Raw genomic sequence first — 278,290 nt, forward strand, 5'->3', positions numbered from 1 at the left:
AGGAAACAGAGAGGGAAAAGGAGGAGCCTGTGCCAAGTTTCCTCAGAGAATGTGGGTGTCCAGGCTCCCTGCAGGGGTGTGAGGCCTCCCAGCCCTGGAAGCTGCCCTGAAGGGCTTTGCGTCATTGAGAAGCCCCACCTGGCAGGACACTTGCTTCAATCTGGAGCTTACGTGCTGTCTCATGCTGAATGAGAACCCGGGCCACACACCAGGCTGACCAAGCATGGCTAGTTCCTCGTTTTGAGGCTGCTTCTGCTCAGCTGAAGGCCAAGGGCACGTACAAGTTCTCTGCATGCCCAGCCTGGGGCTTGGCAGGAACTGCAGCAGACGCTCTGTCTGTGAACCGCAGGCCAGCAGATGGCCAGGCAGCAGTCAGGCGGCGTTCGCCCCTTAACACCTGGAGACTGGTACAAAGGCGCTCACCAGCCTCTCCCCGGCAAATGGGACTCTTCTTTTCGGGTCTCCTTTGCCATGGCTGACACCTGGGTGCCACTGCCCTTGGGACCCCAAACTCTCCATATCCCTCTCAAGTTGTGGGCAAAAAAGAGACAGAGCCACTCAGAAGGCTGTCCACTGTGGGGTCCCGAGGAAAGATCTCCCCGCCTGGATCATGGTCGTTCCCCCAGGGTATTCAGAGAGAGTGACTCGGTTTCCATTGAGTCACACACACTGTTTTCTTATGACATCATTAATCTACAGGGAAACGTTTGGGAAACGATACTTACAGAGCCTATTGGGGAATGGGTAACTGGAGTCAGTATATATTTACTCTAGGAGGTGAATTGTCCTACTTCTAGAGTTATGTTAGGCCCTCTAATTTTTGCTGTTTTCTTTGGATATCTGAAAAGATGTCAGTTTATGTTAAGGGATAGAATAGAATTTTGGACCTGAAAGGGCTTGTAGTGGCCATAGTGTCTAATGCTCATCTTTTAACATAAAGACACAGGTCTAGAGAAGCAAATCAAGCTTAAAGTCACACACAGGTAAGTGGTAGAGACAAGTCTCCCACTCAGGTCTTCTGATTTCCAGCCAGTGATGTTTCCACTATAATAAGTATCACACTGCTTTCCAGGTGTTATGTCACCCCAGCCACCTAGACACGTGGCCATGTTGGTGCCTGGCCAGTGCGCACATCATTGTGCCCAAAGATACGCATCCTCTCTGGCCTTTTGCTACTGTTTCTTTCTTCAGTTGTACTGTTGACGACAAGCTTGTGAGTGAAGGATTTAGGAAATATCTCTCATCCCAAGACCCTGCCCATACACAGAATGTAAGGATGTGCTTAAAGTATGAGCAATTAACCAATTGTCCACACACGTTAAGAGGCTCTTCATAGAAAACATGTGCTATAGTAAGAAAGGCGTAGGCACACACACGGCACTGTCCACAGCCTGTCTCACACACACACTCCCAGCCCACCTACGCGTCGCTGACAGGCTAACGTTACTCAGCAAGATCCAAAGCCTTGCCATCCCTCATGTTAGTTTATAGCATAAATTCTTATGTTTTGTGTTGTCTGTGGAGACCGAAATGTGTTCTTTTGGTGTGAAAAGTTACAGGAAACCGTGAGAAATATTCCATACTTACCTGTAAGAAAACCTGAGTTCTATATAGGTTTGCTGTCTTTTTTCTGCAAATCTGGGCAAGCCGTTCATAGCTGTTGCTACAGTTAACACTTGCTGAAGTTGACATAAACTTACATGGAAGTGGATGACATTTTCTGACCAACCCTCCAAGTCTGCATTTCCCAAATGGGGTTTCCAAAAGAGGATGCTGGGCTTGCATCTCTCAGACAGACCGTTCTGAGCCTTGCTGACAACTGTGTCTATGGGGTGGAGGGAGCGCCGTTTCCACACTGTATGACGTGTGCACCATGTCCTAATCTGTCCCGCCCACATGGGCACAAGCCCCCTTTCGTGCCATGGTCCAGGTAGATTATGTGATCTTCAGCTCTTCCTTTTTGGTGGTGGTTTCCCTACCATGAGCCGATGGGCAGACCTAGCAGAATTCCAGGCATTTTAAGATGAACCTCTGTGTACACACTTTTGAGGGGTGCCCCCCGTAAGCACCAGATTCCTCCCATAGGGTTTTAGGAGGAGGCACCACATGGCCTGTTGCAGAGACACACAACCTGGCACCCAGAAGGGAGGCTTCCCATGTGCCTATGGAGAGGCCAATCCAGGTTACCAGACTTTTAGACTCTAACCACGTGCTGTGTGAGTCATTAGAATGAAAGGAAACTTGGTAAACCATTGGATTGCCACGTTGCCTGGTTCTATACAGTGTTCTACACTCCACTGGCAGGAAGAGAAGTGATAAGCATCATGCATCAACATTTAGATCCTGGGGAATTCAAGACTTTTACTTTTAGAATTGTGACTTTGAACCTGGGGAATTCTAGACTTTTATAATTGCCTTTGAAAGTAAAGCGCTTTCTTTTGCCCATAGTGAAACAGATCCACAGGATGCTAGCAGAGTGGGGATCTGTTCTAATGCCCTCCGGTGATGGAGGGGACACTGAGACCTCCCAGAGGTTGACTGGCACATCCTGGGTCACACAGACTATTAGAGCCCAGGCCAGACCAGGAGCCAGTCAGCCTGCCTTCTCGTGTAAACCCGCACAGCACAGCCTGCCTTCCACCCACATCCTCACATGACTCAATGTAAGGAGGCACATTGAATTTTACATGTCAATGTCCAGGTTGAATATTTGGAGGTACTTAGAAAAAAAAGCATTCTAAAGTTTCAGTGAACATCCTGACATGAACATAAAGACTTGGGGGCTGGGGAATTCTGGGTCTGTGGCACCCTGTAGTGCTATGATGACAGCCTTTGGGGTTTCTGAATAGATATTTGAACACATGGTCTGGCCCTGAGTATTTTACCTCTGGATGGAATATATAGTCTTAGGACATGGAAAAGTGGGACTGAGGGAAGTTTTGATGATTCCTGGGGGGTGCTACAAAAAGACATCGCAGATCTGGAATGTGTGAAGCTATGATACACATCCGCTTGAGCTGATTTTGGAAGTGATTCTCACAGGCACTGAGGTCAGGGGTATAATGAGGGTGATAACAACATGGTGTAAATTTGAGGTAGGCTTTTTTGACCATAAGAAAGTAAAACCTCAGCTTATTAAAAGGGGAGCACTGGACAGACAGCATGCATATCCCTCCCCAGTGCCTTCCCCTGGGCTGCACTTGGTGGGGCAGACGGGGCGGCTCTGGCGCCTCATCCGCATCCCAGCCCTACAGCCCTGGGTCCCTGACTGCCCCCTGGAGGGACCCAACCTGAGTGCCTGTGGGCTCACCAGCCTGTAGGGTGGGTGGGAGGGTGGGGCTTCATGCCCTGTGCAGCCAGCCCGGCCAGTGAGCCGGGAGAGGGGAAGCCGTTGGTGCATGACTCCTCTCCCCCACCCCACCCCCCTCTCCCTTGACGCTCTTGTGGTGCAGTGATGCCGTTTGACCTTCCTTGAAATGTCCCACATGACTGAGCAACCAGCTGTGTTTTCTTTAGAGTCTACAACAGCTGGGAGCACATCCCCCACATGCTTACCCTGCCCCCTTCCCTCTCAGTGCCACAGGATTGCAGCCACATCTTCATAAAGCATCAGCCCCTGAGATGTGCTCTAGGTTTATTTCCAAGGGAGCACAGATGATGTAGGGGTTCACTGTAAACTGCGCAAAGTTTGAAGTGTGCCCAGGAAGCCTGAACATGCCACAGCCAGTTTCTCTAACTCAGTTTGCCTGTGGCCCAGGGAGTGAAAACCCTGTTTTTCTTATTGTGTCTCTGTGTCTCTGTATTTGTTTGCTTTGGTGGCCGCTTCTTGCTGCCCTGGGATAATCTTCTCCAAAATTCAAAACACCCAGCCAAGATTCCCACCGACAAGCACAGATCGGTTCTGTGTTTGAGTAACTCCTCTGGGCTCTACAGAGAAACAGAACCAGTAAATATAGACACATATATATATACACATATGTATTTCTATGTGTGATATAGAAATATGTATTTAGATCTAAATATAGTTAATATGTTTACATATTATATATAACATATTTATACATATTTAAGTATATATTAATCTCTATATGTAGATATAGATTGGATGACACTGGGGAGGGCCATGTACCTCACTGAGTTCACTGATTCAAGTGCTCATCTCATCTGGAAACACCCTCAAAGGCATGCCCAGAAGTAATGTTTCATGTGGGCATCCAAGACCAGTCAAGTTGGTCCATAAAATTAACCATCACAAGCTCCCAGGGGTCTCATTCATTCATTCACTGGTCCAATATTTAGTGGGTACCTGTTGTACCCCAGACACTGAGTGTGATGCTGGGGGCTCAGGGGGGAGCCACACCAGACAGCACCTCCACACTGCAGGGCTGGTGGCCTAGAGGGACAGGCAGACATTGATCAGGTGATCTGAAAGGCTCTGGACCAGATAGAAGATTTCTGTCCTCAGCTGCTCTCTAAATGAAACAGTTCTCTTCAGTCTCTCAGACTCATAAGTCATAAGGAAGAGAGTGACCAGTTCCTGGCAGCCCCAGGGCCCCAGTTAAGAGGAATTCCCCTGCTCCACTGGGGGTTTCCTTGACTGGGCATTGGTCAGCAGCACCGTCTAGGCAGGAGTCCATTCCTGTCGTTCTGGGGGCTCCTTCCTCCTCCAGCTGGCCTCCCCGCTCCCCTCCTTGTGCCCTGGCTTGTTGTTTGTCTGGGGAAGTGGATTGCATCTCAGTGACGAGTACATCTTCCCCTGTGACCCTGAGAGCCGACCACTGGCCCGTGCTGAGCCCGGCATCTCCTGGACGCAGTCCCAGCTGCATGTCCACCCTTTTGGCCATCAGCCTGGTGCCGCCCCCTGGGGCTTGTCATGGAGCCCGGCAGCCGCAGTCGTGGAGGGCCTCCTGCATCCTTTCCTTCAGCTTCACTCATGTTGAGCTTTCCAGGCCTCTGAGCACCAGCCGGGTGTTGAGGCTGGAAATCCAGTGGTGGAGCCGCCTGTTTGATTAGGGAGGAGGAGGAGTGGAGAGGCCTGGCGGAGCACCGTGCCCGCAAGGCGCACACACCACAAGCCCATAAGCATGGCAGCATGTGCATAGCCAAAGGGAAGAACTGATGAAAGGTTGTGGGGCTTAGGAAATTAGAAGCTTTGATACAGGGTGAAAAAGTTTGAGGTTGTAAAAACTAGAAAAGATTGAATGAGGACTCCAGGGCCTGAACCTAATATCAAGGAGAATTCACCAGAGGACAGCTGCCTGAGTCTTTCCACTCCTTAAATACAGAAAAAGGAATTTAGATGAAACAAAGCAGAAAACAGAATCACACCTGAATTGTGTAGGGAGATTTCCTTTGAGATTTTGGTCGACGTTGCGCACACCCCCAGTTTAGAGAGTGGAGTAGCCACACAAGGCTGGTAACAGAGCCCAGTGTTTCCCCACCACACCTTCCCTTGTCTTCCTGGCAGAGGCCTCACCGTTTATCTCCACTTTGCTTTGAGCCTTCCACACCATGTCTGACTTTACTGTGAGGACCTTAGGCCTTTGGCTCTGTCCTGCACCTTCCGCCAGGCATTTGTGCCTTTCTCATCCTGTGTTCCTCCCAGGTTTCAGTGAGCTTAATTTTTAGCATTTACCTTACCAGGACTATATGCGTGCTGAGCCATGTGGATGCCGTATTAGGTACCAATTTTTGCATAGCCACTGACCCCAACACTTAGCAGCTTGACAATGAACATTACCCAACATGTGTGGCAGGAGACCAGGGTGGCACACAGGGACTTTGGCTGAGCTTCTCGCAGGCTGCCATGAGGGCTGCTGGCCCGGGCTGTGGTCATCTCAGCGGTCAACCCAGGGGTGTTTGCTCCCAAGCTCACTCACGTGGCTGCTGGCAGGCCTCAGGCCCCCGTGGGCTGTTGGCTGGAGATATCAGCTCCTTGCTACCTGGGCCCTCCCACGGGGTGGCTCACAAGACGCAGCTGTCTTCCCTCTGAGATACAGAAGGGGTGGCAGGACGGAAGTCAGTCCTGTTGTCACCTGGCCTCAGAAGTGAACTCCATCACTTTCGTCTATTCTAATCACTGACACTGAGTCAGGCGGCCCAGCCATATTTAAGGGGTGGGGGGTTGTTTTATCTACTGCTACATAGCAATATATAACCACACATTTAGTAGCTTAAAATGATATATAAAAAAGCCTTTTTCTCTGTCACTTTCTGTATTCCACTCTTACAGGTATTGGACTCAGTGGACTGATCCTCAAATTTTCTAATCTTTTCTTTCCTATTACCCATCTCTTAATTTTGTTTGTTCTACTTTTATAGGATATATCCTTAATTTTATGTTCTTATTCTCCTATTTTTCATCTCTGCACTCACATTTTTAATTTTGAATTATTCTTTTTTGTTTTCACTTTTGCATAGCACATTTTCTTGTTTCTTGCTTAGCTCTCTAAAGCTATTAGTAATAGCTTCTCTTTTGGAAGTATGTTCCCCCTCGCCCCTGCTTCCTTTGACCTCCATCTTTCTTTTTAGAGACTGTTTTCCAGCTCTCCAGTGAATTTTCTCATTTGCTGAGAGTTTAGAGTAGGAGGTTGGAGGTTATAATGCTGATTGAGTGCGTGCATGTGGATGGAACATGCTAGCTGAGTTTTCCAGAAGGGCCATCTGCCTGAGTTGCTGAGGTCGGGAACTCCCTGGCTTGTCCAGCTCTCCTGTCTTGGCTGGAGCAGAGCCCAAAGAAGACTCTAACAATCTCTTGCCTGGGGATAAAGGCCTGACTCTGAGTTCTGAGAGCCAAATAGGGAAAGTGGGGGGTGGGGGAGGTCTCGGCATATATATGGACCCACTTAATCCCTTTCAACTATACCTTTAGTGCCCCCAGATACTAACATGCAGAGAGAAGTGATTTCTCCAAATACATATGACAAGGGAGCTACTACTACCATTTCTGCAGTGTCATTAACATCTGATTAGTTTATCTGGGAAGGTGCCTTGCTATCTATTCCTTATCTTTGGTGGTAAGTGGGGTTTAGCCCAGACCTGAATGAGTGACTTTGACTTCCTCTATGCCTTGGCCCATCTGTCTCACTGTCTTACCTTGGGGAGTCTGGTCTCCAGATAAGATGCATTATCTCCACCGTCTGTGTGCTGATTCATAGGGTAGACAACATAGCACAGATGGCTCGGGGCCTTGAACTACATCAGTCTTTCTCCAATCTGCCACTTGTCTCCTGGAGTAGAAGAGGGAAGAATTACAACACTGATATCTAAAAATGCAGGAGAGACCTACCAGGTAATCAGCTTTGCAGTTGTCAGCTACACCGAGCAGCACCATCCTGGCACTGAGCACAGCCTGGGGACTGTAGTGTGTGTCCCAGGGGAACCTGCCTTCTCAGAGTCTTGGTGTAAATACATGCACTGAATTGGTGCAGCTGGAGCACATGCTGGACAATCAGTGAATTAAACGCACTTAGCTCAACAATGATTGAGAAAGAGGAAGTTACAATAGAAAACACAGGAGGAGAAAGAAAATCCATGTTGCTTTCAAGAATGTGGACAATTTTATAGTCTGTTTCTGAAAAACAGATGATGAGTATGTCAGAATAAGAGGGATTGAATGCTTGAGAATTTTTTTCTCCAGTAATACATCTTTCATTCCTTCTTTTCATGAATATTTCCTGAAGGACTACCACGCGCCAGGACAATGCGCTGTCATTCTCATCAATCAACTCCACTGAGATCCTGTCTGTCAGTGCCCTATGCTGAGGACATCTTCACAAGTCATATTTTTGCTTCCCCTGCTCCCGTGTTTTTTAAAGCTATCATGGCAAGTCCGAATGAACCCTTGTAATGTTGCCTTAATTTTCTCCACCGGTAAGGTGCATGCAGACTTAATGGAATCCCCAAGCTGTGAGACCTTCCAGCTCAAGGGACAAATAATTAGTAGATATTAAAACTACCTGGTATCATACAGCTATTGACAGTGATATCATTTCAGCTCTGGGAAGGTAACTCGAATATTATCAGACTTAAATGAATCATAAATTTAAAAAAATCACCTCTAAATACTAGAGCCTAACAATTAATTCCCTTCTCATTTGCTAGACTTCACAAGTCTTCTTTTTTATCAATAGCTGATATTTTTAAACAAGGTTTTTTGAGATATAATTCACATACCACAAAATGTATCCTTTTAAAATATACAATTTAATGGGTTTTTTTTTTGTATATTTACAGATTTGTGCAACTACCACCATAATCTGGTTGTAGAATATTTTCATTACCCACAAAAGAACCTCTTTTTCCATTTACAGTCACTCCCCTTTCCTCCACCCCCAGCCCTGGGCAAATGAGTCTGTCTCTATAGATTTGTTTAGGCTGGACATTTCACAAGAATGGAATCATGTGATAAGTGGTCTTTTGTAACTAGCTTCTTCTACTTTGCATGATGTTTTTGAGTTTCATCCATATTGCAGCATGTATCAGTACCTCATTCCTTTTTCCTGCTGAATACTATTCCATTGTATGAATATACCACTTTATTTATCCATTTGTAAGTTGATTAACATTTGGATTGTTTACACTTTTTGGCTATTATGAATATGAATAATGCTACTGTAAAGCTTTGTGTACAAATGTTTGTGTGGACGTATTCTTTTCCTTTCTTTTAAGTAGATGCCTATGAAGGGAATTGCTAAGTCATATGGTAACTGTATATTTAACTTTTAATTGCCAAACTGTTTTTCAAAGTTATTGCACCACCTTACATTCCCATCATCAATATCTGATGGTTCTAATTTCTCCACATCCTTGTCCATGCTTGAGATTGTCCACCTTTGTAATTTCAGCCAACCCAGTGGGTGTGAAGTGACATCTCATAGTGGTTTTATTTGCAGTTCCCTAGTGACTGAACATTTTTTGTGTGTGCTTATAAACTATTTGTATTTCATCTTTAGAGAGCTGTCCATACAAATCCTTTGCCCATTTTCAGTTAGGTTGTCTTTTTCTTGTTGAGTTGTAAGAGTTATTTACATATTCTGTATACTAAGCTCTCGATGGACATATGACTTAACAAATATTTTCTCCAATTCTGTTGGTTGTCTTTACACATTCTTGATGACGTTGTTTGAAGTACAAACATCTTTAATTTCAATGAAGTCCAATTTATCAATTTTTCCTTGTATCATCTGTGTTTTTGGTGTTACATCTAAGAAATCATTGCTTAAACCAAGGTCATGAAGATTTACTGCCATATTTTTTCCCCTGAATTTTATAGTTTTCTTTCTTTCATTTAAGTGTACAAGCCATTTTGAGTTAATTTTTGTGTATAGCATGAGGTGGGGGTCCAGATTTATTCCTTTATATGTGGATATCCAATTCCTAGCACCATTTGTTGAAAAGACTGTTCTTTCTACATTAAATTAGTTTGATACCTTTGTAGAAAATCAATGACCACAAATGTAAGGGCGTATTTCTGAGCTCTCTATTCTATAGTTCTTGATGTCTGTCTTTATGTCAGTTCCACACTGGTTGATCATTGTGGCTTTGAAGTAAATTTTGAAATGAGGGAATATAAATTCTCTAATTTAGTTCTTGAAAAGATGATGCCTATTTTTAAGTAAAGTGTTGTTTGTTATGCAGCTTGTATATTTGAAGATTCTTTTGGATTTTGAAAGGTTTGCAGAGGTCAGTTGCTATTCTTCTGTGAAGGCTAAAAGCTTTCCATGTACAGCTGTCCAAAAATAAGAAAACTGTATGTATGTTTTCTTACACATTTGTAATGAGCACGCAAGCCAGTCTTTGGCTCATTGTGGAGACTTCCTTCAAGAGCCTTATTTCGGAAGTTGGATTTATTTGACATTTACCCAGCATTTCTTACATGTCATGGCCTGTGCTAGAATCTGGGGAGAGAAAGATAGATGAGGCACAGTCTCTGCATTTATAATAGTCACAGTCTAGCAAAAGACCAGTCTGAATTTCTGGGGATTGTCAACTTAAACTCTTTCACTTTACAGATACAAAAGGAAAAACAGAGATCCATGTATAAAATACAGTGTCCACACAAGTAAGTATTGTGAACACAGTGCCTTGCACATACTAGGCCCACAAAAATATTTGCCACAATTTGCTTACTAGATGTGAAGGCTAGTGGCTGGATATCAAACCATGGAAGCAGACTCAGAAGTCTGAGAATATGCTCAGTCTCTTTCTGGGGCTTTACTTGCCCATGTGAAGACCCCATTGTGTTCACCGCCCAGCCTTAGGCTATTGACTGCTCTTGGCAGTCGGCTTGGCCCTGGAACCCACACTGCCCTTTCTTTTTTTGGCCCAGGCTGTCTTGGAACAGGTTGAATAACTGCCCTGGAGTTCTGCCAGAGTCACAAGATGAGGAAGGACAAGAAGCATACACAGCAGAGAGCAGGGTTGGGGAATGACAGGAAGTTCAACATCATGTGGTTTTGTGGCTCAGGCTGCTCAAGTGTCAGCATTAGTTCAAGCCGTGTAGACTTTGGGAACGCCTGGGCCTTCCCCTTGGGGTCTTGTGTTCATTCCTGTCTGGTGGACTTGTCTGGCCATTTCCTCAAACTCCAAAACACTGAGTTCTCCAGGCAGAGCCTTCATCCCTTCTGGGTGGGTGAGCTGTTCAAGGGTCCCATTGTCCAGAGGGAGTTCAGCTGAAACCCAGACAAGTCACAGGTGAATGTCTGGCGGAAATGGACACCAAGCTGAGTTCAAGAAAAGACCACCAGATTTTGGGTGCTCCTCTCTGCCACTTATGCAGGAAGTGAATTTGAATACAGAGCCAGGGTAGGCACACATCAGGACTGAAGAGATAACGGGGTCAGGGATAAAAGCGGGAACTGGGGACAGATTGCCTCAGTTAGAACTGGGGCTTGGTGACTACCAGCCGGAGATGTCAGGCTATTTACAGGATATTTCTGTTCCCAGATTATCTTGTCCAAACTTCCAAACCCTTTTTCTTTTATCCACAGCACCATTACCTTTCAGCATGCTACATAATTTATATTACATTGATTGTTTTACTGTCTGACTTTCTCATTCGCCCACCCCTAACAGGCAGAAATATTTATTTTTGTGGTGGTGTTTCTTAATGTGTCCCAAGAATCTAGAAGACTTGGGACACATAGTAGGTGTTCCATAAATATTTATTGAATATGGTTAAAAATACTAATGACCTTACTGCATTATTATGAAGATTAAATGAGTTAGTGCTATATCTTCTGGGCAGTTGCCTACCACACAGTATGTGCTACATAAGTACAGCGACTATGTGTCCCATGTCCCAATTGGTCCAGGACAGTCTGGGATATTTCCTGGAGTGACTACTAATAGTGCATCCTTTCAGTAAAAAAAAAGTTTATAAATTAAATGTTTTTTCGTTCATTTAAGAAACTTAAAAAAAATTACCTGCTGTTTGCCAGGTGCCATGTTAGATGTTAATGCTAAGAGTGAGGGCCATAGATCCTTCCCTTCTAGTACTTACAGTCTGTGGACTCTCTCCCTGGAGAACTTTAAGAACATGATTAAGTAAACAAGCTTATGACTTGAACACACTGGTTAATCATAGTAATTGGATTTACATCATGTAGTTCTTTGTTGTTTTACGAAGTTTTTCATTTTTTAGTTTATACAGCAACCCAACAAGGTAGAAATGATTACTGTCACTCATTTACTGATGAAAAACTGGGGTTCTGAGAGGACAAACAACTTGGTGAAGGTTGCATAGCTAGAGAGTGCTGGTCCCAAGGCTCTGATTCCTACAGGTTTTCCTGCTGAGTCACACTACATGTGTGTGCGACGTGAGAGCATCCACCTGATGACTTGATGGCCCCTTTATGACTCGGGTTCAACAATTCTGCATTGCTTTATGATAAGCAGCTTTATTCTTATAAATCCTTAGGAAATGTATAGATTATACTCATTTAAAGGTGTGATACACATTTTGAACTAAGGGCATGGCAGAAGAATCTAATTCTTCTGATTTCTAGTCTTGCCTGGTCGAAGTCCATCCACTCTCAGATCAGGGCTGACAAGTCTTATCTCGTGGTAATAGCAGTTTTTCTCATGTCCCTCTGCCTCCATCTAGTGACTCAAGTCCAGAATTACTAATTATTATATGTACAGAGACATTTTTTGCAGTAGGGAGTCATTGCAAGAACACAGAAGCTATAAAAAAAAAGCCAAGGCTTATCTGCTCCTGCCTTTGTTCCTCCCTCCCTCCCTTTCTTCTTTCCTTCCAATACTGTACTAAATACCAAGGACACAAAGATAAAAGCCTGACTCAGCATTTCCCCACTTTGCTTTGGTAAACTGTATCAGAAGTAATAAAGAGGATTTAAAATTTCAGAGAAGAGTAGAAGTAATTACCCTTTCTGCTTCCAGTCTTTTTTAGAGAGGAGTAAACGTGGTGTGGCACTTGATACTTTCATTAAGGGAATATGATCACTTTTTAATTCAGCACCTGACCAGACCACTTCTGTCCTTTCTTACTTCTCTCTCTTTCTCTTTCTTCCTACCCTTCTATTCTATCTCTAATGCTTTTTTATTTTGTGTTTTATCTCCTCTGCCAAGCAGTGTTTTAGACAAGGAAGCCAGAGACACCCCCAGGCTCTGCTCAGCTCCACCCCTTCACCCCCAAGCCCTGTCCTCCCAGCTGGAACATTTAGTTTCCAGCAATTTCTGGATAGTAAACACTCAGAAACAGGGTGGGGCAGGAGGCAGACTTCTCAGTGAGACTGGAATCAAACAAATACTAAGGAATTTGCTACCAACCTCTTAGTATAACAAGGCAGACTGCAGTCAGATGTGGTCCCTTCTTGTTGGAAGCCAAGAAAGGGAAAGGGTTCTAGCATGTTCTCTGTGCAGAAGGATCCAAGTGGCTGGACTCTCCCATCTGTTAAAAAAAGCAATCAAGTAAATTTGGAGATCTGATTGGTTTTATTAAGTGATTCACGAATTGGGCAGCATCCTAGTAGCAAGTAGAGAGACACTCCAAGGAGTTATAGAAAATACAAGGTTTCATAGATAGGAGGGTGGGGCAAAATGAATTATTAGCAAAAGAGATTAGGGACTGTTTCAAGTCCGGTTACCCTCCTTTAGGATCTTTAGGCAGATGACCTACCTCACTAGGAAGTTCCAAACTGATTGGTTTAAAATTCCACTCCTGGGAGAGGCTGACACTGCAGTCAGTCAGCCCAGTTTCCTGACTTGGCCTAGGAGAACTGCCCCCCTGTTGGGCGCGTGTGTTTTCCTTTTTAACAATCCCATTGTTTCTTAAGGACACTCATGATTTTGGATACAGGGGAGGCTAGTTGCTATAGTGGAGGTGCCAGGCTTTGAGCTGAGGAAGCAGGAGACTGACTGCTGTATGAGACTGCTCATGGGAACCACGACAGCCTCCAACCTGATGTGTCTGCTGCCAGTGAAACCCTTTGCTCGGGATGATGACTGCAGCTTGGTGCAGTTTCAAGCCAGGCATGTTGGCTACCCAGAGCTTGCACATCTAGAGGGTTCTCTTCAAGGGCAGTTTGGCCATTTGATTTGGGCCCTTGGGTAGCAACCAACACTTTTCATATTTTATTGAAGTGGAGAAATTTTATGCCCTTTGAAATTGAGATCAGTTTTTAAAAACTGAAGGCTTAAGCACGGTGTGGATTCAAAATATACGTTTTAGAAAATCCTTGGTTTAGTATTAAGTTATTAGAACTGGAGATAACTTAGAGCATATGTATATCAAATATCCTAAGATTATTCTTTTCAAACTCTGAATTTTATTCTTGACTAGTCTCTGCAACTGACTAACCAGGTTACTCTTTTTTGTCCTCTCTAAAAAGGGAGGTTTGCACAATGGGGCCCCATGTTCTTTTCAGCTCTAACTTGTGGTTCCAGAATTTGGCTATAAAAGAATATTAACGTTAAGTCGTCCCCTAGTGGTAAAAATTAGAATTGCAGGTTATACCCATGCAGAACTTCTGGTTGTAGGAAGAAACTTACCTTCTACGATAATACTGCGATTACCCTTTTAAATGGAATAATGCAGGTACAAATTGGCACACCAGCCATCCATAAATGGTGGGAATGATTTCCATGCACACTTCTTCTCACTGTACTCCACAGAAATTTTCACATAAGCATAAAAAGAAATCTTGACAGGTATGTATTATAATGCTGTATATTATACTGCAATATTGTAATAGCAAAGCATAGAAATAGCCCAGATGTCTATCAGTAGCATGTTTAAATATTACTATGATAGTAAAATAGTAGCAAAGTTTTCTCATTATTTAATATACTCTGGGATGTTTCCTCAACTTGCCTTTCTACATTTGATGCTGGGGTTTTGTTTGTGGAGTTGAAGAATGAACTTAGCAAACACCCAAGGTAGGAGAGTCAGGGAGATTTTTATTGAGAGATACAGTGAGAGGACAGACAGAGCTCCTGGCTCATGCCAGGAGGGGACAAGAGAGCCTGGAGTGGTGTGTTGTCTAGGGGACTTACAGGCAGTTGAGGATTTGGGGGAATTGAGGGCTTAGGGTGTGGACTTGTACCACCTGCCCTGCCCTCAAGGTGGGCTGGGTTGTTGTCTGTTTGCTAGCGCTATTTACGGTGAAGTCAGGGGTTATGCTGAGATACCCTTGCCCAACACTCAAACATTCCAGGCCAAGTTGCCCCTGGCCTTTTGACCTTTAACTGATTTCACTGAGGATGTATCTTTACTCTAGAGAATTAGTGTGACCTTGACTTTGCATAATGCTGAACACAGTTTTGATAGGGACTTTACATTGTTACATTGCTTTGAGTGTAAATATCTTGCCTTGTGTTTTCCGGAGGCCCTCATCCTACTCTCTAAGCCCATGGACCCTGTCTCACATTTATGTTCTTACCTTCTGTTTCACATACTATCTTTGACTTTGCAAGATCACTTTATTTTTTGCTGATTGCTCCCTCTTTGTAATATATTCTTGTTTTAGGTGTACTGTAGCTCTTCTTTTTACTTGCAGGGTATTAATTACATATTTCTTGACATTCTCCTCTAATCTCTGTATTGCATATGTTTTATCTGGGTTTGTTTTCTCTGTATGTATGTTTTGATCTCTCTGTTATTGGGGACTTTCTTCAAATATCTGGTGTCTTTAGGTAACCATTTAAATTTATGAATGAAGAGCTAAAACATTTTGGTACTTTAAATGCAAACTCTGCATAGGAAGGTTTTTTGGTTTTTGTTTTGTTCAACTGGTAGACTTTACTATAGGATGTTCAGAAATTCAATCTTAATTTTAGAGAATTCCCTAAATAATATTTATAATTCTTTTTCGGTGGCCATCAACTTCCTTTAGAGAAGAATCCAACAATCTCAATCTCTTGTTTGGATCAGAGATGGGTATTATTTAACTGATTGCCCCTCTCTAGGAGCAGGGCAAGAAAAATGGGCTAAGAGTGTGTAAATTTTTGCTTAATTTCCCTGTTTCCATCCTTCAATGTGCCTGCCCCTGAGGTCAGAGACACTTGGGTTCAGTTTATCCAGAGATTAACCCTTGCATCTTGTGTGTGGTAAATGGGGGTTAGATGCTTAGTTGCATCTGGTAGGGCAGAGGTCCTAGCATCTACTGGTCCATACACAGGCTGCCAACCAGCCCACCTCCTCCCAGCATTGCACCTCACCCCTTCTTGTGCATTACCTGGTGTCTCCAGGAGCCAGGCCTGTGGGATTATGCAGTTGAGTTGATTCACCTCACACTGGCACTCTCTTTTCCTAGGCATTTAGGGGCCCATGTCGTTGCCCTGCTGGAGCTGGCATTGGTGTTGTCATCCTGGGCTCTTTCTCTTTCAGATGTTTCCTGCAAGCTTGGGAGTAAGAGGGAAAAGAATTGGACAACAGGTGGTCAGTCTCTGCCATGGCACTCACTACATTTTTGTTAAGTAGATTAGGAATCAAAGCTTCATACATAAACAAGGGATTTTGTTTCTTCTCTTGTTTTATTGTAATTCTGGGGAGGGGAAATCCTGGGGCAAAATGCCTTTGAAACCGAAATCAGTCAAAGGAAGAAATAAAGTTTAAAACCTACTTATTACTTACAAGCAGTCGTCCTGCATATCTCTCTCTCTTGCTGCAGCAGAAGCTAGCGAAAATACTCCCTGCAACCTCTCTGCTCCAGATAAGCCGGTGCTCGCCCATGCAATTACCCATTGATATGGAGATGACTACTTCTTTCCACCCTTGGAAACACCTGTTGATATGGAGATGCACTAAAGCCAGGTGAGAGATTCTGGAAATACTACAATTTTACCCATATTTATAAATGAATTTGAGAACTGCTGTTGGAGGTAGTAGCCTTTCAGTCTATGATCCTCACTGTAGACGTAACTTATGGTTCCCTTGAAAATACTGTCACTCTGAATCTTACCCTGAGTCAGTAAGATGAACAAACTTTAATTCAGGGGACTGCACAGTAAAACTTACAGATGTTTCTGTCAATAGCAATAATAGAGCCTTCTGGTATTGAAAAATTAATTCTCAGGAATCAGTAGAACTCTGTTTTCTGGAGTGAATCATTCCCTGAAGGTTTGGAATAAGATATGAATTGTAAAATATTAAAAAAAATCAAACCATGCTAATCTTTAAGAGGACTTATTTAAATATAGCAAGCTATCCATCTTACTCCTGTTAACACATGATGTTATAAGGTTCCTAATCATGCTGAATTAATTGATGTCTTTTAAATCTTCTTAAACCTATGATTTTACCTCTTCCACCCTTTTCCTTGCAATTTATTTACTGAAGAAAACCTTTGTCTTATAGAATTGCCCCATTTGGATCTTGCTGATTCCATCTGACATATTGTTCTGTGGTCTGTATTTCCCATAAATTGTAACAAATTTTGGTTTCTTAAAAATATCTAAAAATACAGTATATATTACATTATAGAAAAAGGCAGATGTGCAAATTGAAGAACAATAACAAAATAAAATCCATATATCCACCCAAAAGGTCAATAAATAGAATATAACCATCCCTCAGGAATTTTCTGTGTCCCTCCCTAGTCTCCTAGAGGTGAATTTTGCTCATCTGAATTTTGCTTTAATTTCCTTCTTTTACTTTATTGTTTCTTAAATCAATGTTTTGCTTTTTACTTTAGTTTATGAACTTCACATTTATGGGGTCAGAGTATATGTATTCACCTGTGGCTTAGTTCTCTTACTCAACTTTGTGTCTTGCAATTCAGACATGCTGATGCATGAACTGTACATCATTAATTTAACTGTTGTATTTATGTTTCATTGAATGAATACACTAACTTTAATTGTCTATTTTGAACAGCTTTTTGTCAAATAAAGAATTCCAGCTATACACAGCTATAGAATCATGTACTGAATCTCCATGTACCCATTATCTAGGTTAAAGAATTACCAACTCATGGCTAATCTTGTTTCATCCGTGTCCTCACCTAATCCATCTTGTCAGTATTATTTTGAAGCAAATCCCATATATAATTTCATTGTATCTCTAAATACATAAAATATTGTGATGTATTTCTGAACTTCTTAAAAAACATAACCATAATACCATTATCATACAAGATGGACAGTACTTCTTAATATTATCAAATCTTCAGTGTTCAAATTTCCCATGGTATCAAGTTGTTTTTGTTTGTATTTCTTACAGTTTTTAAAAAAAAATCAGGATCCACATAAGGTCCACGCATTGTGATTAATAGATGTCTTTTAAATCTTCTTAAACCAATCGTTTCACCTCTTCCCTCCTTTACCTTGCAATTTATTGAAGAAAACCTTTGTCTTGTAGAATTGCCCCATTTGGATCTTGCTGATTCCATCCCTAGGATGTACTTTGACATAGTGTTTCTGGGTTCTGTATTTCCCACAAATTAGTACTTGAATATAGAGGTTTAACCAGATTCAGACCTGATTTATTTATTTTATTTTTTGACAAGACTACTGTATAGAGCATGTTCTGTTCTTTTATGAGAGAAAGAAAATCTGGCTGTCTTTCTTTCGGAGGTTTTAAGGACTACTGATGAGCGGCACCAGGACCTATGAATGCATTAGGCATTACCATTTATCCTTTTAGATGTTGATGGGCATTTGGGAATATTTCCAAGGTTTGGTTATTATGAACAATATTCTTATACTGCCTTCTGATTCAATAACTTTCATGAGAATTTCTCCAGAAATGGAATGGCTGAGTTGTAGGGCGCATGCAGGTTTAACTTTAGTCAGTGCCCAACTGTTTTCCGAACAGTCGTTCTCATTTCCACTTTGCCCAGCGGTGGGTGAGAGCTCTGGCAGCTTCACTGCCTTGGCAACTCCAGTTTGGTGCATCTGGTGGCTGTGCATTCACTTGTGGCTCTTGTTCTCACAGTAATAGAATGGCTGAAAGTTTAGTGGAAAGGTTTTATGTGACCAAGGACATTTCTCACCAACAGATGGCGTTTCTTGTCAAATCTGAGCTCCCAGGAAGAAATAACTAAATCCAGATGTTTGTCCTCTTGTTAGTTCCTAAAGCAGAACTTAATACTGGTGCTCCCACCCCTCCCATGAAGTTGGAGTTTCTGGTACTTTTTCATTTTACACATGCTTCCTGGAATTTCTAATTGGAATTCCATGTCAGCTATTCCTGAAAGAACTTTCAAATGCCAGGACTGTGGTACCAGTAACACATTCTCTTCTATTTAAATTTAAGTGAGTAAACCCACAGAAGGGTATCTTTCACTTGGTAGCATTGAGGAGATATTACAGCAGGAATGGAGATATCCTGAAAACAGTCATTTTCCTGGAAGGGGAATCATTAGTACTTGAATATAGAGGTTTAACCAGACTCAGACCTGATTTATTTATTTGATTTTTTGACAAGACTACTGTATAGAGCGTGTTCTGTTCTTTTATGAAAGAAAATCTGGCTACATGTGGAATGATTACATAGTATGATTGAGGTAGCAAACCTAAATGAGGTTTCTGCATCCATGCAGTTGCTCCAATGGCAAAATTACAAGTCTTGTGATGTAGAATGGTCAGTGCGCTCTGCCTTCGGTGAAATGTATTAAAAGGCTGGGTGATATTGTGACAAGCACAAAATTTAAGAGACATTTTAAACTTTGGTTTTCCTTCCATTAGAAGTCTGGTGGTAGCTCATTAGTTGTGGGGGAAAAGGTTGTGGGGACAGAGCACAAGCTAGCCCTTCAAACTTTTCAGGTACTCATTCCTCAGTAAATGTCTTCATTTATTGTTTGCTTGATTCTGAGAAGATTTGCAACTTGTTCTTATTAAGGGACATTTATGGGATTTATTAAAGTGCTACACTTTGGCAGGCGATGTTCTTTTAAAGCGATATAAAATCCTCAAGGAAAGGAGCAAAGCTCCTAAGTGCTAGAGATCACAGCTGGTGTTCCACTTGGGGCTGTTCTCACACAGGCTGATGGGAGAATACCTTTCCCTACAATGCCTGCTGTCTTGGGAGGAAATCTAAGGCAGAGGGTGGAGCCTTCTTTCTAGGTCAACAACTGCCAAGGTCGTCCCCCTGCCCAGCTTCACAGCCCAGGGCTTTAAGTAACAGTGGTGTTTGCAACTGCAGAGGGGCATTTGTGGTTTTAAAATGGTCTCAGGGATAGTGGGCATTCTTGACACTGGGTCAAAGGGGGTAAAATGTCTTATAAGGATGTGAGCAGTCCCACCCAGCAAATAATGCTCTTACCCTAAATGCCAAGAACTCCTGTTGAGAGAAACTTATTAGAGGGAATAAGTGCTTTGATCTTTGGGTTTTATAAAAAAATCCAAAGGTTTTTAGGCAGTACGTAATTTTTTTTAGCTTCTAGCTTATAATGAGAGAGGAGCATAGTGTTCATAGCCCAACTCAGTTCTCTAGTAGTGATGGAACCTTGGCCTCCCTACCTCAAGTTCCCTGTCTGTTAGGTGAGCAAATCTTCATATTTACCTCATGTGGTGGTTATGATTAAATTAATCAATGCATTTAAAGCATGTGGAAAATTTCGTAGCACAAAATAAGCACTAAAAAAATGTTACCTGTAGTTATTTTTTCCCTCATTCTTTTTGGGAAAACTTGCCATTGCCTGGCAGTTGTTGCAGAAACATTTCTGACTTGGAAATCTCCAAAAGAGTTCAGTGGTATTTTCCTTGGAGTGAGACAAATTCCTGCAGTGCCAAGTCACTGCAGAAAGACAAAGGGCTCCTCTAAGACAATAGGAGGATATCATAAGCACATATAACTGACCTGATTTGGTCTAGGAATTGACAAATTCTAGTCCTTAGATAAAACTTGATTTGTGAATAAAGTTACGTTGGAACATCCATTTGTTTTCGTATTGGTGATGACTGCGTTTAGGTAGTTGTAACAGAAATGGTATGGCCTGCAAAGCTTGAAATATTTACTGTCTAGTCCTTTACCAAAAAAGCTCACTGACCTCTGACCTAGCACATAATTTACCTTTGATGTAGTTACTTATCACTGCCACCCAGTGTCCCTTTCTTAACATAGCTCAAAAAGATAAAAGCAAAGGGCTTGTATATTGATAATAACACTGGTGATAACAGCTAACATGTATTTGTGTACTGTGGCCAGATGCTCTAATCATATTTTTAAAAATTTTATATTGTACAATCAAATGCACAAATCTTTGTTTACAGCTCGATGCATTTTGGCATGTGTATACACTCAGGTAGCCATCACTCAGATTTAGATCTCAAACATTCTAATTTTTTTCCTCCTTCATCTTTTTCACCCATCTCCCCATCCTCTTCCTGTCTGTCAACCACCAGTCTGTTCTTTGTGCCTGTGAGTCTATTTCTGTTTTGTTTGTTCATTTGCTTTGCTTTTCAGATTCCACATGTAAGTGAAATCATACAGTATCTGTCTATCTCTGTCTGACTTATTTCAGTTAGCAAATACCCTCTAGGTCCATCCACATGGAAAGATTTTCTTCTTTGTTAGGGCTTAGTAATATTCTATACATAAATGTACTACATCTTCTTTATTCATTCATCAGTACCTGTTGATAGGTACTTGGATTGCTTCCATATCTTGGCTATTGTAAATAATGCTGTGATAAACATAAGGGTGAGTATATCTTTTCAAAGTAATGATTTTGGGTTTTTTGGGGGTAAATTCTTAGATGTGGAATTGTTGGGAATTGGTATTTCTATTTTTAGTTTTTTTTTTAGAAACCTCCATACTTCTTTCCATATTGGCTGCACCAATTTGTAATCCCATGAGCAGCGTACAAGGGTTCCCTTTTCTCCACATCCTCAACAACATTTGTTTTTTCTTGTTTTTTGATATTAGCCATTCTGACTGGTATGAGACAATATTACATAGTGGTTCTGATTTACATTTCCCTGATGATTAGTGATGTTGAGCATCTTTTCATGTGTCTGTTTGGCCATCTGTACATCTTATTTGGAAAAATTTCTATTCAGGTTTTCTGCCCATTTCTTAATTGGATTATTTGTTTTTTGTTGTTGTTGTTGAGTTGTATGAGTTCTTTATATATTTTGGACATTAGCCCCTTATGGGAAATATAATTTGCAAAAAAGTAAATATACTTATTAACCCTTTTAAACAAGTGCTTACAACAGTGCCTGGAATCCTAGTACCTTGATCAGGTTTATTCAGTTAGCAAGTGGCAAAATCAGCCTATAAACCCAGGTAATAGCTGGATGCTCAAGAGAGGCTTTCAAATGTGATGAATTTATGGTAAGAAAATCTAGGAAGTCGTATTTGGGCCAAAGAGGATTCATTTATCTTAGAATTTGCTTTCAGGTATAAAATCATTATACTCAAATCAGTTTATAAATGCAGTGCAATCCCAATAAAAACAACAAGTAGGAGTATCAAAAGTGAAATTTAAACTAATTTTGAAGTTAATTTATAATATAATTTTGTACAAATGGACAAGAACTATTTGGAAAAAGAACAATTGTCCTGCAAGATACCAAAGCATATTACAAAGTGATACTAATCAAAGCAGTTGGTTCTTGGTGTAAGAATAGGCAAATTGCTCTATAGCTTATAATAGAGAATATTCAAAGATATGTATGGTAAAATGATACATGAAAAAGATAGAATTTTAAATCAGTGGGGAAAAGACAAATGACCCAATATGTAAGTTGTATTGAGCCACTTGAAAAAGCCATTTGAAAAATCTATAAGGTTAGATCCCTATCTCATACTATATATTAAATTTCCAATTGATTAGATCAGAACTTCATGACAGGTGTCCCTCTGCATACTGGTGGAGTATAAGTGGATTATAAGTGGCTGGAGTTGCAGATCCTAACAGTTTGGGCAACTGGTATTGTCAGAATCCCTAGGCTGGTTGCTGTCTTCTACAATCATTCATGAGCACAATTGCTCATGTGCTTAGTTTTCTATACAAAGACCATAATTTTCTATGTGTTTCTACAACTCTAAAAAGGTTAGGGTTATTTTAAGAAACAAAAACAAATGAATTATAAATATTAAAACTTCTATCAATGTCACCAGTAAGAAAACAACCTCCCCTGCATTCCTCAGGCCTTTCTGCAACAATCTATTTTTCAGCCTAAATATTTTCATCCTCAGGTAGATAGGACACTGGAAGATAAAAAATTGTGCCCCTATCCCTCCCCAACAAGGTTAGAAAGCATCAGATTAAAAGTATCCAAATGAAAATGTTTGAGCATTCCACTTCTGGCCAAGATGTAGTAACAGGGACTGGATTTACCTTCTTGCCTGAAACAACTGAAAGCCCACAAAATAAATGAAATAATAGCTCTCAAGACATTGGACATCAGGTATAAAGGACAGTTATCCCTGAGAGATGGGGAACAAATGAGATGGGCCTTACGATTGTCCCAGCTGGTTCAAGGTCATGGTGCATGGAGGGGGAACCCAAGCAGACTGTGGTGGTTTCCTTGGGTTGATAGAATTGAGAATTACAGACTCCACCACAGCTGGAGCTCACTGGACAATATACCAAAGAGGAGAGGGCAGCAGAGAGACAACTCCTGAGATGGGCAGAAGCTCCCACCAAGTGTCAGCGTGTGCACATGAGGAAACTACTCATCTCCCAGAAAGGACTAGAGAGCAGTGCCCAGAGCTCACAGGGCCTGAGATGGTGCCTGTTTCCACCGGCTGGAGTGCAAAACCTCATGCTCCTCAGTACAGTGGCTAATGGACAAAGGAGCTCACCTTCTTGCATTAGACTAAGCATTTTTCTGGTCTTAACCATCAGAGCTTAAGCAAGATCTGAAAGGATCAAACAGTTTCCAAGTAACTTTACCATATCTCAGAACAAAGCTCAAAAATATTTTTAGGAGTACAAAAATATCCAGGACCCAACAAAGAAAAATTTATAATTTCTGATAAACACAAACAAAACACAAACAAACCAAATAAGAAACCAAACCAAGCATGCAAAGAAACAGGCAAATGAATAAAACAAATGTTATTATTTAAAGTAAATTAAATACAAATTAAAAAAAAAAACAAAGAAACAGGCAGATAAAAAGAAACCAAACCAGGCACCCAAAGAAACAGAGAAATAAATCCCATAATGAGAAAAAAATCAGTTAATTAAAAACTGACCCAGAAATGACACAGATAATAAAACTAATAGTCAATACATACAATTAAAATGAAATGTATTATTATAACTGCATTTATAAGTTCAAAAAGCTGAAGAAATATCAAACGTGGTAACTATGGACATAAAAGGTATTTTAAAAAGTTAAACTGCTGGAGATGAAAATTGCAAAGTCTGAGATGAATAATACAGTGATTAGGATTAACGGTAGATTATATATTGCAGAAGAAAAGATTTGTGAACCTGAAGATGTAGGAATAGAAACCATCCAAGTGAAAACCCTGAGAAACATGGTCAAATAAAATAACAGCACACCAGTGAGCTTTGACATAACCTCAAATGGCCAAATATATGTGCAAGTGGCATCCCAAAGGAGGGAGGGGACAGAAAAAAAACAAATAAATAACAATTTCCAATTTTCCAAATATGAAAACTTTAAACCCACAGATCCAGTAAGCTCAATGAATCCCAGGTACAAGAAACATGAAGAAAACGACACCAAGGCTTATCCTCATCAAATTTCTTCCAACCAGCAATTAAGAGAAAATCTTAAATCCAAGGAAGTACATGAATACATATACATTCAAAATTTGCAGGAAATTCTGGCTCATCACGAGCCCCAGGTTAAGAACTCCCAAATTCAGATCAAGAAGTTGAAGGCCGAGGACAAGCTCATGGTTAGGGAGAAGTAACAAATCACACTGTGAACCAAGGGTTAAAGTTTGGTTACTACCATCTGTAAAATTTCCTTTATGCTGAGAATCCAGGGACCGTATGTTTCCCTGTCATTCTGGGGTTGGTGTAGGCAATGTGCAGATGGAACTCCATTGCTGGCAGTTGCTTCCACCTTTTTCCTCTTTGGAAAGAGGATTGGACCAGTTTATAGGCTACTGGGCAAGTATGCCTTCTGAGGGTGTCAGATACTCAGCGTGATACAGCCATTTGGATTCTTGATATGATTGATCAGACATATAATGAGTGCAAAATACAAAAGATTTTTATTCTTCTCTGAGTTCAGTCATTTTAGGACCAAACCCAGCTAATAGAATCAACTTTCCACTTGATAAATTCTCTATTGTATATAGTAAAATTTATAAATAAATTTGAAATTTATAAATAAGTTTTACCAACAGCAATGGCTTAATTTGCTCTTGAGGAAATACAGGTTTGGGACACTAGAGGTCTCCATCTTACTGTACAACAGATGGCATCTCAGAGGAAAACCTTACAAGTCCAATTTCCATGGCAGCAATGAGTGGGTGTCCTGTGCCTGGGGGTCGGGGCGAGGGAGTTAAGGGGAGGGAGTCTGTGTGACCATGGGGGCAGTTCAAAAGTGTAGTTTCTAGTTTCTCTTGAATGGTTTCATCTGTTCATGTTTTGAAATACTGACTGAAATTTGAGTAGGCTTTGCAGGACTTAGATTTTCCACTTGTTTTTCAGATTGTATCTTTGATTGGACACCCAAAGCTTCTTAAAGCCTGAAGCATGGAAAAAACCCATAGCTGTGTGGCCATTACTGCAAGACCTTGCAGAGAAGTTCTCTTCCCCTTTGGATTTTAAGCTTTTTCCAAATAACAACATCCCTGTTTTAAATTAATTACATGCTGCCATTTGCATTTTAAAGTACCATGTGTTAATTCAGAGAATCTTTGGGTTTATTAAAAAGAAGGGAAAAGATGAAGCTCTAAAATATGTGAGGCAGAATCACTCTTTGAGTATGAAAAATTTTTAGATTGGTAAAATTTCTTAATATTGATCTTTTGCCAGAGTTTCTCTGATGAACTCTAAGAACTGACAGGAATGCTTAGAACCTTGTCTGGTGTAAATCCCCACATATTCCTTCCTATCATAATTCAGTCTGGGCCATCTCTGGCTTTCCCAAGGAGGCAGCAGGCAAAGCCCAAATGGGAAACATCTTTATTGCTGTCCCTTCCTTTTCTTCTCTCTCCAGCATTGGTGGTTTTGCTGCAGGAAGGGGAAGGACAGCTGGTCTGCTGCTCCTTAGGGACTCTCCCCAACCCCTGCCCCCACCATTGGTACTCAATTCAGGAGCTGGCAGTAACCCTTCCATCCAAACTCTGATGGCTACTTATAGAGTCAGAGAGGTCAGAGGGGAACTTGGTGACTGATCCTATTAAAACTATAATCCAATGCTAGAAAACCTCCAAATGCCTTTGACAAAGAGGTTATATATACATTCTGTGCTTAATTAGTCCCAGCTCCAGGATCTTGCTGTCTGCCAAGGAGAGAATCTGCTGTCCATCCATCCATCCATCCCCATCCATCATCCATCTATCCGTTCATCCATCCACCAACTATCCATCTGTCATCTACCATTCATCCATCAGGTATTGCTGTCTATCTGTCATTAGCTCTCCTTCTACCTATATAGATGTGTGTATATATACATTAGACATAAGTTAGATGTGTTCAAAGTAGTAAATGTACATAATTTTAAAACTCTTTAGCTGTTTCTTCTAATATCTCAGGTAGATTTGTATACTGATTTCTTGATTTTTACATTTTGAGATTATTTCTGAAATGTAAAACATTACTATGAATAGTCTCATACCATTCTGTTTCCTGGTGGCTTCATTTTGTCTGTGGAAGGTTTTCTGGATCAACTTCTCTCTCTTTTCAAGTTACCAGTATTCTGAAATTTCTTTATTATGTGCTTTGATGGTGATCTTTTTTTCATTCATTTTAACAGGCATCAAAATAGGCTGTTCAAACTGAAAATAGTATTTTAGTTCTTAGTAGTTTTCTTGTACTATTTCTTTCATGAGTTCCTCAACCTTTGATCTGTTTCTCTTTTTGTAACTTCTATTATTTGGACATTGAACCTCAGGACTGAAACTTTGTTTATTATTTCTCTAACATTTTCTAGCTGTCCTTTCTGGGAGGTTATTTTAGTTTTATTTTCCAACCTATTTGGTCCTTTTAAAAATTTATCTTATCAATTTAAACAAATTTCCCAAGTAATTTTTCCTTCTTTGAATTTTTATAGTGCCCAGGTCTTTTTCATGGATATAATATGGACACATATTGTGTTTTTTAAGATGATGATAATTGCTGTTACCATTATTTAGTTCTCTCCTGTTCCCATATTTTCTCTGTTGTCTTTGTTTTCAGTTTTCCCAGTTATTTTGGTTTCTGTCTTTTAAGCCAGAGCCTTTCTTTAAGTGCTTGGTGATTGTTAGCTATCTGTTTATATTTTGGGAGACACTAGAATTATGGTTGGGAATTTTGAGTGCTTAGAATAGGAATATACATTAGTGGGACTCACTTAAGGCAAAGAGAAGGGAACCCAGGCATTTCCATTTGGGGGTGGGGCCCCTGGGTTGCTGGGCCTGTTGGCTGTTTCTCTTGGGCTGACCAGCTTCCTCAGAGAGGAATCCTATACTCTCCAGCCACGGGAGAAATAATATTCTGGAAATAAACTGAGGGAAGGGGACTAGGGTGGTGGGAGGGCTCCCCATTCAATATGTGGACTTTAACTTAATCGCCTACTTTTTGACATAATGACTTATCTCCACCCTCCACTGAGGGTCTCAGAGTCCAGATCTTCTCAAAGTCACTCCTTCTAAAGTGTAAAGCTCTAGTCTTCTGCTGGCTGTTGGTGTGTATCTTGGCTGAATGGAGAAGGTATTGCCGGAAGGTCTAACTGCTGCCTTTAAAGAGTTTCGTCCTGTCCCCCAGTCTTCAGCTCCACCTTACACCACTGCCTTCTAGGGTTTCACAATTGAAATCCTCCTTTCTGAGACTCTATGAAATAAATAGGCCTCAGGCTAAGGATTTTTCTGTCCACTGTGTCAAATCTCCTTCAACTGCTTCCCAGCTTCCAAAAGTTTGTTAACATCTCTCATCTCTGTTTTTGTTCACTTTAGTCCCTTTAAATAAAATATCTTTCTTTAAAAAGTTAAGTGAGTTGGGGAAGGAAGTAGATGAAATACTGTGTTTAATGCACTGTGTTTCTTTATTTCCTTGGACAACATGACAGCTGGACAAGTCTTCCTCTTTCTTTGTAATTGAGATATAATTCATGTGTCTTTCCTATATTAATTGCAGTTGGTCTTATTTTTACTTGTACCAGTGTTCCGTTTTGTCTAACCTCAAGCTAAATGAAACAACGGTAATCCCTCCGTCACATAACCGTGGCTGTCAAGCATTTGCAGAATTGTAGCTGCTCACTCCTTCTCTGTAATGTCTTTTCTTCTCTAAGACAAACATCTCCAGTCCTTTGGCCTGTTCTGGTGTGGCATAATTTGATCTCCATTTATTGTTTTTGATAAACCACCTTTCAGTGAGCCAGTTGTCTGAAGTCCTTCTTAAAATGTAACACACAAATTCTTGTCCTGGCCTGATAATTTCAGAATATGGCATTGTTATTCCTAGATATTCTGCCTTGAACCCACTGCCAGGTGTGCTCTGGGAGAGTATAGGCCTTGGCATCCTAGTTTGGGGCTGAATAAGTCATCCCAATAGAAAAAACATAGGATACTGTAGTATAGTATTTCCTAATGTGGGAGAGTATCAGTCATCCAAGGGTCTTGCTACACATTTGAAAATTTTGTATGTATACATACACATTTGTATGCATATTATTTTGGTTTCACACATATACACACACACACATGTATAAATTATGGATCATACAGATGCTCACCTTATAACCAAGTACCATCATCAGATTTCAAAGCTGTGCTACCCAACATGGTAGCTACTAGACAAATGTGACTGTTTAAATTTCAAATAATTAACAAAATATTTTTTAACTCAGTTTCTCAGTCCCAGTCACATTTCAAGCAATAGCTATATGTTGCCATTGGCTGCTATTTTGTACAGCACAGACATAGCATGTTTCCATCCTTGCAGAAAGTTCTACCAGACAGTGTTGAAATCTAGAGCTTATGGTACATTTTGTCCATAACTGTGCTGGCACCAATGGAATTACTTGGTCAGGTGCTGTAAAAACAGAGGTGCATTTAAGTACGTATGACAAATGAAGGTCAACTGCATAAAGGCACATAACTGATTCTTCTTTGATAGTTCCAATTAAGAAAAGCAGTGGGTGAATTGAGTCATCTTACCAAACATGGTCACCTAACCATGCTAAACTCAAAAGCATTTATACTCTGGTAGTCAGGTCACATATTTGGAGTGGTGATTTAGCTTCAGCCCTCCAATGTCATCATCACGTAAAATGCATATTTTTAATTTCAGTGTTGTTATTTTTGTAGTTTTATTTGTACTACAAACCATGCCTTTACTTTGGTTTTATAGCTGTAGAATAGTAGTAAGGTACAGTTTGTGTTTTCTCGGTTGTTTATGTTTGTGATCCCCTCCTTTAGTGATCACATAGAATTATTTTTCCTATAAGAGTGTTCTCTAAATTATTTGTTGGGTTTTATTAGTATAACAATCCTGATATATTACTGGGTGCCTATTATACGTTAAGGTCATCTTCTAAGTGTTTTGCACCTATCATCTCATTTACTTCTCAGAATAACCCATGAAGGTGGTGCTGTTATTGTTCTCATTCTAGAAATGAGGGGACTGAGGCACAGAGTGTTTAAGTGACTTGCCTAAGGCTGCACATTGCATAGTAGTGAAGCTGGGATGTGAATCGGGCAGTCTGATCCCAGATGGGCGCCTGGGTGGGAGTTGCTCCACCCTGTTAGGCTGCTCATGGAGGGAGTTGGTAGCTATATAACCACCAGCTTGGGTGCCTACCCCATCCCCAGATACCTCCGGGCTCTGGTTGTTTGGGGTGCTTTTAACCATTGCCACTTTACAGGACAGAATGAGGGGGGAAGCATCCCTGACCAGTGTCTCTGCCATGGTCAGCAAAGACCTCAGAGCTCCAGGGTGGCCTTGGGGTGGGTTGGTTTGAGGCTGTTTGCAGGATGTGGGAGGGGCTCTCAGGCCGGTAGGAGGAAATGAGTCAAAGTTCTGGGACAGGAATACACATAAGATATATAGGGAACAATGAGTCAACCAGTCTGGTGCTAATAACTGTGTGGTATATTTTGTAAGAGACACACTTGGGATGCTTTAGGCCCTGGGCTTCTAAGGGCACACAGAGAAACCAGGCAGCGAGGAGCCTGCCTCAGAGCTGACTTCCATGGAGGCTGGCCGGGGCCTCTGAGGGGCTGGATGCGCCCAGGCCCTGCAGCTCCCTGGCCTGCCTTCCATCTGAGGTTGCTCCCGCCTCTCAGGATGGCTCCCTAGGGAGTTAGAGTGGGTTGGCTGACCTGCAGGAGTGGCACAGAGCTGACCTGAAGGGTGCATGCCAAACTCCCCAGTAACTTCAGGATGTTGGAGCAGCTCTCTGTGCCCCCCAGGATGGGTTAGTTCTTGGCCACTACTCTAGAGGTTCCCCATTATGGTAACAGACTGCATCCTCCACCCCTGCCTGCTTCTGTGATGGCTCTCTGCCTCTGCCTCTGCTGCTCGGCACTTTTGCTGCATTGCGGCCCCGGCTTTGATGCCCTTTCTGTTGGTTGGTTAGTTTTTTCCTCTTCCTAAGATTCTCCAGGAGAGTGAATCTGATACCAAAGTTCAGCTGACCACTGTTGGACAAAGCACTTCCCACCAGGCCTTCTCACCAGTCAGCTTCCTACACTGACAGGTGATCCACAGGCCAACTCATTCGCTCATTCAACAAATAATTACTGAGCACCTGCTAGGCGGTGGGGTCAGCGAGGAAGTGCAGGTGGGCATGTGCATCTGGAATCTCATGCCTGCTGTGGCACCGAGACCACTACCATGTTGGCTCCCATACATGTTTGTGTGTAAACAAACAGGACTCCTAGGGGAAAGCAAAACAAAGCAAAAAAATCTTTATGATTTTTGTCTACTGTCCACTCACACCTGCTCTGTGGGGCTCATTCTTCTAGCCTTTGCAATCTCACAGCTCCCTTAACTTTCCTGGCTGTTCTCAGGTGACTGAAAAGGTCGTCCTCCCTTGTAGTCGTCCCTCTAGCCTCGATCTGGCAGCTTAATTGCACAACACTCTGCACAGCCCACAGCCTGTTTAAAGTAAACCTTCTTCCCTTCTCTAGTTCAAATGGGCTGCACACTGACTGCCTGGGTGAGAAGGAGAGAAGCAGGCAGCTTCTGTAGACTTTCTCACAGCCCCGCGCTGCAGCCTTCTCCTTTTCTAACCATGGTTTCTGCCCCCTACCCTTGCTCCTAAGCTGGGAGAGGAGAGGCATAGAGTTAAGGGGGTGGTGGCAGAAGTCTTCCCTGATTTGGACTGTTGTGAGTGGGTTCTGGCATTTTTGGGTCTAGTAGGTGGTGAGTACCTGATGCTTTCTCTCCTGCCATCTGGGTGAGCCCAACCCGGACAGATGCTCTGAACTGAGCTCTCTGCACATCTTAGATGTGTGCAGAGGCATCCTGCCCCTGGCTGGGGGTGTGTGGTTTCTTCCGCCACACTTTAAAGGCTCCAAGAAGATCCAGGCAGCCACTCTTCATGGCCACACCTTGTGCCCGGGCAGTGCCCCCACCAGCACATTTGTCTGCATGTGCAGTAACGGGTCCACTGGCACCACCAAGCTCTAAGTTCACATCTCCCTAAGGGAACACTGATCTCCCTTTTTCTGATACCTTGGACTTGGCCCCAAGGAAAAGTTCTCTTGTGCATTGCTGAGACTGACTCTGGGCAGAAGTACAAGGTGGGTGGGAAGTGGGGGTGGAGAGAGGAGCAGGTCTCCATGGAACTGTCCGCCTGTGCTGATTTCCCTAGAAATGGAACGAGGCAAGGCCCATGTGAACCTGAGGTGGGTGAGTTGACTTACACCTCTTTCTAGTGAATACCAAGGGTGTGGCCCTGATAGATAAATAGAGGCACCAATGCTCTAGTCTGGAATGAAGCAGAGATCTGCGGTCACATCTCCACTTGGCAACCTTCTATGTGCCTGAGTCTCAGCCTTCTCACCTATTAAATAGGTGTTTTAATGAGCAATCTCAGAGGGCTCACACAAGAGTAGAATGAGATGTATAAGTACATTGTCCACCCTAAAATGCAAAGGAAACATTAATGTTAGTGATCCAACAAATTCACATGGGCAACAGTAACTAAAAGCCAATTATGAATGAAACATTATTTTGTGTACTGTGTGAAGGGGATAAAAATTTGGATGTTATTATTTCTAAGAGCCAACTCTTAGAAATACCTCCTGCTGGAGTTCGCTGTGGGGGGGGTCTCTGGGTAGCACAAGAATGCAGGGTGTCTGGGCAGGGGCTGTGGGGGAGCAGGCGGGAGGGGACTACGATGAAGGAGGGGCCCAGGCAGCCCTCTGGTCTGCAGGGTATGGAATCAGTGAGTGGCTTGTAAAGTATTGCCTGTGGAAAGTATTGCTCATCAGCCTTTGCAGTTTCTCAGGATTTTGATTCAGATTAGAACCAGAAAATGTTCAAGCCACAGGGAACCTTAGGTATGATCTTTGCTGACCCCCTTATTTTGAGGCCCCAAAAGATTGGGTGACTTGTTCAAGGTTCCCCAGTGAACAAGAAGCAGAGCGGGCTCAGAACAGGTGACCCGGACATTTCCAGTCCTCAGGCTACAGCGGCTCCCTGTAGGCCCACGTCCCCTCCGGTGGGTGCGTTTGGTAAACATCTGGGAGCATTTTCATCTAGAGCAAGGGAGAACTGTTCCCTTTCCATATAACGAGAGATCTGCACTCTTAATATAATTTTCAGAGCAGAGACCAAACCTCCGAGTCGGGGCTTCTGAAGATCACACTTATTCTACTTGTTAGGTGAGGTTCTCAGTGTTCATTTCAGCAGAACGTCTATTTTGACAAATACCACAGTAGCCTCAATAGAGTCCTGACAATGTCACGGCACGCCTGTCAGACTGTCAGCTGGCCTTCATTATTGCCTAAGGTAACGTGGATCCCTAGCCTTTTGGCCCACTACAATATTTTCTTTTTCTCAACAGGCTGTTCACGTTTGAAACTATTCAGTGTCACGTGTATTTGTAGATCGCTCTTTATGTAGGTCACTGTGGTGCCAAAAATGGAAAGAAAAAAAAGGGCAAGCAAACAGAGCTGCCCCACCATGAGTTTAGCTTTACGCTTGAGTTGAATTGCGATTTTGAGATTCCTCGCTTGAGGTTTCTTCATTTCAATCATCTCGTCCGCTTTTGAGCCCCTGGAAGCTCTCATGGCTTTCTCCCCATATTCTCTTTCCAGCTGAGATCAGACAGAGTGCTGGAGGCTTCCACCTCACAACGCCTTCCTGGCTGAGGAGGGGCTGCAGTATCTAAGCAAATGTGTTTCAACATCCTCCTTCTGGAATGAGATGATGAATAACTACCCCCAAAGAGCTGCCTCATTCCCTCCAGTTTGAGGGTCTGCTGCTTTGTCTTGGCAAGTTACCTCCTCGTTAAGTTTAGTCCCCTCTGTTTAATCATGTTCAGACTTGTCTGATGTAGAAGTGCAATATTCTGGACCTCACTTTAAATACAGTGTCAGAAGAATTTCCAGTTGCATGCTGAGTTAGTAACGAAGACTCATGGGAAACACACCTATCACAAGATTCTACCACATACCTAGACACACTTCACACTCGTAAGACATCACAGGTGATGGGAATAGAGACTTGATTGGATAGACAAACTAGTCAAAGTCACAAGATAGAGAAGAAGTGGGTACTGGTGTTTCTGGTGGCAAAAATCTAAGAGTGAAAACAATACATAGACCCCCTCCCCATACTTCCAATTGATAGTTTTGCAGCATGGATGTTTTTTGTTGTGCTACAAACATTTTTATAAGAAGACATGGGATGGAATAATATGAAACAAATTTCAAAACAGCGTAAGACAATAACATTGACCTCCTCCTGTATTGTTCAGTGTGCCAGAGGGTTCTTAGTCCTGTGTTGCCATTTGAGATGGCCTGTGTGTGGGGATAGGCTGGAGGCAGGGCTACTCTGAGGCATGGCAGAGTGGTTTTGGAGGGCAATGGTAGAGTAGGTTTGAAACAGGGCTGGTAGTTAAAGGACTGCTGATTCTATTCTTGTTTTTAAAAACAGCTGTGCAGTGTACTTTTATATGTTTTGCTGGATGCTGAATTTAAATGGTAAAAGAAAGGGAATTTCTTTGTTGCCAAGTCGGTATCATTTCTCTATTCCATTTGCCCACATTTAGGATTGATGTTCAAGATATCTGAATACCCCAGTAGTGCAGGCACTGACCAATCTGAATGATGCCAGTTTGCAAATGGCCCATGTGGACTTAATGGTACTTAGGAACTGCAAATCAACCCCACACAGGATAATGAGCTCCCCTCTGTCACTGATAAGCTTGGGTATAAAAAACCCCAATGACATGAAAAATGGGGCAGTCTCATTAGGTTCAGCTGCTGCCCGGAGCCATGTGTGGGCACATGACCAGGTAGAAGCGAACAGCAGCAAAGCTAGCCATGAAAGAACATTTCAACAGTACTACTGATCAGTCCTGTCCCTGAGTTTTGCTCTTTTACAGCTCACGGATGGTTGTCTTGAGTTTCTTGTTTCAGTGAGAGAAAGCAGGCTTTCTTCCTGCCCTGTTCTCATGCAGTACGTATGGAGCCCAGCACCAAGTCCCCTGCCCCCACTCCTAATTTCTTAGGGTAGCAGATGGTTCTCCTGGAGCTGGGGGATGCCTGAGAACAGATTTCCCTTTGTGGTGTCTGCTAAACCCATTTACTGATGCACAGATGGGGGCACTCATGTAGTGTGGCCACATCTGCCACTCATTCCCTAGCCATTTGATGTCTAGAAGGTATTTTAAATCATTTCTGTACAGTCTTTCCTACAAGGCCCACCACCAATACAGTCCTCTGACAATTGTTTTAGATATATGGGATTTCTTTTTCTTAATTCCAACATCCCCACCATATGGGACATTTGTTACAATTGATGAACCTACGTTATCACCCAAAGTCTATGGTTTATATCAGGGATCTCTCTTGGTATTGTACCTTCTGTGGGTTTAGACATATGTATGATGACATTTATCTACTGTTATATTACCACACCGAAAATTTTCATTCTCTTAAAAATTCTCCATGCTCTACCTATTCATCCCTCTCTACCCCTGAACCTCTGGCAAGCACTGATCTTTATGTTATCTCTGTAGTTGTGCCTTTTCTAGAATGTTATATCGTTGGATCATAGAGTATATACATAGCCTTTTCAGACTGAATCCTTGACATTTTTCTGATCTTCCTTCTGCTTAGTAACATGCATTTAAGGTTCCTTATGTTTTTTTGTGGTTTGATAACTCACCTTTTTCAGTGCTGAATAATATTCCTTTGGGTGAACCAGAGTTTATTTATCCAGCACCTCCTAAAGGACATCTTGGTTGTTTCCAAGTTTTGGCTATTATGAGTAGAACTTCTATAAACATCCCTGTGCAGGTTTTGTGTGGATATAAGTTCTCAACTCCTCTGGGTAAATTACTAAGGAGGTAATTGTTACATTATATGGTAAGAGCATGTTTAGTTTTGTAAGAAACCACCCAGCTGTCTTCCAAAGTGGCTGTGCATTTTGCATTCCCACCAGCAACAAATGAGAGTTCCTGTTGCTCCATATACTTGCTAGCATTTGGCACTGTCAGTGTGCCAGATTCTGGCCACTCTAGTACATATGTAGTTATATTTCATTTTGTTTTCATTTGCATTTCTCTGATGACATACAATGTGGAGAGTCTTTTTATATGCTTATTTGTCATCTGTATGTCTTGTTTGGTGAGGATTCTACTGAAGTCTTCAGCCTAGTTTATTGAAGAGACTGCCTTCTCTTTTGCATCACCTTTGCTCCTCTATCAAAGATCAGTTGAATCATTTATATGGGTCTATTTCCAGGCTCTCTATTATGTTCCACTGATTTGTTTGTCTATTCTTTTGCCAATAATACACTATTTGTTACTGTAGCTTTACAGTAAGTCTTGAAGTTGGGTAGTAAAAGTCTTCCAACTTTAACTTTTCAAATATTGCTCATTCTTTCTTTTCTTGACACTAATTACGTAAGTTCATTTCTAGCTCCTACATCTTTTACTGTCTCTTCTGTATTTCCTATGTTTTTGTCTTTTCATACGCTAGTATAGTTTCTCCTGACTTATCTTCCAGTTCACAACTTCGCTTTTTATTTATACCTAATATTCTATTAAAAATCACCCACTGGGGTCTTACTTTGATTACTTTTTCCCTATGATTTTCATACTTTTATAGTTAATAGTTCTCTCCTGAAATTACCGATTTTATCTTTTACATCTTAAAAAATATGAAGCCCAGTTATTATAATTGTGGTAAAAAATACATAACTTAAAGTTTACCATCTTAACCATTTTAAGTGCACAGTTCAGTGGCATTAAGTACATTCACATTGTTGTGCAACTATCACCACCATCCACCTCCAGGATTCTTTGATCTTGTAAAATTGAAGCCCTGTACACATTACACAAGAACTTGCTACTCCCCTTCTGCTCAGTCCATGGCAACCAGCATACTACATACTATCTCTATGCATTTGATTATCATAGGTAGCTCATGTAAGTGGAATCATACAGAATTTGTCTTTTTGTGACTGGTTTATTTCACTCAGCATATCTTCTAGGTTCATCCATGTTGTAGCATGTATCAGAATTTCCTTTTTCAGAGGCTGAATAATATTCCATTATATATACATATACACAGCACATTTTGTTTATCCACTCACCTATCACTGGACATTTAGGTTGCTTTCACCTTTGGCTATTGTGAGTAATGCTGCTATGAACATGGGTATACAAATATCTCAAGAACTTGCTTTCAATTTTTTTTTTTGAATATACACTCAGAAGTGGAATTGCTGGATCATGTAGTAATTCTATTTTGAATTTCTTGAAGAACCACCACACTCTTTTCCATAGCACTTCACTATGTTACATTCTCATCAACAGTGCACAAGGGTTTCAGTTTCTTTACATCCTTTCTAACACTTGTTTTTTTAAATAATAGCTATCTTAATGAATGTGGGATTATATGTCATTGTAACTTTGATTTGGATTTCCCTATTGATTAGTTGTGTTGATCATCTCTTCATGTACTTGTCAGCCATTTGTATATACTCTTTGGAGAAATGCCTATTCAAGTCCTTGGCCTATTTTAAAATCAGGTTGTTTTTTATTGTTACTGTTGAGTTGTAGGAGTTCTTCATGTACTCTGGATATTAATCCCTTATGGGATATATGATTTACAGGTCTTTTCTTCCATTATGTAGGCTGTCTTTTCCCTCTATTGATTGTGTCTTTTGATGCAATTTTTATTCTTGCTAATAGTCCAGTTTATCTGTTTTTACTTTTGTTGCCTTTTTTTTGGGTGTCATATCCAAGAAATCATTGTCAGATTCAATGTGATAAAGATTTTTCCCTGTTTTCTTCCAAGAATTTTATAGTTTTAGGTCTTTGATCCATTTTGAGATAATTTTTATACATGGTGTAAGATAAGGGTCCAAGTTCATTCTTTTGCATGTGGATATCCAGGTTTCCTAATGCCATTAGTTTAGAGACTGAATGGTCTTGGCATCTTTGTTGAAAGACATTTTGCCATAGCTGTGAGAGTTTATTTCTGGGTTCTCGATTCTGTTACATTGGTTTATATGTCTGCCTTCAGACTAGTACCACATTGTTTTGATTACTATAGCTTTTTAATAAGTTTGCAGTTAGGAAATGTGAGATGTTTGTTTTTGTTTTTGGCTATTCAGGGTCCCTCAATATTCTGTATCAGTTTTATAGGGTTTTTCTATTGCTGCAACAACTGCTGTTGGGATTCCAACAGGGGCCACATTAAGTATGTTGATCATTTTGGTCATGTTGACATCTTAGCAACATTAAACTTTCCAATCTATAAACATGGGAAGTTGTTACATTTATTTATATCTTTAATTTCTTGCAGCAATGTTTTGTAGTTTTCAAGGTACTAGCCTTTCATCTCATTGGTTAAGTTTATACCAAAGTATTTTATTCTTTTTGATGCTATTGTAAATGGAATTGTTTTCTTAATTTTCTTTTCAGATATTGTTAGTATATATATATATAAATGTAACTAATTTTTGTCTGTTGATTTGTTTCCTGTAACTTTGCTGAATTTATTAGCTCATACAGTGTGTGTCTCTGTGTGTGTCCCTTCGGAATTTTTTACATATAAGATCATGTCATCTGTGAACAGAGACGATTTTACTTCTTCATTTCTAATATGGATAATTTTTCTTGTTTGATTGCTCTGGCCAGGAACAGAAGTGGTGAAAGCAGCATCCTTTGCTTGTGTTCCTGATCTTAGAGAAAGAGGTTTCAGTCTTTCCTACTGAGTGTGATATTAGCTGTGGGCTTTACATACATGGCCTTTACACCTTGACATAATGTCCCTCCATTCTCAGTCTTTGAGTATTTTTATCATTAAAGGGTGTTGAATTTCATCAAATTGAGATGATCACATTTCCCCCTTTATTCTGACAATGTGTATTATATTAACTGATTTTTAGTGGTTGAACCATCTTTGCATAAATAAATCCCACCTGGTTGGGAATATTTGAGGTTTTAGAAACCTATTTCTTGAAGTCAGTTTTAGTGACTTAACATTTTTTTCTAGGAGATCTAGATTTCCAAATGTATTGATTTGTAATTATATATTTTTATAATTTTAAATATCTATAGTTTCCTTTTTGTTTCTGTAATTATGATTATCAATGTCATCTCAGTTATTTTAACATCAAAGAGTTATTTACTTAAAATAATCAAATTTTGGATTTATTGATGAAGTCTACTGTATAACTTATAAAATTAATTTTTGCCTTTCATCATTATAATTTTCTCTTTTCTAATTTTTAAGGTTTCTTTTATTTTTTGACTTCTTCTTGGTTAGTTCATTTAAAAATACTTTAGATGTGGAAAATTTCACATACACAGAAGCAGAGAAGATGCTACAAAAAAAATCCCGGGGCATCAATCACCTAGGTTCAACAAAATAAAAGATGGTGCTGGAGAGAGAGTTTGTTAAATGAAAGTTCCCAAGGGCAGTGATGGACTCTTCTGTGGGCTGGGACAGTGGGCTGTGGCTAGGTAAAGGAATGTGGATGGTGTCACATGGAGGCAGAGGGGAAATAGCCCCGCACGGAAAAATATGTACAGCTCAGTTTCAAAAGAGGGAGAATAGGGAAAAGCATGTCATGGGGATAAAAGTTGGAGCTTTGTTAATTAGAAAGATTTGGGTCCAAATTCTGCCTTGCTCATTACTAGCTGTGCGGCTTTGAGCTATGAAATTGGACAGTGCAGTGGGAATATAATTCCCAGCTCATGCTGTTACTGTATATATCTACTCTCCTCCTCGCACAGAAGATGCTTAAGAAGGGTTGGTTCTTTATCCAACTTCTCTTTTCTAGGCCAGAGCTCTGATACAGAGAGTCTAGAATCTCTGCCTTATTTTAAATTATTGATGAAGCAGTAATTTGGGGTTATGAAGGCCCCACAGAAGGACCTTAGGAATGGGGTTCTCCCTCTGTCACTCTTTAGCTGTGACTTCAGGGATGCCACTTGTCTTCCAGAAGCTTCTATTTCCTCAAATGCACTGAGGGTTTGGACAGCTAAGTATCATCCACATCTGAAATTTAATGAAGCATTACCTTTATTGGAGACCATGTGCATCTGCCTCATGTCTTTCTGGGAAGACAATAAAAGATCCAAGAAGAAAGTGAAGCCCAGTGATCAAAATTAGAAGATTCTGTCTCTGGAAATTAGAATCTGTATAAAATTAACAAAACACCTTCATCCCATTAAAGAAATCAGACCATCACACACTGCTAAAAATAGGCCATATAAATACATATGAATGTTTTAAATATGTATTTTTTTTTAGTACTAAATGGCTGTCTGGAAAAAGTAGAGCTTACTTTAAAAGAAATAGTGGGCTTGTGACCCAGAGACCATGAGACTGAATTTGAGACTAGAGGTCTTATCAGTTTCCTGCTTCAGAAGGAACCTCAGTTCTTCCCAAAAGGCCAAGAATACCACATTGACCAAAAATAAAACTGTCTCAAATTCATTCCAAAAATTGGTGTAACAAATACAACAAAATGCTGAGAACTAGTTGGAGGCCTGCCTCCCTTTGGCTCGTTCACTAGCCCAGGCGGAGTTCCACCCGCGCGGCCACCCCGTCTTTACTCTGTTGGGAGGGGAGGTCCCAGCTCGTTGGCTCCCCCTGGCGGTGGAATTGGGGCCTCCTGCATGACAGAGAGATTTCTGGGCTGCAGTCTTCCCATCAAGGAGCCCTTTGTGAACAGTCTGCCAGTAACAAGGGGCCTCAGTCCAGGCATGGGGACTGGGGGCGGGTGGTGGCCTTAATTCTGGCTCAGCTACTTTGCCACTCTGTCTTCTTGGCCAGTGCCTTTCTTCTCTCGGCACCTCCCACCTGTGAAAGCTGACTCAGCCTTTCCGGCCCTGATGCCTCAGGGGCCCGCTGGTATGCAGGGCTTGGGAGATGCAGGTGCACCTTTATTAATTAAATAGAAACTCACACAAAATAAGCAACCCTAAGAAACATGTATAAACTAGTTTAATACACAGAGGTTATTTACCTCATTGTGTTTGCATTTTGGATTCTTTTTAAAATTAAAATGTTCCCAGCTTTACACAGGTGTAATTGATAGCAGGTGTATATATGTAAGGTGCACAGGTTGATGTTTTGATATATGTATACCCTGGGAAATTTTCACCAAAATCAAATTAATTCACATATCCATTTTCTCACATACTTACCTTCTGTGTGTGTGTGGTGAGAATACTTAAGATCTACTCTTAGCACATTTCAAGGACAGAATACAGTACTGTTAACTATGGTCACATTGCTGGGCATCAGATCCCCAGAACTGATCCAGCTTGCACAACTGCAACTTTGTACCCCTTGGCCAGTATCTCCCCATTTCCTCCTCCTCTCAGCCCCTAGCAACCACCGTCCTACTCTGTGGATTCTACACATACAAGAGATCATGCAATACTCAGTCTCTCTCTGGCTTATTTCACTTAACACAGTGCTCTCCAGATTCATCCATGTTATTGCCCGTGGCAGAGCTTCCTTTTTTAAGGCTGAATAATGTCCCACTATATATATAACACTGTACATTCTTCATCCATGAATCCATTTATGGACACTTAATTGTTTCCATGTCTTGGATATTGTAAATAGTGCTGCAGTGAACATGGGGTGCAGATATCTTTTCAAGTTAGTGTTTTCATTTTCTTTAGATAAATGCTTTGAATTGCTGGTATTTCTCCTTTTAACTTTTCGAGAAATCTCCATACTGCTTTCCACAGTGGCTGCACCTATTTGCAATCTTACTAGCAATGTAGGAGGGCTCCCTATTCTCCACATCCTCTCCAGCACTTGTTATTTCTTGCCTTTTTGATAATAGTTCTCCCAATGGTGAGGTGAAATCTCACTGTGGTTTTGATCTGTTTCCCCAGTGAACAGTGATGCTGAGCGCCTTCTCATGTGCTGTTGGCTTTCTGCATGTCTTCTTTGAGAAATGTCTCTTTATGTCCTTGCCCATTTTTTAATGGGGTTTTTATTGCTATTGAGTTGTGTGAATTCCTTATATAGTTTAGAGAGTAACCCCTTATCAGGGCTCTTTGTGGTGGTGGACTGGGCATCTCGGTCTGCCATGGGCAAGTCCCCCAGGGCACTGCCCTGTCCTCCCCAGCTGAGGGGATCACTCTTGCTGCTGAGCTGAGCCAGTCTGCAGGAGTGACATGGGCCAAACACTTGCTGTGCTTTTCTGTGTGGCCATCCTTGGTTTTTGCCCCCCCCCCCCCCCGAGGGTTGTAGATGTCCAGTTGTTCTCTGGAGCTCCCCTAGAACTATTTTCCTCCCTCAGTTGTTGGTATGTGGGTTGAGACCTCTTAGTCCTCCAACTTGCTGATATTCTTCTGTTCAGATGATATGGTCTATGTGTAGAAAACTGAGTGGATCCTTACTCCAGAAAACTTACATCCAAGGTGGCAGTGTTTTCAAAAAAACTTTGTTTTAAAATTAGTTTATTTTCATTAATGCTTCTGGCTCTGAGGCTTTGAGGGTTTCATCAGGCTTTGTTGCCTATGAAACAGCACTCAAGCTCTTTAACAAAATGCTTGTAGCCCTGGAAATGGCTCTGACTTGGCCTCCTTTAATGTCGTGGTGCTCCATACTTCAGGCCATCCACTGGTTTGTTTACTGTCCCCTGCAGGACGTGCCCAGGTACGCAGGTATCTCCCAGCAGGCTCATGAGCAGCTTGAAACATCACAGCACCTCTCACTTAGAAAGCACCCACCGACCGAGTTCCCACACTGGGCTGGAACATCTCATATTCTCCTAACAGCCCCAGATGCTTTGGACAATGAGCTCCACTCTGGGGGTGAGAAAAATCTCTTCCAGGAAAGTAAGCAAGGTCCTCAAAGTTGCACAGTTATCCTGGCTGAGCTGGGATTTAGACCCAGGTCTGTCGGGTTCCCAAATGTGCCACCGTTCCACAGTACCACCTGGCCTCATACACAGCTCTTCTCCTGTGAGATCACACAGGAACCAGGTTTCTTCTCAGTAAGCATGTCGACAGGGGGAAGGACAACAGCCTCTCAGAAAGCAGTTCTGGCACCCAGAGGAGAGCCGAACTAGTTGTAATCGCAAAGTGTTCACATTGCTGACTGTGACTTTTGCTCTAAATACTAAGACTCTCCCTGTGACCAAACTCTACTCAGGCTGCCCTGGATTCTTTTTCAACTAGGCATGATCTTTGGGTTTCTGTGTTTGTCTGTGCTTTGAACAATTTAACAAGAATCCTGATAAGTCAGTTTAATCAGAATCCCCCACTCTCGATATCTGACTGGGTTCCTCACCTCCACCATCTCCCAGGTGACATCTGATCGCTGTAGCTGCCTTCAGCAAGAATCCTATTAGGTCACTATTGGCAGAATCCTCCATGCCCCCGGTGTTTCTGCTTAGGAATTTTCTGTCCTCTGATCCCCTTACTGTTTCTTGTCTCCAAATGCCTAGTTGGGCACGCTGTATTGAGTTGTGTCTGATCTCTGAACCCCACTGAGTGGTCCTCGTGCCTGTCATGATAATCCCCCTTGACTAAAGTCTTCCTTACTGTGCACTAACAAGTGTCACTGAATATTTTTTCTTTAACAATAACAACACAAGTTTGTAAACCGCCACGTGGGTGCTCTACCCGCAGGAAGCAACGGCTGCCAACTCACAAATAAAAAGCTGGAGACAGTCTTTCTCCCTGTTTGCATGGAAAAACCATGAGCTTTGCAGGCAGAAAAGGATGTAGAGGGCAATTGAGGGAAAAAAGCAGGAGAGAGAGAAATGAGGTAACAGGAAAAAAATGCAAGGTAGAATTAAGAACCACAGTGGGGAATTCACATGGACAAAAACTTGAGTGCTGGTCAGAAATTACATCACAGGACATGAGGGTCTGGCAGGAATGTGGCCCGTTGCATGTGTGGTGGCTAGGGCAGCAGGAACAGGCAGACCTCTCTGCAGCCTTCTCCCAAGGCACTGCTGGTCTCGTTTAATGGTGTGTGTTAATGTCCTGTGGCTGCTTAATAAATTACCACAAGCTGGATGACTTAAAAGCAACAGAAATTTATTCTCTCAATTCTGGAGGCCAGAGGTTCGAAATCAAGGTGTTGGCAGGACCAGACCATGCTGCCTCCAAAGCCTCTAGTGGGGACTATCTCTGCCTCTGGTGCCTCCCAGCATTCTCTCCCCCTCCAGACTGCGTCCCTCCAGTCTGTGTCCCTCTAAATGTGGCCTTCCCTTCTCCCGTATGACCCTTGTAAGGACACTCGACACTGGATTTAGGGCCCATCCATATAATCAGGGTGTCTCATCTCAAGATCTTTAGCTTAATGACATCTGCAAAGACTCTTTTTCCCAATCGGGTCACACAATTTCCAGGGACCTATCTTTTGAGGGGCCACTCATCAAACCCTGAACAGTGCATTCATTTACTCAATTGCCCCAAAACTGTATCTGAGCACTGAGATGCAAAAGAACTGAGGGAGGGGGACAAAGTGGACGGAGGTCCTGCCTTTGGGTTTGCAGCCTGGAAAAGGAGGCAGAGAACACAATTCCATAGCTTGACAGGAGATGGCGAGCGCCACGAGAGAAAGACAAGCTGAACACCCTGGGAGCTCAGGGGGGCACCAGGTTGTGGGGGAGAGGACCTGTGGGGATCGGGTGCTTCCCAGCAGATTGTCAGTTGCACTAGATCTTGAGAGACGTGGAGAGACTGAATGGGGGAATGGAGCATTCTGGGCAGAAAAGGTATCGGGGCCAGAGACAGTAAACAACAGGTGTTTACAGGCAGTGCTGAGAAATTAGAAGAGCCTGGCACACAGGGGTAGTGGGAGGTGAGGCAGAGGGGTTGCTGGCGCAGGACTGGGGCCCTGAGTGGGTTTTGGCCAGTGGTATTGAATGTGAGTGATGAAAGCTGTGTTTTGTGAAGATAGTATTTTATGTTGTATAAATACTAAATGAATATTTTAAGCTAAAGACATTTGAGATTCAACAGATACAGAAAGAGGCCTTCTTGGAGCTTTCCTTATCTGATGAAAGCAGGAATTTCAGAGACATGAGGGGCACCATGCATTCCTTCTTTGGGGTGAGTCTGAGTTTGTTCCCAGGAGTGAGACCAAGAGTAACCCTCCCTAGCGTAAGGCCCCTTTGCCTGGGGGGGGTTCATGGCCTTGAAGGAGACAGAAAGACCCTCAGACCTGTGTGGGCAAATACTATCACGGACTTTAGCTCCTGTTTATTCTCCTGAAACTCCATTTATCTTTCCTGAGGAAGCCTGTGGGCTCAGCCCATAGCGGCCTGTTCTCTCCTCTCTTTTCCACTACTGAGTTAGGTATTTAAACCCCAAATTCTAACCACACCTTTGAGTTATTCATCACTGAGCACTCCCACATGTAGGCACATTGCACGTGTAAGTAAAAGCCTGCTTCTCTTGCCAATCTGTCTTTGGTCAGCTTAACTGGCAGGTCCCCAGCAACTTAACATGACAGGGTAGAAGGAACGTTATTCCTATCCTACAGTTTGTATGTTGTATACATGAATTAAACTGGAGAGATACTTAAGCTGGGGAGACTGATCTTGGCATGGCTAGCAGGAGAGAAAGTAAAGATGAGTACATATTTTGGAGATACTGAGGAGGTAGAATCTAAGGATTTGGTAAAAAACAAAATGAAACAAGGGGAGGGGATGATCAACACTGGCTCTGAGGTTCTGAGCCTGGATGACTGGACCTCTGATGGTGCCATGTACAGAACTGGGAAACACAAGACAGAGAAAGAGTACAGGGAACAGGAGTTAATGGGGCCAGTCAGGAGCTGGGCAGCAAGGTCAGAACTGTGGTGTGGACTTAGACGATCTGCACTGAGTGATCCTCAAGGCAGGAGATGGAAGGAGAGAATCAAGAGAACATGAAGGCAAGGAGGGGAGAGGGGCCTGGGAAGTGGTTTGGGCAGAAGCAGGAAAGGGGGCAGCTGGGGGTCGTCAGAGGTGGAGGGCACAGAAGAAGAAAGAGCCTTGGTGGTGTTGATGGCTGAGATCAAAGGGAGGGGCTTTCCTTGTCTAAAAAGCTGCAGGAAGGTAGACAAGGGTCTAGAACATTCCACAGGGGCTGGCAAGAAGGTAGTCCTTGGAGGAAGCACTGTCAGGACAGAGGGTGGAGGACCGAGCTGAATTCAGGTGTTGGAGAGGTACAGGCAATACGCAGAGACCACTCTGCAAGATCCTGCGCTGAAGGGACAAGGACTCTAACACAGATAAGTGCTTCTCACCCATCCTGGGGTTTTTAATTATTTCCCAAATTTAAAACATCAACTCAGTGCTAACTACATTTTGGTGATAACCATGGCAGAGTCAAGTTCTTGAGGGGACAAGGAGGGAATCAAACTCTTAAGAGGCATCTTTCTTTCTTCCTTTTATTCCATTTCTACATATCCACCTCTTTGTCATTAAGTCATAACACTTAATCAAAATAAAACAGACACACAGATACCTAAAAAGGTACAGCTGGAATTCTAATTAAATAAGACTGGCTGCTACAAGTAGCATGCGTGAGTCATTTGATGAATGAATCACCTAAAGAGAGCCTTGTGAGTCTTCATCACCAAAGGTCTGATAAGGGGCTGGCTTTCTTTACACTTCATTTTTTCTCTTGTTATAATGAGAAGATGGTCATGAGTGACGACTACTGATAATTGATATCAACTGAGACTAGATGGCTGGAAAGGTGTTGGACGAGGGAAATGAATCTATCTTTGTTGGACACTAATATCTGTGTTGACAAGATAACCAGAGATGTTCCACTACACCTTCTGTATCAGTAACATGGGCTCTTCCCACTTGCCATCTTCCTCTTTCCTGTGAATTTCATGGCTTGTCAGAATGAATGGATTTGTACTGCAAGTTACAAGTTATGTTTATTGTGAAGAATCCCCATAAAAACCTATTCAGGGCTCCCCCCGACCATTTGCACTTCCAGAGATGTGAACAGAAATAAAATGCACTAGTGGTTACTTGACTGTGGCTGAATGAAATTCACTACCAACCAGGCAGGTGCTGTTTCAGTCTTGAGAAGTTTGTGCTCTGCTCCTTGAGTCGTCTAGTATGTCATCAATCAGCAGTTGGTGCCCGAGGGAAGGACCAGCATTTAGGGAGCTTCTAAGTTCTCAAATATTTCACAGTGCGGAGACTCATCTTTCAAGTAATAACTCTGGTTACTATTGACCAAACTCCTAGCGGCTGTGGGAGATGACGAGAGAGACCCACAGGGGCTGTTGTTAGTGAAGTAGACTTGGTTTCTGCTACAAGGTCAGTGAGGAGCTAACTGGCCTCAGCCTTTACCGTTGAGTGTTTCTTTTCTTTTCCACGTTGGAAAGGAACCCAAGGAGTGTTGCTTGAACCAGTTCACTGAAGGCAAATTCCTTTGTGTGTGTGGGGAGGCGAATCAGGATATGAGCCTCTCCATCCCTGGGTTAATGAAGGAAAAGTTTCTGAACATATTCTGGTCCATACTGTTGATCAGTGCTCTGTCAGCCAGTGACAGCCGGGGTTTCTCATTTAAGAATTCTTTGTCAAAATTGCTGCAGTCATATGGTGATTTCTTGACCAGAGGTTAAGGGGGAAAAAAGGGAAGAAAAATCAGTCACAGAATTAATAATGTTCACTTGTAGGCTATCATCTGTATCAGATGTTGGCTTTTGCAGATAAACCGCACTGAAGGGATACTTACAGAGGATCATGTGTGGCTCTTACTGACCATGTCTAGCAATCCAAGCCATCACTTTATCAAAAGTATAATCACAATCCATGTAAGGAATCCCATTGTATAATTCAAACAGGATCTTCTGTTTGTATTGGACAGTTTATACATGGGGCAGGGCTGGCAGGCTTTGAAAAACTGGGGGGCACAAATTTGACCTCTGTCCTTTCAGTCTACAGGGGACAGTGGTGGTGGGGGGAGGGTAGGAGCAGAGGGAAGGAATCCTGGAGATTACATATTCCTCTTCTTTTATCAACATCCTTCGCTACTGTTGGTTTGCCCACTCACATTAATTTTATTAAATGTCTTAGACTGTCTTCATAGACAGCACAGATTGGGACAAGCTCCCTTCAAGCTACGTGGTCTACTGGTGCCCATGGAAAACAGAGAACATAAAAACAAACATGGCCAAGCATGGCATAAATTCAGCCAAGATTATCAAAAGTCTCATATATGTATGTGTATATATATGAGTGTAACTAAGATTTGGCCCTTCCCATCCTCAAGGGGACCCCTGGGCTGGTGAGGCCAATGGCCTGTGGCCTCTGCCTACAAAGAGCTGTTTAGATAATAGATCAGGGAAATTCCTTCCTACTGGCAGAATTGGGAACTGTCCTGAAGGGAAATTGTAGATCAAAGGTCTGATCTTCATATGGGAAACATCAACTCAATTTAAATTTACCATGGAAGTTGAGACATAAATTACATTGTTTAGGTGAGCTAAAACAAGGTAAAAATTCATTTTATCACAAATTATTAACCCATGTATTAGATATGGCATCATTACTAACATCAGTGCTAGAAGCCTGCCTGTAGGACTCTTGGAACATGCCCCGAATTGGGACACTTTTAAGAATAGCTCTTCTAACCCTGGGGGCACACCTGCTTCTGGCCATCCGCTATCATGACCAATAACTATAGCTGTTTTCTAGAGTGACTGCTCTGCTGTGAGATCTACAAACCTGTGCCATCTCCATGCAAAGGGATGGTGGCATGGTTCACATCTACCCGGGTGATTACTGCCTGTTCCCCGCAATCACCAGGAAGGGGTAAACCTGGCAAATTGACAAATCCACCACTTTGCTTTACTCTTTAAAAAAATTATTTTTAAAATTGAAGTAAAATACCCAAGTGACTGTTTTAGCCACCTTTAGGTGTACACGTCAGTGGCATTAAGGGTATGTGTTGGGCCACCAGCACCACCTTCACTTCCAGAACTTTCTTCATCTTAATTCTGCCTTTGCCTTCACTTTATGGTGGCCTGTCCTGCGTGTGACCCAGGTGGCTCTACCTTTTCTCACAGAGGTTAGTGATTTCTGTGGGTGAATATACACATGAGGATTAACACACCTGTCTTTTTCTAGGTGCCAATTTACTTCCCCCTTAAACCAAAGAACTAACATCTGCCACTAGGTAGACTAGTTCCGTGAACAGATTGCAAATGCCAGGTAAATTTAATAAGCATCAAGGAAAAAATGGCTCCCAAGTTCTTGCCATAGGATGCAGGGCTTGGGACACGTCTGGGGCCTGAGACTGTGCCCATGAAGCATGTGCATCCCATCTGAATCGCCCCCCAAGTCCTGCAGCCAAGGGCCTGGGTACCCTTCATGTAGGTGCACTTTGACCACAGAGGTTATGTTTTGCAAGCAAGAGTGATGTCACCTCTTGCCTGCCACCGTGCATGGGCAGGCAGTTGGGATGGAGTTACTGGGACAGGCAGGCAGCCGGGGAGCACAGCCGGGTCCTCACCACTTTGGGCCGGAAGGGCGGCTCAATCTCCTTCCTTTCCAGCTCTTCCCAGTTGATCTCCTGAAACAAAGGGTGCTGGCGGATGTCTCCCTTCACGCCCAGCCTCTTCTCCGGTTCTCTCACGAAGAGCTGGAAGGGAGCAGGGAGGGGGCAGTTATTCTGCAGGCAGGCTCGGCTGGAGGCTGCATGTCTCAAGCTAGGAGCCACGTGAATCTGCCTCCACACAGACAAAGGCAGGCCGGCTTCTTGCCACTTGCCTTTCTAACCTTATTTTAATTCCTTATAAACTGTCGACTCAAGTCATACTGGGGGCAACACTCTTCCTTGACAAGTCTTCTGAGTATTTCAGGGTCTGGTTTGAGAGCAGCCTCACCCTCTGTTATTAATGGGACCTCTGGCAAGTTACAGGACTCCCGTAAGACCAGTGAGGTGTCTTCTTCCCTGGGCTGTTCCGTGGGTTCAAGGAAGTGATGACACACACGCACTCATGTACTGGTCCCTGGTCTGTAAAACCCAGCAACATAAAGTGATGCATTTATTTGTTGTTATTTGGTTGACTGCCCCGTAATCGAGTTTGATTTCTTACAAAGCTGCCTTCTTAGGATTACAGTCTGTCTCTAAGGCAAAGCTCACTTCAGGTTAACATAAGCTAGTCCCAGATTGAAGCTCTGGAGAACGCATCTGAGTGTCGAGAACCACTTTGGACTCCTGCTAACCTGTTGGACAAGAAATACTTAATGCAACTCACCTGCAGTCATCTCTGATCTGTTACATATATATTTTCCTCTTTGCACTGTCCTCTCTCCTGTGATCAAAATGAACACTGGGCAGGATGGGCAAGTAACTTGGAAACTCTACACGTAAACAGTGCGTGTCAAGGGCACTGAGGAACAGGAGAGTCCAAACACAAAACCTAGAGAAGTCCTGGGCTCCCTGAGTGCCTGCAGAAATTACCCCTTTTACATCAGCTAGGTGTTTGTTTAGAAAGCAACTGCCAGTTGGAGGTATTGTGAGGAGGTTGTAACAGAACCAGGGTGAATGCAGTGACTTTCCTGAAGTTCTGGCAGGAACTGACCTCAGTCATGCCTAAATGGAGGGTCTCTTGCTTTTACCTCTTATAAGGTAGCCAGTCTGTGTGTTTTAAAGTGCTTCTTTACTTATATCCCCTTACCATTGGAAAATTTTCAAAGGCTTAACTCAACAACAACAAACAAACCCAAAAAACAAACCCCAAACAAAAACCAACATGCTGTAGCAAAGTGGAGGTCTTGTCCTTTTTCAAAGTAGGAGAATCTTTTTAAAAGTCCAAGTGAAACACTCATGCAGTCAAGTTGCTGGCATGTCCTAACTTCCTCTCCTGCTTCGCATATTGTGGGGACCTGGATTTCCAATGCACCCCATTAGAAAGCCAATGCACAGAGGAAATAACATGAGACTGTCATCCAAGAGACTCACTAGCCATGTGGTCTTGGGTAAGTGTCCTGAGGCTCAGTTTCCCTGCCTGTAAAATGCAGAGTGAGGCAAGGTGATCTCTGAGCCTGAAGCGGGCATTCCAGGCTCTCTGCAGCCTAATGTGGGCACACTGCCTCCGAATCCCACTGGAACCCTCTCTTCTGTCCAGATGTGTCCACTCATTGGATGTGCCACCTGCCATTCCTCCCTCTGTCCTTTGCTGTGACATTTCCATCTTGCAAGGAGAGACCTCTCCCATATTCACCCCATTTCTTTCTCCTCATCTTTAATCCTGACCCACCTTTCAGGGTTCAACTTAGACCCCTCTTCTTCATGAAGGTCTCTTTGATTACTTCAACTCATGGTGAGGTCTCCCTTCTGCTCAAGCCATGTTCACTGTCATGTGTCTGATTACATCATTGCAACCAGTGTTCGTTGGGAGTCAGACATTGTGCTAGATGCCTCAGCTATATCATCTTGGTGTTAAAATAGATGCTAGAAGCAGATACTGTTATCCCAATCGTCAGTAAAAGAAACTGAGGCTCTGAGTAAGTAAGTAACCTGCTCAAGATCACAAGTCCAGCCAGTGGGAGAGCCTGAATTATGAGCCGCCCCTTCCTGCTTCTGTTGGGGAGTCTCTCTTTGTGCTCCATAAAACATCTCGCCAGTAGGGAAGTTGGCACACTGTGTATACATTTTTAAAACTATCTTTCCTAATAGAGTATAAACTCTGGAGACAGACACTATTTATGTTTTTATTTCTTACAGAATCTAGCACAGCACCATGCACAAAAGATGCTCATAAACATTTGTTGAACAAGTGAACAGGCTGTCTTTCCACTTTCTTTTTTTGCGGAAGTATACCTTTAGTCTTCATCTTCTATTGGCCTCTTGCTTTTAGCAAATAGCACAGCATACAGAAAATGCTCCAAGTTCACAGTAAGACATGTTCTTCTGTAGACTCAAACACCAGTATGAGTCAACAGATGGAAAAGCAGATCGACTTTTTAGAAGCAGAGGAAATAAGTAGTTGCCCCCATCTCTTCCCTTGCAATGATCATAATAAATCACTGACCTCCACTTCTTAAGGACATTTTGATGATACAGGGTGAAAGGGGTTAAATGCCTTAAGAACAGGCCAAAAACTGGCTCATGTTTTAAATGCTTCAGTGAATTAAGCTAGACGTAACTGCCCTAGGCCAAGTATGCACCACACTAGGGTTTTCCATCAGATTCTTCCAGTAACGTGGCATTTGTACCAAGAAGATTGTGACAAAGGCTGATCTGAGGCTAGTATATGTACCTGTGGAATTTAAGAAATATTTTAAAAGCTAAAACATATAATGAACAGATAATGTGACCTCTAGTGTTGCTACTCAGAATTTTTTCTGGTTTTGCACAGAAATGTAAATTATTACCTTCTCTGTCCCCCAGCAGATCACCCCCAACACTCCCCCATCCTGAAGGAGACTGGTGACTTTATGGGAGGTCACTGGCTCTGCAGCAAGGAAGCTGCACCAAGGGAATAAATATTCATGAAGAAAGACTTGCTTTTGTCCATAAAAGCTATCAGAAGGGTGGTTTACTTTGCGGGGAATAGCACACCTTTTACATAAATGGCCAGGATGCGGCTGGAGTTGTTTAAATACATTTGACTTCTGGCCAAGAAAGCAGCGCTGGGCTGGCAAGGCTGGTCCCCAGTGCTTAGCACCTGTCACTGGAATCTTCTCTCCCTCTTCATTCCTTCTAAGAGACATCTTTTTACAAAAGAGAGAGGTAGTTCTGTTTGAGATCATTAGTTTTCCATCATTTTCCAAACAAATGGACAGGATGTCCTGGATGAATAAATGACAAAGAATGGGGTGGTTCTTTGGCAATAGCGTTTTTGGACAGCAGCACCCCACTCTGCTTCTTGACAGAGTGCAGCCTTTCCTCATGTGCAGTTGAGTTGTTCAGTGCACTACATACATCCATGCCCTAGGAGGGCTACAGGGCTTACAGTCCGGTGCAGAAACCACTGCTCTAACACATGCCACAAAATGCTGCTTTGTTCAGCTTTTCCACAGGACCCATTACTTTTGGGCTTCACAACATAATGCATAATTCCCGAGAGGAAGTTTCTCAGAAATGATATTCGATTTGATTTTTTCATAAAATGGAGCTCAAGAATGTAGTGGCTGTTGGATCAAAGTTACAGAGCAAACGAGGAGCATAGATGAAAGTAGAAGCCAGTCTTACAGTCAGTAAACTTCATAATGGAACCTAATTTTTATCAGTCTACCTGCTAGAACGTGGGGGAAAATGATCGTCCTCCTGGAGCAAGGACATGGAGTTTGTACTCGCTCACAGATGGGGGGAAGAGTGAGCCAAACTCCTCCACATGGATTTAAAACTTCTTTCGCCCACTAGTCCTCACCTACCCCCTCTAAATCTTGGTTTCTGTTCTGTGCAACCAAATTTATTTTCTCCTCTACAGCAGATCTTTTCCTTGCTACTGAAACTCTGCAGATGATTTTTTAAAAAATTTCCTGGCATGAAGGCTTTGATTTTACTTTGTTTTTAAACTTTTTATTTTGAAATAATTATAGTATCTTAGTCTGCTTGGGCTGCTGTAACAAAATGTCATAGGCGGGGGGGCTTAAAACAGCAGATACTTATTTCTCACAGTTCTCGAGGTTGGAAGTCCAAGATCAAGGTGCCAGTGTGGTAGGTTTCTGGTGAGAGTTCTCCCTGCGGCTTGCAGCCAGCCAGCTCCTACTGGGCACTCACAGGCCTTTCCCTGTGCCTGAACCTGGAGGGAGGGCTCTCTTTTTATATGGACACTGGTCCCATCATAAGGCCCACAATCATGACCTCATCTATCTCTCAGTACCTCCCAAGAGCCTCACCTCCTGTAATTACCACACTGGGGGGTTAGGGCTTCAATATATGAATTTTGGCAGACACGTTCAGTCCATACATATGGATTCACAGGATTTTAAAAGATAGTTCAGAGATGTCCCGTGCATCCTTCACCTAGTTTCCACTAATGCTTACACATTACATTATAGTCAAGATCAGGGCCAGGAAACTGGCATTTGCTTGGTGTGTCTAGTTCTGTTATCTTGTGAGATTTGGTAATCACCGTTGACAAACAGGATGCAGGCTGTCTATCACCAAAGACCTCCCTGGACATGGAGCCCACCTCAGTCCCTCCCTGGACTCCTAACTGCCAGCACCCACCAGTCTGGTTTCCATCTCTACAATTTTGTCCTTTCTAGAATATTCCGTAAGTGGGCTCACACTATATGTGGCCTTACAAAATTTGGGTTTTCACTCAGCACATGCCTGGGATGTTTTCTATTCAGGCTGTTTGGTATGGCAGTAGTAGTTTTTATTGTTGAGCAGATTACACCTGGCCCCAATTCCTCGTGCCCTGTGAGGTTTCTCCCAGATCCTGAGGTGGGGTGGGTTTGGGAAGCACAGCTGTTAGGCTTTATGCAGCTTCACCAGGTGAAGCTGGATTCCAAATGTAACTCCAGGGCTCAGACTTTTCCCTTATTTCCTTCCTCTGGTGGGGTTGCTGGCCCAAACCTTGGCCCAAATCTGGCACAGCCCCCATGCTATGGATTGTATTATCCCCTGCAAATCCATGTGTTGAAGCCATACTCGCCCAGGTGGGTGTACTTGGGTAAGTAAGCAGGGTTAAGTGAGGTCATATGGGTGGGGCCTGATCAGAAAGCATCAGTGTTCTTCTGAGGGGAGACAGTGGGGAGCTCTCCACCAGGCAGAGCGCAGCAGGAAGGAGGCTGTCGGCAAGCTAGGAAGAGAGCTTTCGCCAGACACCCATCCCTGCCGGGTCTTGGGCCGCCAGAACTGTAAGTAACTAAATTTCTGTTGCTTAAGCCTCCCCATCTGTGGTACTTTGTTACCCCAGCCAGAGCCAATGAATCCGTCTCAGGTTAAGTCCTTCAGAGAGCCAAGCAGGAGGTGAGTAGCCACTGTAATGTCTGAACTCGCCTTTTAGGTAAAGCAAACTCTTTATATTCCAGTCCTGTTAAGTTGTTTTACTGTTGTCATCTTTTTGTTTTAATTGGTTAATTTTAAAATCAGTTTTTACTTGGTATGTGTTTTGTTGTCATTAAGGAGTGAATTAATTGGTCATTTGGGGAATTTTCTAAGTTTATTTCCCTGGCTCAGATCTTTACCATCCGCCTTGGGAGATGCTGTGCTAAGGCTCTGTCAGCGTTCGCCTGCAACAGTGTCTGGATTCCTTGGGGGAGGAGGGCTTCTGGAATTGACCTCACATTCAAATATCCCAGACCAGTTGTCAGTTGTTTTAGAAAAGTAGAATCCTATGCCCTTTAAATTTAAATCAAAGAAGTTCTGCATGAGAAAAACGTATACTAGAGGAAAAAGATGGGTCTGGTCATCTTTTTCTGTTTAGACTTAAAATCCACTGATAGCTTCTAATGTTGACTTTTCCTTTTCCCCACTTTAATATAGGAAAAGCAAGGCTAGAAAATGATCTTCCTAAATGTTTTGATTTTTAGGCAGCTGAGGTATGAGATGCCAGAGATCCAGAGACCTGTATTGTTGGTCGGTCAGCTTCTGTTGGATGCGTTAGCCTCTCGGTCACACTGGCAGGTCTCTTTGACCCAGTTACCAGTACTCAGTAAACGTAGGTGGGGATTATTATTATTTATAATTTCATTTGGTATTTCCATGGTTTATTTTCATTTTTTACAACTCGTTGCAGTCATACACTGCAGATGGTATTTTGCATTGTCAAAAAAGGTAACGAAGGGCTCTTACGAAGTCCAAATCCTTAATGATGGCTCTCAGCATTGCCTGTATCCTGTGTTGGTTTGCCCCGGGAGCTCCTGGCTCCTGGCTAATGAGTCTCAGAGCCCCGTTTACATCTATAGCACTGTATACCTGGACGGGGGTCTGACTGTTGCTCTGATGGTGAATTCTGGAGATTGCTGCTAAGATAGTAACAGCTTGCATACTCAAGAGTTTTAGGGTGAAAAACGCAGCTGTATGTCCAGTGGACACAGGTAGGGGTGTGGCAGGAGGGCTGGTCTGCCAAGGGACTCTGCTCAGCAGCAGTGAGCAGAGAATGTCGACATGATGGAGCATTGCTGGACTGGAGTTTGGTACCGTAGCTGGGCTAGGGGATGGGTAATAGCCTGTATCCCAAGGGCTTCAGCACAGAATGTCCCCAGTGACAGGTATTTCCAAAATGCCTACCAGAATGCCTCACAGAAGTCTTGGCTTTGACAACCCACCAGATTCAAAGAGCAGAAAGCCCCATAAAGGAACAGTTCTTTCTCCTTATTGTCCTTCCGTCCCTCTCCCTGCTTTTCACCTGGTATGGCATGAAACAGAAATCCAAGTGTTGGAATGGGAGAGGGCAAGGACACGGTCGACCACAATGTGGCCACACTCCCTTCTGCAAAGGTATGTGGCTGCCGGCCATGAAACTGACCAGAGCAGAGGGAGTAGCAGTCTTTGCTTTAGAAGAGTTAAGATTGATGTGGTGACTTTATCTTGGACTGAAGAGTTTTAATTTCTCAGTAGAGATGGTGTTTTATGACTTAAGACTGACAGGAGGTTTGTCTTTTACCTATGAGTGAACAGAAAAGTCATGCATCCTGTCCAAGTTTCATCCAGGGGCAGGGAAAGATGAACTGGACTAAACATATTTAAAAGGGTCCATGGAAACAAAACAGTTAGTGTTAAGCCACCCGTTGTGCTTGTTCAGTGGACCAAGTTCATCCCAAAGGGGGGGCATTTGAGTCATAGTCTGGTTCCTGGGTGTTTGTTCTCTAAATCATGCATGAGGGTTTATCTTATATTCATTTGATGTCTAACGTTCATCATATTGGCTCTTCAGTGAAAATAGAGATGGTGAGCATCATGTTTAAGTCCAGTCCCATACAGTTACTGTTTACTCTGCCATGTGTACATCAGAACCTACAAGTGAGGGGGATACTGACCAGAAAACCTGATCTTATGAAGTCTCCATCAATTTTTCTTACCTTCACTAAAAGGTCCTTAGCCTCCTTTTCAAGCCATCGTGGGTAAAAGGGGTTGTCCATGCGTATGGAGTGGAAGAGCTCTTCCTCATCTTGCCCGTGGAATGGCGACTGACCTATTAGCATTTCATAGAGGAGGACGCCGAAGGACCACCAGTCAACAGAGTGGTTGTATTTCTGACCCAGCAAGATCTGTGTGACCACAAGGCAGAGACGTGATTATTGACCAGGACACACGAGCCTTGCCCAGACCTCTCAGGGCCACTCGGCACTAACGGGTGGGGACGACGGTCTGCGGTGTTAACAAAGATCACACTGAAAACTGTACCTTTCAAGAGACTAATGATTAGATACAAATGAGTGGGCAATGCCAGAACTGAACAAATATTTTTGAGTTTCAACTTCTAGTTTGTCCCAGGTCATAAGCAAAACAATTGAACTTTGCTGCTAGCCTTTGTTTTCTATCTGTGATGGGAGGATTGGGTAGCAGATTTGGGCCTGAGAAAGCTGGTGGGATCTAAGCTTGCCCGTGCTTCTGAGGTGAATATCCAAACCAAACCTCCCACGTTTTACTTCCTTCTACTGTCCTGAGCCTTTGCAATAAGTTTCTCTAGGTAATTAAGCATCCAAAGAGGTTCTGACCACATCCCCTGCTTAAAGCCTAACTGATCATGGCTGTGCAACTGAGTCACGTTTGTGGTAACCACTATGAATGGTCAAATTTTGTGACTACACTGAGAGCATATATTATGGTAAATATATCTGTCTGCAAAGGCTATATATACTAGGACTAGGATAACAAACTGTTCAGATCCAGACATCACATCTCTAAGTGTTGTGTACAACTTGATAGCAGTATTTTGGGTCAAACTGGTCTGGTCTATTAGGGAAGTGGGTTTAATGTCTGGAATCCCGCTTAACTTTTTAAAAGATTTCTACCCTTTCACTAGTCTACTCTTTGGGCAAAAAGGCTTTTTATTCTGGCCTTTCAGCAACTTCCTTGTTTAATGCTGGAAGTCAGCATGCATGTCACTCTGCTCAGTGTTATCGTCCCAACAAATCATGATGCCTCCCCTAAGACAGGGTCCATCAAAAACAAATGAATGGAGACACAAAATGAGATCTATATATTGAGTAGAATATTAGCCTTAAAAAGGTAGGACATCCTAATGCATGATATAACATGGATGAGCCTTGAGGACACTGTGCTCAGTGAAATGAGCCAGACACAAAAAGACCAATACTGTTTGAGTCACTTAGCTGGTGTCCCTAGAATAGTCAAATTCACAGACACAGAAAGTGCAGTCATGGTTGTCAGGGGCTGGGGATTGTTCAAAGGGTATGGAGTCTCACTTATGCGAAAGGAAAGCGTCCCAGAGGTGGGGTGCCTGCTGATGTGAATATAATTAACACTACTAAACTGTACTCTTAAAAATGGTGAAGATGGCATATTTTATGGTATGTATATATATATATATTGGACCATAACTAAGACCAGTGCATAGTAGAAGCAAAACTTAAGTGGAGAAGAAGAGAAAATCCTTATCTTTCATGACTGCTGCTCCCAGAATGGGCCAGGGGCAAGCTGCTACCTGCCCCACATCAAATGCAGAATACATAATAGTATTGAAGCACTACATTTAATTTTAAAAAGCACTAAATTTAAATAGTATTGAAGCCATCTCTTGGGATGGCCACCCTGCAACTTAAGGCTGAGCACAGTGCACTTGTGTGAGTGCACGCGCACACACACACATCATTTTAGTATTCGTGTTCCTCATTTGAAATGGAATTTTCCCTTCTTAAAGGGCCTTCGGAATGAACAGTAGAATTGTAGTGTTGTGGCCTTAGAAGGGACACATAATACTATGATTCTAGGTGTTCTAGTATTTCCCAGCTTTGTGTCTTGACGCTGGTCAGCGTTTCGATGCAGTAGAACTGTGCACAGCCACGGTCTCTGACCATAGGCCTGTCCTTGGGAAGAGAGAAGCTAAGAATATGGCTGAGGACACTGAAGTGTCTCTAGTAGAAGTTTTGTAAACAATAATGCTGACAGCATGCAGAACGTGGCAGGGTCTGCTTGCGGCTCAGTCCCTCACTGTGTAGTTTTGGGGAGACTCCTTAAGCCCCATCTGTGCCTCAACTGTGAAAAGTGGTGCTAAGATCTGGCCAGCTTTTTACTGGGCTGCTGTGAGGATCCAGCAAATGGCAGGGAAAGACAAGTGCTTTGTCATATGGACATGACCATAAGCTCCCTGATCAATACCTATCTTGATGAACTGGTGCCCGTTTGTGACAAAGATCAAGTTGCAAACAGAATTTTGCAATCTGCTGCCAACTTCCAGTATAAAAATGCCCCCTATTAGCTTTAAACTCAATGTTTAGATACTAAAGTTCACTTAAAAGTTTAGAATAAAGAGATTATTCTTTAAGGCGGTGTTTAAAAGTAGACCAGGGAGAATTATAAGAAAAATAAGATGTGCACACACACGTGTAATTTTGGTTCAGGTAACTAACTATTGAGTGGGGCTGGGCCCACACACTATTGCCAGATGGGCCACCAGGGGGAGCCCAAAGCACCCAGGAATTGCTGTGAGCCTCACATCTCTGGAAACTCCGTTCGTCAGGACAGATGAATCTGAAGGACAGGAGACAGCTGTGGTGGAAATTAAGTCTTCTATGGCCAGGTGCTTAATAGTTAATAAAGAATTTCTCTCGTAGGAGGAAGAAGCAGAAATGCACATTCACACTCATTTGTGCAATGTGAGAACACAGTGTTGTGCTGGTGTGCATTCGGCATTTTCCATACACTCTGGGCTTTATTTTAAGAGCCCCGAGGTAGGCACTGTTGTCCCTACTTAACAAAGGGTGGTGACTGCACTTAGGGAGGCTTGGTGTCTTATTTGTCGTCTCTTAATTACTGGAAAGCTATGTTCTGAATGCTGGTCTTTGGAGATTTTACTACATGATGTTCCTTTCATTTTATGTTGTCTTCTGGATTTAAACCTAACACGGTCATTCTCACATTAGTCTATATTTATAAAGTGCGGTGCAGAAACCCTGGCTGGGTGACCCCTTTCCTTGCAGCCCAGCTGCCTTGTATGCCTCTTTGCTTTTGTCCTGTTCTCTCCCCTGTCTTTACTCAAGTAATTCAGAGAAGAAGGATGTTACCACTCTGTCAGAGACCCTCTTTCTGTCTTAGTGGAGAGGTCTGTAGTCCATCTGCCTCGCGGATCTAGTCCATTAAGGTCTAACGTTGATGTGCATTTTGGAAGTGTTCTAATTTACTATGGAAAATGGAAGGGCAGGGACATATTAAGACCCTACATGCAGAATTTTGGCTTGTACCTAGATGATAATGGGGACTTCTTGAAGAGTTCAAGCAGTGGAGAGACAAATTGCCACTAGACAGGGAGATCTGGTGGCCTGGAGGAGCAGGGGACTTCAGAACACAGCACATACCCCAGAGGTTAGCCAGTGGGTGCAATGAGAGAGAACAAAATACTAGAACTTGTATTTATGCTAAATTAAAAAAAAATCCAAGAATGACACTGGTACCCTCATTTAGCTATCTAGCCAGGTGTCCCGAGGGAAGAACGGGAAGCCTCAGCTCAGAGGCATGGTGACGGCGCTCTCAGTGAGGTGTGTTACTGGTGTTACTATGGTTACCCTAAGGTGCATCCTATATGTGGCATGCCTGACTAAGTTGATTGGTGGGTTCTGTTTATACTCAGTCTCACAAAATGGCAAGTTCTTAAAGAATGCAGTGAGGCTTGAAGATAATGCAAACAATGCCAACGTACAGAGAGCATAAGAAAAGAGTAACAAGTCTCTTACTCTTGGGGCAAGCACTGTATCAGCTATATTATAATGGGGCTAAAGATGATGATCTCATTAATTATGGTAAGTTGGCTAAAAATATCAGATGTATCAAAAACGTAGTTTTGAATTAGGGACCTATAACCACTTGTGTCAGTGATGAACCTTGCCTTACGTACATATTGGGAAGTCTACACCTGCGCCTCTGGAGCTCTTTCCAGCTACAGCAGCCAATAAAACCAAGAACTGAAAGAAACTCGTCAAACCTTTGAATCCCAGAATCATAAAGTGTTAAACCAAGATTTTAAAAAGTTATTTAGTCTCATTATTTTAATGAAGCATACATGTTCATCCTGTTAATAAATAAAATTTAGTTATCACATCTTCAGTTCAACATGATTATATTCCTTTATATGCATGTTTTATAACACAGATTATATTAGTTGGTGATAATGTATGGGATCCATACATAATAATATTCTGGGGATGCTTTTTTAACTGATTAGGGAGCACAATCAGAAAGTTTGCAAATATGTAGAGGGACACCCTGGCAGTTGGATGGTGATGGAAGGGGAGCCAAGTAAGTGGTATTGCCAGGGTCCAGACAGGAGATGCTGAGGGCCTGGAGCAGGATGGCAAAGGCGAGGATGGCTAGGAATTGGAGAAGCATTGGGAACAAGTCAAAGGGGCTCATTTTAGGAATTGAGAAGGAATCAAAGGAGATTCTTAACTCAGTCACAAGACTGGGGAGAAGGGAGAATGGACATGAGTGGTCCCTGAGGTCTAAATTTAGGTCTTGTGTTTGGATTTGGGAGGGGTAAGAAAGGAGAGGAAACTGGGATTGCTACTTTTCTGGTTGGATGGATTTGTAATTCACCAACAAAGGGATAAAGCGGAGGCAGGGAGGGTGCAGAGCAAGTCCAACAGAGAAAGTGAATTTGGGTCCTGTTGTGTTTGGATGACCGGTGACAGCTCGTTGGAGGAATCCAGCAGGAAAATCGACATATGGGTTTGGAGCAAGAAGTAGTAGTTTGGGTTGGTCATAGGGACTTTGGAGGTAAAATCTTAGTCATAAAGACCTTTGCTTATTGGAGAACATACAGCAAGACAAGAAGACCAAGAATGGAACTGTGTGAAGACAGGATGCTTGAAGATGAAAGGAGGAGACTCAAGTTGCGGAGAGAGAGGTTAGTTGCTGAAGTTAAATTCTGGAAGATGCAGAAGGAAACGGAATCAGGATGGAAGGATTGCCAGGAAAAGAAGTGGCATAAGGCATTTGCAGACAGGAAACTTAAAAGCTGCCATTTCTTGTTGACCAGAGGTCAATCTTGCATTTAAACAGGTTAAATAAAAATTAAACCACATAAGCACAGGATAAAGCCATGTACTTCTTAGACTAAGGGTGCCACAGTTTCTTTAGCAATGATCAGGATATGCTGCTAATTTTTTCTTACCCAGGAAACCAGAGGTCCATCACTGTTGATCCACCATCAATCACCATGCACACATTTATTAATACGGTCATTCTTCCAAAAGCTATTTATTAGCAACTTACTGTGCCAAGTCCTGCAAACTTGGTCCTTGGATATGAAAGTGAATAAAGATCACGCTAATGTAGACCTGTGTGCACCTTGTACCACTGCCGATTTCCTGCTTTTGGTATTGTACCACAGTTATGTAAGATGTAACCACTGGGGTAAAATGGGAGGAGGGAATATATGGGTGACCTTTCTGTACTAGTTTTGCAACTTCCTGTGAATCTATAATTATTTCAAAATAGTTTTAAGAAAATGAATAAGAAACAGCCCCGGACTTTAGAGCAGTTGTCCAGTAGTGCAGGGAGTTCCAGAGATAAGGAAGCAATGGTAGGTTTGGGGCGACAGGAAGGACCAAGTGGTAACGTGGTATGGGAGGGTCTGCTCGCCTGGTGAGCACATACAGGAGACTCCAAGCAAGGGCAGAGCTGGTAGGTGGACTGACGGATGCCTTCTGAACAAATGTCTTTCTAGGGTCTCAGAATGGGAGAGTGAGGCCTTTTAAAAAACCTTTCATAGGTTCTCCCATTTTATGCTTGCAGTAGCATGCGACACAGTGTCCCCCTTGTTGTACAGAAGAGGGCACGGAGGTCAGTAGACACTAGTTGTCTCTCCATGCTCACACAGTGGCCACCTGGAAACCACAATTAAGCTTTTTGCCGGTCTCCAAAATGAAACCGTGGAGTTACTCAGGTGGATACGTATGAGTCTGTTCACCATTCACCTGGCCTTCTCAGTCATTTGCTCTGTTGGTCTGAGCAGAATGAAAACATTTGCAGGCTGGGGGGGTAGGAGAGGGACCATGACAGGAGGGACAGCTGAGTCATCCAACACTGGAGAGATGGCCTAGCCAGCATGGGTGCCACCCCACAGAGAATGACAGCAGCCCCTAGAGCAGCACATCTGGGAAAGACTCCGAAACAAATACAGCTCCTGAGCCAAAACGCTTCCCCTCCCTGCTGGCGGTGCGCCTCCTACCTCCGGGGCAATGTAATCAGGTGTCCCGCAGAAAGTGTTTGTCTTGGTGTCTCCGAGCATGTTCTCCTTGCACATTCCAAAGTCTGCTATTTTGATATGTCCATCTTTGTCTAACAGGATATTATCTAGCTTCAGGTCCCTGAAAAACAAAAGCAAAGCAAAATCTCACTGAACACATCCATCTGCTTCTGTTAGAGCCAAGTGGCCATGGGCGGTGGCCGCTTGTCTCAGCGGCCCCAGAAGAGCACAGTGGATGCTGTGTCAGCCCTGCATCCCCTCCACCCTGTCCTCAGGCCACAGTCCTGCTCCTGGGCTCCCGGCCACTCCTCCTGGCTTGTCCTCCATGACCAGCAGCTCATGCTAGGATGTCATCCATAGCCCTTCTGGCCCAGGTGGGCCTTCTCAGGGCCCGACTGGTGTTCTGTATCTTCCACACCCAGTCCAGCATGTGGTGTGATCTCGGTGCACAATCGTGTTGCTGATATGAATGGCTGAGCAGGCAGTGAAATGGGTGAGGTATTTTCTCTGCTGTGGCATCCTTTAATTTTAAAAGGGGCCTTCAAGAAGCAATGCCTGGATAAACAAATGGCTGGTGATGAGATGTCATCATGGACCCAGAGCTGGTGAGGTGTTGGGTGGAGGGTGCATACACTATACAACTTGTGTACAAGGTGGAGGTACAGATAAAACCAGCTCAAGGGAATGGCTTGTTGCAGCCGATTTTGCTTTCTGGTCTACCTAGGAGCATAGCACAGTGTAGTAACACAGGCAAGACACAAGTCTTTACCCAGAACCTTTCCTGGGCTTAATAGTCAGAGAAGAAAGTCCTAAAAAATATACTTGCTTTATACTTACCAGGTGTTTGTTTCTTTGTGGATAAATTACAATGCACCTAATTCCAAGACCAATTGAGGAAGGCTGCTCCTAGTTAAGGACAATTCTAGAACCAGAGTCCATCTGATGCCAGAGACACTGTCAATAAATCCCTCTTTCTGTAGAGAACCAGTATCTCTGTGGCACTCGTTGCATTTAATGCAACTGATGATAAGACTTATAGAACACAAATGAGCCAAACTGTGCCTCCCTGAAATTTACCTCTGGGTCCACGAACTCTTCCCGTGATTACACAAAACCCCGGATATTTGCACAGTGATACCAGGTTTCTTCTTGTCATTCCCAAGGTCAGGAGCTTTGTTCCTCATAGGGTGTGGTTTTCAGACCCTTCGACTATATGGCCCCTACCCTTCAAATATATTGAAGTTGTCAATGTTCTTCTTAAAAATACAGCCCTGAGAATGGCACCAGTGTGTCCCAGACGGATGGCCTTGCTGGCCTCTGTTGTGAGCCTCCTGCCTCTTTCCGCTGCGGCCTGAGCCACTGCACTCGTAGGCTGAGCAGCCTTCTCCCAGTAACAGTTAACATGGAGCTCACGGTAAACAAAGGCCTCCAGCTTTTTTTTCCTACATAAATTGCCACACCAGTTTCTTCCCACTCAAAAAAAAATTGATTTTTAAGAGATTATCCAGGTGCTACATTTGACATCAATTCCTTTAAACTTTTATTATCTTAGACAACAGCCTTTTATGAATTCTAGGTTGTTATAGAATACCCAGCTTTCTTTTCCTTTATGTTCTCTGCCCATGAATATCTGAACTTTCTGAAATCTACTTTAGGACGTGTGGTTGGTGACATGGCTACCACGGCCTTGCGTGGGAAGGGGACTTGGGAGACTAGGACCGGCTATTGCTTTCACCCTTCTCTGTACCTCCTTGTAGAGCATCTGCTCAGAATTCCTTTCTCAAAGATTCTTCTCCCAAAGGGCCTGGCAAGTAGCCCTGTTTCCTCCACCTCAGTTGCCTGGGCCAGAGGTGGATGTCTGATGTGCCTGGATCATTCAGTTTTTCTCAAAATGGTGTTGGGGTTGCCATGCAGCAGTGCTAATCTGCCTGAACGGAGAAACTCTTAGGAGTGCTGGTAGCATGTCCTCTAGCATGCCCTTGGAGAAACCGGAAGGTGGTTTGTGCAAGGAGAGAAAGGAAGTGGCGAGGCTGAGAGCTGAGATGGAGGCCATAAAAGTGCAAAGAAACTGAGATGAGAAAAGCTCCTGCGGTTCTCATGGGTCTGCATCCATGGCTCCAGTGTCTAGAGGCCAAAACTGTGCTTGAACAAAAGCTTGGGGGGTCATACATTACTGTCGTCAATAATCGCGTGAGCCTGAAGTTCCCATCACTGTTCGTTTTGTCTTATTAAACTGAGCATCAAGGGGGTTGAAACTACATGTTGCTTGTTGTCTGCTGGATTGTGACTGGTCTGCAAGAACACGGGCTGGGTGTTCAGTAAGTGTTTGCCGAATGGATTCATCAACAACTAGTGACTATCTCACCAGTGATTAGCAGTTGCAGTTGAGTTCTGAGTAACTGTTCCCTATCGTTGTTTTCTCCACCTTCTGTGAGAGCAAACTAGAGAGTGAGAATGCAAGTGGCTCTGGTCTGGTGGAGTGACACTGTTAGCAGAGGTCCCCCGAGTTGACACCCCCCATCTGGGCCAGTGTAACCTCTCCCTCACGATGCATCACAGCTTCTGTCTTATGGGTGGCTGGGCATCTGTAGTGGAGGTGCGTGTATGTCACCTTCCCACCAACCTTGGCTCTTTTTCTCTCCCATCCAGTTAGTCTTCCTCTGTCCTCAAAAGCCATCACACTTCCATGATCGGCACCAAAGACCTGCAATATGTCTCAGCCTTTTCCTTACATGGGTCTTCTGTCTTCTTGTTCCTTTATTTTGATGAAATACACTGTCATTGTGACTTTGGATTTACAGTCCGGGAATTCCAATTGTATGTTCATTTCCTAATCCACACTCTATGCAATATTGACATCATGTAGGGTTTCTGCTCCCCGGAACACACTTGCACCCTTTAGAGCCACCTATATGAAATGTGGCTGAAGGATGGTTTTGGGCTCAATCACTAGGGAGCCAGATATCCAGCTGCCATGCTATTCATAGGTCATAGGTAATGAAATAGTGTCTAATATTTGCACTGGATTTGCTTTTATGTGCATTTCATCATTTGATTCCCACAACAGTCCTTTGACCTGGAATTGTTTTTATTTCTGTTTTTCTGATTGAAAACATAGGCTCTTGAGGGCTATGTGATTATCCCAGCCCACAAAGTCCGTGGGCTAGAATACAAAGCCATACTTTCTCCTCTTTTACATCCCCTCAACCAAGCTCACCCATCTATCTCACTGAATTGATCTTGCTAAGACATCCATTGTCTTCTCTGACTGCAAGGATGCATTTTAACCAATTCTAAAAATAAACATTCTCTGAGCCTCGGGCTAGGTAAACAAGTTTCATGTCCAATTTTCAATTCACTCTCTAAAGTGGGCCACATGTGTTAGGGATTGGGAGAGAAAAGGTCACTAATGCTTGAGCGATTTGATTTGGACTGGGAAAAGCCCAGAAGCCAGCCATGCAGAGCCAGACCTCCAAAAGGGTGAGGAGTGAGGCAAGGGAGACCATCTGAAGGGCCACAGAGCCCAAGGGCCTAGTGTCCACAGGTGCACCAGCTATTTTTACATGGCTCTGGAAGCACCTGTCTGCCCATGGGGAATGTCGTGGCATCAGGTAACAGAGAATTCAGCGGAAGCCTTCTGCTTCTGTTCAGTTGTGTAGTCAACATAAGCAAAGCCTTCCCATTTGGAAGAGGCTGAATGGGAGTCAGAACTGGCTTCACCATCCCAGCTTTATCACTAAGCAGTTTAGCCAAGACATGCCCCGCCCCCGAGCCTCCGATGACCCATCTGTAAAATGGGTATGACCACGCCCACCTTGCTTACCCCCCAGGACCCAGGTGAGCATTGAATGAGATCACCATGTGAGGGAATTTGTAAGTGGCATCAAATATGTGGGAGGGCCCCAGTGTTGTCACCAATAAATTATTCTAAGGGCCCTTTCATTCAGAACTTTCTGTTGTAAGATTCTAGATTCTAGATTCTTCTCTTTCTATGTCTACTTATTTTCCAGCTCCATGTTTTTACTTTTACCTGAAACCTGGGTTGATGTGTCTTTTAAGATGCCACTGCACCAGCAGTTCCACCAGCAGATGATGAATGATGACGCAGGCATCTGCTTCCCTCCATCACTCGGCCTTGGTTTTTGGGATGCCCCATAGCCTTTCTGGTAGAGCTGGCCACGTTTGCTTCCTGCTCCCCCACCTGACTCCTCACTTTGACTTCTGTGCCTTTTCTGGAGGTACTTCTTCCATGTGCAAAGCCTCAGCCTTTTTAAAAAGCCCACTTCCTCACAGGAAGAACTGGCTGGCACACCCTCCCCAGTTCCCATGACACCTTCATTGACCTTCCCTTCAGCACTTACTTTTAATTAGAATCCTACTTGGACTTCAGAATGTACTGCCTGTGTCTTCTTGGGCACTTATATTTTACTACTAAACAAGCCAAACCCAAAACCCAGAAAGTGGCTCCATTAGGCGTCCTGGGGCTGGGACACCTGTCTGCCCTGCTCGTGGACACTCGGTCTACATTACTGGCTATCGTGGGTTGAAGGTGGCCCTCCAAAAGATCATATCCTATATGACTGCCCTTGCACTGTTCACCATGTAGGAACTTATTCACTATGTAAGAACTTGTTTGTTATGCTTCAGAAGATTGGAGACTGTTGAGAATTAGGCTTGGGGTTGATTAATGATTGTGCATTGAGTCCCCTAAACAGAATTTTATTGTTGTTAACAATTTGATCAATAAATATGAGAGATGCCCTCTCAAAAAAAAAAAAAAAAGTAAATAAAAGAAAAGATCATATCCTACTGAAACCTTATGAAAGGGACACTCCTTGGAGAAAGAGTCTTTGCAGATATAATTAAGGATCTTTGAAATGAGGTCATTTTGGATTATCTGGGTGGTCCTTAAAGCCAATGTCAAGTGTCCTTACAAGGGAGAGCCGAGAGGAGACACAGGGAGAAGAGAAGCCATGTGAAGACAGAGGCAAGGAAGGATTCTCCCCCAGAGCCTTAGGAGGGCGGCGGCCCTGCCATGACCTTGATTTTGAACCTCTCGACTCCAGAACTGGGGGGGATTAAATTTCTGTTGGTTTAAGTCATCAAGTTTGTGGTAATTTCTCATGACAAACCTTTTAAAACTGACATACCTCTTTTGTGAACAAATCCAGAAATCATAATCATAAGTTGTCAGAAGAAGGAAATTAATAGAAGAACCTCCTTGTTAATTCAGTTGCCAAATGAAAATTTAGGAAAGTTACACATAGGCAGCTGAACAATTTCTTATGGCAGGCTAATCTCACTGTTGGTGTACCTGCTTGATGACCTCTCCTTAGCTTCAGTTTTGTGCTGTCTTTCAAAGATCTTCTAGGACCTCACTGTATCTCCTAGGACCTGTACACTACTGAATAAATCTACTATTCTTTCTTATTTGTGCATAAGGAGCATTAGAAAACATGGGTTCCCATATACGAACACAGTATGAGCTCTAAAATGGGTATACTTTGTGATAGTGAAGACACTAGGGGCCCTTCTGGTCTTTTTGTTCTGAATGTCGATAATTTACAAGATGTAATATTGATAGAAAGGAGTTGTGATCTGGAGAAATAGGCTGCACTGGGCACAGGGGATGGTCTCACGAGGTCCCTTTCAGTGCTAAGATCTCTTTTTCTCTCCTGTCATTCTAATTTTTTCCCCCACCCTCCCTCCCATCCACCCACACAATCTGCTGAATATCTTGGTATGAACATATTTTAGGCATACTGCAGGCATTACAAACATAAAGAGAAAAAAGAAACATGAATTTTGATCAGGGTTTGCAGTGTTCTGGTGGATATTTTTCAATTTTCTGAAGATTATAAAGAATGGTATAAAACAAGTTTTTAATCTATTACTTTGCAGACTGACCAAAAAAAAAAAAACTCACCCAACAAACAAACTATATCTGAAGGTTACCAAAGAGAGTGTTTAAGAGGAATGACTTCCAAAACCTCTCCTAAGTCTCTAGTTCTGTAATTCAATAGGCCAACCCTTACTTGGCTGTACCCGCTGCAAATGGAGGGGTCTCCCCAAGGGAACCTCAGCCTACATGCAAAAAGCACCCAAGCTCTGTACTAACCATCTCTGATGGACGCTTCTGGACTGGACTTGCTGTCCTCCACACTGTGGGGAACATCATTTAACCTCTACTGATGGCTCTGGGTCACTGTCATGAACACTCGCCACAGAAGGGCACAGGAACCACTGTTCAGAGCCCACGAGTCATGTCGTATCTTCTCTTTACACGCTGCACTCGCCGCGCTGGCCTCCTGGAGCTCAGCCAGCCTGCTGTCTCGTTCTGGGTTTTCTTATTTTTACATTCCTCCCAGTGAGTCAGAAACCAGACAAGTTTTTGAAGATTTGTATGATAAAAATAATGTGTTTTGAGAAAACTATAAAGACTGATGCACAATAGCTTTCATCCAAGGAGGATGTGAAATGACGGTGTATAATAGAGACATTTTGGACAGACACCCGAAGAAGGGCATGTGTGTGTCCCGTGCACTGGAACAAGGGCACGTTCCCACGGTCTGTCCGTGTTCAAGGAGGTGCTCCCTTCTTCCCACTCAAAAGGAGAGCATTTCTAGGTGCCCAAAGCAAAAACAGGCAAACGTGAAGGAGACAGGAGAGAAACCAACGCCAAGATGCCAAAGAGAAAGCAGAGAAATGAAGGAAATGAGAATAGTGGACGTGGGAGGAGAATGACCGTCAGGGTGGGAATAAATACGCGAGACTGGGTCCTATTGCTTTTGAGACCAGCATTGCTCCTGTGATTGGTATTAGATCATTACCAGTGTTTTCACCATGACAGGAAGCCTGGGTGTGGAATTCCTGCTCCCAAGGCACACTGGCCATTTCAGGTCATGGAAGTTCAATGATTAAAGTAACCGACCTGGAGATCTGGCCGTCTCAGTATTTGTTTCCAGAGAGTGGAATTTACCTGTAGACAATTCCTTTGGAATGTAGGAACTGCAGACCAAGAATGATTTCAGCAGCATAAAACCTGAAGGACAGAAATAAGGTTCATTATGAACGTGATAGTGGAACAAAATCCAGTCCCCACTTACAGAGTGGGTGCCCCATCACTTACATGTGCACACACATACTTTTGTTTAATCCTAACTGCAGATGCCATCCGTTCCACACAACCAGCTTCGGCCCTGAGAGAATGACACAGAACTGCTACCTGAAGTCAGTCCTGCCCGCGCCTAAGTCCTTCTTACTTGTAAACCATAATGTGCAAACTGCCATTTTTTTGCTAACAGAATATACACAAGCATTAAACATAATAGTATAGGGAAACAGGAAAATAACTTTTATTTTTATTTTAAACTCTGTTTGGAGCCCTTCAAACACAGTATTAGTCCAAAAAGACCTGACTTGTTCAAGTGTAAGAAATGCAGCCTGCGTGGTGCAGGGAAGGCTGCTGGAACTTGGGAGGTGGGGCATGGCTCTCCAGCTCCAAGAGGACTGACTCAAAGGAGACGAGTTTACACCACCACTGGTGGGAATGCAGCGAGAGGTAAGGGAGAACTCCCTGCAGACACCTCCTTCCTGGGGGCAGTGAGGACCATGGAGAGCAGGTGTCTGGGGCTTGCACACCTGACAGAGCTGGGGAGGCTGGTGGACAAGAGAACCCTGCCTAGCACAAAAAATGCCCGATGACTTCCTGCTGCAGAAATCCTGTAAGATTTATCTCTGAGCACTTTGTGAATAGTTCCCAGAAGCAACGAGATCACTGACATGGTACCCACTGGGTTTGACAGAACAGCCAGGGTTTCTGCAGGAGCCGGTGGGGCAAATCCATCTGTCAACCCAGCACAACCTAAGCCACTCAAACCGTTCACTGGGGGTGAGTGGAGTTTGTAGAGAATCAAAGAAAGCTAGTGTGTACCCACACCTTTAAGTGGGCCTGGTAGCACAGCGGTCTTTCTTTTTAGACGTCAGAGTGGTTTTATCACTCAGGAAATGGGGCCTGTGAGAGGCGGAGCGGCAGGAGGGGCTCCGTGGGATTCAGCCTCAGTCCCACCTGTGAATGCAGCCTGCTCCATTTCACTTGCATCTGGGTTTGCTTGATGCCAATGAAGGTGAAAATTATTCTCAGAAGTATGTGCCTCTTCTGGTTTCCTAATCCCCAGCACTCTGGAGCCTAGAGCTCTGTGCCTTTACATGGAGCTTCCCACTAAGGCCCACAGAACTCCATCCCATGACCACCTTCAGGATCTGTGTTCCGTTTGACTGCAGCTTTTCAAAGGGCAAATATTTGCTTCTGTGTTCACACTACTTAGAAGCCTGATGAGTTTGGGGTGGTTCCTTAAGAAACTAAGTAGCTGACTTTAAAACACAGAGAAACTGAAACAAAATCAACTCCAATTTAAGCTTTACAAACTGGGGAAAGGGTTTTGCCTTGTTATTTCCCCAGGAGCTCCTGTGCCCTGGGATGTAGGCATGCTGTGTGGAGAGACAAGAAAATGCTGTGTGGGAACAGTATTCAGGGCACCGTGGATGCTCAGTACCTGAGAACAGTGGAAAACCCCAACCCCTGATGGGCTCTTACGTTGCTCTGGAGAGATCAAACTTGTGGCAGGCCTGGATGTGGTACATTAAGTCTCCTCCATTGAGATACTCCATCACAAAAAAGAGGTTTTCCTGGGCAAAAAGAAAACAATCCCAACTTTTAGCTTCTTTTTAGAAAGGAAAACAAGGATTACTTTTTAAATGGGTTTAGATTGTTTCAGGGGAACTAATTCTGTCTTGAAATCACTTATAAAAAGACTGTCAAAATAACTTACCTGATTGGTGGCATTTCTGAACCCCAAGAAACCTGGGGAACCTGTGGGGTGTGTGTGTGGATAGTGTTTGATAGGATGCTTGTGGGCTCTGACTTGCTCACCTGACTGTGGGGGTGGTGCTGGGCACTTAGAGGGTGCTGATTGTACACCCACTGCAATTGACAGTAAAGAGAGCAAAAACCGGGGGTTCTGGCTCCAGGGGCAGGCTTGAAAGCATTCATTCCACACTCCTAAGTCATCCTGAACACATTCTTCAGGTGGGCACTGGCAAGTGTGAGAGTGGGGTGCTCATCCTGCCTCACCCATCACTCACAATTAGACACAGTCCCACCATCAGGAGCTTGCACTCAGTATAGTGTTACTGCTTTCCCAGCCTGACCTCCCTTGTTGCAAGACACAGCTTCCAGGCCCATGTGTGGCTCCTAACAGGGTCTCTGTGCAAGTTAGGAGGACAGCTGTCAGAAGCAAGGCTGAGTGGCTGCATGTCGTGGGCAGAGTACCAGAGATGCCTCGATTCTGGTGAGCCTGAGGGGCTCCTACTACGTGCACCAGTGCTTCCTTGCCAAGCATACCATGACACTTTGCATACCCTGATCTTGAGCATCCTCATGAACCATAGATTTTAGTAGTCTGTGAAGTGTGGAGACAGCTGGCATGTTTATGCATGAATCTGCACCTGAAAACCTCACCTAAGTAATCTTTTAACTGAATTAACCTTTAAGTTTTGATGTGAGACTAACCTAGGCCCTGGGGCATATGAGGTGATGGCAGACTGGTTTGTTCTGGTCCAGTGGTGACATGTGTTGTCTGCCATTTGTTCTGAGGCCAGGTCTCCAGGGAGCTGGGGAAACCAAATATTGTGGCCATTTTCACAAGTGCCAGCCTGCTTTTTTCAAAGGGGACCTCAGGTCTAATTTGCTGGTCCCATGTATTTTTAACTGGGATCCACTCTTTTGCTTGGGGACGGGCCCAGATTCCCTGCTGACACAATCCTCACTTAGCATTGATCCTTTAGACATAGTCTGAGATCAGTCCTTCGCTTTGTCTGCACACACCTGCTTTCCCATTGGCGCCTCTTCTCTAGCTCTTATTCTCACAAGTACTGCCTAAACAGCTTCTCACCTTTACCTTTATGCCCAGAACTGTGATGGTCTGTACACACAGTGGGGGCAAAATTCAGGAGAGTGAAGGGTATAAAAGGTGAAGAAAGTAAGACCATTTGTAACAGTGCTTAGACAACAAAATTCCCTTTAAGTGTTGGGATGCTTATAAATTCCTATAAAGGTTGAAGCTTCAGAATTTACAAATTGTCAGGTTACACTAGGAGAAAGTGAGGGAAAGAAATGCCAACCCTACCTTCTAGACATCCCCAGCCCAGCAGTCCCATCACTTCACGTCTGAGTCAGACTGAGCCTATGCTGACAGTCAGGGGACAATCGGTGCAAGAGCCCAAGGAATTGGGGGGTACAGTCAGTGTTTACTACCACGGCATCCCAGGGGGACCAGGCCACCACAGTGATGATTAACTCAGGCTCACAGGGCAATGAATGCCACACTTGCTCTTAACTAAAAGGTTGTATGGCTCCCTCCTAAATCATTCAAAACAATCTGCTTTGGTTCTCATCTTTATGTTAAGCCAGGGGCACTGAAAAAAGCCCCTTGGTGTCCTTGGTTATTTATGATGTCACGTTGCTTCAGTTTAAGCCTTTGGTTTGGGTGAACACCAGCTGCAGTGCGGGTTTCCTGAAGGGGTTTGGAACTTCCATGCCTGTTAGTCCAGCTTGGGTGGGTGGAATGGGGAGCTGTGCTATCTCTCCAGGGGTGTCCTTTCTGGGGCTCTCTGCCCTCTCCTAGGAGGTTCTGATAGCTGTTTGGAAGTGTCAGGAATCCGTTTCTCCAGGGACCTGTGGGGTCCACTCTGGGCACAGTGAGATGGCTCTAAGATGGTATCAGCATAAAACACATGCATAGAGACCACGCAGTCCCGGACTGTGGTTTTGACGATGCACAAACATGTCGACGGATGGACAAAGCCCTAGAGTCAGACCTTCACAAATGGCTGGGGAAGCAATGCTCAGAGCTGGGGGCACCCTGCCACTGACCGGGAACCCTGCAGGATCACTCTCAGAAAGAAACGTCTACTCACTGGAAGAACTCTGGATTGTGTCAAGGAGACCCAAACCCAGGGTAATTGTTCAGTCAACAGCTTTGCCCTTCCTGAGACCCAAGTTCAGATGTCTTCTATTTGTGACCTGGGAGAAGTGACTTAATCTCTCCCGAGACTCACATTCTTCATTTGCAAAATGGAGGGAATAATCTTCCACTGCATAGGGTTGTCATGAGCATTAAGTAAGATGATATAAGTAGCAAGCTAGCTCAGGGTTGGCACTCAGCATGCACTTGATAACTGGTAGCTTTTGTTATTATAGGAAACAACTTAAAAGTCAATAAAAAAAAACCCAAACACCCAACAGATATGATAAACTAAAAAAAACGGAGAGATATTCCATGAGCATAAATAAGGAGACAGAATTGTCAAGATGTCAGTTCTTCCCAACTTGACCTATGGATTAGTGCAATCTCAATCAAGATTCCAGTGAGTTACTTGATGAATATCGACAAACTAATTCCAAAGCTTACATGGAGAGGCAAAAGATGCAGAATAGCCAACAAAATTTTGAAGGAGAAGAACAAACAAATTTGGAGACTGATACAACTGACTTCAAGACTTACTAAAAGCTACAGCAATGGAGATGGGCTGGTGTTGGTCAAAGAACAGACATATCGATCAGTGGGACAAACAGAGCTCAAAAAGAGACCCACACAAACAGTCAGTTTTTCTTTGACAGAGGGACAAAGGTGATGCAATGGAGCAAAAACAATCTCTTCAAGAAATGGTGCTGGCACCCACCATATATTATAGTATTTAGGGAATTAGTTTGTTACCATGTTAACAAACAAGCGGTCCCCTTCCTCCCAGCAGATGTTTCTCAAAGAAAGGAACTGCACGGTGCTGTGGCTCTTGAAACAAAGAGGAAAATGGCAGTTAGATGTCCCCCAGGGCTGTCCTTTTTCTGTTCAGATCCACAAGCTCAGAGAAAGTGCGAAGCAGGCCAGCAGTGGGGGGCCCCAGCACAGCAGCCTTCTTCCTTATGCAGGTAATAAATTAACTGACACAAACGGTTTTGGGGGGAGTGAGGGTTGATGTGGGGATGTGTTGGGGGGGGTGTCAACCATGCCTGGCACAGCACTTGCACCGGGGCAGTTCTCATCTGTGCTGTCTCTGACCAGCTGTGCTGTGTGATCAGGTGAACCACACTGGCCCCAACCTCTGAGAATCTACAAGTATCAGTGAGCCCCTTGACTAAATTCCTCTTTAGCTGCCTAAAGACCCCCCTGCTTTTCACCACATATTTCATTTTTTTCCCTTGAGGGGGGAAGGATGAAATTAACAAACTGACTATTGAGCATGAGACCCATGCAGTTCTTCCTGATGAATGGTGACAAAACACTTATCGTAAGAGGGTCTGCAAAATTCTTAAAGAAAATCTTGATCCACAAACAATGCGTATTTGAAGTAAAATGAAATAGAGAGGAGGCCTCCCTTTGAACCTTCCTCAAAGGAGGTATGACTGTTGCTGTCATTATGGCACACCCTGACACCCCAGAGAAGGTCACACAACAGAGGTCAAGGGGCTTCCCCCCAAGAGCACATGGCTGTGGGTGGGGGCACAAATCTCTGTGTGCCAAGGGCCCTGACTGCTTTAGCATTTAAATCAATCCCACCACAGGCCCAGGGCTGAAGGGTTTACCAGGTGAGAACAGAAAGTGGCAGAGCATTGTTTTGGCTAGACAATGAGTGGCAGGAGCTTAACTGTTTGAACGGCCTTTGGATTTTGTTTGTGAGTCATGCATCTGAACCCTGAGAAGGCTGCAGGAGGCCTGCTCAGAGAAGCACTATCTGCTAGGGAAGGAGAGAAACAAAGGACTAGAGCTTCAGAACCTCCTGGGCTCTTGCCCTAGTCCAGTAGCATTTTCACTTTTGTCTGCTCAGGTGGCAAAAACACCACTGTGTCAAGTAGCTCCTTGGAAAAGTGACTTTTATAATAAGAAGGCTGCAGGACTTGGCTGGTTCTTTGCAAGACAAAACATATGAACGTTCTTGCAACCTCTGCTGGCGTCAACTCAGACAGACCTCTGTAAGTGCATGCTCCTAGAAGGCTGCATGTTCATACCATTCACGGAGCGCCTCCATCCTCCACTGACTTTACTAATGAAACAGTAAACTGCAGAGGCGGTTCCATCCTGTCAGTGAAATTTTCATTGAGGTTTAACATCAGGGCCAGTGGAAGCAGTGACTCACTGAATAATGCTGAAGAACCTCTGGCTAACAAGAACACACCTAATACAATTTATTTATCGACTTACAGTTTACAGAAATGCCTAATGGCATGCATGCTGTTCTGTATGCCAGACCATAAAACAAGAGAGTCATGTTTTATATTGCTTCACTGCGATTTTCTGACAACTGGAGGCTATAATCAATGCTGATATTCTGTAGATAGATGGGTATTCAGAGCCCAGTGGCTCCTTCTTTTGGGCACTTTTAAAAATGGTATTTATTATATTCTTACAAAATCATTTAAATACAGATATTGAGTGCCTTCAAAAATCCAAAAGAGCCTAAGTGATTTTGTAAATAATCCTGTTTGTGTACAATACCAAATTTTCCAGTTCAGTTTTGCACAAATATCTTTCATTACTTGGTTGATGAAAATGCCTAGTTCTCTTATGTTCTTAGAAAAACAAGTGACCACCTTAGAGGCACTCTAAAATCTAAATTCTTTTGTATTCATTTCCTTCATGAAATACCTGTGTAAAATTTAGCTATTTTATAAAATATATAAAATATATTTTATATATAAAAGGTGACTTCTACCGGTAAAGAGAGGGGAGGTGTAAACGTTGTAAGAATAAAAACTAATAAGTAGTTTGCTAATCCAAATGCTAGAGAACAGATAACAGATATCATGCACTAATTTCAGCAGTATTTAAGGCCACACCCTTTAAATCTTCTGGTCTAAATGTAAACAAGATGCTGCCTTTGAACCTCTAGTTGTGACCCCCGTCCTTGCAGTGTACCCCCTTGGCAAACTGAGTCTTACCTCGTGTCCGAGTGGAGGTACCCCTTCAGAGTGTGGGCTCCCTCAGCAGAGGTTTCTAACTTAACTTCAGTGTACAGCCCTTCCCAATGCAAGGTTTAGTTGAGAATTACTAAATGTGTATGGTATGTAGATCCTCAGTATGTGCCAGGGGTGCTTGTTATTCTCATTCAGGTTTAGGCTAAAAAGGGCAAATTCCCAAGAGTACAAGGAATAGCTGGCCCTCTAGTCAAGATATCAATTTCAAGGAGGTCCGGAAAAGTCCAATCCACTGACCAAGTCCAGTGGCTATTGCTATTTGTAGTGCTGGCATGGAAACTTAGATTGAGTGTCTGACGTAAAGTCGGATGCTGTCTTGTTTAGCTCACCTATGCTGAAGCTGGCTGACTTAAACATCATAATGAAAGCACAACCAGGGTAGTAATCATCTGATTAAAAGCGATTTTTAAGTATTTAATCAAAATAATGCAAATGGAATATTCTTTGAAAAAACCAAAGTAACAAAAAGATCTAAAAAGGGGAATATTAAAATAATTTACATTCATAATATGAAAGAAAGATGATTAAATACAAGATTAAAGTGATTGGTTTAATAAAATCAGTTTTGTGACCTCAGGGCTGTGCTTGCATACACAAACGTCATTTGGAGAAATTAAAAGCCCCAGGGCTGTCAAAATAAATTAGTATTTGAAATATAACAATCTTAGCACATTTTGTGAATGAATATTCTAGAATCTATAAAGGGGGAATTGCAAAGGTAGACTCGTAAGTTATTTTAATATCTAGCTTCTAGTGCCTTCTTAGAATCATTACATTCCTTTTTAATGAGGAAATAAATATGGCAAATAATTTAGAAATGATGACTATTCAATATAGCTGGTCAAATACTGAACAAGAGAGCAGCTGCCAAGTGTGCATAGGTTATTGGATAAATGAGAACTTTATAACATTAAAGAAATTAGCTAATGATTTGACCAAACCAGTAACAATTAATTTTGAAAACACATGGAGAACTTTGCAAATACTATTCAAATAGTGATACAGACTCCATCTCCAGAAAAAATAAACTGGGAAAAGGAGGAAAAGAATAATTATAGTCATTTTTTCTAGTTTTTTTTTCTTTGAAAGTTAGTAAAGGAATATAATATTTTGTACATAAGAATTGCAATGTCTGAAGAAATTAGACTCAAAATATTTGTTATGAAATATCTAAGTATTTCAGTACCTCTTTCAGAGTATCCTATGTTAAGCGTATGTAATAATGCTGTAACATCCAAGACTATAATAACAATACAGAACTAGGATAGTTGAATTCAACTCTCCTTTGGGATATGAAGTCTTTCAGAGCCAGTAGAAAGAGGTGGGCACAAAGGAAAGCTGGTCCATATCTAAAATTAAATAAAATACTCCACATAAAGTACTTAGCTCTGTGCCTGGCATATAGGAAGAACTCATTATCTGTTAACCTTGATTATATATATATGGTTATTTTATCACACAGGGAAGGACAGCACTAAATTGTCAGAACAAGGGCAGCTCCAGGATTTGCAAGGTCTGGATTAAGATACAAATGGGTGTTCCACACCATATGTCTAATCAAGTTCACCAACTATGAAATATATTCTATATTCCTATATGCCCCCCCATACACACACATGCGTGCACACACACACATAAATAAAATGCCTTCAGAAACATATCTTCATAACAACCAAGAAGGCTAATGTTAATTTAGAAATGTAGAATTCTCCAGATTTTGTACCAGTTTAAGTGGCCACATGGGGAAAGCTCCCTGCGTGCGCCCGCCTTCCCACAACAGAACTGAGGAAGGTGTCTGACAAGCTTGGAGCTATTGGGCATGGAGTTCTGGAGTCCCCAGCTTGTCTTAGGAATGGGATGGGGCCTGACCGGGGCATGACTCCGCTCTGGGGGGAGAAGAGTGGCTGGAAGGCCACAGAGAGGCGTCTGAGGCAAGGAGCTGGGCAGAAGCCCTCTCTCTTGGATCTTAAGGTTTAGGGCACGCAATGGGTAATTCTCCAGTTAAATGAGCTGGGAGTTGAATTTCGTGTTTAGATATCTTAAATAATTTCTGGAGGACAGTATAATCTAGAGAGGAGCACTGGACTGTGAGCAGCTGAGTTATCTTTGGAGCACAGTTCCCTTAGCTGAAAAATATGGGGATCTGAACCAATAATTTCTACTACCCCTTCCTGTACTTAAAAAAAATTGGTGTTAAAAAATTCACTGAGGTATAATTGACATATAATATTATATTAGCTTCAGGTGTACAACACAGTGATTTGATATTTGTATACACTGCAAAAATGGTCTCCATATTAAGTCTAGTTACCATCTATCACCAAAGTTAATACAATATTATTGAGTATATTCCCTATTCTGTATGTTATATCCCTGTGTCTTATTTATTTAATAACCAGAAGACTATATACCTCTTAATCCCCTTCATCCATTTTACCTCCCCATATCCCCTTCTGGCAACTACCAATTTATTCTCTGTATCGATGACTCTGGATTTTATTTTGTTTTGTTTTTATATACCATATTATAAGGGAAATAGAGCAGTAGCTGTCTTTATCTGATTTATTTCACTCAGCATAATACCCTCAAGATCCATCCACATTGTAGCAAATGGCAAGATTTCATTCTTTTTTATGGCAGGGTTGTATTTCACCGTAAATATACACATCATCTTTGTCCATTCACCCATTGATGGACACTAAAGTTGCTTCAATGTCTTGGCTGTTATAAATAATGCTGTAGTGAACCCAGGGATGCATATATCTTTTCAAATTAGTGTTTTCATTTTCTTCGGATAAATCAATTTTGCTATCAGTAAACACTGACAGTTCTACTTCTTTTCTGATTTGTATGCCTTATTTTCATTTTCTTGCCTAACTAGAACAGGACTTCCAATACTATTTTGAGTAAAAGTGCAAATAATAGGCATCCTTGGCTTCACCTGATCCTAGAGGAAAAGGTTAAGTTGTTGAGTATGTATGACATTAGCTGTGGGCTTGTTATATGTGGCCTTTGTTATGTTGGAGTGCATTCCATTTAACCCACTTAGAGAATTTTTATCTTAAATGGATGTGGGATTTTGTCAAATAACTTTTCTGAATCTATTGAAATGGTTATATGATTTTTATCTGTCATTCTATTAACATGGTGTATCACATTGACTTTACAGATACGAATCATCCTTGCATCCCTGGAACAAATCCTATTTGATTGTGGTGTATGATCCTTTTACTGTTTTATTGAATTGGATTTGCTGTTATTCAGGAGTTTTGCACTTATGCTTGTGTGCTTGTGATTTCCTTGACTGGTTTTGGTATCAGGGTAATGATGGCCTCATAAAAATTAGTTTGGAAGCTTTCCATCCTCTTCAGTTTTTGGGGGAAGATTTTGAAAAGGTCAAGTATTAAATCTTTGAATGTTTGGTAAAATTCACCAGTGAAGCTGTCTGGTCCTGCATTTTTGTTTGCTGGGAGGTTTTTCAGTACTGATTCATTCTCCTTACTAATAATCAGTCTATTCAGATTTTCTACTTTGTAAACTTCTAAGAATTTATCCATTTCTCCCAGGTTGTCCATCTTATCAGTATATGATTGTCCATAGAAGTCTCTTATGATCCTTTGTATTTCTGTGGTAGCAACTGTAACTTCTTTCACTTCTTATTTTATCTAGTTGAAACTCTTTTTTCCTTGGGAGTATAGCTAAAGGCTTATCAATTTTATCTTTTCAATGAACCAGCTTTTATGTTCATTGTTCTTTTCTATTTTCTTTTAGTCTCTGTTTCAATTATTTCTGCTCTCATATTACTTCCTTCCTTCTACTAACTCTGGGATTTGTTTGTTCTTTTTCTAATGCCCTTATGTGTGAAGTTAAATTGTTATGTGAGATTTCCCAAAGCTGTAACTATGACTCAGTTGTTCAGTAACATGTTGCTTAATCTCTACATGTTTTTAGTTTTTCCATTATTCTTCTTGTAATAGATTTCTAGTTTGATACTGTTGCTGTCAGAAAGATGCTAGATATGATGAGATCGTCTTAAATTTACTGAGTCTTGTTTCTGGCCTAACATGATCTGTCCTGGAGAATGCTCCACATGTACTTGAAAAGAATGTGTATTCTGCTGTTTGGGACAGAATGTTCTATATCTATTTGTTAAGATCATCTGGTTGAATGTATTGTTTAAAGCCAGTGTCTCCTTATTGATTTTCTGTCTGGATGATCTATCCGTTGATGTAAGTAGGGTGTTAAAGTCCCATACTATTATTGTATTACTGCCTGTTTCTCCCTTTATGTCTGTTATAATTTGCTTTATGTATTTAGGTGTCCCTATGTTGGATACAGAGATATTTACAAGTGTATATCTATCCTTTTGTTGGATTAATCCTTTTATTATTATGTGATGTCCTTTTTTGTCTCTTATTATAGTCTTTGTTTTAAAATCTATTTGTCTGATAAAATATTGCTACCTCAAATTTCTTTTTGTTTCCTTTGCATGGAATACCTTTTTCTATCCTTTCATTTTCAGTCTATGTGTTTTTAGATCTGAAGTCTTGTAGGCAACATATAAATTTTTAAAATAAATTTTTCATTCCCCATATATCTTGGCTATTGCATTTAGTCCATTTACATTTAAAGTAATTATTGATAGGTATATACTTGTCATTTATTGATTGTTTTCTGGGTTTTGTAGTTCTTGTCTTCCCTTGCAATTTGATAACTTAGTGTTATGTTGGTATTCTTTTCTCTTTACTATCAATTAATTATACATATTTGATTTGTGATTACCATTAAGTGCACAGAGAGCACCTTACATATATAGCAGTCTGTTTTAAGTTGTGGTCAACTTAAGTTCAGGTGCATTCTTAAAGTACTGCATTTTTACCCCCCCTTTTCCAACATTTTATGTTTTCGATGCCATATTTTACATACTATTGTTTTTATATCCCTGGACTGATTATTATAGGTCAAGATAGTTTTACCACATTTGTCTTTTAACCTTCTTGCTAGCTGTGTAGCTGTTTGATCCACTACCTTTACTATATGTTTATCTTTAGCAATGAGGTTTTTTCTTATATAATTTTCTTATTTTGATTTATGGCCTTTTCCTTTCTGTTTAAAGAAGTCCCTTTAACCTTTCTTGTAGGTTGACTGGGTGTTGATGAACTCCTTTAGTTTTGTCTGTCTGGAAAACTATTTCTCCTTTGATTCTGAATTATAACTTCATCAGGTAGTGTTCTTGGGCTGGCAGATTTTTCCCTCAGCAGTTGGAATATGCCATGCCCCTCCCTTCTGGTTTGCAAAATTTCTGCTGAAAAATCATGCTTATAGCCTTATAGGGTATCCCTTGTATGTAACAGTTTGTTTTTCTCTTGTTGTTTTTAAGATTCTCTTTAACTTTTGACATTTTAACTACAAAGTGTCTTAATGTGGTTCTCTTTGCACTCATCTTATTTGGAACTCTATGGGCTTCCTGGACCCTGGATGTGTTTTCCTTCTCTAGGTAATGGAATTTTTCAGCTATTGTTTCTTCAAGTTAAGTTTTCTGCCTCTTTATCTCTTTGCCTTCCTTTTGGGACTCGCGTAATGTGAACGTTACTTCCCCTTGATATTCTCCCGAAGTTTTGTTAGGTTATCTTCAATTTTCCAAAATTATTTTTTCTCTTTGCTGCTGTCTGGGTGAGTTCACTGTTTCATCTTCCAGTTCATTGATCTGCTTTGCAGCTTCATCCAGTCTGTCTGCTGTTGAACCTCTGTTATGTATTTTTCATTTCAGTTGTCATGTTCTTCAGGTCTGTGACTTCTGTTTGGTACTTTCTTATATTTACTATCTCTTTGTGGGCATCAATTCTTTAGTGATATGGAGACAGTAATCTACTTGGTAAAGTCTTTTTCTTTCATCTGGAACATATTTCTGTGTTTCCTCATTTTGCTTGACACTCTGTGCATGAGGTGAAACAGTGACCTTCTGTAGGTGATGAGCTGCCTTGTTCAACCTCACCCAGCTCTCAGTTGTATCTTGAAGCTTTGTGACTGGCGAAACTGCATGACTTATTCTTGATGGGTCCCTATTGTTGACGGTGTACCCAGACATGTCAGTCATCCAAGGGTTAAAGAATCTCATTTTACCAGCATGTTTCAGGCTGACTGAAGACCAGACCCTCAGGAAGCAGTTTTAAGTATGCAAATATAGACAGTTCTGTGCATCCACACCCATAATCCCTGCTTGCCTCCAGACCAGGAGACATGGAGGTGTTCTCTGAGTGACAGTTGCAAAAGTCAGGGCTCCAGGCTAAGTAAATAGACCTTTTCACAGGAAGACAGTTGTGTTTCAGTCTGCTGTCTCTGGAGTGCCTGGGGGTGGGGGCCTGACCAAAGCAGTCTTTCCAGTTCTTACAGTCCTGGGTTGCTCTGGAATGCCATCCCTTTCGGCCACCAGGGAGTAAGCAATTAAGGGGTGTCCTGCTGGCTTAAGGGAGAACAGTGTAGGTTGCAGGCACACCTGCTGGCTTCAGAAAGGCAGTGGGAAAATGTCTTGACTGGTACGAGTATCAGGAATGCACTGGGAGAGTACCTTGCCTGTGCATATTGCTGGCTTTAGGCTGGGTGGGACAATGCTGCCACAGTCATACTCCCTCACCCCTGCCAGGGAGCAGGGAGGTACTGCCACACCCATGCTCTTGAGCCTCAGCAAGTGCCTCAACCACTTGTCCCTGCAGGTCACAGTAAGGTGGGGGGAGGGCGCTATGTCCCAGCTTCCCCCTTTGCTAGCAGGCTATGTGGAGAGTGCAACAATGGTGCCCCCAGTACCTCCATCCCCAGGGAGTGTCTCAACTGTTCCCTGTCCCTCCAGCAGATGCTCCCAGATTAGTAAATGAATCTACCTCACACACAGTCTAGGCACTTTTCAAACTGCTATTTTTTTGACAGGTCTTGGGGCAAGTAAGACTGCCTCTGAGCCTTCCAAGAGGGTAATCTCAGTTTCCTATAGCACTTGGGGACCCTGGACATCAGCCCCATTGGTTTTCTAAGCAAGATGTTCTGGGGGCTCATCTCTACAGTGCAAGTCCACTGGTGAGGTGCCTGACATGGGGCACTAACTCTGGGAGAAGCCACTGTCTGGTGAGATCTCTCCCTGTTGTTTTGCTGCCCTGGGGGTGGGTTTTTTGCAAGACTGTGTCTCTGTCTCTCCTATCTGTCTCAGTGTGGTCCTTTTGCCTTTTGTTGCAGAGAGCAGTTCCAGTTTTCTTATCTTTTCCAGGGGGAAATGATCCATATGTAGCTGTAGACTTGGTGTGTCTACGGAGGAGGAGGTGCGTTCAGGAAATTCCCAGGTTGCCATCATGGGCTCCCTCCTAAGTGCATTGTTAATTGAAAGCCTCTTAAACAATTCTTTATCTCTTGAGTCATTATAAGAAAAATGAGATCACAAATTAGTAGCTATAAGCAACCAAGGTGTCTCCCAGTTGGCGAATGAATAAACAAACTGGTACATCAGACAATGGAATATTCTTTGGCAATAAGAAGAAGTGAGCTATTAAGACATCAAGGAACCTTAAATGCATGTTACTAAGTGGAAGAAGCCAATTTGAAAAGGTACATACTGTATGATTCCAACTATGAGACATTCTAGAAAAGGCACAGCTATGGAGACTACCAGATCAGTGGTTGCCAGGGACCTGGGAGGGAGGAGGCAAGGAGAAGTGGAGCACAGGGGATGTTTAGGGCACTGACACGATTCTGTAGGACACGAAACAGTGGACACTTGTTGCACATTTGCCAAAACTTACAGAATGTACAGTACGAAGAGTGAACTCGAAACTGCGGACTTGAGTCAATATCGATACATTATTATTAACTAATCAGTTATAACAAGTGTACCCAAAGCAAGATGTTAGAAACAGGAGAACCCGGGGAGTGGAAGGGGGTATATGGTAACTCTCTGTATATTTCACTCAATTTCTCTGTAAACCTGAATCTGTTAAAAAAAAGTCTATTAATTGAAAATACTAATAGATACAGGCTAGCCAATATAGTCAAAGTAAACTAACATACAAGAATGGAGGAAAAACATTCTTTAGATTCGTCCTCATTTGGAATTCATACAAATATCAATACCAATAAAATGAATATAGAGACTAAAAAGGTTCTACTAAATTTTTATAATGTTTGCCCTAAAAAGCTAGAATTTCATACCAGAAGCTAGCATTGCAGGTTCTATTTTAAATCTTACTTGAAAATATGATTTTTAGAAACCTTATTTTACTATTTTCAGTGACAGCATCCATTCACTTAATCAAAATATTTATAACTGCTTTTCTAGAAAAAATTTTTTTTTCTATATAGTTTCCTGAAGAATTACTGCTAACTTCTTTTAACCTATTAAACACTTATAATTCAAGATCTCATTCACATTCTAGATAAATACAAATCATGAGAAAATGGGTACAGAAATGTTCCTTGTCTTGAAGGCTCTTTCTGTTGCCATTCCATCCCAGGGAAGTCCCCCTGCATGCACTCTGCAGACGCTGCCCTTAGATGATACCCTGCAGTTTGTGCCTCTGCCTCTTACTGAGTCTTTACTGGCACCCCCAATGCTGACATCTGAAGCCTTTTTATGTTTTCGCGGTGTCCTGTCCCTGTTTCCAGCCTGAGGCATCTTCCTGCAGTCCTAGTGAGCGCTGTCCTCACCAGAGTTTGCTGGACTCTATCCTAACCTTCCTCTTCCAGAATCTTCCTCCATGAACTCTTTCCTTTGTCTGGTTGCTGCCTCTGTCTTAGATTTTCCACTAAACCCCTTAAGCCCTGTGAGCCACAAAAGCCTCCACCTTCTGAAACACACTCTTTGGAAGACTTCTGTGTAACCACCGAGTCGGCCACCTGCCGCTCACTCCTTCAGATCCTGGGCGGTGGATGCTGCTTTCCGTTCCTCCTAAACACTAGGTCACAGGCAGCCTCCTAGGACATCACTGAACACACATCCCCATCCATCCGCCTACTCCGGCTGGTCCTCCCTCCCTGAGGGTCTTTCTCTATCACTGTGGCGTGCTCCTTGGAGCCCTTCAGTGGTTATTCCAGCTCTCACACACTCCCTCAGTCTCCCCTGTACCTGCTGGCAGACCTCCACATTTATCATCTCCTCAGGGTGCAGGTCATAATCCCCTCACACACTGCTTGGAGTCAGACGGCCCTAAATGGAGTGACTTGTGCTAAGACCCCCATCAGCAAACCAAGGCTTACTATCTAACCAAATCACACTTACAGCCTCTCCCAGGAATCAACCTTTAAACAGTCTAATCTGGAATTACATGATCAGCTCTAGTGAAGTAATCTGCCATAGAACCCCACCCTTCCCCCAGGGGAAGGGGACATTGCCCCCTCCAGCCTATTACCGCTTCCATGTTGGACAGATTCTGGAGTTCCTCTCAGTTTTCTAGATGGTATGCTGGCCGGGGCAATTTCATTTAAAATTTTCTCTGAATTTTAGTGGATTAACAAGGGGCTGCATCTCCAAGTGCCTCATTTTAAAAAGAAATTACTGCTGGGAACAATACATATTAAGCCATATATCATGTATTCTCTCTAGGACTGTTAGCTGAGGAGAGGACACGGAAACGATGGAAGTTTCCAGGTGGAGAATCCAGGACACTGTGTGAGCATGCGATGACAGGAATCCTGGGGTGTCAGGGGAATGAGGGGCGCAGAGACGTGGGAGAGAGTGTGCTAAGGGTGGGCGTTCTCTCCAGGACAAAGCTTCTGGCAGATGAGTTAGGCAGGCAGTACAGTTAACAATAGAACAATTTCTTATTCTTGCATCTCCCTGTCCCCAAACATTGATGCTAAGGAAGGTATTTAATAGAGAAGAAGATATGAAAGCAGTCACAGAAAAGGCCAAGTGATATGGGAACAAAGCCACCATTCCGGGTCTTGTAAGCAGAGAAGCCTTCAGGGTGAAAGATAATGGTAATGAAGTAGGATGTAGTGAATCTGAACGCCATAGGGAGAGTGTGAGAAAGCTTTCAAAGGAGAGGGGCTTTCCTACAGTACCCTGGAAGGAGATGCAAAATGCTCCTGTGTGAAGGGAGGCTGGCGCCTGAGGAAACAACTGGAGGAGTGTGTGTAGGGCACACACAAGCGCTGAGGTAACAGTACTGATGTCACATAAAGGTGAGCAAATGTCTGGGCTCAAACTGCAGGTGTGCAGAAGGGCATGACCTTTCACCTACCAGGCACACTATGAGTCCAAGAATTCCTGAATCATTGTTCATTAATTGCTGAGGACCCAGTGTCTTGCAGGATGCGGGGTGGGTACAGGAAGCAAACTTGGTAGGGCAACACAAACTGACCATAAATTTACTGTAACTCTAACATCTGCCAACGCGGTTCCACAGAAAAGGCACTGGGGAGCACAACAAAGTGGTGTGCGAGTTCTGAGAGAACAATTTTCAAGCACTCTTTGTATCAGGAAACTCTAAAGTGCCAGAGCACTTTAGAGAGACTTGCCACTCACTCTCAATGGGAACGATGCAGAAAGTTACCTCTTGTCTTAGCTCATGGGTAAGTGGTTTTGAGGATGTGGGTTATGTGGTTTGTCTTTTCCTTGCTAAAAAGGTAATAATGTCCAATACTTCTAACTCCGTTGGAGGGTTTATGGATTAAAGTGTTTTTGAGAGCTTCAGATAAGGCAGTGTCTGAATAATATGCTTGAAATTAAAAACTTTCTCAATCTTAGATGGATTTTGCCTTCAAACCATGGAAATACTAGAATGACCTACTTAAAAAAACCTGAACTGCCATGTTGAAAAGGCTTTCTATTTCAAATATCTTGTAGTTTAGTACTTTCTCCACAAGGGATTTAAATTTCTCTGCAAGTGCTACTTAAAAAAAAGTATTATCTTCTTGTAGGCAATAAGAGGAGAATGAGGGATCCAGTGAATGTGAGGAGACCGCTCAAAGTCACACGGACTTCGGGCATAAACTCATACCCTGAAACCAGCAACAGAGGGCTGGCCATGGGGAAGCTGGCCCGGAAGTCAAGCTTTGTGTACTCTATAAATGGAAAGCGAAACTCGGTTTTCTTTTTCATAGAAGAGAAACCTCAACGTAACACCGACAAGGAAGGTGTAACTGGCTCAGGCTGGGAGTGTGGAAGTCCTGGTCAGCGGTGTGAACCTATGAAGGAGCACTAACATCCCCTTTGCTGACGGCGCGCTGGGGAGGCTGCCTGCAGGACCTGCAAAACCGCAGCTCCTTCTCTCATGCGGCCCGAGGGACCAGGAGATATTCCAGAAAACCTAAAACTCTTCTAGCCTGAAGCTGGACATGTCTCAAAACTTCTCAGATTACTTGAATACAGACAGACATTTCAGAATTCAGAGGCGACACAAATGAACGAGGGCCATACTTTTGATTTCTAAGGAAAAATTACTTCCTTAAAACAAAACTATTCTCACAATGTGAGATGCATCTTTCCTTTCCAGACGAATTTTGGAACTAGACCCTCTTATTTTTCCATGGTGTGATCAGAGAAACTTTGCATTCTTGGTTCTTATACTCTAACATAATGGAAATTATTTTTCTCAGTGTTTTTTCTTCCCTGTAAGTGAAGGTTTAGTTACTACAGAGATGACAAGAGGCCAATATCTGGACTCAAGGTAAGACTGACTACTGTTCCCAGTTACCGGCTGAATGGTCTTAGGCAATGTTTGCCCTTCTCAACCTCAGTGTTTTCATGGGTAAAATGGGAATAATATTTACTTCACTGGCATTAACAGAATTAAGTGAGATAATAAACTTCCTAGGAAACTATCCAGAACAAAATAGGCCCACAATAAAGGTAGTTTTTATCATATTTTATTTATTTTAGAGTAGAGATGGGTGGCTGCCTACCTTTCTGAGTAAAAAAATTTATTCTGAATGGCAGTGTGTCCAGATGAAAGATTCAATTTTCCAGCTTTCCTTGCAGCTATGGAAAAGTCAAAGAGATGTAAGCAGGAATCTCTGTGGGCCTTATTGAAAAGTGATTTAATAAAGGAGAGAGAGAGCAGGTGTGGAGTTCCTAACTAGAGCATGGCTGCAAGGGCTGGGCTCCAGCAGCCACAATGGACTGTGGAGTGTGCCTGAGGATGGAAGCCCAGTGCTACAGATGACAGACCATGGAGAAGATAATGCCTGGATCCTGATAACACCATCGAACTGTCCTATCTGCAGAGCTCAACCTTCTAGATGAAAAGATAAACACTTCCCTTTCATTTAGGCCATTATTCTTTTCTGTTCCTGTTGCTAGCAGCCAAGTGCAATTCCTGATTGACACATGTTATTTTACATTTAGAAAATTACAAGATAGGTTCTAATACAGTTTTAAAATTGTTGTTTATCAAGAAAAGTAAAATGGTATCTTAAAAAAAGTGGGATATTATTTTTCAAAGGTAGGTAGGACAGGGAAATAGGTTTAGATTCACGCTTCTTTTGGGGAAACATACAGAACTCATAAACAGTAGGTCCCCAAGAAGAAATTGTTGGATTAATTTAGCAGCAACATTTGAAAGTAGTTTGTGAAATGGATTCTCAAGGTTTTCTGATTCATGTATGACACCTGGTTTATGCCTATAACTCTTTACCTTCTTACTTTCTATTCTTGTGCAGGGAAGGAAGGGAGCTGGAACTACACTTCTTCAAAATCCACGTCCACAGACATTTTCACTCTCCACAATTTCCTAAATGGCTTTTTCCTGTGTCCCTTGTATACAAACTTTACAAGCTTTTAATGAGTAAACCCACATGCCCTGATGAATAGCAAGTGAACAAAGGCAGTCCAGGATGGTGGCCTAGGAAGACCCTCAACTCACCTCTTCCCATGGACCCATCAAGTCTATACCTACATACAGAGCAATTCCTCCTGAAGAAGAACTGAGGGCCAATCAACAGCTTCTGCACAACCAATGAAAGAGAGACCATGAAGAGAAGGGTAGGAGAGGCGGTAATGATGGGAGCCCCACTCCTGGTGCAGTGAACTGCAAACTCCCCCAGCTTGGGGCACTAGACTGTAAGTGCAGGAAACCATTTACAACCCACAGAGCATCTGCCAAATGTGCAGGGACCCACTGAGACTTTCTCCAGGGCTGGAGGCATTGGTGTGTGCCATTTTTTTTTACATGGTCCCTTCACCTTGACAGCAGGGGAGGGAGCAGGGTCTAGGTGTTCTAGCAGCCTGCTAGGGCCACCCCAGTGAGCCTGGACCCCTAGTCCACACCAGCTTCCCACTGTCCCACCACGGCAGCCCCAATGCAGTGCACCCCAGGACCGCCACAGATGGTGCCCATTCTCCCTACACCACAAATTAATAAAGGGAAACCTCTTTATTATGGAGTGGGGAGACCAACAGGGGGAGCTCTCAGACCTGACCTTCCCTGGTCAATTGCAGGTCCAACTGGAAGAGATGGACTTTTGCAAGACTATACTGGTGAAGATTCTACTTTACTACCCCAGCAGGAGGAAGGAAGGTTTTCCTCCTTCCCTGGCAACCGCTGTACTTCAAACTCCTAGTTTACTCCAATGTACTTTTTGTTTATAACAGCCTTTCCAACTCTTCTACCCTTACCTATAGCTTTGCCAAAGCTTGCTTGTCCTGAATTGCAATTCTCTGATATTCCTGAATAAACCTAATTTTTGCGGGTAAAATAACAATTTTATTTTAAAGGTTAACAGATGATTGTTCAAAATCTGTACATCACTCAGTCTGATGTACTACATTAACAAAATGAAGGATAAAAATCATTATCTCAGTAGATGCAGAAAAAACAAACCCCAGCATCCATATAGGATAAAAACTCAACAAGTGGGTATAGAGGGAATGGACCTCAATAGACTAGACGTCATATATAATAAACCCACAGCTAACATCATGCTCAATGGTGAGATGCTGAAAACTTTTCCTCTAAGACCAGGAAGAAGACAAGGATGCCCACTCTTGTCACTTTTATTCAAGATGGTATTGGAAGTCCTAGCCACAGCATTTAGTAAAGGAAAAGAAAAGCCATCCAGACTGGAAAGAAAGAAGACAGGAGTCTATAAGTAGAAAACCCTAAAGACTCCACCAAAAAACTATCAGAATTAATTACTTCAATAAAGTCATAGGACATAAAGTTAACATACAGAAATTGGTTGCATTTTGATACACTAATGATGAACTACCAGAAAGAGAAACTAAGAAAACAGTCCCACTTACAATTGCATCAAAAATAATAAAATACCTAGAAATAAATCTAACCAAGGAGGTCAAAGACCTGTACACTAAAAACCATAAGACATGTTGAAAAGAACTTTACACAAATAAATAAAGATATATTATGCTCATGGATTGAAAAAATAGTTAAAATACCCACCTACTCTAAGAAATCCACACATTCAATGCAATCCCCTTCAAAATACCAATGGCATGTACATAGAAATTGAACAAACAAACCTAAAATTTGTATAGAATCACAAAGACCCCAAATAGCCAAAGCAATCTTGAAAAAGAAGATAGAGGTATCACTATTTGATTTCAAACTATACTGTAAAGCTATGGTAATCAAAACAGAATCATAAATCAACAGAATAGAACAGAGAGCCAAGAAATAAACCCATGCATATATGGTCAATTTATGACACAGGAGGCAAGAACATACAATGGAGAAAGGACAGTTTCTTCAATAAGTGGTTTTGGGAAAACAGGACCACTATTTTATACCGTATAGACAAATGAATTCAAAATTGATTAGATTTGAATTTAAAATCTGAAATCGTAAAACTCCCAAAAGAAAACATTGGCAGTAAGCTCTCTGACATTAGTCTTAGCAATATTTTTTTGGACCAGTTTCCTCAGGCAAGGGCAACAAAAGCTAAAACAAATAGGATTACATCAAACTAAAAAGCTTTTGCACAGTGAAGGCAACCATTAACAAAATGAAAAGGTACTGAATAGGAGAAGATATTTGCAAGTCATACATCCAATAAGGGGTTAATATCCAGGGTTATATACATGGGTTTTATTTATAGATAAAGGGATATGTATATATATCCATAGAACTTATGCAACTTAATATAAAAAAAACCTGGTTAAATAATGGCAGAGGACTTGAACAGACATTTTTTTCCAAAGAAGACATATAGATAGATAACAGGCACATGAAAAGATGCTCAACATCACTAATCAGGGAGATGCAAATCAAAATCACAGTGAGATACCACCTCATACCTGTCAGATTGGTATTGTCAAAAAGACAAAAATTAACAAGTGTTGGTGAGGATGTGGAAAAAAGGGAACCCTCCTACACTATTGGTGGGGAGGTAAATTGGTATAGCCATTATGGGAAACAGTGTGGAGGCTGCTCAAAATATTAAAAATAGAAATAGACCATTCATAAATTCCACTTCTGAGATTCATCCAAAGAAGTTAAAAACCTCAATTAATAGAGATATATGTTCCCCTATGTTTACTGAAGCATTACTTATAATAGCCAAGATATGGAAGCAACCTAAAACTCTACTGATAGATGAATGGATAGAGAAATGTGTGTGTATATATTCAATGGAATATTACTTAGCCATAAAAAGAATGATATCTTGCTATCTGCGACAACATGGATGTATCTAGAAGGTTTGATGCTAAGCAAGATAAGTCAGAGAAAGACAACCAACCATATAGCATCAAATTATATGTGCAGTCTAAAAAATGAACAAAACAGAAACAGACACATACAGGAAACAAAAACTATTGATCACTAGAGGAGAGAGGGATTGATGGCGTGGGCAAAATATGTGAAGGGGATAAAAAGGTACAAACTTCCAGATATAGAATAAATAAGCCAAAGGGGGTATAATGTGCCTCACAGGGAATACAGTCAGTAATAGTGTAGTAACTTTGTATGGTGACAGATGGTAACTAGACAAAAGGGGATCATTTCTTAACGTATAAAAACATTGAATCTCTATGATGTACACCTGCAACTGATACTCTATGTAAATTATACCTCAATAAAAAAATTAATTGCAAGTGAATAGCTTTCCTCAGATCTCCAGAATAATCTGGCATTCAACTGGTGGGCTGTTTGGAGGCAGAAAGCAAAGGAATGACTTTGTACAAAAAAAATAACAATTCCCTAAAAAAGTAAATAGTTCATTTATCTTATCTAATGTTTTCACTAGAGCAGCTCCCAGGAGCAGGGAAGCAGCAGGTGCTGCCGGAGCCTGACGCCCCTATAGGCAAGCACCGAAAGACGGTCTCCCTGCTTTCTACAGGGTGGGATTTCTAAGAGCTTTCCCTGTAAGATATGGAAACAATCATACATACAAAAAAAAAAACAAACAGTAGGGGGACAGGTGACAAGTGAAGCTTGATTATGTCATGTTTCCAGGAGCCTGGTCTGAAGTCTCCTTAGCAGTTTGATACAAACCTCACGATACTTCAAGAGAAAAAGGGAGATCCTGCACCCCAGGTGCACAGCTGACCGAGTGTAGACTGGCGGGGTGCAGCATGGTGCCTCGCCTCGCCTATTACTAACCAAACTGTACCATTCCAGCCCAGAGCAACAATTAGATCAGCACCATCTGATTCAACAGACACTTAGCGCCATCCCAAGCAAAAGATATTCGGATCTACCAAAGGAAACTTCTGGGAGAGACTCTAACTCATGACAGAAATTCCAAACCCCTTCTGGCTACAGGAAATAAGCCTACTCCTTCGTAAAGAGCTTATTAAGCCTTCATTCCTTCAGGCTTTCTCTCCTGGAGCCCCGCACCCCTCTGCTGCCCAACATGCGTTCTGCCTATTCAAATCCTGGTTTCTAGTTCCTCTCAGCTCTGCTACTTGGAGTCTCCATTCTGCAATGAAACATTCCTCCCCACTGTCAGAAGGATCACTCTTGCCTATGAAATTCTCAAGGTCAGGAGCTGCACATTTCCATGTCTACCACAGTCCTCTGACTAGTACGTTCAATGCTTTTGTTAATCATTGGGTTTTCTTTATATTTATTTGTTCCTTCACTAAACATTTGTTGGGCATCTACCAAGGGTTGAGAAAGCCTTAGTGGCTGTGCACATTCTCTGGCTGATGCCCAGGGTTCCCCCACAAATACTTTCTGTGCCTGGAGGCAGCTTCCAGGTCCTCTGTTACTCACACAATGGTAGTACAATACCATTAAGGCTTGAAACAGAACAAGAAGAAAAAACTCTTCATGCTTTTTGGACCTTCACCACATCCCACATGGATCTGCTTATTTTTCTAGACTATGTATAATGGGGAGAGAGTGAAGGACAGAAGAAAAATGAAAGGGGAAATCATAATGCTTGTGCCTGAACACCGATCTATCTACAAGGATGCTCATTTCAGTGTTCTTTATATCAGAACCAACAGTTAGAAATGTTCTTATTAAACTGTGTTGTAGAAGAATAGCCACAGATGTGAGGACATGTATATGATAGACTGTTAAGAACACAAGTCAGAACAGTATGTATTTATAATGGTTGCTATTTCTGTTTTAAAGAACCCACTCAGGGGGTGGGGTAGAAATCTAGAAGGATAAACTTCAAAGTATTAATGGTGAACATACCCAAGTGGTGAGATCATAATTGATTTTGTCCCTTGAGCATAAAGCATTTTCGAAATTTTAAAATAATCCTGGATAACTTTTGAGTCAGAAAAAAAAAGTGAGTAAAACTGTTTTAAGGAATAGGGAGATCAGCAGGTGAACCCTGCCCAGACAGGAGAGCCTTATGACAAAATGCACCCTTGTCCCCACTGCTTACGCCTTGCTCTCTGGGAAAGCCCCTGTAAAGGCCGCTCTTCTGCAGCCTCACAAAGGGAAATGACAGCACAATGCCTTTTGATCTCTTTCGAACCTTGTCTCTTAAACACGTGTGGTAGATAAACAAACAGATGTCATGGTTTCCCCCTCTCACAAAGCACCGCTTTGTCAATTAAGTCATGGAATCCTGGTTGTTATGGACGTTAAGTCAAATTATAAAGCCAGGTAAACATACCAGTCCAGGAGTAAAACCCTTTCCCAACCTGCTACATTAACACATTCTAAATAATATTTCAGTGGTGTTTAGAGGAGAAGAAACTCATTTAGGTGGATGGAAGGTGGGCTGAAAGGCAAAGAAAAATATGGAGCCAATACCCCTCGTCTACCAGTGAGAGCACCACCAGGATCACCACGCCTGGACAGGCCAACTTACTGGGTGAGTCACGCACTAAGGCTTGTCTGGGAAGGAGCCTTACCTTGGTCTGGAATGTACAGAACATGTGCGTCAAGAAAGGATGCTCCCAGGCCAAGGAGAGAACCCTCTTCTCCACCATGGTGCACTCAACATCGTCATCCATTAAAACGACATCTTTCTTTAAGGCCTTTATTGCGAAAAATTGATTGGTTTTCTTGAACTCTGCTAGGAAGACCTAAAAGAGGGGGGAAAAAGTAACTTTATCTTACCATTTGGATTTGCACTCATTAAAGGGCGGACAAAGTGCTTGGGGAAACCTGTGCTTGGTGAGAAATGAGGTTTCCTTCTCCACTGCCCCTGCATCCCCTTCACAGAAACAAAACAGAGCACTTCACTGGTTTAGAATATCACTGAATACTTTCAGACTCTTTACACCCTTCAAGGGGCTTCATGAATCTGCTGTGTGGTTGGATGGGTTATTCTCAGTCCCTGAAAAATTCTGTTTAAAAAAGTATGCTCTGTCTGCCTTGGGACCCAAGTGAGTTTATAATAAAAATTCACATAGACCAAGTGCATATTGAAGGCAGCAGGAGGACGTAGTAGAGAGGACACATCACTGCAAATGAGCACAAAACTTAGTTTTAAGTGTTACCTAGTTTTTCAAGGTGAAAGATACACGAGGAACAGAGCTTTCCTCACGTGCCTGCAGACCGCACACTTTTCACCTGCCGGCACAGACGCTGACACCGTTTTTAGTATCTACTGCATTAGACATTCCACTGTGACCTTCACTCTGCTGATTTTATTACCTAATTTAATTCTTAGCTCAGAACTCTCTGCAAGACAGGTAATCGTAATAAAAAACACTGAGTTCAAAGAGTAACTTCAACTGCTGAAATGCATGGAGCTATTCAGGGGAAAATCAAACTCCCAACTGTACTTTTCCTACTTCATTCCATGACCCTTATAGGAAAGGACACCAGATGGAGTAAAATGAGAGTTTCTACAACTTTCACTTTTGCAAATGATGCAGCAACAGATGACTGACAAGTGCGAGGACATGGCCTTTGGAGATAGAAGACTCCAGCTTGGGTCCCATTTCCCAGACATGTAATAGCTGTGGGAAGGTGGGCAAACCGATTAACCTCTCCGGGCTTCAGTGTCCAAACAGGTAGAAGAGGTAAGTGCTACCACTTCTCTAACTTACAGGACCATGGTGAAAAATCAAACAGATACCACATGGGAAAGTGACTTGTAAACTATAAAATGCTCTACAGTTATTAAGAACGCTTGTCATTTGTTTCTCTTATTGATTTGGGGGGAATATTGAATTCAATGACGCCAAGCCAGTACTGAAGATGCATGGTCCATGTTTAAAATGATAGGGTGCAGACACACAGCTCTGCGGTGGTTGGCTAGATAGAGGGCACAGAGCTTAGATGAGGATTCAGGCAAATGAACGATGTGGATCTCCCCAGAAAACACACAGTTTGTTCTCCTGGGCCTAAAAGGATATGGAGAACAAGAATACAGAGGCTGCCATTTTGGGGAGAACCACACAACCTATACACAGACAAAAAAAGGAAAGCAATCTGTGGAGTATTCTCAGGGTGGTAACAAAGGGAAATCTGGCTGTCTCATTTTGCTTTGCTGCTTCCTCCTCCTCTCCTTGGCCCCCCACCCCCACCCCGTCCAGGCTCTCTGTGCAGAGAGCCGGGGTCCTGATGTGAGGAGGGCACTGCTTTGGGCCCAGAGCAGAGGATACCTGAAGCGCTCTGTTGCCAGGGGGATATTTCCTGAGGCATGTAGGTTTAACTTAACATCTTTCTGATTAACCTTGTTCAAATGTAGAAACCCACATGGGAACAAAGAAAGATAAACATTTCATTAACAATTAAAAGTACTCTTTTGGTAATTGTTTCTTTGAATAAAACATTCCAAAACCAGCCATAAACTCCCAAGCTGAAAAGGCAATTTCCATTTCTGTAATGTGCTTTCAATTTTTGGTAACACGTTATAATTGCACATTAATTGATGCTAAATTATAATGAAAACTGGCTGTAAAATTGCCTATTACATGCAGATTAACACCAAATGGGCCTGCTGTGGTTCATATTATTGTGGAAATGAACTAAAAAAATTAATGGGTATCAGTTAGTGTTCAGGGCAGAGTAGCTTTTGCCAAAGGCGGTGGGGCCTTCGTATTCAAATCCAAATCCCAGATGCGGCGTGGTGTCATCAGCTGTGGCAACGCTCAGTTGCGTTTTAGTTTATTATCAAATAAGCTGGGTACATTTTCCAGGCAAACACTGGTGAGCAGGTGTGCTAAGCATCAAGCTGGCTGGGAATGCACAAATTCATGGAACAGCAGCCTCGGCTAAAACTTTCCTAGGAGTTGTGGCCAAGAATATAAAACAACTGAGATATCCTTAATATCTAAAATAACCTAAATACCTTAAGATCTAAAATAACCTTAATATTAGATATCCTTCATCCTAAAACAGCTATCTGTAATATCTAAAATAGTAATATCCTTATATCTAAAATAACTTCAATGCCTATATTTCTGGTCATCCCTCTTTATATTCACTAGCTTGAAATTTTTCTGCCATCACTGATAGTTGGTTATGATTTCTTAAATTATGTCATCTTCCTCCTCCCCTGTCTTCTGTGAATGACAGATAGCTCAGGACTTGTGTGGCAGGAAGAATTTAGAGGAGGGACTTTCTCCAAGAAACTTTCCCCACAACTCTCAGGCTACAGCCATGTTATGGGCCAAACTAGGACCCCTCCAAAAAATTCACTTGCTGAGAAACTCTGATCTCGAATACCTCAGCATGTGGCCTTCGGAGACAGGGTCTTTACAGAGGCAAAGAAGTTATTAAAATGAGGGCCTTAGGGTGGCCCCAATCCGGCCTGACTGCGGTCCTTACACGCAGAAGAGATCAGGACACAGACACACACACAGAGGGATGACCTGCGAGGACACGGAGGAGACGGTGTCTACATGCCGTGGAGACAGGCCCCAGAAGAACCACCACCTGGTCACTTATCTGCACCCCGATCATGGACTTCCAGCCTCCAGAATGGTGAGAAAATAAATGTCTGTTATTTGAGCCACTCAGTCTCTGGCACTTTGTTACAGCAGCCTTAGCAAACTGATTAATACACAGCTCAGGACGTTTGGTAGAGAAAAAGATCACATTTAAAGTAAAACAATCCAGACTTGAGAAAGAAGAAAAACAAAACAGTGTGAAATACATGGGAAAACCTGTGTGGGATGGAACTGGCTGTGGCATCTCCCCATTTCTCTGGTGTCCAAAGATCTCAAACGTGTAAGCCTGTGGGATATAAGCCTTCAAAGCAAAATGGCCTGGGAACGATCCCCAGGGAGCCGAGGGGGTATTCCGTAGAGTCGCCTGGGTTCCTGTGTGTGCAAACATCACTCTACCCTCCCACAGGATGTGCAGGGACAGTGCTGGTCCCACGGGTTTAGCTACACAACCAGGAGCCTTGCTCTTTAACTTTGGGCAGTTTGTCTGTAGACCTCTATAGTATGGTATGGTACCTTGCCAAAACTTCCCTTCCCCAACATTTTGTGCAAGATAAAATCCTCGATTTTTAATTTCATATGTAGAGATGGTTTTTCTACATTCAGTTCAGGTTCTGGATGATGGCACACTTTCTCCGTCTCATCCGAGGGACACTCCCAGGAGATTCCCTGAGGCTCTGCAAATGGTAAACCAGAGGTTAGAAGTAAAGCAGGAACAATGGAGGGGCATTCTAGCTACTTACAGAGCTCACTTTCTCTTCCACTTCCCATTCTGGGGCTCCACCCGCAAAAATGCGGCAAGGGGTTCCCTGCAGTGCAAAGGCAGGCCCCTCCCTGCCGGTGAGCCTGGCATTTGGGGCGCAGGCTCTGTCTCTTTCTCTGCCCAATAGACTGGGAGAAATTTCATGTTAAGAGATGTATTCTGATCAGCGAAAGACCATACATGCAAAACAGATGAGCACTTTTAGTAATGTTATGAACAGAGTGATCTGAAACAAATATGAGCAAAAAGGCTTCTCAACTGCTCATGTGGCTCAGGGACACAGTGACATCAGTCCCTAGGACTCCCCATGTGAGGGAAGAGCAGATGGACAGCAGACAGTTAAAGGTCCGAACAGCATTATCCACAACGGGCCTCAGCCACACTGCTGCTCCGGTCACACCTCTGAGGCACAGTCTCCTTCATTCCCTGGGGACCCCCTTCCTCAACCTTTTCTTCTGAAAAGCTGAAGTCGATATATTCCTCAATACTTCGCCAGAGCTCTGAGTGAGCATCTGTGCTTTATCTGGATTTATTTTGTGCATCCTTAAGCAAAATGTCTTCTAAGATATCAGAAAAGCCTAAGACAGGTAATTTTTGGGTCTGGGAGTGCTCGTAAGTTTTTCCCATGTAAAGTAATGGTGACCACGTCTCTGCTTTATGCCCTTTCTGCTTATAAAATGTTTCCTGGGCGTGCTCTACTGCAGAGAGTGGAGGAAACTTGTATTTTATAATGTTTGCTGAAACTCCTATTCAGGTTCCAAATCATGGGGGCCTCTCTCTCATGAGCTACCTTCAAACAGTAGGCTGGATAAACTTCCAGAGGGTCACAAGGTTAAGGACTTTCGGCCCGAATTCTTCCCCTTTCTACTCTTCAACTTCCCAGAAAAGTCTCAAAGGTGCAGAGCAAGATAGCCTTTGGTGGCCTTCTCACCACTGCATTTTATGGTAGATTTGTTTCTATAAAACCATTTAACAGTGACAGGAAGTAACACTCTAAAATTCTAAGGAAAAATTTGCCGTTGCTCCCTCGAGGCCTATCGCCGCCCCCTGACAAAGGCTTCCGACTCATGGGGTGTCTTCTGGTTTCAGGTCTAAGAAGTAGAAGCCTCTCAGTTGGTGGGAAGTCTGTGATCTCTAAACAGAAGAGGATCACCTACCAGTCCAGGGCAATGGGGAATTTAACCCCAGACGACTCAGGTTATGGTCAATGCAGATGAATTACTGACCCCGACTCTACCGTGGCTGGGATAGTACCTCTTTTCCCCGGTGCTGGTATATATGGCAGCTGTGCTTCACCCTTCATGGAGCATGGGAGACCAATTTCCACTGGGCCTTCCCTGAAGATGTGTTCCGTATCTCTTAAGCAGCGAGCCTAGATTACAAACAGAGTCAGATTAGCCACCGATCCACCTGCCGCTGATGGGACAGCTCAGCTTGCTGTCCATGGGGATAAAAGCCATTTAGATTCCTAGACATGTGAAATGACCAAAGGGGTCCTTTCCCTCAGCACTCCCGAGGATCCATCTCCTACGAAAGTCCACCTAGCATAGTTTATGTACCAAGGGAGCATATGTGCTTCCTGCATGCTTTCCCAGGGTCCCTGGGTTCCCCCGTGTTATCTGCGTCATGGCCACAAATAAGAACATAAGGTCAATGGACAGAAAAACAGCTTGCAAGGCAATGCTGCGTCCCACAGAGGGCTTGTTCTTGGACCTTGGAATTCAGCATGCTAGCAAATGGCAAGGCAGATTGCCCTGATCTGTGCTCTGAGTGCATTCTAGAGATGAATCTAGCAAATAACTGCTTTCCCCAGGTATTCTATATGTAGCCTTAGTATGTATGTGTAAAGCTGGCAATGAATTTTCAATAATTTTAATGAATTTGTTTCTGCACATTCCGCAAGAACTTAAGATCTTATAAAGATCCATATAATACAAATGCATTAAATAAGTAAACGTCTCAAAGGGGGTACATGGACATTCAGATGAATGTCAGGGCAAGGTAAGTGGCCAGAAATAGATTTCATGGTGTTGCCTGAAGTTGCTGCAGCTCAGAGCAAAGGACGGGAGGAGTCCTCGCTGAGCTGAATGTTCGGAACTTACTCTAAGAGCCTTTCCTACCTGCTGAGTGCTCTCGATCATTGCCAGTGCTTCAGCCATTAGCTTCTGGTTTATGCCACAAAGGTTGGCCACCTTTGTCTGGCATTTGTGATGGATGTTCATGCCACATGCTGAAAGGAAGAATGCAACATGGTGAGCAAACGCAGCAGAGCTGGCTGCTGTGACTCAACAGGACCTGTTTTAGGTATGTGGATGTCCAGGAGCAGTCAGCCAATCCCCGGCACTGGGACACACTGAACACAAATTAGGGCAGTGTTTCCATGATGCCCCATGCACCCACCTCCCCTTCCCTGAGACATGCACACACAGACCGGATGATCCTTGGCATGATGCTGGGCTGCGCCAGAGCCTTGCTGAGAGGGGAGGGAGTCTTCTGTCTGCATATGTTTGGACTGAGCCATTGCAGGGAAAAAAAACCAATGGTGGCAATGTGCAATGCTGGAATTAGAGGTCGTTCACCCTGCTCTGGACTCGAGCAGCCTGTTTCCTATGTGGGCTGCAGGGAGCTTCTCTAGTCCCTAGGCCAAGAGCCGGGGTACAGCCTCAGCCTGCAGAAGGGAAGCTGAGATGGTGGGGCTGTTCTGTAGGTGGTCGACATGGGGAGACGATGTTCTCACCGTATGGGTGAGTTGGGTTAGTTGAACTAAACGACCCCTGCAGGCTTCTAGCTGTGACACCTATGTCTCTGGGGGACCACTCTGACTCCTAAGTCCTGAAAACAGTGTGATAAAGGTCCACCCTCTACTTAACTGTGACCATGTGAGCCTTCCTGGATTAGGCAGTGTGTGTACCTGTGGAAGGATAGCTAATGCATCATGGCACTACTTCTAGAAAACTCAATTTCTGCTTATGAAACATCACCATTACAATGAAAAAAATAATCTAACAGATTTCCAAACTCCAGCTGACAGAACTCTAATCTCAAGTCCTACTTAATTCTATAAAGGAATATCAAGAGGTTTGTTATATGGCATTAGGCAGCACAAGTATAAAGTAGTGCACTTTTCATCCAATCTGCTTATTAGCCCATTTGTGTGTATGAATAACTTAACACAGTCAGTGGTGCTGAGAAGATGCTTGACTAATGCAACCTCTCTTTCACCTTCATTATTTATCACACTGAAATGTGTATTAAAATATCTAGGTGAGATTTTAGCAGCCTTCACCTTTTGTTTTTAACTAGCCCACTCTTACTTAGATAGTTTGTCATAATAAAAAACAGCCTTTCTATGCAAATAAATATAAACTATTACTTGTATAGTATATGTGCATAGATATAATCATTAAAATCCATTCGAAGCGAACTCCTATGTATAGTCTTTGCTGCAGTAAAGATGCTGTTTTAAGCGCTTCCTGTTCTTCTGAATTTTGCTTTGCTAGCATGGCTCCTGCTGGGCTCATTTATGCAGGTTTTATGTGGGATGGCGTTGGACGCACCTTCTTCTCAGTACTGCAAGGCCAAGGGAGGCAGCTAGTGTGGACTTAGCACAAGGGATGGGGGAGTCTTACTTTTCTTCTTAAACTGGCAGCCAGATCTGAGCTTGTCTCTGATGCACAGGCATGAAGAAAGGCCCCATCCCCATTGGGATAGCATCCAACTGGGATAGCATTCGAAGAAGTTGTTACTAACCTAGAAGGTGATAACTCAATCTCTGTGAGTGCAAACAGTCCCTCTGGCCTACTGTTTTCAAAGGAATTAAAAAGGAGAAAGGACGGTCAGGAGGACAGGAGGCCCTGCTTGGAAGGTGACTTCTAAGAGCCCGAGATAAAGGGCACAGGAGGGGAAGAGGTCTGGGGAGGAGAGGACAAGGGCATGGGGCACTGAGGGCTGGGCATGTGCGCAGATAGGAGGTGGGGAAGGAAAGGGAGAGGAGAGGAGAGAGGAGGTTAGAGACAGTAGTGGAGGTGGCAGGCAGGACAGAGGGGATGGAATGGAGAAGCAGGAGCCAGGAAACAATGCCCAGGAATCCTGGTGGAGGTTCTAGGCTGGGTGAGCAGCTGGCCAGGAGCCCTGAGTATGGGGCAGGCCTCATAGAGCAGGGCCACAGGAATAACTGTGTGCTGGAGTGCTGGGGAATTGCTCCCTGCCTCCAGTGAGAAAGACACTCTGCACAACCCCAGGCGGGCTGCTGGCCCTGAGCAGGTGTGGAGCAGAGGAAGGCCTAGCAGGGACCTATGGTGGGTTCGCTCCATGCGGGGTTTGCTTCCAGCGGTGAGGTGAACCCCCAGCCCTCCTGCCTCAATAAGATGCCACTCCAGGCTCCACCAGCACGTGAGTTACCTGGACAGAGGAAGGGGAGGCTGCCCCACACTGTCATCTTGCCTTAAGTCACCACCTTTGCCACTTAGAAGACCAGACGTGCATTAGCAGGTGGCATAAAGCAAAATAGGGCAACAGGGGAAGAAGAGGCTCTACATTGAATAGTTCAAAAGGGCCTCCTTATTGACTATGCTGTGCAGCCCTGTGCCCTCACCCCCACTCTAGAGGCAGAGGTGCTCTGTCATCCTTGCGGGAATTTTCCCTCTCTCCTCCTGAGTCTAGAGGTTACAGCCTTAGCGGTGCGGACTTTCACAGCAAGAAAAAGCCCCTTTAGCCTGTGATCCAGGCGCGTCAGGATTGGTTGGTGAGTGAGGGGCTGTGGGCCCTATGCCAGCCTGTGAAGACGGGCCAGGGAAGGGAAATTTCTGGGCAGCGCCCCAGAGCTCTTTTGCACCCCCCGGGATACTGGGGTGGGACGTGGGCACAGAACAGCGGTGTCTTCCCTCCGGAGCTGTCACGCGACGAGGCGGGCTGGCTGGAGGGGCCGCCCTCGGCCCCGCCTCCCCGGGCTGCGGCCCCGCCCACCCGCACCGACTCACCCTCACACTTGAGGCCTTGCCTGGCCAGCCCCCACAGCAGGGTCCCGCAGTGCTCGCAGAAGGTCGGGCTTTTGTAATTGTAGACTTTGAATCTGTGCGGCATGTCAATTTTGAACCTCTCTTTGTGGAACTGAAATAAGGGAGAACGTGTGACCCTGCTGGTACCCCTGGGTCCCCGCGTCCACTGTCCCAGCAGATCCTTCAGCAGAACTACCAGGACGATAAAGTCATTGGACTGATGTATGCTTAGAGTGTAACATTTACTTGTCAGCCTTACGGCCACGTCTGCCAACAACAGGCAGCCCTTAGCTCTCCTAGGCAGGGGCGAGTGTGTCATGCACACATGTGAAGCACCCTGGGTATCGCTTAAGTCCGAGGCGTCCCACAGAGAAGCCCCCGTTTTAGAAAGAGGAGGTTGTTTACTTAAATGCAAGCTAAGTAAAAGCTGAGCTTCCCTTCCTTTTTTAATATAAACATTTCCGTTTCTCTTTCAACCCAGAACTGCTGCTTTAACCTTGGCAGATGTCATATACTGGTTCTCTAGAGGAAATACTGCTCTGGGTTAACTCTGTGAGAGCCGGAGCAAGAAGCATCTTCATACCTAACACACATGGGTAAACTGAGGCAATAGGAGGTACATAACCATTCCTGCTGGGTCAGTGGACAGACATGTCACATGTTTATCTTTTACACATGTGATATCGCAAACACCCCATCTGAAGTAGCCTTTATTAGTATCCTCATATGATAAATGAGGTTGATGAAGCACAGAGAGGGCAAGACACTTGTCTAGGTCACACAGCCATCAAGTGAGCTGGGGTATCTATCTGCCTAGAATCAGAATCAGCCCATTCTCTCTTGAAATAAACATGATGATTTAGGAGCTGGGGAGATGAAGATGAGAGAGGGACAGTGGTGGCAGATATAGTGCAGTGTTCTGTGGCTTTTTTTGTTATTGTTGCAATTTTCCAGAGTTTAAATTCTCTCCTTTAATCAAGTATATCACTTGGACTAAAAAAACAAAAAAAGCAAAAAAAACAGGCAGTTCTATTCCTGGTGAGGATACCACTATTCTTGTGCAGTATAGTTTTATCTATTTAAGACTTATAATCTCTGTAGAAGTTTTTAATTCAACACTTCCCTTGGGAATGTGCACAGCAAAGAAGCCGTATTTATTAACGGTAATATACCTAATGTTTTCACTGTGGATACTGGTCAACACTGGTCTTTAGGATTGTTTAAAAGTTGCTCCGCACATATTCTAGCCATATTCAAGCAAGAAAAAAATACTTTTTGGGTTTCATTTCATATAAACGTTTCCATGTACTGTGAACAATTAGTATCAAGGTTCAGGCTAGAGGCTTCCACTTCAAATCTTGAACCCAAGCCCAGATAGTTCAATTTATGTCTAGGGAAGACTGTCAATCTGTACTTGCCAATACGACAATCACTTAGCCACATGGGCCAAGTAAATACTTGCAAGGTGGTGAAAAGATGTGTTGTAAGGGTAAAACACACACTGGATTTTGAAGATTTTTGTGTGAAACAAATAATGTAAAGTATCTCATTAATTTTTTATGTTGATCACATATTGAAATAATATTTGGACAGATTGAGTTTAATAAAATGTATTAAGGTTAATTTCACCTGTTGCTTTCTCCTAATTTGATGTGGCTACCTGAAAATTTATGACACTTGTGGCTCTTATACTATTTCTATTGGACATTAGCCACTGAATTTAACAGTCATGCTCATGATCTGTGATTTTTTCAGGAAAACAGAAGGCATGAAGTAAAGAGAACAGGAGGGCAGGGTGGGAAGCAGCAATTTGATTTAAACAAACAAAAAAATTGGTCTGGCAGTGACAAAATAAGAAAAGACAAATATTGTATTATCTCACTTGTATGTGGAATCTAAAAAAACCACAGAACAAAAGACCCGCTAAGCTTTCAGAAAAAGAGATCAGATTTGTGGTTACAGAGTCTGGGGGTGGGTGGCGGTGGTGGGGAATTGGAGAAAGGTGAGCAACAGGTACAAACATTCCCTGAGCTTCAGTTTAAGCAGGCCACTTGTTTACTGCTCATCATCACACCTTGTTGGCTATTTTCATAGCATTTAATGTAAATGGAAACAATACATAGTCATTTGTTAACTGTTTCCCCAACTTTATGGTAAATTCCCTAAAAGCAGGGCAAGGTCTGTTTTGTGCTCTGCCCTGCATTATACATGGTGCTGCATCTTCCATGCATTAGTACGCTAATTACTTGTTGAATGAAGAAGGAAGGGAGAGAGCAGGAAGTCTACCTGACTTTCTCATTCTGCTCCCCTTCCCCACAGGGTAAAACTCTCACTTGTCCCCAGACTGTACACCTCACAGTTCATCAGAAAGAACTATCTGCTTCTCAACCTAAGACATATGCTTCTCTTATCACCTCCAACCTGGTAAATGCTAAGGTCTGTGTTGTGTATCATTTGCTTCTGCTCTTTAACTGTCACTTCTAGCTGTAGATGCCACAAGAGTTGTTTTCACATAACTGATCAAAAATATGCTTTCTGGCATTTTGTATTAAGTTTCTGGAAAAGGTAGAGTTATTAAAATTCATCTTGTGCTTTTCTTGTTCATCCTCTCATTTCCGATCTCAGTAACAATTGTTATTGAAGAGGAAAGGGTTTTAAAGAAGATTGATGTTCATTGAGGAACTTAAGGATTCAAGTTCAGGCAATATTAAAAGGAATCAGAAGGCTTGTAAAATTCCATGTTGGGGCAAAATCATCATATTTTGGAACAAAGAGAGGAATCTGAACACATACCATGGTTTCTCGGCTATTGATAGCTGATCCTGTGCACTTCGCTATAACTTTATCAATACACTTCTTGTGAATTGCCGCATTACATTCTGAAAAGAAATGATTGAAGTTCAGGATTTCACTAAATAAAAAGAAGGGCCATGATACAACAGAAACCTTTCTTACTTACGTCGACACTGGTAGCCCTGCTTGTTCAGACCCCTGCAATAAAGCATATGTTTGATTTATGTGGATGTTCAAGTCTTTGGAAGTACCACAAACATTTAAAGGGTGAATAACATCTTAGAGCTTCCCACTGTCACAGAGCATTTTCTGATCAGTAGCCCGTGTTTATCATTTGCCAAGAGTGTTAATGTGTTGTTTTTAATTTAAACTGCTTTGTTAAAAGTCTGATAATTAAACAAATGAGCTGTTGATTTCCCTCATTTGCATATTTCCCAAGCAAATGTAGAGATTAAAATGCCTGACTGAAAATGCATATGGGCCCCCACTAGCAAATTTCCATGTCCTACACATAAAAATTCATTGTCACTAAGCTCAATACAGATGAGCAAAGATATCTGTACAACACTCTTTCCTTTACCTGAGTTTTTGAGAATATTTGCAACTATTTAAGTGCTTAAGCTTAAGACTCATTCCTGAGTAACACTCACTATTATAAAGGAAGGGGGTTCAAGTCATTAGACAGAAACAGCTAGTGGAAATCCTCCCACAGCCTCGTTTACTAACCCTGGATACCTGTCTAAGCTGGCATTATATGCTGACAGATTCTGCAGTAGTGCAAAGGGCACCCCATTAAGAGGTGAGGGGGTTGAGACCAGAGACAGGAGTTGTTTCAGGTCTCCACTCTACCACTGCCTTTGCTGTGTGGTTACTGAGGCTTGAACCAATCTCTGTTGGAGGGCTGTTAAGACACTCCAGAGCCTCATAAATGCCTAAACCCATCAGCTCTGATGGGAAAGTGCTGCCTTCTGCAGACATCAGTACCAGCACAGCTGGCTGGCGAGGGGGGTGGGAGTCTGGCCTGTGAAACATGCCTCCCTCCCCTGTGCCTCCTGTTACCCCAGGGCCTCCCGTTTCATTGGACACTGAAGTCCTTGGAAGCTTTTCCTCAGACGGCTGGCTTCCTTGCTCTCCAGGAGGCACATTATGAAAATATTTCACAGAATCACACCCTTTAAGCCTTTTCAATCCAGGTGAGGCCACTGAAAACTCTCCTATAGTAATTATTCCAGCTGCACCCCCCTAAGGTGGAGCATGCCAGGCCTGGCAGATTAAGAGGATGCGACAAAATCATAACCTGAAGCTTGGAGTGAAATGCCAAGTTACTGTACCAGACAAACTCATGGCAGACAGAGCAAAACGTGGGCTGTGGGAAAAAGGTGGCGGTGAACTCATGGCACTTGACATGGTGGACCTTGGCCTGTTTGATGGCTCCTCGGCGGTGATGCAAAGCAAAGAAGCTCTCGGTCTCAAATTCACTCATGTCCTTTGTGTCTGCAGGAAGAAGAGAGGGGATACAGTGACGTTCTGCGCTGTGTTTGTCCTAGCTGGGTGGGGACCTGGGGAAGGGGCAGAGCTGGACAAGGAAGTAGACAAGCATTCAGACCAGGAAAATCCCACGCCCCTTTTAAGGTCAGTACAGTAGGAAGCTTCTTCCTTTAATTCTGTAGTGCAGAACTGTTGTAAGTGTGTTAGTGCAGGATTGCCATGGTGAGCCTGGATTACTGGCTCGATTCTGCCCTCCTCTCTATGCCGAGCTATCCTCTTTCAGTTTTTAAAACCAGAAGCCAGGACTTTCAAGGTATGTATCAACTTATCTCATTCACTGTCAATGGCGGGTCAGCCAGAAAAGGCAGGAAGTGGCAAATACTTTTCTGCCTGAATTCTAGAGAACAATGTGGTTACTGACAGCAACTTGGAAACAGTGTTTTTCTGGTCCCAGGATGCTTTATGTCTGGGTGTTTATGGACAGGGCACAGGAGACTGGAGGGAGCTGGTGAGACATGTGCGGGAGAGCAAAGGAAGCCTGGGAAGCTGCTCACATTCTGGTTCCTGGTGCCCACAGCAGTCGGATGCATCAGCTGTAGACTACATTGGTCAGTGTGGAAAGGGCCAGGAATTGACAGGCCACTGGAACGTTTTCAATGGATGTTACCTAGTTACCTACATCAAGCCATCCCATTCAAAGTCTCCCATTTGCTCTGGGCTCTGGGAAGTGGAGAAGCTACTTGAGGTGGTTGCTGTCACACTGCCCAGGGCCCAGGTGTCATCTTCCCAAAAGGCTGGTAGAGTTCTTAGAACAGCTAAAGCCTGGGCACAAAGGAAACACACAGCAGCAAGGTGGTCATGGCCATGGCCACGCCGCATGATGGAAACTCCAGCGTGCCAGGCGAACAACACGATAAATGAGAAACAGCAAAAATCACCCTCATCACTAAAACAGGATAATGAAATTAATGATTGTAACTTCCAGAACTGTAATTCTCAATAGTCTGAAGATTCTTATATTACTTACTCTGTTTCTCTTACTTTTACATTACAAAAAATGGAGGTTTAGCAAGAATAAGGCACTCATATTTCACAAATAATATAAAGAGTTAATATTTAAATTACTTCAGTTCTGGTTAAGCAGTGGCAGAGGCCCAACACCACACTGGAGGCAACTATTCCCACCAAGGTGCCTCACTTCCTGCGCCCCTGACGGTGGCCAGGCTAGAGACACACCACACAGGCAAATGAGGGGCTGTGCAGATGGAGGCCTCCCCCAGGCATCCTCCCAGGGCCCATTGAGGACTTGCGCCTTCTCTGCAGTGATGCATGGTTCACAGTTGCTCTGAACTCCCGTTAAAGACTATTCCTAATAATTCTGAAGAGTTCCACAGGTGGGGCAGAATATTTTGCCAGTATTTTAAGGTTAGGTCATTTAGGTCTCTTTATTTAGAAATGGGCTGGAAATAAATTAGGCTTGGTGAAGGAGGAGTTCAATTCAGGGTCTCTGAGGCAGTCACCTTCCATAGTTCTGGTCTAAGTGTGGAGATCTATTTACAACTTGTGACTGCTATAGTATGCCATTTGTCAGTAAGACTGGACTCATTTCTGTTCTGGCCCAGATGAAATGCAATAAATGAAGTATCCAATTACTTTTAAATTCAGGAGATGGAAGTGAATTATTCTGGGAACCCTAACTAAAATACTGTATGTATATATACATAAAAAAATATATATATATAATGTTACAGATATAAAAATATGTATGTTCTGTGAATGAGAATACTGACAATTTGTTAAGACAGCAAAAAGCACTACAAATTTATCCCTTTGCTTCTTCCTGTGTTTTCCTTTCTCCTCTTACCAAGTCAATCATTACAAGAGAACAAATATATAAAAACTCAGAATTTCTTGAATTCTTCTGGTATTTACTGTGTTTATTTCTGAAGAAATTCACAATTAATAGCTCCCCTATCTATTGGCTTGAATAAATTCATGGGTTTTTATATGTTCGGTTATTTCTTTTAGAGTAACAGCTCCTAATCTATTCATTCAGTTTCGTCTATCATTTTTTTGTAGCCAATCAAGCCACAGATATTTCCTTGGCAGCTACGAGTAAATTGCTATGCCGAATGTTCTAAAGAAATATGAGATGTTATCTCTAACCTCTGAGTGGCTAACAGTCAAGTTGGGGTGACATGGCACTCATGGCACAGAGCAGCATAGGATGGCATGGGACAGACTTGGAGGTATTTGCTCCCATTTTTTTAGGAGGTGCAAGAGAGGCCACAAGAAACAGCTGAAAATTTAAGAGGAAAACTTAAATAGTATCACATTGGGCAAGCCAAGAAAGAATGGATTTTCAGCAATGACTGACACAGATGCCAAGGGAACTGAAGACTAAGAAACAGGAATTTGTTTTGAGGGTTCATACACTTGGAGAAAGCCATTTAGTAGACTGGTCCAAATACAAGCCAGATTCTTAGGGTTTAAGAATGGAGGGAGTAGTGAAGAAACATGGGCTAATACATATAAAACACTTCTTCAAGAAATGTATCAGTGAAGGAGAGGAAAGAAATACTCGTGGAGATAAAAAGGTTAAAAAAAATATTTTTCAGGATTGGAGAAGATGGCTTAACTTAATATGTCTTGGCAATGAGCTGGAAACCAGAGGAAAGCTGGAGAAGCTAGAGAAAGCAAGAGCACAGAGCCGCAGGGGACGGAGAAAGGGAGGACTTCCTCTGAGGCAGAGGAGCAGGGACGCGCATGCAGGGGGACACAGCTGTTCTCCACATGCACAGACAAACAGAAGACGGAGTCTCTCCCAGTTATACTGGGGGCAAGGCCAGCCCCCAACAGTGGGAGAAGAGTAAGACACCTTCAGAAACTGAGGGCCATGGCAATGTTTGGAATAGCCATTGTGTGGGGATAGAAAGAAAATAAAATGAATTTCCAAATCCCAGGATGAATCCAACTCAACAGTTCAACAAACACTCATTAAGTACCTCCTCCTATGTAACTAGCATACAACCTGGTGCAGGAATTAAAGAGGCAAATAAGATGTGGTTCAACTACTGCTTTCCTACAAGGAATTTAGCATCCAGAAAGAAAGACAATGTAGTAAATGTCGGCACAGACATATTCATAGGATGCTAAGGGACCACGGTGGCGAGGAAGCTATTCCAGGTAGAGTAGACAGAGGTAGGAGGAGGTGAAAAAGAGAGAAAAGTTGGATAAGGAAGGTACTGGCAGAGATTATTTTGAGCTAGATCCTGAAGACTAAATAACTCCTACTAATGGGTGGAAGAGGTATGGTAGGGAAAAGCAGGAAAAAAAAAAGGTATTTCCTCTAGATGGAAGAATGAATAAGGGTATAGAGGTAAGGTGTCTCAGGAGGTGTGTATTGCCAGAGTATAGAGTATATAGTGGAAAATGTCAGTGGTCACATCCAGAAGATGTGTATGTATCAGATCACTTTGAACATTTTCCTGTAAATAACTTGCAAACACTGAAAGGACGTATGTAGGTAAGGGCAAAGGAAAACCAGAGGCGTGGCATGTTCAGAATGGAGTTTTACATAGTTTGTTCTGGCAGGCACAGTGTAGGAGAATGACTGGGATTTGACAAGAGGTAATGGTGACAACAGAGCATAAAACTGAAAAATGCTAAGTAGACAAAATGGGCAGAAACTGTTGATGGATTAATGTAGGAGGTGCACCAAAAGGAGGCTATAAAAATTACCACCAAGTTTCTGGGTAGATAGAGTAACAATTAACTAAGATGGTGACCAGAAAAGGAATAGGGTACTGTTGAGAATGATATGAGTGATTTTGGACATACTGAATTTAAAGTAATTGTAGGAAAGCTAGTTGGGGTCAGAAGTCAGACATATGAGTGTCAAACAGGAGCGCTGCCTGGCAGCATCGTTTGCAATGGTCTCAGCTGGATGCCTTTTTCGAGCAAAACCTTGGAGGAGTCGGCGGGAGAATGCAAGGTCTGGAATCAGAACATCCTGACAGAAGAAGGTGAGGGCAGAGTTCTGGCAAAAGCTTATCCTGGACCCCAGGCTAAGTAGGGAGTTAATGCAGATGTGGGCTAACAAATGGGTGGAAGATAAACAGATTGGGGTAAGGTCTAATACCTACTGGGTGAGCGGGAGGGCAGAAGTGACAGGGGAGGAGGGTGAGTTCTGAGAGAGAAAGGTCTGACTCTGAGCCTTTGATGGTGCAGAATCCAGGTGATGACCCATGGGGTCACTGTAGGTGACTGCCTGATAGAGACAAGGGTAGGGAGGTATGCGAGTGTGAGGAGGGGGTATCTGAAGGTGATGGTGAACACAGACGCTGCCAAGAGTGATGGCAGGAGAGCACAGAAGAAGAGAAAAAGTGATTCCAGCACAGAAGTCTAGGACCGCAGGCTTGAAGAGAAAGAATAGAGTGATTTGTGAGTGGAGAACAAGGAGCGACTTCTCTGCAGAGCAGAAAATCATCGAGGCTTCCATTACAGAGGGGTGTAGAAGAAAGGTATCATCTTAAATGTCATGCAAACTTGAAATCTTTATCCCCTCCATTTGCCTCCCCTTCCCCTGTCTCCCATCTCTACCAATCTTATTTTAATTTTTCTAGTCCAGCTATTTTAAGAGATGTCATCAACATTTCTCCCTCCATTCAACTTTCACTTGTTAAGAATTACAAAGCACCTCAACTGTGTGCTTATGATGGGTACACCCTTTCATCTACACTACCGTGAAATCTTGCTTTTATTTTCTTTTGGATGCTTTTATCCCTATTAACAAAACCCCTAGATCAGATTCTCATCACCTCTCCATTGGAAAAATGAAGTTTTATAGGCTCTCTCTATATTCAGTCTATTTCCTTTCCCAAATCTGTCCCACATTCTGTCACAAGCAATTCCCCCAAACACTACTGTCATCACATCATGTCCTCCTCAAGGATGTGACTGTAACTCCTTGTTGGTGACTTCCCCAAGTCTACACCCTCCTCTTGCCTGGCTCCCAAGCCCCCCAATATCTATCTTGGATTCTTCATTCTGATTTTAGCAGGATCCTCTGATCTGCCTAGGCTGGTTTTCTCAGTCATGCATCCATTCAGTTTCGCTCAAGCTTACATTTTGTCCTTCTAGAAGGCTATCCCTCTTTGCAAATCTTGACTCTGTTTATCCTTTAATGTCCACTCTGTGAATTTTCTGGAATGGAGGCAATTGTACTGATCTCTCAGTTAATTAGTATTTATACGATTTAGGATTTTTCTCATTGTTTACTCTGTACCACCTCTCCAGTCTGGGCTTAAGTTCCCTGAGGATAAGGATTCATGTTTTAGTTTTCTCAGAACACTATTCCTTACATATTAAACATTCTTAAAATTGAATGATAGCCTCTACTTCTTATCAATAAAGAGTTTTCTAGTTAGGTGATCCCATAACACTGCTTATTAAAAATTAGGATTTTTTTGGATATATAAAAATTTAGAGATGGGGTCTTAATTTGGGTCTAGATATTAAAAAATTTAAATATTATCAAGGTTTATTCTAAAAAAGAAACAACTTCTTGAACTTGCATAATTACTGTTTGTGAAATTAGTACTATTGGTTTTGCCCCACTTGACTATTCTCTTTCAATATGAAAGAAAATTCAAGTCACATAGTAATAGGAAGACTATCCCTGGACTGGTTTCCAAAACAGCAATCTTGAAACCATTTACCAAAAGCACTTTCAGTCCCATGGAGGACTTTCTTCATCTACACTGGCCCGTGTTTTAACAGGAGAAGAAAACCTCTTCTTACTCAAGGAATGAAGCACCACTGGTTTTATTATCAGACCAGAATTCTCAGTGTTTGGGCATTCCCAGCTATTCTCCTTCCTATAATCATCCTAGATTATCTGGCCAACTCAAAAATAGTACAATGACATGGTTCTATGTATCTAGAGCCTCCATGAGATAAAAGAAGAAAAGTTCAGATTGTTACTGCTCCCTCTTTAGAAATTTTTTCTTAAAAAAAAACCCCTTTATTATGGAAAATTTCAAATATAAATTAAAGTTGAGCAAATACTATAATCCATTTCCCAGTACCAACCATCCAGCCTTAACAATTACCAATCCATGGCCGCTGTCCTCCAATGTACCCCCGTTCATCCCTGACCCTGTGCCAATGGGTTATTTTGAAGCAAATTCCTGGTGTTATATTATTTTATATGCAAACATTTTAGTATGTATCTTAAAGATAAGGACCCTTTTAAAAAAACATGACCACAATGCCATCATACACCTAAGAAATTAATAACAATGCCTTAATATCATCAAGTATCTGGTGAGTATTCAAGCTTCCCTGATCATGTCATGGTATGTTTGAATCTGGACCCAAAGGAATTGTGTATGTTAAGTAAAAACATAGGAAGCACCATAAATCTCTAAACCAAAACTTGTTTCTTGGTAGTAAAACTAATTTAGGAAAAATGAAATCTGTTCATTATTGGTAAGTTCACATAATTCATTCTGAGGTTTAGGATTTTACGAGTAGTGTCATTTGATTCGTGTAAACACAATTTTGATGACAGGACATACAAGAAGCAGAAACTACTGACAGGCTGTTACAGGCACCAAGCACACTGGTAGTCAGTGAGGCTTCTGTGATGGAAGCCTGCGTGTGACGTGGAACTGAAACTCCTTGGCAATGCATTTTTCCTCCCTTGTTCCTAGGATTGGACGTGACTAAGTTGAAGCATTAATATTTTGCCTCTAGCATCATGGAAAATACTTACTGATTTCTTATTTTTTATTTTACTAATAATATGATAGCTTGTTATACCATATCACTTATACACAGACTGTGTGGATGCACATAGCAGCACAGAAACAGAGTCTTTTGTGTTTATGCACAAAACTAAAGTACAGACTATAAGAGCGCAAGGGCACATGGATTTACACCATTTAGGAATGAGTGCTATAAATGTTGTATATGTCTATGTTTTTCTGGTTCACATAGTGTATTTTCAACCAATATTCGAGCACCACTGTGAATTTCAAGACACTTCCTTGTGCTTCCCTTTTCTCCTAATTCTGTCTGTGCTACTGCAGAAATAAAATCAATTGCATGTCAGCAGGGACATGCCCTCCTCGCCCCCAAACAAGAAGAAGAAATGTCACTTGCCGCTCATTTCCAGAAAGTATCTTGCATTCATTAGCATTCGGCCTTGAGGTTTCAGCTCTAACTAGTTGAGAGAAGGAAAGAAATGTCAGTCAGCATGTGGAAAGGCCTGGAGATGACAATACCTGGCAAATTCGGGGATGAAGAAAGTTTCCAATGTTTAATTCAAACACTGTTCCCGTCCATTTAACCCATATGCATTACTAAAATTGTGCAACATCAATGAGTACAGCCTTTCTTTTATTATAACACCTCAGCAATTCATTAATTTTACTTGGATATCAAAACTGCCATAAAGAGGAAACAAAATTCTGGCACAGTCTAATTTTCCTGCCCCGTGCTGCTCCTGACCTGAAGAACTGCAAAAGGGCAGATTCAGACCGTAATCACGACAGAAGAGTCACAGATGCTGGGACAGGCTAGTCTGGGGAACAAGTAGGAAGGAAAGATAAATCCTGCTTTGGGGGTGGCTTCACCCACGCCTCTCGGGTATGAAGTGGGAGGGCACCTTCTTTCATAAGGTTCTCTTGGAAAGTGCTGGATAATCTACTAAGGGGAATTTTAATTAGACTGGCCTGAGAAGGGATTAAAAAGTTACTTTTCAATATCATTACAAAGAAGGGATCAGAACAAGGTGACATTTTAAGGGATGATGCAGGATATCACGTGATGTGACTTAAGGGAAAAAATGGCAAATCCTTACAAGTTAAGCTACTATTGCTAATATATTAACCAAAACACTGTATCATTACTATACTAAAAAGAAAAAGAAGGCGAATTGGATAGAGGTCCTTACTGACCATCGCATCGGTGGGTTACCCAGAGTAACTGAGAAACAGTAACAAGTGTCTGGCTGAACCCAGGATTACACAGTTTACTGGCTGTATGACCTTGTGCAAGTCACTAAACCTTCAAAGATCTCTGAAAAACTGGCACCACAGCATACTTACATGCCAGCTTCACTACTATGAGAATTTTATGATGAAATAAGCATTTTTTGCCTAGTTAGCTATAAATTCTTATGCATGCTTAAACAGATTAATGAAAACAGAAGAGGTTTTGACATCAGCTATGTGCACACCTTGTTCTCTGGCTTGTGGAATAAGTAATAAAGATAGGGGCAAAATGGAACTAGAAGAGAAGAGATTGGTGGCTCTTTCCTAATTGAAGGGGAATAATTGGTAGCAGGTGGCCAAAAATACTCAGGACTAAGTGGTGAGGGAGGAAATTAGGCAGTTAGCTGCCAGACACACAGTAGCCATAGGAAGCCATCTCCATCATGTTTGAAGAGTGAGAGGAGATAAGCATGCACACAGTTAACCCCCAGGAAGGCAGGCTGTGGGTCTCAGTGTGGTGTGCAGACACTCGATGGTGTCTGCAGAGGTGACATGGCAAAGTTCAGAAAGTAGTATTTTAAAAAGAGAAGTTAACTTTTAGAAAGCAAATTTCAATAAAAGCAAGGGAAAATAAAAGTCCACAACAACCTGTTGGCCCTTGAGTCCTCTAAATAAAACAAAGAAATAACCTAGAAAAAACAAAGCTGAAAATGTAAAAAGGTTGCTAGTTAAATGATGAGCTGAAAGCCACCAAATGCTGTGTCTACATAATCTTAGAGGGCAAATAGGGTGAAAGGTGGTGGGAATAAAATCAGAAAGAGCTTAGGCAAGAAATCAAATGCAACTTTAAGAGACTGAATAGAAAAGCATCCTGTTCATCAGCTAAGCCTCACACAAGAATTTAAAAAAATCAGTTGTCCTGCATTGAGAAGGAAGTTGAATAGCATTGCAACTTCAAAAAATTAGGGGTTTGGCGGCCTTTTATTCAAATGAGGCAGAAAGCAGGAAACAAATGGGAATGGGGGAAAAGCTGGGGCAGACATCACATGGGTGACCTCGTCTTTCTCCTCGCCCCACCAAATGCCTGGTCTTCGGGGCCACCCTGGCCTGCCTGGTCTGTGCAGCCCCTGCGGCACACACTGTTATGCATCTGTGATGTTATCCAGTTGGTCAGCCTCTTCCTACCCACCTAAACAGCCACCCAAGTGGAGCTGCTTGCACCATCCTTCCCAAGCTGAACACACAAGCGCTCCACAGATGCTGTGGAACTAAATTATTCAAATGCATGTCAGCATGGGAGACTTTCAAAAAAATCCTGGTGTATGCTGATCTTTAAAGATTACATTACTGACACAAGCAAAGATGTATACAAATATATACTTTCTAAAAAGTACTGTTATTTTCTGAAGTCAAAAATACAAAATGACACAAAAATGCACTTTCTATGTTTTTATCATTTGCACTTTGAACCTGTGACTTGAAGCTCCTTTGGGTGGAGTTCTTAAAATCTGAGTTACAGGAAATAAGCAAAAAGGTAAGATTCGCTCCATTTGCTTAAATGATATAAACATCTGAAAGCATTCTTGTGGAGTCAGATGATTTAAAAGCAGTTTTTTTTTTAATTTTTTATTTCATGGGTCTGAGAAATTTTCCTTAGATTTTTTTTTTCTGCTTTCATATTTTACTCTTCCCTTTAACATTTCTACACATTTGCTATCAGAACAGTCATAACCTAGATTTTCAAAAACTTGGTGTGGTCCCATGGGTTGTGTGTGGTGTGTGGTGTGATTTTAATACAAAGTAAGCTAAGTGAATATGTACTGGCTAAAAAAATGTATAGGGATTGGCAAAGTATGGAGAGAGAAGCCCTCAAGCAATTCATCTTTGAACGACTTCTCACTTATCTATCATCTTACCTATCTTATAGCTTATCATATAGATATCTTGGTAAGATACAAGATTATATGACTTATCTATAAGATACTGATATGTAAACAACAGGTTCCCAACTTAGGGGAAATTAGTCATATTTCTGAGCTTGCTTTTATAGTTATAAACCCATAACAGGTCTTCACAGCCTAAGAGACCCCTTCTCTTCCCATGGGACTCAACGAGACTTGAATGTGTCAGTAGGCTGCATGGTTCACAATGGGTAATCATTGTCATCATCGAGTCACCAATGAGTAAGTGGTAGGGAGTCTTTGGTCTAGGCTAGTGTATCATAATTTTAAGATGACATTCAAGTTTTGTGCTAGTCTTCATCTAACAGGGTATTTATCACTTAATGGTACAGACACTAAATAAAGCTCACAGCTCAGATATTCACCCATATTTCTGTCTTCCCATTGTTCTTCCTACATCTCTCAGCCAGGGAGTAGAGCTCCACTGTAGTTTCGGAAATCAGGTCCACATTCTTGCCCTTCACAATGATCTGCATTACCCTTCCCTTGTTGATGTGGGCGTCGAAAGTGCTGTCCCAGGGCGGGTACATGGTTGGCTTTTTCTGGATATACATCTGCCCATTTTCTAGGAACAGAAAGACAGATTCTCATTACGCTTTAGCCAGCTCTGGCAAATAATGCAAGTCAATTCAACAGTGGCACACATTCCCTCTGCTTCCTGGGACCTGTAATTCTATGGGAAGACAAAAATAACACATAAGATCGTTAGAGGCAACAAAGGACAGTATGAGACAGTTCCAAGGTCTACATGCAAGGTAATGTATTAAAACTTAACTCAGCTGGATAATTTAGACAACAGAAGTCTGATGATGTCTAGTTTGCTTACTTTGTAAATAAATTCACTGAGCAAATAAAAAGAACTCAGGGGCTGAGCCTGGTGTATTTGGTAGGGGAGAATGACCCAGATCCCATTCTTTAGATGTTTTATTCTTTTATGCCTTTTGGGATCCTCCTTTGTTCATCTATAGAGAGGGGACATGTGATTAATTTCACTGGCATTTAGTAAAAAAAAAAAGTCAATACAAAACTATTGTGTAGTCATCTGAAAGACCAATTTAAAGCTTAAAATGAATGCTCCTTTAAAAAGGTATTTTAAAATATCCCGTTTGACATAAATACACGAACAGGAAAAACATTTAAAACATAATGAGCCATTATTTCTTTCTCTCATTCTTGAATGAAGATACATTTTTTCCATGTACCAGGCACCCCAAGCAAAAGGCAGAGGGGCAGTGGTCCTAATCCATGGAGAGAGGCAGGCTGTGAGAAAAGTAAAATGTTACCATGAGCATTACCATCTGGGAATGAGGTCAGGAGGCGGGTGGGAGTCCTGGCAATGGTCAGTAGCAACAACCAGGGTCAGGATGCTGTTTCATGGGGACCTTTGCCCCCAGAACCACCAGGTGACTGGGACTTTGTTAGTGGGATTAAGTAGGTGGTCACAGCTTTCATTCACATTGGATTTCCTGCAGTATTTATTCTTAATCATTTCAGAAGCAGAAAAGAGCAGCTGGATTTTTGTGTTTCTTGTGATAACAAGCACAGTAAGTGGCAGATTCAGCAATTCTCCGATGTCAATGAAGCAAAAAGGAAAAATCCATTTAAAGCAAGGAAACAGAGCTGTTGTGACTCCTGATGGCCCTTTCTCTCCGGCACAATGCTAAAACGGAACAGGCACTGAGCATCTGCTAAAATATTAAAATATTGGGAGGTATATGAGGATTTGAATTAGCCAAAACCCCAATTTTTGGAAAGCCTGGCTATCAGAGGTATAAACTCTGACAAAATATTAAGAGTAGGATAGGAAAGGGTAGAGTTTTATGGGTTGTTTAGAAGAAATTTAACTGCAGATTGGACTTTTTAAGAATACCAATGGTCATGGTAGCATTTTACTTCCCCACACTTGCAGCATCTCCTTCCATCACCCTTTCAACCGTAACTGTTCCCCAAGCCTCAGCAAAGGACAGGGATTCCCATGGCAAGTTTTTACATTTTCATTCACTAGGTTTGTAATCACCTAAAAAGAGGGCCAGGACCCAGGATCCTGTCTATGTACAATGGGCCTTACCATTTCACAGGCTCCTGGACCCATGGCACTGTGTCCCGTCTGTCCCTGTCCTGTGGACTCATCGGGGAAAATGCAGCCTTATGCCCATTAGATGGAAGCATATTTAAATTATGTATAAGTAACACTCGAATTATAATGTTCAGGGTGATTTCAGAACAAAACCAAAACAAAAATCAAAAACAAAAATCTCCAAACTCTACAGGCTAACCTTTTGGAAAAAAGAAGTCTTCTGTCAAGGTCTCTTGATCCACAGGGCTGATTAGACCAAGTTCAAAGGCAAAGCCCAAAGAAGCAGCAGAAATTTTTTAAAAAGGCTCTCAGGAGGCAAATGTCAGTGAGATCTGTGCTTGTAAGGAGAATGGGATCCAGGAGACCCATTAAAGCAAAAGTAGCTTTGAAAAACTGAGACATGTTGCACTTCAAAGATTTCTGTGACATTTGAAAGGTTTTAGATTAGGAACAAGTGCCATTCTCACTTTTAACTAAATAGGAGAGAGATCTGGGCAGAAGGAAAATGAAGACGACTCAGAGTCTCTGCGGCTTTGATGCCCCTGAGCTGGAGGGAAGGGTGAAGTCAGTGGTGAAGAAGGAGAAGGAGCCTTTGAAGGGAGGCAGAAGGCAATCGTAGCATTTGGACCCCAGGATCCTAGGCTGGCAACATCCGGCTGGAGGTTCTCACTGCTGCACCAGACCGCCCTCCATCTGTGTCACTCCCTAGGAGGCCCTTTTAGGACTACCCTGTACATAGTAGCGCACATCTCTGTTCTTCATCCTTATCTCTCCCCCTTCGCCCTGCTTTGGTTTTCTTTATGGCATGGTCATTATTTACTGTATCATACTTTTGCTTCATGCCTGTCTTCCTCTGCTGGAACAGAAGCTCTAAAGGAAGGGTTCTTGACAACACAAAGAAATAAAAGGCATCCAGATTGGTAAGGAAGAAGTCCAACTGTCACTGTTTGCAGATGACATGATATTGTACATAAAAACCCTAAAGAATCCACTCCAAAACTACTAGAACTAATATCTGAATTCAGCAAAGTTGCAGGATACAAAATTAAAGACAGAAATCTGTTGCATTCCTATACACTAACGATGAACTAGCAGAAAGAGAAATCAGGAAAACAATTCCATTCACAATTGCATCAAAAAGAATAAAATACCTAGGAATAAACCTAATCAAGGAAGCGAAAGACCTGTACCCTGAAAACTATATGACATTCTTAAGAGAAATTAAAGAGGACACTAGCAAATGGAAAGTCATCCCACGCTCTTGGGTAGGAAGAATTAATATTGTCAAAATGGCCATCCTGCCTAAAGCAATCTACAGATTTGATGCAATCCCTACCAAAATACCAACAGCATTCTTCAACGAACTGGAACAAATAGTTTTAAAATTCATATGGAAGCACAAAAGACCCCGAATAACCAAAGCAATCCTGAGAAGGAAGACTAAAGCAGGGGGATCTCACTTACCAATTTCAAGCTCTACTACAAAGCCACAGTAACCAAGACAATTTGGTACTGGCACAAGAACAGACCCATAGACCAGCGGAACAGAATAGAGAGTCCAGACATTAACCCAAACATATATGGTCAATTAATATATGATAAAGGAGCCATGGATATGCAATGGGGAAATGACAGCCTTTTCAACAGCTGGTGTTGGCAAAACTGGACAGCTACATGAAGGAGAATGAAAGTGGATCACTGTCTAACCCCATACACAAAAGTAAATTCAAAATGGATCAAAAACCTGAATATAAGTCATGAAACCATAAAACTCTTAGAAAAAAACATAGACAAAAATCTCTTGGGACATAAACATGAGCAACTTCTTCATGAACATATCTTCGGGCAAGGGAAACAAAAGCAAAAATGAACAAGTGGGACCATATCAAACTAAAAATCTTCTGTACAGCAAAGGACACCATCAGTAGAAAAAGATCTCCTACAGTATGAGAGAATATATTAATAAATGACATATCCAATAAAGGGTTGCCATCCAAATTATATAAAGAGCTCACACACCTCAACAAACAAAAAGCAAATAATCAATTAAAAAATGGGCAGAGGAGCTGAACAGACATTTCTCCAAAGGAGAAATTCAGATGACCAACAGGCACATGAAAAGATGCTCCACACAGCTAATCATCAGAGAAACTCAAATTAAAACCACAATGACATATCACTTGCACCAGTTAGGATGGCCAACATCCAAAAGACAAACAACACATGTTGGCAAGGATGTGGAGAAAGGGGAACCCTCCTACACTGCTGATGGGAATGTAAATTAGTTCAACCATTATGGAAAGCAAAAAACTCAAAATAGAAATACCATTTGACCCAGGAATTCCACTCCTAGGAATTTACCCTAAGAATGCAGGATCCCTGTTTCAAAAAGACATATGTACCCCTGTGTTTATCACAGCACTATTTACAATAGCCAAGAAATGGAAGCAACCTTGTGTCCATCAGTAGATGAATGGATAAAGAAGATGTGGTACATATACACAATGGAATATTATTCAGCCATAAGAAGAAAACAAATCCTACCATCTGCAACAACATGGATGGAGCTAGAGGGTATTATGCTCAGTGAAATAAGCCAGGTGAAGAAAGACAAGTATCAAATGATTTCACTCATCTGTGGAGTATAAGAACAAAGAAAAACTGAAGGATCAAAACAACAGCAGATTCACAGAACCCAAGAATAGACTAACAATTACCAAAGGGAAAGGAACTGGGGAGGATGGGTGGGAATGGAGGGATAAGGGGGAAATAGGGGCATTCCGATTAGCACACAATGTGGCGGGGGGTGGCGCGGAGAAGGCAGTGTAGCAGATAAGCCTAGTAGTGACTCTATAGCATCTTACTACACTGATGGACAGTGACTGTAATGGGGTATGTGGTGGGGACTTGATAATGGGGGGGTCTAGTAACCATTATGTTGCTCATATAATTGTACATTAATGATACCAAAATAAAAAAAATAAAAATAGAAATAAATCACAGAAAAATAAATAAATAAATAAAAATAAAGGAAGGGTTCTTGTTCAATCCCAACGCACAGCAGGCACTCCATAAATTCTTTCTATGTAAGTGAACTGGATGCCTCCTATGGTGCAAACCTGCATCAGGGGTAATCATACGTTTCAACAGAGTGAGTCAACAAGAAATGTGTGTAGGAAAATAGGGCAAAGTAGTGAGGCTGGCAAAACTTTGGGATGTTAACTTCCTTCTACTTTCCCTATAGAAAGTCCGTAAGAATGTTGAACTACAGAAGCGGTGATCCAGGAGAATGGAAGCCAGCTGAAGTGACTGTGGAGAGATTCCCGGCAGAAGGATTATTTTAATTGAATGACCTAAAGCCAGTAATGGAGACTCGGAAGACTGTCACACTCCCCTTCACCGGGAGCTACCTATAAATATTTAAATTGGACAAAATATGATCATTCTTTCACTATTCCAGAGCCTTCGTAAACACAAAAGTACGTTTTCTGAAGTTTGGATTCTAATGGCTAATTTTTATTCTTTGTAACATTCATCCAAGCTCAGCCGAAGAAGCAGTAAACCATCCTTAGAGTTAATTCAAAGACTGTGCAGACTTAACCTATCTGTAACCACTGAAAACAGCCAGGCTTAGCAATGGGCTCCCTGTTCTACTTCAACTCACTAGATTTTCCCCCTTACACCGTGTCCTCCACCCATTTCTCCTTTCCTCTGTTTCCCTTATGTATATGGGAAAATGGTACAGGGAACTGGAAACAAGGCAGGACACCCACTCTGGTTCAGAGCTCTCACTAAGCTCCTATGCCTCTGAGGCAGTACCAGGCTTCCCTGGAGGCCAGCTTCCTGAACTGTAAAACTGGGTTGGACCAGACAACCTTGCAGACCCTGGAAGGCCTGCTAGAGACTTCTAGGCGGGCCCTCCTCCTCCCTGCCAGAACCCACCCAAGCTTACCCGACTCCACATATTCTTTGACCAGCACAGCGCAGTAAGGGTTAACAGCCTCTCCCTGACACGGCTGGCAGGACCCGCAGTCAAAGTTGGACAAACCAATTCGAAGAAATGGTGACATGGCTGCTTCCTGCAAAGCAACAAGAGACATATGCAGTTTGGGGGCCTGAAGATATTATTTCTGATGTCCCATCCTCACTTGACCAGTGCTTTATCACCGACAGCCCAGAGCCTCAGATGGTTCAACTATCTATTCGAACAAATGCCTTCACTTCCTCTCTGCAAAGTACATCACTGGGCTCCTTCCAAACCACAGACTGACTTGCCAAGGGACGACCTTTCTGGAAGTCTCTGATATTCAACCTCATCAGTTAGAATGCTAATTTCACTCTTAATTCAACGGAGTTACAATAAATAGTTGCAGAGAGAGCCCCAAATTTTCCAACATTTTATTTCTTCCATTGTTTAAGGAGACACTCAGGAAACAATACAGTGTAATAAAACAATGAGTTTTTAAAGAGTGTGTCTATTTCAGTTACATGATTAAATATGACACCACAGAATTCTTACATGGGCTATTTATGTGTGTGATGGACTTGGCTCTGGCATTTAGCAGCTGATCCCTATTTACTTTAGGCGCTTCAAAAGTCTTCTTCACAGTCCTATAGATGTGTGTGTGTATGTGTGTAGATACACACATACATGTATACATACATATAAAATAAGCCTTTGAACATTATGAGCCACTCAAAAAACCCTAAATCATTGATCACCATAAAACAATGCTTTATCACCTCAGGATAAACAACGTACTTCATAAAAGCCAAATAACTCTGCTTTCCTAGAGAGAGAGGTGAAAAATCATCCTAGTATAGGGTACAAATGCCAGGATTCTAGTCCGATTCCTCATCTGACCTTGCCTGCCTTATCTTCGTTTGGCCACTTACCTCAACTTTTCTTTAAAAAAAATTACTTTTCCACAAGGGCCCATTCATCTGAACCTATCATCTGCTATTCAGTAGAAAAGTTACTTCCTTGCTTCTTTCCTTTTTGGACCATTTTCTCATGAATTTTCTTAAGTAAGCCAAAGACAAGAGCAAAGCATTAGCTTGTCTTCTCTCTCTCTGTATAAAGCAAGCCACTCAGAGTAACAGGAAGCCAGATGTGAGAACCAGTGACTGGAAATCTTGCGCCCGTAATCCCAAGTCTGGAGAAGCCATAAAAGACTGCCAGGCCCCTGGAATGCCAGTGTTGGGTATTTTATGAACCTATGGAGACAAATTAGGGACTCTTGACAACTGCTATTCATTTCATGGATTTTTCAGAAAGTCCTAATTTTCTGCTGAGTTTAGCAGGGTTAATTAAAGGGGATGGTTGTGAAATCATCATGATTTGTGTGGTGGTGTCTCTACAACACATTCTGTATAAGTCACCCTGTTGAATTAGGATTTCCAGATTTGACTTTTAGCGCCCCCTTCCTTCTCTAAGCTTAGAATTCCTGGGAAGGATCCGGGCTAATAACTGAGAGCTCTCTGAAGAAAACTTATTTGAGACCCCCTTTTCCTGGCCACCTGGGTCTTTCAGACAAATTTCTCCACCAATCAGGAAAATCACCAAGCACTAGCCTCACTTATGAGAGTATTTACCCTGTGTGGGCTTCTTGAAGACTTACTCAGTACAAGTAAAGGTAGGTAATTAATTCTAATTTGAGTTTGGAGGGACCACTGACTCCTGAAGCCTGCGTTACACCCACTCTGACCTTAGTGACAGACATGTCACTCTGAACCCAGGCTGGGTTCAGAACTGCACGAGAGCTGCTCACCATGTACCTGGGGAAAGCTGTCTGGGGAAAAGTCAGGAGCCTCCAGAGGACAGGTGTGGGGAGGAGACCCCTCTCCTCCCACAGGGCTGCTGAGAAATCCACTGACCTCCTATTCATCAGCAGTCCATATGGCTTGCCATTTCACTAGACTGGCCTGCCCTTCCTTCACCCATGAGCATTCTGACAGTTTAGTCTATGCACGCATCTGATTGATAGCTAGGCTGCTGCCTTTCTTTCTGAAGGTCTAGACACAGTGAAATGATCTGACATTTTGACATCTGGAAAACAGAAGTGACATTTGTGTGCTTAACCTCACACATCGTTTGCTCAAGGTGCATTTTTAGGGCAAAAGGTAACATTTTATTCCTGAGCTACTCAGATTTTCCCCCCTTCTGTAACAGTAATGTGATCATTATGAAAAAGGAATAGGCGAAATTGATAGTCTCCTCATAGTCGTACCAGTAAAACAAATTGCTGCTACTAATGTATTTTCTTGGGTCCTTTTGAATTCACAGGCTTTATATTTTTGTTTTACATGATATGCTCATAGTGTGTGTATGGGATAATATTTGTCTTTTTAATTTAACATTTTATCATAAAAGTTGCCTATGTTAGTATGTCATCTTTGTAAGCATCCTTTCAATTCTTGCATAATCGTCTACTGAGGAACAGCTAGTGATCTGCTTTCCTAACATTGTATAGTTACAAATTAAGATTGCTGCCAATATTTCCATGAGAGAAATGAGGCTGTGATGAGCTTCAATTTACAATTTTTTAAGGTTCAGAATATTTACAATTTTTTAAGGTTCAGAATATTGCTTCACACTAGATCAGCAGGAGACAGTATTACTAGATCAAATGATGCTACTATTTGAAGGCCTTAGATGTTTAAAGAAAATAACAGAATTTTATTTTGTTAGGCAAAGACCTAACAGTGAAAATATGATAAATGCAGACAGCAATCCTTATAAAATAAGCACACACAAATTTTTAAAAAAGAAACAAATAAACTACCTATGACCCAACTGAATAAGTGAATGACACAAGCTGTAAGATACAAAACTCACAGTTGCAAAACAGTTATGCAGAAAAATGTTCAGCCTTATGAGCAATTTAAGAAATGCAAGCTGAAACAAGATACTATGTAATTGCGTTTATAGGACATTTTTTAAAAGACAAAGCTGTATGGAGAAAAAAAGTCAGTGGTTAATAGTGGTAGGGGTAGTGGACAGGGTCTGATTATAAAGGGATAGCATGAGCAAGTTTTAGGGGAAGACTGAACTCTTGCAGAGCCTGCTGTGGAGTGGCAGGGCTCACAGAGACCGAGACTTAACTTGCCAGAATTGTATACAAAAAACGAAAGTCAGTTTTACCATGTGATAATTTAAAAACCAATATCAAGAAATATCCTATTGGCATTCCAAGGCATGGATTTTGTTAAATTAAAATCTAAAGTAATCAAGAGTAGCCTCAACTTACTAAAGGAAACTGGTCAGAACCTTGAAAAAAACATAGCTTTTAATCTATAGTATTTACATTCTTTTGAAATTTTGCATTTTGGTGCAAGTAGTTAGCAAATAACATTAGAATTTGATAATGCATTTTCTTTGAGGACCTATTAATATTCAACTCTTAAACTACAATAACAGTTAAAATATTTAAAATATAAAACATGATATTTTATTTACCTTTGCAATTAGCAAATATTTTTGAAATGCTCTTACCTAACACTGGCGAGGACACTGTGAGCCACAGACTTTTATACAATGCTATTGTGAATGTAAATTTCCACAATCCCGAGTGTGTGGGGGTGTGTGTAAATCTCAAGAGCCAGGAAGACACTTAATAAGCACAGAAGGATGAAATTAACCTGGAAGATTTTTGTGGGCTGGCCTTCTGTGCTCACAGGGGATGGATGGTGAGGGCTGAGGGGGATTTCCCTGGGTGCTAAAATAGAAAGTGGAATTACTCCTGTACAAAAATAAACTCACTGGATCAGCAGCCATCAGGACTGCCCTCCCTGACTGTGGTGTGTAAATGTCATCAATCTCTTCTTCACTTGCCATTCACAGAGGTCTCACCCTTACAACACACAAGGTTTGCCTAAGACTGGCCAGGCTGCTCTTCGCAGCGCAGGGGCGGCATCTCTCTAGAGACTCTGGCTGGCTTCGGCAACAAAATCCACACTCGGTTCTCTCTAGGACAGCTTCTGGGACCCTCCGCCTGCCAGAGCCAAGGGAACTCACTGTCCTGCCTCTTGCACCTGCCCCTTTATTTGACCAGCTCAGTGACAGGTGCCATGACTCTCAGGTTTCCCTCAGGTGCCCCAACCGACTTGCTTCTCTCCTTCCCTACCTCTTCTCCCTCCTTCCCTGCTGCCTCACGCAATTCCATGTCATCTCGTTAGAGGCTTCTCAGCAGCTTACCCTGTCTCTAGCCGGGCCGCACCACCTCTCACAGCCAAACCTCTGCAGCTGCAGCCCAAAGGCTCTTCTTAGGATCGCGCGGAACTATTGCCCTTTCTGCTGTTTCACAGCCTGAAGCTTTTAAGTGGCACGGCTCCCTCCCCCTGAACCCCTTCCTCTTTCACTCCATCCTCCATCTGCTCCCTGCTACTCCTCATCTTTCAAGTTCCTGCTCAGTCTCTATCTCCTCTTTGAAGCCCTTTCCCCCACCCCTCCTCCTTCCAACGCATCCTGGTGGGATTTACTCTGCCCTCCTGGCCCCCACAGCCCCCTGGGTACACTGAGACACACCTGTCACACGTATTGCCTTACCTCTGCCATTTCAAAAGTCTCAGTGGGGTAGATGCTGTCACCCTTATTCTTTGCCTTTGTCTCCAGCTCTCAGCCCCCAAATTCGGGGGACATGAAAGAGCTCCACCAGGATTTCTCCAGCTTATTCGTCGTGGTAACACATATACTTCAAAGAGCAGTGTGACTCAAACTGGTTTCACCTGCAATATATCTAGCAAAAGTCCTCCAGAGTGAGTACACGTGGGCATCTTACTTACAAGACCCTAGCTGTGTTAAAGGGTTTCCCTACTGTCACATTCCTTTGGACATTTCAGTCAGCTTTGTGGGGCTGGGGAGGAGACCAAATGCTGGTGCTCACACGGCCATACTTCCCTTTACCATTCTATTAGATTTATTGGTTCTCGTTGGTCTTCCCAAGAGAGAGAGCAGGGACTGAGAGCAGGGCCGTGTCTTAATCATCTAGGTACCTCCAGGGCTGATCCCTGTCTGATGTGCAGCAGATGCTCAAATGTATTTTTGCAAAGGAACTTAATGTTTTTTCAAAAGCAACATTTTACATAATCTCTTAATCTTCACGCCATTTCTTTTACCTGCAGAGGTGTACCATCGTCCAATTAGATGGCAGACAGTTACAGAGGAAGTAATACAAAGGAAATGTCCCAGGCATTGTTACAGCTGGAGAATCGATGCCATTACAAGCTCAACTGCAGCAGTTACTTAACCTTTCTAGGCCTGTTTTCTCATTTGGAAAATGGTGATAATATTATTATTACCTTCTCAAAGGGCTATGTGGATAAAATGGGCAGATACATGGAAGTGCTCAGAATGGGCCTGGCACATAATAAACTCTCAAAAATGTTAGTTGTTATTATTGCAACTCTTACATACTATCCAATACTGACTTTATTAGCTTGTACTAAAAAAGAACAAAAAGAGAGTAGAGATCGCCTTTTAAGAGCATCTCTGGGCTGTGCTCTTCTTCCTTCTGTGCTCTGCCACTGAGCTCCCATAAAACCCCATGTGTCAGGGGAGCCAAGAAGGCGGAATGAGTAGAGCAGCAGAAATATTCTCCTAAAACTACATATATTTTTGAAAATACAACAAATACAACTCTTCCTAAAAGAGAGACCAGAAGACACAGGACAACATCCAGACCACATCCACACCTGCGAGAACCCAGCGCCTCGCGAAGGGGGTAAGATACAAGCCGTGGCCCAGTGGGACCCGGGTGCCCCTCACCCCAGCTCCCTGCGGGAGGAGAGGAGTCGGAAAGGGAGGGAGAGGGAGCCCAGGACTGCTAAACACCCAGCCCCAGCCATCCGCACCGGAGCGCAGACACAGTGCGTGCGTGAGGTGCTGGTAACTAGGGAAACAGGACAGTAAGACCTGTGAGCGGGTTCCCGCAGCTGCCACCCCTGGGACAGAGAAAAGCAAGTGCTTTTTGAAAGTCTTAAAGGGACAGGGACCCCACAGCTGGACGTAATTGTCCCGGGACACTTGGCCCAGCAGCTGGGAATCCTGGGGAACTCTGGGTACCCTAACCCCCTGGGCAGCAGGGCAGCTCGGAGGCCCCTCATGGAGATAAACAGCCTCCTGGCCGTTTCCCCTCTGATGCGGCTCCGCCATATCAGAGCAGCAGCCCGAGGCAGGCCACACCCACAGTAACCGCGGAGCTAAACTCCATAGCAGCCGGGCAAGAATCAGAAGCCCCGTCTGCGTGCAGCTGCCCAGCACAAGCCGTTAGAGGTTGCTGTTCTCCCAGGAGAGGAAGGCCACAAACCAAAAAGAAGGGACTTTCTCCCAGACATCACTTGCACCAGCTCTGCAAACTATCCCCATTGCCATGAAAAGGCAGAAGAATTTGATACAGACCAAAATCACAACTCCTGAGGAGATAGACCTAACCAGTCTTCCTGAAAAAGAATTCAAAATAAAAATCATAAACATGCTGACGGAGCTGCAGAGAAATATACAAGAGCTAAGGGATGACGTCCGGAGGGAGATTACAGAAGTGTAACAATGTCTGGAAGGATTTATAAGCAGAATGGATAAGATGCAAGAGGCCTCTGATGCAATAGAAACCAGAGAACAGGAACGTATAGAAGCTGATGCAGAGAGAGATAAAAGGATCTCCAGGAATGAAACAATATTAAGAGAACTGTGTGACCAATCCAAAAGGAACAATATCCACATTATAGGGGTACCAGAAGAAGAAGAAGAGAGAAAAAGGGATAGAAAGTGTCTTTGAAGCAATAATTGCTGAGAACTTCCCCAAACTAGGGGAGGAAATAGTTGCTCAGACTACGGAAGCACACAGAACTCCCAACAGAAGGGACCTAAAGAGGACAACACCAAGACACATAATAATTAAAATGGCAAAGATCAAGGACAAGGACAGAGTATTAAAGGCAGCCAGAGAGAGAAAAAAAGGTCACCTACAAAGGAAAACCCATCAGGCTATCATCAGACTTCTCAACAGAAACCTTACAGGCCAGAAAAGAATGGCATGATATATTTAATGCAATGAAAGAGAAGGGCCTTGAACCAAGGGTACTGTATCCAGCACGATTAACACTTAAATATGAAGGAGGGATTAAACAATTCTCAGACAAGCAAAAGTTGAGGGAATTTGCCTCCCACAAACCACCTCTACAGGGTATCTTAGAGGCACTGCTCTAGATGGGAGCACTCCTAAAAAGAGCACAGAACAAAACACCCAACATATGAAGAATGGAGGAGGAGGAATAAGAAGGGAGAGAAATAATCATCACACTGTGTTTATAACAGCTCAATAAGCAAGTTAAGTTAGTAAGGTAGTAAACAAGCTAACCTTGAACCTTTGGTAACTACGAATCTAAAGCCTGCAATGGCAGTAAATACATATCTTTCAATAATCACCCTAAATGTAAATGGACTGAATGCACCAATCAAAAGATGTAGAGTCACTGAATGGATAAAAAAGCAAGACCCATCTATATGCTGCTTACAAGAGACTCACCTCAAACCCAAAGACATGCACAGATTAAAAGTCAAGGGATAAAAAAAGATATTTCATGCAAACAACAGGGAGAAAAAATGCAGGTGTTGCAATACTAGTATCAGATGAAATAGACTTCAAAACAAAGAAAGTAACAAGAGATAAAGAAGGACATTACATAATGATAAAGGGCTCAGTCCAACAAGAGGATATAACCATTATAAACATATATGCACCCAATACAGGAGCATCAATATATGTGAAACAAATACTCACAGAATTAAAGGAGGAAACAGAATGCAATGCATTCATTTCAGGAGACTTTAGCACACCACTCACTCCAAAGGACACATCCACCTGACAGAAAATAAGTAAGGACACAGAGGCACTGAACAACACACTAGAACAGATGGACCTAATAGACATCTATAGAACTCTACATCCAAAAGCAACAGGATACACATTCTTCTCAAGTGCACATGGAACATTCTCCAGAACAGACCACATACTAGGCCACAAAAAGAGCCTCAGTAAATTAAAAAAGATTGAAATTCTACCAACCAACTTTTCAGACCACAAAGGTATAAAACTAGAAATAAATTGTACAAAGAAAGTAAAAAGGCTCACAAACACATGGAGGCTTAACAACATGCTCCTATATAATCAATGGACCAACAACCAAATTAAAATGGAGATCCAGCAATATATGGAAACAAATGACAACAACACAAAGCCCCAACTTCTGTGGGATGCAGCGAAAGCAGTCTTAAGAAGAAAGTATACAGCAATCCAGGCATATTTAAAGAAGGAAGAACAAACCCAAATGAATAGTCTAATGTCACAATTATCGAAATTGGAAAAAGAAGAACAAATGAGGCCTAAGGTCAGCAGATGGAGGGACATAATAAAGATCAGAGAAGAAATAAATAAAGTTGAGAAGAATAAAACAATACAAAAAAATCAATGAAACCAAGAGCTGGTTCTTTGAGAAAATAAACAAACTAGATAAGCCTCTAGCCAGACTTACCAAGAGAAAAAGAGAGTCAACACACATCAACAGAATCAGAAACGAGAAAGGAAAAATCACGATGGACCCCATAGAAATACAAAGAATTATTAGAGAATACTATGAAAACCTATATGCTAACAAGCTGGAAAACCTAGGAGAAATGGACAACTTCTTAGAAAAATACAACCTTCCAAGACTGACCCAGAAAGAAACAGAAAATCTAAACAGACCAATTACCAGCAACGAAATTGAAGCAGTAATCAAAAAAACTACCCAAGAACAAAACCCCCAGGCCAGATAGATTTACCTCGGAATTTTATCAGACATACAGAGAAGATATAATACCCATTCTCCTTAAAGTTTTCCAAAAAATAGAAGAGGAGGGAATACTCCCAAACTCATTCTATGAAGCCAACATCACCCTAATAAGAAAACCAGGCAAAGACCCCACCAAAAAAGAAAACTACAGACCAATATCCCTGATGAACGTAGATGCAAAAATACTGAACAAAATATTAGCAAACTGAATTCAAAAATACATCAAAAGGATCATACACCATGACCAAGTGGGATTCATCCCAGGGATGCAAGGATGGTACAACATTTGAAAATCCATCAACATCATCCACCACATCAACAAAAAGAAGGACAAAAACCACATGATCATCTCCACAGATGCTGAAAAAGCATTTGACAAAATTCAACATCCATTCATGATAAAAACTCTCGACAAAATGGGCAAGTACCTCAACATAATAAAGGCCATATATGATAAACCCACAGCTAACATCATACTGAACAGCGAGAGGCTGAAAGCTTTTCCTCTGGGATCGGGAACAAGACAGGGATGCCCACTCTCCCCATTGTTATTCAACATAGTACTGGAGGACCTAGCCACGGCAATTAGACAAAACAAAGAAATACAAGGAATCCAGACTGGTAAAGAAGAAGTTAAACTGTCACTATTTGCAGATGACATGATATTGTACATAAAAAACCCTAAACACTCCACTCCAAAACTACTAGAACTAATATCGGAATTCAGCAAAGTTGCAGGATACAAAATTAACACACAGAAATCTGTGGCTTTCCTATACACTAACAATGAACTAATAGAAAGAGAAATCAGGAAAACAATTCCATTCACAATTACATCAAAAAGAATAAAATACCTAGGAATAAACCTAACCAAGGAAGTGAAAGACCTATACCCTGAAAACTCTAAGACACTCTTAAGAGAAATTAAAGAGGACACTAACAAATGGAAACTCATTCCATGCTCTTGGTTAGGAAGAATTAATATCGTCAAAATTGCCATCCTGCCCAAAGCAATATACAGATTTGATACACCCCCTATCAAATTACCAACAGCATTCTTCAATGAACTGGAACAAACAGTTCAAAAATTCAGATGGAACCACCAAAGACCCTGAATAGCCAAAGCAATCCTGAGTAGGAAGAATAAAGTGGGAGGATCTCGCTCCCCAACTTCAAGCTCTACTACAAAGCCACAGTAATCAAGACATTTTGGTACTGGCACAAGAACAGAGTGACAGACCAGTGGAACAGAATAGAGACTCCAAACATTAACCCAAACATATATGGCCTATTAATATACGATAAAGGAGCCATGGACATAAAATGGGGAAATGACAGTCTCTTCAACAGATGGTGCTGGCAAAACTGGACAGCCACATGTAAGAGAATGAAACAGGATCACTGTCTAACCCCTACACAAAAGTAAATTCAAAATGGATCAAAGACCTGAATGTAAGTCATGAAACCATAAAACTCTTAGAAAAAAACATAGGCAAAAATCTCATGGACATAAACATGAGTGACTTCTTCATGAACATATCTCCCCGGGAAAGGGAAACCAAAACAAAAATGAACAAGTGGGACTGTATCAAGCTAAAAAGCTTCTGTACAGCATAAGACACCATAAATAGAACAAAAAGGTATCCTACAGTATGGGAGAATATATTCATAAATGACAGATCTGATAAAGGGTTGCCATCCAAAATATATAAAGAGCTCACACACCTCAAACAAAAAGCAAATAATCCAATTAAAAAATGGGCAGAGGAGATAAATAGACAGTTCTCTAAAGAAATTCAGATGGCCAACAGACACATGAAAAGATGCTCCACATCGCTTGTCATCAGAGAAATGCAAATTAAAACCACAATGAGATATCACCTCACACCAGTAAGGATCGCCATCATTGAAAAGACAAACAACAACAAATGTTGGCGAGGTTGTGGAGAAAGGGGAACCCTCCTACAATGCTGGTGGGAATGTAAACTAGTTCAACCATTGTGGAAAGCAGTATGGAGGTTCCTCAAAATGCTCAAAATAGAAATACCACTTGACCCAGGAATTCCACTTCTAGGAATTTACCCTAAGAATGCAGCAGCCCAGTTTGAAAAAGACAGATGCACCCCTATGTTTATCGCTACACTATTTACAATAGCCAAGAAATGGAAGCAACCTAAGTGTCCATCAGTAGATGAATGGATAAAGAAGATGTGGTACATATACACAATGGAATATTATTCAGCCATAAGAAGAAAACAAATCCTACCATTTGCAACAACATGGATGGAGCTAGAGGGTATTATGCTCAGTGAAATAAGCCAGGCGGAGAAAGACAAGTACCAAATGATTTCACTCATAAGTGGAGTGTAAGAAAAAAGGAAAACTGAAGGAAGAAAATAGCAGCAGAATCATAGAACCCAAAAATGAACTAATAGTTACCAAGGGAAAGGGACTGGGGAGGATGGGTGGGAAGGGAAGGACAAGGGCATTACCATTAGCATGTATAGTGAGGGTGGGGCACGGGGAGGGCTGTGCAACACAGAGAAGACAAGTAGTGATTTTACAGCATCTTACTACGCTGATGGACAGTGACTGTAATGGGGTATGTTGGGGGGGACTGGGTGAAGGGGGGAGTCTAGTAAACATAATGTTCTTCATGTAATTGTAGATTAATGATACCAAAAAAAAAACAAACCCCATGTGTCTGTCCTACAGCGCTGATCACTCTGTAAGAGTCACCACAATGCCAGCACTTACCCTGATGAGCTGCCAGTATGTCCATCCAATCATCTGTGCTTTTGCTGTCCTCAGTGTGATGTATCACTGTATCCTAGATTACAATGATGTAATATGTATTTTTAATTTCTAGAGAATCTTTGCTCTTACTGTTATGGAAAAACCTGAAAAACCTGGATTAGATTGCTGACAAAAGAACCAAGCAGCATTCGGAGGTCTTGGAGTGTTGAGGTTTTATTCTTACACTGGTGGGCTGAGGGGAGTAATCTCCCCAGGTCTGAGCCCTGAGCACAAGCAAGGGGAACATTCATATTATTTTGATATGTGGCATTTCAGCATGTGCAGGGCAAAAGAGGAGCCCGAAGGAGGGGAGAGGGAGCTGGGGTGCTCTGCTGACTTTGTTAACTGGAGGAAAAAAGCAGTTTGCTGACCTTGACGGCTGTGTTGAATATTTCCCTTATCACTCCCCCCTCTGATGCCCCTTTAAACACTTCGTTTCAGGGGGCATCATCTCTTTGGTTTATAATAGAGTTATAATGGCTTGTATTTATACTTTTAATTACTTTGAGCTAGGATTTTTTTTCCTTATGGCTTTTTCATTAAAGTCCTGAGTACTTTGTAAAGAACACAAATGATTATGTTTTTATGCATCTGTCTGTATGGGCCTTATGTGTACAAGTTGAAATGAGTCCTTCAGATTCTTGACAAGCCTGTGCTTAACAAAAAATACCCAGTTTTCCTTAGTCCTAATTTGAGTGTGAGAGGGCAGGTGCTAAGGGTGGAGGGCCACCGAGGGCAGCTCCCTTGGGTGATGACCATGCACTTTATAACTTTTGCACAGTTAACTTGATAGAGGTACTTTGGAAATGCAGGCTGAGACTTGAGTTCAGCGAGGAGAGACAGGTAAGCACAGCAAAACAACTTATGATTACCCAATAGACAATAATAGAAAGGGCAACTTTTTGAGAAACAGTTCATTCAGAGGGGGCAGCAGCAGAGAGTTTAATGGCCAGGATGAGAGACTCTATTCCAGAGAGGGCCAGGATCCACGGCGTGCAGGTGTTTGTTAGTCAGAGAGCAACTGTTGGATACGGCGGAGGAGAGGATTCTGAAGTCTGGCTGGGCCTTCCACGGATGTGTTTCTTATCCGTATTATGGGCTTTTTTTACTCTGGAATAATGGAGCCATGGAGTGATGCCTGCAACTTTGAGGGCAGTAGGAGTAGTTAGAACAAGCCCCCAGACTGGAAGGAATGTACTGGGGTCCCTAAGGAGATGGGGGCTCTTTCTAGGGTATATTGCTGCAGCTTATTTAGGGTGGCTCTTAAGGCTTGGAGCTGTTCTCTTGCTCCCTTATCTCCTATCTGGTGTAAGTTCCCCGGGGGTGCTTCCTAGACACGGGGGAGGGCATTCATATACTAATTTAAAAGGGGAAATGCCTTGAGTTTCAGGTGTGCAGCAAGCATGCAGGAGAGCCAGGGGCAGTAGGTCCAGCTACGGGAGGCCAGTTTCTTGGCAAAACTTAGCTAGGGTCCCTTTGGGGGTGCAATTCAGTCAATCCATTTTCCCTGAACTTTGTGGCCTGTATGCAGTGTGGTTTCCAGGTAATGTTGAGAGATTTAGTTAAAATCTGTACTGAATCTGCTACAAAGGCAGGTCCACTGTCATTGTGAATTGTAGATGGTAGGCCAATCTGGGACACAATTTTTCTCAGGAGGACTTTGGCTACTTTCCAGCTTTGTTTTGTCCTGGTTGGAAAGGCTTTGGCCCACGCAGAGTATGTGCACACTATTACTAGAAGGTACTGAGTCCTCTGCTTGGCTGGACATCTGTGAAGTCTATCTCAAGGTTTTCAAAGGGGGCAACTCCTGTTCTTTGGACACCTGGTGGGGGTTGCGGTGTAGATCGAGCATTATTTCTGGCGCAAGTTACACAGTGCTCACTTACTGCTTGGCATAATGCTGGCAACTGGCTGATGTAGTATTGCTTTTTGAGGAAGGCTTCTAGTGCAGTTTTTCCTGAGTGGGTGAGCTGATGGTATTTGCTGACTAGACACCTTCCAGTTGCGGATGGGACAAAGATGCATTTGTCAGGCAGCATCTACCATCCTTTTCTAGTTAGGGTGGCTCCTTCAGCCATGGCCCAGTCCTTCTCTTTTTCAGTGTACTTGGGTGGCAGGGCCTCCATTAGGTGTGTTAAGGCCATAGTGAGGGAAGGAGCTTTACCTGTTTTTTTATTGGCCGCTGTTTTAGCTGCTTTATATGCTATCTGCTTCCCCTGTGTTATAGGGTTGTCTTTTTTTTGGTGTTCTTTGCAATGCAGAATTGCTACTTTTTTGCGGGGGAGGGTAAGCCAGACAGCCTTGAGTAGTTTTAGTATTGTACCAGCTGAGAGTTGGAGAGGAAGCGGCGTCCTTGTGTGTTCATGAGGGACACAACATCATGGGGGACACTGACATTTAGTTTTTTTTGTCCCAGGGTAAGTTTATCGGCTTTTTCTAATGAAGAGAACTGTGGCTGCCAGTGTCCTGAGGCAGGGTGGCCGTGCTGCCGCAGTCAAGTTCAGGTTTTTTTCTTTGACAGGTATGCAACCAGCCGCTGCCAGGGCCTAACAATCTATGTGAGAACTCCGAGGACTACTTTTTTTTCATGTACGAAGAGATTGAAGGGCTTTTTAAAATATCTGTCAGGCCTAGGGCTGATGCCTGTTCTGAAGCAGCCTTTATTTCCAGAAAGATGGCTCTTGCCTCTTCTGTTCACACAGGGGGCTCTAGGTCTGCCCCACAAGGAGGCTATAGAGGCGTTTTGCCAATGCTGAGAATCCAGGAATCCAGAATCTGCAGAACCCAGCAGCCCCCAGGTAGTCTTGTACGCTTTTCTTCATCTGGGCCTGAGGTAAGGAGATAATGACCTTTTTTTCTCCAGCCCTAGTGCCCTTTCTCCCTGGGTGAGGAGGAAGCCCAAGTACCAGTCTTGCTGCTGGCAGATTTGTGCCTATTTCCATGAGGCTTGGTACCCTGAGTCTGACAGGAGTTGCCTTTGTGCCTTTTGCACAGTTTTCCTGGTTGTCACTGGCAAGGAGGAGGTCATCTATGTACTGCAGGAGGGCGCAGCACATGGCTTCCCTCGGAAAGCTGACAAGGTCTGCAGCCAATGCCTCTCCGAAGAGAGCGGGTGAGTTCTGGAACCCTTGTGGAAGCTGCATCCATGTTAACTGCATCTGCCGCCCCGTATCTGGTGCAATCCATTTGAAGGCATACAAGAGTTGGCTTTGGGGGGCCAGTCAGAGGCAGAAAAAGGCATCCTTTAAGTCTAAGCAAGTGAACCATTTGGCAGACCCTGAGATCTGGCTGAGGAGGATGTACGATTTGGGACGACCCGGTGTAAAGAAACAGTCACTTTGTTAATGGCTCGTAGGTCTTGAACAGGCCGGTACCCTCCTCCTGGCTTTTTGACTGGTAGAGCAGGGTGTTCCAGGGCGACTGACACTTGACTAGAATGCCTGCCTCTTTGAGTCTGATCAGATGTTCCTGGACGCCTGCTCTCACCTCTTGTGAGAGGGGGTACTACCTCTGTCTTTGTGGCTGGGCCTCTGGAGTTAATTTTCCAATGACAGGGGCTTGGTTATGAGCAAGTCTAGGTGGGTTTTCTTCAGCCCATACTGAGGGGGAAGTCAGCTCTGAATTTAGGTGGGCTACTTGAGAGGATCTGGGCACCAAATAGCCTCTACTCCTTTTCCCTGGGTGTGGTTATTGCCAGTATGAGGGACCCTGGCCCTTCTTGGCCTGGGTTTAGTTTGAGGCTGGTGCGTTGAGTTGGTTCAAAAGTTATTTGGGCTCTGAGCTTTGAGTGTATATCTCAGCCGAGGAGGGGAATGGGGCACGCGAGCAGGTAGAGAAATTCATGTCAAGACCTTGTGGCCTCCAAGTTCACATTGAAGGGCTTGGCAAAAGTGTTGCTGGACTGCTTTTGTCCCGGTGGGTCTGAGAAGAGTTGCAGTTTTTTACTGAAGAGGCTACAGGAAGGGCGACCACAGAGTGTTCTGCCCCTGTGTCAACAATAAAAGTCATGTTTTGGCCCCCACTTTCATTTTGACCGTGGGCTCATGGGAGCTGAGTGTGAGAGAGCCTGGTCCCTTGTCATTCTGAGTCTGTTCCTGCCAAGCCAGTGAGCCTTTCCCCGTGAAGCTCCTCCGGTAATGACTGGGCTTTGGGGCTTTGCCTCGGTTGGGGCATTCGTTCTTCCAATGACCCCTCTCTTCACAATAAGCACACTGGTCCCTGGCTATGGGGGTCCTAGGCATCCCCCCTCTTGGTGGCCAGCTTTTCTCTGCCTTTTGATCATCTCTCTTTTTTAGGGCAGCTGTCAGAAGGCTGGCCTTTTTCTTTATTTTTCTTTTAGTCTCTCTGTCAGCCTGAACTTCTCTGTTTAGATATACTTTGTTGGCAATTTTAACCAGTTGAGTGATATTTATCCCGGCAAAGCCTTCAAGTTTGGGGAGCTTTTATCTGATGTCTGGGGTGGCTTGGGCTACGAATGAGGTGTTGGCCATTTGTTGGCTCCCTGGTGACTCAGGATTGAAGGGGGTGTAGATGCAATAAGCTCCACACAGTCTTTTATAATAATCCTCAGAAGACTCTCCTGGTTGTTGAGTGACTGAAGATACTTTGCTAATGTTCATAGGCTTTTTGGACCTGGTTTTGATCCCCTGGAGGAGGGTGTCCTGATATTGGCAGATCTGGTGCTGTCCCTTAGGGGTGGTGAAGTCCCACTTGGGGTGCTCCTCAGGGATGGCAATTTCAGCCCATGCACCCCGATCAAGGGCCCTGGCTGCCTCCTCTCTTTTGTTGTGAACAGAGTGCGGAGAAGCTGTTGGCAGTCTTTCCAGGTCAGCCAATGGGTTTGGAAGAGGGATTTCATGAGATCAACCAAGGCTTGTGGCTTTTCCAAGGGGGGGTTTGTGTTTTTAATTGAGGAGGTTAGTCGTGGAGAAGGGTTGGTAGTAAAGCATGGACCGACCAGGCTGCTTGCTCCCATCTTTATTACACCTTTCAGGCTCCCACATCTCTTGCACCGGCATCTGAAGGGTGCCTGCTGGCCAAGGGCACAGTCTGGCTGCTGGTCTGGGGGAGAGTGGGTCCACTGGTTCTGGAGTTGGTGGGAGGCTGATGGCGGCAGGGTGTCTGGGACTGGTGGGCTGGGTGCTGACAGCTTTGGGGGCACATAAGGTGGGGGCAATATTGGCTCTTCCTCTGGGTCACCAGCAAGAATTTGTAGAGGCTCAGGTTCCTGTTGATTCTTTGTGGGCTACTTTGTTGAGGTGACTAAGACCCTACCCTGTCCCTGCCTGTTGCAAGCAAATCACACCCAAGGGGAAAGGGTCTAGGCAACTCCTAACCAGGAGTTAATGTATGGGAACTGATTAGGATGACCTGGATCTCCAGTGATGACCTGCCAGACTTGTCGGATTGTTGGGACATCTAGGGTTCCTTCTGGAGGCCACCCTACACTAAAGGTGACCTATATGGATTCACACAGGGTTTTCAACCTGCCAGGGGCTAATTTTACTTCAGAGTTTCCTGAAAAATCCTTCCTGAAATTTTTTGATCATGGTCTCAGGACTGTGGGTTTGCTGAGCCCTGACCCCATGACGTGTCCATGTAAAGGTACCGTGACAACAGACAAGGGAAGGGTGCCTCCTTCAGAGAGGAGACCAGTCAGATGCCCATCTGCTCTCCTTGCAGAGAATTTGGTCAGCCTTGACTAAGGTGCACCTGTGTAAAGTCCTGGGCCAGGTCAGCTGAAGCTGAGTCACCGTTATGTTGTGGCGGCTGACCATGAATGCGGATGAGGGCCCACTCAGATTCCATAGTGCAGGCCGAGGAACCACAGATTCATTGCAGACTGAATGGCAGCCGCCCTGCACACACTCAGACCAGAGTTTAAATATTCCCCCCCTGGGAATGTCTACCTGAGACTTCTAAGAAGTCTCTGGGAGGTAATCAGGCTCCCCTGGGGTGGGAACTGACTGGGTCAGGGGCCGTGGGACCTTACTGGATTCAATGTCAGAACCAGGTCCTCACCTGCCAGGCCTCTTTGAGTCCGGCGGGAACAGCAGAGAGGGGCTGGCTCAGGGCAACCGAGCAGGAGACTGCCGAAAGATCAGGGAGGGCGTGCCTTCTCCATTGTGATCTCCCGTTCCATCCCCACCATTGCCCTAAACTTATAGCAACAATGGGCCAGCGTGGTTGGGTTTCCTGGTCAGGGGAACCAAATGTTATGGAAAAACCTGGACTAGATATCTGATGGAAGAACCAAGCAGAACTTGGAGGTCTTGGAGTGTTAAGGTTTTATTTTTACACCGGTGGGCTCAGAGAGGAGTAATTTCCCAAGGTCTGAGCCCTGAGCACAAGCAAGGGGAGCAATTTATATTATTTTGATATGTGACATTTTGGCATGCGCAGGGCAAAAAAGGAGCCCGGAGGAGAGAAGAGGGAGCTGGGAGTGCTCTGCTGACTTTGCCAACTGGAGGATAAAAGTGGTTTGCTGACCTTGACAGCTGTGTTGAATATTTTCCTTATCTTTACACATCAGTGCTTCACCTTTTAATGTGATATCATTTGTCATTAGTAGGTAACTATGATGCAGGTAGAAGGTCAAGTATAATTGCACAGCAGTGTGCTTAAGGTCATCACTATTAAGTACTGAACTGAGGAATCTGGTCTCTTTTGACTCCTTGGGTACTGACTCCCCTATTTATCTAGACTGACTCATCTATCACAGTTCAAACTTGCCAAACACTTTCATGATAAGGATTGCCACCAAATAATAAAAGCTGATGGGGAAATATTCCACAGAAACAGGAAGCAACAGATATTCCATGTACTCACCTCAGCAAAAATATCAAGACTTCTCTTCCTCTGCAGCAAATGAGATAAGAATGAGCATACTGCTTCCTTTAAGAAATCTGGACAGCATCTGAATTGTGATAATTTAGTTGGAGATGTCTCAGTGCCAGAGGGAGAGTTTCATAGAAATAACCAAACCTCTGACATATAGAAGAGAGAACACAAATGAATCAATAGTAAACTTGGAAATGAGAAAAAAAGAATTCAGCTGTGTCCAAGTGCACCATCTCAGCCAAAACTTGGTAAATTAAGCACCAGGCAAATTTTGATAAATTAAGCTATACCTATACCTTTTATATTTCTTTATGAGATAGGAAGGTATCTTAGGTAAAAATGACTGCTGTATAAAATGTCCTACTACTGTAGAAGATAACCTATAATAAAAAAATAAGTTGCCATACAGGGTGCAGTGAGGAGAGATGGTAACTAGTGAATGAGCATGTCATCAGGAAGTATTTTATCCTGTTGTTAAGACTTTTGCAAAGTGGTATAATAAAAGTCAGATTAAGCATTTAGCTTATCACCCACAAATATGGTCTCAAAAGTGAATTAAAATAATATGTACTAAAAATACTATTTTTAAGTAACACCTACAATATATGTTGCAATGACAAAAGAAAACAAGCCTAACATTCCACCAGCTGTTTGAACTGGTAAGAAAGGGGATTTGTTGACAGAACTAGTACTGGCCTCCTACTTGAAACATTAACAAACATAATGGCCATTGCCACTCCCTGTTATGGGCTGAATTGTGTGCCCCCCCAAATTCATATCTTGAGGTCCTAAGCCCCCATGTGACTATACTTGGAGATGGGACTTTTAAGTAGCCAATTAAGGTTACATGAGGTTGCAAGGGTGGAGCCCTAATCTAACAGGACAATGTTCTTATAAGAGGATGGGACACCAACGATTTCTTTCTTTTTCCCTTGTGAGGATACAGTGGGAAGGCAGTGCCAACACGTGAGAGCCAGGGCCCAGGGCCCAGAGCACCTTGGTCAAAGGGCCCCCAGACTGAGAAGGTGAAGCGCAAGTCCCTGGACACATGGTCCATTTTCCTCTGGTCTTTGCATGCAGCACATAAAGAGGCATGGAGACACAGGAATGAGAGGATATGTGGATGTAAACAAGACTGCCATAGTACAAAAACCAGCTTTTACCCACTGTGTAGTCTTAAGCAAGTGAACTAATCTCTCTGTGACTATATTTCCATATCTGCAACATGAGGATTAAATGAATGAATTCATAGGAAATGCTTACAACAGTATTTGGTGGGAAAGATAGCTATTTTTTATCACATAGGACTTTTCTAAAGTATCCTTAGAAATTCCCCCTGATGAAAATTAGTTACCAATGCTGCTCAATGGATTTCTGTAATGGCTTAGAATACATCTAAACTACTGGCCACATAAATGAAGTGACACAGACATGTATGCTTTGACATTGCTCAGTAAGCATTGCTCAACCTACCTCCTACAGATAAAGCACTTTGCTGGATACCAAACTGTAACATGTGCTGCTGGCATGAGAACCACACCTGGAGAACTGTATATCAGCAAGAGGATTCAGGGAAATAAATATGGTCATAAAGATACTCACTGGACTGGAGAGAAGAGTGGATGAACTCACAGAGAACTTTGAAAAAGAGACAGAAAATATAAAAAAGAATCTGTCAGAGATGAAGAATACAACAGCTGAAATGAAAAATACACTACATGGAATCAACAGCAGATTACAGGATGCAGAATGGACCAGTGATCTGGGAGAGAGTAGTGGAAAACAACCATGCTGAACAGCAAAAAGAAAAAAGAATAAAAAGAAAAGAAGACAGGTTAAGGGATATATACAACAACTTCAAGCACAATACCATTCACATTATAGGGATTCCAGAAGGTAAAGAGAAAGAAATAGGCAGAAAATTACTTGAAGAAATAATAGCTGAAAATTCCATAACCTGGGGCAGTAAACCAATATCCAAATCCAGGAATCCCAGAAAGCCCCAAATAAGATGAATGCAAAGAGGTCCACACCAAGGTTAATAAATAAAATGGTAAATAAATAAAGATAAAGAGAGACTCCTAAAAACAATCAAGGAAAGAAAACAGTTATGTACAAGGGAAAGTCAGTAAGTGATACCACAGATTTTTCATCAGAAACTTTGCAGAACAAAAGGTAATGGCACATGACATATTCAAAACGCTGAAAGGAAAAAAATCCCCTGTAACTAAGAACACTTTACCTGGCAAGGTTATCATTCAGAATTGAGGGATGGAGAGAGTTTACAGACAAACAAAGGTTGAAGGCATTCATCATCACTAAACTGGCCTTACAATAAATGTTACAGGGAATTAACTTTCAGTTAAAAAAAAAAAAAGTAAGAAAATTATGACAGGGAAAAAATTCACTGGTAAAAGCAAATATACAGTAAAGTTAGTAGATAAGTCACTTATAAAGCTAGGATGAAGTTTAAAAGACAGAACTAGTAATATCAATTCTAACAGAAAATTAGTCAAGGGATACACAAATTAAAAATATGTAAAATATGACTTCAAATACATAAAACATGGAGGGGGGATAATAAAAAGGTGGTGGTTTTAGAATGTTTTAGAACATAAATGACCATCAACCTAATATGGACTGCTATATACATACAATGTAATATACGAACCTCATGGTAACCACAAACTAAAAACCTGTAACAGATACACAAAAAATAAAGATAAATGAATCAAAGCATAACACTAAAGAGAGTCATCGAGTTAGAAAGGTAGTGAGCAAAAGAAGAAACAGAATAACTACAAAAATAACCTGAAACCAACTATCAAAATGGTAATAAGACATGCTTATCAATAATTACTTTAAATGTTGTTTGTGTTTATACAGAGGATCAAAGCCTAATTTGGCTACCCCGAAAACGAATTAAGATACGATATGAAGAAGAACTTCCAACATCAACATTCTCTGGAAGAGTCATTCCAGAAGATGATCATCAAAAAACTTCAACAAAGATCCTGGCGCTGCTGCAATTGTAGCTGCATTCATCCCACCGGTTCCTGGACTTGCCACTGGAATGAAGAAGGAGATATCTAAGCTGGCCTGTGCATACAGTAAAACAACAAATTTGACTGGATCTATACTGTCAGAACTCAACCAAGAATTAGGAGAAGTGCAAGTTGCAGCACTCCAAAATCGTGCGACTATAGACTATCTACTGTTAAAAGAACATATGGGATGTGAACAGTTCCCAGGAATGGGTTGTTTTAATTTGTCTGATTTTTCTCAAACTATTCAAATTCAGTTAGACAATATCCATCATATCATTGATAAGTTTTCACAAATGCCTAGGGTACCTAACTGGTTTTCTTGGTTTCACTTTATATGGCTGGTAATTGTAGGTCTGCTTTTGTTATATAGCTGTATTCCTATTCTGTTAATGTGTGTACGCAATTTAATTAGTAGTTTGTTAAAACCTATACATGCTTATGTTACTCTACAAGAAGATCGTCAAAGAAATAATCAATCTTCCCATGTTTTCTTCTGTCTGCTACTTCTATAGCTTTTCTTCTTCCTTCCTAATTACAACCCTTTAGTAGATTTCGTGCCTCATAACAAAATTACCGAGTATCATAATTCTTCCAAGTGGTAAAGATACCTCAAGACAAATGCTGGGCATAAAGCCACAGGGCATAAATCTGCAAAGAAGTAAAAAGCTAACCTTTTCAAAGAATATTGCTTCTCTCTCACTTATCAACTTTATATTTCCCTGTATGGCCCCGGAAGATGACTGGTTAGCCAGAGACGGGTAAGATTCCTCAAGGGAGGAACAACCTAAGACAGGCACAGTCACAGGGGGGCCATCAGGTGAGAAACTGGGGATCAACAGAGGTGAGGCTTACAACCTCACCCCCCGTTTTGAGAGATATCTTCTGCATCCGTGGATGTTTTGTTGCCCTGGTCTAGCTTGGATTAATACTTAGTCTATAGGCACAGACCTGATCATCTACATTTGCCCTCTTACAGCACTAAACTATGTTTTCTACCTTTATCTTGCATCTACCTACCACTTCAGCATTTTATTAAAAAATAGTAATAATAATAATAATAAGGGAGAAATCTGGGATTCACATATAAATCAAGTATAAAAATCAAACGAATAATCATATCTGACTTGATTGTTTATAGTTCATGATGCGTGATCAAAACCGAAAGTTTCTGTGATATGACTGCCCTTGCACTGTTCACCATGTAAGAACTTATTCACTATGTAAGAACTTGTTCACCATGTAAGAACTTGTTCGTTATGCTTCAGAAGATTGGAGACTGTTGAGAATTAGGCTTGGGGTTGATTAATGACTGTGCATTGAGTCCCCTATACAGAATTTTATTGTTGTTAACAACCATTTGATCAATAAATATGAGAGAAGCCCTCTCAAAAAAAAATAATAATAATAATAAATAATTACTTTAAATGTAAATGGCTAAATGATTCAATTAGAAGATATAGGATAACTGGATGGACAAAAACAACAACATAACAACACATATTTATATGCGGCTTACAAGAAATTCACTTCAGGCCTAAACACATACACAGACTGAGAGTGAAGGGATGGATAAAGATATTCCATGCAAAGAGAAGTGGAAAAAAAAAGCTGGGGTGACAATACTTCTCTCAGGCAATATAGACTTCAAAACAAAGACTGCAACATGTACAAAGAGGATTATTATATAATGATAAAGGAATCAGTTCATCAAGAGGATGTAATAATTATAAATAAGCACCCAACATAGGAGCACCTAAATATATAAAGCAAATGTTAAGAGATATAAAGGGAGAGATTTACTGTTACGCTAGGGAATTCAACACCCCATTTACATCAATGGAAAATCCATAAGAACACACTGGCTTATGACATATAAAACCAGGTGAGATTAATAGATACATACAGAATATTTCATCCAAAAACTGAAGAACACACATTAAGTGCATATGCAACATTGTCCAGGATAGGTCACATGTTAGGTCACAAAATAAGTCTCAATAATTTAAGAAGACTGAAATCATATCAAGGATCATTTCCAATCACAACAGAATGGAATTAGAATCAATTAGAAAAGAAGGGGAAAAACAAAACATGTGGAGGCTAATCAACATGCTACTAAACAACCAATGGAGTAACAAAGAAATCAAAGAGGAAATTGAAAAAATACCTGGAGACAAATGAAAATGAAAACAACTTTCCAAAATGTATGGGATGCAGCAAAAGCACTTCTAAGAGAGACATTCATAGCAATACAGGTTTACCTTAGGAAACAAGAAAAATCTCAAATATACAATCTAACCTTACACTTAAAAGAACTAGAAAAAGAACAAAGCCCAAAGTTAGTATAAGGAAGTAAATAATAATGTTAGAGTAGAAATAAATGAAATAAGACAAAAAATTTAAAAGCAATGAAATTAAGCACTAGATTTTTAAGTTAAGGTATCACTGATATACAATCACACCTATTGTCAAGTCCCCACCACATAACCCATTACAGTCACTATTCATCAGCATAGTAAGATCTACTTGAAAGCATAGTAAGATCAGCATAGTAAGAGTCACTACTTGTCTTTTCTGTGCTATACTGCCTTCCCCATGCCCCCCCATAATACCCCTTAAACCACTTATCGCTCCCTTCCCACCCACCCACCCCAACCCCTTTCCCTTTGGTAACTGTTAGTCCATTCTTAGGTTCTGTGAGTCTGCTGCTGTTTTGTTTCTTCAGTTTTCACTTTGTTATACTCCACAGATGAGTGAAACCATTTGATACTTGTTTTTCTCCACCTGGTTTATTTCAATGAGCATAATGGTAGGATTTGTTGTGTTCTTATGGATGAATAATATTCCATTGTGTATATGTACCACATCTTTATCCATTCATCTATTGATGGACATTTAGAATGCTTCCATTTCTTGGCTACTGTTAATAGTGCTGTGATAAACATAGGGGTGCATATGTCTTTTTGAAACTGGGCTCCTGCATTCTTAGGGTAAATTCCCAGGAGCGGAATTCCTGGGTCAAATGGTATTTCTATTTTAAGTTTTTTTAGGAACCTCCATACTGCTTTCCACAATGGTTGAACTAATTTACATTCCCACCAGCAGTGTAGGAGGGTTCCCCTTTCTCCACATCCTCACCAGCATTTGTTGTTGTTTGTCTTTTGGATGTTGGCCATCCTAACTGGTGTGAGGTGATATCTCACTGTGGTTTTAGTTTGCATTTCTTTGATGATTAGTGATGTGGAGCATCTTTTCATGTGCCTGTTGGCAATCTGAATTTCTTCTTTGAAGAAGTGTCTGCTCAGATCCTCTGCCCATTTTTTAATAGGGTTATTTGCTATTTCGGTGTGGAAGCATGTGAGCTCTTTATATATTTTGGATGTTAACCCCTTATCAGATATGTCATTTATGAATATATTCTACCATATTGTAGGATGCCTTTTTGTTCTACTGATGGTGTCCTTTGCTATACAGAAGCTTTTAGTTTGATGTAGTCCCACATGTTCATTTTTGCTTTTGTTTCCCTTGCCCAGGGAGGTAGGTTCATGAAAAAGTTACTCATGTTTATATTCAAGAGATTTTTGCCAATGTTTTCTTCTAAGAGTTTTACGGTTTCATGACTTACATTCAGGTCTTTGATCCACTTTGAGTTTACTTTTGTGTATGGAGTTAGAGAGTAATCCAGTTTCATTCTCCTACATGTAGCTGTACAGTTTTGCCAACACCAGTTGTTGAAGAGACTGTCATTTCCCCATTGTATATCCATGGCTCCTTTATCATATATTAATTGGCCATATATGTGTGGGCTCTCTATTCTGTTCCACTGGTCTACGGTTCTGTTCTTGTGCCAATACCAAATTGTCTTGATTACTGTGGCTTTGTAGTAGAGCTTGAAGTTGGGAAGCAAGATCCCCCCTGCTTTGTTCTTCCTTCTCAGGATTGCTTTGGCTATTCAGGGTCTTTTGTGGTTCCATATGAATTTTAGAACTATCTGTTCCCGTTGGTTGAAGAATGTTGTCGGTATTTTGATAGGGATTGCATTGAATCTGTAGATTGCTTTGGGCTGGATGGCCATTTGGACAATATTAATTCTTCCTACCCAAGAGCATGGGATGAATTTCCATTTGTTAGTGTCCTCTTTAATTTCTCTTAAGAGTGTCTTGTAGTTTTCAGGGTATAGGTCTTTCACTTCCTTGGTTAGGTTTTTTCATAGGTATTTTATTCTTTTGCTGCAATGTGAATGGAGTTATTTTCCTTATTTCTCTTTCTGCTATTTCATCATTAGTATATAGGAATGCAACAGATTTCTGTGTACTGATTTTGAATCCTGCAACTTTGCGGAATTCAGATATTAGATCTAGTAGTTTTGGAATGCATTTTTTAGGGTCTTTTATGTACAATATCATGTCATCTGCAAACAGTGACAGTTTAATTACTTCCTTACCAATCTAATCTGGTTGCCTTTCATTTCTTTGTGTTGTCTGATTGCTGTGGCTAGGACCCCGCCATGTTGAATAAAAGTGGGGAGAGTGGGCATCCTTGTCTTGCTCCAGATCTTAAAGGAAAAGCTTTCAGTTTTTCACTGTTAAGTATGATGTTGGCTGTGGGTTTGTCATATATGGCCTTTATTATGTTGAGGTACTTGCCCTCTATACCCATTTTGTTGAGAGCTTTTAACATGAAAGGGCGCTTAATTTTCTTAAATGCTTTTTCAGCATCTATGGAGATGCTCATGTGGTTTTTGTCCTTTTTGTTGATGTGGTGGATGATGTTGATGGACTTTTGAATGTTGTATCATCCTTGCATCCCTGATATGAATCCCACTTGATCATGGTGTATGATTCTCTTGATGTATTTTTGAATTCAGTTTGCTAATATTTTGTTGAGGATTTTTGTATCTATGTTCATCAGGGTTATTGGTCTGTAATTTTCTTTTTTTTTGTGGGGTCTTTGTCTGGTTTTGGTGTTCGAGTGATGCTGTCTTCATAGAATGAGTTTGGAAGTATTCCCTCCTCTTCTACTTTTTGAAAAAGTTTAAGGAGGATGGATATTAGGTCTTCTCCAAATGCCTGATAAAATTTAGCAGTGAAGCAAGTGGTCCTGGGGGTTTTGTTCTTGGGTAATTTTTTTATTACTGATTCAATTTCATTGCTAGTAATTGGTCTGTTCAGATTTTCTGTTTCTTTCTCGGTCAGTCTTGGAAGGTTGTATTTTTCCAGAACTTTGTCCAATTTTTCTAGGTTGTCCAATTTGTTAGCTTATCATTTTTCATAGTATTCTCTAATAATTCTTTGTATTTCTGTGGTGTCCATGGTGACTTTTTCTTTTTCATTTCTGATTCTGTTTATGTGTGTAGACTCTTTTTCTTGATAAGTCTTGCTAGGGGTTTATTTATTTTGTTTATTTTATTAAAGAACCAGCTTTTGATTTCATTAATTCTTTCTATTGTTTTATTCTTCTCAATTTTATTTCTTTTCTGATCTTTATTATGTCCCTCCTACTGAATTTGGGCCTCATTTCATTAATTGTGAATTTAGACTGCTCATTTGGAATTGTTCTTCCTTCTTTAAATAGGCCTTAATTGCTTAATTGCTATATACTTTCCTCTTAGAACTGCCTTCACTGCGTCCCATGGAAGTTGGCGTGTTGAGCTGTTATTTTCATTTGTCTCCATATATAGCTTGATCTCTGTTTTAATTTGGTCATTGATCTCTTGATTATTTAGAAGCATGTTGTTAAGCTTCCATGTGTTTGTGAGTCTTTTTGCTTTCTTTGTACAATTTATTTCTGGTTTCATAACTTGGTGATCTGGGAAGTTGGTTGGTAGAATTTCAATCTTTTTAAATTTACTGAGGCTCTTTTTGTGGCCTGGTATGTGATCTATTCTGGAAAATGTTCCATATGCACTTGAGAAGAATGTGTATATTGTTGCTTTTGGGTCAAGTATTCTATAGATGTCTGTTAGGTCCCTCTGTTCTAATGTGTTGTTCAGTGCCTCTGTCTCCTTACTTATTTTCTGTGTGGTTGATCTGTTCTTTGGAGTGAGTGGTGTGTTGAAGTCTCCTAAAATGAATGCATTGCATTCTATTTCCCCCTTTAATTCTGTTAGTATTTGTTGGAAATATTTGAGTGCTCCTATCTTGGGTGCATAGATACTAATAATGGTTATATCCTCTTGTTGGACTGACCCATTTATCATTATGTAATGTCCTTCTTTGTCTCTTGTTACTTTCTTTGTTTTGAAGTCTATTATATTTGATACAAATATGGCAACACCTGCTTTTCTCTTGTTATTGTTTGCATGAAATATCTTTTTCCATCCCTTCACTTTTAGTCTATATATGTCTTTGGCTTTGAAGTGAGTCTCTGGTAGGCAGCATATAGACAGGTCTTGCTTTTTTATCCATTCTGTAACTCTGTGTCTTTTGATTGGTGCATTCAGTCCATTTACTTTCAAGGTGATTATTGCTAGATATGTTCTTACTGCTATTGCAAGCTTTGGATTTATGGTTACCAAAGGTTCAAGAATAGCTTCTTTCCTATCTAACAGTCTAACTTAACTCACTTATTATACTATTTTAAACAAGATCTAAAGATTCTTTTTTTTCTCCCTTTTCTTTCTCCTCCACTCTTTATATATATGTTAGGTATCATATTCTCTACTCTTTGTATATCCCTTGAGTGACTTTGTGATTAGCTGATTTAATTTTCTATTTGGTTAGTAATTAATTGGTCTACTTCCTTTACTGTGGTTTTACTTTCTCTGGTAACAGCTATTTAGCCTTAGGAGTACTTCCATCTAGAGCAGTCCCTTTAAAATACACTGTTGAGATAGTTTGTGGGAGGTAAATTCCCTCAACCTAATGATAATCTTTCCAGATAGAACATTCTTTGTTTGAAGCCCTTCTGCATTGAATATGTCATGCCACTCCGTTCTGGCCCGTAAGGTTGCTGTTGAACAGTCTGCTGATGGCCTGATGGGCTTTCCTTTGTAGGTGATCTTTTTTCTCTCTCTGGCTGCTTTTAATACTCTGTCCTTGTCCTTGATCTTTGCCATTTTAAGTCTTGGTGTTGTCTCACTTGAGTCCCTTGCATTGGGAGATCTGTGCACTACTATAAAAAATAATACACCAGCAAATTGGACAATCTAGAAAAAAATGGATAAATTCCTAGAAGCATACAATCTTCCAAGACTGAATCAGGAAGAAATAGAAAATCTGAACACACTGATAACTAGTAGCAAAATTGAACTGATAATCAAAAAACCTGTAATAAAGAAAATTCTAGGACCAGACAGCTTCACAGGTGAATTCTACCAAGTATTTAAAGAAAAGTCCTAGCCATGGCATTCAGACAAGAAAAATAAATTAAGGCATCCAAGTTGATAAGGAAGAGGTAAACTGTTACTATATGTGCATGACATAATACTAAATTAGAAAACCCTAAAGACCCCACCAAAAAACTGTTAGAGTAAATGAATTCAGTAAAGTTTCAGGACACAAAATCACTACACAAAAATATTTTAAATTTCTTTATACTAATAATGAAGTAGTAGAAAGAGAAATGAAGTAAACAATCCCATTTACAATTGTATCAAAAGTAACAAAATACCTAGGAATAAATCTAAACAAGGAGATGAAAGACCTATACTCTGAAAACTGTAAGACACTTATGAAAAGAAACTGAAGATGACTCAAATAAGTGGAAAGATATACCATGCTCATGGATTAGAGAATACTGTCTGTTAAAATGTCCATATTAACCAAAGCAATATACATATTCAATGCAATCCCTAGCCAAACACCTTTGGCATTTTTCACAGAATTTGACCAAATAATCCTAGAATTTATATGGAACCACAAAAGACTCCAAATAGCCAAAGCAATCTTGAAAAAGAACATAGCTGGAGGTATCAAAAATCCCAGATTTAAAACTATACTACAAAGCTATAGCAATTAAAACAGTATGGCACTGGCACAAAAATAAGACACACAGATCAAAGGAACAGAAAAGAGTGCTCAGAAATAAACCCACAGTTACTTGGTCAATTAGACTATGACAAAGGAGGCAAGAGTACAACAATGGGGAAAAGACAGTCTCTTCAATAAATGGGAAAACTGGAGCAGCCACATGCAAAAGAATGAAATTGGACCACTGTCTGCACAAAGTAATGGATTTTTCCAAAATGGATTAATGATCTAAATGTAAGACGTGAAACCATAAAATTTATAGGAGAAATCATAGGCAATAAACTCTTGGACATCAGCCTTAGCAATATTTTCCTCGCTTGGCCTCCCCATGGGAGAGAAACAAAGGCAAAAATAAACAAGTGAGATGCCATCAAACTAGAAAGGTTCTGCACAGCAAAAGACACCATCAACAAAACAAAAACGTAACCTACTAAGTGGGAGAATATATTTGCAAGTGACATATCTGATCAGAGGTTAATATCCAAAATATATAAACAACTCATACCACTCAACACTAAAACAAAAAAACCCTCCAAATAATGATTTAAAAATGGTTAGAGGACCTGAACAGACATTTTTCCAAGTAAGTCATACAGATGGCCAACAGATACACTGAAGACTCTCAACATCACTACTCATCAGGGAAATGTAAATCAAAACCACAATGAGGTATCATCTCACACCAGTAAGAATGGCTAAGGTCAAAAAGACAAGAAATAAAAGTATAGGTGAGGAAGTGGAGAAAAGGGAATCCTCATGCACTGTTGGTAAGAATGTAAATTGGTGAAGCCAGTGGAAAATAGTATGGAGGTTCCTTAAAAATTTTTAAATAGAAGCATCATACAATCCAGTAATTCCACTTGTGGGTATTTACCGAAGGAAAACGAAAACAGTTATTCAAAAAGATATGTGCATCTCTATATTTACTGCAGCATTATTTACAATAGCCAAGATATGGAAGCAGCCAGAGTGCCTATCAATAGATGAATGGATACAGAAGACATGGTATATATACACAACAGAATACTACTCGCTAAAAAAGAATGAAACCTCAGCATTTGTGACAACATGGATGGATGTAGAGGGTATTTGAAAATAAGTCATAGAAAAACAAATACTGTAATATTTCACTTATATGTGGGATCTAAAAAAACATACATACCTCCTCCCCACAATTCCTCTCCCCCTAGAAACAGACTCATAAATAGAACTAGTAGTCGCCAGAGGAGAAGGTGTGGGAGAGTCAGTGAAATAGGTGAAGGGGATTAAGAGGAATAAACCTCCAGTTACAGAATAAATGAATCATAGGGATGAAAATATAGTCAGTAACACCACAATAACTGGTTTCAGGTGGTTACTACACTCACTGTGGGGAGCATTTCCTATGTATATAAATGTTAGATCACTATGTGGTACAGCTGATACTAATATAATGTCAACTACACTCCAATACATTTTTTTAAAGTGATATGGTCCCTGTTCTAAATAGGCGTTGGTTGAGACCTCAGAATGGGGTAGACCATCCTGTCTGGAGGGGATCAGAGAAGGAGGTTTTGGGAGCCTGGACTCCCCTTTCTTGCCCTTTTATCCTCTGAGTAAAGTGGTTTGGGCAGCTAATGTGGACTTCACGTTGGAGACAGAGAAAACAAGACATGGCAAAGTGGGCAGTCACTGTTGGGCACACCAATAGCAAAACACCCCCACCCTCCCAGAGCTGCTGCACACCACACACCACTTCCTCCCGAGGGTGTGTGACACTTTTCAAAGAAAACACAGTATTTGGTAGTATCACCATAGCAGGTGGAAATAGCAGTGTTCAGTCGACTGACGAAGTCACAGTCTAGTCCGGAGTCACAAATACGGAGTCCTCCATGTGCCAGCAACTACAGGCAGCACTGGTCTGAGCCACCTGCAGAGCGCTGTAGGTGAGGGGATGGGTGGCCAGCAGTGGGGATCAGTGGAAGGGAAAGAGGCAGAGGGGGGTCGACCTAGGGAGGATGCCTACACACAGGTCCACTGCACAGAGATGTCCCCAACTTACAATGAGGGTGTAAAAGCGTGATTATAACTGGTGCTTAGAATCCATGGCAACTCTGAAATTAGGTACTATTTAGGTCGCTGCACTAGCCCATTAACTAACCTATTAATCTGTTAGTTCAGAATGAAGTCAAAATTAATTGGTAAAATGATTGCTCTTTGTCATTATTCTAGCTTATGTCCTCTACCTGTTTTTCTTCCTGCATTTTAGATTTATTGTGGGCTTAGTAGCCCATTTTGGGTCTAGTTTCTCATTTTAAAAAACATGCATTACGCTGGTCCTCTGGGAGAACCAGCATTTCTGTGTGAGAAGAGGCTGTCATCTCGGCCCCAACTGCACCTGGCAAGATGGGAGACCCCAGCTTGATGGCTCTCACAGTGTGGTCCTGGAGGTGCCTGGGCACTAGCCTCAGCAGAGGGAGATCTTTTTAGAAATGCAGGTGCTCCAGCCCCACCCGGCCCTACCAATCAGCGACCCTGGGGCCGGCTCAGCAATCTGAGATTCCCAGCCCTCATTGACTCCCCACACACTCAAGTTCCAGAAGTACCCCCCAGAGTAAGCCTGTAAGGCCAGACTGAGTCTTTTTCATCTTCCTTTGCTCTGTGTCTAGCACAGTGCCTGGCACTTGGGTGGCTCTAAACCACTGTTGGTGTTGTACGTTCTGTTCTGTGTGTTTGGACAAATGTGTGACGTCATGGATCCACCACTATTGTATCATATACAGAATGATTGCACTGCCTTAAACACTGCCTGTGCTCCACCTACTCTTCCTTCCCTCACTCCTGGCCCCGACGGATATTAAAACAAAGCTGGAATAATGAAATAGTGTGGTGCTGGCAGCAGCAGAGCTGAAGGACCACTTAATAAATGGTACAGTGTCCATCAGGGGAATCCTGCCTCCAGGGGACAGTTAGCAGAGTGTGAAGATATTTTTGGTTGTCACAAATTGGGGCAAAGGGGGTGACTGGCATCCAGCAGGCTGGACCAGAGATACAATGTACAGGACAGCCCCCCATAACTAGTATGTCAGTAGTGCTGAGGTCTAAACCTCATTCTAGATGAATATGTTAAATGGGTATACTAAGAGAATTTTCCTTATGTGTTCCTCCCACACTGAGCGAATTCTAGCCCCATGAGAAGGGGATACAGCGATGGGAATGGGCTATATGCCTTCTCATTTGGGGGCCACAAGCAGTGCAATAATGGACATATAATATGCTCACAATAAGTGCCTTTTGGGCAAACACATGGATAAATCAATTAAGAATGAATAAATCGGTGAATGAATCAGTTGATCTGTTCACTTCTCAGTTATCTTTTCTGTTTGTAAGCTGAAAGGGCTCTTTGTCATTATGTGGTTTGTCCTCTCATAGAATAGGTGAGGAAGCTGAGTCTCAGAATTTCAGGCAAGTTACCAACGTGACCTATGTAACGGTGGAGGAAGCGTCACCAGGGCCCAGGTCTCCTGGATCTTTACTCACTCATGTTTCCTTGGCACCTCTATTCGACTGTGCTAGTGCTAGATACTGCTCAGCGCGGGCTGTGACTGGAACAAATGATGGGGTTTGCTCCTGCACAGAACATTAGGACTGCTTACGCTGTTGAAACCACCAGATGCCAGCTCCTTGGTGTGTTCAGACTGAATGCCAGGGACATGCACTCATTCTGATTTTTGCCCAAAGCAGCAGTTTCAGCTGAGGTAGCCAGGCATTGAGTTAGTGAGCACACCCAGCTAACTGCCAACGATTCCCATTCTCAGGGGAGCTTTTCTGTATTCACTGTACACAAATAAAGTGCGAAGACATTAAAAACTGCTTCTTTGAAGGAAAAATGGTGAAAAGAAAAAGAAGTATACTGGTTAGGGGACATATCCCTTGTTGAGCTGCTAAGAATCTTATTTTTTGATCACAGCCATTGTCTGAAATGTATTTCAACCTTTTCTCATAAAACAACAGTCTCTTCAGAGGACACCACAGCATTTATAACTGCAATTTCTTTGTTCTCTATAGCAGAAGGTGGGTGGAGTGAGTAAGTATCTTCATTTTAACAAGGAATACCATTACAGATTAGTGGCAAATAGCAGCTAATATGCAGACAGTACTTGACAGTTCACAAATAGCTTTTCAAAGATGATAACAAAGAGGTTGCTAGTCCTAAAAGACATTGGAAATTGTTTTTACTTTCCTTTTTTAAATTGCGCCTTCATTACCGAGTTTGAGAAGTGTTGTTCTATGGTACCTATATGTATCACAATACTTTCTAAATTGCAATCCATTCTAATTTTCTATTTATCTTTTCATATTTCTTGCTTAAATGTAAGCTCGATGATTTCAGGAGCAATGTCTAGTTTTCATTTTCTTAATATACTTCATTTTTTAGAGCAGTTTTACATTCACAGCAAATTTCAGCAGATGGTACAGAGACTTCCCACATGCTCCCTGCCCCCTCCCTGCAGACTCCCCCCATCATCAGTATCTCCAACAAGAGAGGGACATTTGTTACAATCCATGAACCTTCACTGACACATCATCTTCTCCCAAAGCCCACAGTTGACATTAGGGTCACTCTTGGTGTTGTACATTCTGTGGGTTTGGACAATGTGTGACGTCATGGATCCACCACTATTGTATCACACAGAATGACTGCACTGCCTTAAACACTGCCTGCGCTCCACCTACTCTTCCTTCCCTCACTCCTGGCCCTGACGGATATTAAAACAAAGCTGGAATAATGAAATAGTGTGGTGCTGGCAGCAGCAGAGCTGAAGGACCACTTAATAAATGGTACAGTGTCCACTTAATTAAAAACTACATTCAAGCTACTATCAAAATAAAATTCAGAGAGCCTGATGATGATGTCGAAATAAAACCTCTAAACCACTAAAAGTCCTAGATGTATATAGGTGAATGATTATATATATCCTTTTGTTTACATGATACCACTGAGAGGCTCCATAAAGAAGCAGATTTCTATACCATTTTGCCTAAAAACTTGCATGTGTTAAAACACTAACAAAGTGTAAGATAAATGACAAACTTGGAAACCTAACTGTAAAATATGTGGGAAAATATTTGAAAGTATTTTGTGAAAAGCTCTTAAACATCAATGAAAAGGACAAACCGGGTAACTAAGTATTATTTGCCTAATAAAAAAATAGGCAGAGGCCAAGAGCAGGCATTTTAAAAAAGAAATATAAAAGGCCAATAAAACATGAAAAAAGCTCAATTTTACTAGAAATAAAAGAAACATAAATTAGCCAGTTCCATTCCCTTTTCTCTAATTCCAAAGTCCAAAAAGCTCTGAAAATAGAAAAAAATTATTCTATTGTACAAACAGATTTTGTAGCAAAATCTGATGTGGGTTATTCATGTTCTATTTACTCTACAGAACATAGCTGTTACTCTCCCCACCTCCCAACACAGTTTATTGGGAATATTTTGTAATACAGAATATGTGTATAACTTTATTACCCTTGTAAAATATGAATTATGAAATAGATCTGGCTAAAATGGTTGGGATAAGGGATCTATATGGGAGGAAATATATATTAAATGATTCCAAAATAATAAGCAAGAATATGGAAGGACACACATACAAGAATCCCCATTGTGGCATTGCTTAATAAAATGGAAAACAGCTTCAAATGTCCAGAAGTAAGACACTGTTCAAATACCTAATGGCAGACTTCAGTGGAATATTTTGCAAACAGTAGGTTGTTATTCACTAAAATAAAGATATTTTCAGGGTATCATTAAGTTAAAAGAGATGTACTAACCATAGTGTACACAGGACATAAACTTATGTGCCTATATTTACATTCATAAAAGTTATGTACTTACATAAATCATACTGGGAAAACGTTTAGACCAAAATGCCATCTTCAGGTGGACTGGATTTTAGGTGATTTTAAATGGTTATTTTTGAGGAGTTGACAACTGATTATTACAAATTAATCTAAATAACAAAAGGGAAATGCTGATTTTCATATGTTGATTCATTTTCCCCTCCTAAAAATTCTGTGAAACAGGATGGCTGGCTCCCTGTAGAGGCAAGGGTGAAGCAGATGTCTGCAGAAGTTAAGACTTACTTCAAGCCTACATAATGTGTAGGCGATGGGGCCTCAGTCCACTAATCCCAAATCTCCCTTTCCACTGTGAGGCCTCGTGCGCCTGGGCCCTGGGGGTCACCTGGCACGCATTTGGATTCCCTGCTCTGACAACATTTGGTAATTCAACAAGTCACTCTTCCACTTAATGCCAATCTGTTGGGCATTTGTTACGGGGAAAGTGTTGTGGGGCAGGGCTTACACATCTGAGTTCTTGATTTCAAGGATCCTTCAATCTCTGTAACTGGAGATTCCTAATTTAGGTAACACCAGCGATCCACAACTTCATTAATAAGTGGTTTGTTCAGATCAGGGACTGTATTTTTCTTCACAGAAATCTTACCCATGATGCTGAATCCACAGAAGCATGTTTTTTTGAAGTACTAAATGGGACTACCCACTTTTGATGGGTTTACAACAAATTTACTAGGAAATGCCTCCCAACCTTCCATTTGGGATTTTAGAACATGGCCTAGGGGAGTTGTGGTGGTCAAATCAGAGATTCCTCTTCCTTCCTGCTGAGTAGCAGATCAAGTCCTCCTCCAGCTCCAGGACACTTGAGGGGCTCCCAATGCCACAGGCAGTGAGAGGGCAGGCCAGGGTCGGGGCTGGGCGGCAGGGGAAGTGGAGGAGACAAGCCCTGCAGGTAAAGCCAAGCACTGAGAGCAGAGGTGAGGTGGGAAATGAGATGGACAGCTAGGGAGGCTCCAGGAGGGGGAGTGAATGGAGACAGGGCAGTGCAGAGCGATGCCAGGGAAGCGATGCCAGAGGATGTGACAATGGTATCCAAATGGGGCATCTGGTTTCAATGTCCAGTTCCCGTCCCACAGCTGATGGCATAAAACAAACCCAACCATATTATGGCTGCAGATATTTTCCTGCGGTTTAAAATTTTGAAATTCAAATTCATTTTCCTGGGTAGGAACTGGGGAGAGAAAGCAGAGGCAGACACGTAGTGTACCTAGCACCTCTGTCACGCTCCTGGCTGCAAGAAGAAAGCGGCTGAACTCTGGGGCGCAGCCTGTCTTCCTTGAAACAAAACAAACACCCCCGCGCCTAGTTCTCATCTCCCAACCTAGGGGCTGGCAGCGGAGCGTGCACTGGTCCTGCTGCTGCTGGAATGTTTTAGGGACTGAGGGAGGCAGGTGCCGAGGCATATGGGGTGCAGGGCATGTACTGGCAGGTGGAGAAAAGAAGGGATCGAGGACTCTTCTCAGTGTTTACCTGTGCACATTTGTGAACATCTGTAGGGAGGGGCGGTTCTTTTTCTGGTTTTTGTTTTTGACACTAACATTTCTTCATCTTCTGAAAAGAACTGAAAGCAGTAAGTTATTTTGTTAATTTGTACCTCAGTTTGCCTCTTAGGGAAATAAATGAAAATGAGAATCACAAAATCTGCAATTTATTCAAAGCGCTTTCACATTTCTTCTATTTTAATGTTGCTGCCTTGTGACATATCCAAGTTGATGTTCTAATCCCTATTTTACAGATAGGGAAATAGGCTCAGAGAGGTGAGGGCATTTGTCCAAGGTTGCACAGCTAACCATGGTGGTGTGGGCACTGTACCTCTGATGCTACAGATGCTGAGCTGAGGACTCTGAGCTGAGGGCTCTCTGAGCTGAGGGCTCTCTGTTATGAACGTTCTCTTCCTTTCTCAAGGTCTGCTCTGAAAGCACACAGTTCTTTGATCTCCTGAAAGCTAAGTTCTGTTCTTTAAGTAATTATTTTTAATTATGTCTTGCTGAGTGAGTTATGTTGGTATCTTTATCAAGAAACCTTTGTGTTCCCACCGAGCTCTCTGTGGCTGGTCTTTACAACAAAGAGAGATGATGATGAAAAGGTATTATTCATTTACAATTTCTCTAGGACTCTCAATAGACACATTTACACCAGCTGCTCCCAGAAACAAAGCTACACTTCTTACCTTTGCAAACTCAGGTCAGAGAGGGTAGGATCAATACTGCCTTTTTCTGGTTCCTCTTCCATAGTGCCACCCCTCCCCACCCTTACTCCTCTGGGGCCTCAGTTCAGTGCTTCCTTCTTGGGGGTGGAATGGGAATAAAACACAAGTGATAGAAACCGAACACCTGCCTTCAAGCAAATAGGAAGGAAGAGAGGGAGGAGGTGGAATTTGCCTTACACCATCCCTCTCCAGGAAAAATGTGCATATCACCTCCTCAAGCAGTGACATGGGACCCTGGCTTCTGCCAGCTTTCCCCATATATGCCTTCAATTTCTGGCCGAAACACCCTTCATCTTGTCAAGCTGCTTATGTTGTGGAGCAAGAGTGGCTTCTGTAAGGTGAAAACCCACATGCTTTGCTCTGATGTCCAACCATTGTGGCTGCCATGACTGGGGCGAGGACTTTGGGGAAATGGATATGTAAGTCTTGCCTAACCCATCTACACTAATTCCAGTTATTTCCTTGCTGGGCCTTTGGTAAGCTAAAGAAGCCAGGCTTGTTTATGAATGGAGGTGGAAGGCATTCTAACAGGAATGACCTCTTAGCAGAGAGAGGAGAAATATCTTTAGAAGTTGTTCTACTGGGAAATGTTAAACCAAATTCTGGGTTTAAAATCTACATTTTGCATGACTATATTTGAAGGACTTGGGGAATGACTCTTTAAACTCTTTAAAATGAGTTCCTTCTGCTTTCAGCGAACCCAGGCAACACTAAAACAGTTGAAAGTTTCCTTGCTTATCTGTGGTGTCATGTCAATGTCACTGAGGTGACACAGTTCTGATAGAGCAGTTCTCTCACGATGAGTGAGTAGTCACACCAAACCTCCCAGTTAAGATTCTAGGCTGTCAGCTTTTAATTTAACTATTTCCAGACAACCTGTAAAGGAAGTGCTTTTCATTTATTTTTTAATAATTTAAAGTAACCTGCTAAACAACCAATGGGTCAATGAAGAAAGCAAAGAGGAAATTAAAAAAAACCTGAAGATAAATGAAAAGGAAACACAACAGTCAAAATATTTGGGATGCAGCCAAAGCAGTTCTAAAAGGGGAGCTTATAAAATCAAATGAATAATCATATCTGACTTGACTGTTTATAGTTCATAATGTGTGATCAAAACCGAAAGTTTCTGTGATGACTGCCCTTGCACTGTTCACCATGTAAGAACTTATTCACTATGTAAGAACTTGTTCACCATGTAAGAACTTGTTCGTTATGCTTCAGAAGATTGGAGACTGTTGAGAATTAGGCTTGGGGTTGATTAATGACTGTGCTTTGACTCCCCTATACAGAATTTTATTGTTGTTAACAACCATTTGATCAATAAAAATGAGAGATGCCCTCTCAGAAAATAAATAAATAAATAAATAAAAGGGGAGCTTATAGTGATACAGGCTTACCTCCAGAAGCAAGAAAAATCTAAAACAATCTAACCTTACACCTAAAGGAACTAGAAAAAGAACAAAGCTCAAAGTTAGTAGAAGGAAGGATATAATAAAGATTAGAGGGGAAACAATAGAGACTTTAAAAAATAGAAAAGATCAATGAAACTAAGAGCTGGTTCTTTGAAAAGATAAACAAAATTGATATACCTTTAGCAATACTTGTTAGGAATAAAAGGGGAAGTGATTTAAATAAAATAAAAAATGAAAGGGAAGTCACAACTGACAGCATAGAAGTACAAAGCATTATAAAACACTACTACAAAAAAATATGCACCAACAAATTGGACAACCTAGAAAAAATGTATAAATTCTGGGAAACATACAATATTCCAGACTTTCAAGAATCATGAAGAAATAGAAAATCTGAACAGATCAATATGGGTAACAAAATTGAATTGGTAATCAAAAAATTCCCAACAAACAAAAGTCAAGGACTAGATGGCTTCACAGGTGAATTTTACCAAACATTTAAAGAGTTAATATCTATCCTTCTCAAACTTCCAAAAATGGAGGAAGAAGGAATTTTTCCGAAGTGACTCTGTAAGACCAGCACTGCTGATACCAAAACCAGACACACTACAAAAAAAGATAATTACAGCCTAATATCCCAGATGAACATAGATGCAAAATCCTGACAAAAAGCAAACTGATTTGACAATACATTAAAAGGATCATTCTCTGTGATAAAATGGAATTTATTTCAGGGATACAAATATGGTTCAATATCCAAAAGTCAATCAACATAATATATTAACAAAAGGAAGGACAAAAACTATGATCATCTCAATAGAGGCAGAAAAAGCATTTGAAAAAATTTAACATCCATTAATGATGAAAACTCTCAACAAAATGGGTTTCAAAGGCACATACCTTAACATAATAAAGGTGATATATGGCAAACCTATAGATAACATCATAATCAACCATGAAAAGCAGAAGGCTTTTCCTCTAAGATCAGGAACAAGACAAGGATGTTCACTCTTGCCATGTTTATTCAACACAGTATTGCCACAGTCATAGCAATCAGACAAAAAAAATAAGAAAGAAAGAAAAAAATAGAGCAAAGACATCCAAATTAGTAAGGAAGAAGTAAAACACTATTTGCAGATGACATGATACTAAATATAGAAAACCCTAAAGACTCCACCAAAAAACTATGAGAATAAATGAATTCAGTGAAGTTGTAGGACACAAAATCAATACACAGAAATTGGTTGCATTTCTATATACTAATAATGAAGTAGCAGAAAGAGAAATTAAGAAAACAATCCCATTTACAATTGTATCAAAAGAATAAAACATCTAGGAATAAATGTAACCAAGGAGATGAAAGACCTATACTCTGAAAACTGTAAGACACTGATGAAAGAAATTGAAAGATGACACAAATAAATGGAAAGGTATAACATGTTCATGGACTGGAAGAATTAATATTATTAATATATCCATACTACCCAAAGTAATCTACAGTTTCAATACAATCTCTACGAAAATACCATTAGCATTTTTCACAGAATTTGAATAATCTTTGAATAAAATAAAATTTATACGGAAACTTTTAAGACCCCGAACAGCCAAAGCAATCTTGAGAAAGAAGAACAAATCTGGAGGTATCACAATCCCAAGTTTAAAACTATACTACAAAGCTATGGTAATCAGAATAGTACAGCACTGGCACAAAAACAGACACACAGATCAATGGAACAGAATAGAGCTCAGAAAGAAACCAACACTTATGTGGTTAATTAATCTATGACAAAGGAGGCACATTATACAATAGGGAAAAGATAGTCTGTTCAATAAGTGATGTTGGGAAAACTGGACATCTATACACAAAAGAACGAAATTGGACTACTTGCTTACATAGTACACAAAAATAAACTCAAAATGGATTAAAGACCTAAATGTAAGACCTGAAATATAAAATGCCTAGAAGAAAACATAGGCAGTAAATTCTTGGACATTGGCCTTAGCAATATTTTTTGTATCTGCTTCCTCAGGCAAGGGAAACAAAAGCAAAAATGAACAAGGGACTATATCAAATTTAAAATATTTTGCATAGTGAAGGAAAACATCAAAACAAAAAGGCATCCTTTTTAATGGGAGAAGATATTTGTAAATGATATATCTGATAGGGGATTAATACCCAAAATATATGAAGAACTCATACAACTCAACACCAAAAAAATCCCCAAACAACCCAGTTATAACATGGTGTTAGTCTGGGGAGAGGAAATCCCAGGGCAAAATATTTTTAAAAACCGAAATCAGTCAAAGGGAGAAATAAAATTTTAAACCCATTTATTGCTTACAAAACTTCAGCCCATCCCATTTCTCTCTACCGCTCCAGCAGCAGCAAAACTGGCCCTCCCCCTCACCTTTCAGGTACAGAGAAGCCCTCCAGTTGCTCAGGTAATTACCCATTGATGTGGAGATGAACTTCTCTCCACCCCTGAGGAAAGATGCAAATACACTAAAGCCATACTTCTTTCCCCCTCTGAACGCCTGTTGATATGCAGATGTACCAAAGCCAGGTGAGAGATTCTGGAAATTTTACAATTTTATCCACATATGGGCAGAGCTGAATAGACATTTTTTAAAGAAGACATACAGATGGCCAACAGACACATGAAAAAGATGCTCAACATCACTATTCAGAGAAATGCAAAGCAAAACCACAAAGAGGTATCACCTCAAACCAGTCAGAATAACTAGAACGAAAAAGATAAGAAATAACAAGTGCCGGTGAGGATGTAGAGAAAAGTAAACCTTCATGCACTGTCGGTAGGAATGTAAATTGGTGCAGCCAAGATGGAAAACAGTATGGAGGTTCTTCAAAGAAAAAAAAAAACAACAACCATATGATCCAGTAATGTCACTTCTGCAAATTTACTCACAGAAAATAAAAACACTAATTTGAAAAGATATATGCACCCGTGTTCACTGCAGCATTACTTACAATAGTCAAAATATGGAAGCAACCTAAGTGCCCATTAATAAGATAAATAAGATGTGTATATGTACACACATACACACCCACAATGGAATATCACTTAGCCATAAAAAATGATGCAATCTTGCCATTTGTGATATAGATGAACCTAGAGGCTATTATGCTAAGTGAAATAAGTCAGATAGAGAAGAACAAATACCATTTGATTTTACTTATCTGTGGAGCCTAAACAACCAAAATGAACAGAAGGAAACTTGTAAGTATAGATAACTGGGGTTGCCAGAGAGAATGGTGTGGGGGGAATGGGCAAAATAGGTGAAGGGGAGTAAGAGGTGCAGACTTTGTTATAAAATTAGTCATAGGAATGAAAAGTACAGTGTAGAGAATATAGTCAGTAATACTTCAGTAACTTTGTATGGGGACAGAAGGTGACTACGCTTACTGGGCTAAGCATTTCTTAACATATATGTTGAATCACTATGTTGTACACCTGAAGCTCATATAGCATTGGATATTAGCTGTACTTCAATTAAAGATGTTTTTAAAGTGCCATGGCTTAGTATCAAGTTATGAGTTCTAATACTAGGGATGAACTATTAGTGCATTTAATAATCTGAGCCCTAATATCCATTCTGTTGAACATAATATTTTCTTTTACTGTAATTTCAGGACTCATTAGTGAATGACAGTAATATGTTAGAACTCAAAGGATGTTGGCCTTTCTAAATATGTATTTACCCTTTGGATAATCCTTCAGTTCAGCACTCTGAATCACAAATTGTATTAAAGTTCTTTCTAGAGAATACTGTGAATCCTCAAATGTGTATTTATCTAGGACAGTCCTTTTTAAAACTATATATAGTTCTATTGATTAGAGATTCTTTCTTGTACTGAAATTTACCTCCCCAGATATCATTTCCCCAGGTTGCTCCCTAGGCATCAGCCAGCTATTTTTCATGATTTAACAGAACTGTGATGAGACTTTCTGTTAAGTATCTTATTGAAATTGAAATGCTCTCTCTCTAGTCTAGCATTTCCCATCAGTAACTCTACAAAAATGGAAATTAGGTGAGTTTAGCATGAAGCTTAGCAAGTCTATGCTGAGTCCTGATGATGATCACTTTTTTTTTTGGTATCATTAATCTACAATTACATGTGATGATCACTTTTTATCTTTTTTTTAAAAAAACTAAACTAAATTTCCTGCTATATAACAAGTCTATTTCTCTTTTAAGTGAAGATTGGAAAATTGCTAGCTAGAACTCTCTTTTCAATTACCCTTCTTATATTGATGCTGTGTATTAAAATCACCTCCAAGCCTTCTCTTAATCTATGTGAAGTAATATCTACTCTTTACTCTTTTCTCCAAAAACTATTCATGTTCCTATTTCAAATGATTTTCCCCCCATTGTTTGGATAGTATCTGATTTCTATGTGAGCTTATTAAAATGCTAAATTGAACCCAAAGGCATTTCTGCACCGTGAAGTTTAAGATCCAGGAACGCAACCGTTATCTTGTGACAATCAACATTGCCCTGATTCTCTGTCAGAGGCAGGAGCCTGGGACCACGGTTCTGAGACCAGGGCTTGTATTCTCAGTAAGAATGATGAGGCCAATACAAAGGTCAATCAGGAAATGCGTAACCTGGGGAAAATCACTTCCTCTCATGGGTCACATCTTCTCTGCCTACAAAATGAGGGACCAGAGATTAATTTCTCCAGTTGATTTTAGTCCCTACACCCTACAGTGTGTGGTGGCTTCCAGGCTTAGACGCTGCGTATACCATTCTGCTGAGGCTAATGCATTTACAGACAGAAACCTGCTCTCTAGAAGTATCCTTGCATTCTAATATTGTGTAAGTAACATATAAACGATCTGTTCAGTAACATTCACATAGTAAGCACTCATTAAGCCTGGATTATTTCATAATTATTTCAAGCATGGAGGTGTTTCACCCTTGAAGTACTTGCATTTTAGTGGAAGCAGTAAAACACGAATGCAACAGCACTGACAGAAACCAAATTATAGCAGATTCTAACACCATTTACAGCACCAAATTATAACTTTAGAGTTAACAGTTGTCACTCTAACACAAGAGCAGAATTTGAGCATAAAAATTCAGTGGCTGGACTGTCAGCAACCCATTTTGTGATGTTTGCTTGTAGCACATTGGGACACATACTAGGGAGTCAGAAGATGAACTTATCATTGAATTTGATACTACAAGGTCACCTGCCTGCTTTGTGCTTTTGACTTCTTATCTAAAAGGAGCTTCCTTAGCTATTCCTAGGAATACACTGGAAAAACATATAATCCATAAGATGTAAAGTATTTTAAAGTTAAGTTCACATTCTTTTCATTGTTTCTGCCAAATAAAACTAATTTTTATCAAGGTTTCTTTTTCTGCTGGGTTCAGAAGGTCTCAAAGCTAGAGGGAAACCCCACTGCCAACATGCCATTCTGGACACGGAGCTCCTTCTTTGGGGCACTAGGAAAAGTCATGCCTAGGAAGTCAGCTCCTCTCCTGGGGAGAGCACAGCTCTTTAAATGCCTGGAGGCAGCGAGCTCCTGCCACTGTCCTTTGAAGTGGTTCCTGGCCCAGCAGTTGCTGTCTTTCTGTGTGCTCCGTAATGGGTGCACACATCCTGCTGGGTTTACTTTTAAAAAGAAGAGAAAAAGTCACAGAGGTGGAGCCCAAGCATCTGAAAACACTGCCAGCATGTCACATGCTTCCTAACCCTCTGCTGAGCCCGCTCTGGCTTCCTTCTACCTCCAAATGGGGAGGAGAATGGCAGGGGGCAGGGTGGTGCCTGGTAACCAGGTGAGAGGAAAAAGTAAGAACCAGATCTGTCATGACTAAATGCGTCAAGGTCGCTGTCAGAATAAGAGTTCAGACATCATTTTGAAGCCAACAGCAACTGTGTCACCCTTATCTATTGGAGAGAGGCTAACCACTATGTTGTGGTTACATAAGAGAAGCAAACACACACCTCCAGACACTGAAAACACTGACATGGATGGTAAAATAAACTCACTCCCCACACAGCAGATCTTCTGCCAGGGCCCCTCTGTGCCTAGGGGGACCTTTTCCCCAGGGAAGCCTACGCCAGTGCGGGAATGAGTTCCAGTCTGGGGGAAATTGGGGAGCTGATCATGCCCCCCCAACCACATCCCAGCTGGCATTCATTTGTGAAGGGCATCCTTCCTGGTTGGGATGACACTGGTCTTGTTTGACTTATTCTTGTGTAGGCAGCTGTCAGGACTGGAAACCAGAGTGCCCATTCTCCCCATTATGGGAAAAGAAGTCATCTCTAGTCCCACGATACTAAGAGGGTCACACATTTTTATTATTATTATTATTATTATTATTATTATTATTATTATTTTATTAAGGTATTATTGATATACACTCTTATGAAGGTCTCACATGAAAAAACAATGTGGTTACTACATTCACCCATATTATCAAGTTCCCCCCATAGAGGGTCACACATTTTTTCAGATGGTTTGTACGTAGCTTCAAAGCCAGTTGCCATTTCCCCTCTGGTCACTAAAACTGATTCTGTCATTTACTTTACTATAGTGAATCAAAAACCTTACTAATTCAGCCCACCCCCTCACCCTAATTAATTTGGAATATGTGTTAAATTTCACAAGAAAGTGATAGACTGAAATTTATCTCTGGGAAACATAGTTTGGTGAAAATTTGCTAAGCGAGGTCCAGATCATCATACCTACTTTTTGGATGAAGAAACTGGGCACAGAGGTTAAACATCTCACATGAGGATTTACAGAAAGGAAAGGAACTGAAATTTGGCATCTAAGGCCATTTCCACTACATCAGAAAGCCAGTTTCTATTTTTAAAGGGGGTAACCCGGGGGACTAGCACTGCTCTATGTTCCTCCAAAGCAAGACTGCCTAATTATGAAGTTATTCTCTCCTTCTGGAAGGCCCTATGCGGCCCTTAAGGATGAGATCCTGGGAAGAAAAGGAAGGATATGATATTTTTTTGTATAATGTGTTTTGCATTTATTTTTAGGCAGATGCCCAACTCTATAAGACCTACAAATTATTTTGTTTTCTGGGTTCAGTTAATAGGGATACCTTGTTTTATTGTACTTCACAGATACTGCTTTTTTTTTTTACAAGTTGAAGGTTTGTGGCAACCCTGCCTCAAGCAAGTCTCCTGGCACCATTTTTTGCAACAGCATCTGCTCACTTCATGTCTTTGTGTCACATTTTGGTGATTCTTGCAATATTTCCATCTTTTTCACTATTACGGTGATCTGTGATCAGTGATAGCAATACAATTACAATACAACAGCTGTTGCTATTTTAATTGTCTGGGGGCCACGAACTGCGGCTGTGTTAAGATGGTGAACTATTAAGTTCATCCTGCTCGTGTTCTGACTGCCCCACCGCCCGGCCGTTAACCGTCTCTCCCTCTCCTCGGGCCTCCCCAGTCCCTGAGACACAACATTGAAATTAGACCAATGAATGGCCTCTAAGTGTTCAAGTGAAAGGAATAATCACACATCTTTCACTTTAAATCAAAAGTTTAGAAAGGATTAAGCTCAGTGAGGAAGGCACGTTGAAAGCCAAGGCAGGTGAAAGCTGGGTGCTTCTTGCACCAGCCAAGTGGCAAATGAGTTAACTTCTCAAAGGAAGTTAAAAGTGCTACTCCAGTGAGCACACAAATGATAAGAAAGTGCCACAGCCTTATTGTTGACATGGAGAAAACTGTAGTGGTCTGGAGTCAAGTTCCAACCAGCCACAACGTTCCCTTAAGCCAAAGCCTAATCCAGAGCAAGGCTCTCACTCTCTTCAATTCTGCAAAGGCTTGAGATAGGGGAGGAAGCCGCAGAAAAAAGTCTGAGGCGTCAGTTCCTAGGTTTAAGGAAAGAAGCCAATTCTGTGACATAAAAGTGCAGGTGAAGCCGCAAGTGCTTAGGTAGAAGCTGCAGCGAGTTACCCAGAAGATCCAGCTAAGGTCATTACTGAAGGGGGCTGCACTAAACAGCAGATTTTCACTCTAGGTGAAACAGCCTTCTATTGGAAGAAGATGCCACCTAGGCCTTTCATTGTCAGAGAGAAGTCAATGCCTGGCTTCAAAGCTTCAAAGGGCAGACTGGCTTTCGTACTAGGAGCTAACGCAGCAGTTGACTTTAAGTGAAGCCAGTGCTTATTTACCAGTCTAAAAATCCTAGAGTCCTTAAGAATTACACTAAATCTATTCTGTCTGTGCTCTATAAATGGAGCAACAAAGCCTGGATGATGGCACATCTGTTTATGACATGGTTATGAATATTTTAAGACCACTGTTGAGACCTACTACTCAGAAAAAAGAGACTCTTTTCAAAATATGACTGCTCATAGACAATGCACCTGGTCACCCAAGAGCTCTGATGGAGATGGACAATGACATGAATAGTGTTTTCATGTCTGCTAACACAACGCCCATTCTGAAGCCCATGGATCAAGGAGTAATTGTGACTTTCAAGTCTTATTATTGAAGAAATAACATTTTGTAAGCTGTAGCTGCCACAGATGGTGATTCCTCTGATGGATCTTGGACAAAGTACATTGAAAATCTTCTGGAAAGGATTTGCCAATCTAGATGCCACGAAGAACATTTGTGATTCATTAGAAGAGTCAAAATATCATCATTCACAGGAGTTGACTCTAACCCTCACAGACTTTGAGGGGCTCAAAACTCAAGTGGAGGAAGTCACTGCAGATGTGGTAAAATAGGAAGAGAACCAGAAATACAAGTGGAGCCTGGAGATGAGACTGAACTACTCTATCTCATAATACAACTTTAACAGATGAGGAATTGCAAAGAAAGTGGTTCCTTGAGGAAGAATCTATTCCTGTGCAGATGGATGAAATGACAACAAAGGATTCAGAATATCCCATTAGCTTATTTGATAGATAGACCAGTGGCAGAGTTTGAGGTGATTGACTCCAATTCTGGGAGAAGTTCTGTGGGTAAAATGCCATCACTGCAGGCTACAGAGAAATAGTTTGTGAACAGAAGAGTCAATCAGTGCAGCCAACTTCACTGTTGTCTGATTTTAAGAAATTGCCACAGCAACCACTGCCCTGATTCGTCAACAGCCATCAACACTGAGGCAAGGCATCCACCAGCAAAAACTTTATGACTTGCCGAAAGGTCAGATAATAGTGGGCATTTTTTAGTAATAAAGCACCTTTAAATCAAGGTATGAACATTGTTTTTTTTAAAGACATAATGCTATTGCATACTCAATAGATTCCAGTATAGTGCAGACATAACTTTAATATGCATCACACCAGGAAACCAAAAATTCACTTGACTCCCTTCACTGTTGTATTTGCTCTATTGTGATGGTCTGCAATTAAACCTACAATACCTCCAAGGTCTGCCTGGAGCATCAATAAAGCATTCCTTTTTCTGTTTTTTTCCAATCAATTATGGGGTTGGCCTCCCTGAGATACCTAGGATATGTTTCTAAAACATTCAGAAGACTATTTTTAACAAAGATTAATACAATTACTTTCAGTCATATTACTCAGATGCATAATAAAACATTTGCAAACTTTTGCCAGTCTAACATTTCTTAAGATGCAACAAAATAAACAGCTTCAACATTATTTTCTACACATTAAACTTACATTTGTTGCTTTCTTAGTCTGGATAGGCAAGATTCATTTAATCAAATGTAGGATTTCAAAAAACGTGACTTTTCTCCATAACATCTACTGTGAATTGGGGATGGAGTTATTAATTCATATTAATGAAAAAAGAAATTCTCAAGGCAAGGAATTTATGTCTAAAGTTACCATTTTGGGAAGCTCTAGAGAAAGAGGTTTGAAGAAAACAATGTCTTTAGAATCGAAGTAGAATATGAAGTCAATTTTTTCACAGAAATTTTACCAATGGGAAAAATCAGTCTGAAAGAAGTTAAGCTGTTTGTCACAAAGTCACAGGTTTAAGTTTAATTCCTACCGTTTAACATCCATTTCGAAAGTTCTGGGGTGGTTTTGTCCACCAAAAGCAACATCACTCGAAGTCCTTCATCCGATTTGCATCTTTAACGACGCAGCCACTCAACTTAAGTACCAATTTGCCCATTCTAATAATGCAGTCAGCACGGAATATGTCAGTAACCAGAAATGATACTAAAATAAACAGAGTGGTGAACTCCAACTGACTTAGGCCAAAGGACTATTACAGACTAAGACACCTGAAAACTGGGTCTTCCTGGTTTGATTCTTGCAGCCTGTCCTCAGTACATGAATTTATCAGGTAACTCTTCAACAATCTTTCTTGCCCAAGCTAGTAGAGATCCAATCCCACCATGTATTATTTCAACTTTCCTAAGTTATGGGGATCTGCTATTATTTTCCTTATGTTATTGATTTATTGGGGGGTGGTAAGGTGTGTATGGGAATAGGAAGAAGTGTGAAATAATCATTTTTATAATGCCAGGACCCTGGGAGAGGATCTCTAATTTACTAAATAAGAAGAGTCTCCAATTCAATTAAACATGATACTAATTACTGTGCACTCACTAACGTGTGACATAAGGAACTAGGGAAATGAGAAAGACGTATTTCTTGTTCTTCAAGAAATTGATAATTTAGAAAGGGCAGGAAACTAAATTAGTATCCATCATGGGCGAAAGCACCATGCTGGGCACAGTTCCTTTTTCATGGTCTCATTAAATCCTCACAGCAATCTCTGAAGAATGACCACTGATCCCATTTTACAGGGGAGGCAACTGAAGTCTAAAAAGGAACAAAATTCTAATGTGTACTACAACATGGATGAACCTTGAGGACATTTACTACATGAAATAAGACAGACACAAAAGGACAAGTGCATGGAACAAATAGTTCAAAAATTCATATGGAAACACCAAAGACCCCAAATAGCCAAGGCAATCCTGAGAAAGAAGAATAAAGTGGAGGGGGGGAACTCACTCCCCAACTTCAAGCTCTACTACAAAGCCACAGTAATCAAAACAATTTGTTACTGGCACAAGAACAGAGCCACAGGCCAGTGGAACAGAATAGAGACTCCAAACATTAACCCAAACATATATGGCCAATTAATATACGATAAAGGAGACATGGACATACAATGGGGAAATGACAGTCTCTTCAACAGATGGTGCTGGCAAAACTGGACAGCTACATGTAAGAGAATGAAACTGGATCACTGTCTAACCCCATACACAAAAGTAAATTAGAAATGGATCAAAGACCTGAATGTAAGTCATGAAACCATAAAACTCTTAGAAAAAAAACATAGGCAAAAATCTCTTGGACATAAACATTAGCAACTTCTTCATGAACATATCTCCCTGGACAAAGAAAACAAAAGCAAAAATGAACAAGTGGGACTACAGCAAGCTGAAAAGCTTCTGTACAGCAAAGGACACCATCAATAGAACAAAAAGGTACCCTATAGTATGGGAGAATATATTTGCAAATGACAGATCAGACAAAGGGTTGACATCCAAAATATATAAAGAGCTCATGCACCGCAACAAACAAAAAGCAAATAATCCAACTAAAAAATGGGCAGAGGAGCTGAACAGACAGTTCTCAAAGAAGAAATTCAGATGGCCAACAGACACATGAAAAGATGCTCCACATCGCTAGTCATCAGAGAAATGCAAATTAAAGCCACAATGAGATATCACCTCACACCAGTAAGAATGGCCACCATCCAAAAGACAAACAACAACAAATGTCGGCAAGGTTGTGGAGAAAGGGGAACCCTCCTACACTGCTGGTGGGAATGTAAATTAGTTCAACCATTGTGGAAAGCAATATGGAGGTTCCTCAAAATGCTCAAAATAGACTTACCATTTGACCCAGGAATTTCACTTCTAGGAATTTACCCTAAGGATGCAGCACTCCAGTTTGAAAAAGACAGATGCACCCCTATGTTTATCGCAGCACTATTTACAATAGCCAAGAAATGGAAGCAACCTAAGTGTCCATCAGTAGGTGAATGGATAAAGAAGACGTGGTACATATACACAATGGAATATTACTCAGCCATAAGAAGAAAACAAATCCTACCATTTGCAACAACATGGATGAAGGTAGAGGGTATTATGCTCAGTGAAATAAGCCAAGCGGAGAAAGACAAATACCAAATGATATCACTCATATGTGGAGTATAAGAACAAAGAAAAACTGAAGGAACAAAACAGCAGCAGAATCACAGAACCCAAGAAGGGACTAACAGTTACCAAAGGGAAAGGGACTGGGGAGAATGGGAGGGTAGGGAGGGGTAAAGGCGGGGAAGAAGAAACAGGGTATTATGATTGGCATGTATAATGTGGGGGGTGGGGGAAAGGGGAGGGCCATGCAACACAGAGAAGAAAAGTAGTGATTCTACAGCATCTTACTACACTGATGGACAGTGACTGTAATGGGGTTTGTTGGGGGGACTTGGTGAAGGGGAGAGCCTAGTAAATATAATGTTCTTCATGTAATTGTAGATTAGTGATAACAAAATAATAAATAAACAAATAAAAAGGGCAAGTGCGATTCCATTTATATGAGGTACACAGAACAGTTGAATTCACAGAGACAGAAAGTAAAAATGCAGGTTACCAGAGTCTGGGAGGAGGCGGAGGAGTTTTGTGTTGTGGGGACAGTGTTTCTGTTCGGGAAGATAAAAAAGTTCTGGAGGTGGTAGCGGTATGGCTGCACTATGATGTGAATGTGCTTAATGCCACTGAATTATACACTTAAAAATGGTAAAGATGGTAAGTTTTATGTTAGGTAAATTTTATCACAACTAAAAAGAATAAAGTAAATTGTCCAAGGACTCATAGCTAGTAAACGGAGTAGTGGGGAATTGAGCTCAGAGACGTCTCACATCAAATGCCAGGAATTACTCTGACGACATCATACAGGCCCTGATGTTTATTAATTTTGTTACTTGCTCTCTGTTTTTGTGTATTAATTAACAGTAAGCCCCTTAAAACAAAAAGGCTGTAAAAACTGGGTGGCAGTGGAGCAGGGGAGGCAAGTAAGAACAGCCATCCCCACTCTCCATCCAAGTGTGGGGTAGATGGGGCTGCCTGTTCAGATAAAGCAAGACGAGGCTCTTAAGAGGAAATGGGGTTTGGTGCAGGAATCTAAGTAAACCATATGGAAACCAGAGCTACAGTAGTCCTGAGAAGACATTATACTTAATTCTTAGCACATTCAGCTCAGTCACATCTTAAAAATCATGCTGACACATCCATGAATCCATCTCTATGTTTATTCATTCATTCACCAGTCTTGTTGCATGCCAGCTATATATAAAGCTCAGAAAAAGCCATGAATAAGCAACAATATGTATGGGTCCTGCCTTCCAAGGACCTAAATTCTAGTTGAGGTGATCAAATACCTCTGGAAAATTAAAGAAGCAATACATGGGATTAGGCTGAGTGATGGACAACAGGTTATATATAAAATAAATGTATGGGGTCCTCAAGGCAGGAGGAATCCAGATGGCTTGGTATGGTTCCTGACTGTATCAGGGAGAAAGCAGAACTTGGTTAGGCATCCTCTAGTAGTATTCATAGTCCTTCAGGTAGGATTTAGGTAGGTGAGAGGAAACAGACAGTATTCTGGAAAAGCAGAATGCCCAGTACGAGCCAATGTCAAAAACTGGACTAAAGCAGGGAGTCAGAGCAAGAAATTCAAACGCAGTTAAGTTCTTATTTTATGGTAACTGGAGTAACAGCAAGGAACCTGAAAATCTCTAGGTCAGACACAATCTTGTTAAAGCTTGTTATTTTGTGTGTGTGGTAAAAAGCACATAGCATAAGATTTACCATATCAACTATTTGTAACTGTACAGTTCTGTAGTGTTCAGTATATTCACACTGTCGTGCAACAGACCTCTAGAACCTTTCATCATGCAAAACTGAAACTCAGTGGCCATTAAACAACTGCCCATTTTTGTTCCTCCCAGCCGCTGGTAATCACCATTCTATTTTCTGTTTCTATGAATCTGACTACTTTTGGTATCTCCTCAGTGGAATTAACACTATCTATCTGTCTTTTTTGTGACTGGCTCATTTCACTCAGCATTATGTCCTGAAGGTTCACCCATGTTAGAGCATATGTCAGATTTCCTTTCTTTCTAAGGCTGAACGATATTCCACAGTATGTCTAGAGCACACTTTGTTTATCCATTCATCCATCAAAGGGTATCTGGGTTGTTTCCACCTCCTGGCAATTGTGAAAAAGGTGCAAATACCTCTTTGAGATGCTGCTTTCAGTTTTTTCAGAAGAGGGACTGCTGCATTATAACCTAACCTATTTTTAATTTTTTTGAGGAACTGCCATATTGTGTTTCACAGTGGCTATACCATTTTACATTTTCATCAGCAGTGCACAAGGTTCCAACTTTTCTGCCTGCAAAGTAATCCATAGCATATATTCTGGGGAAGAAATATCCAGGTCCCTCTCCATCCTCTTAAATGCTCCATTCAACCAGCTGTCTGTTGAATTCAGCTGTGTGACCTTGGGCAAACTGCTTTGCTCTCTGGGTCCAATGCCCTCTTCTGTAAAATCAGTAATATCTCATTATTCTTTGGATTAAAACACACTATTTGCAAGATCATGGTCTCTTTTGGGATACATGACTCACACCCGAAGCCCTGATCATGCAGATTCCACACAGATTTCTGAAGGAATTGCAATTCTGAAGAGATAAAACTCCACAGCAGTAGCAACGGCTATACGAGGATTCCCAACTCACTCATCTCCACTGCAGGAATCCTGCCAACTCCTGCTAGGGTTGGTCCCAGAAAGTGAAAATGTGAGTTGAATTGGAACATGACTGCAACATTGGACATTTATTCTAGTTAGACTCTTACTAGAATTTTCTTTCATGGGGAAGAAAAATTATTTCCATCAAAAATAACTGTGTCCAATTCTCTAAGGACTCATCTAATCGCCTCATGAGAAGTAAGGATCTGCTCACATCACCTACTGCTGACATTCAGGCAGAGTGGTTGTTTGCCTATCTTTGCAGGAAAACTTCGTGTTTTTCTAAGTGATGCATATACAAGCCATTTTTAGGAACTTCTATTTCAGACAACATAAATTCAGATGAATAAAGCAATCCGCTAAAACAGGCTGCTAAACAGAAAAATATTTACCCAACTGCAATTCTGTGCTATCATTTGGACAAGAGAAAAAGACACCACTGTTGTGTATGCATACTGTAAATAAGTATCAGAGTAGAATTTGAGGAGTGCCAAAGTAAATCTGAATTCCCTTAAGGGTAATGCAATACATCAATTTTATAACATTACAGCAATGTTTTATAAGTGGATACCACATGGTGAACTCAAAAAATTAGGTTATGGTTTAAGAATGACCTCTTGTTCTATAGAACATTATAGTAAGAATTAATATCTTTTTGCTATTCTTTTTTCTTATTTCATGGCTCATGCTTTAAAACCAACAAATAACATGAAATATCCAGAACAGGCAAATCCATAGAGACAGAAGGTGAAACAGTGGTTACCAGGGGCTGGGGAAGGGGGTAATGAGGGGTTACTGCTTAATGAGTCCCGAGTTTCTGTTTGGGAAGATGGAAAAAGTTAAGTTCTGGAAATTGATTATGGTGATGGTTGCACAACACAGTCCATCTAATTAATGCCGCTGAAGTGTATGCCTAAAAATGGCTAAAAAGGTAAACTTTATGCTGTGTGCACATTTGCCACAATAAAAAGCAACAATATAAGCATTGATATATCACTGAATTTGCCAACAATCTTTAGTGTTGCTTTCCTGGTCAGCTTCCTTTCCCATTTCCCAAACAGGTTCATTCGCCTTAAGAATCCAAAAGCGTAACTCCGACTTCTCCACCCTGAGCTGATGAGCTCATCTATTTTAACAAGAAAATGGAAGCCACATGACATAAATCTGCTCAACCTCCTTCCCTGGAGATAGCTCATCTCTCTCTCCACCTGTTCTCCCCCTTGTCTCTTGTACGATCCTGCCCCTGGCCACATCCTTGGGACCATTCTTCCTTTACCCCTCATTCTTGTGATTCTAGCCTCCTCCCGCCCCCATTTACAAACATGCTCACATGTCCGTCTCCTGGCAGCTTCTGACATTGCTTCTCCTGCAGATGTGGCTGTGCCTCCTGTCCTTCGCCAACAAGATTCCCAAACCATCCTCATTTTCTTCTCTACCCTCCGCCATTTGGCCTTCGTACCACGCTCCACTGGTCATGCTCTCTCAAAGGGTGCCGATGAGGCCAATTTCAGGTCCACTGGCTCATTCCTGGTCTTGCCCCTCGACAGCACACATAACGCTGCCAACTCCTTCCCTCTGCTGTCCCTGCCATCTCTTTTTGTCACTCTTTAGTTGACTCTGCTGGTTCAGCTTTCTTTACCTAAACATTATGGACTATTCTAGGTTTTGACTTAACTCTGGACACTCTTATCCATGTTGATGGCTTCAATGATCCTCTACTTTGTGGTACCTTCAAAAAGAACATTTTTCTTGAACCATCCCTGCATGTCCTTCATTCCTGTATTTTGATTACATACCAGGCCTCTCCAGTGGTGTTCTATCAGCTGAAGCACAACAAAAGATGGAATCTACCTTTTTCTCAGTGCCTAAGCCTCTCCTCTCTCTCCTGTCTTGATCAATGATATTACCATCTACTGGGTCTTCCAAGCTAGAAATATTGGAATCAAGTCTGAGTACTCCTTTATTTTCATTCCTTACATCCAACTACGTGACAAGCCCTATGAATCTTACCTGATTGCTTTTGCATTTGATCCCTACTCTTCAGTCTTCTAGCTTGAGAACTTGACATATTTTCTCTAGATTACAACAGTTTGGTAATTAGTACCAAGCCCCTCGTCTTTGAGTGCCATTCATTTTTCTTCCACATCAGCCATGACAGCTGTCTTTCTAAAACTCTTTAATGTTAAAAAGCATGAAACAGCTTCTCTCTGCCTAAAGTATAAAGTCCAGACTCAAAAGCTACATGATCTCTTCCTTACAGACACACTTCAAAACATTAAGGGATTTCAACTGTAGCTAAGATGTAGCTTAAACAAGGTATTTTTAAAATGTTTTGGTTTCTGACCGTGTTCTTCTGAACAGTTTTGGTTTTGTTTAAATGAACCTTAAGGAAGACAGACCTCATATAACCTTAAAGATGAAAACAGACACATAATGCTACTTAAAAAAAAAAAAAAGCTTAGTAAACACATGGAGGGGATGTAAGCAGAAACCCACAGCTGACTTAATTTGCAAAACCACAGCTTTAGGTCAACTCAAGATGACTTAGATAAAATACAACCAGAAAACTGAGATAAAAAATATGGAATAAATAAGTTAAGCTGATGATTTAGCAAGCAAACATCATGGGTATAGTCTGGGAAATCGCCTTCAACTAGGAAGCTGATAGACTGACCACGGCAGCCCCTGGAGCATCATGTTCTTAGGGGAATCCCTGTTTGCTGGAATAGTGTCATCTACTGGCCCACGTCCCTTTCAGTTGTGAGGATATGGTCACCTTGATACAAGAGGAGAAATAAGAATCTTAGGTTGAAACTCAGAAAATTGAGTTTTTGAGGTTGGCCTGGGAGATCATTGGCATTTAATAAGGTTATTAATAGCCAGAATTCAATAGTGGAAGTCAAGAGGCCTCCAGTATGGTCTTGGCTCTACCCCCACCTGCTGTGACACCTGCATATCCTGTGTGGCTCCTCTGAGCCCCAGTGTCCTTGGCCTTTAAAATGAGGGGTCTGGGAAGAATAAATCATATTTGGGTTAAGTTCTAGGAGACGGATTTGATCCTTAGGATGTGAGAAAAATGAGGCAATGGAAGAGTACTCAAAACCTGAGTAGGGCCACTCCTTTTCCAGCAGATATGTAGAGAGGACCCAGCGCGCCCTTCAGCACAGTGAGGTCCCTCAGCTGTCACACAGGCGGGCGTTAGGAGCAGGAAAGGAAGGGGAAGGCAGGCCTGGCTGCTGAGTGGGAATGACCAGGCAGTGCTGCGCTGTCCTTGCATGCATCGCTTGCCTGCCGAAGCTGCAGCAGTAGGCAATAAAAAGTGAAGGACTAAAAAAACAAACTGGTACAGATCCTCATTATTAATAGGAACTGTAACAGCAGGGTCCATATAAAATATGTCTACTAAGTCCCAGGCATACTAGCAGGGGCATGCAGGGTGGAAAGGAGCCATGCCCAGGCCAGGGGAGGAACGGGGACAGGTCTGTATGCTATCTGGGACCTGGGAAGGACAGGACATGCCTTTTCTCTATCACCTGCTGAGTTGTCTGCACCCTTTTGTTTTTAACCATGATTTTGTGGCAGCAAGTACATATCTGACATTCTTCTCTCCACTGTTCTCCATAAAAAGAAAGCATTTAGTAAATCTTCACTCCCTTTACTGTTATTTAACAGCGCTGTCATGAGCTAAGCCATCTTATTTATGTACCACTTGCTTTTTTATTGTTTTTCTCCTCCAAAAGAAAGCAGGCTCCATGGGGCTGGGATCTGGGTTTTCTTTTCTGCCCTGTAGACTCAACACTCAGATCAACCATTGACCAATGATCACTTAAGCGCTTGATCGACTAATATTTGCTGACTGAATAAAGTGAAGCCCAGCCTTCCCCTTCCCCATAAAATGTTCCATTTTCACCATGTCTCTGAGTAAGCCACTCTAACGTGTAAAGGAAATCTTAGCAGTACTTGCATTTTAAAGAGGATCTGTGTTCCTTAAACTTCTGGCTGGCAGAATTCCAGGTCCTGGAATAAAGTGAAGTGGGAACTTTCTGGCAGAGCAATGGAAGGTGTTTCATAACAGGGGGGGTGAAGTAGCATTCCAAATGCGGTCACCCTTTGATTTGCTGGGAAGTCAACTCCAAGGAAAAAAATCCTCTGTACTGTTCACAGCTTCAAATATGGCTGAATCCCCAAATCCTCTAAGTGCTGGCTGTGGGAGGGCTGAACATCAGGGGCCCATGAGCCAGCCATGCGAGGATAAAGTTAAAACCAGAGCCACACAAAGTGTAGATACTTTGTTTCTACCCTGGATACAAGGAATCATGGATATTCTGTACCTTGGCAGTTATAATTTTCCTGTTCATTCACTTTCAGGGCTAATATTTACATTCAGTGAATTCCTTAACCTCTGAGAATTGCCCATTTGCTCAAATATGAACCATCTATTACATTTCTGATTTTATTTGGTAAACCGGGGGAGATAAAGTATAGATTTCTTGAGATTTTAAAAATTATTCTTTGGAAACTTGACCAGAAAGATGTTTTCTACAGTAAGGATATCTCTTTGAGCTTTTCGGAATTATGTACTTTAGGAACTTGTCAAATAACAATAATAGACAAAAGAATCAGAAGCTTAATGTGAACTTTATTAGTCTTTCATAGATATGAGAACGTACTGACTAAAAATGCAAATCACAAAGTTACATAGACTGAAAACAGTATAACTCACAATATATTATTCTTCCAATTTCCAGAAAAACCCCATAATGTTGGAGTTCCCACTTCAAAGTTACTACTAAAGAATGTTAATCTGGCTGCATTTCTCACTCATTTTTAATTAAACTTAACAGCTCCCTGCAAGTTACACCGTCAGAGTGTGTGTGTGTGTGTGTGTGTGTGTGTCCATATATGATAAAATTTGCCATTTTTAAATGTGCCCAAACAGTAACTGAAGTATAAAGAGAGAAGAATGTCTCAAAACTCACTTAGAATTAATACCAATGTCAGATAGTATTTTTAAAACACAAGTCAGTAAATACAGTATAATGCGAAATTCAGGCTCCACCAAGTGAGTGCTAGGAACAGAGACTACAGCAGCAAGCTGCCCTTGTTCAAGATCCAGCTCTGCCTTTCCGTAGCCCCGTGGCTTTGAACAAGCCACCGAACCTGTTTCCTTACCTGTAGAATGAGGACACGGAGTTAAAAGACTCGAAGGAGTTAATGATGTAAACTGGTAGTTGCAGTACCGGGACTACAGAAAAAGCTCAATAGAAGTTAGTTATAATTATTGGTACTAACTTTACATTTTCAATAGTAGAAGAATCAAGATCACTGGGCAGGGGAAATGTTTTCCACGATGATTGCTTCCTTTATGGTCGCTTTGTCAAAAGAAAGCTCTGGGCTCATCCAAGGTGGTCTTCCTCATGGGGGCCCAGCTGGCCTCACCTCTCGTGGCCACACTGTTCCCCTGTCACCAGAGCCCAGCATGTCAGTCAGTTTCACTTTCACGTTATTCAGTCCATGTGGCTCAGGAGTAAAGATACCACCTGAGGAGAGAAGCCGCAGCTCAGACCTGCCCACTGGTTCCCAGAAGCCTTACTGCTCCTGCCCTAGGGCACAGTCTCCTGATGACAGCCACACTGTGGCCTCAGAGTGGAGATACCCCGTGGCTTGGATTTGGGGGGTGCTGCCTTTAACTTCAGGGTGGGCACACAGCCCGGGCTGCCCCTCCCGTAGCTCCGTTGTGGGGCCAAGAGGCAAGGCCGGCCAGTCTCCTCAGGGCTTCTTTCTTAATGGTGCACACAGCCCGCTCTCACATCGCTTGGATTTTGTCTTCCTCCCTGAGCTGTCTTTTCTTTCGTTCCTCTGGTGCCGTCCCTTCTGTGGTCTTGCAGTTTTGCACACTCCCCTTGATGGGTGACAGAGCTCACTGCTGGCAGCTCTCGCTGTCTTCCTGTCCAGGGTTCTCTGATCTTTGCTGCAGCCCCACTGCCCGGCATTTGTGCAGACCTCACTGACGGTCCATAAACACTCACTGAGCCTTGAACGCATGGACTCTGCTGAAGCAAGGGCTGCACGGGAGAGAAGAGAATGGGTCCCTCCCTCCAGGGGTTCTGGGGGTGGGATGTTCATCACTGCCGAGATGACAGAATGCTACCACACACCAGGGAGGGTGTCGGCATGCTGGCCAGCAGAGGTGGTGATTTCTAGGGGTCAGCTGCCTGAGGACTAGGATTGGGAGAACACCATCCCACACAAGTGGTCCCACACAGAGCTGTGCAACTGAGAGGCGGCTGAAGACATGCCAGATGTCAGGTCCTTTGCAATGGCAGGCAGGGGACAGGTTGGGGAGGGCCTGGCAAGCATGCAGAGGGTCTGGACTGTATTTGGTAGCTGATATGAAGCCACAGAATTTTAAAGCTGAGTGTGTTGGTCTGATTGTTGCTGTAGTCCAGAGAGGAAGGACACTAGAGGCTCCATCTGAGGAAAGGAACGTGAGGTCACGTTCACGAAGTGTCATCGTACAACAGCCCAACTCTATGTGGTTGTGCTTCCAAGATCTGTGGCAGGCCTCTCCTTCCACTGCCCGAGCTATGGCACACAGCTGGCCCCACCCAGGGGTGCAGGCTACGGCCCCTCCCTGTGATCTCCGCCGGCCCTGACTTGTTTGGACCACCGAATGCAGAAGAGACTCTCTATGAATCCTTAGTCTGGCCCTTAAGAGATTTGAGCTTCTACCTTTGTGTGTTGGGAACACTCACTCTTAGGATCTAATTGCCATGAAAAGAAGCCCAAGGTGGCTGCACAGAGAGAAAGAGAGGGAGTGGGTTGTCCTGGTCCTCTAGCCACACCCGCCAAGCGCCATGTATCTGAGGGACCCCGTCTCAGATCTGCCCAGGTGATGTCACAAGCAGCAGAGCCAGCCCTAATTCCTGGTCCACAGACTCACGAGCAAATAAAATGGTGTGGTTTTAGGCCATTAAGTTTTGGGGAAGTTTGCTATACAGCAGTTGATACCGAAGCAATGCTCTTGGTCCAATAAATGTGTGTCCAATATACTGCAGCCTTGACGATTTCAGGGCATGGGCATTGCTCCACTGTCGAGACGTGTTGAGTTGTATTCATCCTTACTTATTACCAAATCTTGTTTCAAGCCTATTCACACTTAACTGATGAGTGCTCAAGCTTTTTAACAAGTGGTTCTTGGAAAATGTAATCCTGATTCTCTTACAAAAGGCTAAGAAAATGTGGCATGTGGATTAAAATTCCCTGGAATTCATTCTGAAATTTCCTACTGGTAGTTTTTAGACAAATATCCAAACAGATATATGTTTCACTTTTTGGACCTAGAGAATGTTTGATGATTCTTTTTAATTTGCATTCTTAGCTGCATTGCTAAGTGTCTTGAGCTAGGATAGTACTTGAATAGTGTAATCTCTCTCAAGGTCTAGAAATTTAAACCCAGAGATAAAGACTGTTTTTCCAGGAGAAAATATCTACAATATTTTTCCAGGAGAAAATTGGTTTTATATATTTAAGTAAACATATTCTATTCTGAAATTCTTCTAGTCTGTTCCTTGAAGAGAAGGAGCTTCCTCTTCTCTTCATTTCTTTTTTTTTTTTTTGGTATCATTAATATACAATTACATGAGCAACATTGTAGTTACTAGATTCCCCCCATTATCAAGTCCCCCCCACATACCCCATTACAGTCACTGTCCATCAGCATAGTAAAATGCTATAGTCACTACTTGTCTTCTCTGTGCTACACTGCCTTCCTCGTGCTCTCTGTGCTATACTGCCTTCCCCGTGTCCTCCCCTACATTATGTGTGCTAATTGTAATGCCCCCTATTCTTCTCTTCATTTCTATTGAAATAATAAAATTCAAACATGATGCTACGTGTTGACACTTTTCCTTACCAGCTCCCCATGTGGGAAATTGTTAATGGATGAGTTTTTCTTCATTCATTTCCAAAATCATGTGCTGATTTATGCTCTGCATTACTGGCAAGTTTTTGTTAAGTAAGTTGCATTTATTTTATTTTAATAAGAAAAGGCCTTTTCCTACTGCTTAGATGCCTTACTCTCCCCTAAAGAACTTTTAGTCACAGTCTCAAGCATACCATAATTATTAACAAATCTCAATGTTCAGGAATTAGGGAAGAATTCCAGTGGTAAAATCCCTTTTTTACTGGCATGGAGGAAGGAAGGTTAGAGAACCTTACGCTGTGCCTTCAGTAAATACTTAAGCTACCTCTGCCTTGGAATTTGGAATTATCCAAGTTATTTCTGAGTTATTTCATCAACATGAAAAAGATTTCAATAACATTAAAATTATCTAGGATTGGCTCAGTTGTAGGTAGGTGGTATAGCATCTCAAGTTTCTTCGGTGGAAGAGTTTATTTATGACTACTATTAGTATCACCCCTCTGTACAACCTGAATATGTCCTAAAAAACCCATGCTAATTAATTTTTCTCTTTGAATGACTAATACAGAAGAATTAAGAGAGTTTCCATTCTTAGAGGAGAGAAGATTCCACCTGGCTGCTGTTCCTCATCTCATCTTCTAGGAACAAAGGCAACTGAGGATAAGCTGTTCTTTTTGGAACACAAGCATTGTGAGAAAACTTGGTTGTTAAGGTTCCCTGTATTGCTGACATCACCAACATAAGAGAAGGAAAACTGTTTTGCTGTCTTTAGTGTATGAAATTGTTTGCAAAATCAAATCCTTAACTGAATGGCTTCAGTGTTTGGGCAACTGCACTTGGCTTGCTTGGAAAAGGATATACGTTCCCCTAATGGTTGTGTCCTCTCATCTCGACAGGCTGCTAACCAAAGCTGATGAGCAGCTACCTACAGCCTGGCAGTCTTGAAATGTATCCAGTATGCACCATCCCAGGTGCCTGGGTGAAATCCTGGTCTGATTGGAACGTGTGGATACCAAGTGAAACCTCCCACCCCCGCCCCTGCCAAAATAGCTATAAAACAGTAAGAAGGGGAGGAACCCCCGAGACCTCACTTTACGGCCTTACAGCAAAACTGGAAGGAGAACCTTAGTCTCCCAGCCCACACTTCTGTGACCTTCCCATCCACCTTCACTGTTGGAAGGCCTGGCCATTGAAGGCAGGAGAGAGGCAGGCGAATGACACCGTGAGGTCCTACAGCCTCTCTCCGGTCTATTCTGAAAGGGACAATCCCGTTCGGAGTCTTAATACTCTTGTGTGCTGACTGCCATCTGCGACACTTACTGCAAGGAAACTGGGGAGGAGGGACACTGGCACCCAGAACTTGGGAGTGGAGGGAAGCAGCAGATGACAACGTATAGGGACTGGCTTGCCAGAAGTCCACACACCAAAGTCTAACTATGATCTTGGCCCTATAAACCACTTTGCAGTCAGACCCCTAAAACTCACCCGACAAACAGACATAAATGCCCATGGGGCCCATAATGTGAAGAAGTAGGCCCTGAACAATAAGGATACATGCTTAGAATCCTTCCTGTGGCAAACTGGGGGAAAATAGAATATATTCCTTGACCATGAGAGGCTTGACAAGCCTCGTCCTGTCAAGATGCAGTCTGAGCACCGTGCCAAGGGTTAAAGAAAGAGGACAGAGGAGCCCTGGCGCGTGCCCTTAGGCGAGCCGACTCAGGAGGTGATACTGCATTAAAATCTCAGTCCTGAGGTCCGCTGACACTGTGCCCCGTGACACCAGAGAGCCTAAGAGGGAGGGTAGTAACGTGACAAACCACACAGAAAAGGTGAACACAGGACACTTGTTTTGGTAACTGCCAAAATGGACTCCGGTTGAGAACAGGTCTTCATGAACAAAGGAAGGGATGCACTAGGAGTTTAGGGGCCACCCGATTTTATTTCCCCAAGGAGAGCAGGGGCCTGTGGGTGGAGAAGCCATTTAGGGCTGCCCCTGAGGATGCTGAGTCTTACACAGATAGCAGTTGTTTCCTATTCTGCAGGCAGAAGGGGGCATGACTCTTTGGCTGCCTGTGTGTGACCCTATGCTGACACACTCCCCAGGAGAGTACATCCCAGTGCAGCCCGCGGGACTCAGGAGTGTTCTGCACCTGGCTCTGCAGAACCGTCAAATACAGTGGAGTGGAGGTCAGCAGGAACTGGTTAGGGGGAGTGTGACAGGTAGCAGAGCACTGACAGATGGCTGCCGTCAGACATGCGGACTGAGGAGGACACAGAGCAGCAGAGGGGGGGACAGTGGTGGAGTTTGGCTATGAAGAGGACAGGGGAGAGAAGGAACAACTGGAGGATGGCAGAGAAGGATGGCCTTTTTCTTCATAAAGGAAGGGACTTAGCATGTCTGATGTGGTAAGAACAGGGCCAGTAATGAGGCAGGTTAGGAAAACAGAGGCGAGAGAGCAGAGAATCAAGAGAACAAGATTCCTAGGAATGAGGAAGAAATGGATCTCAGCATGTTCAGGGAGGATAAACATGGAATAGGGGGGAAGGCTTTATTTTTCACGTAGACGAAAAGGATGGGAAGAGGGGGTCCAGGTGAAGTTAGGGTTGCAGCTCTGGGGTCGTAGGGTTAGGTTGTTTCAGGAAAAATTCCATGTTCTCAACAAAGCAGGAAGCAAGGCCATGTCCTGAGTGTGAGGGGACAGTGGCAGCAGGAGAAGGAGGAAGCAGCTGCCACAGGACGTGGATGAGAGTTGACCAGGGGAAGTCAGAAAGCCCAGCTGAGGCTGGAAATCATGGAATTACAGCACTGTGAATATGCATAGTTGCACAATTCTGTCCCATTGAACTCACCAACTTCTGTACACACACTGGGAAGAGCAGACAGGAGACCCAGGGACCCCAGCTTGAGAAAGGGAAGCACAGCCTCTCACATGGCACCCCTGCTGTCCGCCTTCTCAGGAATGAAGGGCACGCCTTGGGGGAGCAAAGGAAAGAGCCACTACTTTCATCGCTGTCAACTCCAGGTTGAATGATCCCATCCCTGGTCTGTATAATCAATACCATTTATTTCCAATGAATTTAGTTCTCTAAGTAGCTGATGAGGTAGATCTCGAAGTTTATCTTCTCCGTAACAAATGTGGAATATGATTCTAACACTTTCCTGAGAGAATGTCTTCCCCAAACAGCCAACTGATTGTGGGAATACAACCCATGGAGGCCTAAGGAGCACAGTAAATTAGAAGCTGAGGGATCAGGGTTCACTGCAAGTAACTTATTGTGTGACTCTTGATGAAGTTTCTTTAGCCTCAGCATTTCCTCTGTAAACTGTGAATGATCCACCCAATGCACAGGGCTTTAGGAGTCCGTGAACCCAGGTATCCAGGCACCTGGCACAATGCACACTCAACAAATATCACTTCCTTTCCATTTGTCCCTCCTCCCTCCAGCCCTAAGCTTATGATTCTCTAAGAGCATGGTATAGAAAACTCAATGTCATAAGTCTATAATTTTCAAACTTTTAGGTAACAGATTTAATATGTCCTTGACTCATGATATAAAATTTTATGAAATAATTATTTTTGCTGGATGAAATGCATTCTAGTATTTTCCGTTCTATTTCATTTTAAAAGATATGCTTGTCACAACTCCATAAATTAGTTTTATAACTCAATAACAGATATTATCTTGCAGTTAGAAAAACACTGTGTAAAAGGTCTGTTTTTGTAACACTGAAATAAATACCTAAATGGGCCCCAGAATCAAAGACATTGAAGACTGTTCTCCTACTAGTGCTCAGCCACAGCTGAGATGAGCTTCTCCCCAAACTGCAAGAAAGACATTTCAGCTTACTGAAGGCTCTGGCTTCTTGCTCCCCTGAGCTCTTGATGAGTCATCTCACCTGGCTGGCCATGAAACCAGCACTTGGCTCATTTTGGAAACTTGCCTGTGTCTTGCCAACACCCTACTTTCCAGGCACTTATTTCAGCATTCACTAGGTGTGAACAACTCAGAAGGCTGGAGATAGGACTGAGGGTAAGAGAGCCAGAGGCAATCAAGGGTCTGCTCTTTGTACTTGAACTAAAGCCAGAGAGTTGACACCAAAAACATGACTGGAGGGGACGCCTCCGGGCTCACCCTACTATCCTCTACTTCCCTGCTACACTCAGACAGGACCATGTTCCTTTCTTTCACTAGAATATTGTGCTTGCATGCTGCCAGGCCATTCTACAAAAGCTCTTCCCACCTCCTGGAAAGTCCTTACCTGGATCATGACACCCCTATCCTTAAAGTATCAGCTGAGCCGTCACTTCCTCTGGGCCATCTCAGACCCCCCAAGTCTAGGTGTTCCCACAGCTCCATGTATGTCCCTAGGACAGCCCTGAGGCATTCATTCTGCACAATTTACCAGGCCTCCCATGTGCCAGGCCCTCCTGTAGTAGCTGGGAACATAGCCATGGATGAAAGGCTAGCCCTTGGGGAGTTTACATTCTAGAGGGGGAAACAAGTATTTAATATAGTCACACACCATAATATCAAGCTGACATATAACAATAAAACTACTGATAAAATTTCTCACACTTCCTTATAATTTCCCCTACTTGGCTGCATCTACCCGGTGGGTTATACATACAGTGTGTGGCTCTGGGGCTCACAACAAAGCCTTTAGAATTAAAACATAGCTCTCAGCCTTTTGGTTCTCTCCACTGTCCTGGGAATTTGTCTTGTTTTGGTCACATACAGGTGATAACTCCACCTTTAATCTTCTGCAGTGAGCCTGTTTCACACACTTAAGAGTTACTGACCCTAAAGCATTACTTACTTTATTCTCAATAACTATTCATTTCTAAATCATGAGGTCCTTCACGCAGGCAGGGGCAACCCTACCTAGAGGGACATTTGTTTGTCTCTCAGGAGTTCTCCTGCCCATGCTTCCCTAGTCCTAGACTTCCAATGATTCTGCACTTTTTTAAAAAAGGCTCACGAGGTGAGGGAGGAAAAACAATGACTTTGGGAGGAGCATGGGCCCATAGACCTCAGGCATCAAATGATTTGGTAAAAAATTGACTGGTTACCATCTTACAGTCATTAGGATGGCCACTACCACAAAACCAGAGAATAACAAGTGTTGGTGAGGGCGCGGAGGAGTGATTGAAACCCTTGTGAACTGAAGGTGTGAATGTAAAATAGTGTAGCCACTGTGGAAAAGAGCATGGTGGTTCCTCAAAAAATTAAACACACAATTACCATTCAATCTAGCAATTTCACTTCTGGATATATAGCCAACAGAATTTAAAGCAGAAACTTCAAGAGATATTTATACATCCATGTTCATAGCAGCATTATTCATAAGCCAAAATGTGAAAGCAACTCAAGTGTCCACAGAGAGATGAATGGATAAACAAAACAGGATACATACCTACAATGGACTATTGTTCCATCTTGAAAAGGAAGAAAATCCTGACACATGCTACAATACAGAGGAGCCTGAAGGACAATGTGCTAAGTGAAATAAGCAAATCACAGAAAGACAAATACTGTGTGATTTCACTGGTTTGAGGTGCCCAGAGCAGTCAAACTCCTAAGAGACAGAGCTGGGGAAGGAGAAAAAAGGAGTTAGTGTGTTTAGTGGGTACAGAGTTTCAGTTCTGCAAGATGAAAAGGGTTCTGTGGATGGATGGTGGTGATGGTTGCAGAACAATGTGAATGTAGTTACTGCCACTGAACTGTGCATTTAAAAGTGATTAAGGTGGTGAACTTTATGTTTAGTGTATTTTTTAGAAAATTTAATTGGGAGGTCATCCAGTTCTGGCTGGGGTTTATGACAACAGTGTGGTGGTCAAACCTGACTTCTCCACTTATAGCCATCAGAGTTGGGCAAATGACTTAGCCTCTCTGAGCCTCAGTTTGCTCATCTGTAAAATGAGGATCGTGATGATGAGGACGACGATGATAATATCTAATTTATAAAATTTTTGCAAAGATTAACTGAGAGAGTCATATTTATCAAATACAAAATTCTAACATCTGGCATAAATTATAATGCATCAATAAAACTATGTTTTATTGTTTTTATTGGCTCTGATTACTGCCATTAGCATCATTAGCTTAATTCAAAAGTTAACATCAACCTGTAAAAGTATATGCTCCCAAAGTGGGCATCTTTAAATATCTGCTAATTTAAGCTCAGAGCAGAATTCTATGATTCTGAGTTTGGGATGAGCTATTCCTAATTTCTGAGACCTCTGATTCTCATCTCACCCTAGGAATATTTTTAGATGACAGAGCAATAAAATTTGTATATAAATGTTAACATGTTAAAATACCCAACGATGTTTCCATTATTGCAAGGAAACACTTCTTAGTTCACTTTGCTGCCTCAACATCATGTTTTTTTCATGAGTTTCTCGTAATGTCTGCCTTAACATCTAAAAGAGGTGTGAAAAAGCAAAGCTAGATGCACTGGTGCTTGACAATAAGACACTTAAAATAATGGACAGAAACAGAAAGAATGAGTTTAATGCTATGGATGTCACCACAAAACTAGCTTTCCTTCCTTTTAATCCCATATTTGATTTGGGGAAATGAAGTATATAAATATGGAATCACATGAGACATCTGTGTGCTCTAGGATGGTTCATCACATAACAATTTTTGTTGTTGTTTTAAATGATTTGGGAAAGCTACTTAAAAAAAATTAAAGAATAAACATTATATAAACACGGGAAATCACCTGAAATCAAACACACTCATTAACAACTGTCCCATTAGGTTAATATACCGTATCAGCAATATTTTCAGGAGCAAACAACATAATCAGTAACTAAAATGTGATATGCATTAAAAGCAGGAAACAGTAACTCTAATTTCTATTTTAAAGGCAGACAAATGTTCTTTCATTAAATTCTGCATTATAAGATTTGGGGAGCTTAACTCCTGAATGCCAGTTACAGATTTGTACCATAATCTTACATAAGATTTGCACCTCTCAAAAGAAAATCCTGGACCCTGTCCACGGGAATTTTAGGTTAAAACATCAAATTCACTATACGGATGATTTTCATCTTTTCCAGAGAAGAAAGACTACATTTACAATAGAATGAGGGATCTTTACAGAAAAGACCAAAGATAAACAGGCATTCAAGGGGGACTCCAGTACTTACTCTGATCAAGCGAAATCAAGTTTTAGTGTTGAAAGGGAGCTTTGAGATTCTAAGGACTGAGGTATGAATAGCTGTACCCCTGTGCCCCTGAGAGAGCAGTGGGGCAGCAGCACAGGAATCAAAGTTCCAGTAACTGGCCCAGGTATATTGGAAGCAGACTCAATGGGAGTTTCTGCTGCAGGGAGATGGGCCTGCTATGAAAACGGACACAGAAAGTTTGCCCAAGAGAGAGATTTGCCATCTTGAGCCGTCACCACAGCACAAGCCAGCGACGGAAGTGAACATGACAAAGCGGAGGGTGGTGACAAGGGTCCACCCTGGAAGTTCACATTTTAAAAGTTTACAAAAAAAATCACAGGAGGCTCAAACAAAGTCTGGTGATGCCGAACAGGTTACTTTTGAAATCAGAGATAAAAGTTTATGAGAAAACAAAACAAAACAACTTAATTTAGACTTATTCGCTAACTCCGAGGAGTTTCACAGCTGAGGCTTTGAAGGTTTTACAAGCTCTTCCTGGGCTGCATCTTTAAATATATGTGCGTTCAATCAGCAGCAGCAGGAGACTAACAAAATCAATCTGCAGACACCTGCATCAAACAATGGCCCCCAATCTCGGAGGAATTTTTTAACAGCTGTGCATAAACTTCAACAGTAATTTGCAACCAAATTAGTAAATGCCATCCTCCTTCCCACTAGATACAGCATTTTAAAAAGAGATTAAGCATCCGTTGCAAGCCTGCCATTTTACAAGAGTAACAAAAGATAGAGAAGAAAGGAAGATGGTGATTCACAAGGTTGGCGTGGCAGGTAGGAGGACCCAGGCCCTTGCAAATACGGCTCCGGCCAGGAAAGAACAGGTGGTGGTTACAGCTTCTGGAGAGCAAGGACAGGAGCCACACCACCCGGCAGGGCGGCGTGACCTGTGTTCATCAGGAACCTGGCCCTTGCGGGGTTGCACAACGCTGGAGGATGGTTCCTTCTCACCCGGACAGAAGACGGCGGCCAGTTCCCATTCCTCTCCCATTCCCACAAAATTCAGTTTGTGCCATTACTGAATAACCTTTCATTAGCACGACTTTGAGCAGGGCAACCCGCCAGGGCAAGGCAGCTCAGTGGGCAGTGGCCTTGCAGAGATCGCCAGATTTCCCAGGGGGGCCGCCTTGGAGCCTCTCTTCATTCGTGCCCACGGGGAGTGCCCAAGCCTTCGGCGTGATCTGTCCATTTCACGATAATTGGGGCTCTTAAAAATCCAATGAAGTAAAGATATTTAACTTTACTTTCTTCTCACGTGGCCCCCAAAGCCGAAAAACCACTTCACTCAAGGTAACAGGATTGAGCACGGGCATTTTTTTTTTTTTTTTTTTTGGTATCTATCAAAGACCCACATCACTCTACCCCAGGCCTTTGAAAAGAAACTTGTTTTGTTGAGTGTTGGCGGCGCTGTCTGCTGCTCGAGCAAATTCCAACAAAGCAAGTTATTCTCCCCTATGGACAGGTGCCATCTGCATCAAACCTCTCTCCTTACGGAGGTTTGCCAAGAATATACAGCTCCCCACCTTCTCCCGCCCACCGAGTTAGTCCAGGTGAGAAGGGAAAAGCTAGACGGGAGAAGGGGCGCCGGCCCAGCCCGGGGCCCACGGCCGGGTCCGCAGCATCCTGCGCGGGGCGCGCCAGAAACCCTCGAAACCAGGGACCATGTCTGCCGCGCGCGACTTCGGGGTCACCCGGCTCCCCCTTCCTGGAGCGGGTGAGGCCGGCGCGGTGGGCCCCCTTGCGGACCCGTCCTACCTCCTGGAGGCGAGCGAGGTGGAAGCACCTACCTGGAGGTGGGCGCCGGGTCCGGGCGGCGGCGGGGACGCCGGCCGCTGGGTCCAGGTTGCTGGCGAGGACACCGGCGAGCGCTGGCGGGGTGGCTCCGGCCAGGGGGCGCTCGTCACCCCCCGCCTGCCGCCCGAGCCGGCTACCCGGACGCCCGCCGCACCGGTACCGCCCCCTCCCGGGATGCCCGCCCCTTGCCCTCCTCCCCACCCCGCCCCGAGTCCCCTCTCCTTCTCTCCTCCCCGCCCCGCGCCCGGGGCGCAGGTAAAAGCCGGCCTGCGACCCTAATTCCAAAAGAGAGGAAAGCACCGCCGCTCTTCCGTCTATTTTGCATTAGAAAGGACTTGCCAAAAACGTTCTTTTAAAATTACCTCCAGGGGGAGGTTTCCATGCTGTACGTCCGGCAGCTGATCGTGGCTAGCACACTGTCATTTTTATATGATTTCCAAAGTTGCGTTTCTTTAAACCTGCCAGCCCTTGAAGCTGCAATGTAATGTCTCTACAGGGCATTTGTCATTTGAAGACTTACGCCTTGTCGAGGCTACTAATGAGCGTGATGAGCATAATTGGGGTGGGTTTTCCTATGCTCCATAGAATTAATTTTTCATTTGTGTTTGAAAACTATAAATCTGGCTACCAGTACTATTACAGAGCTGTTCTCTTTCGGTTACGACACTAAATGATTAAAATGTTCTTGGTTAAGGCTTTTGTTACTGTAATATCTAGATTAGTCTGAGAAATAAAACAATCCTGTTTGAGGGAGGGGGTAGACTACTAAGGTATAAAAGAACCAAACCTTGGGTCAGCAGGCTTTTTTGATCCTGGAAGTAAAGTGTCAGCTGGAAAGGACCTCCTCACACTACAGCTAGTTCCAAACTTCTGATTTGAAGGTGAAAAGCTGAGGCTCAGAAAGATTTGGTGACTTGATTAATTCACATTGCTGCCTGTGGTCTGTTCTAGGAAGGCAGATATGCTGACTCTTTCTCCTAATCTATTTGAACTCAGCAAAGCAGACACATGAGCCTTTTAAAGATAAAAATATATTCCCTGAAAATTTGTGCCCCTGTCCCCCATTTGTGAAGATCTAACTGCATGGAACTGACCCTCAGACCAGATTCATCCAAAAAGAGAGGCTGCAGCCTCTTGGGAGCCTAGCCAAGAGGTGTGAGGATGAAGAGCATCTCAGATGTTCAGGCTAAGTGACCTCATCAGAGCCTGGCATGTAGACCCCCCTGTGAGGCCCAGCTTCTCTCTCTGCAGACTGCCGAGAAACCTTCTAGTTCATGATGCCGTTCGTCCTCCTTTTTCCTCTCTAGACATTCCTAAATGAGAAGAGATGGCCAACTGCCAATGGCTGTGGTGCCTAGGGACAGTAAAACCACTCATTCCCCATGGCTGAGGTTTCACTATTTGAGAAAGTTCAGTACATATAGGGACTCAAAGAAAATTCATATGTCCCTTAATTTAGTCACTAGTCAGTGGCTCTAAAAAAAGTTTCAAATGATGATGATCATGTACTAAGTACCTATATACCAGGCATTATGATAAGCACTTCTGATGCACTATTCATTTAATCCTGGTAACAACCTTATCATCATCCTCATCCTCATCCTCGTCACCTCTAGTTTAGAGATGAGAATAACGACGGTTAGCAGGATTATGCAGCTTGTTCATATCCTGCAATTAATGAAGTTACAGAACCAGGACTCAAAATTCCAGCCAGTCTGAAGCAGCCCCCTGAGGGCTGTTGAACACTGCTTACATTCCACAATCATGCCCTCTGCTTGCAGCTTCTCTTCTGGACAACTAGTCCCTGGAAATCCACGCTACTCTCCTGTTCCATAACCACACATTCCTATGACTGGGAACACACTCATCTGAAGACTGGATTTTTTAAAAACAATATTTTTAAAACAAAGTCATTTGGCTAGAAAGGGGATTTTTTTTTTTTTTGGTCTTGAATCTCATCTAAAAGAAAAAAATCCAAATCTATTTTTGTTGCATGATAGGTGTTACAGACACCTCTAGATCTTTTGGACCCCAGAAGTTCTGACAGCCTTCTTCTTCCACAGGCTACAAGGCATTTCTGTTTTATATAAGACAGTGTCTCACTGTTTTATAAACACGACTGATGCTCAGAACTTCTCCACACTTTTGTTTCCTGGAAGGGGAAATAGCATTTCCTGGAGGGGACTACACGTGGGTGGTGAGGTTCCACACTTTATGTGAAATGCAGCTGAACTTTCAGTTGTAAGCCCAATTCCCCTTCCGGTCCTGCCCCAAATTTCCTGGAATCGTGCTGAGTACAGGCTGTGGGGCAGCTACATCAGTTCGTCGTTCGTATTGGCTGGGAAAGATGCGCTTCCAGCTTTAGATCCAGAACAAAGGAAAAAACAATTCTCAGGGATCTTATCTCTGGAGATACCACAATTCATCTTCCTTCAACTTGGAACTGGCAAAATGGAGCCTGAGACCTCACTTTGCTTTTATTTGGGACCTAGTTGACTGTTATGCTCTATCTCCCAAACAGACCACCTCTTGCACGTGTCTGTGAGGTTGGCCTTCCATAAAGGATTTAGGATAGAATGTAAAGAGAAAGGTTCTAGTTATGAGCCTCAATTCGGAGAAAGATGGTATTTGGGGAGAAGTAGGAAATGACAAACACAGACAATCTGAACAAGGACTTCACAAGGGCACTTGTGTCTCTGCAGAAAGTCACCACTTGGAGGAAACCGGCTGGACAATTTCACGAGGAGTTTGGCTACCAAGCTCTCCACTTTTCCAAAGGTCTGGCAGAGATAGTTTATAAAATGATCCACCTGAATTTCCAGAATAAGCAGCGTGGAATTAGAAGACAGTGATCTGCCCTAACCAAAGACTTGAGAGGCATGATGAGTCACCGGTACATTTATTCAGAAAATTGTTCTTGGAGCTTCGGGTGCAGGTGGCAAGACACAGACAAAAACCCAGGTGTTCTAACTTCACAGCTCAGACAAGGGACAGGAAGACTTCTTTTTTCTCTTCAATCCACTGTAGACATTCAAGTGGGAAAAAAGAATAATTACAAGTTTGAAACTGTTATTGCCAGAAAAGAGCTCTAAATGCTGAACCAAAAATTTGCCCTACCTTGCGGGAGAAAAGAAACCTTGATGACTACTGATAATAAGATTGATAGCAACTCTTCCGAACCATGAGGGGGTGGTAGTGAAAGGTGAATGCATGTTTTACCCTGAGTCTAAAAGAGGAACAATGTCATAATATGATATTTTTTTTAAGTTCTGCTGTTATTATACATGCTTAGTAATGTTAAACTAATTGTCAAATCACAGACAAGGTAGGAAAGGTCTTACGTTTTCATTTAGGAAAGAGATGATGAGTGAACCTAATACTAGCTAATATTTATTGTGCATTTATGATGTGTCAGGGCATGGTGTTGAACACTTTATTTCAATTATTTCATTTGATTCTCACAATGAATCCTTTGAGATGGGTAATGTCCTCTTCATTTTACAGATGCTACATCTTAGAGGTCAAACAAATGATCTGTCAATAAGTGGTAGAGTACAGCTAGACTCTGTTGGCACCCAGATCCATGATTTTGGCCATCATACATGCAGAAATAAGACAAGAGCTGAAATTATAGCCTGACTCTTGAAATGGTAAAGCATTGTATATATTTATGGATGTCCCAATTAAACAAAATTTAATCTTTAAAGATGCAGAACACTAAGCAGATCATTTTTTCCTCAGTGTCCATTTATTACATTATTAAATAATGACATTGGGCATGAAAGTACCTGTTCTCCCCCTTTAAGGATAGGGGAATTAAAAAGGACACAACATTACTGTCTTGTGTTAGTTGTAGCTTCTGAAATCCTATAGGCACTGATTTTTTTTAAGTCATCACTGCTGATAGAATATAAGTATATTAATCAGACAGTGAATTTCCAATGTTTTAGCACAGATAGAGGTTAACACAATGAGTTTCTGGTGAGGTCTGAGGGTAGAATCAGGGAAAAGGCCCAGTCCATCTTAGGATCCACAGACACAGTTCTGGATTTGGTGAGTCATAATGAGTATGGTCTCCATGAATATACAATTTTCTCTGAAATTAATATTGATTAGCCAGCATCATTTATACAGACCGCTCTTTAGTGATTCTCCTCCACCAGCAGAAAAACAACATTAACTGAAAGTCCAAAAGACCATATATATTAATGAGAAATCCTGCCTGAGAAGGATGACTAAATGTGAGAATTAATTTGTGTATCCAGGAGGAAGAAATCAAGATGAAACCTGCTGTCACAGTTACTTGCTTCGAGCAGTTTCCACCTCAGAGTGAAAGAAAAATACCGATTCCCTGTTTGCTGACTGGATCACACACTTTTAACTAGAGGAAAGGGCTTTTGGTAAGGCTAAAGCAATTGATACTGATTGACAGATGAAGTTCATACATTTGGATGTCACATAAATTTGGGAGGGTTGCAGAAAATGTGATTAAATTTTAATCACATTAAGAAAGTTTCTCTCTCAGCAAAAGACAAGAAAGCCATTGCTTGAGAACCTTGTGACCGTAACTACTTGAGGGACTTAAAAAGACACAAAACCTTAAAAACTTCCCAAGGCGCTAGATGAAACACAGCCAAGGTGCAGCACATTCTGGGGCCACAATCGTATTGCCAGGCTTCTACTTTTCCTAAGAATGTTTGAGGAGCCAGAGCTAAAGGAACCAAACAATAAATCAACTGAAAGTCTTTAAACATAGGTTCTGGCAGCCATTCTCATCACAATCATATTATCTGCATGTTTCATTGACTGTCAAAGCACTGAAAGGAAAAAGAAAAATAACCTATTGAACATGTATTTGTTTCCCCAGACCTCTCTGGGTTTACTAACTTTTTACAGATTCATACTTCCTCTTCTCCCTGTGATTTCATTTGGACGGAACAGAGACCCTTTCCACGGTTCTGAACTTAAACTCTTCCTCTTATTTCTTAGCAAAGCAAGAAAATTCCCCAAATTCCATTATCTACTTTGTAGCTCCCTGGACATAGTGAGTCCATTATGTACATTCTGGGAGGATGCGGAGAAATTAGTACGACTTTGCAAAAGTGCTTGGCATTATCTACTAAAACTGCATATATGCAGAGCCCCTGACCCAGGCATTCCATGAGCATATAACCCACAGAAGTACATGCCTGGCACAGTCATTGCGGCACTGTTCAGTCAGTCCACATTGGAACAACCATGTGGCCATCAACTGTAGAGTGCATCATTAAGCCATGGCATGCCCTCCAATCTGTGCTGTGCTATGCTGGGATCCTAGGCTCCACCTCCACTGCTGTGAGGCTCCCCCTACCTCTTGTTTTCAGGGTGTGATCCCAGTCTCTCTCCTTCCTGAAGTCCTACAACACGCCCACTGCTCCTGCTCTGAGTGGTGGGCCCAGTGATGTCAACTCTGCCATGCATTTGTGCCCGTCTTCTTGTGCCTCTCCTGGTTCCCTGGCTCTGTGCCTTGTGCAGGGTAGATGATACAAAATATTTGGTTTATAAAGGCAAGATGTCAGTGCAGTTTGAATTCCATGTTAGAGTCAGTGGGCAAATGCCTCAAATTTTGGAAAAAGTACAATATTTCCCAACTTGAGCAAAAGGTAGATCATGACAGTTTTTCTAAGTAGAGTCCAATAAAGCCTGCAAAGTGCCATTGACCCACTCAACATTGTTTTTTGGAAGTAGCAGGTCAGTGAGATTAGAGTATCATGGAGTAACTTTCATAAAATATAAATAATGACAATAAAGAATCATCTGGAAAAATCTTATTTGAGATAGTTAAAGGTAAGGTTTATAATGATAGAGCTCCTGGGGACTGATACAGAATATTGAAAAGGAGGCTGGATGGTGAGAATCTGCTGGTCTTCTGAGTTGCTCAGTTATACTTAATTGTACTTCTTGAAGTGTGAAAATGTTTACTTCAAAAGGTATGTTTCCAAATTCCAGAAGGATAAGCCTGTGCTAGCCTGATATGAATGTCCTTTTGAAAACACCCACTTTCCTTTATCATTGTTTTTTCAAACATTTCTTTGTCCGTGAGGAGCAATTCCATTGTGGTTTACCTGGTCTCTGAGTGATTGGAGCAACACCAGATATATCGAGAGGTAGACCCTCCGTGATGGACAGGGCATGCCTTTCAATCACATACAGATTACTCTGTAAAATCAAATTTCTAAAAGGGCCAAATCCAGGATCGGTGCTGAAATGGGAACCTTTCAAGGAGGAGCCACCCTATGGGGTCAGCCAGGCCAGGAGCCAGGAGTCACAGTCTGAGACACTGAGCCGGGCAGAGGAGACGCCGCATGGTCCCCTTACATGACTGCAGGCTTCTGGCCCGCCGCTCCCCCAGCCCCCTTAGGGGACCGGGCACCAGGATGCCCTCCACCGCAGGGCGCCGCCGTGGGGGGCCGAGTTGCTGGTGTTGCGAGGAGGTCGCATGAGCAGGCCGCATGTCCAAGCTTTGCTTTTAGAAAAGAGTAAATACTATTCTGCTTGATTTCTGACTCTCAGCCTTAAAGGAGCAGCAGCACTTTGGTCTTTACCTTCAACAGCAGCTAAATCCTGATGATAAAAATCTCCCAACGGCATTTAAAGTCCTGCTCGCTGAGCGGGTGCTCGGTTCTTTTTGCATCACTCCTTTGTGTCCATTCACTCACAGGAATTCATTTAAAGAGCAGATGTGGATGTTTCGAAGTAAGTGCTCAATGCACGCCCTCCTTGCTCCCACTTTATCCACTGCGTGAAGAACAGAGGCAGGGTGACGTGGTAGGAGGTTACGGACTCCAGACTCACCTCCCAGCCACGCGATATGCGGGAGCCCCATCATCTCCCTGTGCTTCGTTTTCCGTAGCTGCTAAATGGAGTGATGGACTAGGTAATGCTCCTTTCAATTTTTAAACTCCAAAAGGTACAAAATAACCCAACTCTAACAAATATTTGTGCTTTTTAAAAAAAAACTCTGGATAATTAAGTGTGACTTGTAATCAGCTGAGCTTGACTAAAAGTTACATTTTCAACTTACTAGCAGTAAGCCAGGGACTTCCATTTGCAGGGACAGTGGAGTATTTTAAGGTCATCCATTTCATTATTCACCTTAACATTTTCACTAACACACATGTGGTTTTCAAACACAGGAAAGAAAACATGGTAAGCTGTGGTTATAGTTTCCACTAGAAAACAGAATAAGTGTAGCTCAGAAAGAGTGTTTGTGGGGAGTTTCTTGAAACATGAAAACCCATGTTAGAAGAGTTTGTTCTTGAGAAGAACAGTGTTAATTGTTGCAAGTGTCAAAAGTTGTTGGTAAATAGGGCCTAACTGCATCTGTTGTCACAATCAGAATACAGCTGTGGTCGTACCACTGTGAAGGCTTCAGTGTCTTCGACCTTTGCACCCTCTGGTGTGTTCTCAAGCAGCCACTCTTTTCTTCTTTCAGTTCAGATTATGGGGAATTTGTAGAAAATGCCTTTCCTGGTGACCCTTCCCATTTCCCAAGTAGCTCTAACTGTCCCTTGTTAGAGCCCATTTCAAAGTAAGTTGGCCTGCTCAAAATCACTCTTCTGCTAGTATTTTGCCTTCGTTGTTATCTTCAGCAACTGGTTCTGTCTTCCACTGTGATCAGTGACTACATGTCTGAAATTAATTAATTCATCAGTAAATATTTAAGGAGCCCTAGCTGATTTATGATGTGAGCACATGTTCAAATTTCACAGTATATCGGAAGGAAATGCAGCAAACAAAAAACCCTTTCAATTTTTTGAAATGTAACCAAAATGCACATTTTTGAACTATGAGAGATGTAGAATAGGTTTTATGTGAATTCTACTTTCACCAGACAGTGATATTTTTTTAGCTTTGGCCATCCTCTTTCCAGATGGTCAGGGTACCTGGTAGTAAGGGAGAACTACCCTTGACTACATCACATGCATCAGTTCAGGAAGCCATCTGCTAAAGCTGCCAAAGAAAAATGCGTATGTAGAGGAGTAAATAGATGGTGGTTTAAGTTTTTTCTTCTGATTGCTTTGCTGATCATAATCAAATGAGAATATGGTAGGTAAAGCTGTTTACTGTGTTAAGTGGGACAGATACGAGTGATTTTCACATGTGAGTTCAGTTTTAGGAGGAAGAGCGACATACGTATACCAAGAAAGCCAGCGTGAGCTGTTCTACATCTGCCAAGCTCTTATCTGCCACCTAGGAGATATTATCAGCGTCTACGTGTTTATACCCAGCACAGATGTGTATGGCAAAACATGTATTTGTCAATGTGGGGTGGCCCTGGGGAGATCCTCCAGATGATGCTCTTGGTTCTGCTCTTGCTGCTCTGCGGCCTGTCCCCGGCAGGGCAGCCAGCTGACCCTCTTACTGCCTGGTCACATGTGCCACTCCTCTGCCCCAGACCTCAGGGCTCCCTGCTCACAGAGGACCCTCCTCAGCCCCACTCCCCAGCCACCTCTTTGACTCATGTCCCCATCTTGCTCCCTAATGTGTCAGACAAGCCTCAGCTCAGGACATTTGCACAAGACCTCCTTCAGGTCTTGACCTGAACATCTGTTTCTCAGTGGCTATCTCCTGATCTCTCTATTTAAAATCACAGCCCCTCAGGCCCCATCCGCCAATCCACACCATCTCTGTCCTGCCTTTCTAGAACATGAGCTCCAAGGGAACAGAGTAATTTTTCCATTTTCTATCATATCCCCAACCACCTGACACAGAGTTGTCATCCAAAGGGTATTTGTCATATGGATGAACTAATGAAAAGCAGCTAATCACAGTACGCTTACATACATATGAAACACATTCACTTATTTATGTCAGAGAATTGAACAGCTATAGATTCAATTTGTTCTTTTATATCCTAAGAAGCAGGTAAGACATTTGCAAGCAAACACAAGGAGCCAATTCTTTAAATGGATTATCTTCCTTCAGAAAATTGGAATCAAATTGCCACAGTTAGAATCAGTAATAAGCCAGTGAACATATTTACTCGTTGATAATTACTCAGTCATGCTGAGTCAAAGAATCACTGTTTTTTGAAGAGGGTGCTGTATTTGTTTTCTATTGCTGCTATAACAATTTACCATAAACTTAGCAGCTTAAAACAAAACAAATTTATTCTCTCACAGTTTGTAGGCCAGGAGTTGGGGCTGACTCAGCTGGTTCTTCGCTGCAGGTCTCACAAGGCTGAAATCAGGGTGGTGGCTGCTTGGGCTGCTTGGGAGGCTGGCTCCACTTTTGCCACGTTGCTGGCCTCCAGCCAGAGAAAGTTCTCTGCTGCTGAGGGCTTGTTTGGCCAGACTGGGCCCACCAGACCATCTAGGACCTCACCCCAAATTTAAAGCCTGCTGTCTTGGTTACATCCTGGGAGTTAGGGAATGGACATCCTTGGGAGGGGCAGTTCCACCTACAGTAGGCACACACTCATACTTTGGAAATAGTTTCAGAAAAATATTCCCTCCTAGAATTAAAGGTTTTGTTAACCAGAAAAGTGACCTGCCAGTGAAGGATCTTAAAATGACGGCTGCTGCTGAGACTGGCATGCTTCTAGGTTTGCATCAGGCTACAGGTCTGGGTGAGAGAGACAGAGGCAGACTCGTGGCTTCTTCCACTAGATACCACGTTGTCCCCAAATCCCCTTGACTTTGCATATTCATGGTTTTGATGGAGTCGAAATCTATCCCGAAAGACCAGTTCCTTGGTGCCCAGTTTATGTTAAAGAAGCTAATAGGTGACTGATTAATCAGAAAGTCAATTAATCATTTTTTTAATATGCTCATTCACAAATTTATGAAAACCTTTTTGGCATCAGGAACTATTTCAAGATATTTCTTACATTCTGGCAGGGGAAGAGATTGCAATCAAGCAAACAGTGGAACAGGGTCATGTCAGGTGATGATAAATGCTGCAAAGAAGAGACCAGAGGGAGATGTGATTGAGGTATAAAGTGCTGAGGTGGTGTGGGAAAGCCTGGGAAGGTGGGGCACTTCTGGAGACCTGCATAAGGAGTAAGTGGGCATTTGGATGCCTAGAAAGGAGGCATGGAGCAGCAGAGTCTTCCAGGTGGAGAGAACAGCAAGCTCTCACTGAGGATACTCAGGTTGAGATTTCCAGTATCAACATTGGCAGAGTAAAATAGTGCTGGTTCCTCCTCTCAGAAGCAGCCTGAAAACAACAGTGAAAACAGCAGCAACAATGAAACCTTAACCACATCTAAACCATAGCATAAATAGCAAAAAATTATGAAATACAACCCACTTCTGGGTGTTTACTCAAAGAAGTAACTGTACTTCTTGGTATTAATCCAAAGAAAACAAAGATAGCAATTTGAAAAGACATATGCATCTTTATGTTTACCACTACATCATCTACAATAGCCAAGACATGGAAGCAACCAAAGTGTCCATCAATAGGTGGATGGATAAAGAAGAGGTGGTACATAGGCACAATGGACTATTACTCAGCCATAAAGAAGGAATGAAATCTTGTCATTGTGACAACACAGATGGATCCAGAGGGTATTACGCTAAATGAAATAGGTCAGGCAGAGAAAGACAAATACTAGATAATTTCACTTATATGTGGAATCTGAAAAGCAAAAAAAATGAACAAACAGCAGCAGAAACAGACTTGAAAATGCAGAGAACAAAAACTGGTATTGCCAGAGGAGTGTAGGTGGGGATAGGTAGATTGGGCAAAGTAGGTGAGAGGGAGATAAAGAGGTACCAATTTTCAATTATCAAACAAACTAGTTGCAGGGATGAAAAATATGGTATAGAGAAAATAGTCAATAATATTGTGATAACTCTGTATGGTGCCAGATCATAACTACATTTCTTATGGTAAACATTTTGTAATGTATATAATTATCGAATCACTATGTTGTACACCTGAAACTAATATTGTATGTCAACTACACTACACTAAAAAAACAAATAATAATCCATAGCATTTGGAGAAGGACTGTCAAAGGCAGTAGGCAGACAGGATGCCTGTAAGTGTGGACTTGCACATGCAGAACTAATGTCTACAGAACAGACTCACATAGGGAACTTGTATGGTGTGGATCATTCCTACTAGTCTGGAGCATGGCTTTGGTGCTGCCGCCACAAAAACCTTCTGCATATAACTTGTGCAGGGCAAAGTTGTTCAACATTATGCTGAATGGAAGAAGCCAAATGCAGAAGAGTATATACCATGTGGCTCCACTTAACCTGAACTGCTAAAGCAGGCAACTCTTTTCTCTATGTTGATAGAAATCAGATCATGGTTTCCTGGGGTAGGGGCTTGGGAATGGAGTTTGACTACACAGAGACCTAGGAGACCTTTCTGGAGAGACGTAAATGCTCTATCTTGATTGGGTGATGGTTATATGATATACATTTGGCAAAAGTCCTTGATTTGCACTGTTAAAATGTATGAACTGTACTGAACATAAATGATTCCTGAATACATTTGTTAAAAATAATAAAATGAACTAAATAATTGAAATATTATAACCATTCTTGAATAGAATATAAACTAGGATACATTATCCCAACATATTTCAGGAGACTAATGAAAGTTCTTATTCTTAAAAATTTTTATTAACACCAATCTATTCTCGTAACCTAAGTTTAAGTTCATAATACAGTATTGTTAACTACAGGCACAGTGTTGTCCAGAAGATCATCTTGTGTACCTGACACTTTATACCTGTTGAATAGCAACTCCCTGTTTCCCCCTTCTCTGGCCCCCAGTCCCTGGGAACCACCTTACTGTTTATTTCTCTAAATTCAACTATTTTAGATCCCTGTAAGTGGAATCATGCAGTATTTGTCTTTCTGTGTCTGGCTTCTTTCACTCAGCATGACGTCCTCCAACTTCATCCATGTTGTCACATGACAAGATCTCCCTTTTTTCAAGGCTGAATAATATTCCATTGTATGTATTTACCACTGTTCTTTATTAATTCATCTGTCAAATTTAAGAGGGACATACAGAATATTACAGTCCAATATTACCCATTAATACAGATGTGACTTATGAGCAAAACTATTCCAGTAATATTTAAAAACTATAATCCATCATTACCTATTGGGTTTATCTAAAAGTGCAAGATTAATTTAACATTAGAAAATCAATGTAAATCACAACAATAACAGATTAAAAGAGAAAAACTGCACTCATTTTATGAAATGTAGAAAAACAATTGATGCAACTTGACTTCCTCCATGATGAAATTCTTAGCTTAGTTATGGAAGAGTATTTCTTTAATCTGACAAAGATTATCTAAAATAACCTAGAAATGAGTTAATGACCAAACACTGAAAACTTTCCCCTTTAAATCAGGAACAAGGCAAAAATGTTTGCTTTTACCATATTTCAATATTATACTGGAAGTTCTGGCCAGGAGAGTAAGATGAGGAAAGAAAGAAATGTATACAGATTGGAAAGGGAAAAATCACTTATTATGATGTGTAGATGAGATGATTATGTACTTAGAAAACTAAGTTTAGAAGGTTTAGAAAGTTTAGGTTATTGCATACAAAACTAATATATACAAATTAATAGATTTTATTACAGCAATAAGTAAGTTATAGCTAAAAAGTAGTTGTTAAAATAATAGGATAGATGGGGCAGAGACTGAAAATTATTTGCTGCAGATTTATTGTGGTATAATTGACAAATAAATTGTAATATATTTAGAGTGTAGAACCTGATGATTTGGTACACATATACACTGTGAAATGATTCCATAATCAAGTTAACTAACATATCCATCACTTGCATAGTAACCTTTTGTTTTGGGGGCTTTTTTGGTGAGAATGTTTAAGATCTAGTCTCTTAGCAGATTTCAAGTGTACAATACCAAGTGCATTATTAACCATAGGCCCTCTGCTGAGCATTACATCCTCAGAACTTATTCATCTTATAACTGAAAGTTTGTATGTTTCAACCAACCTCTGCCCCACATTCCCCAGCCCCTGGAACCAATTTTCTGATGTCTCTTCCTATGAGTTTGACTTTGGTTTTTCAGACTCCACATGTAAGTGAGATCATGCAGTATTTGTCTTCCTGTGTCTCAGTTATTTCACTTAGCATAATGCCCTCCATATTTATTCATGTTGTTACAAATAACAGGGTTTCCTTCTTTTCTAAAGCTGAATAATATTCCATTTTGTATACATACCATGCCTTCCTAATCCATGCATCCATTGACAAACACTTAGGTTGTTCCCGTACCTTGGCTACTGTGAATAATGCTGCAATGAACATGGGAGCACAGATAAATATCTCTTCAAGTTTGCTTCCTTTGGATATATTGTCAGAGTAGAATTGCTAGATCATATAGTAGTTCTATTTTTAATTTTTGAGGAACCTCTATATTGTTTTCCATACTAGCTGCACCAATTTACATTCCCACCAGCAGTAGATGACTGTTCCCTTTTCTCCATATCCTCACCAGCTTTTGTTATCAGTTCAATCTTTGGTTCATTATCTTTAAAAAGCAAGACAAATTGCTCTTTCTCATTGTCATTAACCATACCAGTAACTTATCTGGGTGTGTACTTTTCCAAATACTATCTAAATGTTGGGGAGGATTAAGTAGGGGAGAAACCCCACCTGCTTACAAGACAAAAATAAAATGTAAATGCTAAAGACCCAAGGGCAAAAGTCAAAACAATGATAGGAAATAGCAAATTCTATATGACAAAAGGAAGGCTCATTATTTTTAGAGCAACTCTTCAGGGAAAGGTGGAATGTGGAGGTAAGGAAAAGGGCTAGATGGTCAGAGCAGCAGGAAGGATATTCCAGTCTGAGGAGGGTTCGAGCAAACGTGCAGCACGGGGATGGATGTTCATGGCATGGTCAAGAATTAATTAAAATAATTAGCTAGCTAGTTTAGGGGAGAAGACATTTATGGAAATAAAAGGAGATACGTTTGGGAAGATAGGTTGGGACTAGACTGTAGAGGGAGATGAAGATCAGAATAAGAACTCCATAAGCAGTAGGCTCCTCTTGACTATTTGTGGATTCAAGCTGCTACCAACAATGCTTGAGCCTTTTGGATCAAGAGTAGTAAGAACGTCTCTTGGGCCATAGAGGGAAACAAAAAGAGCACAATCTGCTCTTGAACTACACAACTGCTCACCCAAATCTTGGGAAGAATAAAAAGTGGATGTGAGAACTTTAAACAATACTTGAAAGCAGGGGAGACAAAGGCAATTGTTTGAGCCTGAAGCTTCCAGCCTGAATACCAGTGGTTTTTCTGAACAAAGTCACTGTGTTTTCCAGAAATGATTACCTCTAGATTCTAAGACTTAGAAGATGCTTCTAAAATGTTTACAAAGCATTAAAGGCATAGCCATTTCATGTATCACAGAGTTGAAATGATAAAAAAATCAGGCAGGGAAGGATGGAGCAAGAAAAAGGCTTTAAGATCTGCAGTGGGAGGATGGACTCAAATACCTACCTCTTTTTAATTTCATTTTACTATTTCTTCCTTTTTACTTTATGTTTTTAATTCTAAACAAATAATTCATCCACTCAACAAATATTCATTGACTGTGTACTGTGTCCCATGGGAAGGCTATCAGAATACAGTCTGGGAGTCAAAGCTTATCCAAATCCACACCATTCTTTAGGCCATGGGATTTTGGCAAATTGTGTATTCCTTCTGACCCTCAGTTTTCTTTTTACGTAAAATGGGAGACATACCATAGACTACCTCATAGTCTATTATAAGAATTATGTCTATAAAACACCTATAGTAAGTGACCAATTATATGAAGCTTAACATTTTTAAAGTTTCATTTTCCATATTAAAAAATTAAAGGACTTACTTTTGTACAATAAGGCATCAGCTAATTTCCTAGTATAATTTCAGCAATTGTGATAGGCTCTGCCTGTAGAAATAACATTGGTTAGAATTTAAATGTCTCCATTAAATCTTTAAATTTAAATAGGAAACAAATTCTAATTCATTTCATTTAGGGTCAGCCAAGTCAATTTCCACAGATTTGGTTTCTCCACTTTCCCTCTGACTCCAACAGAAAATAACAAACAAAATTATTTGTTTCACATGTTTTTCCTCAAATCATTTGGGATATCTGCTTTCTACTCAACCACTTAAAAATTCCCTCAGGCAATGTGAACTATACAGTAACTTTTATCTTGGTCTTCCCATTCTGCTTTGTTTAATTCTTCAAGATTCAGTTATTTAAGCTTTTAGGAAATGATCATTATGATTCTATTATATCAGCAACCCAGCCTATAAATAGCCCTCAACTAATCACTGGAAAAAAGTATTTTAATACTTAATTAGATTTCCTTAGGCAGAGATTATACAATTGATAAAAATTCCAGAAATTAGCAAACTCCCTAATACTCATTAATAAGCATGTTGTCTTTGATGGTATTGTGGTAATGTTTCTGTTAAATAAAAAGCTTTGTGCATGTGGAAAAGATACAGTGACTTTTTTTTAACCTATAAAAAAATAACAAAAAAGCACCTCAGAAACATTATAACCTTACTTTCAAGAGCTGTTTTTCTCTGAAAATGAAAGAAAATCAACAATATTTACCTATGGTTGACATGCCTCCATCATTAGAAAGGAAGACAAAAGGTACCTAGCAAACTGTGATTTCAATCACTAGCTTGAGGCATCTGACAAAAATACCTTGATCTTATAGTGTCTTCTTCCAAGGATGCTGTGAAAGCAAGTATTTTTCTCACAAAAGACAAAACCAGTCGCTGTTCAAAACCCACATGGCTAAGTTGAAAATATCAGCAACATATGTGAATTCTCTACATGTGCATCAGCAGGAACAGGAGGTAATTTAAGAACCAAATAAGCAAAGTCAGTGGCTCTACTGAAAACTCCTTTACGTAGGATGGACTATGGAGAGGGTGCGATCAGAAAATAGAGTTTGCAGTTTTCTTTCCAAATGTAATGCCAATAATTGTGGCTACTGGTATCACCACCTAGGTCTGACTGTCCCCTTTTCCCTGCCACCCATGTGCTGCTACTCCACCTGGAGAGGATGTCTCCACATTTTCCCAGCACATGGACTTGTGCAGCTTCTTCTCTTTGCACACGCTGTTAGTGCTTTCTGGAGTGACTTGGACTTCTTTCCTCAGAGAAAGCTACCTCATTCTTCCAGATCCTGTCCACAGGATTGTCTCCCCTTGGAAAGCTTTATGGACTCATAGAGGCCCGTTATAACACAACTAGTCATTTACCTTGTGTATGGGCTCATTTGCCCTCCTAAAATTAATAGGTTGCTGACCTAACCCCACAGGACCTCAGAATCTGTCTGTACTTGGAGCCAGAGCACCTCCTGAGTTCCTCTTTTCCTTTTGGGAGTAGGCCTGTCCATGGGCATCATGTTGGACAGACTGCCCTGTTGGGAGAGGTCGGCCTTGTCCACTGACACAGCTCTTAGGTGTATAAATCCTCCCCGTTCTGGAGTTTACTTAGCACCCTCATAGGACTGTCATACTAAGCTTAGGGTTCTGACTTCCCATTATTAGGAATAGAGAGATTTGTTCTCCATTTGCCACTTCTTTCTCTACCTTGTTCAGAACTCAGATGAGGAAAGGCAGTAATTATCACACCACCTTAAGTCTCCAACAGCAGAATCCTGGGCACAGTGAGCTGAGGGCTTATATACCAGGAGTAGCCACAATAGTGTCTCTAGTCCTGAAAGATAATGTGTGTATTGTTCCTGGCTGCATGTCCAAGCGTGAGTCCATGGCCTTCCTGGAAATTCTGTGTGCTAAAAAATATCCTTCAATAAATGTCTTCTCTGCTTAAATCAGCCATGATTAGTTTTGTAATTAAGAGGCAATACACTACAATTCAGATGATATGGTAATTTGCAATTCCAAAAATATGGTCACTGTAGTTAGAACAGATGAATGATGAGTTGAATCGATTCTAGAAAAAAATCATGGAATATATCAGGGGAAAAAGACAGAGCTAAACAGTAGTCAAGTATCATGTCTTAGGGAGAGAGTACCTTAGTATTAATAGAAGTATTCCAGAACTCTTGAGTAGCATATGTTCCTAAGAAATGGGTACAGCAATTACATTCATTGTGGCAGAATTCTATGAATCCTTTCCCAAAACTCTTGAGGCACATACTTCAGAATACAGATTGTTTTAACTTTTTGTTTCAGGAAGCTATTATGGGCAAATCCTGTATACTGTACTCTACCCCTAGTGAAGTCTAGGGCAAAAATCCAAAGTTGAATATTCACAATAAGTGGAATAAAGATTACAGACAGACTGTTTACTAAGTGAAGTTTGGCATCAAACTTACAAAAAATACTTAGTTTCCTGAGGTTTTTTTATTTTTGGAATTGAGATTAAGGAATTATAGACCTGAACTAAACCTAACCTCACCTTTGCTCACTAAGGAAATAGGCCTTGATTGCACTTCCCAGGAAACTTTCCCACTGGTGTGGGAGTGAGGCAACCAGCTAATGACAGGAATCCAGTGGTCTTGGCAGCAATCTTTCCCAGAGTAGGTTTATATCATTGAACCTTATATTGACCTTAATAAATAAATACTTATCCAACTGTCCACCTGACACCTCCAGTGTACATTAAGGTCTCTCAGTGTAGCATGGCCAGAGCAGATGCCTGAACCACATCCCACAGTCTTCTCCATTACAGCAAAGGGGTCTTGCCATTTATCCAGGTGTACAAGCAAAACCTATTAAGACTCACCGTTGGTCCTCCCTTTCACTCACCCCTGCATCAAATTCATGCATGTGAGGATCTGAGTCAAGCCTGAAAAATCTTTCTCTTCCCATTAATTTAATCTTCCCCACTCCATTCCTGTCTTCACTGTGTCCCCTGAAAATCCAATGGGGAAAGTGGAGGTGAGCTGCATGGCTGAGAAGTGGAGAGGGCCTGGGAGAATAGTGGGCAGGGCTCTAAACTATCAAAGGTGTGCAGATCCCACTAACCTGTGCTTCATGCCCTGACCAGGTAAAGCAATCTGGAACAAGAAGGCTAGAGGCATCACACTTCCTGATTGCAAAGGATATTACAAAGTTATAGTAATCAAAACAGTATGGTACTGGCCTAAAAATAGACACAGAGACCAATAGGGTAGAATAAAGAGCCCAGGAGAAAAAACAAACGTAATAGTCCATTTATTTTCAATGTAGGCACAAAGAATGCACAACGAGAAAGGATAGTCTCTTCAATAAATGGTGCTGGAAAAACTGAATATCCACATGCAAAAGAATGAAATAGGATCCTTATCTTACATTGTACACAACAATCAATTGAAAATGGATTAAAGAGTTAATGTAAGACCTGATACCATAAAACTCCTAGAAGAAAACATAAGGGGTAAGCACCTTGATACTCATCTTGGGAATGATTTTTTGGATTTGCCACCAAAGGCAAAGGCTATAATGTAAAAAATAAACAAGTGGGACCACATCAAACAAAAAGGTTTCTGCACAGGAAAGGAAATCATCAACAAAATAAAAAGGTAACCTATGGAATGGGAGAAAATACTTGCAAGCCATATTTCCAATAAAGAATTAATATCCAAAAAATATAAAGAACTCTTACAACTCAGTAGCAAACAACAAACAAAACCCAAACAACCCAATTTTAAAAATGGGCAAAGGATCTTAGTAGACATTTTTCCAAAGAAGACATATAATGTCCGATAGGTATACGAAATGATGTTCAGCATCACTAATCATCAAATCAAAACCAAACTGGAGTATCACCTTACATCTATTAGGATGTCTACTAAAAAAAGACAAGAGATAACAAAAGCTGGTGAGGACATGGAGAAAAGGGAACCATCATCTACTGCTGGTGGGAATGTAAATTGGTACAGCTAGTATGAAAAACAATATAGAGATTCCTTAAAAATTAAAAATAGAACTACCATATGATCTAGCAATTCCACTTCTGACAATATATCCAAAGGAAAAGGCTAAATCTTACGTAACAACAATTTCCAGCTGACCAACCACCTGGGGAGTTAGCTACCCAGTTATTGATTAGAGTTTAAATCATTATAAGGAGCAGAAGAAATTAGGCATGGCAACTCTGGCTTAGAGCTGTAACTGCCCTGGAATCCTTCCCTTGTGCCTAAATCCCAATAATTAAGCATGGTGTCTTTTTCTTAGCTTGAATTTCCCAAAAAAGCAGAACTAGAAATAAGAATTCCTATGGAAATAATTTACTTCAAGAAGTGGGGAGCTGTGGAGAGGGAAAGAGGGCGGGTGCGCTGAGTTGGTTACACTCTGGGCAATGGAGGCTTAGCCCAAGGATCATCTGGGGCATAGTGTGGAATGTTCCTCAGAGTTGCTTGTCCAATGCAGAAATGTGGTCTTTAGCCATTGCCTCCTAGCCCAAGGTCAAGGGCTACCCCTGCAATTTGCACAGGGATGGGTGGCCTGGCTCCTGCAGACATCCCTCACAACAGGAGTGAAGATGCCCTCAGACACAGGACAAGAGATAAACGATGCATTTGAAGTGAGGGCTGTCAGGCCTCACCTGTGTGCAGGTGGTTACTGTTGCAATGGCCAGAGCAAAAGCCATGAGACCAGGCAAAGATGACGTCTACCCTACGTTCTTTCCTATTCATTTCATATATGACCTTGGAATCCTCTCAATGCAGTGCTCCAGGAAGCTCTTATTAGTTGATGGCATTGGCATATGAAATAAACCAATTTGCTCTCTCTGGAATAGATGATCAAAACCAGTGTGGAAGCAAGTTACTACATGTGCCTAGATGAATGTTATTAAACATAGTTGATTAATCTGATATTTAAAAACTTGTGTGTTTCCTATGTGGGTTCTCACAGGAGTCAGCATTTATTCTGGTAAGATAAACACTGCCCTCCTTACAGAACCAGGAAATGAAGCCAGGCCAAAGAAGGTGGTCCAACTCTGGAGACAGATGTTATCAGCAACTGAAGCTGCTACCTCCAACACTGCTCAGGAGCCCACAGATGCATTTTCAGGAAGGCACTGAATGGTAACATCTGAATGAGTTTAAAGAGCGAATGAGTCACTAAAATATTTAAATTAGTTTACCTAGTCAGTTACAATTTATTTCAACTCCCTTAGTCTCAGGAAACTTTTTCCCCCAATGCAATTAATTCCTTGATTATTAAGAGAAATTATGCAGTTGATAAGTCCTATCTGTGAAAGATAGGAGGGGCAGATGAATAACGAAATTGATTATTCAGAAGAACATCTGTTCTCCAAACAACTGTTACGATTAAACAATTGTAGCTTAAATTACCATTGATGAGGTGTTTGACAAAGAATTCCTCTCTGGAGCAGTCTTAGGGGTATAACATAAGAACATGTGCTAGCAGATTACAAATTATTAATCAATAGCATAGCACAGAGGATAGAAGGCTTTTTTGAGACAAGAGTTACATATTCAGCCACATGTGCTAACCTTGTGACTCTTGGAGAGGGCTCATGTCAATAACCTAGTGTTTAAGACCCAGAGGAACCATGTGGCTTTTGGCAGGCCCTGCTTATTGAGAGAAAGGAGTTGGATTCTCTTCCTTTACTGAATTATCCATACTGGATTTTTACAAATACCCGAATATTCTTCTAGAGCTCATTTGGCTTCTAGACCAAGTAATTGAGGGGGAAAAGCAAATAATTTCTTACCATGATTTGGGCTTGGGGGCTCCGAGATAGCTTCTTAACTAAGATCAAATGTACATCCAAGGAAATGAGACCAAACTCATTTTTCTGGTGTGAGGTGAGAAAAAATGTTTGCGTGTGCAGTGGGAACAGCAGGGTTTGGTTGCCCAATGGGGGAGATGTTACAACACCTGAGGGCCCCATACAGCTATGATTAAGTAGGACCTTTCTCTCGTTTTATTGTACAATTCCGAGGTAACTTGATGTAAGTCCGGGGAAAGGAAATTCTGGGGCAAAATACCTCTAAAAACCAAAATCAGTCAAAGGGAGAAATAAAGTTTAAAACCCGCTTATTGCTTACAAAACTGCAGTCCGGCCCATCTCTCTCTCCTGCTCCAACAGCAAGACAGGCTCTCCCCTCACCTCTCAGGTACAGATAAGCCCTCCGTTGCCCAGGTAATTACCCATTGATACGAAGATGAACTTCTCTCCACCCCTGAGGAATGACGCAAATGCACTAAAGCCATACTTCTTTCCACCTCTTAACGCCTATTGATAAGCAGATGTACTAAAGTCAGGCGAGATATTCTGGAAATGTTACAATTTTACCCACACTTGATGATTTCAGTGCAGAAAAAACAGCACACGGTTTAGAAATGCTTACGGGCAAGTGGAAAAAGGTGTAGAGAAGAAAGAACAGTCTTAGTCACTGGAGCATCTGTGCCAATGTGAACTGCTTGGGGGTTTTCTGGAATCGCTGCTCTTCTATAAATCAAAAGGCTCCGTGTGTTCAATTTGTCAGAAGCACACTCATTCTCAAACTCATTCACATATGTGCTGCTTCCCAGTTTAAATGTTTTATCATTTGATTTACTATTAAATGATTATTCTTCACAAGTTCTCTTAGGGATTAATTGTACAATTCTAGGAGTTAAAGGTAGACATAAATGAAAGTCAAATTTCCTAAGTTGCAATTGCTAATTAATTCGGCATAACTAAGCATTATCATGTGAAGATTGATGGAAACTTCAAAAATCAGACATTTTTTCCTTGCAGCTGTGATCAGTGAGTTTCCAGTAGCAGAGAAAAACACAATTTGCATATGCAAACCAGGATGGCTTGAACAATGTCTTAATTGTTGTTATTTAAATGAGGAGTAATTAATTAGCATTCATATAGCATGCAGGCTTTCACTTAGTTAATTGTACACATCCAAATTTCAAAATAAAAACAATATATTTTGCCATTTGCCAACCTCAACATAAGCTGAGAATTCTTAAATTGAGAAGCTTGTCAGAGGGAATTCCCCTCTGGTAAGACCCATTCATTCCTCTTACTATTTCTCCCACTATATATATTAAATACAGTAGAGAAATCTTTTTCCTTTTCTTTCTGAGATAAAATGGAGAATTTTAAGAAATAAGATAAAAGTAACTACGAAGAGAAATCCCAAACACAGAAGATAGCAATGGAACACAACTTAGAGTTCAGATTTCTGAGCCAAGTAACTTAGAATTCCTCACTTGCAAGACAACTTCCTCGCAGCACTTGCTCTGACTCCCCTCCAGCTGATTGCCCAGAAGAGATGACTGGCAGTCCCCAACTCCCCAGTGCAGTGCAGTTCATGGGGCTCTGGTTGCTGCCACTACCCGGCTTCCCAGATGGGTCCCCGTGACACTTCGTTAGGAATCCTCAGGGAGGTAGCAACACCATGGGTTGATTTTCCCCGCGGTCTTCCTACAGCAGAGGCTGGAAGGTTAAAAATTGCATCTCTTGGGCCTCCCTTGCAATTAGGCTTTTTAATATGATTTAGGTCTGCTGAGCAGAAACATTTACTTGGAATTTGACTTTGAGGTGGACAATGGACCTCCTTTCTGTATGGATTCTAGCAGAGGCAGAGTGCTTCTGGAACCAGACAGTGCAGAAGCAGCTCTTACCCTTCACTGGCACTGCAGTATAATTTAAACGTTGTTCGGAGAAGCACAGCCCGAAGTTTGTTTCTGCAGCCTTCCTAATGATGTAGGAATGTGTTTAATAGCCTGTGGTAAGAGTCTTTTCTTAACACCAGCTAGCATGCTCTGTTCTCGGAAGCTGAACTTTTACCCTGCTGGTAATTAGTATCAGCATTCCCAAGAAAATGTGGGAATCTGGGAAGGTGGTCTTATGTGCTTGGATTTGAAAGCAGCAAGGATAACCTACCTTCAGAATATGGGCTACCTGTTTTGAACTATGCTAGAAAGCTTAATGAAAAAAATAAAAGATAAGCTGAGGGTTTAAATTCTATTTTTAAGAAACAGAGAACCAAGGAACTTCCACTGATGCCCTAAAAAACATGTCTTACGTCTTGTAGCCACAGGCTGATGAATCTGAAAATCAGACACAGCCTATCTTCGTGGGTTGCTGAATGACAGCGATGTCCATTTCTGGCTCATGCAGTCTGTTTTGTAAAAATAGGGCAGTGTTGGGACACAGCAGGTTGGAAAAAGGATGTTAGAGCAGATTCAAGCCCAAATGAATCTTCCTCAGCAGCAGAAGCAGACTCCTCCCCTACCCCACTATGGAAAGCCCTCACCTGCGCCAGGGACCTGGCAGGGTCCTCTCCTCTCCCTGTCTCCTCATTCCTAATCTCTCCATTCCAGACAATGCCAGAGTAAGGCTCCCAGCAGGACTCAGGGGAGAAGTACAAAGTCTAACCTGGGAGGAGTAGGCTCACACACTTAATGAATCGCCAGAGTTTGCTAACTAATACCAGTAGAACCCAGGCAAGCCTGGGTAGGAATGGATTCTAAAGGTCATACACGAGAAGAAAAGAACATAATTTTAGATTAGGCTGAATTTATCAACTAGGGGAACTTAGTGGAGATTCTGGATTCATTGTTTAGCTCAAGTAACTGAGAATGGTTCTCAGCATTTAATGCTGGAGGGTTGACTGAAATGTGGCCTCGGGAGGTTGCAGCCCACACTAAAAGACTCGGACAGATGCCAGACACGCTTTGGCTTAGGCACATGAAGGAATTGAGACTTAAGGACATAGAAATGCCAGAGTGGATTTACCATGTGGGATTAACTCACCACCTGCATTAATTTCCAATTGCTGCTGTAACAAACTGCCACAAACTTAGTTGTTGAAAGCAACACAAATGTGTTATGTTATGGTTCTAGAAGTCAGAAGTCCCGCAGTTGAGGTGCTGGCAGGGCTGCATTCCTTCTGAGTGCTCTGGGGGGGAATCTGTTCCTGCCTAGAAGAGACAGCATTCTTTCACTCCTGTCTCCTTTCTCTGTCCTAAAGCCAGCAGTATAGCACCTGCAGATCCCCTCCCTCTCTTCTCCCCTCAGTCTGTGTATGCGTCTCCCTGTTCCCCCCTTCCCCGCCCGCAGTGTCACTTCTCCTTCTCTGACTCTTCCCCTCCTGCTTCCCTCTGATAAGGACTCTTGTGATTATGGTGGGTCCACTTGGTAATCGGACAATCTTCCCTTATCAATATCCTTAACTTCCATCTTCAGAGTCCCTTTGCAGTGGCTTAGCAGAAACCACCACTGGGTCCCCCTGCATGAATTTCAATGATTTCACCACTATCCACCTGCTAAACGCGCCCCATGTTTCCCTCTAATCTATGCAATTTAGGGAAATCAACTCTGTGGGAAACTGAGGCTTGCCAGAGGTCATGTGGGCTCTTACTATGAATGGGGACAAGAATCTGGGTCTCTGATTTGCAGCCTAGTGTTCTTCTGGCAACAATCTACTGTTTACTCAAGGCATGAACAAAGCACAGGAAATGAGACCGCCTGGTCTGCCAATGATAAAACACACCACAGGTAGCCTCCGGCCCTATAAAAACCCCAGGTACACATTTGCCCTGAGAGGAGAGAGGCAAGCAGCCCTTGTGTGCAGTGCATCCTCTGCTTCTCGGCTCACCAGGCTCATGTAACATGTGCAGTACATCTTGAACCAGCGGCTGTCACACTGATAAACCAAGAGATTTGGTAAACCACCCTCGGGAATGCCTGAGGCACCATGAAGGGAGCAGAGCTACAAATACCAGTGTGGATACATTTTACAATATCACGTTGGGAAGACACATTAAGTTTAAGTAAATTAAAGATGATACATACAGTGTGATATAACTTAAAATTAACAAATATAAAACAATGCTATATGGTTTTAAGAATATGTGCATATATGTATAGTTTAAGTATAAAGAAATGCCTACAGTTGATTACCCTCAAATTGAAGGGAGTGCTTCCCTTGGGTGGAAGCTGAGGGGGGAATAGAAGCTTAAAGGGACAAGGTGATAGGACAATGGTGCCTTGAATTCACGGCTGCAAATCCCACTGAGTCTGGCTCTGGCCAGACAGTTTTATTCAGTGCTGCAAGAGCCATTTTTAGTGTAGAGACCAGTAGGAGTGGTAAATCTTGGCTTTGGCCCAACTATGTCTAGATAAACTGGAAATTTGCCCTGACAGTTTTTCCTCTGTTGTGCAAGGCAGGCCCAAGTGATGTCACTGGGACATGCAGATGTCTCTATCCTCTTCTTTGACGAGTGCCAAGAAAAATCTCTGCAATCAAGTGATGCTCCTTCCCCCACCCAGACCCAGCAGTCTGCCATTTTTATACCTGGGGCCCCTGGCCACATTCCTGGAAATGCAAGATACCCTTTATTTTAGAGAAATAATGTTCTGCTGCTTGGAGCCTCAAAAGGGGGTGTCGGTTTATCTCCAGGTTATTCAAAAAGCTGGTTTGTGTCTCAGTTCTGCTATGTGGAGCTGTGGGGGAGTGCCAGGGTGTGGGACACACACACAAACAGCAGGTTAATGAATTCCTTTGTACCTTCTTTTATTCATTTGCACATTCATTCATCTCAGGAGCAAATATTTATTGAGCATCTACTCAGGGGCTACAGAAGCCGAGATTAAAGACACAGGTCCAGGCCTATGGTAAGTGTAGACACCAGAGGGGACAGGCCAGGGACAGAGAGCTACAGGACAACACTGTGCCAGCACAGTGATGAGAAGAGAGTGGGTGGGGAACCCAAGAGGGGAACCTACAGAATGGAGGAGCGCCCTTCAGGGAAAGTTTCAGAATAAGGTCTGCATGAGGGAATTCCTCAAGGATAAGTAGAAAATGGGCCACAGTAGTTTTGGATCAAGCAGCAGGAGGAAAGCCACAGGGCCAGGAGACCACGAGAGAGCCCGCCACACTTTGGAACCAGAGCCAGGCCTTGTTCTGATCAAGCTGTGTATGTCCTCAGTTTCCTCGGGAGCACGCACACGACAATGGCTCACATATCTGGAGTACTTCTTCCATGCGGGGCATTGTACTTGGTGTTTAATACACATTCATATTTAATCTCTGTAAAATGGAGTTTCAAAGACAAGAAAGTGGTGTATGACTTGGCCCAGATTTCCCTGCCTTCTAACATCTACTGCCTTTTACACTATTGCCACATGGGATTACAAGGTCCACCCCGCCTACTGCAGAGTTATTGTGACAATCAAATGATACAAAGGAGGTAGAGCACAGAGAACTTCATACATAAGGTTTTGTTTTTACAATACTAACTGTTAAGAGGAAAACTAGAATTGGTTATAATGCACTAGTAGTTTATACTGTGTTTCTGGCTGGTGTGAGGCCAGCGATCCATGGTAGTAGAAAAAGGGGAAGGCAGTTTACGTTAAATTACATATGCTTTAATGTCCTCCCGCTCAAAGCAGAGGCTGCTCCTCCCTCATTTACTTATGTGCAAGATTGTCTTTAGAGGATATATATTTTTATAGCTTTGTGCCCTGTATCTTGGGGACTTCAAGCTGTGTGAATTCCCACGTGTGCTTACTGTGTAGCAGTTCTAACACTGCTAGTACTGGAGGGCAAGGGATTGGAATCTTGGGAATTGGGAAGGACATTAGGACACAGTGCCTTCTAGATTCATAGTAATAAAATAAGACTTTTGAATGAGACCCAGAGTGGGGAAGAACATATATATGGCTATGTTTACAGAATATGGCCCAAAAGTTATACTATAAGCAAGACTAACTTCAAAATTTGCAGGGTCTAGTGCAAGATAAAAATGCAGGGTCGGGGTGGGGCGGAAGATGGCGGCGTGAGTAGAGCAGAGGAAATCTCCTCCCAAAACAGCATATATCTATGAAAATATAACAAAGACAACCCTTCCTAGAATAAAGACCAGAGGACACAGGACAATATCCAGACCACATCCACACCTGAGAGAACCCAGCGCCTCGCGAAGGGGGTAAGATACAAGCCCCGGCCCCGCGGGAGCCGAGCGCCCCTCCCCCCAGCTCCCGGCGGGAGAAGAGCTGGCAGAGCGGGAGGGAGACGGAGCCCAGGGCTGCCGAACACCCAGCCCCAGCCATCCGGGCCAGAGTGCAGGGCCCTCGATACTGGGAAAACAGGGCAGCAAGAACAGTGAGCAGGCACTGGAGGCTGGGCGACAGAGGACATAAGAAAAGCGCCCGACCATTTTTTTTTTTTTTGCTTTTTTGCTGCTTTGTTTTGGCGAGCGCTTTTTGGAAGTCTTAAAGGGACAGGGACCCCAATATTAGGGAAACAGGGCAGAAAGACCGGTGAGCAGAGGCCTGAGGCTGGCACCGGAGAATAAAGAAAAACGAACGACCACCTTTTTTTTTTTCTTAATTAAAAAAATTCTTTTTTTTTTTAATTAAAAAAATTTTTTTTCTTGTTTTTTTTGTGGTCGTTGTTTTGTTTTGGCGGGTGCTTTTTGGAAGTCTTAAAGGGGCAGGGCGGGCCACTTAATCCAGAGGTAGGGAATCCGGGATCTCTGGGCACCCTAACCCCTGGGCTGCAGGGAGCAGGGAGGCCCCTTACGGAGATAAATAGCCTCCCAGCAGCTCCTGCTCCAACGCGACTCCACCATTTTGGAGTAGCTGCCCGAGCCAGGCCACGCCCACAGCAACAGCGGAGATTAACTCCATAGCAGCCGGGCAGGAAGCAGAAACCCTGTCTGCGCGCAGCTGCGCAGCACAAGCCACTAGAGGCCGCTGTTCTCCCAGGAGAGGAGGGCCACAAACCAACAAGAAAGGAAGTCCTTCCAGCCGTCACTCGTCCCAGTTCTGCAGACTATTCCTATCACCATGAAAAGGCAAAGCTACAGGCAGACAAAGATCACAGAGACAACACCAGAGAAGGAGACAGACCTAACCAGTCTTCCTGACAAAGAATTCAAAATAAGAATCATAAACATGCTGACAGAGATGCAGAGAAATACGCAAGAAAAATGGGATGAAGTCCGGAAAGAGATCACAGATGCCAGAAAGGAGATCGCAGAAATGAAACAAACTCTGGAAGGGTTTATAAGCAGAATGGATAGAATGCAAGAGGCCATTGATGGAATTGAAATCAGAGAACAGGAACGCATAGAAGCTGACATAGAGAGAGACAAAAGGATCTCCAGGAATGAAACAATATTAAGAGAACTGTGTGACCAATCTAAAAGGAGCAATATCCGTATTATAGGGGTCCCAGAAGAAGAAGAGAGAGGAAAAGAGATGGAAAGTATCTTAGAAGAAATAGTTGCTGAAAACTTCCCCACACTGGGGGAGGAAGTAATCAAACAGACCACGGAAATACACAGAACCCCCAACAGAAAGGATCCAAGAAGGGCAACACCAAGACACATAATAATTAAAATGGCAAAGATCAAGGACAAGGAAAGAGTGTTAAAGGCAGCTAGAGAGAAAAAGGTCACCTATAAAGGGAAACCCATCAGGCTAACATCAGACTTCTCAACAGAAACCCTACAGGCCAGAAGAGAATGGCATGATATATTTAATACAATGAAACAGAAGGGCCTTGAACCAAGGATACTGTATCCAGCACGACTATCATTCAAATATGACGGTGGGATTAAACAATTCCCAGACAAACAAAAGCTGAGGGAATTTGCTTTCCACAAACCACCTCTACAGAACATCTTACAGGGACTGCTCTAGATGGGAGCACTCCTAGAAAGAGCACAGCACAAAACACCCAACATATGAAGAATCGAGGAGGAGGAACAAGAAGGGAGAGAAGAAAAGAATCTCCAGACAGTGTATATAACAGCTCAATAAGCGAGCTAAGTTAGGCAGTAAGATACTAAAGAGGCTAACCTTGAACCTTTGGTAACCACGAATTTAAAGCCTGCAATGGCAATAAGTACATATCTTTCAATAGTCACCCTAAATGTTAATGGGTTGAATGCACCAATCAAAAGACACAGAGTAACAGAATGGATAAAAAAGCAAGACCCATCTATATGCTGCTTACAAGAAACTCACCTCAAACCCAAAGACATGTACAGACTAAAAGTCAAGGGATGGAAAAACATATTTCAAGCAAACAACAGTGAGAAGAAAGCAGGGGTTGCAGTACTAATATCAGACAAAATAGACTTCAAAACAAAGAAAGTAACAAGAGATAAAGAAGGACACTACATAATGATAAAGGGCTCAGTCAAACAAGAGGATATAACCATTCTAAATATATATGCACCCAACACAGGAGCACCAGCATATGTGAAACAAATACTAACAGAACTAAAGGGGGATATAGACTGCAATGCATTCATTCTAGGAGACTTCAACACACCACTCACCCCAAAGGATAGATCCACTGGGCAGAAAATAAGTAAGGACACGGAAGCACTGAACAACACAGTAGAGCAGATGGACCTAATAGACATCTATAGAACTCTACATCCAAAAGCACCGGGATATACATTCTTCTCAAGTGCACATGGAACATTCTCCAGAATAGACCACATACTAGGCCACAAAAAGAGCCTCAGAAAATTCCAAAAGATTGAAATCCTACCAACCAACTTTTCAGACCACAAAGGCATAAAACTAGAAATAAACTGTACAAAGAAAGCAAAGAGGCTCACGAACACATGGAGGCTTAACAACACGCTCCTAAATAATCAATGGATCAATGACCAAATCAAAATGGAGATCCAGCAATATATGGAAACAAATGACAACAACAACACTAAGCCCCAACTTCTGTGGGACACAGCAAAAGCAGTCTTAAGAGGAAAGTATATAGCAATCCAAGCATATTTAAAAAAGGAAGAGCAATCCCAAATGAATGGTCTAATGTCACAATTATCGAAATTGGAAAAAGAAGAACAGATGAGGCCTAAGGTCAGCAGAAGGAGGGACATAATAAAGATCAGAGAAGAAATAAATAAAATTGAGAAGAATAAAACAATAGCAAAAATCAATGAAACCAAGAGCTGGTTCTTCGAGAAAATAAACAAAATAGATAAGCCTCTAGCCAGACTTATTAAGAAGAAAAGAGAGTCAACACAAATCAACAGTATCAGAAACGAGAAAGGAAAAATCACGACGGACCCCACGGAAATGCAAAGAATTATTGGAGAATACTATGAAAACCTATATGCTAACAAGCTGGGAAACCTAGGAGAAATGGACAACTTCCTAGAAAAATATAACCTTCCAAGATTGACCCAGGAAGAAACAGAAAATCTAAACAGACCAATTACCAGCAACGAAATTGAAGAGGTAATCAAAAAACTACCAAAGAACAAAACCCCCGGGCCAGATGGATTTACCTCGGAATTTTATCAGACATACAGGGAAGACATAATACCCATTCTCCTTAAAGTTTTCCAAAAAATAGAGGAGGAGGGGATACTCCCAAACTCATTCTATGAAGCTAACATCACCCTAATACCAAAACCAGGCAAAGACCCCACCAAAAAAGAAAACTACAGACCAATATCCCTGATGAACGTAGATGCAAAAATACTCAACAAAATATTAGCAAACCGAATTCAAAAATACATCAAAAGGATCATACACCATGACCAAGTGGGATTCATTCCAGGGATGCAAGGATGGTACAACATTCGAAAGTCCATCAACATCATCCACCACATCAACAAAAAGAAAGACAAAAACCACATGATCATCTCCATAGATGCTGAAAAAGCATTTGACAAAGTTCAACATCCATTCATGTTAAAAACTCTCAGCAAAATGGGAATAGAGGGCAAGTACCTCAACATAATAAAGGCCATCTATGATAAACCCACAGCCAACATTATATTGAACAGCGAGAAGCTGAAAGCATTTCCTCTGAGATCGGGAACTAGACAGGGATGCCCACTCTCTCCACTGTTATTTAACATAGTACTGGAGGTCCTAGCCACGGCAATCAGACAAAATAAAGAAATACAAGGAATCCAGATTGGTAAAGAAGAAGTTAAACTGTCACTATTTGCAGATGACATGATACTGTACATAAAAAACCCTAAAGACTCCACCCCAAAACTACTAGAACTGATATCGGAATACAGCAAAGTTGCAGGATACAAAATCAACACACAGAAATCTGTGGCTTTCCTATATACTAACAATGAACCAACAGAAAGAGAAATCAGGAAAACAACTCCATTCACAATTGCATCAAAAAAAATAAAATACCTAGGAATAAACCTAACCAAAGAAGTGAAAGACTTATACTCTGAAAACTACAAGTCACTCTTAAGAGAAATTAAAGGGGACACTAACAGATGGAAACTCATCCCATGCTCGTGGCTAGGAAGAATTAATATCGTTAAAATGGCCATCCTGCCCAAAGCAATATACAGATTTGATGCAATCCCTATGAAACTACCAGCAACATTCTTCAATGAACTGGAACAAATAATTCAAAAATTCATATGGAAACACCAAAGACCCCGAATAGCCAAAGCAATCCTGAGAAAGAAGAATAAAGTAGGGGGGATCTCACTCCCCAACTTCAAGCTCTACTATAAAGCCATAGTAATCAAGACAATTTGGTACTGGCACAAGAGCAGAGCCACAGACCAATGGAACAGACTAGAGAATCCAGACATTAACCCAGACATATATGGTCAATTAATATTTGATAAAGGAGCCATGGACATACAATGGCGAAATGACAGTCTCTTCAACAGATGGTGCTGGGAAAACTGGACAGCTACATGTAGGAGAATGAAACTGGACCATTGTCTAACCCCATATACAAAAGTAAACTCAAAATGGATCAAAGACCTGAATGTAAGCCATGAAACCATTAAACTCTTGGAAGAAAACATAGGCGAAAACCTCTTAGACATAAACATGAGTGACCTCTTCTTGAACATATCTCCCCGGGCAAGGAAAACAACAGCAAAAATGAGTAAGTGGGACTATATTAAGCTGAAAAGCTTCTGTACAGCAAAAGACACCATCAATAGAACAAGAAGGATCCCTACAGTATGGGAGAATATATTTGAAAATGACACATCCGATAAAGGCTTGACGTCTAGAATATATAAGGAGCTCTCACGCCTCAACAAACAAAAAACAAATAACCCAATTAAAAAATGGGCAGAGGAACTGAACAGACAGTTCTCCAAAAAAGAAATACAGATGGCCAACAGACACATGAAAAGATGCTCCACATCGCTAATTATCAGAGAAATGCAAATTAAAACTACAATGAGGTATCACCTCACACCAGTAAGGATGGCTGCCATCCAAAAGACAAACAACAACAAATGTTGGCGAGGCTGTGGAGAAAGGGGAACCCTCCTACACTGCTGGTGGGAATGTAAGTTAGTTCAACCATTGTGGAAAGCAGTATGGAGGTACATCAAAATGCTCAAAACAGACTTACCATTTGACCCAGGAATTGCACTCCTAGGAATTTACCCTAAGAATGCAGCAATCAAATTTGAGAAAGACAGATGCACCCCTATGTTTATTGCAGCACTATTTACAATAGCCAAGAATTGGAAGCAACCTAAATGTCCATCAATAGATGAATGGATAAAGAAGATGTGGTACATATACACAATGGAATACTACTCAGCTATAAGAAAAGGGCAAATCCAATCAATTGCCACAACATGGATGGAGCTGGAGGGTATTATGCTCAGTGAAACAAGCCAAGCGGAGAAAGAGAAATACCAAATGATTTCACTTATCTGTGGAATATAAGAACAAAGGAAAAACTGAAGGAACAAAACAGCAGCAGAATCACAGAACTCAAGAATGGACTAACAGGTACCAAAGGGAAAGGGACTGGGGAGGATGGGTGGGTAGGGAGGGATAAGGGGGGGAGAAGTAGGGGGGTATTAAGATTAACATGCATGGGGGGGTAGGAGAAAAGGGAGGGCTGTACAACACAGAGAAGGCAAGTAGTGATTCTACAACATTTTGCTATGCTGATGGACAGTGACTGTAAAATGGTTTATAGGGGAGACCTGGTATAGGGGAGAGCCTAGTAAACATAATATTCGTCATGTAAGTGTAGATTAGTGATAGCAAAAAAAAAAAAAAAAAAAAAAAAAAAGGGCAGTTCCTGTGTGGTAACCTCCAACGAGTTCTACACAAGGGTATAAAGGGCATATAAAAGTGTAGGCAAAGGGTCTGTTTGTGTTTATACAGAGGATCAAAGCCTAATTGGGCTACCCCAAAAATGAACTAAGATGAGATATGAAAAAGAACTTCCAACATCTGCACCCTCTGGAAGACTCATGCCAGAAGATGATCATCAAAAAACCCCAACAAAGATCCACGCACTGCTACAGCTGTAGATGCACTCATCCCACCAGTTCCTGGACTTGCCATGGGAATGAGGAAGGAGATATCTAAGCTGGCCTGTGCATACAGTAAAACAACAAAATTGGACTGGATCTATACTGTTGGAACTCAACCAAGAATTTGGAGAAGTGCAAATTGTAGCGCTCCAAAGTCTTACAACTACAAACTATTTATTGTTAAAAGAACATATGGCATGTGAACAGTCCCCAGGAATGGGTTGTTTTAATTTGTCTGATTTCTCTCAGACTGTTCAAGTTCATTTGGACAATATCCACCATATCATAGATAAGTTTTCACAAATGCCTAAGGTGCCTAACTGGTTTTCTTGGTTTCACTGCAGATGGCTGGTAATTACAGATATGCTTTGGTTATGTAACTATACTCCTATTATGTTAATGTGTGTGTGCAATTTAAGTAGTAGCTTAAAACCTATACATGCTGAAGTTACTCTACAAGAAGATATATCAAAGAAATAATCAATCTTCCCATGTTTTCTTCCGCCTGCTACTTCTATAGCTTTTCTTCTTCCTTCCTAATTACAACCCTTAAATAGAATTCGTGCCTCATATCAAATTTACCGAGTATCATAATTCTTCCAAGTGGTAAAGATACCTCAAGACAAATGCTGGGCATAGAAGCCACAGGGCATAAATATGCAAAGAAGTAAAAAGTTAACTTTTTCAAACAATAAGGCTTCTCTCTCACTTACCAACTTCACATTTCCCTGTATGGCCCCGGAAGATGACTGGTTAGCCAGAGACGGGTAAGATTCCTCAAGGGAGGAACAACCTAAGACAGGCACAGTCGCAGGGGGGCCATCAGGTGAGAAATTGGGGATCAACAGAGGTGAGGCTTAGAACCTCATCCCCCCGTTCTGAGAGAAATCTTCTGCATACGTGGATGTTTTATTGCCCTGGTCTAGCTTGGATTAACACATAGTCTACAGGCACACACCTGATCATCTACATTTGCTCTCTTACAACACTAAACTATGTTTTCTACCTTTATCTTGTATCTACCTACCACTTCAGCATTTTATTAAAAATAATAATAATAAAGAGAGAAATGTGGTATCCACATATAAATCAAGTATAAAAACCAAATGAGTATTCATATTTGAACTGACTGTTTATAGTTCATAATGCATGAGCAAAACCGAAAGTTTCTGTGATGACTGCCCTTGTACTGTTCACTATGTAACTTATTCATTATGTAAGAATTTGTTCTACATGTAAAAACTTGTTTGTTATGCCTCAGAAGATTGGAGACTGACAAAAATTAGGCTTGGGGTGGAATAATGATTGTGCATTGAGCATTGACTCCCCTATACAGAATTTTATTGTCGTTAACAACCATTTGATCAATAAATATGAGAGATGCCCTCACAAAAAAAAAAAAAAAAAAAAAAAGGACAGACTTCCAATGGTAAAATAAATTAGTAACCGGGATGTAAGGTATAGCATAAGGAATATAGTCAAGATATTGTAACAGCCTGGTAGGGTGATAGCTGGAACCTAGAATTATGTATATAAATGTTCTACCACTGTGTTGTACACTTGAAACTCATGTAATGTAATAGTGTGTGTCAACTACCCTTCAATAAAAAATAATTATTAAAAAAAAAAAAATGCAGGGTCCCTTGCTCAAAAATTATTTGAATTTCAAGATGGCAACAGCAGAACATTAAAGTGTGTCGCCCTGCTGAGCCTGGGGTCCTGCGCCACTGTGTAGGTTGCCCTCCCAGGAAGCCAGCTTCAACTATAAGTTACAAATCTCCCATAAAATCTGGTGAGGGGTGTTGGTAGAAATGATCCTTGTGGTGAAAAGCGTTTATTTGAGGATACTAGGGGATGGATTGGGGAAAAAACATGTGGAATAGGGGCAAACTGTAAGTTGACTTGGAAAACCCAATATCCTCCTTTCTCTTTTATTTTCAGGTGGCAAACATTTCCCTTCCCTCTACTGTGTAGATATACTGTCAGCCTCTTTGTACCCTATTCCAGTGATGCATGGCTTTTATGGGACCGTCTTCCTAAGAGCTAAACTAGACCGGTGTGAATGCAACAGATGCTACCCCTTCCACCTGCTTCTCAGGGGGAATCAGGTAGCTAAGAATACTGTGCTAGGTGTTCAAAGTGCCCATGTTTGGAACCATCTTACCTATTTTCCAGTTCTTTCAAATACCCATTTTCTGGGCTGGTTTTTCCCCCAGATAATTATGACTCTGTTTTTTGCATCTCTGTTTTAATTTAGTTATTGATCCATTGATTATTTAGGAGCATGTTGTTAAGCCTTCATGTGTTTGTGGGCTTTTTTGTTTGCTTTGCATAATTTATTTCTAGTTTCATACCTTTGTGGTCTGAGAAGCTGGCTGGCACAATTTTAGTCTTTTTGAATTTACTGAGGCTGTTTTTGTGGCCTACCATGTGATCTATTCTGGAAAATGTTCCATTTACACTTGAGAAGAATGTGTATCCTGCTGCTTTTGGGTGGAGTGTTCTGTAGATGTCTGTTAGGTCCATCTGTTCTAATGCATTATTGAGTGCCTCTGTCTCCTTACTTATTTTCTGTCTGGTGGATCTATCCTTTGGGGTGAGTGGTGTGTTGAAGTCTCCTAAAATGAATGCATTGCATTCTATTTCCCCCTTTAATTCTGTTAGTATTTGTTTCACATATTTGGGTGCTCCTGTGTTGGGTGCATATATATTTATAATGGTTAAATCCTCTTGTTGGACTGACCCCTTTATCATTATGTAATGTCCTTCTTTGTCTCTTATTACTTTCTTTGTTTTGAAATCATTTTGTCTGATATAAGTATTGCTACTCCTCCTTTTTTCTCCCTATTGTTTGCATGAAATATCTTTTTCCATCCCTTCACTTTTAGTCTGTGTATGTCTTTGGGTTTGAAGTGAGTCTCTTGTAGGCAGCATATAGACAGGTCTTGCTTTTTTATCCATTCTGTAACTCTATGTCTTTTGATTGGTGCATTCAGTCCATTTACATTTAACGTGATTATTGATAGATATGTACTTATTGCCACTGCAAGCTTTAGATTCAATGGTTACTAAAGGTTCAAGTGCAGCTTCCTTATTATTTAACAGTCTCTAACTCACTTATTACACTATTTAAAACACAATGTAAAGGTTATTTTTTTCTCCTCTTCTTCCTCCTCCACTCTTTATATGTTAGGTGTCATATTCTGTATCCCTTTATGTATCCCTTGACTGACTTTGTAGGTAGTTTATTTAATTTTGCATTTGGTTAGTAATTAATTGGTCTACTTCCTTTACTGTCGTTTTATTTTCTCTGGTGACAGCTATTTAGCCTTAGGAGCACTTCTATCTATAACAGTCCCTTTAAAATACACTGTAGAGATGGTTTGTGGGAGGTAAATTCCTTCAACTTTTGTTTATCTGGAAATTGTTTAATCCTTGCCTCAAATTTAAAGCATTATCTTTCTGAGTAGAGTATTCTTGGTTGAAGGTCCTTCTGTTTCATTGCATTAAATATATCATGCCACTCCCTTCCAGCCTGTAATGTTTCCGTTGAGAAGTCTGATGATAGCCTGATGGGTTTTCCTTTGTATGTGATCTTTTTTCTCTCTCTGGCTGCTTTTAATACCTTCTCTTTGTCCTTGATCTTTGCCATTTTAATTATTATATGCCTTGGTGTTGTCTTCTTAGGGTTCCTTGTGTTGCAAGGTCTGTGCGCTCCATGCCTTGAGAGACCATTTCCTTCTGCAGATTGGGGAACTTTTCAGGAATTATTTCCTCAAAGACACTTTCTATCCCTTTTTCTCTTGCTTTTTCTTCTGATACCCCTATAATGCGAATATTGTTCCATTTGGATTGGTCATACAGTTCTCTTCTTATTCTTTCATTCCTAGAGACCCTTTTTTCTCTCTGTGCCTCAGCTTCCTTGTTTTCCTGTTCTCTATTTTCTATTTCATTTACTTTCTCCTGTACTTCATCTAATCTACTTTTAAATCTCTCCATTGTATGTTTCATTTCAGATATGATATCTTTCAAAGTCTCTATCTCCTTCTTGAATTCCTCCCTGAGAGATTGAATATTTTTCTGTAGCTCCGTGAGCATATTTATGAATTTATTTTGAAATCTTTATCAAGAGACTGGTGATTTCAGTTTCACTTAGCCTTCTTTCTGGCATCTTCTGCTGTATTTTTGTTTGCACACAATTTTTTTTGCTGTTTCATTTTTCTAGAGTACTGTGTAGAAATCTACACATAGGATAACTTTGCGTAGGTGGCACCCCTTAGTGCCCAAAAGCTCTATTTTCTGGAGCTGCCAAGCACCTGGAGTGATGGCGGGGTTTGCAGATACGTGGCTCTGGCATCTGTCAGGAGAAAAGAGCTCTTTCATGCTTTCTGGCTACAGTGCCTGCTTCTACTGCCAGGGCCTATGGGCCAAACATGCAGGGAAAAGCCACTGCATCATGCCACTGTAGCTGCTGTCAGGACCACCCTCTGGCACAATGGCGGAGGCAGCAGGTGTGCAGACAGGTGCCTGCTGGGAGGAAGAAGTGGTAGGTTGCATACTGCAATGGGAGGCTTCAGGGCTGTGTTGCCAGCCAGGTGGATGAAGTGTCTGAAGCTCCTAAAAATTCACAACCTGCTGGGGTGAGTGTATTGGGACAATTTTGTCCACCTGCCCTTTCTCCTGAGCAGCAAGCTCTGTGTAATCTTTGCCCCTTTAGCAACCCTGTCACTGTTGGGAAGTCTTTCAAAGTGCCTGCCTTTCTTTTGTCCCAGAGTGGCCAGTTGTATGTACCTGTTCTCCACAAGTGGCTGGAATCTCAGTCTCTCCGAGTATTCTGTCTTTGCTTTCTAACCCTACTAATCTCCAGAGCACTGTGTAATGTGGGTTCATCTCCTGCATAAGACCTCCAGGGCTGTGTGCTTAGTCGTCCTGGACTGCTACTTCTTCCCCACTCTGTTCTCTTCCTCCCTCCCGTGAGTTGGGGTGGGGGTAAGGTTTGGGTCCTGTTAGACTGAGTCTTTGCTACTTTACCCTTCTGTGAGTTTTTATCTTTTCCCAAGATGTAGGTGGTCTGTTCTGCAGTCTTTGGGTTGCTCTTTCAGGAATTGCTGTATTTGCTGTATTTTTGTGTTATATGTGGTTTTGGGAGGAGGTTTCTGCCTCACTTCTCACAGTGCCATCTTTTTCCCGTCTCCCTGCTGTGAATTTTTCTTTTCTTTCCTGTTTATGAAGCTACTGATTCTGCAGCTTTCTTGTCCAGCTCAAAGTGCTGCATGTCTCTGACCTACCCAGAACCTCCTTTCCCACCCTGCCCATCATTCACGGTACAGTCTAACTGCATCCAACTGAGGATATTCTCTGATCCCTCAGGTCTTCCTGCAGTTACTAATCCTGGTGAATTTATGCACCTTCCTTCTCCAAGACATTGGTTAAAATTCTTTAAATTAAAATAACTAATGTAGTTTCTGTCTTTTGACTAGACCCTAACTGATACAGATGTACATAGGAAAAGGAGACAAGAAGTCAAGAATGGCTCTCTGGTTTCTAGTTTAAGTTAGGTGGATTAGTGCCATTTATTATGATGGGATGATTTGGGTAAGAAGCCTGTGATACATGGGAGAAAGAAAAGTTCAGTCTGAGACACATAATGTGTGAAGTGTCTGTGGGACATCTAAGTCAAACAAATTTGCTGGACAGACAAATTTAGATCCCAGATGTATGGCTGGTAGAAAAAGATGAAACTACATTGGAGACAAAAGTATGGGAAAAAACAAGGAAAGTTTTGTGGTCTATAAGCCAAGAGAATTAAGTGTTACAAGAAGATGTGTGCTGCTGGCATAAGAAAGGACATGTTGCTCAACAGAATAGAATGAGCGACCCAGAAATAAACCCTTACATTGATGCTCAGTTGGTTTCTGACAAGGGTGCCAAAACAATTCAATGAGGAAAGGAGAGTCTTTTCAATGAATGATACTGGCATTGACTGGAGAGCTACATGCAAAAGAATGTATTTGAACCCCTACCTCTCACCATATACAATAGTTAACTAAAAATGCATGTAAATGCAATCATTAAAACTATAAAACTCTAACTGGAAAACAGAGGGGTAGATCTTCATGACTTTAGATTAGGCAACGGTTTCTTAAATATGACACCAAAAGCACAAGCAACAAAAGAAAAAAAACAGATGGAGCTTCACCAAAATGTAAAACTTTTCATGTTTCAAAGGACACCACAAAGAAGGTGAGAAAACAACTTACATAATGAGAGAAAATATTTGCAAATCATATATCTAATAAAGGACTTGTATGTAGAATATATAAATAACAACTCAATAATGAAAAATCAAGGAACACATTTAAAAATGGGCAAAGGATACAAATAGACATTTCTCCAAAGTAGATATAAAAATGACCTATAAGCACATGAAAAGTTTTTTGACATCATTAGGGAAATGCCAGTCAAAACCAGGGTGACATACCACTTCACATCCACTAGGGTGTCTAAACCAAAAAGATGGACAATAACAAGTATTGGTGTGGAGAAATTACAACCTTTATTCATTGCTGGTGGGCAGGTAAAATGGTGCAGCCACTTTGGAAAACAGTCTAGCAGTTCCTCAAAAGGTAAACAGAGTCACATTTGGCCTGGTAATTCCACTCCTAGGCATACACTCAAGAGAAGCAATTTATTTTCAGTGGCAGAACTTACTGCCCAAAAAAGGAAAAGTCATACCTTTGGTGAGACTGTAATAATCCCAGCACATAATATTATTCTGAGGTAAATGCTAGAACAATATATGGCAAAAAGTGGAAAAGGTCCCACTCTCAAGCAGTATCATAAGTTGACATATGGGTGACAAGCCACTTGCTGAAAAGGCTCTGTGTAATAAACTGATAAAAACAGCCTCTTCATCTAGCTCGGCACCAACTGAGTCATTTGTATGGTTGTAAATGAAGACAAAATTCAGGAACGATTTTCAGCTACCAAAGGCTGCTCAAAACAAGTCAAGGCCAAAACATACTTTCTATTTTGCCTTCATATCTCGAAGCAGAGCATTGCTTTCAGAGGAACTGTGTTGGCATCTGTACTGGGAGAGCCTTATGCACAGTTGGCTCTATGAGAGGCTTCCCTCTTTTGCAAAACAAGAAAATCCTGACATTGTGTCAACATGCTGATTTGTTCATAAGGAGGGGCTGGGGTCAAAACTCTTGGAAAGGAAATGGAAAATTTTTGGATGGTGCTAACGAAAGCAAAGATCAGTTCGATTGAGAATTTTTAAAAAATTGTGTGAAAACTCCTACGAAAAGACAAAATCTTCTTTACAAACACAAATTTCACTAGTGTGTTTGAGGGGTGCTTTCAAAACCATAGAAGCCTAGATTCTGCAGAGATGGTTCGAAGACGGAAGCGCAGTTGCCAACACTGGCCAAACTGACAGATGTTTTTCATCACATGGATCAGTTGGACAAGTCTTTGCAAAGTCCTGGAGAAAATGTTTCAATCCAAATGTCAGGATTTTTGGATTTAGAAACAAACTGAATTTTTGGAAAAATCATGTTGCAAGAGAAAATCTTGATAAGTTTCCTTTGCTAGTTGGGTCTAAGTCTATCAGCAAGTGTGGATTCTTACTGCAAAGAACCTGGAAGAACTGCAGAATAAAACTGAACCATGTTTTCCCTCTGTTTAAATACAAGTGCATGACCAGGGGAGGGAGCTTTTTTCTGAATCTTTGGCTCTGCTGGAGAACACAATTTTAGGAGAAGAGGAAGTCTGTGAACTGTAGCCTGGTTGTACACTCCAGATTAGTACACCGATAGGAAGTACTAAATGAATACAAAGATATTTAGCAGGATTTTTTACAAAATAAAATTTGAAATTGAGATTTACTACAAAAATTGAAAAAATCATGAAAAATTTTCCATGGAAATTAATTCTGGTTAAGTCATTATTTTATTTTACATTGAAATTGGAAATCCACACAGCTTTATTGTCCACATTAATGTGACTTCATTATTCCAATCTGTTCAACATAATTTTGTACATCAGTAAACTCCTGATCAGGAGAACAAAAGTTGCAAATAATCTTATTGCTCATTTCAAGAATTTCCTGCAAGACACATTAACTCTCCTTAGAAAATATCAAACAATATTTTGTACCTTAAGACTACTTGAACCCTTTGCCTGGAAATTCTTGCATCGCTATTAATTACCAATCCTGAGCCATTCTATCTTTAGGTCTTCACTTGCTCCTAATCAAGCACACCCTGAAAAGTCTACATTAAATCAGACTTCAAAATTGAAGAAATACTCTTGAGTCCCTCTTCTAAGATGCTACTAAGACTGCAATAAGAATAAATATAAGTACAGACATTTGTGGTAATGTTCATTTTTTAACATTATTATCAGATTATTGTTTCCTTAAAACCATAAGCTAACTTTTACTGACCATTAGTAAACATGCAACTGAGCACTTCATTAGCACACAAAACATTATGTGAGAGGCATTACTATTATAACATTTTACAGAATGGAAAAAAATGAGGCTTAATAGGATCAAATATTTCCCTAAGATTATATAACTAGGAAGGAGAAGGGGCAGGATCTGAACCCTGACGATTTCTCCTGGAAGCCCACCTTTTTTTTTTTTTTTGAGGGCATCTCTCATATTTATTGATCAAATGGTTGTTAACAACAATAAAATTCTGTATAGGGGACTCAATGCACAATCATTAATCAACCCCAAGCCTAATTCTCAACAGTCTCCAATCTTCTGAAGCATAACGAACAAGTTCTTACATGGTGAACAAGTTCTTACATAGTGAATAAGTTCTTATATGGTGAACATTGCAAGGGCAGTCATATCACAGACACTTTCGGTTTGGATCACGCATCATGAACTATAAACATTCAAGTCAGATATGATTATTCGTTTGATTTTTATACTTGATTTATATGTGAATCCCACATTTCTCCCTTATTATTATTATTATTTTTTAATAAAATGCTGAAGTGGTAGGTAGATGCAAGATAAAGGTAGAAAACATAATTTAGTGCTATAAGAGGGCAAATGTAGATGATCAGGTCTGTGCCTATAGACTTAAGTATTAATTCAAGCTAGACAAGGGAGCCCACCTTTTAAACCACTCAGTCTCCCTTCCAGTTCTTTTAGATGTGAATGGTTATTAACTGTAGGAGGTACATTTGGTAGGCTTTTCTTCTTATCCCTTCTCTAATCAATACTAGGAGAAGATTAGATATTCTTCTATTGTGGGGTGTCCTGACCCAGCCCAAGTGCTCACTGCTTTAAAGCTGAGGAGGTATGCAACCTTGTCTTAGAGAGTTAATTCCCCAGGGTCATGAATCATCCATTCTCCTTTCAGGGCATGCAATGACGGTAAGGAAAAGAGAGATACTGACATCTCATGTAAACCAGTCCATCAATAAGGGATGAACTTGCTTTGATTGAATGCAATTTACATAGGAATTTGTACACATTTCAACTGTTTTGTCAAAGTCTTGATTCATCGCCGCAGGCTGATATAATTAGTCACATTAATCTAGCAAATGACAGCAAAATGCTTAGTAATGATGTCTAACTGGGGCATTTCCAGGGAACCTTTGTTGTTTAATTAGGAGATAATGGATGAGAGTGTAGAGAATATGGAGTATAAAAGGAGCTTGCATGTCAATGTGCTTATGCCTAGTTCAATACAATGACTTTTTAAGTCAACTATTCAAATAAATTGACATCATTATGGTACAGGAATTTAAAAGGGGTCATTATTCACTAACTAATTTTTATTTTAACATATACTTAGGAGCAACCAATTACTGCTAGGGATAATAAAAGGTGTCCAGTGAAAAAATACGTTGAGTACAAAGGATGAAATCCATGCCTATGCCTCCACTTGCCTACCCTTTTTCCAGTGGAGTAGTAGGCTTGGGAATCTCCCTCTTATGTATGGAACACCAAATCATTAAATTGCAGAATGATTCTGTACTTATCCTTTTTAATTTCAGTTCCTTTCAAAATAAATGAAGAGTTTGTCCTCTGATTATGTTTGCACTATTTTTTTCTTAAAAAGTCATATTAAAATTTACATTTCAGTTGGATGCTTTTACTTGCAAGTAATAAAGCAACTCCAGAGAGTCTTAGACAAAAAAGGAGATTTATTGGCTAGAGGCAGAACAGGCTTAACTGAACAGCTCTGGTTTTAATCCCAGATGTTTCTATCCACTCTGCCCTGTTCTGTGTATCTGCTCATCCTCAGGCTGGTTGCTCTCACCACGGGGAGATGGCAAGTGATTATAGCTGGGCCATATGACTTCTGAAAAGAGAGTGGGTGACTTCTTACTGCCATCTGGCAGAAGTAGTGAGGTTCTCATAAACTGACCCGCACCTACAAAAGGTGGGACTGGTGTGTGCTGATGGGCTAAGACCTGGGGCACCTGAGCCAAGAGGAAAGGGACTGTCCCCAGCCCAGACCCACCACCCCCTGCCCCTAGAAGCTGGGGATGGGGTCAGACACTCCTGGGCCTGGGTGTCACACACACAGGCAGGAAAGTAAAGATGCTGTGAAGACAATTTCAGGGTCTCCCACAGTCTACACCAGCAACCTGGCAGAAGCCATATCTGAGAGTTGTGTGGGGACACTGAGCTCCAGGGCTGCTCAGTTATCTTACTGACAGAGACCCTCTTCCTGATCACAGTTGGTTCCTCCAAACCCCGTTCCTGACTAGGTCTCACCCTTGTCCAGTAAGATCTGCAGACCTTCAGCATAAAGGACCTTGCCCAGATGCCTGCACTAGGAGACTTGAACACCCTACTATAGTTTCTAGCAGCTCAGTGCTTAGTTCCCTCCTGTCTGGGAAAGCTGAAGGCAGCCAAAAGAGTCCTACTGTTTGTTCCAGTCGATACCTGAAGTCGGGACTCTTTTGTTTTCCAGTCTCTGTGGGAGGGCAGGGGCCTTGCTTGGATAAGCATCAGTTACTAAAACAGGAGACCTAATCACACCGACCAAACCTCCTCCTTCTTCTTGTAAATTTCCACTTCCCTGCCTCTGCTCCAGCACCCACTCCCAACCCTTCCACACCTTCCCTTTAAAATGCCTACTCACCTCTGTACAAATGGAGGAGGAAGCTGGTTTATGCTGGACTCTCTTCCCTATTGCAACAGATTGAATAAAATCTTTTTGCATTGCCTTTAAGTAGTGTCCAGGCATTGTTTATCTTGAACATCATGTTCTTCAAGAATGATTTCTGAATCCCTACTCCTCTGTCCTCCCTTTATTGTCCTTTCTCTGGGTTTATATAACAGATTTTATAGTAATACTTTGAAGAACTGCTGAAGCCTATGATGTTTCAATACCTTGAAAAAGTAAGTGGTACAGATCAGAAATACAATTTGGATCTGTTATTGTTATATAAGTGATAATATTGTGGTTGTGAATAAATACAACACATGTATAATGTAGCTGACTGTATAATTTAAAAATGATCCATAAGCCTTTCACACCCCTCACCCCTGATTTGTGGGCTTACTTTTAGATGACTAAAAATCCTGTTGAAATAGTCTCCTGAGGTTTGCATAGAAATAGGGGAACCTCTCCTTTACTGGAGAAGCAGAGAGGTTAAACTCTTTCCCTTCTAATGGCTTAAGAAGTTGCAAAGTTCAAGATATTAATGAATCCCTAGGCAGATAATTCATGAAATGCTGCAGTTCATTTACTTTGTCAATGCTCTTCAGCTGAGGGCCCAAAAACGCACCAGTAGATAAATAAGTTGGACTTACTACTTATTACATTGAATGAGGACACACACCATGGGAAAAAATGGGGTATCCCTGTAAGATGGTAATAAAAAGAACAAATTATAAGACACATGCTATTGGAGGAGGGCCTAAGGTATCCGTTCCATCTCGATTGGGTCTCAATAAATCTTACCTACAGGGAGGGGAGAGAGATTCCCAATCAATGTGAGGAAGACAAAACAAATTGTTTCATTGGTTCCTGTGAGAATTTTAGGAAATTATGTACGTTAAGAACAGTCTTTGGTACAGAATATACAGTCCCCAAATGGCAACTATTATTTTTATTACTATAATCATTACTGCTGGTGCTAAATATAGACTGGAGTGTAATAGCTGCTTACAAATCTGAATGAAATACATGAAACTTGGTGGATAAGCATCTTCCAAGTTTAGGGTGAGATTCCATTCCCAATATGGCTTTTGAAATGTGCTACAAAAATTGCTGGTTTTGACTCTAAATTAAACAGACTGACCGTTTCTTACTAGAAAATAGGTTATCTCATGAGAGCAAAGCCAGAGGAGGATCACAGTAACCCATAAAGGATATTTCTCACTGGGTCTCAGTCAGTCAGCCATGACACATGCTATTTCTATCAAAGACTTGAAATGTTATGTTCAGAATCCAGAAATCAAGAAAATATTATTGACCTGTTTTCATTACATTGGCTTCTCTGAGATGGATTAAGTTTTGATTCTCTTTGTCTTTGGATGTAATAAGTGACAACTCCCTGAAGGTTAATGAACAGCAGAGTTTTGGGGTAGTAAAATTTGACAAACACTTCCTCCCATCTTTATACTACCACAAAGAGCAGACTGATAACTCTACTTTGGGAATATGATAAATATGACTTTCTACTGACTTTCAAATGACTTTAATCACTCTAAAGTCAAGGAACACATTGGAATGGGCAAAGATTGCTATTATTTTTCAAGATCTTTAAAAAAATACAGTCATTTCTTTGGATTCATTTGTCTTTATAAATTACGGTATTTTGAGTTATAAAGTAATATCAAGCTTTATGTTCAGGTTCTTATTCTGGGGCAATGGGGTAGTTTAACTGAATACCATCACAGAGCTGGGTCTTTCAGCCCAGACGCAGCAGTGGAGCCACCAGATCAGACAAAACTTGACTAATGCAAAAACACTCCAAGTTGTATTATCATCTCAGTTTAAGTTGCTAGTTTTCTTACTCAGAATATCTGTATCGAGACATACTGAAGAAAACACACACACAGACACCCCCCTCCCCACATGGCTTTCTGGTGTGTAGCTAAAATGAAACTAAAAGACCTTGTTTTGAATCAAGGTCTCTCATAGTAATTTCCAGTAACTGTTTTTTTAAATGACTTACAAGTCAAGAGAACTGAAGAAGAAGTGTTTTGCCCTGGCCCATACTCTCTGAAGTTACATTTCTAGACGTTTGATTCAGGAATACTTCAATCTGCAATTTCCAAATTGGGAAGGTGGGCCACGTGAAGATTTTGCAGGTGGTACATGAACCAGGTAGTCTTTAAGGTAAAAGATCAGCTTCCAGATGCTTCACTTCCATGTATCCTTCCTAAAATGGTCTGTCTGAGAATGCAGTTGGGGCAGTTTTCTGTGCTGGTCTCCCTGGCCTTCTTCCCTTCATAACTGGCCTGCTCCTACTTTATCACAGACAGGTATACCTCTCACCTCTCTGGGGTCTTGTGTTGCCCTGGGGCCCCAAAAACTTCCGTGCCTTCAACCAAATGATCAGTTAAAAATATCGGTGTCTGGAGTCATCCTTTAATCAAGGCATCACAAGCCCCTGGCAGTGGTTCATGGGTGAAGCAAGGCATCAGAATGACAGTATTTTGGCTCCGAGGATGTTCTGAACCCAGGTATCATTGAAAAGGAAGTTTGCACAGTGATGACGCTTTTACAAATTACTTCACCTTTTGTATCCTCTGAGCATTGTCAAGGAATGCACCACTTCTGCCGGAAATCTGAGCAGAATGAAGTTGAGAATCTGGAAAGTCTGAAGTAGAGAACAACCATAAAACCACTGCCTGTAGCAGCACCTTAGTTCGTTCATTCAGGGGAGAACTGTTTACATCCCTTATCTGTTGCACTCGTCCATTTCTTAAAATATTAGAACTTCAGAATGTGTTAGAGGCAACTCTGCACACCACCTCCACATGTCCACTGTGCTCAATTGCTCAATCGTGCAACGATGCTGGTGAATAACTTCACTCAACTCTGCGTCAGTCTGAGTGTGAAGAAGAGGAAACAGTTCCATATTTTTTCTCTAGACATCGCCTCCTTCAGGAAAATGTATTCGTTTTCTGTGCTGCATAACAAATTGTTACAAACTTGGTAGCTTAAAACAACACATATTTATTGTCTCACAGTGTCTTTTCATCTTGTCTTATCTTTGTCCCTTTTTGCCCAGGCTGGCAGTGTTTCTCCTTGCTGTTTCTCAAGCATCTACAGTGACCCTTGCCCTTTGCTTAAGAAGTCTGTGGACCTTTAGTGAATTTTGCTGATTTCACTCCATTTGATAAAAACCACATTCACAAATGTTTTCAAGATAGGCATTTCACCTTAGGAGGCTGGTGAGATTGCTGAAGGCAACACCCCAAGGATTCCCAGAGGCCCTGGGGCTTGAGTGAAGCACACTTCAAATCTGTAGAACAGGCCCTTTGTGTGACCAAATACTCTAACCTTTCACTCTTTCTGAGGTTTATTCATTCATCATTTGGTGAATATTTGTGTTATTTCCAATTTGGGGCTATTATAAATAAAGCTTCTATTAACACTTGTTTACAAGTCTTTGTGTGGGTGTATATTTTCATTTCTCTCGAGTAAATGCTTAGGAGTGGAATTGCTGGGCAGTAGGGAAAAAACATTACAAGAAACTGCTAAGCTTTTTCCAAAGCAGTTGTACCATTTTACCTTACACTTTTACCAGCAGTATGTGCAATTTCCGATTGCTCAGTATTTTGAATTTTAGGCATCTATGGGTGTGTAGTGATTATCTCTTTGTGATTTTAATTTGTATTTCCCCCGTGACAGCTTACTGGGCACTTTTCATATGCTTACTGGCTATTGATACATACTCGTTTGTGAAGTCTTCATTCAAGTTACTTTGCTCATTAAAAAAAAATATATTGTCTTTTTCTTATTGCACTGCAGGGATTCTTTTTGTTCTAACATTTTTTTATTGAAATATGTTTATACACAATAATATTTTATATGTTTACATACACTATTACTCTGGTTTCAGATGAACAACTTGGTGATTATTATATACAGTATTAAATGCTCACCATGTCACCAAAGATTTTACAGTATTATGAGCTATATTCCCTGTACTATACTTCCATTCCTGTGACTAAATTATTTTATAATTTGAAGTTTGTACCTCTTTAGAAGGAATTCTCTTTTATACATTTTGGATATAGGTCCTTTTATCAGATGTTGGTATTGCAAAGAGTTCTTCCCAGTCTGTGACTTGCCTCTTAATTTTCTTAACAGTGTTTTTGATGAGAAGTTTTTTATTTTGATGAAATATAATTAGTCAACATTTTCTTTTATAGGTAGTAATTTCTGGGTCCTGTGGAATAAATATTTGTCTCCCCCCAGGTCATGAAGATATTCTCCTATGAGTCTCCTAGAAGTTTCATAGTTTTAGTTTGTACAGTTATGTCTGTAATCCACCTCAGAATAATTTTTGCATGTAGTGAGGGGTATGCATCAGGTACATTTTACTCCATGTGGATATCCAATTGTTTCATCACCATTTGTTAAAAGGCTGACTGCTCCCTGGGTGCTGAGGCTGTGTGATGGTAGCACCCTGCTGGGAATGCCTGTGGTCTCACCCAGGCACACATCACTTATAGGAAGCCCCACAGACATTTTGTCTACTGAGCCACCATTTATGGCTAGACCACCTCTTGGGGTTTGTAGTATGATCCAAGGATGCGCTTCAGCAAGAAATCATTAGGGTAGTTTAAGGAACAAGATTTACTCCCCGCAAGTCTGGAGGGTATAAAGCATACCCAAGAGACCACATAACAAGGTCTCAGGTGGAGAGAGTGTGGACCTGGGACTCTGCCTGTATTTGGGTCCAATGATGGGGTGTCTAAGGTTTTATAGTTCATTCTTTATTGGCTGATTTAAAGCATACAAGCAGGAAGGGAGAAGTGGGATCACTCAGCAGCCAGTTACCTAGATTACCCAGGGCTTTTTGAAACAGGGGGCGTCATGGGTGGGGGCATCTAGCTCCTTATCTGGTTGTTTTGCAGGTAGCCATGTCATACAGCTGCCAGTATCCTTATTCAAGATGGATCGCTTTTGAAGCAGATGCCTTGGTGATCAGAAACCTAATGTCAGGCGCTTCCACTACATTTACACTTCCCATAAAATTTCTTTGGTGTCTCAGTTGAAAATCATTTAATTGACCACATAAGTTTGGTTCTACACCTGGACTCTCTATTCTGTTCCTTTGATCTATTTGTCTGTATTTATGCCGGTACCATGCTATCTTGTCAACTGTAGCTCTATAAAAGTATTAAAATAAGGAAGGTAAGTTCTCCAACTTTTACAAGATTGTTTTGACTATTATAGGTCCTTTGAATTTCCACATACATTTAGAATCTGTTTGTTGATGTTCTACAAAAATATTGCATTTTTGATAGGAATTTGTGGAAACTACAAATTAATTTGGAGTAAATGAATATCTTAACAATATTATGTCTTCTGACCCTTGAACACAGTGTATTTCTCCCTTTATTTAGGCTTTAATTTTTCTCAGCATGCTTTGAAAACTGTAGTTTTTAGTATACTATTGTTGCATATCTTTTGTTAAATTTATTCTTAAATATTTTATATTTTGACATTAATGTAAGCAGAAATGTTTTAAAAATTTTCATTTCTGATGAAACATCCAATTTTTGACTGTGTCCTATAACCTTGATAATTAAATTCTAGTTATTGAATATGCCTTAAGATTTTTTAAAAAATAGATTTTCAGAGTAGTTTTAGGATCACAGCAAAACTGAGCAGAAGGTATAGATTTCCCATGTACTCCCTGCCCGTATACATGTATTGCCTTCCCCGTTATCATATCCCCCACCAAAGCGGTACATTTGTTATAACTGATGAATCTACCCTGACACATTATTATCACTCAGAGTCCACGGTTGACATTAGGGTTCATTCTTAGTATGTATAGTCTATGGGTTTGGACAAATGCATAAGGACACATATCCACCATTATAGTGTCATACAGAGTAGTTTCATTGCCCCCAAAATTTGCCTATTCATCCCTCTGTCTCTCCAACCTCTGGCAACTACTGATCTGTTCACTGTCTCCATCATTTTGTCTTTTCCACAATATCATATAGTTCCAATCATACAGTATGAGCCTTTCCAGATTGGCTTCTTTCATTTAGTGATATACACTTAAGTTTCCTCCAAGTGTTTTCATAGTTTGATAGATGATTTCTTTTTAGCACTGAATAATATTCCACTGTCTAGATGTACCACAGTTCACTTATCCATTCATTAAATGAAGGACATATTGGTTGCTTCCAGGTTTTGGTAATTATGAACAAAGCTGCTATAAACCTCTCCATATAGGTTTTTATGTGGATGTAAGTTCTCAGTGCTTTTGGGTATATAATGAAGAATGTGTTTGTTGGCTCAAATGGTAAAATTATGCTTAGTTCTTTAAGAAACTGCCAAACTCTCCCAAGTGCAATGAATTAAAGTTCTTGTTGCTCTACATTCTTGTCAGCATTTGATATTAGTGTTCTGGATTTTGGCCATTCTAACAGGTATCTGGAGTCCCTTGTTGTTTTAATTTGCATTTGCCTAATGACTTATGATGTGGAGCATCTTTTCATATGCTTATTTGCCATCTAATATCTTCTTTCCCCCCCAGCTTTATTGAGATATAATTGACATAGAACACTGTGCAATTTTAAGGTGAACAATGTGATGATCTGATACACCTACATAATGTAAAATGATGACCACAGTAAGTTTAGTTAACATATCTATCACCTTACATAGTTGTCTTTGTTTTTGTATGTGTGTGTGTGGTGAGAACTTTAAAGACTTACTCTTAGCAACTTTCAAGTATGTAATACACTGTTGTTAACTATAACCACTATGCTGTATATTAGATCCTCAGGACTCATTCACCTTATAACTGGAAATTTGTACCCTCTGATCACCTTCACCCATTTCCCCTACCTCCTCACCCTTGACAACCACCAATGTACTCTCTGTTCCTATGAGTTCAATTTTGTTTTTAGATTCCAGATGTAAGTGAGATTATACAGCATTTGTCTGTCTCTGTCTCACTTAGTTCACTTAGCATAATGCCCTCAACATTCATCTATGTTGTTGCAAGTGGAAGGATTTCCTTTTTTGTTGCTGAATAATATTCCATCACAAACACACACACTATATATATATATATATATGTGTGTGTGTGTATATATATATATATCAAAACTTCTTTATCCATTCACCTGTTGATGGACACTTAGGTTGTTTCCATGTCTTGGCTATTATAAATAATGCTGTAATAAACATAGGGGTCATACATCTCTTCAAGATATTATCTCCTTTGAATATATACCCAGAAATGGGATTGCTGGATCATACGGTAATTCTATTTTTAATTTGGCTATTCAGAGTCTTTCATGGTTCCACATGAATTTTAGGATTGATTTTTTTTCTATTTCTGTGGAAAATACCATTGAAATATTGATAGGGATTGCACTGAATCTGAAGATCACCTAAGGTATTATGGACATTTTAACAATATTAATTCTTCCAACCCATGAGCAAAGGATATCTTTCCATTTATTTTGTATCTTGTTCAGTTTTCAATATCTTATAGTTCACTTTTCAGATCTTTCACTTCCTTGGTTAAATTTATTATCAGGGTTTTAATTATTTTTGATGCTATTATAAATGGGATTCTTTTTCTTTACTGTTCTTTCAGATAGGTAGTTACTAGAGTATAGAAACACAACTGATATTTGTATGTTGATTTCATACCTTTCAACCTTACTGAATTTATTACTTCTAACATTTTTTTTTGGTAAAGTCTTTAGGGTTTTCTATATATAAGATTGTGTCATATGCAAACAGATATTTTTACATCTTCTTCTCTGATTTGTATAACTTTCATTTCTTTTTCTTGCTTTGTTGCACTGGCAAGGATTTCTAGTACTATGTTGAATAGGAGTGATGAAAATAGGACAAGATCAGGATCTTGTTCCTGATTTGAGAGGAAACGCTTTCATCCTTTCACTGCTGAATGTGATGTTAGCTGTGGGCTTGTCATATATGGCCTTTGCAATGTTGAGCTGTTTTCCTTCTATATCCAATTTGTTGAGAGTTTTATTATGAATGGATGTTGAATCTTGTTAAATGCTTTTTATGCATTTATTGAGATGATACGGTTTTTTGTCTTTCATTCAATTAATGTGATGTATCACATTTATTGCTTTACAAATGTTGAATCAATCTTACATCCCTGGGATGAATCCCACTTGGCATGGCAAATGATCATTTTAATGTACTGTGGAATTGGTTTGCTGGTATTTTGCTGAGAATTTTTGCATCTATATTCATAAGTATATTAGGTATTAGATAGTAGTTTTCTTTTCTTGAAGCACTTTTTTCTGTTTCCATATCAAGGTAATGCTTGCCTTATAAAATGAATTTGAAGTGTTCCCTTCTCTTCAATTTTTTGGAAGAGTTTGGGAAAATTGATATTAACAATTCTGTAAATGTTTGGTAGGTTTTTATCTATGGAATTCTCTGGTACTAAAATGGGATTTTCTTTGTTGAGAGAGCCAGTCATCATAGCAATTGGTCTGTTCAGATTACCTGTTTCTTTATGATTCAGTCTTGATAGGTTGTATACTTCTAGGAATTTATCCATTTTTTCTAGGTTATCCAATTTGTTGGCATATAATTGTTCATAGTAGTCTCTTAATTTAAGCTCTAAAATCAGATATCTCCATTTTCTCTAGCTGTATACTTTACTTCAGATTAGTTCATGTTTCTGAAACATGACAGTCATAAGATGTTTATATGAATAAAGAACATTCTTTAATAAAGATGACATTACTATGACTTTTGATATATGCTATATCCTTACAAAATACATTGTTTTTTTCCCAACAGTATTTTCAGACTTGGGAGTCTAATCTATAGCAGAAGCAGAAAGCCAGTTCTCTATCTGTTGTTCCATTTTGAACTTCATAATCAAGAATTCTTTTTTGGCCTATAATTAATCTTTGACAACCTTCTTTGTTGGACCATCTTTCCTCTCACTTTACACCCCTATCACCAATGAACTTATCCTCCCTGCATCTCTAAGTCTGTGCTCCTTCTCCACCTGCTGTCCAAAGATTCCTCTCCCTGCCCCTGCTCCTCTCAGTATTTGACCTCTGTGGATGTATTTCTTAGGTGCCCCTGTCAACTGGCTTTCCACTGGGTGCAGCTAATTGATGAAAGGTGATCTCTGATTGTCTACAATAGTGTCTATTATCATGACCATGATTCTCAATGGTGGGCACGTGACCAACACAAAAATTCAAGGTCATCTTTCAGTCCTTACCGAAAGTGAAATGCAACTCCATAGACTCATTTAAAGCTACTTACTAGTAATCTAGTAAGTGGATTGTTAAAGATTACAAACATTTAATATACATATAGCAAAATGCTTTCAAAAGCATTGGTGAATAATATTTCTAAATATTACATATATTAATTCATAGTGGTTTGCCTATGTTGATTCACCATTTATAACATGAGATAACTCCCAATTAGTTTGTGTACATCAAATCTGACCATGTATTAAATTTTAAATTTAAAAAATTAAAAATTTTTGAATCTTTTGAAAAATACAGGTTCCTGGAACCTAATCCAGACTCACTGGAGACTCACTGAAGAAGAGAGACAAGGAAGGCTGCTTTTAATAACATTCTTGGGTGACTCTTTGGCAGCTAGCTTCTCACTTTCATCATGGGCTTGGAAACACAGCATGACAATTAGAAATTGAGCACAAATCTGATTTTCCAATGTCCCAACTGATTGACTATCTGGTTACTGCTTTTTATCTCCCGCAAACTTACAGGGACTGGAAATAAACATTGGACCTAGTATTTTAAGTGTCCAAATCTACTTAATAAATTAATGGTGCAAAGAGAGAGGCCCCATTTATTTCTTTGAAGGTCTTATCTTCTGAAGTTGACTACAAAAACACTTAGTCATTCGGAGGTGTGACTATTCTGTCTGATGAACAGGAAAGGGGGAAAATTTTTACTCACATTAATTAATAAATAAGTCCTGGAAAGATCTTGTATTTCCAGAAAATAAGTCAAGCTAGTAATACCACTAGTCCTCTTTGTATTTGTTTTGAACTACCTGCAACTTTGATTCAGTCTAGGTGAGAAACAAGGGTCACAAACACTATTGTCTGAGTAGGAATCCATCTTCAAAGTTCCTGTAAACTCTTCCTTGGGGTTTTCCTAAGTGCTCACTGTGGGAGAGATTGCTAGCTGCCCCTCAGTGGCCGGTCTCCCCATCTGCCTTGGTATTAGGACTTCTGGTGGATGCACAGCTGCCCGAACAAAGTTTATGTCTCCCAATCTTGCTTTCAGCTGGATGCAGCTGTGTGATTTTGTTCTCTCCAGAAGGTTAAGTGTGGAAGTGCTATATGTAATTCATGAAAGGAAGGTCCATGCTTCTTACTCACTTTCTCCTTTCTTCTTCCCTACATGCTGGAATGTAGATGTGGTAGTAACAGTGTTGGGGGGACATGCAAAGGCTAGGAAAAAAGAGCGGCTGCAGAAGCAGGGTCAGGGATTGGGAGACCTGCAGAGCATAGCCACTGTATCAGCTAGGATTTTGCAAGAAAGAGAAATAAACATCTATAATATATGAGCCTGTAATATTCGGTCACTGCTGCACACTGCCACTCTCATGCTGTAATGAATACGGTTATCTTAGTTGCATTTACCATCTGCTCCAGCCATTTGTAGACCATGGACACTGTTAGGGCCCTCGAGGCAGCTTGATTAGCACTGGATGTTGGAGGGGTCTATAAATTGCTGTGAAAGAAATTCCCAGAGAGGCCAAAGTTGCCAGAGGGTGCTACCCACCAGAGGCTTTTTCTCTATGACACGTAGGCTCTTCTGGGCACTGATCAAGTCATTGGAAGTGTTGACTACCTCTCAGACAAGGTTAGCGATGTCACAATCCCAGAGTGAACATAGTTTAAGCTCATTTCAAGTCAATCAATTAGTGGATAATCATCGAGCAACTGTTATATTGAGATTTCTGCCAGAGTCTAGGGATAAATATAAAGAGAGGGCTGTGTCTTTGAGGATCTCATTTAGGGGAAAGAATATGGAAAAATAAATTGAATGGCACCTAGGACCTCTTCCAGTCCAATCTCCCAAGTTGTAAATGCAGAGACATTAAGCCTCAGAGAAGCTGCAACTTGCCTAATCACATATCCTATTAGTATAGTATTGTCTTCAATGCTGTCTTCTTTTCATCACAATACATTGTCTATCAGCCATTTAGGGCAGGGCTTCTCAAACTTTTGTGTGCATATAAAGCCCCTGGGATCTGTTAAAATGCAGGTTCTGATTCAGGTCTGGGGCAGCCTGGATTCTGCATTTCTAACCAGCTCCCAGGAGGTGCTGATGATGCTGTTCTTTGCACCCAATGTTGAGTAGCAAAGATTCAGAGAAATTAAAGGCAACATGCTAAAGAGATATTACAAACAGTAATTTGGAAGCATTCCTAGTGGTCTTCCTCTATCTCATGCATTGAGGCAGAGTCATGGAGGAGGGTCCACATATGATCAGGTTAGGGACAGCTTTGTATATTGGATGGCATGGAGAAGATGGCAAGCCTACTGATTTGCTAGTTGCCTCCTCTAGATAGTATGATTGCAAACTTCAAGACCACCCTCCTCTGCTGAAAGTAAACTCCACTTTGGAATCATTATGTAACTAAAAAGATTGGACTTGAACCACACCATACAGAAGCTTGAAGGAAAGCGTGAGGGGTGGGCCTTCTGAAAGCCCAAGATGTTAATAAGCTTGACAAGGGATTGGATTGTCCCAGCTAATTTGAACGTATCCCCACTACTGAGTCCAAGGCTACTGGGAGGTTTATAAATGTCTGGACTCCAGAAATGAGCTAGCACAGAGGGAGGGTGTGGCCCCTGTCTCAGTTTGCTCCTGCTGCCAGAGACTGGGTGGCTGAAACAACAGATATTTTTCTCACAGGTCTGGAGCCTGGAGGTCTAAGGTCAAGGTTCCAGCTGGGTTCCATTTCTGGTGAGAGCATTTTTCCTGTCTTGTAGCAGCTGCCTTCTCTCTGTGTCCTCACATGCAGGGAAAGAGAGCAAGTGAGCTCTCTGGTGTCTCTTCTTATTAGGACATTAATCCTATCAAATCGGGGTTCCACTCTTATGACCTCATTTAACCCTGATTACTTCCTTAGTCCAAATATAGATATATGGGGGATAGGACTTCAACATATGGATTTTGGAGGTCATTAAAAAAAACCGTGAGAAACTTCCTTCCGATGAAGTCATGCTGGTTGGAAATGCTTTCTGCAAACCTCGGCATATGCCTGAAATTGATGTCTTCTTAATCCTTTAAGGACTTGACTTTTTTTTTCTGAGCTTGTCTTTGTAGAAAATCAACTTCCAGATTCTGCTCATTGGAGGTCTTAGGACATGTTCTTTTCCTTTGCTTACAAGTCTTACACTGTGCTTTGGGTCAGCCCTGAGGATTACAGAAAATGCTGCCCTCAGATTTCTCTGAAGACAATCAGGGGAAGGGAAAGTGTGGGAAGAGGAGCTCTTTTTGTCGGCTACCTGGGCAGTGGAGAAGGGCACTGTGTGGTTATGATGCCCAACACTTGTGCAGCTGGGGTTCAATACCCAGCTGTGGTGTCTGCTGTATTGTGGGACAAGGAAGCAATCCATCTCGTCAAAAAGGAGCCCAATTGAAAGGGCCTTTTTACACCTTGAGAGAACACTGGGCGCTTAGTTAGTGCATGAATTACATATTGTAGTAATCTGTACATAAATTACCTGAATTTTGGGGATTTTAATGAAATAACTGTTGTTATAACTCTCACTCTGGGAATTATGCACAAATCAGGGTATATTCATGGGAGTGTGCCCAATCTGTGAGTATCATCTATCACATGTGGGGCACATGGAAGGACAAGTAGTGGAATCCTAATGTGGGACACAGAGAGTTGTTGAAATTTAACCTTTGAGGAATTTTAGGAGGAGTTAGGGAAATATCTGAATGTAAACACTTGTAGAAAATAACTCCATCTATTTATCTATGTAATCTGTACCAATGAACCCCTGACTAATTCCTAAAGAACCCATGATGACTGGGTGGACATTACCATTTCTTAGGCATACCAACAGGATACTTGTTTCTTTACAAGAAAGTGACCCATGGGAATATTTGGCTGGCTTCAGACCAGCATGTGGGGTGGAGTCCAAGATACGCCTCTAGTCAGAGGTGATTATTTTTCCATAGACCTACACCACGTGCACAATTAGAACTGGCCTACATATCAATTTGTATTTTTGTCACTTAACATTATACTGTGAGCATTTTCTAAGTCCTCTGAATTCTTCAAAAACATCTTTTTATGGTTGTATGCTATTCCACTGAGAGGCAGACACCATTTGTTCATTTCCCTTATCACTGAATATAGTATTTTTTTTTTGCTAATTACATTTTTATGATTAAATATTTATTATTCTCAGTCTTCATTGTTACAAATAAGGCTGTGAAGGGCAGAGTTGGAGAATAAATATCACCATCACCTAGCTTGTTCATGCCGGTTTGAAATTCACCTGAGGCGGGGACGGTAGGAAAGAATATCACAGGTCTGAGCAGCGGCAGTGGCTGCGATGACAAGTGTTATTTGCCTGTCTGCTTCTCGTGTGCAACAGAATGCCAACTCATCATCGTCCCTGGCATCTCAGAAGTCACTCTGACTTCCCATCCAACGAGTTCTTCGCAAGAACTTTGATTACCTGCAGCTGCAATTTATTGGGGATGGTTGTAGATGGTTTACCTACATCAGATTAATACTGCAGGCAGCCTTATGAGGCTGGTAATTATTCCTATTTTAGAGGGAAGAAAACTGAGGTTGAGAGAGAGCCACTGGTCTGTATCACGGCCAGGAAGTCATGCTGGCCTCTGCCTGAACCTGAGCCTCTGCTCGTGGCCATCATGCCACATGGCCAGTGCTGCAGGCTGGCACCGCATGAGCGGGAGGAGCAGCCCTGGAGGACCTGCAGCCTCCCAGAGAGCAACTCTGAGAACTGAGACCGTTGGCTAACTAACTTTAGGCTCCACTGGATGAAACTTTTGATGACAACATTGGTTCATGGACAAATGGTGATGGCTGGTCCATTTCTGGTTCTTTAGTGTGTCTCCAATCTGGCTGCACATTAGTGTCACTTGGGAGCTTTAGAAATCCCCATTGCATGATATACATAGAGGGATTCTGGCTTAACTGCTTTTAGTGGGGCTCAAGTATCAACAAAGTTTATGGACTCCAGAGTGCAGCCACGGTTGAGACCCTGTTCTGGGGTTTTCTCAGGCTCAAAACCTAGTTTGATGATTGACGAAAGGACCAATGTGTGCTGTATAAAAGTTTATTATGTAAACTAACTCCACAACCCTAACAAGGGTCCTGGAATGACCTGGCCACTGCTAGGATGTCCGTATGGAGCAACTCTGAAGCATACCTGCTCCGGGGTCAGAGGGACGTGAGCCCGACACTCACATGCGCAGTGATGTGCAGGAGGAATGGAGACAGTGGACTCAACAGGTTTTTCATTTCAGCAGAGGCTCTCCCTTAGCAATGAAGCTGACAGTCTGCCCAACTGAAGCTTGTGAGTCGTGAAGTCACTGCCATCTAGTGTTGCTGCTTTTTGCCTTTTCCTTCCTTCTTCACCTCCCTTCTTGTTTCCCTTCCCAACCTCCCTCTCCTTATTCGCTTCCTTCCCCATAAAGGAACTGATGGTTTCCCAAAGCTAGGAAGGCCAGCGCTGGCTCAGAGAGTGCATATTCTCCAGTCCATTCCCAGGGCTCTGGCTGGTGAGAGTCTTGTCTCTGTGAAGTGAGGGCCCGGCACACCCTAGGTGCTCAGTAAGTGCCTGCTGAGCAGGTGAGTGAGTACCAACACCAAGTGTTTCCACTGTGCTTTGCCACCCACGGACAAGAGGGGGCTCCTGAAGCTGGTGACCGTTGTGTGCCCATTGAGGCAATGGGTGCCCAAGAGCTCTGGTCAAGGGCTCCGGGCTCAGATGCTCTGCATCCTGAATATTGCCCGGTGATTCCTCTACTGAAGGATTCCAGGAGGTCCCCTGCTGCTGGTCTGCAGAGCACACTCTGAGTACCAATGCAGTGTTGTATTTATTCCTCCATGGCTGGTTGTGTTCAGCCGGGTTGGAAGACTTTCTGCAGTGGCCTAAAATATAATGTGCTGACGAGAACGGTTTGTGAACCAACATAACTTTTTTCTGCCATTCAGCTATTCCACAATTAGCAGTCATGGATAAGTTATTTGACTACAGAAGCATGCATTGTAGCAAAACGGACTCTCTTTGGGCACAGGAATTTTCATCTTCAATTTCCTATAGAGCTCTACTGTGCTATTCTTTAGCATCAGAAATGTTAGTTCTGAAAGGAACATAAAGAGCATCCTCTCAATATCTCCATTTTATAGGGGATTAAAAAGGAAGGGTCCTGGGTCACCCAGCAGACATGGCTTGGCTGGGACATAACCATTTCACCAGATACTTTTCCACTCTACTGCCTCTTACAAAGTGATCAATGACAGACAGGTCATATCACAAGGGAACTTTCTGGAGTCATGGAAATGTTCCATATCTTAACTGAGTGCTGGTTATGTGGGCATTTATATTTGTCAAAATGTATCAAATTGTGCCCTTAAGATCAATGTGTTTCATTGTATACACATTTTGCCTCCATAATAAAAAAACCTCTCACTGCACCTCTTTGTAATAATATTTGTTACCTGTGAAAACTCAGAATGTTGAAATAACTTCTTTGGGGGCATACAGCATCTTCGTGTGGGATCCAGAATAAAAATGGGGCCATTGGACCCTTATTTCAAGGCTCTACTTCCTAGATGATATTACTGAACTTATTTTCCATGCAACTGGAAATAGTTATGTACAAATACCTATCAGATCAACTCTCATTATTATTTGAAGTGATTACCTGGCTGGCTGATTTGAAAGGGCTGAAGTCTATATACTCATGAATGTGTGTTAGGCTAGAAATTGGTGATAGTTAATGATAATGGACCTAAGGAACAGGTAGCAGTCAGTGGTCTAGAGCTCTATTTAGGCATCATATGTCAATTCTTGATATGTATTTTGGGCATAGTTTATTTTCATTATCATCTCTTTTTTATTTTTTGCTTATTTTAATGATAATGTGCTTACATTTCCATTTTTCCCTTTCAACTTTGCCTACTGGTATAAAGGATCACTCGGAACATCTATTATTTTGCTTTGATTAACAAGCTGGTAGATTCTCCTTAAGATAACAAGTGATAGTAATTCAGAATAAAAATATAAATAGGGACACAGTGTCTATGAGTAGACAGTTAAGGAATGTTTTGGTTAAATGAACAAGTAACAATCTAGCTAATATTTTCCTTTTTGGTATGCTCAGGGTATATGCCCTAATCACTATTTTTGTAGGTGATGCAACTATTAGGAATCCATGATGTGTTATTTAGTATTCTGAACTATGCTTTTGTAATCAAAAAATTCTTTGAGAAGAGAGATCAACTTCAGTGTAATTTAAATATTTCAGACAATTCAAAATATATTGTATCGATCCATCTGGATGCTTAATCAGCATAATAATGATTTGTTATTATAGCCTGATACTTGTAGATATGTTGTTAAAAAGAAAAAAAAAGTGTTGGTATTAATTGATTTATTGCCAGGTAAGTACAAAAATTCCTAAGTGATATTTTGAGACCTCAACTTTAAAGAGAAGACAGACCGGGAATGTCAGCAATACTGCAAAGTAATAATTCCTTGCAAGTGAGCTTACAAGCACACACACGCATGCTTACTCATTCACTGTTTTAAAATAACATGAACCTGATTCACATCCAGAGTTAACTTGGGCGAAGATGAAATCTGGCTCAAGCTGGGTTTTTTCCTTGGAATATTTGAAGCTTAGAGTCAGCTTGGTGTATATCCTATGGCTGCAGCTGTTAAGAGAGAAATCTCCAGATATGTTGTTAGCTATTTTCCTGTCATATGTTTCTGCAGAATGAGAGAGAAAAACAAATCAGATGTGCAGCTATGAGCAGAGAAGTCTGAGAGAGAAAGCAGTCAGGTTCCTCATTCATTTAGGTTCCTGCCTCAGGTATTTCCTGAGATCCCCATTCCCGAGGCCTTCCCATTCTCAGGTCCTGAAAGATGTATCAGCATTCTCTGAATAACTTTTTTCCTTAAGCCAGTTTGAGGGTCCATTTTAGTAAGACAAATTTGGGGAGGGGAAATGTTAGCATGTGCTTGCAGATATTTTAGTATATATCCAAACTATGTGCTCCAACTGGGAAGACTTGGAGACCAGTGTGAAAATAAATGAAATGTCAGGCAATAAATTTGGAATGCAAATATGAAGTTGCTCTATCTTTGATAAGCTCAATAAAGTAAAATGCATTAAAGGCACTTGTCAGAACTGGTTTTGAAAAAGCAGACAGAAGACACGAAGGCAGTTAAAATCACTCTCATATGGTTTAGAGAATTTCTCCTGTGTGACATTTTCAAAGAAGAGCCAATAAAGTAGATGCCTGACATTTGGGAGGGAAAATTCACAAGGGATATATCTAGAAATCCCTTAAATATCTATTCCTGTGACACTTCTAAAATATACTCTTCTCAGCTTCTTCGCCCACGTAGCAGGGTTGACGATATCTATTCACTGGATTTACTGGCTGCACAGAATGAGACTGCACAACACATGGGATTCAGATATGGCCAAGGTGGCAGGTCTGTGGGTCTCCCGGCCTCAAATCATGCCTCTGCAAAAGGACAACTAAAATGTTCCTCACGTGTCACTCACAAATAGCTGAAACATGAATGTTAACTCCATGATATCAAATCTGCCCTGTGATTTTAGAATTTGGGAAGGCTGTAAATATTTCTAAATGCAGGGCACTGTCATGGGGTGCTGGCAGTACCTCTTTCTAAGCGACTCTTTGGTGTGTGGGGCCTGGCATGCAGGTCAGATGAGCCTGGCCTGCATCTTCCTCTGAGAGTAAGACATGGGGCACGTTGCAAAGGGACAGGTTCCAGACAGGGACCAGAGATTCACTTAGAGAACTGAGCGCAGTTTTCTAAGTGGAACCATTGTGGTAACATGTATGAAGGACATCTACTTCATCTACTTTGGTAGAAAGTAGTGGTCTTTCTACTTATGTACCTGCTTTGATATGTTTATTCACCTGTATGTAACTGCATATCCACCCTCCCCATTTCAGGAGTCAGAGATGGAGAGATTATCTTCTAGATTGACTTTTTATCATTGTAGTCATAAGCCACTTCTGTGTATTGAACGCGTGACCTTCCAAAATATCCCATGAAAGTATTTAGATGTGTGCAAACCTCAAAAATTACATAGTGTGATTTGGATGTTTTGTGTAATACTTTGTGCCTAGCCTTGGAAATTATGTAGCATGATTTTGTGTATATCTTGCTATAAATACTCCATGGTTTTTTTTTTTTCTCCTTCTAAAAGTTTTAAGGTTAAGGGTGTTGCAAGAGAGTGTGAGTTATGAAATATTCTATACTTACAGCAAAATAGATTTCTATTTTGGTGACTTAATCCAGCCACAGCTATGCAGGATCCAGTTTCCAGTACGGGCAAAAGTTGACCTTGATGTTAGAGCAACCTAGCCACCCCTCCTGGCCCTATGTGACTTTTAAGTCCTGCTTTTTTCTATTGTCTCCTTTCCTGCCTTAGACTCAATCACTTAGAATCATAAGAGGAAATCCTCCAGGGATTCTCAATCTCCATTCTTTGGGCCATCGATTATGAACTCATCAGAGCTAAGAACCTTCTTGTGAAATGTGGCCTTGACAGAAATATTCCATATCTGTCTATCCAATGTAGTAACCGGAAGCCACATGTAGTTAGTGAACACTTGACATGTGGATAATGTGACTGAGAAATGCAATTTTTCATCTTACTTAATTTAAATTTAATTAGCCATATGTGGGTGGTGACTACCATGTGACATAGTATAGTTCAGATGCTAATAACTTCTCTCCATATATGACTCTGATCAGTTAGTGTTGTGACTTTGAGCAGACTCACCTATCTCCCTAAGACAGGGGCAGGATTGTTGCAGCAGAATACAAAGTAGCCTTGACTCTTTCTGCTCTGTTACTTCACAGCAGCTGCTTCTGTAGAGATTAAGCCATGGCTAGGTGGTACACACAGCTTACTTACTTTCTGCTTTGTGGCATAGTTTTACCCTGGTATAATTCAAATATAAAGGCCAGCTCTGAACTTTTCAGATGTAATCTGTAAAAAGCTACTGGCACTGGTTTAGGAGATACATTTAGTCACGTAAGACACAGAAAAGAAAAGCAGAACATGTAAAGGTGGGCATTTTGACTTCACTATGGTCTCACCAAGTTTTACAGCAAAATGAGATATTTAATGGTAATTTTGACAGTAGTGCCAAAAGGTGCCTGGAAATGGGGAGATCTTGGTCACCTCTGCCAACAGCGTCCTCAGTGACCCCAAAAGCCATCCTGGAGAACATGTAATCTAAGAAAACAATTGCCACGTCTTCAGCCTCTACTCCCAACTAGCCTGTTCCTGTAAGTTCCCTTAATATGAAAATTCCAAGCTTCTTCAAGTAAACCTGATCTGCATAAAAGGTGGATCTGTAAAGTAGCTAACAGCAAGGAGTCATTATTTACCTTAGGAAAATGATTCACTAAATGTTTTCTTTAAAAAGAAAGTCCTTCTAGAGTGACTGCAATGGAGGGGGTGAGGACTTGATAGTATGGGTGAATGTTGAAGCACTGTGTTGTGTATTTGAAACCATCATAAGATTGTATATCAATGATACTTTAATTTAAAAAAGTCTTTCTAAAGCAGGTGACAATGTAATAAATAGCATGACTTTTCAGAGACATAATGTGAAATACACATCTGTATTTTATAAACCAGTGAGTGAAGTTCTAAAATAGACCCAAAGTCCAGCACGGCACTAAATCCCTTCAGGTTCCTTCAGAGAGGTGCTTCTAATTTGGTAATAGCATTACTTAATATTGAATATTGTTTTGAGACAGTTTGTATGGAAGACATGAGACAAAGGTTTATTGCAATGTGTTGCATTGATTTATTCTTATTCTATCACACATTGATGTTGTTTTTAAGGGAATACATAAATTTAGTGAGAGTTTCAAGGGAGCTGAGGCATACTTTGTAAACAGATCAAATTTTCAAATTCAGACTTTTCTTTCACTCAGGGGGAAAAGAAATGGAGTGATTTATAGGATTAATAAAAGGAGAGATGAAGGCGGAAGGCAGGCTGTAGGCTGCTCTTAGAATTGTCATTACAAGGCTCTGACACAAGAGGGAAGCAGAAATTAACTCAAGAGTCCTCCTTATTTGTTATCCAAGTTATTCCGGAAACAGAAGATCTTTACATAGTAAAATTGACAGGCATTTAAGTAAAATAGTTTATGCTGCCATTATGAAAGGGCTTATTATTATTCTCATATTGGAAAGAGAACCCACAATACTTGTTTTTGCTGTCAAGGGTCGGTGATAGCAAGGCAGCTTACTTAAGAGATTAGGTTTGGAAGTCAAACACATTTGTTGTCAGGTCATGGCTCAAGTTCATACTAACTGGGTGACCTTGGACAAATCCCTTAGCCTCTCTGAAACTCAGTTCTATTCATCTGTGAAACTGGAATAATCGTATCTTCCCACATCCCAGAATTGCTGCAACAATTCCATGAGATAATGGGTAAGGGAGGCGCACATTTCCATCATGAGGGAGCCCAATAAATAGTAGCTGTTGTGATTTCTTTTTGAAAATTCTTGGCAAAAGCCTTGTGTTCTTTGCACCCTTGTAAGAATTAAATTAAAACATTTCTCTAGAAATCATTTTTTGTATTGCGTGCAGGACCTGGGTTGCTGTCCTACACGTTGTGTGTTTGTGTGTGTGTTTTTGGGGTATTTCCTGTCTCCACGAAAATAAACTTTCAACTGTCATTTCATGATGCCACTGTCATCCTTTCTTATTGTCTTCCTTTCTCTTTGACTTCTGATAAAGCAAAGAAAACTTCTTTCTTGTTTAGCTACGGATGTATAGGTTTAATCTGGGTTGGGGAGTTTGGGGCATGTATCTCTTAAAAATGTAAGCTGTGATGTGCATCCTGAGGGGGAATTTGGGGAAATGTGGAGTTGGTGGCTTAGAGTCACTTTGTATAAAAGGAAGAGAATTGAAGTATGTATAGCTTAAGTTGCAAATACATTTTAAAATTAAGCAAAATGCCCAGTCCAAATATTTTTAAAGTAAGTTTAAAAGGTGAAAAACTTCATGCTAAACTAAGTTCACTCAGGCCTATTAAAAGGATAATTCTCCCTTCTTAGAAAGTTCTGTTTACTATATGTAGTCTAAATCACAACTGTAAACAAATCTCCAGAGGGAATATTTAAAATATTAAGAATAGAAAGTGTTTAAAAGTACATTAGAGCTATAATCTAAACAAAAGTTGGTAACTGTTGAAACAGAGTGAGAATTGCTACCCCAAAATGTGTGTCTTTGGCATGGGGATTATTTTAAGAAACAGCAGATACAGGTGGAGCTCTGAAACTAGTGCAAGTTTCCCTGTCTGTAAGAAACATTTACATGTATCAGGGAAATCTCCATTTGTTGGGTGTCTCCCTCCCTGTACCAGGAGAAGGGGATGACACAGTCTCTAGAAACTCTTATTGATGGAGAAGTCAAGGATCTAAATCTACACAAGAACCTGACCCTTGGTTACTGCCTTTTCCTGGTCACCTACTATAATTGGCTGCCCACCCAGCATCTTCTCTGGTGTTTAGCTGGAGATGGTCTTTATGGCGAAGGCTTTGCCATTTTGTGGAATTACTCAGTTCTCCTGTGTCTCGTCCATGGATACGGGAGGCATACATGTTACTAAACTTTTTGTTTTTCTCCTGTTCATCTGTCTTACATAAATTTCATTATTAGACCAGCCTATGAACCTAGAAGGGAAGAAGGGAAAGCTTTTCCATCCTTATACTGTGAATAATTATTTTTTGAATTCTCAGAAGATATTCTAGAGAGAGACTGTAGTTTGCAAGGGTTCACTGTATATGTCTGCAAAGAAGCTCTGGTCACTTTATGTAATTGGAATGAATCATACTGAATTTCTTTAAAACACTCCTGGTCTCCTAACAGTCACCAAGAATTAGTGAGATTTTACTCATCTTCATTTGTAATACTTAGTCATAAATCAGGTCATGTTTCCCCCTTCAAAACACCTCAGTATTTTTCAGTTTTGCTGATTCTGCCCAGACCTAGGCAACCCCTGGCTCCTAATTTTTACTGCCTCTCCCAGATAACTTGCAACAGACATGGCAGGATTGAGTGTTCCTGACCTTCAAAGCAGGTTTAATATGAAACAAAGCAGCAAAAACTGTAAACATTTAGCAGGAAATGTCAGCAATTTTTGGAAGGGAAAGACAGTAAAATCATTAAAAGATCATTTGCTTGGGAACAGTCATGATGCTGAGGAGGACACAGCTGCATGGATGGAGCAGTCACCTGGTCAGTTCTTCACAAGCCTCAGTCTGCCCACACCCGGTCAACGGTCAACATGATCATTTTGTGGGCATTCTGTATTTTGTTTCTGGTTATTAACAGTGGTTTGAAAAACAAAAACCCCTGCCTGTTCCTGAACAATACTCTTCTGCTCTTGTCTACCTTTGTGATTTCTGGCACATATGTGCTCTGCTGAATGCCAGTTTTAGGTCAACAGATGTTCTCGTGAAAAACAAGAACTAGAAAATTAGAAAACCTCACTGCTTTGCAATGCTTATTAGCATGAAACTGCAGCAATATGCTTTATGTGTTTTAGTAGAGGGCTTTTGTGGGCATTCAGCCATTAGCTTGTAGACTTATTCTTACTAAAGATGAATTGTTCTTTGTTGATGTGTTTAATTAATGAAGAGGTGTGCTTATGTGACTTAAAAAAAGAAAAGAGGTTGAAACTGGGATATGATTCTTGAGCTGGCTGTTAAAAAACAAAGCATTTAGAGAGTGGTGGGAAACAATGGTCATCTGGTGTATAGTTCAAACCCACTCCCGATGTAGAAATCCTAATAGCAATTTCACATAATCCTTGAGTTTGGGAGTGGGAGGGACATTAGACAGGTAACAGTACAACCTCCTAAGTCTACAACCTAATGTAGAAATACTCTTTAGAACATTCTAGTTAGATGGTCACTTAGCAATTGCTTATTAAACTTTTCAGGATGGAAACATGGATAAGACATACTATTACAATTGGGGAAATCACAGTATTTAGAAAGTAATTAATTTTAGAGAGCAGAATCCTAACCCTTGATGAATCCACTTATGGGTTCTGGAGCTTCGCAGAAAAAGCCAAGTGCTCCCCTTAGTATGCTGGCTTTTGGGGAGCTGAAGTCTACTGGCATAGATCCTTAAAAAGTCAAACACCTTCATCCATTTATCCACCTCTCCTGGTCATCTCTGCCACCATGCTTACTGTCTTCCTGGGTAAGCCACAGACTGAAGGCTCTCTCCCTAGAGTAAGGTGCTCAGGCCCAACACCCAGTGCACGTATAGTTCAAGCCCACTCCTGATGTAGAAATCCTAATAGCAATTTCACATAAAACAAAGCATTTAGAGAGTGGTGGGAAACAATGGTCATCTGGTGATCTGTAAAATTTGTTCTTTCTATGGGATCCCCTTTTGTTACATTGAATTGACAGTATTTTTCTTATATAATGGTTGGCATTCAAACAGCATTTCCAGTGAAGAAACGCTTTATTAAATATCAGTTTTTTAAAATTACGTCAACCCTGTTTTTCAGTTCTCATTTCCCTTGAACCCCCTCAATGCTTGCTAGATAGTTATTTGACTTCCTTTGAGAGAGGGACCAGTTTCTGAAGTGGCATTCTAGTAGTTCAACAATTGCAGTGAATTAGACTTAATATTAAAGGATGTAAGAGGTAAGATAAAAGGCAGAGATTTTACAGACAGAAACACATTTTACAAGCCTACCTTAAGGAGCTTGAGACATATAGTGCTAAAATTACCAAAGCTATGAGGTAAATCAGTGATAGTACTTAACCACACTCTAAAGCAGAAGAAATTGAGATGTTGTTCCAGATAATTCAAGTAACTCACACCTCTTGGCATCTCTTGTCCTACAGTTTTGTGTTACAATCAATTTTATGACACTTTAAGACAAAAAAACGGGTGTTGGAGAATCACATAACTAAATGTTGGCAGTGATTAAGTTGTGAGGAACATTTTTGTAATTTTATATTTGCATATTTTAAACTTTCTTTTTTGAATATGTGTTATTTTTGTAGTGGAAAAAAATACTTAATTTGGATATTGAAATGACCTTTTTATCCACTTCTCTTTGGCCTAGTATATGTGATAAAGTCATGTAACATACTCAAGTGTGGAGAAAAGCTATGTGCAGTTGGGAAGAAAAAATTTCCTTTACCCTTCCAGGGTTTTTCTGGCTGGTATAGGAATTAAACTGGCATGAGATAGCTTGTTTTGGTAGGATCTTCTGAAAGTGGAGGTAAAAGGGCATTGTAATTTCTAAGATCTGTTTTTGTCCAGGGCACATGAATTCGTGTGGGGTTTAGGATATACCCACAAAGGACAGTGCATAGGAATGCCTGAAGCTGGCAGAGCCTGTAACAGAGCCCTGGAAAGTGGGAGGAATCGAAGGGACAGCAAAGTGAGCTCTGCCCATCTCGGGTGTTTGTGTTAAATTCACTTCCTGGCTTTTAGCAGTGATGAGTAACTTGTGTACTCTGGGCCTAGGCGTTAGGCTAGAGGGTTCTTTGTAAATCTTATAGGGAAAAGGAAGTTAAAACAGGCAGATGGGGCCAGATTTTCAGAAAGGGAATTTATGTTGGATGTGAACATTAATATTTGTCCTAAGTCTAATTTCTCTTCCTTCACCTTGTGAAAGGAGTTCTGAAGTCTAGCCATTTTATTTTCCACGTGGTCTTTCCATCAGTGCCAATAAGGCAATTGTTTAGGATGAGGACTCTCTTGAAACAAATTTTTTCAGTTTAAGTTTTTCCAATTTAAGGGATCCATCAGTTGGCCAGCGCTGAGTAGGGTCTATTAATCTTAATCTCAGTAGCGACTCCAATCAATAAGCCTTTTTATGGCTTAATGACGGATGCAAGAGATGACCCAACGGAGAGTGCAAAAGATGCAGACCTCAGGAGTCCCAGAGAGCTCACCACAAACACAGGCTAAGACAGCAAAGCCCTCTGTTGCCCTGGCCTTAAGAATGGCATAGTGGAAGCGATGTCTCTGGTTTTCCACGATAGCAAGAGACACCTCCATTCATAGACCTGCTCATCTGTGACACAGGGCAGGGGCCTTTCCAGCACTAACAAGACAATGAAGGTTGAGATGATGAAGCCCCTACAGGCTGGGCCCTCTATGACAAACTCCCCTGACAGCTGGGATGGTGGGCACTACAGGGTGCTGCTTGTGACTTTGGGTCTTTGAATCCCAGAGTGTTCAACTGGACCCCAAGATGCATGCTGGTCTATGCACCTTACAGCTGGTGGAGGCCAGAGAAACATCTCATTGTTCACAAAGCCAGTATCTCAGGACATGGAACAATATGACAAATGATACAACAGAGTCAAGAAAAACTGTGACGATTTCTGGGAGACAAAAGATCAATAAACTCTTGCCCAAGTCGCCAAGTCCAGGAATTAGGTCCACAAATACTCTCCCCTGCTCATCTAAACTGAAAGAAGGAAATGCTTCCTCACCACTCTCCTTCCATTAGACCCTGTAGGCAGAGATCCAGGAGATGGATGTGGTGGGAATTCTTACCTTCTGCTGGCTTTTTGTCACCAGTCCCAGGAAGAGCAGTGAACAGCCAGTTAAAATTTATCCTGCCACCTATGCCAACTGCTGGGGAGGAAAAATCTTCCTCTGCCCTTCAGTTCTTGTAGTTGGTCTAAGAATTAAACTGACATGAGACAGATTAACAGGAGAAAAACAAACAAAAAGTTCAATAACACAGATACTTCCTGTATCCCTGCGAAGGACTGAGAATACAGTAACGCCCCAGAATGAACAAATCCACCCCGTTAAAGACCATCTCCAGCTGAGACTGAAGATGGCTGGGTGGGCAGCCCATTCTGGGAGGAGAACCGGAAAAGGCGGTTACCAAAGGTCAGGTTGTGTAGACTGAGATCCCTGACTTCCCCATGGCTAGGAATTCTAGAGACTGAGTCACCCCTTCCTCCTGGTACAGAGAGAGAGGCACCCTACAAATGGAGATTTCCCCGATACACGTAAATGTCTCTTACAAAAGGGTAACTTCCACTCGGTTTTCAGGGCTTCTCCAGTGGTTGCAGTATCTTAAAAATAATTGGCCTAAAATCATCTTTATGCCAAAGAGACAATTTTGGGGTAGCAAATTTTGCTCCCCTATAGCACTAACCAAACAAGCTTTCAGAGGAGGCATGTTTTGAAAAACGTTTAATGCAGCAATTTTAAATGTATTTCCAGCCTTGGCTTTGCTAAACAGAAAATTCTTTGAAAACTGGCTAATGGAGTCAGTAGCAACATTTATAGGGAAGAAATATATTTGGATCCTACCTTAAAATGGTATAATAAAAAAATGGTATAAATAAAAATGGTATAAATGAAAAGTCTGAAATATCTTTGAAACCAGAATTAAATACTTTCAAAAGCATTTTAGATTGGTTTACTCTGTACAGAGAAACAAGCTTTTAGAAGACAGCTTGCTCTAGAAATTAATGAAATTGTCCCATTTGATGCAGATTTTCAAAAGTAAGATGCCTACCATAAAATATGTGTGATTTTCAACTTGAGGCTGATTTTAATAGAGTGATACTGCACACAGACTGCCCCACATACCAGGTCTGCAGGGCAGCATCCAGCTTGCAGGGTGAATGTTGGCCTCACCCATAGTCACCACGCCCCTGTGTCTTATTTACTTACCATATTCTCCGTGTGCTTGTTGAATTGTAATGTAGGGGAAACAGATTTCTGGATCTGGGAAGTATTTCTTAGTTTCATTAACCTTAAAAATAAAACTGCCAGTTATTTTACCAGCAAGAATGGGTCTATTCGAGAATAGGAGAGATTCACAATTCAGAACAAACAGGCTTCCACACAACCCTAGGCAAGTGGGAATAACAGAGGCAAGAACATGCTCTTTTATAGAGCACAGTGCAGGCTTGCCATCCCCCTCCCCCATCTCCCGATGTTATAAACAAAAAGTCCATTGGAGGAAACTGTGCATTCCAAGTATAGCAGCTTCTCATTGGCTGAGTAGTGGCAGCGTCTCATTGGCTGGCCTGTTTTAGGGTGGAGGAAACCTTCCTTCCTCTTGCTGGGTAGGTAAGTATTGGCTAAGGCAGGGCAAGGTCCCTCTTCCAGTGGGTCTACAGCTGAGAACAAGTGGTGGGCGTGAGAGCACCCCCTGCTGGCCTCCTGCCACCATGTCAGTGATGTTGTGCTTAATGTTCACGTTATCTGTGTAAGGAGGGGTTTAAACTAAATCTTTCCAAGATCCCTACCAGATGTAAAATTCTGAGGTTCTCACTTTGCAACATACGCTTTTGGAATTGCTCACAGACACCCATGCCTAGGACCTTTCAGCAAAATTGAAAGTCAGAGGATATGAAATGCTGTTTTTCTTTGGCCCTTTTAGTATGTATATTATAATACTCTGTTTCTTCCTCTTCGTCCTGTATGGATAGGAGATCTGCTCTTGCAGCTACTGAGGCATCTTTATGGTCACTCTCTTATCCTACAAACCTTTCTTTTGTTGATTCATGGCTATATTCTCTTTCCCTTTTCATTCTTTGTTTTCTTTTTCTTTTCCTCTTTGCTTGTCTTGTTTTTTCTTGTTTCCTGTTTGAGATTTTGTGAAATTAGCTGTCTTGTGGAGAGGATAAACCATGAAAGTACTGTCATTCTTGGGCTTAAAAAGAACATTATTTTTCACAGTGCTAAATTAAGGCCACTTAACATCTCCTGTTCATTTAATTAAAGTGTGATCCTAACTGGGCTAGGTCATTTTCTTTTGACCCATCTTAGTGCTCACTTTATTGTCATTTCTGCCTAGAAACCTCTTTTCGCAAATAGGTCTGTGACCGTTCCCTTCTACTTAAGGCCTGCTAGTTACACTACAAAATGTCGCTTGGAGGAAAGCTTCCAGGATTATTTTATTTTTTAATTATTTTTTTATTTTTAGAGTCAAATCAAGGTAATTCAAGGAAAAATAGCACAGCTAGTCCTGGATTTTAGAAACCTTTCTCCTTGTCCCCGCACATCTGGAGGATGATTGGGCCATTACAGTGGATTTGCATTTCCTAAATCTACCTGTTCAGAGTTTTGGAAATGTAGACATGGTTGAGGGGGAGGGATAATCTAGAATGTCTTCTAGTGACTTTGGGGAAAACAGCTTGAGTTGAAATAATATTGTGCTCTGTGAGTGAAAAGTTTAATAGCTAATCTGTCAGCCTATGGGAGCAGACCATCAGAAGGCAACAAAACCAAAAAAATGCTAGAAAGTGACAAATGTGATCTCATTCTTATTTCTGTAGTTCAATAGTAAATACAGGGTAGCAATAAGTAGACTGATTTTTTATCAGGATCAGATAGCAAAGAATTTTGACATTCAGAAAAAAAGACTCTTCTAGAATAATGCACATTGTATGCCTACATTATCTCCCTTCTTATACAAGCCTCATCATTGAAAGAAATTTCCAAACTAAAAATTCTTGGAAAAATTTCTCAGAAATACACTTGGCTAAAGAAGTGATGGATGAGAGCAAGAGAGGGAGAGAGGAAGCAATAGAGAAAGTTTAAAAAATTCATCTGGATCTTTCTTTTCAGAACCAATTTTTCCCTTTTGCCTACCTAGAAAAAGTTCTAATGCCTAACAACTCAACAGCTATTTTTGTTTCCACATGTCAAATTGGGCACATGCTTTTTGTGATTTATATCAGAAAACTAGTGCCATGACCACATTGAGAGAGAAAAATATCTTTGAAAGTATACAGTGAAGATGTTTCTCCCGAGACCCCCCTCTCTTGAAACTTACATTGCTTCAGAGAGCCAAGAGGGATTCTGGCACAAGAGGCATGCTCTTTCTCTGAAGGAGAGCCACTTACATATTAATCAGGAGCACAAAGCATTTTTTTCATGGTTGATATGTATACATTACATAAATTTAATAGGCCCTAAAATTATTGGAAAATATCCAAGTTGCTATTGACTGCTAAGGTGATCTCAAATGCCATGGTGATTTCAGTCTTCTCAGGATGCCAATTTCGGGAGCTGTCTTACCAGTGGACGGCTGTAGCTTGTGTTGTGTTAAACCCTGGCAGCAATTTAGCTGTCATTCAGATAGGAAGGCTTTACTTTATAGGTCTGAAAAGGCCAGCTTCCCCTGTTCCATTATCGATGGAGATCAACTGCTGTTTACAGGTTATCGCAGATGACACAATGGCTTCTTTTTCTATCTTTGCTGGCCTACCAATATGTTGGTCAACTTGTGCCTCTTTGTTGATATTACACAGAATGTTTTCAGAAGGTATTGCCTGCCGGCAGGCACTTTGCCCTTGTGAATTTAGCTTCATTTCTGAACCATCCCTTGCATCCCCTTTCATTCTCCAGAGGAGGGTAGAATGCTGGGTTCTCAGGTTTACAGCTTTATTGCAGTAAATTGGTTACAGGGAGGTGGAGAGGGAGGAGTGCCTCTGGGGTATTCTTGTGCTCACATTGAATCCTGAATTGAGAGCAGTTGCCTGGGAAACAAAACCTAAAAAAAATCTCCCTTTTGCATGCATCTTCAAATCTTGGAATGGCAGGATGTGCTTCTGTGTTGAGAGGAAGTCCTCTAGGTCTAAAGGCCCAGTAAGGTGAGGTTTATTATCTGCCAACTCACCTTAGCATAGCATGGATAATTTCCACCACCCTGCTAATCAAGTAGAACATGTGTATGTTAAAAGCAGAAATGAAGAAGGTTAAACCGTTCCTTTCTGGTCACATGAGCTGAGACGCATCAGGGAGAAGCAGTCAGGATGCTGCAATGCAGCCACAGACTCATTTTCAGGACAGATGTCTAATTGACAACCTATGCTGCAGGCTTGGCTGTGGGTCACAAATAAGCCTCCTAGCCTCAGTTCTTCACTGGTTAAAGAGAGGGCTGGCCAGGTCTCCAAGACACCACCTCTCTCGACCCCCCATCGTCTGAGGGAGTGGGTCTTAAGGCTGTTGGGCGGTGTCTTTCAACAAACATTTATTGAATTCTGATGATGTAACCAGTGTAAGGATAGAAAAATCTTTTCCTTTACCCTCTTATATTCTGTAGCTGGGACCTGTGAATTCAATGGACAAAAGACAGAATAATAAGAGAAAAACTTGATTTTGTTTGCACATGGGAGCTTCACAGAAGTGAAAACTGAGAAAAGCAGTTAGGGTTGAGAACTTAGATGCCATTTTAAGAGAAGGTGATTGTGGAGAAGTGACTAAGCAAAGGTAAAGGGGTTCAGCTTCGAGGGGCAGTAAATTGTGGGGAAACTAACAAACTATTTAGTAAAGTTTGTTACGCAGACTCAAGTTGGTGTGTCTCCAGTGGTAAGCCATCTCTAGTGACTGAGTCATTCTCCTGATGCAGGGGAGGGAGACACTTCTATGAATGGAAATGTGTGCCCTGTTTGTAGGCAGCAAAGAAGAGGGCAGAGTGTTCCTCCTGCACCTACTATTGCTCAATTGCCTTTACCTCAAAATAATCCTATGCCAAATCGGCATATTTTGGGGTGGCGTATCCCATCCCTTTCATTAGCATTTCATTAGCATAGTGGTGTGGTTTTTCTGGTCCTCCTTTGTACAGGCTTAACTTATTGATCCATTACTGATTAATTGAGGGCATTCATTACAAAAGCACTTAAAGCATTGAAGAAAGGTACTAATTTTTTCAGAGATTACACCAGCTCAAGGGTGGATATGTATTAGAAATATATTTAGTAGAAATGTTGATTGTGCTATAGATGATTACCATAATGAGTGTGTGTGCCTGTGTGTGTTACCAAGTATGTGAACATAAAACAAATGTGTGGGGTGGGAATTATGCTTTCCTTCTAGTGGGTGGTGTTACGTGTTTTATTCTTCAATAGCATAATCTAGTAACAAGAAAGCCTCCTTCCCCATCTATTGGAGGTCAGGGCAATTACTTTGTGGCTTTTATTGTTATGAGTTATATAAACAAAAGACATTTTTCTTGGGGATGGCCTCAATAATTAATTTATTATTAAATAAGTACCATTTGCATTTTTGTGAGCAGTGTATCTTTATTTTCTTTGTGTTTCCAGAGCCACAGACACATAGCAGCAATGCTAAGTTAATATCTCAGTTCTGCCGTTTCTCCAAGAGCAGGTGACTTACTTGCAAATGAACTGTGCTTCTTCTGCCTGGCATCTCCAGACTTCTTATCTCCAAGTGTACAAGTCCAATCTGCTGCTTCAGACCTATTTCCCAGGCCCCCCAACCTGTAACTCCTTCTGCTCCTTCCCCCCTTCCTGGAATGGCCACAGCAGACAATCTTTTCTATGTCTCTCCTGCAAAACTATCACCCTCTACCGTGTATACCTGTCACTTTGTTGCATGACATATATATCTTCTACTGAAGTGTGGGCTCCTGAGGCTGCAGTCAGATCCCAAGCACAGTGGCTTGATTGAAGCAGTCCCTAGTAACGAGTTCACAAATAAATGAGAAGGGAGACAATACAGTAAGTTCTCAACAGTTCCTGGAGAGATTAAGGTGCCCTGTTGGTTATGTTTGGAAAACTCTTCAGTCACTTATTTTCAACTGGCAGGAACTCAAGGAACATGATTTAATATTAATAGCAATCTGAGCAAAAAAACCCCCCAAAAAACAGTACATCTTAAGCAACACCACAGACAGCAAAACCAAACACATTATTTAGTCCAACATAAAATACAAATAGCTTAAAGGCCACTCTCTGTGTTTGGATTACTTATTGACTTATGTCTCTGAGCATGGAGGTGTAGAAGTTGATTGTAATGTATGGGTGTGTTGGGAGTGGGGAACAGTCACCCTGGAACTTAGGTAAAGTTCTTTTTCCTTTCTGATAAAATGGTTCTGATTTACCAACATCAATAGTGCAGCTGGGGATTACCAACTGGAACCTTTCCTGACAGAACTGGAGAAGAAAGAGGATATAGAAAGACAACTGATTGTCTGGGCATCTTCACAAATAAACTATTTTTAAATTGTTGACCCACAGGGAAATAGAACCTTCATGTGAATTTGAATAAAAAGAGTAAACTCCATGATCATGTTACAGTTCCCAGAGAAATAAGTCACTCAGATGGTATAACCTGGCTTACAGGAAAGATTGATGAACACATTTTTAGATAACAAAGAAGCCATTGTAGAGATATAAAATGAAATCTAATAAAAACTGCTAAGCACAATAACAAGAAAAAGACATGTAGAGCATGTAACATATCCCATAGAAGGATATCTATTCTGTATTTCAATAGAATGACAATTCGCTTTGTACAGAGAGCAAAGTTTCTTTTCTCCTGTCAGTTAAAGAATGCAACCAAAATATTGACCTTCACCAGTTCCCCACAGATTAAGAAAGCTTTTTCATGTAATAAGGATTCTGGTCCTGAGAAGTTGAATTTGCAGAAAATCTGCAAACATGCTTGTCCTGGTGTTGGGGAATTAAATAACTGAAGAGGTTATGTTCTTAAACCCAATGCCTTTAATGTTGCAGAATAGATAGGTCAACACAATACTCTCTTCTTACTAGTGAAAAATAATGTGAGTTGCAAATTTGAATCCCTGTAGGCCTCTGATGACCTATATATTCTTAGTGGTTGTCGTGTACAAGATGTTATCTGTGGTGGTTTCACAACTTGAACTTCTATTTTCAGAAAGGGTTGCCTTGGGGCCAGGAAGAGCCCTGTTGAAGGCATAAACTGGAGCTATTTACTATGAAGCCACTAGCTGCATGTGGCTACTGAGCCTCTGAAATGTGGCTAGCCTGACCTGATATGTGCTGTATATGTAAAATACAAGCCAGATTTTGGAAATTTAGGCTGAAAGAAAGAAAGAATGCAAAATATCTCAGTTTTTTAAATGTTGATTACTTGTTGAAATGACAACACTTTGGATATATTGGCTTATATAAAATATATCATTAAGAGTAATCTCAACTGTTTCTTTTTACAGAAATGTGGCTTTAATGTGTGTGGCTTAATTTACTGTATCTACTTGAATTAAAATTCCATCTGTGGCTGGTGTTTGTGCCCTGTACTGTATTTCTATTGGACAAGATTGGTACAGGGTAAAGACTTATTTTAAAAGAAAGGCCTGTGGCCATGTTCAGCTTCCAGTCCATGATCTTCAAAATGCTTGGGGCTAGAACCAAGAGTCTGTAGGAGAGTCTGTCATCATTTGGGAAGTGTGTGTCACAAAGTTAGAGAAAAAATGGCAGTATCTAGTCTTGAAACATATGTTCCTTTTACATCTTGAGCCTAAAACTCGAATTCCTTAAAACAATACTGTATGAAGTATTTATGTAAAAAGCTAGCCTTTTAAAAACAATTTCTTTTGGCTGGAGTCTTTTGGGCTTGAGATGTGGCCTTCCACATGCAACAGATTTAAAGCCCTAAGGAATGAGGCTTGAATATTGTATATTCACTAAATAAACCTGGTACTGTTGATTAAACATTGTGAAATGGTTACTGAATCCAGTGTCTACTGATAAATCAGGGCCCCGGCAACAAGGAAAGAAGAGATTCTTTTATTATCTTTCCTTCATTATATATTTCTTTTTGATAAGACTCCTTGTGAGCATGCACACACATCTAGTAGGTGATATACTAGTTAGCTGTTGTCTTAATCCTTTGGGAGGCTATAACAAAGCACCATAGATTGGGTGATTTACAAACAACAGAAACTTATTTCTTATAGTTTTGGAGGCAGGAAGTCTGAAGTTAGGGTGCCAGCATGGTCAGGTTCTGGGGAGAAGCTGCAGACTGCTGCCTTCTTTTTGCATCCTCACATGGTGGAAAGAGCGTGAGCCAGCTCTCCCTCCTCTTCTTACAAGGGCACAAATCCCATCATGAGGACCCCACCCTTGTGATCTGACCACCTTCCAAAGGCACTGCTCCAAATACCATCACACTGGGGGTTAGATTTCAACATATGTTGACACAAATGTTTAGCCCATAATAATTGTCTCCTTTTAAAAAAAGCAATTTGTAATTTGTAAGGTATTTTTATATAAATTATCTAATTTGAATCATATTACAGTTCTAAGAAGTAGACAGGACAGGTATTATCAGTCCTATTTTATAAACAAGGACACATGAGCTTTGATCAATTTTCCCTAATTTCACAGCTGGTAAAGGTCAGAGTGGGACTTTGGCCTCAGTGCTCTGCCTTACGTAAAAGGAAGCTTACCTCAGCCTTGATTGGGAGAAGATAATCCCATGGGCACAGGAAAACCGAAGCAGGGGCCAGGACCACTGGCTGGTATCCAGAAGGTGCTGTGAAATCCCAGCCAGTGGGAAGAGGGAAGGCTCAGGGTAAGAGAGTGTGTGACACCTCCCTGTTAAGTTGGAGTAAAGGGTGAGAAAAGAAATGCCTTATTACTGCTGAGGAAGACATCAAAAATCTGGTGAGGGTCCTCAGATGATGCTCACTGAGCTGTGAGTTTCCTGAGTGAAAGGTACAAGACCCTTGCACCATCATCCCTACACACACAGTGATCAGCCAGCAGGTAGGATCCTGTCTCTGTGACAAACCATTTCCACACTCATTTGAGAGGAGTGATACAGTTTACTTGGCAGCAGTTTTGTTTTTAAACAAGACAGGCTGTAAGGTGGAGCCTAGAACATTTATCCTGATCAGAAACATGAAAACAGCAGTGAGGAAACACTTTTTGGTGTAGATGGGGAGGAGTCCTTAATGAAGTATGTACTTGTGTCTGACTTCTGTTTGTTTTTACAAGGTTCATTTAATTTGATAGATCATCTAAGCCTCAGTATTGCCACTGAAATCTCGTGGAGATGTAAGATGCTGATGAGCTGTTTAAACAGAAATGCATCCTCTGTGCTGTCCCAGCCTGCTCGGGCAGCCACAGATAGGGGGCTTACATGACAAACATTTGCTTCTCAGTGTTCTGGAGGCTGGGAGTCCAAGATCAAGGGGGGCAGCAGAGCTGGTTCCTGGTGAGGTTTCTCTTTCTGGCTCCCAGGACACCTTCCCGCTGCGTCCTCACTCACATGGTCTTTCTGCTGCCTGAGTGCACACCTCTGGCCTGTCTTCCTTTTCTAATAAGGACACCATTCCTATTGGATCAGGGGTCCACTCAGGACCTCATTAACCTTTATGACATCCTTAAAGGGCTCTGTCTCCAAAAATAGTCACATAGGGAATTAGGGCTTCAACCCTCGAGCCCAGGGGGACCCGGTTCATTCCCTAATAAGGCTGCTCACAAACGTTCCATTTCTTCTAGTGGGCATTTGGGAAGATTACACACCCTGCCCCCTTTGGACTCCGAGGGGACTCGGGTGTGAGGGAATGGCACCTGCTTCGTGATTCGCTTTGCTCAACGAAACGTGTGACAAGGTGACATGCAACCTGGGAAGAAGCTTTAAAATCTAAGGCATGAATCCCTTCATTCCTTTCCCCTGAAACAGCAGATCTGGAGATTCACCTAAGATGGAGCTTTCTGTGGGGTCTGAGGAACAAACATCTAGCTGACCGTGCTGTCCATGCAGTGTGAGAAATTAAAAATATGCATACTAAATATATTGAAATATATATGTAAATGTATTTAGTTTAGTACATTAATACATTAAGTGTACTAAATATATTATATATATGTATTTATTGATGTTTAAATGGCCCCATCTGTAGCCACAGGAACCTGAGACATATTTTGCCCAATACCTTGTCATTGGTTAGACAGGTACACTCTTGTGACCATTGTCACTGTCTCCTGCCCACCATCCTGCCGACTTCAGTTCACCTTCAATATGAGCAGGTATCAATATGAGCACATCCTAGGTGAACCTCCAGTCATGTCATCTGCTTGAGAAATTCTCAGCGACTCGCCAAACAGAACATAAACCGTTGACATTGCACTGTAAGGTCTCCCCCAGGTTGTACCTGTCTGCCTCTGCAGTTTTATCTCTGATTCTCTTACTCCTGCCCTGAGAAATGCACAGAAGCCCCCTCTGGCCTGTGTTCATCTGGCCTCTGTCTGCCTCCCTGTGCTCTTTGTCAAGGCTATTTACTCCTCACCATCCACTCGCTTGTCTTACGAATCTCTTCCTGATTCCTTCAGTTGCGAAGCTGAGCTCTTCTGTGGCATTTCCTGCATTTTGTCCTTCTCTTTAAAGTATTTGTTACTGATGTTTTGTACTAGGATCGCTAGCATGCTTATCTTTTACTCTCTGCAGAATGTATGCTCTCTTGGTTGTTCTGTTTAACTTCATACCTTACGTGGCACCCTGGCTTCTAACTTGCAGGTGCTAAATACATAGTTGCAGAATTATGTTGAATATGAAGCATGAGCCAGAAACTCAAGCAGTATCCCATTTGTTGAAATAGACATAGATTTATATATATATATATATATATATACATATAACTATGTAAAGATTTATTTTTACATATCTTATATCTAAAAATTCTGCAACACTAAAAATGTCCATGGTTTTCTGGATCATTCAAAGCAACAGCATAATTCTGCAGAGAGAATTTCCCAAGCCAGCACACTTCCTATTTCCACTCAGTAACTTAGGAGGACAAATAATTGTCTCCTTGCTCTACCTGTTCCTTTCCCCTATGTGAATCCTTGCTCTCACTCCAGTCCAGGAAGATTTGACCCTCTATTAGCAAAGTCTGGTGACCTCATGTATCTGACATGGTTCATACTGCTCTGTCTAGTTACATACATTCAAACATGTCTGTGTTCTGAATGATCCACCAGGCTAACCTTGAAAGATGGCATTTTTGAAAATCAGCTTTCAGGAGTAAGAGATGAGAAAACTCATCTACCTTTGTTGTGAGCAAATTGGAGAGAGGGTTTCCCACTCTTTACGGTTCTGTTCCCTGAAAACCCAGAAGGAAAAAGTCAGGTGGATCATTTTTGTCTCTGTTGCTATGACAACTAACCCAGCCACTTCTGAAGGATGTGGGCAATTCTGCCAAAGCAGGGCTCCTCAGCCTTGGGTCCCGGAGCCACGCTATCATGTAAGCCCTCCAAATCCCTGCTGGCAACATGAAAAACAAAATCAAATTCACCAGAATTAGCAGCCTGTTCTGCAGAAATACCTGTAATAGATGCCATGAATGACTCACTGATTAATACTAGAAACCAGAACAAATTGCCTTGATGCACTATTACCGCATGAACCATCTGGAGGGGCTGTAAAATTCACAGGTTATGTCCAAAATTGCACTTGGGGAACTGCTTCTTCACAGAGAAAATGACCACTTTCTCACTTTCTCACCATCCAAGAGCTGTAGGTGGCATCCAGCATTTGCTGTGGTTGTTGAGAGCACATTTTATTTCAGGTGTTGAATAAATGCAATTCTCCATTTTATTCTCAATATTGTGATAAGCTGGAAGCCTGAGAATACCTCTGTTCATGATTCTAACTACAGGGTTATCTGAATTCTTAAAATGATTATCGAAGGGTTTGCGATTACTGGTAGAGTTCTCTTGAGAATCCATTTGGGGTTGGAGTGTAATCTCTCCACTGCAAATTGGTTCTTCTTGGGTTAAAAAACAAAAAAAGCGACTATTTTTATTTTATGAAGCTAGGCAAGTCATACTTATTCCTCTTAAATAAGAAAATGGCCATCTGCAGGAGGAACAAAGGTCAAATATATGGTTTGCCAGTAATATTCGCCTTTATTTTGAAAACAATACCGTTTGAAATGGAAAGGTAGAAATATTTCTGAAAATGATTCCAGAGTGTTCACTTGTGTCTGTATTAATGTATGTGCGTGCATATGTGTGCACACGTGTGTGTGCATGTGTGCGGTCAGGAGGCATAATCAGTAGTTGTGGGGTTCAAGGAATTTGGAGCTATTTTCTTCTCTTTTTTCCTGAGGTGCTAAATTTGAGCACAGCACTATTTGTTCCTTAATTAATGATTAAACAAGTTCAATGAATGATTTAACTTAATTAAACAGCTAATAAATTTGTATATGCAGGAATCATTAATGTGACATCTGAGGCAGGCCTCCAGGGCAGGGTCAGCTCAGCCTGTCACAGCTCAGGAAATAGCATCTAGAGCTACACACCGTCTCTCTGCATTGCATGCCCCACCCCTGCTCTCTAGTTTATTTACTCTGTTGGGGGTTAGTTGTATGCAGAAATCACCCTTTACCTAAGAAGATAATTTTTCTGGTACATTTTCTAAGTGATATATATTTGGAATGTATTTCCAGTAGTGGTGATCAGCCTAGCTATTTTTATAAAGCTGTTTAGGCCCATCATAGAAAAGCTCATGGACAAATCATTTGGGGAGGACAAAACATACTCTGTTTTGTTTTTAGATGTTCTCATTTTAGTTTGAAAGTACAATCACATCTCACAAATCCAACTTCAAGTCCACTCTGTGAAAATGGAAAATTAGAAAAGAAATAATTTTCATTGCTTTCTAATGGAGGCCCTGATGATGGGATAACTAGGTGTGTATCTCTCTCCTGGGCGGAGGTACCATTTTGGCATAAATGGAATAGAAAGAAAAGAGGGAAGGACATATCAAAACTTAATACCTGCCTGGCACTTTAGATACACGCACTCGTTTGAAATATTTTCATTTTGATATTGAAGGAGGATTAGAGAGATGTAGTAACTTGCCCAAGGTCACCAGCTCATATGCCCGTGGGGCTGGAGCAGCTCTGATGTCTGAGTCTGAGCCACATCCTCCAGGTAAGTGATGTCTGGCACACACCTAATTGAAAGCTTAAGGTTCTAATGTGCTTGATGACAGTTTGCTTTCGAAAGTAGGCAAACATTTCCCTGGGAATCTCATTGACACTATTAATTTGCTTAGCAAACTATTTTGTCCCTGAGTAGTGCCAAGGAAAACTTGAATGATTCTCTGACTCAATTATCACTGACTTCACATTAGTCAAGTCTTATATAATGAGCTTATTCGCTTATTCTGTAGCTCTATACGAAAGGTGTAGGGGCTTCATAACTGGGTTGTTCTTGGAGCGCAGGCTCACATGT

General features: G+C 41.6%; 1 protein-coding gene and 2 long non-coding RNA genes across 3 annotated transcripts; 1 reads left to right on the forward strand and 2 right to left on the reverse strand.

The window, feature by feature from the left end:
* Nucleotides 1-45,587: 45,587 nt before the first annotated feature.
* Nucleotides 45,588-194,691, reverse strand: PRKCQ (protein kinase C theta). Its single transcript, XM_036908177.2, has 18 exons — nucleotides 194,543-194,691; nucleotides 123,826-123,952; nucleotides 118,162-118,361; nucleotides 115,003-115,063; nucleotides 107,679-107,841; nucleotides 106,514-106,545; nucleotides 106,348-106,433; nucleotides 103,537-103,666; nucleotides 100,678-100,787; nucleotides 99,812-99,929; nucleotides 98,311-98,471; nucleotides 94,804-94,977; nucleotides 71,112-71,203; nucleotides 69,495-69,557; nucleotides 62,498-62,636; nucleotides 56,169-56,357; nucleotides 48,694-48,822; nucleotides 45,588-46,785 (listed from the first exon to the last, which is right to left on the reverse strand). Exons 2-18 carry the CDS (start codon nucleotides 123,941-123,943, stop codon nucleotides 46,630-46,632), a joined length of 2,121 nt encoding a protein of 706 aa, XP_036764072.2. The 5' UTR covers nucleotides 123,944-123,952; nucleotides 194,543-194,691; the 3' UTR covers nucleotides 45,588-46,629.
* On the forward strand, nucleotides 82,111-92,046 carry LOC118923903 (uncharacterized). The gene is made up of 4 exons (XR_008996340.1): nucleotides 82,111-84,137; nucleotides 86,128-86,193; nucleotides 87,447-88,195; nucleotides 89,187-92,046. It is a non-coding gene; the product is annotated as an uncharacterized LOC118923903 (long non-coding RNA).
* Nucleotides 194,692-204,335: 9,644 nt separating the features above from the next.
* LOC118923901 (uncharacterized) lies at nucleotides 204,336-217,869 on the reverse strand. The gene is made up of 2 exons (XR_005029381.2): nucleotides 217,791-217,869; nucleotides 204,336-204,749 (listed from the first exon to the last, which is right to left on the reverse strand). It is a non-coding gene; the product is annotated as an uncharacterized LOC118923901 (long non-coding RNA).
* Between the last annotated feature and the right edge of the window lie 60,421 nt (nucleotides 217,870-278,290).

The sequence above is a fragment of the Manis pentadactyla genome, chromosome 3, assembly GCF_030020395.1.
Source record: "Manis pentadactyla isolate mManPen7 chromosome 3, mManPen7.hap1, whole genome shotgun sequence".
Classification (NCBI taxonomy): domain Eukaryota; kingdom Metazoa; phylum Chordata; class Mammalia; order Pholidota; family Manidae; genus Manis; species Manis pentadactyla.

Excerpts from the sequence above, each read along its gene's own strand:
- PRKCQ (XM_036908177.2), bottom strand. The coding sequence starts at position 123,943 with ATGTCACCATTTCTTCGAATTGGTTTGTCCAACTTTGACTGCGGGTCC. Across the intron at positions 100,788-103,536 it reads GCAAGGCCTCAAGTGTGAGG|CATGTGGCATGAACATCCAT; the intron begins GTGAGTCGGTGC and ends TCTTCCTTTCAG. Across the intron at positions 71,204-94,803 it reads TCTGTACATTCCAGACCAAG|GAAAACCTCTTTTTTGTGAT; the intron begins GTAAGGCTCCTT and ends CTTTTTGCCCAG.